The 238,101-nt window shown below is 43.9% G+C and overlaps 3 protein-coding genes and 2 pseudogenes across 31 annotated transcripts; 2 read left to right on the top strand and 3 right to left on the bottom strand.

The window, feature by feature from the left end:
* Positions 1-3,205: 3,205 nt before the first annotated feature.
* Positions 3,206-189,535, bottom strand: LOC101029820 (protocadherin gamma-C4). Of its 29 annotated transcripts, XM_074380837.1 has the most exons (5): positions 168,120-170,917; positions 165,747-167,102; positions 22,704-22,762; positions 10,269-10,357; positions 3,206-5,229 (listed from the first exon to the last, which is right to left on the bottom strand). In XM_074380837.1, exons 1-5 carry the CDS (start codon positions 168,159-168,161, stop codon positions 5,003-5,005), a joined length of 1,773 nt encoding a protein of 590 aa, XP_074236938.1. In that variant the 5' UTR covers positions 168,162-170,917; the 3' UTR covers positions 3,206-5,002. The 29 variants fall into 29 exon arrangements, with proteins under 29 accessions (XP_074236938.1, XP_010336467.3, XP_074236902.1 ...); XM_010338165.3 differs by lacking the exons at positions 165,747-167,102; positions 168,120-170,917 and adding an exon at positions 186,727-189,535; XM_074380801.1 differs by lacking the exons at positions 165,747-167,102; positions 168,120-170,917 and adding an exon at positions 176,633-180,292.
* LOC141580257 (kinetochore protein Spc25 pseudogene) lies at positions 48,388-63,478 on the bottom strand (annotated as a pseudogene).
* On the bottom strand, positions 158,683-158,942 carry LOC120365343 (small nuclear ribonucleoprotein G pseudogene; annotated as a pseudogene).
* A 9,925-nt stretch (positions 189,536-199,460) lies between the features above and the next one.
* Positions 199,461-201,827, top strand: TAF7 (TATA-box binding protein associated factor 7). The gene has a single exon (XM_010338127.3). It carries the CDS (start codon positions 200,266-200,268, stop codon positions 201,313-201,315), a length of 1,050 nt encoding a protein of 349 aa, XP_010336429.1. The 5' UTR covers positions 199,461-200,265; the 3' UTR covers positions 201,316-201,827.
* Positions 201,828-217,905: 16,078 nt separating this feature from the next.
* Positions 217,906-219,353, top strand: SLC25A2 (solute carrier family 25 member 2). Its single transcript, XM_003920533.4, has one exon. It carries the CDS (start codon positions 218,099-218,101, stop codon positions 219,002-219,004), a length of 906 nt encoding a protein of 301 aa, XP_003920582.2. The 5' UTR covers positions 217,906-218,098; the 3' UTR covers positions 219,005-219,353.
* Positions 219,354-238,101: the final 18,748 nt, after the last annotated feature.

Below are 238,101 nucleotides of genomic sequence, written 5' to 3'. Positions count from 1 at the left end.
GTGGGACCTGCCCCCAGTGTCTGCCACGCTTTATGCCCTTGCCTCTCTGGACCCTCTGCACCAACCCCAGGCTACTGAGCCACGCTCCCTCCTCGTGCCTCCCCTGGAGCTTTGGTGCATCTCATCTGGACTATGGGTTGTGTTGTGACCATCCCAACCCCTCACCCTCTGTCTGCAAGGAAATGGGAGGTGGAGCCTCCTGGCTGAGAAATTGTTTTGCAAATGGATCTATTTTTGTATGAAAAAAATTTTTTTAAAGAAAACTCTTCCTTCCCCCTTTCCCTTCCATAATGTAAGAAGCTTTGGTGGCAGGTTCCAGAGTTCCTCGGATTTCTCCTCAGAGGCCCAATCCTGAATGTGCCCCTGGACCTTCTGGACCCTTGAGGCCAAGGCAGATCCTCTCTCCCAGAGAATCTGGGGCAGAAGGAGCTTCTCCTTCTCTGGTTGAGCTGGATCAGGCCCAAGAGTAATGGGAGCTCAAAGACCAGAGTTTTTAATCAATGTATAAATGTATCAAGCCAAATGTGCAGATGCTAACTGAACATTCTGGGGAAGTGGGCACCAGGAGTGCCTTTATACACTGCACCCCAGCTCTCTTCTAAAACAGAAGTGGGTGGGCACACTGAGCTGTTTGGTGGCTCCAACCACAGGAAGCTCCAGTTCTCTGGCGTAGGGTAACAGTTTTGCCCTCCTTGTGCCCCTCTCAGCTTTCCATCCCCAGCTAGGAAGAAAGAATGGCACTCCTGGGCTTGGCCTAGAATTAGAGTTGTTAGAGCCAGAGGAAGCGTAGGAAACATGAGGGTAGCTACAGTGAGGCCTTACTGCCAGGAGCGCTTGTGTAGAAAGGGGCAGCGGCAGCTCCTTTGGGCTATTCCTGGGAAGACTCTGATGCGGGGCGTCTGTTGCTCCCCTAGGTCACCCCCTTCTCCCTGCTCGCTGACATCTGGGGCTTTGACCCTTTCTTTTTTAATCTACTTTTGCTAAGATGCATTTAATAAAAAACATAAAAAGTGAAAAAAAGAAGGGTGAGGGACAAAATGCAAATCTGTTTCCCTTGCCTCTTGGGGTTCTGGATGTCATCGCCTCCAGTTTGTTGGTTTTGTTTCCAACTGTTAATAAAGCATTGAAACAGTACTACCTTACAGCTTCCTGTGTGAGTTTCTGAGCTGTTTTCTCTTCTCTCTAGTCCAGGCTCCTCTAGTCTTTCCTGCCTCAAATCCCTGGTTGACTTGACGAATCACTATGCGAAAGCTAAAGGTGCCAGACACTGCATGTGCACAGGGCTATAGATGATGAATACATGGTGGCTTCTGCTCCACCAGAGCTCGCCTCAGGGCCGTTTGCCCACAGCAGAGGAGTAGGCACCTGGTTCAGCTCCCTGACTCTTCCACATTGCTGCTACTTGGCTTGGAGCCCTTTTTTGGAACTCAGTTGTAACCCTTCATGCCCCCAGATACCATACAAGGTTTCCTGGCAGTACCTGTGTCTCTTGCTAAGGGAAGCATCTGACTCCTATTTTCCTGTGCCCTCTGCTCTGTTGGTGGCCACAGACCACATTCCAGACTAGAGGGGCTAACCCTGGGGTGGAAACCTGAGTCTGTCCAGCAGAGGTTGGGAGCCCGAGGTCATGCTCCAGATGACTTGCCACTTGGAGCCATACTTGTCTGAGTGCCTTGTGACCTACACATAAAGCCTGACCAGCAATGAGCAGGCCCAGGATAGACAGGGAGGGGCCGGGAGAGGACCACAAACCCAAGTCGGGCAGGCTCTGGAACTGGAAATAAAAGCCTTTTAAATAGCCCTGTAGCCTGGGCAGCTGCTTCCCCAGTATGACCTGAGGTGTGGGGATGGGCTGCCTGCCGCCTCCCTCCTGTCCCCCTGAGGCCACGCGTTTCTGGTTCAGAGCTTTATAGGCACACATACCAATTAGGGGACCAACCACAGCTGCTCACGCGCTCTGCCAGTCTGCTGGCCGTGCCTGGAATAGAACCCAGGCGCCCAGCACCTCGCCCCTCCTCGGCCTGGCTTTGAGAAACAAAACCCTGCTTCCATCTCAGCAACCGTGCACACCCACCCTTCCTCCCACTCTAGAAAGTCGCCCCCAGATTCTTAAGTTGGAAGGTTTGGTTTCCATGACAACAGACTTGAGCTGGCAGAATGGGTGACCTGGCTCTGGGAGGCTCCGCGGCGCAGAGGAAGCCGCATACCCTCGCTGACCGGCCAGATAACCCCAGTGGCTCTGTCTTTGCTTTCTTGGGTCCTTCCGGGTAATCCTCCCCGTTTGAGTCCCCCCTCCACCCCCAGCAGCAGCAACCTCGGAATCCCACAGCGCTTCGAAGAGGCAGGCGGAGGGGGCGGGGAGATGGGAGGGCAGGCGAGTGAGTGGAAAAGCACTGAGGGAGGAGGGGCGCTGAGTCTGCCGGCGATCTCAGTCCTGCACATCCTTTCAGTCCCCTTGACCCCCGCAAGAAAAGGATGAGCCCTAAAATTTCTTAAGCTTCTCAGCGGAGAGGTCAGGGAGAAGGCGAAGTCCAGATGGGGAAACTGAGGCTCGAGTTTCAGACTTGGCTTTCGAAGAATCGCCTCCCGCATTCCCTCCCACTCCCGCAGCGTTCCCAAAACCCCTAGGCAGCGGGGGTGGAGGTGCGGGGGCAAAGGAGAGTCTACCCTCCTCCCGCGAAGCCCTTCGGGGCGTTTCGAGAAGGTAATTTTCATCGGGAAGGGGCTGGAACTAAGGAAACGTCCTTTGCCCCTCCCCCTCAACGCTGTTTGCCCTGCGCCAACCCGACCCCGCTCCCGCCCGCTCCGGGGTCTCCTCTTCTGCCTGGAGACAGCCGCAAGCGTAGACGGCACACTCAGTTGGACACTGACACGCCTCACTCAGATCCCCACCCCCACCGCGGACCCGAAAGCCGATCACACAACGGCACGCGGTTCACAGATCCACAAGCACACTTACAGTCAATCGCACACCGTCTCACAGGCACAAGGGCATTGCAAGCATACGCAGCCATATTGCAGTCATACACACACGCACACGGACACACACACACACACACACACACGCAATTCGGAAACAGATTTAGACGCGCAATGACACAAAGTCGCCTCCCGATTCCGCCCTTCTTCCAGCACCCACCTCTCAGCTCATCACTTCATGCACATATGCCAGGAGCTTCCATCGCTTACACAGAAACGTTCAGCCTTTCAGAAGAAACCTTTTTATTATTTTTTTGTCGAAGAAAAAAAGCCATATAAATATTAGAGTATAAAACTTGCGTGAGACACAGGAAGAGGGTGGGGTGGGAGCTACGTGGCTATGCGAAGAGAAGCGCTTATAGGAGGAGTGAGTATGGGGGAGGGGGTCGCCGCAGCGCGTGGACACAGCACAAAACACAACACGGGCCGCCGCGGGCAGATCAAGGACAGGCGGCTGCGCGGAGCCCGCCGCCCGCTACCCACCCGCCATCACGTAAAAGCACACCGCACTACACTACTGGCTATTCTACACCAGCCGAAAGAGGGAGAGGGGGCTCTACACTACTGTAAGGGCAGGTCTGGGGCTCTCTGGCAGCCCCGCTGGATGGCCGGGGCCCCGGGGGCAGAAGCGGGTGGGAGAGGAAGGTCTATGCACAAGGAGGCACTGGGGAACTTTAACCAGGCTACGGCCACTAGGGGGCGCACTGGGGGCCTGGGCAGTGGCCTTCTCGGAGAAGAAATGGCACCTGGTAAGGTGAAAGTCAGAGGCTTGAGGAGGGCAGGGGCCCTGGGGAGAAGCCCCATTCTGGACTGAGACTTTCTGTTCATTTGGTCCCTGCCTGCTAACCCAGGGACTAAGAATGGCCTGGCCGGCCTGCACCCTACCTGCTGGGGCTCCACTACCCTTCCACCAGTGGCACCTCTGGAGTACCCAGCACCCACAGAGGTCCCTCTGACCTCTCCAGGGGATCTGGTCCTAAACCTGCTTTGAGCTTTCTTAGACTGAAATGCCAGTTTAATCCATTGGTCCTGGTAGCTCAGCCCAAAGCTGGCTGCCTGGGCTGAGCCCTATATGTAGTGGGGATGGTCCAGCCTAGTTCTTGGTTTATGGCTGAAATTTGGAGGATCTTGTCAGTCCCCTGGGGACATACAGAGCCTCCCGCAAGGCCCTGCTGCTTTGATGTGTCAAGCTTTGTCCATGCCCCCACCATCCACATCCACATACTTCCCTACTTTATCTTACCATCCCATACCGTCTTAGAACATGCAGTAGAGTCTCTTGTTTGAGGAGGAGTGGGGGAAGTCACAGCATGCAGTGGGAATGTCAAACAATGAAAACCAAAACAAAACAGAAGACTGGTCCCCAGGGTGTCAGGAAGAGGCTTGGTAGCAAAATGCCCTCCCTAAATCCAGCAAGCATCAGTACCATGGGGATGGTGACCATGTCCTCCAAAATATGAGCATTGATCTCAGGCTCTGGAAGGAGGCGAGGGGGCTGGCACCAAACCATGCTTTGGGGGAAGACTGACAAAAGAGAGGCCAAGAGGTCATGATGCCTTTCCAAGTCTTCAGCACGAAGAGCCTTGTAGGTTACCTGGTACCTCAACACCCCAACCATCTTACTCAAGAGAGAGGAACTGTTGGAGTGGGGTAGGGTGGAGAGGAGAGAGGCAGGGGATGGATGGGCCTGATTGATTTGGAAGATGCAGGAGTTCAGCTGTAACCAAAGGGGGTGTGGCAAATGGTTCTTACTGTCTACCCTAACCTCACTACCCCCATGGGTACAGCAATTGATTGGATGGGGGTTCCCAGCAGAACTCCCTTTGCATATTCAACCCCCTGGGGGCAAAAGGGGGTGGGTGTTGACTGGGCACTTGTTTCTGTTTCCCAAGGGGAGCATGGCCTTGGCCTCTACCAGTATTCTGGGGGTGAGCCCTGAAACTCTGAGGCCTGGGTACAGGTAAGGAGAAGCTGGGCTGGTTGGGGGGGAGGCTGCCCTGTGGCTCTTGGCCTGGCCTCCACGTTACTTCTTCTCCTTCTTGCCCGACTTCTTCTTGTTGCCATTGCCACCTGCTGGGGCCTTGCCATCCCGCTTGCCAGCTGCGTTGGTCAGTGTGGCATTGCTGCCTGGGATGTAGACGTTCTGGCGGTAGTCGGGTACATGCTGCAGGGTGAACTGGGGTCCGTAGCGGGCGCTCAAGCCCATGGTGCCGGCACCCCCTCCCAGGGTGGAGCTCCCATCAGCAGCTTCTGCAGAGACAGAGGAAGATCAGGTGGGAGCTAAATCAGGGTTCTCAACAGTCACTCTCTTATACTCCCAGCAGTTAATGAATGCCTACACGGCACCCTGGGCCCTGACCATGCTGAGCACTGGGAATACAGGGGTCACCAAGGCAGACTCTCTCCACAAGAGCTGAGGGTAGCGGTAACAAGAGCGAAACTCTGTCTAAAAAAAAAAAAAAAAAAAAAAAAAAAAAAAAAAAAAAAAAAAAAAAGGCTAAATGAGAAAATGTATGTAAAGTACCTAGAATAGAGCTGGTGGATGAAAGTGCTCAAAACACATTCGCTAGTATTTCTCTCAGGGCTGTGACACGGGCTCTCAGTTCCTTGCCCTGGTCCTTCTCAAGGGAGGCTCTGATTTCCCACACTAGACCCCGGACTCCTGGAGGGCAGCAGCCATGGTTTGTATATGTCCCTAGCCTTTGCCAAGCAAGGCCTGGCATGGAGTAGAGATTCAGTAGTTCTGTTAATAATTGTGCAGGGTGGGGGTGAGGGGCATTCTTCCAAGCCTCCATTTCAAAACGGCATTTAAAAAAAAATTTTTTTTTTTTGATACAAGGAGTCCCGCTCTGTCCCCCAGGCTGGAGTGCAATGGCACAATCTCGGCTCACTGCAACCTCCACCTCCCGAGTTCGAGTGATTCTCCTGCCTCAGCCTCCTGAGTAGCTGGGATTACAAGCACGCGCCACAATGCCTGGCTAATTTTTGTATTTCAAAACAGCATTTGACCGCCTACCCTGTGCCAGGCACTCTGCCAGATGCTTCACATGCACGATCACTTTTAACCTCTGCACCACAGCCCAGCCAGGTATGTGCTATGACCCTCATTTTACCGATGAGGGAACCAAGGCTTAGAAGGACCAAGGCCATACCAGGCAGCACTTGGTAGAGGGGATTCGGGCCCAAGTGTACCTAAACGCATGCTGGAAGGGACGGTCAGTCACCACCACTAGGAGCAGCTTAGACCTTATCCCTGCTCTGAGTGAATAGGACGTAGTCAGAAGATGGAGAAGAGTCCTGTTGTATGAAGCTGAGGAGATGATGCTCTCGGGGACTAGACGTCTCAGGGACACTTTAGGCACAGGCTTAGAGTGTCACAGCTAGGTGACATCGGAGAGCACCTCTGACCCAACGTCCCAATGTATAGAAGAAGAAACTGGGGGCCAGAGAAGTCCACACTGTGGCCCTGGCTCGGCGTCACCCAGGAACTTGTTTAGAATGCAGCCTCTCGGAGTTGCCCGCTGATCTGTATGCACTGGAAAGGCTGAGACACACTTTACTACCTGATAGGGTTGCTGTGAGGACTAAATGAGATGTGCTTCGTCCTGTGCAATACACCATCATCATCCAGCATGTCATCACCTCTACCCTTCACCTGCCCTGACCGGGTCGGGGTGGGAGAGGAGGAAACAAGAGTTTGACTCCTTGGGGGTTGCTGCTGGAGGCCCTGAGATCCTCTGTGGCTGGGATATAGTTAAAACCTCAGGGATGCCCAGGCCAGCCCAGGCCTAGCTGAGAGAGCTTCCCTCCCCGCCTCCCTCTGCCCGCACCCTAGACCCTGGGAGTGGGTACAGAGAGTGACTAAAGCCGGAGAGGCTGAGTAATCCTGGGACATCAACCAGGGATTGAGAAATAGAGAGACAGGAAATATTTTCACGCCAGCATAAGAGGGGGAGGGCACATGGAGGGGAGAGCCTGGATGCGCCTCGGTTTTCCTCTTCCATGCGGGAGCGCTCGGATTTCTCCAGCCTCCATTTCGTGTCGCAAATCCCGGGAGCTGAGAGCCTTCTGGGGGCGGGGGAGAGGGGTTGGGTGGGAGGGAGCGGCTGCCCACTTCCTCCTCTCCTACCCCAGCTGGCCCCCCACCCCCAGCCCTTTCATTCCACTGACCTTTCTCTGTTTTCCCTAATTAACTCCGAAAGGGAGCCAGGTCCACCACCACCGCGCCCCCTCCCCTCCTGCCGGCCCTCAGCCTCTGCCAGCCTCTTCCGGCCCCTCCCAGCTGGGAATGGAAGGGGTAGGGGAGGGGTCCAGATCTGTCTTCAAAGAGCCAGGATTCCAGAGTGATTTAGGGGCTAGAGGGGAGACCTCAGAGGCGCCAGAGAAAGAGGGGTGGGGGTGGGGTAGTCTCCAAGCACACAGAAAAGAATGAGGAGGCACTCGGAGAAGCAGGGAGAAGGGAGGTAGAAACAGAATAACAGGAAGGACCTGACTTGAGTAGCTAGAAGCTGGGCCCACCCATGTCCTATGTGCACCCAAGATCTCTGAGAAGCACCCCCAGTGGGTGAAATGACAAAGCCATCCCCCACCCACCTCATGGTGGGTGCCCTGAAGTCAGGCTGGCCCAGGAGGGACAGAAGATATGGAAATCAAGAATGTAATAGAAAGAGAATATCTGCCCTGCTCTGCCACTAAGGACCTGTGTGACCTTGGTCAAGGCCCTGCGCGGCTCAAGCCTGTTTCCCCATTTATGAATCTGAGGGGAAGAAGTTGGATTGCTGTGGTCCAGTTCACAGTGCCCCTCCCACTACACCCCACTCCCTGAAAGGCCCACCCTGGTCAAGGGCTGGGATTTTCTCTTGGTCCAAGGAGAGGCAGACTTAGGAGAGTCTCAGGAAGCTGGATATCTTCTGGCCTGGACGAGCTGGGGGTGATGCCTCTTCTCCTGTGCCAGCCTCTGCTCAGGGAAACTCAGTTTCCAGCTCCCTGACCTCCCTGTGTCCTCTTAAGCCACCTCAGCCCAGGGCTGAGGAAGCAACTCCAGAGTAGCCCAGGGAGGCCTGATTAGCTGGAACACAGCTGGCTGAGCTGCAAACCGCAGCCTCCTTAGCAGCACCTCTCCCCCCAGATGTTTATTTTAAAAGCCTCCTCCCAAGTGTTGGTTCTTACTCTCACTCCTACTTAACCCCCCTCAGCAGCCCCACAGGCTTAGCTGGGTTGGACTTCAGGAAGCTCTCTGGTTTCAGGGCTAGGAAGCAGTGTGGAAGTGAGAGCAGGGCCTGACCCACCACCTCCACCTCCCCCAGGGACCGTTCCCCAGAGCCCAGGCTTAGACGAGGGTCAGGCCCTGTGTGGGCCAAAGGAGTGAGGCCTTGACAGGAGAATGAGCTGGATGACCCACTGGAAGGGTTTGGGGCCATAAATACTGATTTCACTTCTGTTTTTAACATCTGGATTTAGGCTAGAAAGCTGCTTCCTGGCCTCAGGGCGCAAGGCCACGACAGCTAAATATACCTGTTTATTTCCCTCAAGAGCCCAACTTGGCATCTTCTGAGACCCAGCTGCCTGCCATTTCATACTCAGTCTCTGGCCTCTCTGGAGCCGTAGCCCCACCAGACCTGGGACAGCTTTGCCTCGGAGGCTGGCAGTCCCTGCCACCTCTCTCCATCCCTCCATCAGCCACAGGCCTGGCCCGACTTAACCTCACAGACATCTGGGGTAGGGTTGCCAGATTTAGTAAACAAAAGTACAGGGCCCCCAGTTAAATTTGAATTTCAGGTAAACAATGAGCATTTTTTTTTAGAACATTATGTCTCATGCAACATTTGAGACTGACTTATGCTAAAACAGTACTTGCTGTTTATCTGAAATTCAAATTTAACTGGGCATCCTGTATTTTATCTGGCAACCCTGATCTGGAAGAATAAAGCAGAGCTTGAGGAAGAGATTAGCCTCTAGTCCTGCTCAGCTAATAGGAAAGCTCAGGCTGGATCTAAAGGCAGTCGTAGTCCCTATAGCAGAAAGGGCATAAACTTGGAAGTTGAGCCAGGTTAGAACCTCAGCTTTGCAACTCAGAACTGAGGCAAGTGCCTTCTCTGTTCTCTTATCTGTCAAATGTGAGAAGTCAGACCTGCCTTGAAGAGCTATTGAGAGGAGGCCCATGAAGTTTGTTTAGCGTGTGCCCAGTTGCGATGACGGTGCTTCTTGTGATTTCACCTGGTTCTCTACCCACCAGTCCTCTGGTCGTGCTGGAGGGCAGGGCTCTCAGTTCACGATATAGGGCAATGCCTTAATCCTCTGCCAGCCTCCCTATAAGCCCAGGATTTGCTGCTCCAGAAGCTAGTCTTTATTAATAGGCATTATTCTAATTCTGCTTTTTACCCAGTAAAAAATGGGCTTGGGTCAGCAAAGATAATAATATATTGTGCCCTTACTTTCTGCCAGTCCTGTGCTGAGGGCTTTGCATTTGGCCCTGGTAACAGCACAGTGAGATCTGTTAATACTGTGCCCATTAATAGTAAGTGAAACTGAGGGGTTTAATAACTTCCTAAGGACTCATTGCTAAGTGGTGGCGCCAGGATTTGAATCCAGATTGGCCTGCCTCTAAAGCCTGTGCTCTGAAGGAGGAATGATATTCTTCTTTTGCTGTGGGCCCTAGTGACTTTTCAGGGACAACCACCATTGGCTGAATCTCTGTTGCAAAGGAAACTCTTAGTCAACCTTATGGGAAAACCAGAATCCTACCCTGGAGTTAGGGGCAGCAAAAGAGGAGCCTCGCATAAAGAGGAGGTGTTCTCGCTGCTGGAGATTTCCACACCCACTTTCATTGCTTGAGGGTTTGTAAGCACCAGGCCCAGAACTCTATGGTATGGCCTTTGTGGTAACATCTCATTTAATCTCTACAACAACCCTTTGGGGGTCCCTGTCCGCATTTTCTAGGCTAAGGAAACTGAGGTTTAGAGAGATTGAGCAAATTGATCCAAGTCCCAAGGATAGCAGTAGGAAGAGGCAGAGCTAGGACCCATTCCAGAGCCAGACTCATAACCACTGTTCCTTCCATGAGTCTTCCTTGTTCGCTCCCTTCCAGGTATCCCAGGAGCCCCAGTCCCTCTGCTGTTCCTTAGCCACAATTCCAGGCTTTACGTTTGGAATCGTGGGTCCCCTCAGAGCTGCCAAAAGATCTGGAGAAACTACACAGGTTTGATGCCCAGTCTGCGGACATGGTGGCTGTGGGATGTACCCCAGGACCCCAGGTCTCCCACTCTCCCATGCACACTGGCACCACTTACCGCTGGCGGACGCCAGGATCATGGCTTGCAGCATCTCTGTGTCAAACTGGTTGTTGGGCCAGGTGCCGGTGTCATCGCCATTTTGGGAGCTGGGGAGAGAGTAGGATGGTGAGCACAGATTCCCAGGCTGGCACAGCTCATGCCCCGCCTGTCCTCTCCTAGGGCTCCCAAACCTAGTACCCTATCCCTACCCTGTGCTTCTCTCAGCAAGGTAGGAGGCACTTCTACAATCCTTCAGAAGCCAGAATCCCACAAGTCAGTTCCCCAAACCAGCTCTTTACCGTCTCTGATGGATTTTTTTCCTTGAGACAGGGTCTCGCTCTGTCATCCAAGCTAGAGTTCAGTGGCACAGTCTTGGCTCACGGCAACTTCTGCCTCCTGGGTTCAAGCGATTCTCATGCCTCAGCCTCCAGAGTAGCTGGGATGACAGGCATTTTCCACCATGCCCAGCTAATTTTTGTATTTTTAGTAGAGATGTCGTTTCACCGTGTTGGCCAGGCTGGTCCAATGCACTTAACATGGTGCATTTCCCCACCCACCATGAGACAGCCTGGCTTTCTGTCACAGGGAGATCAGACCCTCTCCAGAGGACTGTGAAGGTGGGAAATGGAAGAGAACGTTCCAGAGCTAGAGAAAAAGTAGGGACCTAGGAACTACCTAGGGGGAGATTTAGGAGGCCCCGGAGCAGGGAGAAAAAATGTCTTTTCTTTTTTTGAGACAGAGTCTCGCTCTTCTTGCCCAGGCTGGAGTGCAATGGTACGATCTTGGCTCACTGCAACCTCCGCCTCCCCAGGTTCAAGCGATTCTCCTGCCTCATCCTCCTGAGTAGCTGGGACTACAGACATGCACCACCACACCCAGCTAATTTTTGTGTTTTTAGTAGAGACGAGGTTTCACCATGTTGGCCAGGATGGTCTTGATCTCCTGACCTTGTGATCCACCCACCTCCGCCTCCCAAAATGCTGGGATTACAGGCATTAGCCACCATGCCTGGCAGGGAGAAGAAATTTCGAAAATTCAGTGATTTCCTAAACCCACGGAGTAAAATCCACAGGCCTATAAGAACCTGCTCCTCCTATTTTATAAGAACTTCCCAGCCCCACTCTCAAACACTCTATCAGCAAACCTTCTCCAAGGTGCACTTTCCTATCCCTCAAGTTCCCTCTTGCTGCAGATCCTGGGCAGATGGTGTTCCCTAAAATGCCAGTCCCCCAAACTTTGCCATGGTGACACAAATAAAATTTATCAGAGGGGATCTCTAAATCTACCCAGATTGGGCAGGTGCCTCCCCTGTCCTCCCACCCCAGTGGCTGCCCCACGTGGCACTAGTCACACTGCAACTGCTGTCTGCTCCTCCACCACACTGACCTCTGTGAGGCGGGGACTCCACCTGTTTCCTACCAAAGCACCTAGTACCAAGCCTAGTGCTTGGACCTAATTGAAACTTTTAGAAACTCTTTGAGTGTTGAAAAAACATGAAATGATTCATAATTTTTTTTTTTTTGAGACAGAGTCTCGCTTTGTCGCCCAAGCTGAAGTGTAATGGCATGATCTCGGCTCACTACAACCTCCACCTCCTGGGATCAAGTGATTCTTCTGCCTCAGTCTCCTGAGTAGTTGGGACTGCAGGTACACACCACCATGCCTGGCTAATTTTTGTATTTTTAGTAGAGACAGGGTTTTACCATATTAGCCAGGCTAGTTTCGATCTCCTGACCTCGTGATCCACCCGCCTTGGCCTCCCAAAGTGCTGGGATTACAGGCATGAGCCACCACGCCCGGCCTGACTCATAATTTAAAAAAATACTAAACTATAAGAAGAAACCTTTACTTCTCAGAAGGTTCAACTCTACTTGGGTATTTCCCATAGTGATAATTCCCATGGTTTTTGAATTTCCAAGGATTACATTGTTTCAATTTGCAGGGGAGTGTTGGTGGGAAACAGCCCTGGCACATACCCACAGTCTGCCCTTTAGGTAACTGTTTGGCACCATTTAGCTCAGAGAAGTTTTTCAATAAATATTTTTTGCTTGCATGAATGGGAAGAGGCTAGCAGAGACAGTTATGTGACTGTAAGGTAAGAAGAAGGGTTTGGCACCATGGGAAGGGCTGTAGGATGGGCCAAAGGCATGAAAATGTGTGTGTGTGTGTGTGTGTGTGTGTGTGTGCGTGTGCGTGTGTGTGTGTGCCTATTTTATCATGGCGACTGGGCACAACCAAGAACTGCTTTACAATTTTTCAAAGGTCTGTCCCTGCTTTTGGTTTTGCCCAGTCTGGGATTCCCCATCCCCAAGTAGGTGAATTCAGCCTAAGAACAGACACAAGGCTGTTGTGCGAGACCTCTATAACATCACAATGAACATAAAGCTAGGGCTGAAGGGGAAAGCAGGAATCTCAATTCTCCTTTCCCGAAGTGGGAAGAGTTGTAATTCTGTTTCCATTAATTCAACAATTATTTCTTGAGCAATTACTATGTACCAGACACAGAGCTAGGTGCTGGGGTAGTGGCTGTGAATATGGCAAAAATAGTCCATCTTTATGGTGCTCATGGTGGCACTGAGAGGCTGATATTAAATAATTACACAATACGGTAATTGCAATTGTGATACTTGCTATGGGCTGTGTCAGGGGCTACCAGAGGGTATAAAGAGAGGTAGGGGCTGGGCATGGTGGCTCACGCCTGTAATCCCAGCACTTTGGGAGGCTGAGGTGGCAGATCACCAAGTCAGGAGATTGAGACCATTCTGGCCAAGGTGGTCTCTACTAAAATAATAATTAAAAAAAATTGGCTGGGCATGGAGTCATGCACCTGTAGTCCCAGCTACTCGGGAGGCTGAGGCAGGGGAATCCCTTGAACCCAGGAGGTGGAGGTTGCAGTGAGCCAAGATCGCACCACTGCACTCCAGCCTGGCGGCAGAGTGAGACTCTGTCTCAAAAAGAGAGAGAGAGAGAGAGAGAGAGAGAGAGAGAGAGAGAGAGAGAGAGACAGGGTAAGCAGCTTGGCCAGTCTAGGCTTCCCTGAGGGAAAAGACAGTGCATTTAAATATGAAGAAATTATCCAGGTAGTTTTCAGAAGAATACCAGCAAATATATGTAGAAGAAATGATAGAAAATCACTGCTTTGTAATTGCTGTTGTAGAAACAGATACAGGCAGGGATCATCAGTGAATACTAAAATTTCATGAAGGGCTGCCGCCTAGCTCAAAATACCATCCACAGATTACTTCATCACAAATATTTTAAAATATCTTTATAAAAATACATTTTTATAATGGAGACATCTGGGACACTGTTTACCACGTGGACAAACTCAGCATCACTCGCAGTGTGACAGGCGACGTTAGATGAGTCCCAGTGTAATGCTGCGGGAAGAATTCCTACCAAGGTGTGTAATCTGAATCTAACCATCGGAAAATAGCCAGCACATCCAGATTAGGGGACATTTTAAAGGACAATTGGCCTGGACTCTTTAAAAATATCCATGTCATTAAAAAAATTATAAAGACTAAAAGTCTGCTCCAGATTAAAGAAGAGGAAAGAGACGTGACAACCAAATGTAATTTATGCTCCTTGAAGAAATCCTGTATTTAAAAAAAAAAAAAAAAAAAAAAAAAAAGCCAGGCACAGTGGCTCAGGCCTGTAATCCCAGCACTTTTGGAGGCCAAGGCCAAGTGGGCAGGTTACGAGGTCAGGAGTTCTAGCCCAACCTGACCAACATGGTGAAACCCCATCTCTACTAAAAATACAAAAAAATTAGCCGGGCGTGTTGGCATGTGCTTGTAATCCCAGTTACTTAGGAGGCTGAAGCAAGAGAATCGCTTGAACCTGGGAGGTGGAGGTTGCAGTGAGCCGAGATTACACCACTGCACTCCAAGCTGGGGGACAGAGCAAGACTCTGTTTCAAAAGAAACAAAAACAAAAACAAACAAAAAAATAAAACAGGATAAAAGAATACACTGAGCGTTTATGAAAATCTGCTGGTGGGTTTTATATTATCGTATTAATGTTAAATTCCTCAAATGTGATCATTCCTTTGTGATTATATAGGAGAATGTTGGCCAGGTGCTGTAGCTCATGCCTGTAATCCCAACACTTTGGGAGGCTAAGGTGGAATGATTGCTTGAATCCAGGAGTTCAAGACCAGCCTGGGCAAAATAGTGAGACCCTGTCTCCACAAAAAAAATAAAAAATTACCCAGGCGTGGTGTTGCATACCTGTAGTCCTAGCTACTCAGGAGACTGAGGTGAGAAGATTACTTAAGCCCAGGAGGTCAAGGCTGCAGTGGGCTGAGATCACACCACTGCACTCCAGCCTGGGTAACAGAGTGAGACCTCCTCATATATGTATATATATACACACATACACGTATGAGGGGAGAATGTTTTTGTTCGTAGGAAACATATATTAAAGTATTTCAGATGTTACAATGTTTGTAGCTCAAACTCTTAAATGGTTCAGGAAAAGGACTCTGTGTGTGTGTGTGTGTGTGTGCGTGTGTGTGTGTGTGCGCGCGCGCAGAGGGAGAGAAAGAGATAAAATGTGCGAAATATTAACAATTGATGAATCTAGATAAAATGAGTAAAGGATACATATTTGGATGTTTATCACTCTATTTTTCAACTTTTCGATGGGTTGGAAACATTTCAAAGTAAAAAGTTAAGGGATAAAATTAAGTTACCCAGGAGAAGAGCAGTGTTGTGGGAGAGGGCTTTCCGGGAAGGAGTAACAGTCCCGGGCCTCTGAGGCTGGAAGGAGCTTGGTGAGTTCACAGGACTAAGAGAAAGTCAGGTGGCTGCCACAAGGGGAGGTGGTGATTTCGGTGTCATCTCAAGAGCTCTGAGAAGCCACTGAGGTATTTGAAAAGGGGGTTATCATGACTGGATTTAAATATTTAAAAATCACTCATGCTTCTGTGAAAGGACGAAGGGTGGAAGTTTCTGTGGGAGAATGGCAGCCTCTGTCTCCATGAATATCCAGGGTCCTTACTTCCAGCCTGACTGAACTCTCTCTGGGCCTGGCTGAAGATGCAGGGCCAAGGCCAGGTGGTCCCAGCCCCAGGGGAAGAGGCCTAGTGGGAATAGTGTGGGGAGAGCAAGCAAGCAGGGAGGGGTTGCCGGGAGGAGAGTGCAGGTGTTGTCACGTGGACCATGGAACCAGATGCCATAGGTTAGGGGGATGCCCTGTCATGGTGGGCAGTGGTGTTGAGGGAATAAAGCTGCGTGGAAAGGTGGTCTTGGAACCATGACAGTCAGGACTGTAAGGAGGAGTCCTGAGAAATGGTTGAAGGTTGAGGGCCAAACGGGTGGGCTGCCAGCTGTGTGAAGTTGGGTGAGATGAGCAGAGGGGAGAGACAGAGACCTCTTTTTTAACCATTTACTGAGAGCTTCCTAGTCTAAGCTGACTGGGTGATATACTTGTCTTTTTTATCCTCAGAACCACTGTGAAGATAAGTTGATTATCTAGATTTTCCAACGGATGAAAATAGGGCTTAGAGAGGTTGTGAGACTATACCAGAGTCACACAGCTGGACCTAGCAGACTTGCAACCTGAAAACCAGCCTAATATGACTCCAGAGCCTATGATCTTTTTTTTTTTTTTTTTCTTTTTGAGCTTGAGTCTCACTCTGTTGCCCAGGCTGGAGTGCAATGGCACAATCTCGGCTCACTGCAACCTCCGCCTCCCAGGTTCAAGCAATTCTCCTGCCTCAGCCTCCCAAGTAGCTGGGATTACAGGTGCCCACCACCACACCCAGCTAATGTTTGTATTTTTAGTAGAGATGGGGTTTCACCATGTTGGCCAGGCTGGTCTCAAACTCCTGACCTCAAGTGATCCATCCACCTCGGCCTCCCAAAGTGCTGGGATTACAGGCATGAGCCACCGCTCTCCACTGCCTATTATCTGACACACAACAACGTACTGGGCTTCAGCAGAGAGGCCTTGGAGCCCCAGCAGCAGATATAAGGGACTCTTCCAGGATTTGGGGAATAGTGAAAAGTAAAAGTGGAAGAAATGGACTACATTTAGACAACCATTTTCCAAGCACCTACTATGTGCCAGTGCCTGTGACAGGTCCCAGGATTTAAAAGATGATAAATACGGTTCCTGCCTTACTGAGTTTAGGGTGTGTGTATGAGTGAGTATAAGGGAGTATCCCATAGGCTGGGCTGTAATGAAATACTCTCTACATCATGCTCAAAAAAATCTAGGAAGTCACGCTGACAACAGCCTGAATTTAATTGTGTTAAGATGTGAGTGAGGCCAGGTGTGGTGGCTCATGCCTGTAATCCCAGCACTTTGGGAGGCTGAGGCAGGCTGATCATGAGGCCAACAGATCGAGCCCATCCTGGGCAGCAGCATGAAAACCCATCTCTACTAAAAATTAGCTAGTCACGGCAGTATCCACCTGTAGTCCCAGCTACTCAGGAGACTGAGGCAGGAGAATCACTTGAACCCTGGAATTGACAGTTGCAGCGAGCCGAGATAACACCACTGCACTCCAGCCTGAAGACAGAGCGAGACTTCATCTCAAAAAAAAAAGTAAATTAATGTGTAGGTTTCTAATGTAGCAAATGCCTGTTAGCATTAGAAAAATGATATGTATATTCATATGAGGGATTCTGCAACAATCAAATGACTTTTGAAGAATTTCAAAAGATATGGGGGAAATTCTCAGGATATATTGCAAAGAAGAAAAAAGCTATAATTCTGGTGGACAGTATGGCCTCAATTCCTATTTGAAAAAAAAAAAAAAACTGGTAAGAAACGTACCACATGACTGGGAATAACAGTTCTCGACATGTAAATAAAGTGTCACATAAAAGTGTGACATGTTTGTGAACAATTTTTTTATGTGAATGAGATTTTTTAAAAATGAAGCTTGTGCATGTTCTTTGATTACACAAAGAAAAGAGTTTAGAAAGACATATATGAAAAAGTAATGATTCAGCAAATAAATTGCAAAAATGGAAGATGGAGGGGAAGTCTTTTACATTAAAATACCTAAGAGACACTCACCCAAATATAAAATGTGGACCTCATAAAAGAATCATCTGACTGGAAATGATAGCTCACGCCTGTAATCCCAGCATTTTGGGAGGCCAAGGAGGGTGGATCACTTGAGACCAGGAGTTCAAGACCAGCCTGGCCAACATGGCAAAACCTTGTCTCTACTGAAAATACAAAATATTAGCTGGACATGGTGGTGCACATCTGTAATAATCCTAGCTACTCGGGAGGCTGAGGCACGAGAATCGCTTGAACCTGGGAGGCGAGAGCTGCAGTGAGCCAAGATTGTACCACAGCCTCAGCAAGAGAGGGAGACACTGTCCCAAAATAGAACAAAAAAATCATCTGTTACAGATAGTGGAGACCCAGATGAAATTATATGATGTCTGAGATTTGCTTCAGAACAATCCAAGGGGAGCATAAGGGTAGGGATATAGGTGAAACAAGGTAAGGCATTAGTTGAAGCTGGATAGTGGTATCATACAGGTTCATGACATCATTCTCTCTACTTTTGTACATATTTGAAATGTTTCATATCAAATTAGTAGTTGGTTGTGGTTCTCCCTAGATTGTAGAATGATGGGTGGTTTTCCTTTTAATTTTTTTTTCTATTTCTCATATTTCTACAATAAGCAGGTACTATTTTATAAGCAGAAAAAAATTAAGTTGCTATTTGTTTGTTGAATGACTGCCCAAACTGAGCAAGAGCAGGGATATTGTCTCTCAGAGGAGGAGGGATGGTTTTGTGGAGCCACCAAAGAACAAGCTGGGGACCAGGGGAAGCCGAATGGTGACTTTTTGTGCAGAGGCCGGAGACAGCTGCAGGACGGGGCCTGGGTAACAGCCTGAGAAGGGGGAAATGGTTTTTTGGGCTCAGAGCTTGAGACAACAGCTACTGGGATCAGATGCCCAAAGGATGAACTGAGAAGGGATAGTGGTGGGGAGAAGAAGCATGTGGCAGGCAGGGACTTAAGAATATAAGTCATCATTTTTCCCCCCTTTCCATTTCTCTTTCTTTCTTTCTTTCTTTTTTTTTTTGGAGATGAAGTCTCGCTCCGTCACCCAGGCTGGAAGGCAGGGGTGCGATCTCAGCTCACTGCAACCTCTGCCTCCTGGGTTCAAGCAATTCTCCTGCCTCAACCTTCTGAGTAGCTGAGACTACAAGTGTGCACCACCACACCTGGCTAATTTTTGTATTTTTAGTAGAGATGGGGTTTCATCATGTTGGCCAGGCTGGTCTCAAACTCCTGACCTCAGGTGATCCGCCCACCTCAGTCTCCCAAAGGCCAGGTCTTCTTCCTTCTGTCTAGGTAGTGTGACCCAGTACTGACTTGAACTGGAACCGAGGTTACTGAAGAACTCGACACTAGCCCTGCTTTGAAGCTGCTGTGCCTGACCAGACCAGGCTGGAGGGCAATGGGCAAAGTGGTGGGGACGGAGTGAGTCAGGGCAGCAGCGAAAGGCTGGAACCAGGGTCAGGCTGAATCAAACAAACCTCTCCTCTTCATCCCCTCACTTCAATGGCAGCGAAGAGAAAATTCCCTGTCGTTCTCTTGATCCCAGGGGGCCTCACCACAGGGCTTTTGCATAGACTTCCCCCCCCCCCATCTGGAATGCTGTTCCTTCTGTGTAGGCAGTGTGACCCAGTGCTGGCTTGAACTTGAACCAACTTTACTGAAGAAGTCAACACTGGCCCTGCTTTGAAGCTGGTGTGCTTGACCATCTAGAACGCTCTTCCTTCTTGTCTTCAGCTGGTTAATTTATATTCATCTTTCAGATCTCAGTACAACTTCATTTCCTCCAGGATGTCCTCCTGCCCCCCAGGTCAAATCCCTATTATACGCTCTCACCACCAGGTACAATTCTTCCTCGTGCTTATGACAGCTTCAGTCTCACACTTATTTTTGTTATTATTTGGTCAATATTCGTCTCCTTCGTTGCACTATAAACTCCTTGAGGGCAGGGGGGCCTCCCACATGGAGAACACTGCCTGGCCAATAGAAAGTGCTCACTGACCGTTTGTTGAATGAAGGAAGGAGAGAAGCTGAAGTTACTGGACTAGATCCTAACACTTATTTCATCTTGGCCACTTTGGAGCCACTGAATCAAAAATGCTTGTTGCGGCCAGGTGCAGTAGCTCACGCCTGTAATCCTAGCACTTTGGGAGACTGAGGCGGGTGGATCACTTGAGGCAGGGAGTTTGAAACCAGCCTGGCCAACATGGTGAAACCCGTCTCCACTAAAAATACAAAAATGAACTGGGTGTGGTGGTGCATACCTGTAGTCCTAGTTACTCGGAGGCTGAGGCAGGAGAATTGCTTAAACCTGGCAGGCAGGGGTTGCAGTGAGCCAAGATTGTACCATTGCACTCCAGCTTGAGTGACAGAGCAAGACTCTATCTCAAAAAAAAAAAAATGTTTCTTGCATCCCCCACAAGTTAACTAAGGAAGCAGAGAGAGGAGGGAGAGAGAGAGAGAGAGAGAGAGAGAGAGAGAGAGAGAGTGAGACAGGTGCCGCACCTTCTCCTCCATATCTCCAAGAGCTCCCACATGTATTCCAGGCCACTAAGCCTCTCATTTGGTGAAAAGGGAGTTGAGACAGGGGTAAGGTGCTAACCCCAGAGGACACATGAGAGGCAGTTGGTGGGGTTTCCAGGTTCAACAGTGAATTCTGCTTCAAAGAGAGTGTATGGCCTGGGGTGCAGGTAGGTAGGGGGAACATAAATGGCCTAGAACTTCTCAGTGTCACCCCCTCCTGGACGACTTCCCTGATCTTCCTCCCCATTACACTTACATTGTTCTCTGCCTCTCAGAACTTACTATGATTTATAGTTAGATTCTTTTTTTTTTTTTTTTTCATGATCTCAGCTCACTGTGACCTCTGTCTCCCCAGTTCAAGCAGTTCTCTTGCCTCAGCCTCCTGAGTCGCTGGGATTACAGGTGCCTGCCACCACACCTGGCTAATTTTTAGTAGGGATGGCGTTCAACCATGTTGGCCACTAGGCTGGTCTTGAACCCCTAATCTCAAATGATCTGCCCACCTCAGCCTCCCAAAGTGCTGATATTATAGGTGTGATCCACAGCACCCAACATTTGTGTGTGTGTGTGTGTGTGTGTGTGTGTGTGTGTGTGTGTGTTACTTGTTGCAAATTTTCTGTCTCCTCTGCTGGCCTAGAAGCCTATGAGTTCTGGGATCACATCTACTTGCTCACTTTTGTTTTTTTGTTGTTGTTGTCGTTGTTGTTGCTGTTTTTGAGATGGAGTCTCACTCTGTTGCCCAGGCTAGAGTGCAGTGGCACAATCTTGGCTCACTGCAACCTCCGCCTCCCGGGTTCAAGTGATTCTCCTGCCTCAGTCTCCCCAGTAGCCAGGATTACAGGCAGACACCACCACGCCCAGCTAATTTTTGTATTTTAGTAGAAACAGGGTTTCACCATGTTGGCCAGGCTGGTCTTGAACTCCTAACCTTGTGATCCACCTGCCCTGGCCTCCCAAAGTGCTGGGATTACAGGCATGAACCACCATGTCTGGCCTACTTGTTCACTCTTATGGCCCAATGTTTAGCACAGGCCCCTGCTCATAGTAAATGCTTGATAAATATCTGTTGAATAAATTAATACATTAATGACTTAATGGATAACTTATGAGAAGGTTGGCAAGGCCAGCAGGGAGAAGGGCAACAGCTGGGGTCAAAGGAGGGGCAAGGGCAGCCCAAGCCTTTTGATCTGCTGCTTTTTAGGGGCCTTCTAGGAAGCACCTTGCATTCCTAAAACCAGTGACAGGACTGTGCATGCCCAGGAGCTGGAATCTCTGCCATACACCAAGGGCTCCTGGATCCTCATGGCAACAAGGCTTTGGTTGGTTGTGGGATGGGGAGAGAAGATTCTTGGAAACTCCACATCTATATAGCAACTTGGCAAATGTGGACAGCAGTACTGAACCATCGAGGAGGTAGGGTAAGGTAGCCTAAGCTCCTGCTTCTCTCCCTAGGCTCCAGGACTCCTCCAGGCTCCTGACTTCTAACTGGGAGGCCTGGCCCAGAGCCTATCCCACTCTGTTCAGACCAACTGAAGGTCTTTCTGCTGAAGTTTCCCTCCCCTTCAGCCCGCAGGGGGTTCCTGTCTCAGCAGGAATTCATACCAGATTGAAATGAGCAGCTGGGGCTGCCTGGATGGGAGGGTGTGTGGTAGAGAGCTGCGATCAAAGGCTCTGTGTGTGAGGGGCAAGGGAGGGTGAGAGTGTGGTGGGGGTGGGTGTGTGCTAGCTTGCCCATAAGTAAAAAAAAAAAAGAGAGACAGAGACAGAGGCTCAGAGAAAAAGACATGATAAAAGAGAGATAAAGAGTAACAGAGAAAGGGGCAGAAAAAGACAACAGGCACAGAGACAGAGACAAAGAAAGAGACGCGGCAAGGCTGAGAACAGAGAGGAAAGCAGAAATAGTGGGACGGAGAAACACAGAGGCTGGGGACAGAACACCAGGGCACTACTAGGAGATGGTGAAAGGAGAAACAGAAAAGAAGTCCAGGACAAGGACAGGGAGACAGAGATAGAGAAGGAGAAAGAGACTGAGTCTGAGTCTCGCGTAGCCACTCAGTCCACATGTATTGAGCACCTATGCCATGGTGGGCACAGTGGGCAGCACAGATCAATGCAAGTAGACAAATGACAGGGATGGAGGGCACAGCAATCAGGACGGAAGCTGAGACAGAGATAGAGAAGAGCGGGAGAGGCAGAGACTGCCAAGCGAGATAGAGACTGAAGGAAGAACCCAGAGGTAAGAGAAAGTGGCAAAGACAGAAACTCAAGAAAAAGGGGCAGAGACATGGAGACCTCGCAGAAAGACAGGACAGGACAAGTAGGGGCTGAGGACAGTGGGAGGAGGGCCGGATGAGGGAGGCCTGCTCTGAGCCCTGCCCAGTCCTTCCTCAGTCCCGTCTCCAGCTGTGCTGCCTCCACTCTATCCAGGCTCTGGTGGGCCTCGGCTCTGGAGGCTTGGGAGGAGGCACTGACTGCGGACTGCCTCCTTAGGTCAAATGTTTTTCTGCCTGAACCGGGGGTCAGAATAGAGCCCAGCTCAACTCAGAGGAGGGGGCTAGGCAGTATGTGGGTATAGAAAGCCTTGCTCTCACCCAGAGACCAGCTTAAGACCATCCTTTGGTTCCACAGAGCCCCCAGGGGATAGGAAAAGGTGCAGGTAGTGGGGAGGAGGGAAGGGGTGAGTGTGTGAGTTGAGCTCCAGGACAGTCAGGGCAGGTGCCTCTTCCTTCTGGGGTCCGCGTGTCAGCCCCCCACACACCAAGATCTCCCTGGGATCTCAAACTGATAGATAAGCCATTTGTGGCAAATGCTGAGCCCTCCCCCCATCTCCTCCCACGTCATCCCTGAGAAAATGCCGCAGAGAAGAGGGTGGGCTGGAGAATCAGTCACCTACCCGCTGGTGCCGGGTCTCTGGGCCTGAGAGAAACGCCAGTCCGTGTTGGGCGGGGCTTGCTGTGAAGAAAACAGAGGGAAAGGGGCTGAGTACCTGTGAGAAGTCAGAATGTCTCCAGAGCCCCCGGGGATGGGCCGGGAGAGAAGGAGGGGAGGGGGCACTGAGAAGAAAACAGGCTAAGAGAGGGCAGGGTGGACTCATCTCCAAAGACAAAATATATCTCAGGTCTCCGAGGTCTGAGGTACCAGAAACAAAGAGATAAATCACATTTCATCTGACTCCAGTGAGCAAGCTCAGACTCCTTTCTTACACGAATAGCTCCTTCTTCCCTGCCCCCAGAGTCAGAACTCCTGAGCCAAAATTCAAGGACTGAAGGCATCTTGTGTGGAACTGGGGGGAAAGCTGCAGAGAAAGCCCCCTAAAGTGGCAGAGGAGGCTTTTCAATGAGAATTCCACCAGCCCTAGAATGAATTTATTCAACTCCTCAGCTGGGAACAAAGCATCCTCTGCAGCAAGATGGCTGCTGCTCCGGGTAACCCTTTTGGTGCCAGGTTGTGCAGTGCCACATTCAAAGGGACACCTCCTTCAGCCCCTTGGCTCACAAGGATCTCTTCCCACAGCTAAATACATTATTAATTTAGGAGTCATGCCAGATTGGGCCTTTGCAGGGCATCCAAGTCCCGGGACACTTCTCACTCCTAGAACTCTGTGCCAGACAATGGTCTGCGACTAAGGAGAAGAGAACAAGGCTGCTCTGTCTGAGACAGAGAAAAATGGAAGGGATGCAGAGGGAAGGGATCGAGCTCCCACAGCCTCCAAGCAGGGCCAACAAAGTCTCCAGGGGTCCCAAGGGGCTGATCTGTAGCCACCTCCCACCTAGCTCAAGGTGCGGGGCTCTGGCCAGTCACTTTATTCCCAAGTCCCTCTGGTCTTTCCAGGGGATGTGTTATCCTACCACATTCTCATGGAGCCATCTCATAGCACTCCTAGAGCCATCTCCTCACTGTCTGCTGTGGGCTGGTAATTAATACTCACACTTGCTCCCAGAAGCAGAGAGTGTGAGTATCTCAGATTACTCCAGGGATAAGGAAGCTCCAGAACTGCCAGTGACTCACTCTAAGGCTCACAGGTGGCAGTGATGTGAGCAGAACCCAGAAACCTAGCATTCCAGGTGCATCAGGAGTCACCAGCACCATTCTGGGGCTGCCACAGAGAAAAGCACAGGGATGGTCAGCCCTCAGCCACTGTATTCTTAGACACAGCAGAATTTACGCTGAGATGCAGCGATTGTGACAGCAGGAAAGGGAGCTGGGAGAAACTCAACCTACATAAGGACAACTGGGCCAAGTTTGCGCTGCGAGGCTGCTCAGAAATCAGGAGCCACAGAAGACTTTCCCAACAAGTGATGTCCTAAAAGAGAAGGAACTCCACCCTTGCCACATCCCAGCAAAAGCAAAATCCCAGCAGAGGCAAACCCCCTCCTCTTCTGTCCTCGAGCTTTTAAAGTTCCAAGTGCCAAGAAATTCAAAGCACAAATTCTGGAGTTAGACAGGGGTCAGATTTAGATTCCTTCTTACTTGCTCTGTGAACTTGAGCAAGTCACTTGATCTCTGTGAAGCTGTTATAAGAGACAGATGTTAGTACCTAGCCAATAGCAATGCTAGGAAGAGCAAATGAGATGATGTTCTTAAAGGAGTTGTATAGTAAGTTTCTCTCAATCAGCTATCAAAATCACCTGGGGGTGTTTCAGAATACAATCCTGATTCTAGCAGAGTTAGGCATAGATATATTTTGAATAAAAGCTCCTGGAGTTGAGGAAACTTGTGATTTTTACTAATGCAGTTTTCTCACACATCAGGGCAACCTGGCATCAGGCAGATCCTGTAGCTTTCCATCTGTCAGAGGAGACAGGACTTGTTAGAGTCTCAGATACTCTGGTCCCCTCCAAATCTCTGACCCTAGATCGCTGGGCACATTGTGATCGCGACGGCGCCAAAAGCCTGTATCTCTGGCCTTAGAGAGCCAGGGCGCTCCAGGTTTCCCCTTCCTAGAGGAAGGGGCCGCTGGTGCCACTGGAGTCCCAGGCCTGCTGTCCTATAGAGACACACTCACTCGCCCAAGACCGAGCCCTGCCGCACCTCCGGCTACCGGGCAGCTCTGCCTGTCCGCCTGCTTGAAGCTTCTGGGTTGAGGGGTCGCCACCCTCGAGAGGAGCCCCGGGCCCATCTGGACCTTGGGCCCATCTGAGTCGCTCCAGCGGTCTCGGCGCCCCACCTCGCTCAGGCCGCCCCCAGGCGACCCAGCCCAGCCCAGGGCGCGAGTGGGAGAAGTGAGAGGCTCTGGAGTCCTCACTTGGACCTGGGCAGCCGCCGATCTGGGACCCTCACTAAGGCGGGCACAATCAGCTATGAGTACCCCAGAGCTCGGCGGAGAGAGCGGCGGAGGGGAGCTGCAAGTGGCCAGGGACAGGCCTGTGAACCGGGCCGCGAGCAGGTGGGAGTGAAAGCTGGTATTTGCGTAAGCCCAAGTGCGACGGGTGTGTGCGTGCGTCTGCGCACGTTTGGCGAGGCGTGGCGAGCCTGTGCACTGTGTGTGGGCCGTGGGAGTGGCCTGCAGGGAGGACCCTCAGGACACCCGCGCGCACACCCAAGTCCTGCAGACAGATGCGGTTGGGTGATGCAGAGGTAGGGAGGGTAACGGCGAAATCACAGATGCTGGGAGTTGGGGAGAAACCGAAGAGGAAACCTAAAGACCCTCAAGCAAGCCGGAGCCGGCGCCTAGGAGGCTGGCTGAAGGGGTGGATCTGTGACTGCCTCCTCCCGGGACCCCCGACACCCGCGGAAATCACCTGAAATTCATCGGAAGTTCGACGGGGGCCCCCACCTTTTCTGAGTGTGAGAGTGGGGGTCAGTCCCACCTCCCCTCACCCATAGTCGCCACCACTCCCCCGTGCTCGGAGCCCTATCCCTAATTCACCACTCCTCTGGTTCCGCGCAAACAGTCCAATGGTCCCGAGAATCGGGTGGAGCGCAGCCAGCGGTCGAGCGGGCCGGAGAGGAGTGGATGCAAGTTCAGTCCTTTAAGAGGACGAGCGGCTTCTCCAGTGCCGCCCCCAGGGGTCGCCCGGGGCGGCGCCGAGCCCCTCACCTGGCTCCGCTCCCGCAGCGTATTACAGCGGGACCGGATGGCGTCAGGCTCCAGGGCCAGAGCTGTGGGCTGCTGAACGCTGAGGGGTCTTAGAAAAGTGAAGTCACTGCCGTCCGAGGCCGGTGAAAAGCACGTCCTGTAGCAGTGGCTCTGTGAGTCTGTGGGCCGCAGCGTCACCTCCATGTACTTGAGCGTGCCGTCCGAGCTCACCTGCAGGTTGGGGCTGGACTGCTTATAGAAGTCCCTGGACGGTGAGTCCTGGCGCCTGCAGCACTGCCCTCCACCCCCGTCCTCGTCTGCGTGCCCCTGAAGGCACTTAGCTGACAGAAAGGTGAAGGTGACTAGGGATAAGAGACTGACGGTGGCTAGAGCCACAATGAGGTAAAGGGTAAGGTCTGAACGCTCAGGAGGGTGTATGAGGAAGTCACTGGATTTAGGCATTTCCTCAGGGTCCTCATCCTCCAGAACCAGCAGCACTGTGGCTGTGGAGGACAGTGAAGGATCACCATTGTCCCTCACCAGGACCACCACCTGCTGGGTGTCAGAATCATCCTCCAGTAAGGCCCGGGTTGTGCGCACCTCACCAGTGTGTGTAGACACAAGGAACAGTCCTGGGGCTGTGGACTGTGGCAACAGTGAGTAGGAGAGCCACGCATTGTGGCCTGCATCAGCATCCACAGCTGTCACCTTGGTGACCAAGGAGCCAGCAGGAGCAGAGCGAGGGAGACGCTGGGGGGCTGAGTGTTCCCAGCCTGGCCGTGGGTGCAGCACAGCTGGGGCATTATCATTCTGGTCCAGGACAAACACATGCAGAGATGTGTTGGCATGCAATGGTGGGGAGCCAGAGTCTCGAACCCCCACCACAATCTGCAGCATCTGCAGCAATTCATAGTCAAAGGTACGCTGGGCAAAGACCCGTCCATCCTCTGGGTTGACATACACAAAGGAGGAGGCTGGGGCTCCCTGAATCTGATTTCCTACAATGGAGTAGGTGAGCTTGGCATTATCCCCAGTGTCTGGATCTGAGGCAGCCACGGTGCAGAGAAGGGAGCCTGGAGGCCGGTTTTCTGGGATGTAAGCAGTGTAAAGCTGCTGGTTGAAGTGGGGTGCATTGTCATTAACATCTGAAATGTTGAGCCTAATGGTGAGATGTTTGTGCAGGGGAGGTGAGCCAGCATCGCTGGCCAGCAGCTCGATGATATAGTGGGATGTGACCTCCCGGTCCAAGGGCTGGCTGGTTAGCATCGAGTAGTGGTTCTCGGAAGGCTTAATCTGAAATGGCAGGTCCGGAGAGATATCGAGGCTCACTTCACCATTTCTACCTGAGTCTCGGTCTCGCACATTGAACAACCCCACTACTGTGCCCACTGGTGTGCTCTCTAGGACAGGGTTGGCCAAAGAGGTCAGTAGCACCTCTGGGGCATTGTCATTGACATCCCCCACATCCACCTGAATCACACAGTGGCCCTCCATGGCAGGCTGTCCCTGGTCACGGGCTCTTGCATGAATTTCATAGAAACTCGACTCTTCAAAATCTATGGGACCCAACACACGGATTGCCCCACTGCTGGGGTCTAGGCCAAAGAGGTTCCGCACTGCCTCAGATGTGTGGTCTCCAAAAGAATAGTGTAGTTGGCCGTTGGTGCCCTCGTCTGGATCAGTGGCATTGAGGCGGAGCAGCAGAGTACCAATGGGTGCATTCTCTGGGATTCCCACACGTAGAACTGAGGACTGGAAGACTGGAGCATTATCATTGATGTCCAGCACGATGACAGAGATAAGGGTGGTTCCTGAGCGAGCTGGGGTCCCCCCATCCACAGCAGTAAGCACCAGCTGATGTCTTGCCTGGGCTTCACGATCCAGCTGCTGCTCTAGCACCAGCTCTGGGAATGGCTTCCCATCTTTTAGGGTTTTCACATTCAGAGAGAAGTGGCTGTTGGGGCTCAGAGTGTAAAAGCTCACGGTATTGGTGCCCACATCCGGATCCTGGGCACTGTCCAGTGGAAATCGTGCCCCAGGTGCCGCTGATTCTGATATGCGCATCTCTCGCTCAGGGGTGGCAAAGCTAGGAGAGTTGTCATTGAGATCCAGGATCTCTACCTCTACACGGATTAGCTCCAGGGGGTGTTCAGTAACCACCTGTACTGGCAGCAGGCAGCTGGTGCTGGCTCCACATAGACTCTCTCGGTCAATCTTTTGATTCACTGCCAGGGCACCATTCATCAAGCTCAGGGAAAAATAGCGCCCATTCTCCTCAGAGCCCAACTGCAGCCGGCGGCTCAACAGATCTGTCATCTTTAAGCCCAGATCCTGAGCAACATTCCCCACCAGCGTCCCCGGCTCAGACTCCTCCACCACTGAGTAACGAAGCTGCCCAGACACCCAGCCCCAGCAGCACAAGGACAACATGCACAGCACTTGCCATTTCCCAGCGAGCTGTGGGGGTGTCTTGGGCCCCATGACCCAGAAGTCCCTTCCTGGAGAGTAAGTCTGTGCTGTCCTGTTTCCAAGGTAGACCCAGGGCTTGGAATGCAGCAGATGAAGTCTTATGTCTCCTTCTAGCCTCTTAAAAACTGCTCGGAGGTTTGCCTGCCTGCAGCAGTTCTTCTTAGTCACTGAGTGGCGGGGGTGGGCAGGGGGGAGGGAAACTGAATTTGAGTGGAGCTGGGGAGCTGGAGGAGGAGAGGCGGGCTGGAAGAGCAGATCTCCCACCTCGGCTCTGAGTCTGATTGGCCAAAAAGTCTGTTTGCGTTCAACCAATTATGAAGTCTCCTCAATCCTGGAAACCTTGGGAACACACGCTGCAAATCTGTGTCACAGAAGCTTCCTACCTCCCCACTCATTTCGTGCTGCAGGTTGATTCAGCCCCCTTGGCAGCAAAGTTTGACAGCTCAGATGGTGCTCAACAGGGAAGACAAAGTGATACAAAACTCCTCAGCGTTCTGTCCCAGCAACTTCCTGCATGACTTCAGAAGCTTCCACCACTTTGCTTGAACCAGCAAAATCTTGTCCTTCTGGGAGAAGCAAAGCCCATTTATTCCCCCTCCCTCCTCCATCCTTCTGAATGCTACTAAGATGAGAGAAAAGATTAGTAAGAACCTTCTAAAGCAGGCGTCCCCAAACTTTTTACACAGGGGGCCAGTTCACTGTCCCTCAGACCGTTGGAGGGCCGCCACAGTGCTCCTCTCACTGACCACCAATGAAAGAGGTGCCCCTTCCTGAAGTGCGGCAGGGGGCTGGACAAAAGGCCTCAGGGCCGGGGCCGTAGTTTGGGGACGCCTGTTCTAAAGTCTTGCCCTGACGCTCCGGCAATGCTTTGAGGAAATCTCAATGTGAGCTGACATAGACAGCTTTTCTGACACCCCAGACTCAGAATGTGGAATGAGTGTTACAGTTTTTGGGTAGGGGAACATTTCTGGAGCTGAATCAGGTCACCCAGGAGGGTGGTCATAGGCCAAGGATGGATGGCCTCTAGGTTTTATGGTTTCACCAAATTCAGGAGAACTCAACTTAAAGATGCACAGAGTGGTTGTTTCTATGAATTAGCCAACTGTAAACTCGTTTTCTGGCATTAGTGATTTCACTTACTGCTTTTTTCCAAAGGTAATGACCAATCCACCCCAGCCTTCTAATTTACATCTAGTTCAAATCCCCAGTAGGGACTTGAACTGAGTCCTAAAGACCCAGACCAAAAGATCTATGCTACCATTCTGATGTGTGCCTCTCTATTCCCTTAGTTCTCTTCTCTTTCTGCTCTCTGCTATGTTTCAAATAGAGACGTCCCTTCACAGTGTGCTAGATACTGTGAGACAAAGATTTTAGTCCCCTCCAATCCCTTGGGAATTGGTAACCTGGAGTTAAGGTATTTCAGACCTGATTCCCTCCTTCAGGGAGAGTAAAGAGAACAGACACCTTTGTCCAAGTGATTGCCTGGTGCACTGCACCCTGTGCACTGTAGCCTTCTGTGCTCCCACAGTCCATCAGCATGCTTCCACAACAGCCAGACTCTTGATCACCAAATTCATTTCTTACTCAGATATGGGCATGACCCACCCCCAATGCCAAATTGTGATAACTCTGGTTCATTCAGAAAACAGTTACAAAGCACAGCATCCACCACATAGTTACCTCTCACAAAAATGGTGACATCACTATGGGCTCTTATAGAGAGGCCAGTACTCTCTAGGAAACGGCCCAGCCGCATGCCTGGATCAGAACAACCCTCAAGCATTGGCTGAGCCTGCAAAGGTCTCACCTCTAGCCCATAGAGAAGATCAGAGGGTGGGCAGCTTGGGCGAACAGGCTCCCCTGCCATAGGTGCACTGGGTGACTTCACCATCATGAAGCTATCACTCCGAGTGGGTGCAGAAGCCAAGGGTGTACAGCCGTGAGAATGGCCTCCCACATCAACAAACTTGATAGGATCATCTGACCCTAGCTGGATTCGGAGGATCCCATTGGAAGGGGGAAGCCCCTCCCTCCTTCGAGATCTGGTGAGACAGGCACAGGTGCCAGCAGGAAAGCAGGTCACTCCACAGGCTGCCCCACGAAGACACTTAGAGAGTAGTGCCACGAATGAGCCAAAGGAGACGAAGCAAATTGCCACTAGGGACACAGCCAAGTAGAGGGTTAGACGAGATTCTCCTTCCCTTGGAGCTGAAGATTCTCGAAGATCTGGGACAACTGGATGAGTGTCTTCCTCTAAGGACACTAAGAGAGTAACAGAGGTAGAGAGTGGTGGGCTACCACTATCCTTTATCACAATGACCAGCTTCTGCGGCGGGAGGTCAGCTGGGATGGGAACAGCCGTCCGCACCTCCCCAGCATATCGAGAGACTGCAAACAGGCTGGGATCTGGGGCCTCCAGGAGCTGATAGGAAACCCATGCATTGTAACCTGAATCCAAGTCCACAGCAGTCACCTTTGTGATTAGGTGGCCAGCACCAACCGATGGAGGCAGTGCTTGGGGACATAAGGAACCAGGCCGGGCTCGAGGACGGAGCACAGCTGGGGCATTGTCATTGAGGTCCAGCACAAATAGACGAACTGTCACAGTGCTGCTAAGGGGTGGGTTGCCCCGATCCCGTGCCTGCACCTCAAACTGCAGTGTCTGGGTTTGCTCATAGTCAAAGGATCGAGTAGCATGAACAGCTCCTGTTTGGGGGTTCAGAGAGATGAAGGAGGAAGCTGACACATCTCGATTCCTGGGCTCTAGGAGTGAGTAGGAGATAAGCGCATTCAAGCCAGAGTCTGGGTCAGAGGCTGCAAGGGAGCAAAGCAGGTCCCCTGGGCGATTGTTCTCAGGAACAAACACCTCATGTGACCTCTGAAAGAAAGAGGGTGGATTATCATTCACATCTGAAATATTGAGGAAAATAGTTCTGTGGGTACTCAAAGGAGGGTTTCCAGCATCAGAAGCAGTGACCATGATGTCATAGCTAGATTTGGCCTCTCGATCCAAGGGTCCAGCAGTTACCAGGGAGAACTGGTTCCTGAAGGCAGACTTGAGGGCAAATGGCAAGTGGTCAGGAATGCGTAGGCTCACATCTCCATTTGACCCTGAGTCTGGATCCTGCACACTGATAAGTGCCACCACAGTGCCAGGTTCTGCACTCTCAGGGAGGGTTCCAAGCTCTGAGGTCACTGTGATGTAGGGGGCGTTGTCATTTACGTCCAGGAGATCCACTCGAAGGCTGCAATGTTGCTCCATGGCTGGAGAACCCCCATCTCGAGCCCGCACATCAAATTCATAGTAATTCTCACTCTCAAAGTCTAGGGGCCCCAAAAGAGTAAGCTTTCCCGTAGTGGGGTGCAGGCTAAAGAGGTTTCTCACACGATCAGGGGTATGACCACTGAAATAAAAGGTGACGTTACCACTGGGACCCAGGTCCGGGTCGGAGGCATTGAGCTGGATGAGCACCATGCCCGCTGGCGCGCTCTCCAACACACTAATCCTGTAGCTGGATTGCTGGAAGGCTGGGGCGTTGTCGTTTACGTCCAGCACGGATACCCGGAGCTCTGCGGTGCCAGATCTCGGCGGGTTCCCTCCATCCACAGCAGTCAGCACCAGGCGGTAGTCCGATTGCTTCTCCCGATCTAAAGGCTTCTCCAGGAGTAGCTCTGGGACCAGGCTGCCGTCGCTGCGCTTCTTCACATCCAGCGCAAAGTGTTCATTGGAGCTCAGCCTATAGCTGCTAATGGAATTGCTTCCCACATCAGCATCCTGAGCCTTTTCCAACGGGAAACGCTGTCCTGGAGGAGCTGCCTCCCCAATTTCCAAGTCCAGCTGCTGCCGTGGAAAACGGGGGGCGTGATCATTCACATCTACGATCTCTACCTCTGCTCGGTACATTTCCAAAGGACCTTCCGTGACAAACTCCAGGGGCACGATGCAGCTGGCACTGAGCCCACACAGTGCCTCTCGGTCGATTGGGTTCTTGATGAGCAGGGCTCCGCTGTCCAAATCCACACGGAAGTGTCTTTGGTTCACCTCTCCAGCGACCTGCAGCCTGCGAGCTGACAGACTGTCCGTATCCAGCAGGAAATCTTGGGCGACATTCCCTACAAAAGTCCCTTCCTGTGACTCCTCTGGGACCGGGTAGCGGATCTGCCCACAAACGTAACCCAGGTGGTAAAAGAGGAACAAAAGGGTAGCCCCCCGCCAGATTTCTGCCCAGCTTCTCACCTTGCGGAGCATTGCTGCCGCCGCTAATTCTCTACTTGCTCCTGAGACGCGGATGAAGCCGACCCGCCCCAAACAGCCACAGCAGCTGGAGACACCTATCTCCCTTTCCCCGCGCCAGCTCTGGCGCGGCTCGGCCGGCGCGGTAAGGGTTACGCGCCGTTTTTGCTGGTGGCGGGGTAGATTTGTCTGCCTTGCACCACCCGATTGGTAGACAGCGGCTCCCGGGCTCAGCCAATAGGCTGAGCAGAGAACGTCCCAACAGCAGCAGGGTTAATGCGTCGCAGCACTGTGGGGGAAAAAGCCCACCCTACCCTCCTCGCTCCCCCACCCCCCAAAAAACCCAACCTATCTTTTCGCCTTCCTCCCGCTCGACAGCATGTTTTTCTACGGATTGTTACCTCTGTGGAGAGGCAGACAACATAAATGGGTTTTTCTTTTTTTTTTTTTCCTAACACACCAACTGACCCCGCCCCTTTTCGGCGGGGAAAACAGCCACAGCCTGAGCCCTAGCAACCTGCGGCCCACTGAGAGAGAGAGAGAGTAGCCATTGGAGAGTGGTCACTTTGTACAAGCCAGTGCTGTCATCAACCAGTATTCTAAATGAGTAGCTTCCGTCTCAGTCCGATTGTATTGGAGCAACTGCTAATTAGAACCACTGCCATATATTCAAAACTCTGCCCTTCTGCAGATTATTCAAAAACGGATCCATCTCTTTGCAGAAAAGGCTTACACATTAATGTAGATAATTAAATTTATGCAGTACAGGTTTTCATTGTAACAGGAGACACAGCGGAAACCAAACCTCTCTTATTCAGACATTTGCTAGTGATACTCTAGATACACTAGATTACCATTCATTGATTTCAAGGACAGTATAGAAGCACGGTGGAGGAAGTCAAGAGAGGGAGATGTTTCAAAACAGTAAAGAATCAGTGTGTCTGGGAGGTGCTAAGGACCAGTTCTCATTATCTGGCAGAATGCTAATGTTCACAAATTTAACAGCTTCCTTGAATGATTGAGATCAGCTACCAACAGCATCGTGCCTACAAATTCCCTTAATTTGACACCAAGGTATTCTTGATATGTTGTTAATTACCAACAGAGACCATTTCAAAAGAGCAAGCTTTTCACTTGGCCCCAAGGGACCTCTTGGAGCTGGAGACTTTATCTCACCCCACCCCCATCCTCATCCAGACCTCCCAGCAGCCTAGCTACTCCCCTGCACAACAAGCACAGAAACAGCACACTTCACACTGTAGGTACGTGCAACCTGCAATCTGAGTGGCAAACACACCAGAGCACAGAGAGAGAGAAAAATCCAGCCTGATCTGGACATGAGATTTCTTAATTCAATCAAGTCCTTACCTAGGTTACACTGGCTGCCAAAAAAAAGCAGTAACCACTGAGTTCTTATCTTCCCCCAAATTTTTTTCAAGCCCTAGATCTTCAGGAATATCCTTTTGACTATGGTGGGAACCAACATTCTGATCTCAAAGAGAGGAATCTGGTTTTTTGTGTTCTTTTACACACACACACACACACACACACATACACACACACACACAAACACATCCCTAAACCTTCTCCCATGGGAGTAATGGAGATGTAAACCAGCCTGATCTATTAGGTGTTTATGCCAGAATTCACTGTCTCTGTGCATGGCACTGTCATCTACCCAGCTGCCTTACTCAGAATCTAGGGAGATCAACCTTGACTCATCCCTGCTCCTCACTTCCTATATCATGTCAATCAACAAGTCCTGATGATTTTATTGTAGTCATCTCCCTCCATCTGAACTGTCACTGTGCTGGTTCAAGCATTTATCAATCTTCTCTTCAAATATTGCAATAGCTTTCAAACTGATGTCTGCCTCCAGTCCCAATGTCCCCAGTCCATTTCACTTATGACTGACAGAAAAATCTTTCTAAAATAAACAAAAAACCCTGATGATATCATATATATGTCAGTTCAAAATTCTGCAATGACTAACATCTATATGGAATAAAATAAAAACTCCTTGGGATGGCCTAAAAGTAACTCAGGATCTGACTCTTGCCTACTTGCTTTACATCATGTCCTACAAAGACTGTCTGTTTTACACACACACCTTTTTTTTTTTTTTTTTTTTTTTTTTTTTTTTTTTTTAGATGAAGTCTCATTCTGTTACCCAGGCTGGAGTGTGGTGGCATGATACTGGCTCACTGCAACCTCCGCCTCCTGGGTCCAAGTGATTATCCTGCTTCAGCCTCCCAAGTAGCTGGGATTACAGGCAGCTGCCACCACACCTGGCTAACTTTCTGTATTTTTAGTAGAGACAGGGTTTCACCATGTTGGCCAGGCTGGTTTCAAACTCCTGACCTCAAGTGATCCACCCACCTTGGCCTCCCAAAGTGTTAAGAATTAAAGGTGTGTGCCTGGCCACACTTTAAGGCTCAGTGATACTGAAATATCATAATCCCTCTGCATGGAATTCCTTGCAATGACCCTTCCCTGCGCTGTCCTTTCCCCTTTATGATCTGACAAACTACTACACAACCTTTAGTTCATAGCTCAAGCATCACCACCTCTATCATTTCTTCCTGATTTCCCCAGGCTGACTTAGGTGTTTCTTTCCTTTTGGTCCCACTGCATATCTCCATTATCTTTTTTATTTTTATTTTTTGCATGTCTATCTCCTATGGTACTCTGGGTACCAGAATGATGTCTTTTAATTGTTTATAGTGTCTGGCACATAGGGAAGCTAATAAATAGTGAATATTGGTATTATTTTTAGTTCAACAAATAGTTGTTGAGAACTTGCTCTGTACAGGCACTTTATATGCATTACTTTTCACTCTCACAACACTTTTGCAAAGTCAATATTCTCTTTATTTTATAGGTGAGGAAACTGGAGTCTAAAGATATTAAGAGACTTATCTAAAGTTAAACAACTAATATGTGCAGTACTATACTTACATTAGCAAGTACACATCAAAACAAGTATCCAGTCTGTTTTACTAGAACTGGAGCATCATAAAGCCTTAATCCTACATATCTTTGACTTGACATTTTTATGCCAGCCATATGATTCTCCCCACTCTAGATTTTTAAAAAATTTTTATTTTATTTTACTTTATTATTATTATTATTTTTTGTTTGAGATGGAGTGAGTTTTGTTGTTGCCAAGGCTGGAATGCATGGCATGATCTTGGCTCATGGCAACCTCCACCTCCCAGGTTCAAGCGATTCTCCTGCCTCAGCCTCCCAAGTACCTGGAATTATAGGCACCCACCACCACACCTGGCTAACTTTTGTATTATTATTATTATTATTTTTAGACAGAGTTTCATTCTTATTGCCCAGACTGGAGTACAACAGTGTGATCTTGGCTCACCACAATCTCCAGCTCCCAGGTTCAAGTGATTCTCCTGCCTCAGCCTTCCATGTAGCTGGGATTACAGGCATGGGCCACCACACCCAGCTAATTTTTTATATTTTTAGTAGAGATGGGGTTTCTCCATGTTTGTCAGGCTGGTTTTGAACTCCTGACCTCAGGTGATCCACCCACCTCGGCCTCCCAAAGTGCTGGGATTACAGGCGTGAGCCACTGTGCCTGGCCAACTTTTGTATTTTTAGTAGAGATGGAGTTTTGCCATGCTGGCCAGGTGGATCTTGAACTCCTAACCTCAAATGATCCACCTGCCTTGGCCTCCCAAAGTGCTGGGATTACAGGCATAAGCGAGTTCGCCCAGCCCCATCTCTAGATTTTTACTGAGACAGAATTCACATACCATACAATTCACATATTTAAAGTGTACAATCCACTGGTTTTCAGTATATTTACATATACCAAACCGATGCAATCATCACCACAATCTAATTATACAACAATTTTGTCACATCCCTCCAAAAAGAACGAAATACCTATTGAATAGCTGTAGATGTTTAAAGAATAGTTGCCCAGGTGCTAGCAGTTTAGGAAGGTTTTTCTCTTTAGATGACTGAAATACCATTTTATGTTGTCCTACAGAGATCTTTTAGAACTATTCTATGTAATACTTTAAGGTTGGGAGATCTTACCATGTTTTTAAACAAATTGGGCCTGGTCCAATAAAGTTGGATCCTGGTTCTACGAATACCAGGATAACACTTTGCTTCACAAATGTGCTAAATGATGGATTGGCAGGTTCTAGAGTAGTTGTTTTCAAATTTGTCTGTACATTAGGACCAAGCGGGGGCCTTCAAAAAATTATGATGCCCATATCCCACCCCAAGAGATTGTGCTTTAATTGGTTGGGGGGTAATCTGGGTTTCAGAATTTTTAAGAGGTCACTAGGTGATTTTAATGTCAACCAAGTTTGAGAACATTGTTCTAGGAAAAAGGCCAGTTGTTGTCAAAGCTGACCAAAAGAGCAGCAGCTGTTTCTTGCTGGCTTTCATCCTTTTTTAGCCTTTTCATATGTGCTTCTATTTTGGCATTTTTGGTTGTTCCCATATGCTTATTTCCAAGGTGTGTTTAAGATTTTAGGTGGGTGAAGAACTAATAAAAATAATAATAGTAATAGCTAATAATTATTTTTTTTGACAGGCTCTCACTTTATTGCCATGGTTGAAGAGTAGTGGTACAATCACAGCTGACTGTAGCTTCAACCTCCCAGGCTCAAGCAATTTTCTCACTGCAGCCTCCCAAGTAGCTGGTACCACAGGTGCATGCCAACACGCCCAGCTAATGAAAAAAAAATTTTTTTTTGAGACAGAGTCTCTGTCACCCAGGCTGGAGTGCAGTGGTGCAATCTTGGCTTACTACAACCTCTGCCTCCTAGGTTCAAGTGATTCTCCTGCCTCAGCCTCCTGAGTAGATGGGATTACAGGCACATGCCACCATGCCTGGCTAATTTTTGTATTTTTAGTACAGACAGGGTTTCATCATGTTAGTTAGGCTCATCTCGAACTCCTGATCTTGTGATCCACCTGCTGCAGACTCCCAAAGTTCTGGGATTACAGGAATGAGCCACTGTGCCCAGCCCCCAATTTTTTTTTTTTTTGGTAGAGACAGGGTCTCACCATGTTGCCCAGGCTGGTCTTGAACTCCTGGCCTCAAGCAATCTTCCCACCTCAGCCTCCCAAAATGCTGGGAGCTGGCTAATAACTTTTTAACAGTTATGACATGCCAGGCATTGTGCTAAGCACTTTGCACACATTATACCATGCATGAATCTTATAAAACACTTATTATTCCCTTTTGCATTTTTGGAGGAGGCTTAGAAAGGAGATGAGTAACTTGGCCACAGATTCATAGTATAGTTGGTAAGTAGCAGAACTTCATTTATCTAACTGCTAAATCCAAGAGTTGATAGTAATGATGCACTGAGTAATAAAATAACAGTGGTTCTCCTACAGTTGAGAGTATGTATAGGGTTTTCTCCAGAGCAAAGGCCTTGCAGTCACCTTACGTGGATACTGTGCCTTGGACGGTATCCTTGCATACCACCCTAAATGAATGCTTTACCTTTCTAAGGATATGAATTTCTCTACCTTTCACATTGTACATACACTTAAGAAAAACAAGGCTGGAAGGACAGGGACTGACACTGGAGGCACCAAAAAGATTCTCCTTTTGTAGTTCCTGGTTTTTTTGTTGTTGTTGTTATTGTTAAAGAGACAGGGTTTCCTGATATTGCCTAGGCTGGAATGTAGTGGCTATTCACAGGTGTGATCCCACTACCGGATAGCACAGCAGTTTTGACCTTCTCCATTTCCAACCCAGGCCAGTTTATCCCCTCTTAAGCCACCTGATGGCCCTGCCTTCCCAAGAGGTCACTGTATTCATGCTGAACTTAGTGCAGACAACAGTGGATTGATCAATAGATCAGCATAGTGCACCACAGCCCAGAACTCCTGGGCTCAAGCAATCCTCCTGTCTCAGCCACTGAGTAGCTGGAACTACAGGTGTACACCACTGAGTCTGGCTACCTTGTGCTTTTTGTGTTTGTGTCATCTAGATTTATTTTCAAAATAAATTATTACTTTTATAATTGAAAGTGGTTATCTTTGGGTTTGGAGATTATAGTTTTAATTTTTAAAATACTTTTCTGTATTTTCCAGCAAACATGCATCACTGTTATAAGGTAATTTGTAAGTAGGGTGCACATTATTTCCAGTAGAGCACTTGAAATAAAATTTAAAGGATGCCCAGAATTTCATTCCGTTCATAGAAAATTACCTGAGAATGAGATACAGGATCTGTGTAAACAAAGGAAAATTATTTTAAAACTATTAGTTTTAATACAAACATCACAATCACTTGAAAGGTGGGGTAATGACGTAGTTTTTGTATTCCTAGAAGCTGCCACTGGTTAGAGGTATCCAGCAACTTATTCCTAATGTAAACTACACCAAGCCAAACTCTGATTGCTGAGATCTTGTGTTTTGTCTGAACCACCCCTTAGCAAGATTGGTCAGTTGTGATAGCAAATGAGTGCTGAGGATATAAATTGGGTCCACAGATGAGTCAAGTATCTCCCCCTGAAATGCAGGCCACCATTTCACAAAGGCACTAAATTTGATCTAGGAAAGGTCAGGTGAAAGTTTGAATGCATAATCAGGAAAACATCTTCATCACTAAAAAAGCAGCTCCATTCCTTCCTCAGTATGATGTAGAAATCAAAAAGCACTAACAGGGTCAAGCATGACTTGCTAATCCTTACCTGTCCGGGAGGGGCGCTCTCTGCACCCAACACCTGCCTATAGAACACGGGATCGCAGCTCCGCAGCGTGTTCTGGCGGCTGGCCAGTGGGCTGGCTGCACCAGGTTTCTTCAGCAGCGGGTCGCTGCGGCGAGAGTCCGTGGTGAGATACACCTGATGGTAAAGTTGCGGCGACATCAGGCCTCCCCTCACGGCGTCCGCGTGCAAGGAGGGCCCTGGTGTTCGGTACAGTGAGCTCACCGGGGCTCGGTATAGGTCTCTGGATTGCTTCCACTTGTAAACTTTGAATATGATTACTCCGAACGCTGTGACCACGAACCCCACAGAAACCAGGATTAGAGAAAGAAGTAGATAAAAGGTGAGATTTTTGTTCTGCTCCCGGGGGGCAGAGCCGGAGGGGAAATCGGCTCGGGCCTCAGGAGAGTCCTCGGTTACTGACACAGTGAGGGTAGCGGTGGTGGACAGCGAAGGCTCCCCATTGTCTTTGATCAAGACCGTGAGAGTCTGCCTGGGTGAATCTGTGTCCTGGACTGGACGGGCAGTGCTGATTTGACCAGTGTGGAGCCCTATGGCAAAAAGGCTCTGGTTAGAGGCTCCCAATAGACTGTAGGAGAGCCAGGCATTGTGCCCTGCATCTGCGTCCCAGCCTACCACCCGTGACACTAGGTGGCCTGCTGCGGTACCTCGAGGCAGCATCTCCACCGAGCTCCCACCTGGCCGAGGATATAGGACCTGGGGGGCATTGTCATTGCGATCAGTGACAAATATGTTCACGCTGATGTTGGTGGCCAGGACCGGGGTGCCCCCATCGCTGATATGAGCTGTTAATTCAAATTCCCGTCGATCCTCGTAGTCTAAGGGCACCAAGGATGATACTATGCCATTGTCACGATTTATTGTGAAATAGCGACCCACTAGCCCGGTTTCAGCTCCTTGCTCCAAGAGAAAGAAAGAAAGCCGAGCATTCTGCGGGGCGTCGGGGTCCCAGACACTAAGGTTTAGTATTGGAGCCCCTGGGAGGTTGTTTTCTTCAATGTAAACGTCGTAGGAAGATTGAGACGATTGTGGAGGGTTGTCATTGATGTCGGACACTTGAACACGCACTATTGTAAGGGCTGAGAGGGAAGGAGTTCCCGCATCTCGGGCGGTGATGCTGAGGTTGTATTCTGGCACAGTCTCCCGATCCAGGTCTGCACTGGTTTTCAAAGTGAAGTAATTCTTGAGGGAAGAAGTAAGGCTGAAAGGTAGACCTGGTGGAACTTCGCAGGTCACCAGCCCGTTCTCGCCAGCATCAAGGTCAGTCACACTGAGCAAAGCGATGACAGTTCCCAGAGGGGCATCCTCGGGTACTGGGCTATACACGGAGGTGACTGTGATCTCCGGGGCATTGTCATTCACATCCACAACTTCCACCAACACTTTGCAATGTGCTCCTTCGGGATTGGCGCCCTTGTCTTTGGCCTGGATGTAAATCTCGTGGAGTTTGGTGTCCTCGAAGTCCAGTCGACCCTTGATTGTCAGCACCCCGGTTACAAGGTCTAAGGCGAATAATTCCCGCACGCCGGCGCGGTTGTGGCTGCCGAAGGAGTAAATAATTTCACCGTTGGGGCCTTCATCCAGATCAGTTGCAAGGACTTGCACCACGCGCGTGCCGGGAGGTGCATCCTCCAGGACGCGCGCCCGGTACAAGGACTGGTTGAAGACAGGCGCATTGTCATTCGCGTCCAGTACCGTGATGTGGATAGGCAGGCTGGCGGAGAGAGCCGGGGTCCCTCCGTCCAACGCGGTCAGTACTAACTGGAGACTAGGCTCTCGTTCTCGGTCCAGGGCTCGCTCCAGCACCAGCTCCGCGTACTTGGTGCTGTCCTCCCGCGTCTGCACGCGAAGCGCAAAGTATTCATTTCGACTCAGCTCATAGGTTTGTAAAGAGTTGCTTCCCACATCGGGATCGTGCGCGCTCTCGAGCGGAAAGCGCGTCCCCGGCGCCATGGCCTCGCTAATCTCCAATTTCATTTCCCGGGTAGGGAAAGCAGGATTGTTGTCGTTGATGTCCTGGATCACCACTTCCACGCTGAACAGCTCCAGCGGGTTCTCCACTACCAACTCCAGAGTTACAGTGCAAGAGGGCAGTGTCCCACACAGCTCCTCTCGATCCAGACGGTCGTTCACGAACATCTCTCCAGTCTCCCGGTTCACCTCAAAGAATTTTCGGCTAGCTCCAGACACCACCCGGAGCCTCCGGGCTGACAGACTACCGAGATCCAAACCAAGATTCGCGACCACATTGCCCACAGCGAAACCCTTCTCTCTTTCCTCCAGGATCTCATAGTGAATGACGGTGGAAGCCTTGTTCAAGGCACTAAGCAGAAGCAAAACTCCCACTACCCTCCCGGTGCTTACCAGTCCTCTCCTCCAGGCCTCTGAGACCATCTCACTCAAAAGCAGTTCCTCTTAGCGGGGTCCAGATCGTCCCTGCGATGTCGCTGAGAAACTTTCAGCGGGTTAGCGCTCCGGCGCTGGGCGCCGAGTCCGACATGGCTTTCTGGATGCCGTTGATTTGCTCGCCGGCTGTTCAGTCTCTGCCTCATCCCGGGGCGCAGAAAGGGGACGGGCCGGGGCCCGATCTCCAGCGTCTTCATTGGCCGACAGCGGCACACAGAGTCCCAGCCAATAACTGCACGAAGAATGAGCTAGCGCCGGGCTCTCGGAGCAGGACACGCGCTAGCGCCAGGAACTTCACTTTCCTTTGGCTTCTTTCCAGAGTTTCCAGTCAAAGCGCCTTGCCAGTATCTGTGCACAGGAAACCTACCTTAGCGAAAGCCAGCCGCGGGGCAATGAGGCTAGCCGTTCTGCAAGTCTCCAGTCCAAATCAAGACACGTTAAACACTTGAATCGCTTTCTTTGATCACAGGAAGGGGGATCGAACCAAACCGAAAACGACGCAACGTTGTCTGGGAAAACATCAACAAATTTGGTTTGTTGGAAGACAGACAATTAGCCGGACTCTATTTGTAAGGAGGCATTTAGCATTTCCGTGGAGACATTAATAATTTCAGTTTTATCTCTTACCAAATGAAACTAGCATTCCCTGTCATTTCCTCACTTTCTGGAGCTACTATCAAATTAACAGGAGCTACTATCTGTCGGTTTAACTCTGTCTTATAAAATTTTAAAGTACAACTCAGATTTTATTTCTTTTAAAACTCGGTGTCATTGTTAGCTCTCATTTTTTAGGAACCACGGAGAAATTAAAAATTTCCCTACCCTGTCTTTCACAAGAAGCATGATCTCAATCGTAGAGCATAATCTGTTGTTTCCCTTTACTTGATCAATCCTTTTCCCAAGATCCTGGGTACTATAAGCCACAAGAAGTTGCACTGCTAATGAAGAAGAAGACAGAGAAGATTTTAAAAGGAAAAAAAGCCAGACCTATTTACCACCTAGTATTTTTATAAAATTATTGAAATAATGGCAGCAATGCTTCACAAATCTTTAGAGAAATACGAAGCCTTTAGCCACAGAATAAAGAGCCTTGAGTTTTCTGGATTTAGAACTGTAGTCACCAAACAAAATTGCAGTGATTAAGAGAGTGAATGAGAGTCCAGTGTGATATAAGCTAGAGTTGAGATGTATATCCTTGAACAAGAAACTAGCCTCTAAGGGTTCCTGTATTCCTATTCTATTAAATGAAGAAGTCAGGTAAAGAACTTGGCACAGAGTAAGCCTCAATTAATGATGCAAACCATCCCATTAGATGTAAAGTGTTAGAGCCTCATACTATCTCTGTATACTTGTTTTGGACATCACTTTGATTGCATAGAGTCCTTTTGAAGTATAACAGAAACTTGAAGTGGAGGTTATGTAGGTGGAGAGGTAGGCACATAGGTTAGGTAGATAGATAAGAAGTAAGGATATATAGGATATATCTCGAAGAGATGAAAAGCCATATATGACCTATATTTCCACGTCTTTAACACTTGAATTCATCTCTGAAAACTCCCAGGTTTAAATGCTCAAGTTTGATAATTAGCCAGACCACCAAGAGGGCTGATAGACATCAGAAGATTTGGAATTTAGAATATATAGTATAGCCCAGTCACTTGCTACTCAAAGTGTGAGGACCAGTGGTCTAGGCATCGGCTGGGGAACTTGTTAGAAATGCAGAAATGCTCTCCTTCAGACCTACTGAGCCATGATTTACATTTTAACAAAACACCAGGGTGATCTGAAAACACATTAAAGTTTGACAAGCACTGATCTAATGGGTTATTCAGAGATACACAGGTTTATCAATCTTTTTTTTTACTACATTCAGCATCACTTAATTCACAATCTGTTTTTTGAAAATCAGCTTTTAAAAGTGTAAGCAGCTTTCTCAATAATAAGGCCTGTCATTTTCTTGATAATAAGACCTGTAGTTTTCTGAGGCTTTTGTTGTTGCTCGTTTCTTGGTTTTTGTTTCTGACACAGGATTTCACTCTGTCACCCAGGCTAGAGTACAGTGGAACAATCATAGCTCACTGCAATCTCCAACTTCTCCGGCTCAAGGGATCCTCGTACCTCAGACTTCTGAGTAGCTAGGACTACAGGCGTAAGCCACTGCACTCAGATCATAGTTTTCTTAAGACCTCTTCATGAACCAACAGAACCCTTGTGTATCCATTCTCCACAATAACGATGTTGATCTTCCTAAAATTTTAATTGGCTCACACAATTCTCCAGCTACTCCTCAGTAGCATCGTACTGCTCTTGAATGAAAATACCAAATCCTTTGCATAGTGTCCGAGTTCTCCTGTCTTCTCTGTCTCTCTCACTATACTCCATTTCACTGCTTTGATTGTGGTCAGAACCCCAGCCCTTCCCTGCCTCAGGGCCTTCACACAGGCTGCTCTTTTGCCAGGAATGCTGCTTTCTCCTTCCTCCCTTTGCTTTGCTAATTTCTATGAATCTTTCCTGTCCATTGAATTTGGCACAACTTTAAATTTTATAATTATTTTTGCTTAAGCAAAATGTCTGCTTCTCCCACTGAAGAAAAAAAAAAAAAAGCTCCAGGAGGGCAGGGACCATGCTATTTTGGTGGCCACTTGTATCCCCACAGTCTAGCACAGGAGGCACTTAATGCTTATTAACATAGCAATCTTTATGCTAATGGCATAGTATAATAATCATAGCATACACTAAGGACTATATATGTATTCATTTGTGTGGACCCAATCTCCCTGGAAATAAGCATTTTTGGAAGATACATTTACTCCTTCAAGTTACCAGTGGGCCTAATGAAACTATTTCCTAGCCCTAATGATCTGAAGAGATAATATAGTTTGCCAAAGAGCTAAGTAAAGTGTGGTAATACAATTCACAGTGGATAATAAACAAAGATGCCATAACATGTTCTATCACTTATTTCTAGGGGAAGTGGAAGGACCAGTATACAGGAATTATATACTGATTCAACACAATTTCCCAGTCTTTATCTTTTTTCTTCTCTCTTTTATAATTTCAAGAGAGCTTCTGATCAATGGGATGCAGCATTTATAACATAATTTTAAAATAGAAAATGGATATATTATATGATCGAGGTAAGGTCTTAGTGTCAAAAAGATTCAAATTCCAATACTGGATATTATACCTAGTAGCTATGTAACCATGAAACTTTTATTTTTAGCTTTTCTTTTATTGTATTTATCTATAAAATGGAAATAATAATGGGACTCATTGATATAACCACAGACATGTCAATCATTTAAAAAATCTTTTAACAGTTTTCTACATACAATATAGTGCCCCTATACAATGCAGAGATTTTGAATGAATTTATACGGTAATGCAACCACCACAATCCAGTTTTAGAATATGCTCATGATCCCCAAAATTTCCCTCATGCCTGTCTGTAGTCAATCTTCCTACCTACAGCGTCAGGCAACCATCGTTTCGCTTTTTCCAGATATTTTATTAAAAAGGAATTATAAAATAGGTAATCTTTTATATGTCTTCTATATAACATAGCATAATGTCAAATTCAGCTTTTAACCACACCCTCAGATGTGTTAGGTCTCTAACCTTCCTCACCTGGTAAGTGGCACTTCTATTCCAGCCAGAATTTCAGAAGTAATTTTTAATATTTTTTTCTGCATCCCCACATCCAGTAAATTATGAATCCATAGCAATGCTTACTACTCCCAAAATATATTTTGAAACTATCAATTACTAACCCTATCTATTGCCACTCCTGAGTCTAAGTCACCTTAATGCTGTCATAGTTTCCTTGGTGTTATTCTTACTCCCACTTTTGCATTCCCTAAATTCCATTTCACATGCAGAGACCTGAGTAATCTTTTGAAAATGTACATGAGATTATACACCTTCCTTGCTAAAAACATAACTAGAACTAGCTACATAACTTTTAAAATGAGTGCAAAATAAAAGTAGGGGCCTTGGAGGCCGAGCGTGGTGGGTCACACCTGTAATCCCAGCACTTTAGGAGACCAAGATGGGCAGATTACTTAAGATCAGGAGTTTGAGAGCAGCCTGGACAACATGACAAAACCCTGTCTTTACTAAAAATCAAAAAATTAGCCAGGCGTGATGGTGGGCGCCTGTAATCCTAGCTACTATGGAGGTTGAGGCAGGAGAATCACTTGAATCCAGGAGGCAGAGGTTGCAGTGAGCCAAGATCACACCACTGTACTCCAGCCTGGACAACAGAGGGACACAGAAAGGGAAAAAGAAAGAAAGAAGGAAAGAAAGAAAGAAAGAAAGAAAGAAAGAAAGAAAGAAAGAAAGAAAGAAAGGAAGGAAGGAAGGAAGGAAGGAAGGAAGGAAGGAAGGAAGGAAGGAAAGAAAGAAAGAAAGAAAAAGAGTGAGTGAGGAAGGGAGGGAGGGAGGGAAGGAAGGAAGAAAGAAGGGGGCTTGGGTTTCTTATTAAAAATAATTGAGCAGGCATGATGGCTCATGCCTGTAGTCCCAGCACTTTGGGAAGCTGAGGCGGGAGAATCACTTGAGGCCAGGAATTTGAGAGCAATCTCAGCAACACAGTGAGAGCCCCATCTCTACAAAAACAAAAGCAAACAAACAAAAAACTTATCTGAGCATGATGGCGTGTGTTTGTTGTCCTAACTACTCAGAAGGCTGAAGTGGGAGGATCACTTGAACCCAGGAGTTCAAGGCTGTAGTGAGTCCACTGCACTCCAGCCTGGGTGACACAGCAAGACCCTGACTCAAAAAAAAAATTATTAAAAATTTCAAGATTGTAACAGCAGAGCCCTAACCAAAGGGTAATGAGGAAGCAAGGGGTCCCTTCTAAGCATGAAGCCCGTATCACAGGTCACATGCCCATGAAGCTGACCTTGCTTTGCATAAAGGAAACTCTCAATAAATATTACCTAATATATATTTTAATATTAGCTAACTGTTTAATTATCAAATATTATTCCCAGAGGGCTAGTAATATCAGAAAATCCTATTCAAGATGCTATTAAATTATTGCATATAAGGAAAAAATATATAAAATCCTAAAATCATCTAGCAGTCTTTTAATTCAATCTAATTTGTCTATTTGAACAGCATCCTAAGGTCAAATTATGGGATCATTTGAGGAAAAATGGAATAAAAACAGTTAACCAATAAATCAAACAAACATGTTTCAATTTAGTCAAGTGGGACATTCAAGGATTTGATGAAGAAGCTGAATGGTTTAGCCTTCATATTTATCTGAAGTTTACATGAATATTTTGCATACTTTGATTTGATAAGATGATCTGTGAATCTTTTTTTATTGTTTGCTTTTTGTTTGTTTGTTTGTTTGTTTTTGAGACAGTCTGTTGCCCAGGCTGGAGTGTAGTGGCGTGATCTCGCATCACTCCAGCCTCTGCCTCCACGGTTCAAGTAGTTCTTGTGCCTCAGCCTCCCAAGTAGCTGGGATTACAGGCATGCCACCACGTCCAGCTAATTTTTGTATTTTTGGTAGAGATGGGTTTTCACCATGCTGGCCGGGCTGGTCTCGAACTCCTGATCTCAGGTGATCAGCCTGCCTCAGCCTCCAAAGTGCTGGGATTACAGGCATGAGCCACCACACCCACTCTAAATCTTAAGAATAAGTTTTATATGACCTCTATTCTATCTACAGCATTTTTGCAATTACAAATAATACTGTAATAAATAACGTCGTATATATGTATTTTTGTAATTTTTGAGGTGTATATTTATGATAAATTCCTAATAATGTGATTGCTGGGTCATAGGACAAATGCATACATAGTTTTGTTAGAACAAGAAGAAATTATGTCATCAAAATATTTTGGAACTTATTTAGTTACTTCTTTCTTTCTTTTTTTTTTTTTTTTTGAGACGGAGTTTCGCTCTTGTTACCCAGGCTGGAGTGCAATGGCGCGATCTCGGCTCACCTCAACCTCCGCCTCCTGGGTTCAGGCAATTCTCCTGCCTCAGCCTCCGGAGTAGCTGGGATTACAGGCACGCACCACCATGCCCAGCTAATTTTTTGCACCTTTAGTAGAGACGGGGTTTCACCATGTTGACCAGGATGGTCTCGATCTCTTGACCTCGTGATCCACCCGCCTCGGCCTCCCAAAGTGCTGAGATTACAGGCTTGAGCCACCGCACCCGGCCAGTTACTTATTTATTTCTGAGATAGAGTTTCGCTCTTGTTGCCCAGGCTGGAGTGCAATGGTGTTATCTCGGCTCACCGCAACCTTTGCCTCCCAGGTTTAAGGGATTCTCCTGCCTCAGCCTCAGAGTAGCTGTGATTACAGGCATGGCCACCACACCCAGCTAATTTCGTATTTTTAGTAGAGACGGGGTTTCCCCATGTTGGTCAGGCTGGTCTTGAACACAGGACCTCTGGCAATCCACCGGCCTCAGCCTCCCAAAGTTCTGGGATTACAGGTGTGAGCCACTGCGCCCGGCTGTATTTTTTTACTTTTATTTTTATTTATGTATTTGTTTGGGGGGGCAGTCCTTTTAATTTTTTAATATTAAGAGTCCATATTAATATTAAGTGGTCTAAAAGCTTGGAGGCCACTGAGACACGGTGCCAACTGAACAAATTTCCATTCCCAGTACTAGCCATAAATTACCCATGCTTGACATTTAAAGAAAACTAGCAAATTAATTATCTTTCATTTTTAAAAGAACACATTTTACTTTATACTTTTCCCTAAGATTTTAATTAAAGTGCAGTAGTTCTCCCTTATCTGTGGGGGATGTTCCAAGACCATCAGTAGATGTCTGAAACCTCAGATAGTGTCAAATCCTATATAGACTGTTTTTTCCCCACATATAAATATCTATGATACAGCTTAATTTATGAATTAGGCACAGAAAGAGATTAACCACAATAACTAATAATAAAATAGAACAATTATAACAACATGCTGTAATAAAAGTTATATATATGAAATGTTTTTTCTCTCTCTCAAAATATCTCGTACTACACTCTACTCATTTAATATTTTTGGACCACAGTTGACTGGGGTAACTGAAACAATGAGTAACTGACAGTGTGGAAAACAAAACTGTAGATAAGGATGGACTACTGTGATTAAAAGGAGTAAACCACACAAAATGTTACAGAAGTACCAAAGAATTACAGGCAGACAACAGATAATGAGAATTCTTTTAAAAAGAGATACACAACAGAGAAGAAAAATAAACCGTTTTAATATACACTATTTGTACATTAATTATAAACCATGGCAGTAAAAGCTTTCCGAACATTGGCAAGAAAAGCTGAAAAATTGTTGGTCTTCCATATATTCTCTTGAAATTCTGCTAGGCACTTAAGACAAGGGGCACTATCTGACACTTCATAGTCCCTTGCTTCATTTAGATGCAGGGAAAACATAAATGGGATCTCAGGATTCTTAGGGTCAATATTAGTGAATATAAACCGCAATTTCTCACCATAAATTTTTCGAATTTCTAATCCAAGTCGATCTTTATACAAATCCGCAGATTTCTGCAGCCTTTTCAACCTCTCTGCATTCGCTTTCTTAGCAGTAGAAATAGTTTCCTTCTTCCCAGAATATTCTTCCTTAAGATCCTGGATATTTGCAGTCCATACTTCCAATTCTTGCTTTTTGTCTTTTACTTCAGCAATCAATTTTAACAAGTTATCCTTTTTTTCTTGAATGAGCTTATTTTGCCTGCGAATCTGATTTTGATGTTCCAGAAACACCTCAACCATTCTATCTTCTTCCTTTCATTTCACAGACAGCTTTTCTGCAAATGCTTTGAGGGAGTCCTTGTAGGTATCTATTAGTCCCGCCATTTGAAAGGAGGTGTCAGTACTTTTGAATTTATTCCAAAATTCATTTAGGTTTTTATCGAATAGTGCCAGTTCGTCCTCTACCATCATGTAAGACAATGCTTCGCAAGCAGGCCTGAGTCCCGTTGCCTTCCCCAACCAGATCGCCCCCACGGTAGCCAACAGCCGGGCTTCAGACTCAGCTCCTGCAGCCCCACCAACTTTCCGATTTCAAACCTAGTGCACTTCCTGCCACCCCTTTATTTATTTATTTTTGAGACGGATTCTCACCCTGTCGCCAGGCGGGAATGCAGTGGCGCCATCTTGGCTCACTGCAACCTCTGCCTCCTGGGTTCAAGCGATTCTCCTGCTTCAGCCTTCCTAGTGTTATTAAAGGTGGGTGCCACTATGCTCAGCTAATTTTTGTATTTTTAGTAGAGACGAGGTTTCACCATGTTGGCCAGGATGGTCTTGATCTCTTGACCTCATGATCCGCCTGCCTCAGCCTCCCAATGTGCTGGGATTACAGGCATGAGCCACTGTGCCTATTTTGTTTCATTTTTTGAGACAGGGTCTTTCTCTGTTGTCCAAGCTGGAGTGCAGTGGGGTGATCATGGCTCACTGAAGCCTCAACTTCAAAAGGCTCAAGCAATCCTCCTGCCTCAGCCTCCCGAGTAGCTAGGACTACAGACATGTGCCACCGTTTCTGGCTAATTTTTAAATTTTTGTAGAGAAAGGGTCTTGCTTTGTTGCCCAGAACTATCTCAAACTCTCAGGCTCAAGCAATCCTCCCACCTTGGCCTCCCAAAGTGCTGGGATTACAGGAGTGAGCCACTGCACCCAGCAAAAACAATAATTTTGGGAGGCCAAAAGCCTAAGGGAAAAAAAAAAGTTTACCCCATCTCCCATTTTAATGCCATTCTCTTCTAGTCTTAGATCACATTAGTACCTTCTTATTGTTTATCATATCACAAAGGTTAAACATGTCGGGAAACTACCTGTAAAAAATTTACTAAATTTGTCCACATGAAAATCTTCCATAAGACCTACATTCTCCTCAGAAAGAATGTGTTTCAATTTTGCCCCCATATTTTGCTATTACATTGCTATCTAACTTATTAGTTCTCACCAAATGGGTAGCCTTGTATGGCTATTTATTTATTTATGAGATGGAGTTTCCCTCTTCTTGCCCAGGCTGGAGTGCAATGGCATCATCTCGGCTTACCACAACCTTTGCCTCCCAGGTTTAAATAATCCTCCTGTCTCAGCCTTCCAAGTAGCTGGGATTATAGGCGCCTGCCACCACACCCAGCAATTTTTTTGTTTTTAGCAGTGACAGGGTTTCACCATGTTGGCCAGGCTGGTCTCAAACTTCTAACCTCAGGTGATCCATCCGCCTCAGCCTCCCAAAGTGCTAGGATTACAGGCATGAGCTACCATGCCTGGCCTATTTTTTTCTAAATGAAGTAATTCACTTCAACATATAACAGAGGAAGAAAGAATTGTGGCTTTCTGATTATTAAAATTTTCTGGCAGCCGGGTGTGGTGGCTCACAGATGCAATCCCAACACTTTGGGAGGCTGAGGTGGGCTGACTGCTTGAGCTCAGGAGTTTGAGACCAGCCTGGGCAACATGGTGAAACCTCATCTCTACAAAAAATATAAAAATCAGCCTGACATTGTGGCATGTGCCTATAGTTCTAGCTACTCGAGAGGCTAAGGTGGGGGGCCCTTGAGCCTGTGAGGTGGAGGTTGCAGTGAGCTGAGATTGTGCCACTCCAGCCTGGGCAACAAAGCCAGACCCTCTCTGAAAAAAAGTAAAAATCTTCTGGCACTATAGAAGTTTCGTACATGATAAAGATTCTATCTCAAATCACTGAGACAAAGATGAAGTTCTTAATAAATGGCATTGGGACAACTGGATAGCCATTTGGGAAAAAAGATACAATTAGATCTGTATCTCAGCACATACAAAAATAAACTCCAATTAGATCAGAGATCTAAATGTAGAAACCAAAGACCATACAAGTACTAGCACTGGAAGAAAACAGTGATGAATGTTTCTATAACCTAGGTGTGGGCAAAGGTTTCTAACTATTACTCAAAACCTAAATGCAATATAAGAAAACATTGATTCGGCCAGGTGCCGTGGCTCATGCCTGTAATCCCAGCACTTTGGGAGGCCAAGGTGGGTGGATCACTTGAGGTCAGGAGTTTGAGGCCAGCCTGGCCAACATGGTGAAACATTGTCTCTAATAAAATACAAAAATTAGCCAGGCATGGTGGCGTGCATCTGTAATCTCAGCTACTCAAGAAGCTGAGACAGGAGAATCACTTGAACTTGGGAAACAGAGGTTGCAGTGAGCTGAGATGGCGCCATTGTACTCCAGCCTGGGTGACAGAGTAAGACTCGGTCTCAAAAAAAAAAAAAAAAACCGATTTATTTCATTACACAAAAACAAAGGGGAAAAAATTGCATTGCAAAAAAAAAAAATATATATATATATATATATATATATATATACCAAAAGGCAAATGACAAGCTGTGAGAAAATATTTGCAGTCTATTTCTTGGATGAAGGGCTAATATCCCTAATACAAGGAGTTTTCAAAAAGTTCATAGAAAATGCATATTATGAAAAAAATGCATGGATTTCAAAATATGTCTTGCACTAAAATAAATCCATACTAACTTTTTATAACATGTCTGAATAGGATCTAGTTTGAGGCACTAAGAAGAATAAGATATCAGTTTGAAAAGAGTCCCTATAAGAGTAACATGAATTCTGCTAAAATGGAAACAAGAAGAGACATCACATTTATGATGAAGCTTGAGTGGAAGAATGGTGAAATCATTGGTGTTTTGTGAAAAGTTTATGGAGACAATGCCCCAGAGAAATCAGCAGCTTACAAATAACTAACTTGTTTTAAGAAGGGATGAGACAATGTTGAAGATGAAGCCCACAGCAAAAGACCATCTACATCAATTTAGGAGAGAAAAAAAAAAAAGAACTTATCTGTGCTCTAATGAAAGAAGACCTACAATTAACAGCAGAAACAATAGCCAACACTATGGATGTCTCAGTTGGTTCAGGTATACAGTTCTGAATGAAAAATTAAGGTTGAGGAAACTTTCCATTAGATGGATGCCAAAACCTTTACATCTAGATTAACTGCAAAAAATTAGCCAGGCATGGTGGCACATGCCTGTAGTCCCAGTTACTTGGTTGCCTGAGATGGGAAGATTGCTTGAGCCCACGAGGCCAAGGCCGCAGTGAGCCATGATGGTGCTCTGTTACTCCAGCCTGGTAACAGAGCAAGACTGGGTCTCAAAAAAATAAAAATAAAATAGATCAGCTGCAGTAAGACCAGAGCTTTCAACTGAAATTTTAAACAACTGTGATCAAGATCCTGAAGGGTTTCTTCAAAAGAACTGTAGCAGAAGATGAAACATGGCTTTACCAGTATGATCCTGAAGACAAGGCACAAGAGGCAGAAGTGGTTCAGTCAATGCAAAAGCAGACTGGTCAAGAGCAAATGTCACGGCAATGGTTTTTTGGGAAGCTCAAGGCTCTTGTTTGTTGACTTTCTGGAGGGCCAAAGAGTGATAAGATCTGTTTTTATGAGAGCGTTTTGAGAAAGTTACCAAAGTTTTAGCAGAAAAATGCCTGGGAAATCTTCCCCAGAGTCCTCCTTAACTATGACAATGCTCCTGCTCATTCTTCTCATCAAGCAAGGGCAATTTTGTGAGAGTTTTGTTGGGAAATCATTAGGCAACCAATGTATTCCTGATTTGGCTTTTTCTGACTTGTTTTTGTTTCCTAATCTTAAAAGTCTAAAGGGCACCTATTTTTTCTTCAGTAACCAATATAAAAAAGACTGCATTAACATGGTTAACTTCCCAGGACCCTCAATTGTTTAGGGATGAACTGAATGGCTGGTATCATTGCTTACAAAAGTGTCTTGAACTTGATGGCACTCATGTTGAAAATTAAAGTTTATATATTTATTTTTATCTCTTTTTTTTTTTTTTTTAAATTTTCTTTTTTTTTTTTTTTTTTTTTTTGAGAAGGAGTTTCGCTCTTGTTACCCAGGCTGGAGTGCAATGGCGCGATCTCGGCTCACCGCAACCTCCGTCTCCTGGGTTCAGGCAATTCTCCTGCCTCAGCCTCCCGAGTAGCTGGGATTGCAGGCATGCACCACCATGCCCAGCTAATTTTTTGTAATTTTAGTAGAGACGGGGTTTCATCATGTTGACCAGGATGGTCTCGATCTCTTGACCTTGTGATCCACCCGCCTCGGCCTCCCAAAGTGCTGGGATTACAGGCTTGAGCCACCGCGCCCGGCTATTTTTATCTCTTAATTCATTTTTTTATAAGCATTTAGAATCCCTTCAGAGACCCCCTAAGCTTTTTTACAAATTTAGGCTGAAACACTTAAAAAAAAAAACCTAATAGAAAAGTGAAAATAAGACATGAAGAGACAATACGAAAAAATATATAGGGTCATTTGTGGTGGTTCATGGCTATAATCCTAGCACTTTGGGAAGCTGAGATGGGAGGATCTCTTGAGGCCAGGAGTTCAAGACTAGCCTGGGGAACATAGTGAGACTCCCACATCTCTACAAAAAATAAAAAATTAGCTGGGCATGGTGGTGTCCATCTGTAGTCCTAGCTACTTGGGAGGCTAAGGTAGGAGGATTGCTTGAGCCCAGGAGTTTGAGGCTACAGTGAGCTATGACTGCACCACTGCAATTCGGCCTGGGCAACAGAGCAAGACTCTTGTCTCTAAAAAAACAACAAAAAAAAACATATAAACTGGCCCTTAAAAATACGAAAATCTATTTAATCTCATTCATAAGAGAAATTTTAATTAAAATTATTTGGAGGTATCTTTTTACCCATCAGATTGGCAACAATTAAAAAGCTTGACAGTATACTCTGCAGAGAAGACTGTAGTACAATGGACATTCTCATCTATTTGTAGGAATGCAAGATGGTACAACCTATACAAAGGGGAATATTTAACAATAGTTATATTTAACATTTATATTTAATAGTTATATCTAACAAAACTACACATGCCTTTACCCTATGATCCAGAAATCACAATATTAGGTATTTATTATGCATACACACCTCAAAAATTACAAATATATATATATATAGATATAGATATAGATATATATATATACAGGTTCTTCATTAGCATTTATTATAATTGCAAAAATATTGGAAACTACTTAAATGACATGTCAAAGATGGGTTAAACAGATTATAATATGTACACATAAAATGGAGTTGGGTTTTTTGTTTTGTTTTGTTTTGTTTTGTTTTTTGAGACAGAGTCTTACTCTGTTGCCCAGGCTGGAGTGCAGTAGTGCGATCTAGGCTCATTGCAATCTCCACCTCCTGGGTTCAAGCAATTCTCCTGCCTCACCTCCCAAGTAGCTGGGACTACAGGCATCTGCCACCACCCATGGCTAATTTTTGTATTTTTAGTAGAGACAGGGTTTCACCATGTTGGCCAGGCTGACCTTAAACTCCTGACCTCAGGTGATCTATCTGTCTCAGCCTCTCAAAGTGCTGGGATTATAGGCATGAACCACCACACCCAGCCTTACAATGAGTTTTATGAAGCTATTTAAAAAATGAAGATTTCTATAAATTTATATAGAACGATTTCCAGGATATATTATTAGTGCAAAAAGCAAAGTGAAAACTTTTCCTTTCAACCATGTGAAACCAGATATACTACTATAACAATTAGGAAATGGATCAAAACGTGTGAAAAAAGCTTTTAGACATTAGCTCAAAAGACAGTGCAGGATTCTAATCTGTGAGAGAAGAGAAGCAAATGAGGATATGAAAACTAGGATCTCCAGGTTTTTGCCTCGAGACAACTTTCAGACTGTGGGGCAGGAAAGGGGAAATTCAAGAATCACACCATGGTTTTGCTGATATTAGAGTTTGGGGAGATTGAGACAGCCAGAATTTATGGGACAGAGTACTGGAGAGAATGGAACTACACAAAGAGCTCCAGAAATACGAATATGGATCCCCAGGTTTTTGGCTAAATAATAATCTGAGCATGCACAGAGTGCACTGACACTCCTCTGCAGCTGGGCAAAGAACAACTGCCAGGGAGCTATTAGCTGACGAATTGTTGGTGGTCACATAGGCCTGGGAAATGTTTGAATTCCATTTAGCCATAATAAAGAGATGCTGCTGAACATTTAGATTAACCAAAAAAATCAGAATTAAGTGGTAGGTCTAAACTAGCCCAAGGCAAAAGTTACTATAGACCTGTCCTAACAAAGGTTAAAAAAGTAAAATAAATAAATTAAAAACAAAAACAAACAAACAAAAAAACAAGCCTTAAGGCCAGGTGTGGTGGCTCACGCTTGTATTCCAGCACTGCGGTAGGCCAAGGTAGGCAGATCACGAGGTCAGGGGTTCAAGACTAGCCTGGTCAACACTGTGAAACCCTGTTTCTACTAAAAATATAAAAATTAGCTGGGTGTGGTGGCTGGCTGTAATCCCAGTTACTTGGTAGGCTGAGGCAGAAGAATCGCTTGAACCCAGGAGGCAGAGATTGCAGTGAGCCGAGATCGCGCCACTGCACTCCAGCCTGGGCTAGACTCTGTCTCAAAAAAACAAAACAGCGGTGGCTCAAGCCTGTAATCCCAGCACTCTGGGAGGCCGAGGCGGGTGGATCACGAGGTCAAGAGAGCGAGACCATCCTGGTCAACATGGTGAAACCCCGTCTCTACTAAAAATACAAAAAATTAGCTGGGCATGGTGGCACGTGCCTGTAATCCCAGCTACTCAGGAGGCTGAGGCAGGAGAATTGCCCGAATCCAGGAGGCGGAGGTTGCGGTGAGCCGAGATCGCGCCATTGCACTCCAGCCTGGGCAACAAGAGTGAAACACTCCGTCTCAAAAAAACAAAACAAAACAAACAAACAAACAAAAAAACAAGCCTTGAAAAGATCAACCTGATCTGCAAAAAACATAATAGCTTTCCTAAACAAACTCGAATACTTCTTAAAGAAAGACAAAATCCAAACACTCAAAAGTATTACATTTACAATGTCTGCTGTCCAACAAAAACATTAATAGATATGCAAATAAGCAATAAACTGTGACCCCAAACCAGGAAGAAAATCATCACTAGAAATTACAGAGGTGACAAAATTAGCAGATAAGGACTTTGAAACCTCCATTACAAAAAAATTAAAGAAAAAAATCAAAAATTTAAAGAAAAAGATGAAGATACTGAGGAGAGAAATGAAAGAGTCAAATGAAACTTCTAGAAGTGAAAAATACAATATATGAAATGGAAACTTCACTGGATGGGATTAGCAATATAGTAAACACTGAAGAAGAAAAGATCACTGACCAACACTGTTACTAATTTGATCTAGTTCACAATTATAGGATACAACAACAACCACTAGTAGCAGAGTACAGTTTTCAGAGTTACACAGTTGTGTAAGCAGTACTCAGCAAGATAGATCATATCTGTGCCATAAAAGAAATGTTAATGGGCTGGGCACGGTGGCTCATGCCGGTAATCCCAGCACTTTGGGAGGTTGAGTTAAGTGGATCACCTGAGGCCAGGAGCTGGAGATCAGCCTGGTCCAACATGGTGAAACCCTGTCTCTACTAACAATACAAAAATTAGCCAGCTGTCGTGGCGTGTGCCTATAATCCCAGCTACTCTGGAGGCTGAGGCAGGAGAATCGCTTGAATCCAGGAGTTGGAGGTTGCAGTGAGCTGAGATTGCACCACTGTAATCCAGCCTGGGCAACAGAGCGAGACTCCATCTCAAAAAAAAAAAAAAGTAAAGAAAAGAAAACATATAATGTATATTTTTGGATCACAATACAATTAAATTAGAAATCAGTGACAAATATATCTTTGGGTAATATTTACAGATTTGGTGACTAAATAATACACTTCAGGCCAGGCACAGTGGCTCACACTTGTAATCCCTGACTTTTGGGAGACCGAGGCAGGTGGATCACCTGAGGTCAGGAGTTTGAGACCAGCCTGGCCAATGTGATGAAACCCTGCCTCTACTAAAAATAGAAAAAAGTTGGGCCCGGGTGCAGTGGCTCACGCCTGTAATCCCAGCACTTTGGGAGGCTGAGGCGGGCAGATCACCTGAGATTGGAAGACCAAGACCAGCCTGAACAACATGGAGAAACCTCATCTCTACTAAAATTAGATAATTAGGCGGGTGTGGTGACGCATGCCTGTAATCCCAGCTACTCGGGAAGCTGAGGCAGGAAAATTGCTTGAACCCTGGGAGGTAGAGGTTGCGGTGAGCCGAGATCATTCCATTGCACTCCAGCCTGGGCAACAAGAGCGAAACTCCATCTCCCCCCAAAATAAATAAATAAATAAAAATTAGCCCGGTATGGTGGCATTCACCTGTAATCCCAGCTACTCCAGAGGCTGAGGCAGGAGAATCACTTGAACCTGAGAGCCAGGATCATGTCACTGCACTCCAGCCTGGGCAACAAAAGTGAAACTCTGTCTCAAAAAAAAAAAAAAAAAAAGAAAGAAAGAAAGAAAAAAATGCATTTTAAGATAATCCATGCATCAAAGAAGAAATCACAAGGTGTATCAGAAAATACTTTGAATTAAATTATAATGGAAATATAACATTCAAAATATTATCATTGCAAACTACACATCTGACAAAGGACTGACATCCAGAATCTACAAGGAACTCAAACAAATCACCAAGAAAAACAAAACACAATCCCATTAAAAAGTGGGCAAAGGACATGAATAGACATTTCTCAAAAGCAGATATACAAATGGCCCACAACATATGAAAAAATGCTCAACATCACTAATCATCAGGGAAATGCAAATTAAAACCACAATAAGATACCACTTTGCTCCTGTAAAAATGGTTATTAAAAAGTCAAAAAATAAGAGATGTTGGCATGGATGTGGGGAAAAGAGAACACTTCTACACTGCCGGTGAGAATGTAAATTAGTACAACCTCTATGGAAAACAGTATAGAGATTCCTTAAAGAGCTAAAAGCAGATCTATCATTCAATCCAGCAAGGCCACTGCTGGGTATCTACCCAAAGGAAAAGAAGCAATTATATGAAAAAGACACTTGGACACATATGTTTATAGCAGCACAATTCACAATTGCAAAGATGTGAAACCAACCTAAGTGCCCATCGACTAATGAGTTGATAAAGAAAATGTGGGGGATATATATATGTATGTATACACTATGGAATACTACTCAGCCATGAAAAGGAATGAAATAGTGTCCTTTGCAGCAACTTGAATTAAACTGGAGCCATTACTTTAAGTGTGTGTATATATGTATACATACATACATATATTTCATGTGTATACACGTATACATACATATATACGTCATGTGTATATATGTATACATACATATACAATATGTATATGTACACACATATATATAATGTGTGTATATAAAGTTACAATAGTTTATTCATTCAACTGTTGGTGGATATACAGATATGTAACTGTGTTTACACATATGTAAACATATGTGTAACTATATATCTAACATCTAACACAGAGCCCAGAAGAAATCCACACATACATATGTACATGGCCAGATAACTTTTTATTAAGGTGCCAAGATTATTTAGTGGGGAAAGGATAGCCTTCTCAGCATAATTTTCCAAAGAGACAATTGGATATTCCTTCGGAAAAAATATGAATCTTCATTGTTACCTCACACCATACACCATATATAAACATCAATTCGAAAAGATTCATAGACCAAATTACAAACGGTAAAACTATAAAACTTCTAGAAGAAAATATAGAAGAAAATAATCATAAGTTTTTAGCAGGCAAAGAGTTTTTGAATAGGACGTAAGAAATACAAACTATAAAAGGAAAAAATAGATTGGGCCTTATCAAAATTACAGATTCTGCTCTTCAAAAGACACAACTAAGAAAGTGAAAAGACAAGTCACAGTCTGGGATAAAATATCCACAAAATATGTATGTGACAAAGAGCTTACATTAAGAATATATTTTAAAACTGCCATAGCTCAATTTTAAGAAGACATTCAACTCAGTTAAAAGATGAACAAAACATAGGAGCAAATACTTCAAGAAGATATACAAATAGACAATAAACACATGAAAAGATGCTCAGTATCTCTAGTCAACAGAGAAAAATAGTTGAAACCTCAATGAGATAGTATTACCCACTAGAATTGCTAAAATTTGAAAAATTGACATAGGAAGCACTGGTGAGAAAATGTAGCAAGTGGAACTCTTTATACATTGCTGATAAAAATGTAAAGTGATATTAGCACTTTGAAAAATAGTTTGGCAGCTCCTTATAAAGTTAAGCATATACTTCCCATTTCATATGACCCAAAGCAATTCTGTTTTTGGGTATTTATCCAAGAGAAATCTAAAAAATAATATGCCTACAAAAATACTTGCACATGGTTGTTCACATCACTTTGAATCAGAATAGCACCAAACTAGACACAACTCAAATGTCCACCAACAATTGACTAAATAAACAAATTGTGATATATCTGCACAATACAACACTGCTCAGTAATCAAATGGTACACACTGCTGATACACACAGCAGCATGAATGAATTTCAAGAACTTTTGAGCAAAAGAAGATGGAAACAAAAGAGTATATGTTATAGGATTCCATCCAGATGAAATTCTGGAAGAGGCAAAACTAATTTGTAGTGACAGGAAGCAGATCAGTTATTGCCTGGAGCTAGAGAACTAGTGAATTGATTGGAAAGGGGCATGAGGGAACTTTTGAAGGTTATAGAAATGTTCTACATTTTGATTGCATAGTGGTTACACAGATGTAAACATTTGTCAAAATTCATTGTACTGTATAATTTTAAAAAGTAAATTTTATGGTATGTAAATTATACTTCAATACAGCTGATAAGGCTGGATGTGGTGGCTCATGCTTGTAATCCCAGCCCTTTGGGAGGGTGAGGCAGAAGGACTACTTGAGGCCATGAGTTTGAGACCAACCTGAGCAACCTAGTGAGACCCCATCTCCACAAAAAAATAGAAAAAAATAGCTACCCATGGTGTACATGCCTGTAGTCCCAGCTGCTTGGAAGGCTGAGGTGGGAGGATCACTTAAGCCTAGGAGTTCAACGCTGCAGTGAGATCTGATCACACCACTGCACTCCAGCCTGAGTGACACAACAAGACCCTGTCTCAAAACCAAAACCAATAGCTGGGCATGGTGGTGCACACCTGTAATCTCAGGCTACTCGGGAGGCTGAGGCAAGAAAATTGCTCGGACCTGGGAGGTAGATGTTGCAGTAAGCCAGGTCACACCACTGTACTCCAGCCTGGGCGAGAGAGTGAGACTCTGTCTCCAAACAAACAAACAAAATAAAGCTGATAAGTTTTAAAAAGCAAAGTGTGAAGGAGTATGTATAAGCAGTCCTCACTTTGGACGGTTGTACAGACATTAAAAATTGCTAATGAAGAGCTGGGCGCGGTGGCTTACGCCTGTAATCCCAGCACTTTGGGAGGCCGAGGCAGGTGGATCACGAGGTCAAGAGATCGAGACCATCCTGGTCAACATGGTGAAACCCCGTCTCTACTAAAAATACAAAAAATTAGCTGGGCATGGTGGCGCGTGCCTGTAATCCCAGCTACTCAGGAGGCTGAGGCAGGAGAATTGCCTGAACCCAGGAGGCGGAGGTTGCGGTGAGCCGAGATCACGCCATTGTACTCCAGCCTGGGTAACAAGAGCAAAACTCTGTCTCAAAAAAAAAAAAAAAAAATTGCTGATGAAGGGGACCTCCTCTTTTGGCACTGGAGCCCCCCTCACGCTGTCTCTGTACCAGAGAGCTTCTTCTGTCTTCTCCCCTCCTTCTTGCTTATTAAACTCTCCACTCCTTAAAACCACTCCACGTGTGGCTCTGTCATTTTATCTAAATCAGCATGAAGACCAAGAACTTTGATGTTCCTCCACTCATTGGAGTAGTATCATTTTTGTGCATGGGCCAGGAAAGGAAATTCAATCAGACTCAGTCAAGGAAACTTATTTTAAACGGTTTTCGGCCTTTAATAATTAAGTAAGGTAGGCCATGCACTGTGGCTCATGCCTGTAATACCAGCATTTTGGGAGACCAAGCAGGTAGATCACCTGAAGTTAGGAGTTTGAGACCAGCCTAACATGGCGAAACCCTGTTTCTACTAAAAATACAAAAAATTAGCTGGGCGTGGTGGCATGTGCCAGTAATCTCAGTTACTCGGGAGGCTGAGACAGGAGAATCACTTGAACCCAGGAGGTGGAGGTTGCAATGAGCCGAGATGGTGCCACTGCACTCCAGCTTGGGCAGCAAACTCTATCTCAAAATAGTAATAATAATAATAACAATAATAATTAAGTAAGGTATACCACTGTGAACAAAATTTGGAGCCTGCTCATTTTTCTCTGCCTGGTTCCTGTAAAATTTGGAGACTATCTGTAAGTACTCTTAACTTACGGCAATGCAGTAGTTTGCCTCAGTACAGTAAGAAACCATTTTTCTTTGTCAACAGAACACAAGTGGCAAAACTGATTATTTTACCAAGGCTTTAACCGAAAGAGTATGTTTCCCTTTGAGGAATCAAGCTTGATATGCAGAGCCAATAAAAGCCCCTTGGAGAGAACTAGCCTCATACCTTGTCTACACAGTCCCTGCACAGTGTTCCTAACCTGTAGTCAGTAAAGAATGTTACTTTCTAACAGGTCTGGAAGCTTCGAGTTTATCTTGGGACCTCAAGAGGAGAGGATGACTCAACTTACAGGTATTAGAGGATACAAACCCATGGCTGGGCTTGGCTTTAAAAAAAAGTGGTATCTGAAATTCCTTGTGGAAGAGTTTCATCAAAGCCAATCCAAAAGGTCTATGTAGAAACAACCATTCTTGCTGCACTTCATGCAAGTAATCAGGCCAAGTATAAGACTAAAGTTCATTCATAATTAGTTTTTACCAAAAATGAGGACTGCAGAGAAAAATTTTGTTCCAAAGCTTATCATACATGTGTCATTAAATCCTAGTCTCATTAATTGTTTTTAAGCTTTTTACCTGCATTTTAGACTAACCCTGCTTATTCCTGTGAATTAAGTGGTGATCTTCTGCAGTTTGGAAAAAAAAAATAAAAAGGATGGGTAACATAAAAAGGTGAATCAATATGCTAGTTCTGGGCAATTATCTTGCAAATTCTGCCAGGTAATGAAAGTAAGTAAGGTGTTCATAATCCGGAGGTTTCTTTGTTTGGGAAAATAAAACCGAGGAACTTTATATACCCCCAAAGGGGAATTCTATATGTTGGCAAGTAAAATTTTAGGTGGAAATTACCTACCACACCACACTTGTGGAAACTGCTGTCCTCATTCTACTATTTGCGGTAGGGTTATACATGGTAGCACCTTCTAACTGAAATATTGGACCGAGTTTCCATTGCTGTGGTATTTTGCTTAAGTAGTATCCTTATAGCAGGGATAATAGTTACTGACAAAAAGGAAGCATTAAAGTTTTAATATCACTGAGTCAGCTAGGACTTTTTATTGGGTTTAGTAATGAAGTTTTATTTATTTATTTAATTTTATTTTGAGATGGAGTCTTGCTTTGTTGCCCAGGCTGGAGTGCAGTGGCACAATCTCAGTTCACCTCCCGGGTTCAAGAGATTCTCCTGCCTCAGCCTCCGTAGTAGCTGGCACTACAGGATACAGGCACATGCCACCAGGTCCAGCTAATGTTTTTTGTTGTTGTTTGTTTGTTTGTGCTGAGACAGAGTCTAGCTCTGTTGTCCAGGCTGGAGTGCAGTGGCACGATCTTGGCTCACTGCAACCTCCGCCTCTTGGGTTCAAGCAATTCTCTACTCAGGAGGCTGATGAGTAGCTGGGATTACAGGCTCCTGCCATCACCCCCAGCTAATTTCTGTATATATATATATATATATATATATATATATATATATATATATATATATATATAAAATTTTTTTTAGTAGAGACAGGGTTTCACTGTGTTGGCCATGCTGGTCTATAACTCCTGACCTCATGATCCGCCCACCTCAGCCTCCCAGAGTGCTGGGATTACAAATGTGAGCCACTGCGCACGTGGCCAGTTTTTTGTATTTTTAGTAGAGCCGGAGTTTCACCATGTTAGGCGGTATGGTTTTGATCTCCTGACCTCATGATTGCCCGCCTCGGCCTCCCAAAGTGCTGGGATTACAGGCGCGAGCCACCCACCACGCCTGGCTAGTTTCAGCTTTAATGGAAACATGCTGTTTTTGGATTAACATCTCTAGTAGAGTAAAATCTACAGGTACTTAAAAATCAAATTAAAATTATTGACAGGCTCAGGGAAAATGCCAGCTTCAGCCTTGAGTGGCTACAATTCTTTTTTTAATAAATTTCAGTCTTCTTTATGGAATTGGTTAACCCCTTTATTAAGCACTCTGTTACTTATATGTCTTGTATTGATATTTGGACCCTGTATACTCAATACTATAACCTGAATTGTTTATTCTCACCTAGAAGCAATCCAACTCCAAAAATGGTGCGGTAGCCTGAACCACACATGGACACCCATTTTTCTGAGGACGCTTAGATCGACCCCAGGAGGAGCTCTAGGTGCTGTTCCCCCATTTGCTGCCCCTTTTCAGCATGAAGTAGCCAGAAAAAGTCATTGCCCAAAACTCCCTAATAGTCATTAGTGTGATATTGCCAGAGGGAAGAATGTGGTAGAAGTTATTAAGAAATTATTTTAGGCAGATAGGAAATGGAGTCCTTGGGAAGTTTTCACTTTTAAAAACATCTCCGGAAAGGTTTCTTGTAAAGCCTCAGCTCTTAGAGCCAGGCAGACAACCTTTGATATGCAAATGCAGGCCATTAGAAACTGGATCCATTCAACATGGGGATTCCCCCAGCCTTCTTGCCCTTGCCCACATGTTCCTGGCAACATGGCCGCCCATATATCTCTGCATGTGTAGAACATCCTTGCGCCCTACATTTGCATATTAAAAGGCTAGTGTGGGAGGGCCAGCATTTTCTCAAGCTACGTGAATCACATCTGTTCAGACCGATCTCCTGAGCCCTATGCAAATAAGACATCACCTCCTCCAGCTGGTATCCAAGGTAGGTGGGGACCTCTTTGAGCTTTGGAGCCACGCTCCCTCGGTCTCTGTACTAGGGAGCTCCTTCCTTCTGTCTTCTCCCTTTCTTCTTGCCTATTAAACTCATCCCTCCTTAAAACTACACACACACACACACACACACACACACACACATACACACACACACACTGCTAATGTAAGATGAAACTATGTAAAGTGATCTTAATAATCAATGGGAAAAAATGATTGTTCTCTGACCTTCAAAATTTTTTGTCAAAACATAAAAACTCTCTTACTATTGATTGTAAATTTATAGGAAAATAAAAATATAATAAAACTAATATTTATTTATTTATTTTTGAGATGGAAGTGTCACTCTTGTTGCCCAGGCTGGAGTGCAAAGGTATGATCTCGGCTCACTGCAATCTCCGCCTCCAGGGTTCAAGTGATTCTCCTGCCTCAGCCTCCTGAGTAGCTGGGATTACAGGCATGCACCATCATACTCGGCTAATTTTGTATTTTTAGTAGAGATGAGGTTTCTCCATGTTGGTCAGGCTGGTCTGAAACTCCTGACCTCGGGTAATTCTCCTGCCTCAGCCTCCCAAAGTGCCGGGATTACAGGCATGAGACACCATGCCTGGCCTAAAACTACTATTTATTTACTACAGTGTAATTTAAAGCATTACAACCATGCAGAATTATTTCCTTGTAAAAAATATATCAAGATGCATTTGGCCTCTTTTCATCCTATAATTTATAACATGGAATAAGCACCTTTTCTTCATCTTGACAAACTGCCATATTCCTTTCTAAGTTTGGATCAACTTCCAACATTTTATTTATTCTTGGAGGTTTCAATGTTGTGAATTATCTGAGAGTTCATTTAAAGTGAGTTTTTGCTAGCATTACTTTCTTTGGGACATCTTCATCCTTTTCATCACATCTACTTTTCTCATTCATGTCAATAAGTTTACCTTCACTATGCGCCTCTGGCTGCCCATCTAGAGATTCCTGAAAGTAGCAGTGTAAACATTCCCATGGCCAGCCCTTTCTTCTATAACTCCATTTATGTTCAATTCAAATTTCACTGAAAACATTATCACTTTTGTTTCTTTGGTGCACTTTTATCTTTGTTGGCCGATTCTTGATACATTTTTGTAAAATGTTATGTGGGTTTATCACTGGGAGGCAACACAACTATATGCTTTGCTGTCTGTGCATGAACTAAATAATAGGCACACAGTGACTAATCACTGACATACTTTGAAAGAAGTCATGTGATTTTGCTCATTTGTTATATTCTTTTCCTTTTTTCTTTTTATTTTTTGAGACAGAGTTTTGCTCTTGTTGCCTCAGCTGGAGTGCAATGGCACAATCTCAGCTCACCACAGCCTCTGCCTCCCATGTTCAAGCAATTCTCCTGCCTCAGCCTCCCAAGTAGCTGGGATTATAGACATGCGCCACCATGCCCAGCCAATTTTGTATTTTTAGTAGAGAAGGGGTTTCTCCATGCTGCTCAGGCTGGTCTCAAACTCCTGACCTCAGGTGATCTGCCCACCTCAGTCTTCCAAAGTGCTGGGATTACAGGCATGAGCCACTGTGCCCAGCCTTATCTGTTATTTTCAAAGTGATCTGTGGACTGAAGGGCTAGCAACCAAGTTTGTCCTTTATGCAACTACTCAAAGTTAATATGCCGTGGTAACTAAAATTTGAATTATTTTTAGGAGACTCATGTTATTTAAGCTGTAGTAAGAAATATTTTTATATTTAAACTGTTTAAAGCCAGGACTATCTGCATAGTATGTTACCTTTTGTGTAAGAAAGAAGAGGACATAAGAATATATAAATACATGTAGGTTTTGTTTTTTTGTTTTGCAAAAAGAAACACAGGGAGAATAAACCACAAACGAATGAAATCGATTATCTACAGAGTGTGGTGTGAATGAGGCGGAAGGTGAAGAGGAAGAGTGACAGTTTTCTGAGTACACTATTTTTTTTAATAGTTTTGACTTTATGTTAATGCTTTACATATCCAAAAAAGAATACTAGACTAAGTGTGGTGGCTTATGCCTGTAATCCCAGCACTTCGGGAGGCTAAGGCAGGAGGATCACTTGAGCCCAGGAGTTCAGGACCAGCCTGGGGCAACACAGTGAGACCCCATCTCTAAAAAAAAAGAAAATTAGAAAATTAGGCCGGCATGGTGGTGTGCACTTGTAACCCCAGCTATTTAGGAAGCTGAGGTGGGAGGATCGCTTAAGTGCAGGAGGTTGAGGCTGCTGTGAGCTGTGACTGTAACACTGCACTCCAGCCTGGGTGACATAGCAAGACCCTGTCTCAAAAACAAAACAAAACAAAACAAATCAACAGAAAGTATACTAATCAATCGGAGTGTGGCAAAACTCTAAAACTGCACATAATAGAAACACACTTTAATGAATCACATAACTATACTACAACTAACTTTTCAAGACAGTACTTTGACAATATACCCTCAGTTTAAAGACAACCAATTGTAAGCAAATCTTGCCCTCTATTGGTTTGTTTTTCTCACTGATGTTGTTATTACAATTCTGAAACTACTTTCTGTGTATTTTAGGATGGAGCAAATGAGTAAATATATATAGCATTGGGAGCCAGGATTCTTACTGTTGGAAAATAAAAATACAAAGATGGACTCGCAGCGAGCACGGGCAGCAGCCGGGTGCAAAATTGAGAGCGGTCCCTAGTCTAAGCTTTTCCGTTGCCCTCCGGCACCACCAGTACCATGGACTTCACCCTGCTGCGGCCCCTCGGCGACATGGTGCAGCTGCCACTCGACTGGCTGGGTTCAGAGAACATTCCACATGTACTTTGAAAAATATGTATTCTGCTGTTGGGTGAACTCATCTGTGTATGTCTGATTCTCCAACCTTCCCGTGGAGCCACACCACCTACTGTCTTGGCACTTCATGAGTCCAGTGCTGTTTCCTGAGAGGATCTGGTTGGTAGACCATGACCTTGATTCCTGCCTCTAAGCCTAGCTTTATTCTCAGCAGTCACCAACTTTTTGGTACTAGAACAGTGCTTTTTCTAGGACACTCATAAGTGGATGCTGAAATCACAACCTGGCCATTTGGACATTCAACTAATGCTTTATGCCGCAGAATCCCTGGAACTCACCAACCGGTGCCGGAACTCACCAGAGCTCAGGAGAAGGCCATGTGAAGACACCACCCAGAAGGCCACCACGTGGGACAGAGGCAGAGACTGGTGCGATGCCACCATAGCCAAGCATTGCCGGCAGTGACCAGAAGCTAGAGGTGGTACGGAAGGATCTTCCTTAGGACTTTCAGAGGCAATGTGGCCCTGCTGACAACTTGATTTTGGACTTCTGGCCTCTAGAACTATGAGACCAAACATGTCTGTTGCATTAAAAAGAAAAATACAGAGATGGAAGGGGGAAGGCTAGGAAGAACCAGAACTGGAGGTATCAACATGAACTTATGATTATGAGGAAGTGTGTGTACAATAGAGATCTGGGTGTGTTTGTGTGTGTTTTTCCTAGGTCTGTCTGCTGACAAGGCCTAGAAACAGTGATAGCCCATCAGCAGTGAGCATACCTCACACCCAGATCTTAGTTTCTAAATACTATTCCCTACCAAAAAGAAGCAAGGCTTTTGGACAAATGGTTCATCTCAGAACCAGAGCAAGGAAAGTATGAGTCTCTAGTATCTTCTTTTATTAGAAAGTAAGAAAGGGTTCAAGAAAATGAGAGAGGTATGGCAGGAGGACACAAGAACCAGCTCGAAGAGGTTCTTTTTGGTAACATCTGCAACAACTTGAGGTCAAAATTAAAAATGGCAGTAATGGAATATAACTCATTGCAAAAAAACATATGAGCCATACATAAATAAATGAGAAAAGAAAGTTCTTTCTTACTGCAAAATGCCAACTACTAAAAGTAGAATAAATGATCACAAATGGAGTTAGAAAATCATCTCCCCTGAGTGTGGGCTAGACAAAGTGATTTTGCTTCTAACGAACAAACTACAGCAAAAATGATAGTATGTCACTTTCTTGGTCTTTCTCTCTTTTCCTCCCTCCCTCTGTCCCTCTGTCCCTCTCTCCTTCCCTTCCTCCCTTCCTTCCTTCCTCTCTCTCTTCCTCCCTCCCTTCTCCTTCCTTCCTTTCTTTCTTGACAGGTCTCCTTCTGTGGCCTAGGTTGGAGTGCAGTGGTGTGATCTTGGCTCACTGTAACCTCCACCTCCTGGGTTCAAGCAATTCTCTGGCCTCAGCCTCCTGAGTAGCTGGGCTACAGGCATGCACCACTACACCGCCTAATTTTTGTATTTCTAGTAGAAACAGGGTTTTTGTCATGTTGCCCAGGCTGGTCTTGAACTCCTGGGCTCAAGCAATCCATGTGCCCTGGCCTCCCAAAGTGCTGGGATTACAGGCGTGAGCCACTATGTCCAGCCTGGTATGTCACTTTCAAAATTCGTTTTATAAAAGATTGTGGCTTTCAGCACATTTGCCCTCTGGCACTCCCCTTTACTTGCTCTAACAGAAGCTGGTTGCTCTATGGAGTTCCACATGGCAAGGAACTGATGTAGACCTCCAGCCCACAACCAGCAAGAAATGGGAACCCTTATTCTAACAATCCACAAGAGACTTAATTTTGCCATTAACTATGTGAGCGAGATTAGAAGCTACTGTTTCTTTAGATAAGACAACAGCCCTAGGTGATACTTTAATTGATGCCTTGTAAGACTTTGAGGCAGAGGCACCCAGCAAAGCTACACCAGTCCTGATCCATAAAAATTTATGAGACGATAAACGCTTCTTTTAAGCCACTAAGTTTTGGGATAATTTGTTACACAGCAATGGCTAACTAATCGACTACCAAAAAATGTCTAGTTTAAATATAATCATGAGGGCCAGGCACAGTGGCTCCCACCTATAATCCCAGCACTTTGGGAGGCTGAGGCAGGCTGATCATCTGAGGTCAGGAGTTCAAGACCATGCTGGCCAATATGGCGAAAACACTGTCTCTACTAAAAGTACAAAAATTAGCTGGATGTGGTGGTGGGCATCTGTAATCCCAGCTACTCAGGAGGCTGAGGCAGGAGAATCGCTTGAACCCGGGAAGTGGAGGTTGCAGTGAGCCAAGATTGTGCCACTGCACTCCATCTTGGGTGACAAGAGATAGACTCCATCTCAAAAAAAAAAAATGTGTGTGTATATACCCACACCCACACCCACACACACATGCTTGTGTTATATATATATATATACACACATATATATATAATATATATATACACACATATATATATAATATATATATATACACACATATATATATAATATATATATATACACACACACACAATCATGAGGAAACATAAAACAAATATAAATTAAAGGCATTATACAAAGTAAATGGCTTCTAGTCTTTACAAATGACAGTTTCATATAAACAAAGCAAGGTTGAGGAACTGTTTCAGCTTAAAGTAGATTAAAGAAACATGGCAACTAGGCCAGGCATGGTGGCTTATACCTGTAATCCCAGTACTTAGCTGAGGTGGGCAGATTACTTGAGGTCAGGAGTTCAAGACCAGCCTGGCCAACATAGTGAAACGCTGTCTCTACTAAAAATACAAAAATTAGCTGGGTGTGGTGGGGGTGTGGTGGCAAATGCCTGTAGTCCCAGCTACTCGCTAAGGCAGGAGAATCATTTGAACCTGGGAGGCAGAGATTGCAGTGAGCCAAGATTGCACTGCTACACCCCAGCCTGGGAGACAGAGTGAGACCCTGTCTCAAAAAAAAAAAAAAAAAGACATGGCAACTAAATGCAATGTGTGATATTTTAGACTAAAAAAATTGCTATAAGGATATAGTAAAATATACTATAAGGTATGGTAATTAAATATAGATTATAGGCTAAATAATTACATTGTATCGATGTTAAATTTTCTGATTTTTATTATTGAAATTTAATTATATGAAAGAATGTCCTTGTTAGGAAATATACAATGAGGTATTTAGGAATAAAGAAACATAATTTCTACAACTTACTCTTAAATGGTTTATAAAAATAAAAATATGTGTGTGTACATACACACAAATATATATATGTATACACTTTGTTTGTATGCAAATATGTATATATAGATATATCTCTTTTAAAAATTTTAAAAATTAAAAAAAAATTTTTTTGAGAGTCTTGCTCCGTCACCCAGGCTGGAGTGCAGTGGCACGATCTCAGCTCACTGCAACCTCTGCCTCCCGGGTTCAAGTATTTCTCATGCCTCATCCTTAGGTGTGGCCCACCATGCCTGGCTAATTTTTGAATTTTTAGTAGAGATGGAGTTTTGTCATGTTGGCCAAGCTGGTCTTGAACTCCTGGCCTCAGGTAATTTACCCGCCTCAGTCTCTCAAAGTGCTGGGATTACAGGAGTGAACCATGCATCTGGCCTATAGATACATCTACATAATGCATACACACACACACACACACACACACAAAGTGATAAAGGAAATTCATCAAAATATAAAATGTTAACGATAGGTGCATCTGGGTAAAGAACATACAGTTCTTTGTACAATTCTTGCAACTCCTCTGAAGATTTGAAATCATTCAAATCAGAAAGTTAAAATAAAAATTCCTTTTAAAAATACCTATCAAAATTACACCTATCTACTCTTTGACACAGCAATTTCAATTTCATTTCTGGAAATTCATCCCAAAGATATACTGCATATGTAAAAACTGATCTAGGTACAGGGCTATTCAATAGAGTTCATTTATAAGAGACTAGTTAATAGTCCAATGGAATACTAAGCAGCTGTTAAAAAAAGCTTTCTATATATTAATATGGATTTTTTTTAAATTTTTTAATTTTTTATTGCCACCTTCTCCTCCACCCCCAATATGGAAATATTTTTAAAGGCTATAGTGTGAAGAAGGGAAAACATAGAGTGATGTATGATATTTTATCTTTTTGTAAAAAAAAGTGTGAAAATAAAAAGATATGTACATATTCACATAAAGAAACGCTGAAAGGGTACTTAATAAAGTTATAAAATGTTTACGTACAGAGACAGGAGGAAGCAAGGGTGGAATAGGAGTAGGACAAGGATGGGAGTAAGACTTCTCAATACATACATAGTATATTGTTCTGATTTTTAAACCATGTAAATATATTTCCTATTCAAAAACAAAATAAAGAAAACTACTAAGATGGAGGTAGATGGCAGATTTATAAAGATTCAAAGGAAGGATCACTTGAGATATTAAGTGGAAAGAGCAAGTTGCACAACAGTATATATACTGTCAAATAATCCCTGTTGTGCAAAGAAACCCCCACAAATACAATTGCATACACATAGAAAATGTTTGTAAATACATATAACCAGGTGTTAAGAGTAGTGATATTTCAGGGTTGAGTCTGAGTCATGGTGAGGGTGGGGGAGGCTAACTTTATTTCTTTTTTAAAAAACTATTATTATTATTCTGAGATGGGGTTTCATTCTTGTCACCTAGGCTGAAGAGCAATGGTGCAATCTCGGCTCACTGCAACCTCTGCCCCTGGGTTCAAGTGATTCTCCTACCTCAGCCTCCCGAGGAGCTGGGATTATAGGTGTCCACCACGATGCCCAGCTACATTTTGTATTTTTAGTGGAGACAGAGTTTTGCCATGTTGGCCAGGCTGATCTCAAACTCCTGACCTCAGATGATTCACCTGCCTCGGCTTTCCAAAGCCCTGGTATTACAGTCATGAGACACTGCACCAGCCCTATTTTATTTTCTTAAATTTATTTTCAATTAAAGTATAATTTATATACAGTCAACATGCAAAACTATTAAGTTCAATGGGTTTTGGAAAATGTGTACATCCTTATAACCCATCCCTCTATCAAGATATGGAACATTGCTAACTTCCTGGGGGAAAAGATTCTACCATCATTAATACTGTTGGTTTCAACATTAAAATGCTGAGGACTCTATAGGATGTTTAAGGTATGCGTGGACATAGAATCCTCCAAGTGTACTCATAACATTAAAACCCAACAATTTTGTTATGATTGTTTTGCAGCTTTTATCCTAAATATTTCTTCTATGAAGTTTTACAGATGGTGAAGAAAAACTGAGGTTAAAAATTTCCATGGAGCACATATAATCATATGAAAGTAAATTAAACAATAAAAATTAAAACAGCCTGAGAATTCCAGAATTCCAAAACTGAACACCTGGACTAGTCTGAAGAGTAGAGTATGAATTAGATAGCAAATTTTCCTGGGTGCTGGATATTTCTTACAGTGAAAAAAAGACCAGGAAGATAAATAAAACACAAAAATATCTCAGCCACGAACCCCAAAACATACCAGTGTGGAGCTAGCAAGAAGCTTATTATGCTCAGCCTTATAAGGATCTACCCACCTGACTAGATGATCACAATGGAAGAACTCAGAGTAAAAGAATGGTGACCACATGTCTAACCACACACTAAATATCTGCACTGTTTCTCAGATCCTTCAAATGAATATGCCTGCAACTCAACTCTTGATTTCTCTTAAATCCACCATTCTCTAGTCTTCCACTCTCACTAAATGGTAGCTTTGTTTATCCAGTTCCTTAATGTGGAAACTCAGGAATCACTTTTAATCCCTGCTCCCTATTTATGCATTGTATTTATTCAGTTAATAATATTTCACTGAAGATCTACCACTTGCCAGGCAAGACAACAATCTTTGCAGACACCCCCAGGAATATAATAATAAACAAAACAGCCCCTGCCCTCATGAAATTTATATTCCACCTATTCCATTATTGTCTTATTGAATCCCTTTCCTAAATATATCCATGATTCATCCATTTATTTCTACAATCACTGCCTTCCCTTTAATCCAAGCCAACTCTTCTTTCATTTCTTACCAGGAATATTGCCACAGCCTCCCATCTTGTCTTCCTATTTGTATTTATAGCCCTCATAAATCAATTCTCCATATAGCAGCCAGGGTAAGCTTAATAATTCAAATATCATGTTTTAATATTAAAATGTTTTAATAGCTCCTAAGTACAAGGATATTCAGAACAAAATCCAGAATTTTAAATGTGGTTTACAAGGCTCTCCCTGCCTTATTGAATAATTTATTTTCTGTTTCTAGCCTCCCTGGCTCTTTTCAATTGCTTGAGTCACACCTTTTATTTTATTATTTATTTATTTATTTATTTATTTATTTTTGAGAAGGAGTCTCACTCTGTTGCCCAGGCTGGAGTGCAGTGGTGCGATCTCAGCTCACTGCAACCTCTGCCTCCCAGGTTTAAGCAATTCTCCTGTCTCAGCCTCCTGAGTAGCTGGGACTACAAGTGTACACCACCATGACTGGCTATTTTTTTTTTTTCTATTTTTAGCAGAGATGGGGTTTTGCCATTGGTCAGACTGGTCTTGAACTCCTGAGCTCATGATCTGCCTGCCTTGGCCCCCCAAAGTGCTGGGATTACAGGCATGAGCCACTGCACCCAGCATTTTATTTCTTAAAAAGACCTTTACACATGCTATTTCCTCTGCCTGACAATTTCTTTTTTACTCTCCTTGTTACCTAGATAACTTCTACTCATCCTACAGATCTCTCTAAATATCACTTTCTGGGGAAAAAAAAAAAAAAAAAAAAAAAAAAAAAAAAAAAAAAAAGCCTTCCTTGACCTTTGGATTAGGCCAGGCTTTCTCTTAGTGCTTTTTTTTTTTTTTTTTTTTTTTTTAAATGAATCTCCCTCTGTCAGGCTGGGGTACAGTGGCAAGATCTCGGCTCACTGCAACCTCCGACTCCCTGATTCAAATGATTCTCCTGCCTCAGTCTCTGGGGTAGCTGGGATTATAGGCATGCACCACTATGCCCAGCTAATTTTTGTATTTTTAATAGAGATGGGTTTTCACGATGTTGGCCAGAATGATCTCGATCTCCTGACTTCATGATCCACCTGCCTTGGCCTCCTGAAGTGCTGGGATTACAGGCGTGAGCCACGGCACCCAGCCCCTCTTAGTGCTCTTCTATTTCTCCTTGTTGGCTTTTATCAGACCTGTAAAATACCATGTATTAGAATGACGTCCATTATCGCAGGAATTGTATCTGCCATGTTCAATTGTATATGGGCTCAAGTGAGCCACCCTCCTTGGCTTCCCAAAGTGCTGAGATTATAGGTGTGTCTGGCAAGACAAGCTCTTTGTACTATAGAGGATGATGCAATGGACATGGGTAGGGAAACGAAATGCGGTACAACTTATGGTATACTACATACTGCACATAATGGAAGCCTGAACTTATGAAGACTGGTTTCAACTTACATTCTTACAAAACATAGTGTAAGAATAGAGCACCCTGCATCTCTTATTTTTCAAAAAGCATATAAAATACACAAAACAATGGTTTTTCTCTAAACTAGAAATGAACAATTAGAAAATACCATTTAAAAAATACTATTTATAATAATATTCAAAAACATCACATATATAGAAACAATTTAATGAAAGCTATACATGACCTCTCTACACTGAAAACTATAAAACATAGCTGAGAGAAATTAAAGAAGTCCTAATTAAATGGAAATATATACCATGTTCATGGATAGGAAGTGTTAATATTGCTAAGATGATCCTTTTCCCTCCTTCTCTCTCTCCCAATAAAGCTATAGACTCAATGCCATCCTATTCAAAAATCCTTACAGGCTTTGTCCTGCTGAAAACTGACAAGATGATTTTCACTTATTTGGAAAGACAAAGGACCAAGAATAGTCAAAACAGTAGTGAAAAAGAAGGAAAAAATTGGAAGACTTACCTACCTGACTTCAAGACTTACTACCAAGCTACAATAATTAAGACAGTGTGCTATTAGCAAAAGAATAGAAAAATGAAACATGATCAAGAAATATAGAAATAGAACTACATATATCAGTGAAATGACTTTCAACAAAGTCACCAAGCCAATTCAACAGAAAGAGGAAAATCTTTTCAATAAATGGTATTGAAAAAATGGGAAATAAAAAACTTCAACCCTTACCTCAATTAATTGCTGCCTCATGCCAGATGCAAAGATCAGTTTTAAATAAGGTAAGTAGAAAGGAAGAGTCAAAAGTGTCAAATAAGTGACCTTTGCTCTCTAGACACAGTCACTGTCTCACCTACTATACTGCTAGAGCAAAGTATACACAATATAAATCTGGTACGTGCAAGTGACACATAGTTGTTGAGATGCTTGACTTTTCTTGGTTTCCAAGCCTTAGCAGGCTTTTCAGGTGGGCACGAGAATCTAGATTGATGATGCCAAATTATGTGATTTACTGAATCCCTTTTAGAGACCAATATCCAGCTAGCATTTAAAATAAAATTAATGTAGCTTAGATGGACCACAGAATCCATACCAATAAGGAAACCTACTGTGAATAATGAGACACATTTTTATACATTTTCCTACTGCTATTTCTTTTCTCTTAACTTACCAGTAATTATTTGACTGTTTTCAGACTTTTCATATTATCCATTTTACCTAATTATGTTTTCCAAAGGTAACTGGTTCCTTTTCATTTTTTGTCTTTTTGGTAGTATTTTATATTGTCAGCTTCCAATTCACTGATAGGGAAATATGTGAGGAATTTTATATGCAAATATTATTCTATAATTTTTGAAGCATTTGTAAACTACTAGTTCAGTGAAATGTTATGCTAACATTATCTGGATCAATCTGTACAATCACCTGATTATAAAACAGTCCATATACAACATTTTGTATTAGTTCAAATTCATTTAAAGCATTTGAATTTGGCATAATTTCCAAAGCTTTAAATAAGTCATAAGGAGGGAAGCTCTTTATTTGTTTGTTTGTTTTGGGACAAGGTCTAATTCTGTCACCCAGTCTGGAGTACAAAAGTGCAATCACAGCTCACTGCAGCCTCAACCTCCTCAGGCTCAGGTGATCCTCAAACCTCAGCCTCCCAAGTAGCTGCAACCACAGGCATGGGTCACTACAACTTGCTAATTTTGTATTTTTTATAGAGACAGGTTTTTGCCATGTTGCCCAGACTTGTCTCAAACTCCTGGGCTCAAGTGAGCCACCCTCCTTGGCCTCCCAAAGTGTTGAGATTATAATGTGTCTGGCAAGACAAGCTCTTTGTACTATAGAGAATGATGCAACAGACATGGATAGGGAAATGAAATGCAGAATAACTTATGGTATAGTTTGAAGAGCAAGGTTCAGCTTGAGAAGGAGACTAGAACACTCAGTCATAAGATCCTCTTCAGTTTAACAATAATTTTCAAAGTTTAGGTCTGGCAACTTTCATTAGTCATATTCTTAGATATATTGAAATCATAGGCTAACTTTGTCAGCCAGAATGTCTTTTTGCAGTGAGAGGAAGTTTCTTAAATAGAAAATGAAACAGTTGTGTGATAAAGAAGTGATAAGCAGGGATTCTGAGTTGTCAATTTACATATTTCATACTACAATGGCCAAGATTTGTCCCTCTCTTTTTTTTTTTGGATTAACACAATTTGAATATCAAAGTAAAATTATAAAATATACTCAAATACATATAAATATATATCAACACATTCCCTACTTACAAGGCCCCAAATGCTCTGGCATGTCTGATACTCTTGTCTGCCTGACTACTGTCCCTTAAGCTCACCATGCCAAATATTTCCCATCTTAGGCCTTTGGTCTTGCTGCTTTAAATACTATTTACTGAGACCTCTGAAAATATTTAACGCTAGAAGAAAACTTATTTGTGACTAAACTTAGTTTCATCAAGAATTTCTCACCCTGGAGAGTGGATTCTGCCCAAGCAATCAGAATCATCCAAGGGGCTTTGGCAGTGAAGCTGCTACTGAGTCCTGAGAGGTAGGGATTCAAAAAGGAAGTTCACTCTGCCCTGGATTCATAGGAGAAGCACACTCTTAGTAGGAATATGGCATCATAGAGCTACAGTTACCCAAAAACCTGGGGCTTAGCGTGGGATAGACATCCATGGGAAAGACTTGAAGGCAGAATCATTTTGGGGTCTATGGCACTTTGAAACCAACACAAATAATGCAATCAGGAAGAATAAAAGGAAATTAAAGCGAAGGCAATCACCAGATAGAAATTAATTTTAGATTCAGACTGTAACTTTGCAGAGTGATCGCTGCAGTCTAGCAGAACCTCCTGCAGGCTGTCGGTGAAGATCAGGGGCAGCGTGGCGCAGTGGTGAGAGGGGCGGCTGTCCACCGCAGTGCACTGTGACCAGTAGGCGGGGGCGAGTCGCTTTCCTGTTTCCCAGCGCACTAGCTGTCCGCACCTTGTGGGTGCACATTCCAGGCTGAAGAGCCCGGGCCTGCTGGCCTGTAGCATGCGGTAGGACAGCCAAGCATTGTGTCTCACGTCTGGATCTACCGCCACCACTTTCGTTACCAGGTAGCCAGGCTCCGCGGCGCGCAGCACCATATCCAAGAGTGCAGAGCCATCCGGCTCCAGAGCTGGAGTACAGCATCCGTGGACCTATGGTGCATTGTCATTGCAGTCGCCCACTAACACGCGCAGGATCATGTTGGCGCCGAGCGAGAGCTAGTCCTGGTTGCGGGTCTGCAGCGTGAGCTTGAAGGCGGCCAGCTGCTCTTGGTCGAAGGTGCGCTGTGCATTCATGGACACCTAGGACAACCACGCTTGCGGCTCCAGGTCACTGACCACATAGAATAGGGGACTTGGTTGTTGGGTTCCAAGTCCAGGTTGGAGGCGTCTACTTGCCTATGGAAGCTTTGGGAGGATTGTGCTTGGCTATGTGGATGACTGACGTAGGAGGCCTGGTAGAAAACCAGAGCATTTTCGTTGACATCACCAATGAGTAAAATGAGGCTTGTGCTGGAGAAGAGGGTTGGCTTGCCTCTGTCAGTGGCAGTGATGTTGATGTTATATCCTGGGTCTGTTCCTGGTCCACAGGCCTATCTGTTATAAGCATGTAGTTAATTATTGACGGAAGAGTCAATTCTCAAAGGTGCTTTTTCTTCTATCAGATATGTGACCTCCCAGATCTTGTGATTTAAAGATCTTGTGATTTAAATCTTGGACAGTAATTACTGTCCAAGGTGCAGAATCTTTAAGAATCATTGTGGAATTAGAAGGAAAAATTGCGACCGGGCGTGGTGGCTCAAGCCTGTAATCCCAGCACTTTGGGAGGCCGAGGCGGGTGGATCACGAGGTCAAGAGATGGAGACCATCCTGGTCAATATGGTGAAACCCCATCTCTACTAAAAATACAAAAAAATTAGCTGGGCATGGTGGCACATGCCTGTAATCCCAGCTACTCAGGAGGCTGAGGCAGGAGAATTGCCTGAACCCAGGAGGCGGAGGTTGCGGTGTGCCGAGATTGTGCCATGCACTCCAGCCTGGGTAACAAGAGCAAAACTCTGTCTCAAAAAAAATAAAAAAAAAAAGAAGGAAAAATTGCCTATAGGATATTGTCATTATCTTCTAGAATTTTAGTCTCAACTGTACACTTGGCAATGAGTCCTTCTCGATCACTTGCTACCAAAACCATGGAATATTTTAAAATATTTAAAAGTCCAATGTACTTATAGTTTTCATTTCTCTGCTATTTGTTCAAGGCCAAACTAGATAATGGGTACTCTGGGTTTCGAAGCCATATGTGGTCTCTGTCCGACACTCTAGTCCTGGTCTGTCGCCCTCATTCTCAGCATGGAAGTGTCTGGATACACATCGTCCTGAAGGCTGATGTTGTACACATCCTAACTGAACACAGAGTTGTCATTGGCTTCAACCAACAGGATCAGGAGCTGAGTGATGCTGCTTTGTTTGGGGGCCATGTACAGCTGCTAGCCCTGAGGGATGGGAGCTCTGCTTTTCCTGGTCTAGTGGCTTCTGTAACACAAGTTCAGCATATGCCTTTCCACTGTTGGTCTCTTACTTCAAAGGCAAATACAGAGTTGCTGCTAAGGTGACAATTTTGTAAGAAATTGCCCCCAACATCAGGATCTTCTGCAGGTTCTATTGCAAATCTTGTCCAAAGCTGGGTCAACGCAAAGATATTTAACTTAATAACATCCTTGCTGAACCATGGTGTATGATCCTTCACATCCTGAATCTATATTAATGTGAAAAAATTTAAAGAAATTTCAACTGTTTTTCTCTCTTCTTTTTTCTTTCTTTCTTTCTTTTTTTTTTTTTGAGACAGAGTCTCACCCTGTTGCCCAGGCTGGAGTGCAGTGGTGTAATCTCAGCTCACTGCAACCTCCACTTCCTGGGTTCAAGTGATTCTCCTTCCTCAGCCTCCCGAGTAGCTGGGATTACAGGTGTGCACCACCATGCCTGAGTAATTTTTGTATTTTTAGTAGAGATGGGATTTCATCACGTTGGTTAGGCTGGTCTCGAACTCCTGACCTTGTGATCCACCCACCTCAGCCTCCCAAAGTACTGGGATTACAGGCATGAGCCACCACACCTGGCCTTCAACTACTATTTCAAAGCATATGGTCCAGACTATAATTAGGGGCATATCTGTTCCTGATCCATTCAGTCACTCATAAGTAAGTCTCCACCTTCTCCACTTAGAATAAAGTATTCTTTCTCAGCATTAACCCAAAGCTTTCAAGAGGGCGTGTCCTGGATGCCGAGTCCCAAATCCTTGGCAAGGTTTCCCACCACCAAACTCTTGGTCAGCTCCTCTGGAACTGAATAATGGATCTGCATAGAGAATGCCCAGCAGGACAGAAATAGCAGGAAGGGAATCAGTAGTTGCCTTGGTTCCCCCCAGCCTGTCAGTCCAGCACCATTTCCCATCTCTTCCACAATTGGGGTTGCTTCTGCTCCAGCCTAGATAAGCCCCTTTCCAAACTATCCTTGGATTATAGTCTCCAGCCAAGAAGAAGTTGAACTCATTGCCTGTAAGTCTGTTCTGTTCCTGTTTATAATTTGTAGAACTAGGAGCCATAATAGGAATGTTGCGGGTTTGCTCTTGGATTTGCATTCCATGAAATTAGAAAAGCCACCAAGCAGGAATGTCTGGGGATCAGCTCATTTATCTTTGTTTCCACACTGGTCAACAGTGGCACTCTGAGTCCCTACTCTAGAACTGCAGCCTGAAGAAATGAGATCACACCGTTCTATAGAGTTAGTTGAGAGCAGAGAGAAAGATGTTTCTCACTGGAACTTGCAAGCTGAAAGGCGGTAGTACAGTCTTGCTCCTGCAATGAAATGTTCCTTGAAGTTTATAACCTCAGGGGTGTCAGCACATGAAGCCAAAGTGATGGCTTATTTTTATTTCTTCTTGATATTTGAGTATTTGTAGGCTAAGAATCTTTCTTTCTTATCTCCACCTCCATGCGCGGGCTTTAATTTTTACATGTAACACAGTCTCAGAATGAACTGTTGGCTGAATCTTCAGCTGAAATTATATAGGAAGCTTCTAAGAGGTTTCCCAATATGTAAATCTTATAAACTGAGGCAACTGTTTTCAAAATTTAACAAACAAACCAGAATCTTAGCCTTTTAAGACAAATCAAACAGTTGGCTCTTATTAGGGTTTTGAAATAGAGGAAAAGTCCATGTAAAACCATTCGTTTTGCACTACGATTCTTTTTTCTCCAAGAGACCACTTTCCACATTGAACTCAAGCATTGTATTGAGTACTTAGAAGGTGTACAAACTACTGTGTGAAATATTTCAGAGAGTTAATGATGAACTAAGAAATTATACCTGCCCTCAATGACAGTACCCAGAGTAGATACTTACATGACATATCTAAGAAAAAGTATGGTGGTACCAACTTCTTTTGCATACAGATTAAATTATTTGTTTTAATTCTAAGGTCTCTCCAATGGCAGTTTCAAAAAACAGTTTCCTGAACCAGAGCCCTTCCTATATGATACCCAGAAGTCTCAGCCTTTATAAAATATTTTTTTACAATTAGTTTTGCCATAGGCTGGCTATCTTTTGCCATCAGTATTTTAGGAATGCATCCTAAACAGCATGCCCTGTTGTTGGTAATTTTCCATTAAGAATGGTTTCTTAAAGGTGAAATCAAAGTGTAATATTAGAGAATAACTATGTCTCTTTCTTGAGATTTAGCTTCATCAGTTTGATCAACATTCCTTTGAAACTATGTGTTTGCTTTTTTGAATCTAACATCTTATATGAGGATAAAGCAGATTTTTCACCACAACTATTCAATTTATAATCATAGTTAAACTCTGTTACATGTCACAAAGAAAACTGACACAGTTTGCTCACTTGTCATTAGCCTTATAGTTCACTGAAAAGTGGTGTATGAGTTGTATGGTCTCCTCAACATTCCTAGGCTATTGCTGCTTCAAAAAGCATAATATTTCTGGATGAACGTAATAGAATAACGTCCCCTAACTAATTACATTCCAATTTTAGGTGCTATAAAACAATGACACTACAAGTTTTAAATTATAGCTGAACACTTTAACTTATTAGATAAAATGATGCATACTCACCTGTCATACACATAAGAAGCCAATGAAAGTTCTTAACATAATTTTATGACTGGAATCAGAAGAAATGTAAACACATCCAAACCCATCGCCCAGCTAGTCTCAGAAAACGATCAAGAAATATGTTAATTATCAATCCTAAATTATCAACAAGTATTCTAAAAATCATAAAGCTAAGCCATTAGCTTCAATTCTTACATGGCCCAAACCAAATAACAATCATCAGCCTTCAGGTTTCAGTGATCCATTTTCCAGTAAAATTATCTAAGATACCATTGAAGTAAACTGCTTCTTTAAAATAAGTTTTGGCTGGGTGTGGTGGCTCACGCCTGTAATTCCAGAACTTTGGGAGGCCAAGGTGGGTAGATCACGAGGTTAAAAGTTCAAGACCATCCTGGCCAACATGGTGAAACCCCATCTCTACTAAAAATACAAAAATTAGCCAGGCGTGGTCGTGCACGCCTGTAATCCAAGCTACTCAGGAGGCTGAGGCAGGAGGATCACTTGAACCTAGGAGGCAGAGGTTGCAGTGAGCCGAGATCACACCATTGCACTCCAGCCTGGATGACAGAGCGAGACTCAATGTCAAAAATAAATAAATAAATAAAGTTTCACAGAATCCTTGTTTAGATTACACTATGGTTCAGACAAAGAAAAAGTAACACTCACAAAATTGTCTCATACAAAAAATATGTCCTCCATCTTTTATGGCTTAAAACTATGGCTTCTTAATCAAGAATGTGCCTAGGCACTTAAGATTTTTAAACTAGCTTTCACAAAAATTTTAGAACAGTTTTATTTCCACCCACAAATTATTCCATTGTACCACCTGGGGAAGCACAAAAATCATTATTACTTTTCCCAACAGGATGTTGAGTGTGCTGGCATTGAAAATATAAATCCTTTTTTTGTCAAACACTAAAAATGGCTACTGTTAATTAATTATATGTTGTGAATCAGATTTTTTTTTTTAGCCCTAGTCATCACCACGACCTTTCAAATTAAATATGATTATTCCTACTTTGCTGAAGCTCAAAGAGATTCAATAACTTGCTAAAGGTGATACAGTTAAGAAGTTACAGAATTGCAAAGTTGCTGTCCTTCTATGATACATCCGAAAATTCAGAATGCTGGTATCAGGTAACCCACAAAATACATTATTTGTTTATTCATTCATTCAACAACTATGTAATAATACCTATTCAGCTCAAACTGGAAATAGAGTTGATTCAGATCACTTATATTTGAGATATGGTCTAAAGATCTTGACAATTCATGCTCTAACTCTCAATGATTTGTTCCTAAATCAAGTTAGGTGAACAGAGGTGAGAATAATTAGACCATGTTAGTTTAGCTTCCCAAATCATTTGTTTTTCTATTATGTCTTTCTTTCTATTTGACTACATATGAGAACTGGCCATGTGATAAACATTTACAAGACAATGGGGGAGAGAGGGTTAATTGCCCTCTATTTCTCTCAATATTACCTATAGAATACTGTACTTACTAAATTCTATTTGAAAACTAATGTAAATAGAAATTTAGTATTTTTAAATGAACTCAAATACTTTCTTTTAAAAACATCAGACAAACAGAGACACACACTTTGTATTCCCCACTCCCCACCACGCTTTTGGTCTCAGAAGCAACAACTGCCTCATTTTAGAGCCCTTGGATGTCTTTCATTCTCCAAGTCATTTCCATCCAATCTCTTTTCTAAGTCTGGGTTTTTAACTATTGTATCTTTCAAAGTAGATAAGAAGCAAACAAAGAAGAAAGGAAAAATAATTGGGATGTTATGGTTCCCTACACTGTTACAGAATTCACCACAAGAAATCAGGCAATGCTTTTTAAAGAGTATTTACACTTTAGCATTCAATAGCTGTAAACACTCTACAATAAGCATAAAGTTCTCAGAAAACTTTGTGTACGTTTCAGAAATTTTCCTATACTTGTAAAAGTTATGGGGAATTTAATGTAGAAATCAGAGGATATCACTGCAAATTTGTCAGTTACCAAAAAAGTATTCAAAACACATTTTGTTATTTTGAATATTATGCAAAGTCATCATTAATATCATGAGTGTAGGAAATGGGCAAAATAAATGTCTAACTTGGAAACACATACAGATATTATATTACTGAAATGCATAACAGAAGTGAAAAATAGTGTTTTGCTGTTTTTTCTCACAACAATACAGTATACTGTATATTTGAGTGATAAAATTTTAAATGCAGAAGAAATAAATTCATCATATTTGGAAGTTTATGAATGACTTAAAACCATGAAATGACTTGGGACACCGAGAAAGTATAAATGGGTAAATCCCTAATGGCAGAAAGAACTACTGCACTATGAAAGAAACTAAATTCAGTTCATGAATTTGCTAGCACTCTCAAGTGTAGTTAAAAGCCACTCTATTTATAAAAGTTTACTAATATTTTTATTTATATTTTCCATTGAATTAGATTGCTCCCCTCTAGTTAAACAGATCAGTTGATATCAGATGCTCTACACAAAACTGTTGCTTGGTCAATGGGCAAAAAATTAAAAGTGGGAAAAGAGCATTATCATTGATAAGTTAGAAAATGATATGGAGTATTAACAAAGTAATTTGCAAATCGTTAATAAATTGTATCTATTATATAAAATATATGTACATGATATATAAATCATTATAAATAAGGTATGAGGGAAAGTGACTGGATTGTTGTTGGTGTCCATCATATATATATATATAAATTTATTGATGTCAGCTTTATAAATTTCAAATGTACTAAGGAATATATTTCTCCAGGCTCAGAAAAGAATATTTGATAGAGCTGAGCACTGTCGTTCACACTTGTAATCCTAGCACTTTGGGAGGCTGAAGAAGGAGGCTAGCCTGAGCCCAAGTTCCAGATAAGCCTGGTCAACATGGTGAGACCTCTTTCTGTACAAGAAAGTAAAATAAAATAAAATAAAATAAAGGTCAAGTAAAAAGCAGGAAAGCGGCTTGCGCCTGTAGTCCCTGTTACACTGGAGGCGAAGGTGGGAGAATTGCTTGAGCCTAGGAGTTTGAGGCTGCAGTGAGCTATGATTGTCCCATCGCATTCCAGCTTGGGCGACAGAGCGATTAAAAAAAAGAAGAAGAAAGAATATTTGGTATAAATTTTGATATAAACTCACCTGAATTAATGCATGACTGTCTTTAGAAAATACCGAATCACCTGACAGCAAAAGGGGCTCGCTTTTCTCACAGCTCTCCTGGCTGATAAGCGTGTCCGCATAGTTGGGCTGGGGGAAGATCAGGTGACTCTTCCGCGAGTCCGCGGTGAGGCAGACCTCGTGGGAATAGGTCTGCAGGAAAGCCCGCGCCCCGTCCACGCCCACAAAGTGCGACGTCGACGCTCCTATCAAGCCGCCTCCCGAAGCCTGCAGCGGGCGTGACTTGTGCCAGCGCCGCAGCCTGAGCGTCAGCAACACGATGACGAAGGCCAGGAAGACGCAGGAGACCGCGGCCACCGCCACCACCAGGTACAGCGTGAGGTCTGAGGTTCCAGAATTAGCTGGAGACTCGAGGCTGCTGAGGTCCGCCAGGACTTCGGGGATGCTGTCGGCCACGGCCACGGTGAGCGTGACGGTGGCCGAGAGAGGGGGCTGGCCGTGGTCCTGGACGGCCACCACGAGGCTCTGCTTGAGAGCGTCTCTGTCTAGCAGGGCCCGCGCCGTGCGCACCTCGCCCGTGTGCAGCCCCACCGCGAAGAGTCCGGGCTCGCTGGCCTTGAGCAGGCGGTAGGACAGCCAGGCGTTCTGGCCCGAGTCTCTGTCCACCGCCACCACCTTGGTCACCAGGTAGCCGGGCTCTGCGGAGCGGGGCGCCAGCTCCACTCCGGTGGAACCATCTGTGGGGAAGACGGGGTACAGGATCTCGGGCGTATTGTCGTTCTGATCCAGCACGAACAGGCTCAGTGACACATTGCTGCTGAGGGGCGGGTCCCCGTTGTCCCGCGCCATCACTTTCACTTGCAAGTCCCGGAACTGCTCGTAGTCGAAGGAGTGCAGCGCATACAGTACCCCAGTGTCGGAGTTGATGGACACGTAGGACGATAGGGGCGCCCCTTGGATGGTGTCCTCAGCCAGGGAATAAGTGATCTGGGCGTTCTCCTCACAGTCGGGGTCGTGGGCGGTCATAGAGACGAGGGAAGCGCCTCTGGGATTGTTCTCTGGGATATAGGCGGAATAGGAAGCCCGAGGGAAGACCGGCGGGTTGTCGTTGGTGTCTGCCACGTTCAGCGAGATGTGAGTTTCCGTGGACAGGGGCGGGGTTCCCCGGTCAGTGGCGGTCACTGTGATGTTGTAGCTAGGAACCTGTTCCCTATCCAAGACTATGTCTGTGACTAAACTGTAGTAATTTCCGTAAGATTTTTCTAATTTAAAGGGCAGATTTCCTTGGATGAAACAGATCACCTGTCCGTTTTCCTCAGAATCTTGGTCATTTACATTTAAAAGGGCAATTAATGTCCCTCTGGGAGAGTTTTCAGGAACCGAGCTGGTGAGAGAGGTGAGGACCACTTCCGGGGCATTGTCGTTCACGTCCAGAACAGTGATCAGGACTTTGGCGCGTGCAGAATATCCTGCGTTATCCATTGCTTGCACTTCCATCTGGTAGAATCCTGACTCCTCGTGGTCCAACTCTGCTATTGTTGATATTATCCCTAAATTATAGTCTAGTTTGAAAATTTGGGCCGCCTTGTCGTCCACATACCGGAAGGAATACCTCACTTCCCCATTGACTCCTTCATCAGGGTCGGTGGCGTTGACTACCAGCAGCTGCGTGCCCAAGGCCACATTCTCCGGAACGCTCGCGCGGTACTCGGACTGAGCAAACGCTGGTGCGTTGTCGTTCACATCCATAACCATCACGCGGATGCGCGCGGTGCCTGTGCGCACCGGATCTCCCCCGTCGGAAGCCGTGAGGATCAGGTGGTGAGCGGCCTTTTCTTCGCGGTCCAGGGCGCGTTCCAGCACCAATTCCGGGTACTTATTGCTGTCGGCTCCATTTTGCACGACCAGGGAGAAGTGAGTATTCGGGCTGAGCTCGTAGCTCTGGAGAGAGTTCTTCCCGATATCCGGATCCCAGGCGTGGGGTAGAGGGAACAGCATCCCAGTGGCTGCGTTTTCACTCATTTTTATTTCTAATTCACTTTCACGAAAGTAAGGAGCATTGTCGTTAATGTCCCTTACTTCTATTTCCACTCCATATATTTTCACTTTATCCTCCATCAGAATGTCAAGATTTAATTGACACTTGACAGCCCCCATACAGAGCTCCTCCCGGTCTATCCTGCCCGCAGTGACCAAGCTGCCGCTGTGTGGGTTCAGGGCAAAAAGCTGCGTCCTACCTCTGGGGACGATGCGGACTCCGCGTTCCGCCAGCTGCTGGGGCTCCAGCCCCAGGTCCCTGGAGATGTCGCCCACCCTAGAGCCTTTCTCCAGCTCCTCCGGAACTGAATAGCGTATCTGGGTGCATCCAGTCTCCCACAGGGTCCCCAGGAGAACTCCCAGCAGGATCAGCCCTTTGCAGTCCCCGTGCAGTCGCGCAGGAATCATTGTCACCTTCCTTCAGAATTATTTTCAATTCTGCCTTTAACCACTGAAGTGAGGAGCAGTTCTTTCACCCCTAGAATGGGGCAGTTGGGGAGTCAGAGCTCCTCCGTTGTTTCCTCATAGTCCCAGAGATGGTTCATTCCTATCTGCTTTGTGCTTTGGGCGCGTGCAAGGCGAGCAGGATCTCCACTTTTCTCTCCCGGATTGGTGAACAGCGGCGCTCAGAGTCGTAACCAATTACTGCACAATCTTGAACTCCCAGAAAGGATATTTCGTTTTTATACTTTAAATAGCTCCACCTACTGTTCTTTAAAAAGGGATGGAAATCTACAGTATTCGCTTTAGTAGAAACTTTAGTGAGGTTTTTTTTTCTTCTTCCAATAAGCTTTTTTCCCCACTGAGCTTTTAAGTGAATTTGAAGTTTCTATAAACAATAATTTGTATTTTAGAATTTTAGTGCATCTGCTTTGAGATTATTGTTCCGTCAATACACCTATTATGGGGGGGATGTCTCCCTAGGAGTTCCTCATTTTGACAAATCATATAATATAGCAAACTTTCTAATTCAGCTATAATTTGGGCAAACATTTTTCAATAGATTCCTTGAATGATCCTGAATGGAAAAATTAGTTGACCAGGTTGTTGACATTTAATGTTTAAAAATCAAAATTCATGATAATATGAAAACCCAAAAATGAGATATGTGATTGTATACGTTGTCAGAATCACACTTAACAAGAACCCAAGTGAAAAAGAAACATTAATATTTTTTAGCATAAAGTAGAAGCATTCCAACTTGCATTACCTGGAAAGAATGGTAGTACTCCATGATTCTATTAATACATTATATTTCAAAAATATTTAGTGTGGAGGAAACCAGTAAAAGAAAATTGGTAGTCCAAAGAACATTAAAGACTTACCTTTTCCTGGGTAACTGACCTAATTGTAATTACTGAGAATGACTGGTAATACTTTTGGAAGCCCATTAAAATATAGGGAAAAAATTCTCCTTAAGATTAACAACTGGCTACTGTACTTTTATAACTGTAAATATTTATACTGTGAGGATAAGATGTTTGATAGGCATAAAACAAAATAATATATTTATTGGGAAGAAATATATAGGTAGCTGTGAGAAAAGATCTGACATAAAATTGCGTTTGCTCAGATTACAAGAATCACAAGTAAATGTACTTGAATATTATTATCAAATAATTACCATGTTCTTATTTTTTTAAAGCTTTTTTTTCTCTACCAGTGCCAGGCAACTGTAGCCTCAGCTACTCTGGAGACTGAGGTTGGAGGAACACGACAGCCCAGGAGTTTGAGTCCAGGCTGGGCAACACAATGAGATCTTCCTCTCATTTTTTATAAAGCATTTTCTCATGCATTTTCCTCAAAATTTATAGTTAATGGATGAAAGAAAAAGCCTTATATGCTCAAGATATTGATATCCCAAGAAACATCACAGAAAAAAATTTATTCTTCAATTAAAATATCTCAATGACAGCAGTATCATAGTACTCACTTCTCACACGTGTGTGTTTGTGTGTATAAAGAATGTCTCGAGTAAAAATGGTTAAAATGTTTCAAAAATACATTAAAGCTAATAATGAAGTTACTGGCCCACACTAAAAGGAACTGGAAATATTAAGAGTAGACAAACAAACCTGAGGCAATAGCAGATATAATATGTTTAAGATTTTCTTGCCAAAATATTGGTTTGAAAATTAAACCACACTCACTTCTAAATGAAAAACATTCATTGGAACTCACGTGAGTAGGAGCGACAGAGTTAGAGCTTATCTTGTTATTCTCTTCAGTGACATTTGCTACCAGAGAAGCTTCATTAGAAATATCTTGTGGGGGGATCATTTCTGGCGTCATGGTGAGAAAATTAAATCTTGTTTTTTGAGAATCCGAGGCAACATACAGATTGTAGGAATAAGGCAAAGTTCCCTCATTGTAGTTGAGAGAAACCCCTGGTCTAGTCTTAGAACAGAGATCAGGCTGAAAGCAACCACAGGCAGAGCGGCCGGAAGAGCGTCGCAGGCGCAGAGCGACCGCCAGAATCACTGCTAGGAAGAAGAGCACAGAAATCAAGGCCAAGGCCACCACCAAGTAAATCTGCAGCTCTGTCTGGGAATTAGAGGGCACAGGGCCGTCACTGAAGTCTGGCAGTGCCTCCTGCAGGCTGTCTGCAAAGACCAAATGAAGCGTAGCGGTGGCAGAGAGTGGCGGCTGTCCACCATCACGCACAGCAACCAGCAGGCGCTGTCGGGCGGAGTCCCTGTCTCCTAAGGCACGTGCGGTGCGCACCTCGCCCGTGCGCAGCCCCAGGCTGAAGAGCCCAGGCTCGCTGGCCTGCAGCACGTGGTAGGACAGCCAAGCGTTGTGTCCCGAATCTGCGTCCACCGCCACCACCTTGGTCACCAGGTAGCCGGACTCTGCGGCGCGCGGCACCATATCGAAGAGTGCGGAGCCATCGGGCGCCAGCGCGGGGTACAGCACCCGCGGCGCATTGTCATTCAGGTCGCCCACCAACACGTGCAGGCTCACGTTGGCGCTGAGCGAGGGCGAGCCTTGGTCGCGGGCCTGCAGCGTGAGTTCGAAGGCGCGCAGCTGCTCATGGTCGAAGGAGCGCTGCGCGAACACCACCCCGCTTTGTGCGCTCACGGACACGTAGGACAACAGTGTCCGTAGCCCCAAGTCACTGGCAACAATGGAGTAGGAGACTTGGCCATTCAGCCCTAGGTCCAGGTCAGAGGCGCTGACTTGTGCGATGGAGGCTCCGGGAGGGTTGTTTTCTGCCACGTGGACCATGTAGGAGGCCTGGTGGAAAACCGGAGCGTTGTCGTTGACATCACCAATGCGTAGGGTGACGCTTGTGCTGGATGAGAGCGGAGGCTTGCCCCTGTCGGTGGCAGTGATGGTGACATTGTACTCCGAGGTCCCCTCCCGATCCAGGGTCCCATCTGTTACAAGCTTATAGTAATTATTGGCGGAAGATTCGATTCTAAAAGGAACTCTTTGGTTTATGATGCATGTGACCTCCCCATTTTCCCCTGAATCTTTATCATGTGTTTTGAACAGAGCGATCACCGTCCCGGGCTCTGCATCTTCAGTTACAGAACTGGATACCGAAGTAAAAACCAGGTCTGGGGCATTGTCATTCTCATCTAGGATTTCTAGTATAATTTTACATTCGCTGGTCATGCCTCCACCGTCCTTAGCTTCTATGCTTATGGTATAACTGCTACGAATTTCAAAGTCTATAAAGTCTTTTGATGTAATTTCCCCATTTTGATTGTCTAGCACAAACGTGTTTCCAATATCATCTCGTAGGGATTTGAAAGAGTAAGTGATCTCTGCATTGATACCCTCATCCTGGTCAGAGGCTGTCACCTTTAGTACAGAGGTGCCTGGGGGCACATTCTCTCTCAGGCTGACTTTGTACACATCCTGGCTAAAAACTGGGGCATTATCGTTGGCATCAGTGACCTCAATTTGAATTGCAGCAGTGCCAGTTAGGACTGGGTCACCCCCATCCACTGCTGTCAGGACCAGGAGATGGAAGCTCTGTTGTTCCCGGTCCAGGGGCTTCTCCAACACTAATTCTGGAGCGTTCTTGCCTTCAGTCTTATCCATCAATAGAGAGAAATGCTCATTAGAGCTGAGTTGGTAACTCTGGAGAGAGTGATGCCCTACATCTGCATCTATAGCAGATTCCAGGCCAAACCGAGTGCCTGGAATTGCTAGTTCATTGATTTGTAAAACAATGCTATTTTGGGGAAAATGAGGTGGATTATCATTTATATCTTCTATCATCACATTTATGTGAAAAACGTTTAGAGGATTCTCTGCTACAATCTCTAAAGGTATGACACACAGAGGATTTTGAGGACAGAGTGACTCTCGATCTATTCTATCACTCACAAGTATGTTCCCATTCTCAGTGTTCATGGTAAAGTATTGTTTCTCTGCACTAACTCTAAGGTTTCGGGCCAATAAATCCTGAACATGCAGCCCCATGTCCTCAACAAGGTTCCCCACCACTGAGCCCCGGACCATTTCTTCTGGAATGGAGTAGCTCATCTGCTCCGAGAGCGCCCCGCAGAACAAAGGCAGCAGGAAAGGAAAGAGTACTTGCCGCTGCCGGGTCCTGGTTCTCTGCTTCACCCTGTTTCCCATCCTTCCCGTGCGTTGCTGCAGTCTCCGATGTTAAGAGAAAATGTTTCGCAAATTGCTTTTAAAATATTTAGTTCCACGAACAGAAAACTCAATGATCCCAGTTTGAGGGCATTCCAATCCGTATGGAATCAGATTTGCTGGAGCAGAAAGCCCAAGTCTGGGCCACTCGCCTTTCGACTTGCTTCTGCGACTAAACAGAATGTCGTCCTGGTAGATCCCAGGCTCCAGCTCTTGCAGCACATTGGCCAACAGCGGCGCTCTGAGTCTATTTAGAAAACTGCAGCCAGAAGCCTTTGCTAATTCAATAGGATTCAGAATTTAGACAGATGTGTTGGACTAATGCATAGGAAACTAGTCACTTTAGGAGTTTTGGATGTGACTGTTTTCCAGTGTTTACTACCAAAGAAGATTCCTTAGAGACAGGATCCTATACAACAGCCATTAACCCAGTAAAGAAAAGTTAAAAGTTTTTCTAAGGAGAAGCAATGCATATATTGGGAGAACTAGGCAAAGTCTTGTCTCCTGATGTAGAACCAAAACCATGTAGGAAAACATCCCCACCAAATGGCATGGGAAAATTTTGACCACTATGAAATGATATGCAGTATTTTTTTCAATCTGATGTGCAGATAATTTTCCTCCTATTTTATCAGAGAAAACTAGAGGAGCACTGAAAGCTATATAGGGCAGATTCAGAATAAAGATAGCCAAATCTTTCTTACTACTTATAAAAGAGGTTTCTTAAGAGAATTATTAAGTGTTTTACACTTTCATCATAAAGAGAATATAAAGGTATAGCCTAGTACATTGCCAAAGGAGTTTAATAACATGAAATGTGAGGGTATTTTGTTTTTATCCTCTATTTAATGGGACTGTATGTTATACCTTAACAGAACTTTATCACTACCTCCAAATCAAAATAACCTTAATATCACATTTCAAAGCCAACCCTTCCTTTTTGTTCTCCAAGATCTTGGGTGCAAGCTCCTAGTTAGTTTAGATTATTAGGTTTTAAAATATGGAACAATCTCCTTTTCCCAGCCAAATGCCTCGTATCGTTTTTATTTATCTAATTCCAGTCCAGGTATAATACCTTACATCATTTTTCTCAGTCTGGAATTCCACAAGTATAAATCCTATCCCCAGACACTCAAAATACCCTAACATTTTTCTGGACTTCAAGACAATTTAGGCATCTGTTGGATGACTTGCCTTTCCTACAATTGAAATCATTTTTGTCCAAGCACTAGTCGGTTTACAACTAATGACATAAGGTAAATTCCTAAATGAGAAAAATAAACTTGAAAGGGAACATTAAATATGAAAGTAATTTGGGACAAATATCTATAAGTGATGTGAGAATGTTGACTGAATTGATTATGGAAATGATTCCTGTGATCAAAAACCCTGGATAAGTCTCATTTCCTCATTTGGTTTTCCTAGACATTTCTTCAGATAACATGTACGTCAGGCAACTATCAAGCTTCAATAACAAGTTGGTCTTAATACAAGAACTGAATGTACTATTTGCCATAAGAATGATCTTATAAAAGAAAGAAAGAAGGAATCTATGACTCCCAGATATACTGAAAATGAGCAAAAAATAGCCAGAATGATACTAGCTAAATCAGTCTCATGAAGTCCAAATACCTACTTTCAATCTTATATATTCACAAACTACTCTATTTGGATAAATCTGTAGACATCTTAAGCACATTTGAAAACAACTTTTTGAGAAGCACTGAATCAAAATCAAGTTATTTCTATGTGTGACTTACTACATTAAAAAAACTTCCATACATACAAACACAGACACCAAAGTAAAAGAATAAAAGGAAAAGAAAATAAAAGAATACAATTTCAATATCAATTATTTTCTCAGAACAGTCACTGTAACTTCACTGCAGTAATGGAAAAGATATCTAGAACTTAAGAAAAAATGTGATATAAATTTTATCTCCCAAGGAAATCCAGTAGTTAAAAGCCAGTCAATAAGTCTGTTTTGATAGGATGAAGAAATGAGAAAAAGTTCAAATAGTCAACAGGATCTAAGCATATTACTAGCCACCAAGAATCAAAATAGAATTGCTCAAAGAAAAGCTTACATGTATAAGTGTGTGTGTGTGTGTGTGTGTGTGTGTGTGTGTGTGTAGATAGGTGAGAAAGAGAGCTAGAGGAAGCATGTTATTAAATCAACAGGATCAAAATGTGAACATTAGCGGTAATAACAAATAATGGTGGAATATAACTCTAAATCAGTGGAGGCACTGCAAAATTGAAATTGAAATAAAATGTTTGTAAATCAATTTGTATCAAAAATAATATATAATAAATTGATAGCCTCATAGACTGGTAATAGAAAAATAATACTAAAATTCAACTTACTCCAAACCAAACCAACATAGTTGAATTGCCCCTTTGAAATCACAAGAAAATATTCCAGGGCTGAAAAATGACTTTCACAAAAACGTTCTAACAGATGATGGTAATCTCATGAAAGGCAAATTACAACTCACATGTATTTCTCTAAATATATATGATGTAAATATATGCCCCCCCAAAAACCAGTTTCCATAACAAGCTCAAAAAACATCTCCTTAAAAGACTTGTGCAAAGATACCAACAATTAGGAGGCAGAGAAATAAATCTCACCTGATTACTTGTCGGGTCACATTTGCCTAAAACGATAGCTGAGTCTTCAGCTATTAAGAGTGGCTCGCTTTTCTCACAGCTCTCCTGGCTGATGAGCGTGTCCGCATAGTTGGGCTGGGGGAAGATCAGGTGACTCTTCCGCGAGTCCGCGGTGAGGCAGACCTCGTGGGAATAGGTCTGCAGGAAAGCCCGAACCCCGTCCACGCCCACAAAATGCGACGTCGACGCTCCTATCAAGCCGCCTCCCGAAGCCTGCAGCGGGCGTGACTTGTGCCAGCGCCGCAGCCTGAGCGCCAGCAACACGATGACGAAGGCCAGGAAGACGCAAGAGACCGCGGCCACCGCCACCACCAGGTACAGCGTGAGGTCTGAGGTTTCAGAATTAGCTGGAGACTCGAGGCTGCTGAGGTCCGCCAGGACTTCGGGGATGCTGTCGGCCACGGCCACGGTGAGCGTGACGGTGGCCGAGAGAGGGGGCTGGCCGTGGTCCTGGACGGCCACCACGAGGCTCTGCTTGAGAGCGTCTCTGTCTAGCAGGGCCCGCGCCGTGCGCACCTCGCCCGTGTGCAGCCCCACCGCGAAGAGTCCGGGCTCGCTGGCCTTGAGTAGGCGGTAGGACAGCCAGGCGTTCTGGCCCGAGTCTCTGTCCACCGCCACCACCTTGGTCACCAGGTAGCCGGGCTCTGCGGAGCGGGGCGCCAGCTCCACTCCTGTGGAACCATCTGTGGGGAGAGCGGGGTACAGGATCTCGGGCGTATTGTCGTTCTGATCCAGCACGAACAGGCTCAGTGACACGTTGCTGCTGAGGGGCGGGTCCCCGCTGTCATGCGCTATCACTCTCAGTTGTAAGTCTCGAAACTGCTCATAGTCGAAGGATTGTAGGGCATAGAGAACACCAGTGTTGGAGTTAATAGAGATATAGGAGGACAGAGGCACCCCCTGGACAGTGTCATTGATCAGAGAGTAAGTGACCAGGGCATTCTCTTTGCTATCCGGGTCCAGGGCCGTCACTGAGAAGATGGAGACACCTCTGGGATTGTTTTCGGGAATGTAGGCAGAGTAAGACGAGTGAGGAAAAACTGGAGGGTTATCGTTGTCATCTGCCACATTCAGCCACATGTGAGTTTGGGCAGACAAAGGCGGGCTTCCCTGGTCTGTGGCTGTCAATGTTATATTGTAGCTCTGGACCAACTCCCTGTCTAGCACTTTGCTTGTTATCAATTTGTAATAATTTCCATAAGTCTTTTCTAATTTAAAAGGCAGGTGGTTAGGAATAAAACAGGAGACCTGACCATTTTCTCCAGAATCTTGATCTTGCACATTTAGAAGAGCAATGACTGTACCTGGAGGAGAGTTTTCCATAACTGAATTGATAGAAGAGGTGATAGTTATTTCTGGAGCGTTATCATTCACATCCACAACAGTGATCAACATTGTAGCGGTGGTAAAGAGACCTCCACCATCTTGGCCTTGAATTTCCATCTCATAGAATCTATATTTTTCAAAATCCAGAGACCCCCGTATTAGAACTTCTCCAGTTTGTGAATCCAACTGGAATATTTCAGAAGCCTTGCTTTCCATGTTCCGAAATGAATACATTACTTCTCCGTTGATTCCCTCGTCTGGATCCGTTGCGTTTACCACCAGCACCCGAGTTCCGGAGCTGAGATTTTCTGGAACGCTCACGCGATATACGGACTGTGTAAACATTGGGGTGTGGTCATTCACGTCGAGGACCACCACACGAATGGGAATCGTGCCCTTCCGGATGGGATCACCTCCATCTAAAGCTGTGAGGAGGAGGAGGTGAGCAGCCTCTTTCTCTCGGTCCAGGCTTTCCTCCAGTACTAGTTCTGGATTTTTGGCCCCATCCATTCTGCCCCGCACTTGCAGAGAAAAGTAACTATTAGAGCTGAGCTGGTAGCTCTGGAGGGAGTTCACTCCCACATCTGGATCCCTAGCATTAGGAAGAGCAAATCGCGCCCCAGGAGTTGCATGCTCACTAACTTTTATCTCCACTTCCTCTTCTTGGAAGCTGGGGGCGTTATCATTAATATCCCTTATTTCCACCTCCACTCCGTAAATCTTCAAGGTGTCTTCCACGAGAATCTCCATATTTAAAAAACAGGAGGACACCGTCTCACAGAGTTCCTCCCGGTCTATCCTGCCTGCCGTGATCAAGCTGCCGCTTCGCGGATTCACAGCGAAAAGCTGTGTCTTCCCTCTGGAGACGATGCGGACTCCGCGCTGCGCCAGCTCCCGGGGCTCCAACCCCAGGTCCTTAGAGATGTTGCCCACAAAGGAGCCGTTTTCGGTCTCTTCGGACACCGAATATCGGATCTGCCTGGCCCGGATCCCCCGCAGCGCCCCCAGGAAAATGCACAGCAGCACCAGCCGACTGCGGTCCAGGCGCAGTAGCCAATTCGCCATGGCAGGCTCTAGCCGATATTCCGCGGTTTCTGGAACCAGTTTGTTGTGAATCGGCTGATGTATCTATGAAGTCCCAGGCCGACTGTATCCAAAATATATCAGAAAGCGAAGGAACGTACTTTTAAGTTTCCAGTGTCAGGATCTGCGAGTATCCATCTCATTCCGCTTTGTGTGGTAGAGGCGGAGGAGGGAGGGACTAGATAGCGCGCAGCTTCCCATTCCCTGATTGGTGAACAGCGGCGCCTAGAGCCCATTCTTATTATTGCAACGACTAAGAAATTTACTCACCTCGTCGTGAATCACACGCATTTGTAGAACTTAAAACGGTTATACACAAAAATTATAATGTGATGTTAACATTTTACCAAGAACACTCATGAAAGGAATATAATCACTCCTTTTAATAAAGGGCTTGCTTAATTTTTAAAACATTTTCAAAATATATTACTGGAATTGAAAACTTGCAGGTTATAGTTGGTTCCAACTGATTTTTAACGACTGAAAGGAGGGACATTTCTGGAAGTGGAATAACACGGTCCCGATAAAATCATCACGTAGGATGCCTAACCGTAATTCTTACAAGTGTTTCTTTATGGAGTAAATGAACATGAAACACTTAAGAAAAATTGAGTAGCCTCAGGATTTCAATTAAAATACCATGGCGTAAAAGTATACCTGTATTTTATATTTTTAACCAGAACGTATTTTATTTCATGAAAATTTCCTCTGAGATTACCCATGTAGTTTGCTTTAAAATGTCTTTGAATAGTAGGATGATAGAAGCATTTTATTTAAACTTTTAACAATGATAACCATAAATTTCACCTATATTTTGGGGGCCCTATGAAGACGTTATCTAGAATCTTAAAGTAATATCACTAAATTGAAATATATTGACATATTGTAATATAAAAAGGATTGAATACATTTTAAAATACTTACCTGTTTAAAAATCTTCTTATCTGTTTCAACACCAGTAGTTAAAATGCTAGCCAGTAGCACGGAAGAGCTATCTTTGTTAAGGTTATCTTGTGTGGCTGAACAAAGATCAACAGACGTGAGAAAATTAAATTCTGGATTCATTTGATCCCCAGGTACACTAAAATTATAGGCATAGGGCAACGTTCCCTCATTATAGTTGGGGGGAGCCACAGGTCCGGACTTGGAGCAGAGAACTGACTCAAAGCAGCCCCCTGCAATAGGGTTGAAAGACTGTCGTAGGCGTAGAGCAATCGCTAGAATCACCGCGAGGAGAAAGAGCGCAGAAATCAAGGCCAAGGCCACCACCAGGTAAAACTGCAGCTCAGCCTGGGAGTCAGAGGATGTGGGACGGTCGCTGAAGTCCGGTAGTACCTCTTGCAAGCTATCCGCGAACACCAGGTGCAGCGTGGCAGTGGCTGAAAGGGGTGGCTGTCCTCCATCTTTTACAGCGACCAGCAGGCGATGGCGGACCGAGTCCTTGTCACCCAAAGCACGCACCATGCGCACCTCGCCCGTTCGCAGACCCAGGCTGAAGAGCCCGGGCTCACTGACCTGCACCACGTGGTACGACAGCCAGGCATTGTGCCCCGAGTCGGCGTCCACGGCCACCACCTTGGTCACCAAGTAGCCTGGCTGCGCGGCCCTCGGCACTGTGTCGAAGACCGCGGAGCCGTCGGGACCCAGCGCAGGGTACAGCACCCGTGGTGCGTTGTCATTACGGTCGCCCACCAACACGCGCAGGCTCACATTGGTGCTGAGCGCGGGCGAGCCCTGGTCGCGAGCCTGCAGCGTGAGCTCGAAGGAGCGCAGCTGCTCGTGGTCGAAGGCGCGCTGCGCGAACACCACCCCACTCTGCGCGCTCACCGACACGTAGGACGACACTGTTCGTGACTCCAGGTCACTGGCAACGATAGAGTAGGAGACACGGCCATTGGGCCCAAAGTCCGGGTCAGAGGCACTGACTTGCGCTATAGAGGCACCCGGCTGGTTGTTTTCTGGCACGTGGACCAGGTAGGCGGACTGTCCGAAAACAGGCACGTTGTCATTGACGTCAGTGATGTGCAGGGTGATGGTTTTGCTGGAGGAGAGCGGAGGCTTGCCCCTGTCGGTAGCTGTGACGGTGACGTTGTACGCTGGGGTCTGCTCCCGATCCAGAGCCCCATCTGTTACTAGCTTGTAGTAATTATTAGAAGAAGAATGAATCTTAAATGGAACATCTCTACTTAAGCTGCATCTGACTTCCCCATTTTCCCCAGAGTCTCGGTCCCGTGTTTTGAAGAGGGCAACAACCACTCCTGGAGCGGAATCCTCCATAATCTGATCAGAGAGTGACGTGATGGTTATTTCTGGGCTGTTGTCGTTTTCATCTAGAACTTCTATAATTACTTTACACCGTGTTGAGAGAGATCCTCGGTCTTTTGCTTCTATGTTCATTGTGTATCTTTCCACTTCTTCGAAATCCAAAGGCTGCTGAGTTAGAATGTTTCCTGTAGTGTAATCCAGAGAGAATACGTGCTGAGCTTTGTCAGCCACACCAACGAAGGAATAAGTGATCTCCGAGTTGATGCCCTCGTCCTGGTCAGTGGCCTTCACTCTCAGGACGGAAGTGCCTGGAGGCACGTCTTCCAGAAGGCTGACCCTGTACACCTCCTGGCTGAACACTGGGGGGTTGTCATTGGCATCGATCACCAGGATTCTTATCTGAGCAGTACCGCTTCGGGGAGGGGTCCCACCATCTAAGGCGGTCAGTACTAAGAGGTGAGTGCTTTGCGTTTCTCGGTCCAGAGTCTTCTGCAGTACTAATTCTGGATATTTGCCACCATCAGGATTGTCTTTCTCCACCAAGGAGAAATACTCGTTAGGACTTAGTTGGTATTTGCTCAGCGAATTCATACTAATATCAGGATCTTCTGCAGACTCAAGAATTGTTCCCATCCCCGGGCTGACAGATTCACTGATTTCCAAGTTTATTTCATCTTTCTGGAATTGAGGGGCGTGGTCATTAACATCCTCAATCATTACAATGATATGAAAGATATTTAAAGGATTTTCCACCACAGCTTCTAATTGCAGCTCACATCTTCTTCTCTCTTTGCATAGCTGCTCGCGGTCTATTCGGTCCTTCACTAGCAAGTCCCCGCTCTCCGCGTCTACGCTGAAGTGCAGCTTCTCCGCGCTAACTCGCAGCTTGCGAGCCGACACATCCAGGACACTGAGCCCTAGGTCCTTAGCGAGGTTCCCCACCACCGAGCCCTTGGCCAGCTCCTCCGGAATCGAGTAGCGGATCGGCTCACACAGCGCGGGGTAGAACAAAGGCAGCAGCAAGGGAAATAATACCTGCCGCGGGCCGGCCGGGCGCCTCTGCGCGCAGCTCCCTCCCATCGTTCGCTCGGATTCTCGCTGGGTTCTCTCTTTTCCAGTTGGAGAAAGTGCACTCTACCGCGCTAGAAGGCCATTCGGCCCAGGACGGGAGGAGTCCCGGGTGTCGGGGCTGGGAATCCGGTGTGCTGGGCAGGGTCTGCGCAGCCGGGAGCCCGTGTGTGGGAGCTGGTTTTCTTCTCTCTGTTGGCTGCGCAGGGGATTCCAGGCTAGAGGCTGAAGGATCCCGGGCGTCAGCGCTTGCTCTGCACTGGCCGACAGCGGCGCCCAGAGGCTCCGTGTGGGACTGCAGCTTGGTTTTTCTCCATCTCTTTTCGATGATTTTTTTTTTTAAATACAAGTTGGCAGCCAAAATATTTGAATCTTCTTCCTCAGTGATTCCTTTTATATCACGAAATATATTTCCACTGGTCATACTACCATATCTTTTTATGTACTAAAATTTACATATCTCTTGAATAAATATTTTCTTCAAAATTTAAAAAGGCACAAAAGAATATAGCATGAAGGGTTATAGGTTTCCTATCCCATAGCCCATTGCTATCCAATTCCTCTATCCAGAGGCAATCATTCTTGCTCCCTTTAAGAGTAATTATCCATGAAGTTGGAAGTACTGAAGATAAGTCATAAACTTTTTTTTGCCTTCCATTCTAGCCTATAGTCAGCTAAAAAGTAATCATTCCTTCTTTCACATTTAAGTACTGGAATACAACCATTGCCATAGACATTACCATCATACAGAGTGTCCTGTATTGCTTTTAAATACTTATATTTTAAAATATTTTCTTACAATAGCTACAATGTCCAAAAAGTAGTTTAAAAAAAAACTCTGTATTTTTCAAAATTATAGAACTATTTGAGATGAATGTTCAATAATTTTGAATCTCATAAACAGAAATATAAGAGTTTCAATGGTTTAATAGTTAATAATTGTGACCCTAAAGAGTGTACTTTCCTTCCACAGACCTATCATTGAACAAATGTTGACTGGCATGAAAAAAAGTCGTGGTCTTATAAAGGTCTTGAGAAACTTTGAAATGATTTTTGACTTTACACACCGCATTTTGTAGAATATTAGTGATAAAATTAAGAGAGCAACCTAACACATCACTATCTTCATTGAACTAAATGGACTCATCAATACCTCTTCTGATCCTTTGTTTAGAATAATTTCCCCTACTTCTTTGCATATATTCTTTCCTTTTTTTACAGCTGTGGTTGTTGGTGCTTATATTCTGATCTGCAGAAATGGCATTTATTTCTTGGCTCTAAGTTCATTTTGCTTCTCAATTTCAGAGTTTTCAGAGTTTCAGGTATTTGCCTCCCTATACATTAAAGAGCCACTGAAACAGCTTTATCATGTATCTCTTGCTCCTGTTATTGGGAACATGTACAAATTTATCTATCTTCCCAATTTATATTTACTTTCAGCCTTAGTAATTAGAAAATTTAACAAAAAAGACAAAAGCAAAACCCCCAATATTCTTAATTTCACCCTCTATACCCTCTTTGGAATCCCTATTGAGCAACAAAAGTTAAATTAAAATGCTATATCTTTCACATAGTAGTGCAAAATTAGAGAGTTATATGCAAAAAGGATGCTTCAGTGTTATCAGATATAAACAGGACTGGAAAAATCTAAGCATATAGTATTATAAATTGTTAATATTTATAAAAAATTTAAGTATATTCAACTGCAACTATCACCACAAAGTATAGATTGAAAAATATATAAAATGAAGTTTGAAAAAGGACTATTGCTCTTCTCCTTGGGAAGAACTGCATTGAGTAATCTTGGATATGGGTTGTATTTCCAGAGACCATAATGCATTTCTTTCCGATACGTACCTATTCTTACCAGACCAGCCTTCAGAACAAGAGGGTTGCTTAAGGGGCTGGAGTTTCGGTATGTGACCACCCAGGAGGAAATATAAATTGACAGGTACTTCTGTATGGAAGTCTGTCTTAGGAATTGCCAATACGATATTTAACAACACAATAAACTATAAGGTTCTGCAGAGCTAATCATAACAAAGCCTTATGACAATAGGCCTTGATTGAGACTAGGTGAATTTTTCCAAAAGGTATTAAAAAAAAAAAAACAAAAAAACAAAAAACCTGAACAAACATCAGATTCTACTTATCAGTGTTTTAGCATTTACACTTTCCACCTTCATGCTGCAAACTTAAAAGTAAAACCAATCATAACTTTTTAAACAAGAGACAGGGAGGAAAAATAAAATAAAACTCACTGGAACCAAAGGGGTGTCCTCTATAGGAAACTTCGAATCATCTAATAAAGACAAAGGATCCTTTTTCTCGCAGCTCTCCTGGCTGATGAGCGTGTCCGCATAGTTGGGCTGGGGAAAGATCAGGTGACTCTTTCGCGAGTCCGCCGTGAGGGAGACCTCGTGGGAATAGGTCTGCAGGAAAGCCCGCACCCCGTCCACGCCCACAAAGTGCGAGCCAGGCATTGCTGTCAAGCCTCCTTCCGAAGCCTGCAGCGGGCGTGACCTGTGCCAGCGCCGCAGCCTGAGCGCCAGCAACACGATGACGAAGGCCAGGAAGACGCAGGAGACCGCGGCCACCGCCACCACCAGGTACAGCGTGAGGTCTGAGGTTTCAGAATTAGCTGGAGACTCGAGGCTGCCGAAGTCCGCCAGGACTTCGGGGATGCTGTCGGCCACGGCCACGGTGAGCGTGACGGTGGCCGAGAGAGGGGGCTGGCCGTGGTCCTGGACGGCCACCACGAGGCTCTGCTTGAGTGCGTCTCTGTCCAGCAGGGCCCGCGCCGTGCGCACCTCGCCCGTGTGCAGCCCCACCGCGAAGAGTCCGGGCTCGGGGGCCTTGAGTAGGCGGTAGGACAGCCAGGCGTTCTGGCCCGAGTCTCTGTCCACCGCCACCACCTTGGTCACCAGGTAGCCGGGCTCTGCGGAGCGGGGTGCCAGCTCCACGCCGGTGGAACCATCTGTGGGGAGGGCAGGGTACAGGATCTCGGGCGTATTGTCGTTCTGATCCAGCACGAACAGGCTGAAAGACACGTTGCTGCTGAGTGGAGGATCCCCACAATCGCTGGCTGTCACTTGCATCTGTAGCTCATGAAACTGCTCATAGTCAAAGGATCTGAGTGCATACAGGACCCCACTGTCTGAGTTGATGGATATGTATGAGGACAGAGGTGCTCCCTGGATGGTGTCTTCAGCCAGGGAGTAAATAATCCGGGCATTCTCTTTGCTGTCCGGGTCCAGTGCTGTCACTGAGAAAATGGAGGCACCTCTGGCGTTGTTCTCTGGGATATAGGTAAAGTAGGAGATACGTGAGAAGGTAGGTGGGTTGTCATTGATATCTGCCACTTGCAGTGTAAATTGAGTTTCCGTTGATAGAGGTGGACTTCCCCCATCTGTGGCTGTTACTGTGATATTGTAAGAGGGTACCTGTTCCCTGTCAAGGGCTCTGTGTGTCACCAATCTGTAATAACTATCAATGGACTTTTCTAATTTAAATGGTAGATATGCCAAAATGGAACAGGTTACCTGTCCATTCTGCCCAGAGTCTAAATCATGCACATTTAAAAGGGCTATGACTGTTCCCAGAGGTGAATCTTCAGTCACTGGACTAAATAGAGACGTGAGGGTCACCTCTGGACTGTTGTCATTTACATCTTCTACTGTAATCAACACTTTCGAAGTTGCAAGATACGCTCCTCCGTCTTCTGCTTGTATTTCTATTTCATAGAAACTTGTTTCTTCATAATCTAGATTTTCTGATATTTTTATTTCTCCAGTATATTTGTTTAGTTGGAACTTCAACAGTTGCATGTCAGGTAATTTTCGGAATGAATATGTCACTTCTCCATTGGCACCTTCGTCCCTGTCGGTGGCTGTGACTGTCAGCAGCTGAGTGCCCACAGGCAAATTCTCGGGAACACTCACTCGGTATTCTGGCAAGGTGAAGACCGGCGCGTTGTCATTTGCATCGAATACGGTCACACTGACGAGGACAGTGCCAGATCGGAGAGGGTCACCTCCGTCGGAGGCAGTGAGAACCAGGTGGTGAATGGCCTCTTCCTCGCGATCTAGGGCACGCTCCAGTACCAGCTCCGGGTACTTGACGCCACTGGCACGGCTCTGAACTCTTAGGGAGAAGTGCTTGTTGGGGCTGAGCTGGTAGCTCTGCAAAGAGTTCACACCCACATCCGGATCAGTAGCTTCCGGGAGAGGAAAACGCATTCCCGTAGCGGCATTTTCATTAATTTTTAAGTCTAGATTTTCCGCTTGGAATTTTGGGGCATTGTCATTGATATCAGTTACTTCTATTTCTATCCCAAAAAGTTTCACCCTATCTTCCACAAGGATGTTAAAACTCACCAGGCACCGCGCGCTCTGAGCGCAGAGCTCCTCCCGGTCTATCCTCCCCGCGGTGACCAAGCTACCGCCGCGCGGGTTCAGAGAGAAAAGCTGCGTCCTACCTCTGGAGACGATGCGGACTCCGCGCTCCGCCAGCTCCCGGGGCGCCATCCCCAAGTCCTTGGAGATGTTGCCCACAAAGGAGCCTTTCTCTAATTCCTCAGGAATTGAATAGGAGATCTGCCGGGCTCTAGCCTCCCATGGTATCCCGAGGAAAAGGCAGAACAGGACCAGCTCCCTGCAATTCGGGCGATTCCTTTGAGCGGCCATTGTAGTCTGGTTACAAAATTCTGCAAAGTCCTCACTGGACACGTTGAGTGTTTCGACCGGTTCCTTTTTCTCTCTGTGGCTGCAGGGTGTCTCTGTAGCCTGCGCACCTTAAATTCTGGAGTGAGCTTCCCTGCAGCCCAGCAGCGGGTTTGTGGGGCTTTGTGTAGTTAGAGCCCTGAGAATCCGGATTGAGCTCTGGCTGCATTTTCTCTCCTAGTAGGTGAACAGCGGCGCTCAGAGTCTTAAGAAGTTACTGCACCCAAGTGATACATGGAATGGAAAGTAAACTCCATTCTGTTGGATTATTTTATTTTACATAGATTCTTTTTTTTTTCCCACTCCTATCTTTAAATCATTTACTATATGTAGGTTTCTTACTGGAGGTGTGATAAAGTGGAATGAAAATACTGTAAATATCACACTACGATATTTGGTTAAATATATATTTGCAACATGTTTTCCCGACAGAAATGTACATACTTTAATAAAAGGTAAACAATGCTTATTTTAGGTCATATGAGTGTCTAGGTATATTCAGAAAAGTCTTACAATTTTATTTGAAATTCTGATTTAAATAGTCCTTATTTTATTTAGTATACATTCATACAAATACTATATTAAATAAACTCTGAATGAGGTAACTTACTCTGAAGCTTTATAACTTTAACTGCTTAATTCACTAAATTTATTTAGCTTAGGATTGTGTAAGAGGTTTTCAAAGTACTCTTCTAGAATAGGTTTACTGAACCTTAATGAACCTTTTTGTGAAAAACGTACTTTAATTTATAGGCATACAAGTTAAGTGGACCCATTTAAATGATTGGACAGGTAATCACAAACTAAAAAGAACATATACTACAGTTGCAAATTAAAATGTTTGCGTTGTAATGAGAAAAATATGTAGAATTTGAAGTACTAGATATTTAAAAAAATAAAACTAGATGTAGTGATACAGGTTTTTAACCCATAAGTGTCTATGTCAACCTGTTTTCATCAGAGCATTAATACTAACACAAATATTCTCTTCTTTTAGGCAGTTTGCATGAGAGACTGAAGTCAAGTAGTTCACATATCTTCAACTGTGTGTGCCCATCAACCCAACGGCAATCATTCCCTCAAATGTAAAGACTATAGAAGTTCACTTCTTTCACACAGAGAACAGGATGTTCAGAAGTGTTTATGTCACTATGCCTCCCAAGTATAGAACTCTTCAAAGATTTTACCTTTTTTCTTCAAAGATCTTCTATCAGAGAATCAGACAGAGACTGAGAGCAAAGGCAATAGCACTTCAGTTGATTTTTTGGAAATGTCTTTTTTTTTTTTTTTTTTTTTTGAGGCAGGGTCTTACTCTGTCACCCAGACTGGAGTGCAGTGGAACAATCACAGCTCACTGCAGCCTAGACCTCCTGGGCTCAAGCGATTCTCCCACCTCAGCCTACAGAGTAGCTAAGACCACATGCACATGCCAACACACTCTGCTAATTTTTAAATTTTCTGTAGAGATGGGGTCTCACTATGTTGCCCAGGCTGGTCTCAAATTCCTGGAGTCAAGAGATTCTCCACCTCCACCTCCCGAAGTTCTGGGATTACAACACACTTGGCCCTGCCTGCATATTTATTTATTTATTTTAGAGAGAGGGTCTTGCTCTGTCACCCAGGCTGGAGTGCAGTGGCAAGATTAGGGCTCACTGCAGCCTTGACTTCCCAGGATCAAACAGTCCTCCCAGCTCAGCCTCCCAAGTAGCTGGGACCACAGGGGAATGCCACCACATTCTGCTAATGGTTTTGTTTTTTGTTTTTGTTTTGGTAGAGATGGGGGTCTCCCTATATTGCCCAGGCTGGTCTCCAGCTCTTGGGCTCAAGTGATCTTTTCCGCTTCAGCCTCCCGGAGTGCTGTAATTATAGGTCTGAGCCACTGGGTCTGCCTTCTGAATAATTTTAGGCCTTAAAAACATATAAATAAGATACAGTGAATTCACTAAGTACATTTGAATAGGCAGGTTACTTGTTTATTTTCTTAGATGCCAAGACCACTGCTTCTGTTCACTAGCCAGAACTTTACAAAATATGGTGGCTCATACCTGTACTCCCAGCAGTTTGGGAGGCCAAGGCAGGTGAATCACAAGATCATGAGTTCGAGACCAGCCTGGCCAACATAGTGAAACCCTGTCTCTACTTAAAACAACAACAACAACAACAACAACAACAACAAAAATCAGCCAGGTGTGGTGGCAGGCACCTGTAATCCCAGCTACTTCAGAGGCTGAGGCAGGAGAATTGCTTGAATCCAGAAGGCGGAGGTTGCAGTGAGCTGAAATCGAGCCCCTGCACTCCAGCCTGGGCAACAGTTCAAGATTCCACCAAAAAAAAAAAAAAAAAAAAAGACAAACTAACTTCAATCTGGTGACATTCTTCATTCTTTTACAAAAAGATAGAGCAACTTATGAACCAAACACATAGTGGAAACTATAATTGACAAAACGTTGAGAAAAGATGATAAAAAGTTATGAATTTAAAAATATAATTGTAGATATGAAAATAAAGTAGTATGCCTAAAATATGAGAAACGAGTAGACTATTAGAGAAATCACACAGAAAAAAGAGAAACTCACCGAAGTTAGAGTCTCAGGATGTGAAGTCAAATCCTCCCCACCATGAGATGGAATTAAGGCTCCAGGAGAATCACTGCAAACCATGTCTTCATTGGTATGTAAGGGCGCACTACATTTTAGGAAATTAAATTCTTTTGTACCTGTATGCGCAATGCACAGATTATAAGAATAAGGCAAAGTCCCCTCACTGTAGTTGGGAGGAACTACAGGTCCAGACTTGACACAGAGACCAGGCTGGAAGCAGTCCCAAGTAGGGCTGAGAGAGCGTCGCAGGCGCAAGGCAATGGCCAGAATCACAGCAAGGAGGAAGAGCACTGAGATTAAGGCCAAGGCCACCACCAGATAAAACTGCAGTTCAGCCTGGGGGTCAGAGGTTACAGGATGGTCACTGAGGTCTGGCAGTATCTCTTGCAAGTTGTCTGCGAATACCAGATGCAGCGTGGCGGTGGCGGAGAGTGGCGGCTGTCCACCATCACGCACAGCGACCAGCAGGCGCTGGCGGGCTGTGTCTCTGTCGCCTAAGGCTCGAGCCGTGCGCACCTCGCCCGTGCGCAGCCCCAGGCTGAAGAGTCCGGGCTCGCTGGCTTGCAACACGTGGTAGGACAACCAAGCGTTGTGTCCTGAGTCGGCGTCCACCGCCACCACCTTAGTCACTAGATAGCCGGGCTCTGCGGCGCGCGGCACCATATCGAAGAACGCGGAGCCATCAGGACCTAGAGCTGGGTACAGCACCCGCGGTGCGTTGTCATTGCGGTCGTCCACTAACACGCGCAGGCTCACATTGGCGTTGAGCGATGGAGAGCCATGGTCACGAGCCTGCAGCGTGAGCTCGAAGGTGCGCAGCTGCTCGTGATCAAAGGCGCGCTGCGCGAACACCACACCGCTCTGCGCGCTCACGGACACGCAGGACGACAGCGCGGGGGGCTCTAGGTCACTCGCCACGATAGAGTAGGAGATGTGGCCATTGAGCCCCAAATCCGGGTCAGAGGCGCTCACTTGCGCGATGGAGACTCCTGGTGGATTGTTCTCAGCCATGTGAACCAGGTAGGACGCCTGGTCGAAAACTGGAGCGTTGTCGTTGACGTCAGTGACGTACAAAGTGATGGTTCTGCTGGAAGAAAGAGGTGGCTTGCCCCTGTCAGTGGCTACGATAGTGACATTGTATTCTGGTGTCTGCTCTCGGTCCAGCGTTCCATCTGTCACCAGCTTGTAGTAGTTACTGGAAGAAGAATAAATCTTGAATGGAATGTCTGTTTCTATATTACACCTGACTTCTCCATTTCCTCCGAAATCCAGGTCTCGTGTTTTGAAGAGGGCAACAACCATTCCTGGAGGGGAATTCTCCAAAATCTGATCAGAGAGAGAAGTGATGACTATTTCTGGGCTGTTGTCGTTTTCATCGAGGATTTCTATGATTACTTTACACTGGGTAGAGAGACCACCTCCATCCTTCGCTTCCACTTCCATGGTGTATTTTTCTACATCTTCAAAATCAAATGACTGATTATTCTTAATCATCCCTGTTTTCTCATCCAATGAGAACATATGTCTTGTGCTCTGGGCAGTGCTTCGGAAGTAGTAGTTTATCTCGGCATTGATCCCCTCATCCTGGTCAGTGGCTGTCACTTGCAACACCGGGGATCCAGGGGGCAGATTTTCACTAAGACTAATTCTATATTCATCTTTGCTGAACACCGGGGGATTATCATTGGCATCCTTGACAGAAATTTCTATGTGAGCAGTGGCACTTCTTGGCGGGTCCCCTCCATCCAAGGCAGTCAATATCAAGCTGTGAGATCTCTGTTCTTCCCGGTCTAGGGGTTTCTCCAGAGATAACTCTGGGTATTTGCCACCGTCGGAATTAACTCTAACCATTAATGAAAAATAAGGATTAGGGTTTATCTTATAATCTTTAATTGAGTTTATGTTTATATCGGGATCCGTGGCAGGGTCAAGCGATATTCGCGCACCAGCGGATGCAGATTCAAAAATTTCTAAATGTATTTCCTTTTTATCAAATTGAGGGGCGTGGTCATTAACATCCTCAATCATTACAATGATATGAAAGATATTTAAAGGATTTTCCACCACAGCTTCTAATTGCAGCTCACATCTTCTTCTCTCTTTGCATAGCTGCTCGCGGTCTATTCGGTCCTTCACTAGCAAGTCCCCGCTCTCCGCGTCTACGCTGAAGTGCAGCTTCTCCGCGCTAACTCGCAGCTTGCGAGCCGACACATCCAGGACACTGAGCCCTAGGTCCTTAGCGAGGTTCCCCACCACCGAGCCCTTGGCCAGCTCCTCCGGAATCGAGTAGCGGATCGGCTCACACAGCGCGGGGTAGAACAAAGGCAGCAGCAAGGGAAATAATACCTGCCGCGGGCCGGCCGGGCGCCTCTGCGCGCAGCTCCCTCCCATCGTTCGCTCGGATTCTCGCTGGGTTCTCTCTTTTCCAGTTGGAGAAAGTGCACTCTACCGCGCTAGAAGGCCATTCGGCCCAGGACGGGAGGAGTCCCGGGTGTCGGGGCTGGGAATCCGGTGTGCTGGGCAGGGTCTGCGCAGCCGGGAGCCCGTGTGTGGGAGCTGGTTTTCTTCTCTCTGTTGGCTGCGCAGGGGATTCCAGGCTAGAGGCTGAAGGATCCCGGGCGTCAGCGCTTGCTCTGCACTGGCCGACAGCGGCGCCCAGAGGCTCCGTGTGGGACTGCAGTCCAGTTTTTCATTTTGAATTGTCTCCAAAATGTATATATTCTTCGAAAATGCAGGTGTACATTCTTCCCAAATTTTGCTCTCACCATAATATTATAGGAGATATTTATATACTTTGTGTTTTAAATAAATTTATTATGCACAGTTTCAAAGTTATACGACAGTAGGGAGTACTATATAGTGAACCTTCGCATAGCCATCACTCACCTTCAACAGTGATCACCACAAAGCCATTCTTTGTTTAATATATGCTGTGCTCCCCCATTATTTTTAAGTAATACAAGATATAGAATGTCAATCAATGCTTCTTTTTAGGGTGAGACATCAAGGTCACGAATTTTATCTTTCAGCTTATGTTCTACAATCTGTTACCAATGTACAACAAGTTAGGTCCTACATAGTTTAAGAATAATAGAATTAAACATTTTCCATACTCTACTCAGTCATCTATCTGGTGAGCCTTGTGTTCTGGTTTTAAGGGCAAGAGACACTTTTGTGGTATCGAATAATTACCTACCATGACATACAAGCCTTCACTGATATCTGTTATGTCTTCCCCAGATTAACACACATTTAAATATTTATAAATACTAAGTATGAAGGGTATTCCTCAGAACAGAAACTGTAACAATTTTCTTGTGGCATGGTCAAAAATATGAGCCTGAAGGATGCTTTATTTATTTATTTTTTGCTACCAGCTTAAAGGAGAAAACGTGTTTGAAATAATTAGTATGTCTATATGTCACAATGGATTTCCAGGCATTTTAGCACTTATTTTCTTATAATAAAACAATGGAAATCCAAGTAGTTACAAACAAATAAAAAGTTCATTTCCACAGAAATGCCAGCAGTCATCAATGGATCTATGGATCACACGTTTAGCATAGAATTTTGAGTCAACCTCAAAGCTTATTTTCAAATGTCTCATGAAATGTTATTTACTACTTGAAACAACACTATGTTTAAAATTACATTAAATACTACATTATTTTCTTCCTTATAGCTAAAAACAGTAAGATATTTTTAGAATCTTCCCAGCAGTTCCTGAGAATATTTTCTTAAATTATATCTGAGATGAAAATTCATTTCTAGCCTCAAAAGTTAGAGAATTGAGCCAGAAATAATGTAGAAGTGAAAGAAATATTTTTAATTCCTTGTTTTGTCATTTCACAGTGACCAGTCTTAGAAACTTCTCTTGAGAAAGCATATACTATAGAAAAGAAGAATGTCGAACTATTCTCCATAATTTACATTACAACATTAGGAAATTAAGACCTTCGAAGATATGAAAATAGAGGATGTTACAACTTTCACCATTAAAGGGGAAAAATGCATTACTAGGGTTTGGAAGTGGATAACTGAAGTTTAATCTTCCTCAGAAAATATCTGTAAATGCAAACAGACTTTATACACTTGTGATCTGAAAAATATCACCTCAAAGGGGTGTTCCCCTATCACAAAAATGGAAGAGTAGAAGCAATAAATCTGGGCTTTCAGCTGTTTCTCTAAGAAGAATACACTTACCTCATCAATTTACCCTTAAATACATAGTATGACCTACAGAAATGACCTTAGGAGTAAGAATTTGCTGAGTGAGGTGGCTCACATCTCACCAGTGTCTCGGGAAGTCGAAGCAGGAAGATTGCTTGAGATTAGCCCTGGCAACATGGCTTGCTAGTCCTCCCACCTTAGTCCTAGCTACTCTGATAGCTAAGGTGGGAGGATTGCTTAAGCCTAGGAGGTTGAGGCTTGAGCCTCAAGGTGAGCTTTACTCACACCACTGCACTCCACCCTGGACAACAGAATGACACCCCCCATCTCTTAAAAAAAAGGAGTAAGAATTTTATGAGGTGAGTTCACTGTAACCCATCAAGCAACCTTACCCCAAAGCCCACATCAATGCAGCTGCCCCATGAAGAATGGTTTATATTGATGGTAGATTATTATGAGAACATGAAAGTTATTATCAGCAAATATAATTAATAAATGCCTCCTTTAGATGTCGAAGCAAAAATTAGGCCCAGTGAAAACTGACAAGACAAGAAATATCGACTTATACTACCTTTAGTACAAACAGTTAGAGAGAAGCCAACTTAATAGAAAGTAAAAGGCCAGGCTCGGTGGCTCATGCCTGTAATCCCAGCAGTTGGGAGTCTGAGGTGGGCAGATCACTTGAGGTTGGAAGTGGCCTGGCCAACATGAAACCCTGTCTCTACTAATAACAACAACAGCAAAAAACTAGCCAGGAATGGTGGCACGTGCCTGTATCCCAGGTACTTTACTCGGGAGGCCTGCAGTCCCAGCTTAGGAGGCTGAGGCAGAAGAATTGCTTGAACTTGGGAGGTGGAGGTTGCAGTGAGCTGAGATAGCACCACTGCACTACAGCCTGAGTAACAGAGTGAGACTGTGTCAGGAAAGAAAGAAAGAAAAAAAGAAAGAAAGAAAGAGAAAGAGAGAAAGAAAGAAAGAAACAAAACTCACCTGAACCAAAGGGGCGTCGTCTATAGGAAACTTGGAATCAACTGAAATGCACAAAGGCTCATTTTTCTCACAGCTCTCCTGGCTGATGAGCGTGTCTGCATAGTTGGGCTGGGGAAAGATCAGGTGACTCTTCCTTGAGTCAGTGGTGAGGGAGAACTCCTGAGAATAGGTCTGTAGGAAAGCTTGAACCCCATCTACACCCACAAAGTGTGATGTGGGCATACCAGCCAACCCATCACTTGTAGCCCGCAGCAGACGTGAGGAGTGCCAGCGCCGCAGCCTGAGGGCCAACAGCATGATAACAAAGGTGAGGAAGACACAGGAGACCACTGTGACAGCCACAACAAGGTAGAGAGTAAGGTCTGAGGCCTCCGGGTCTGCAGGGATCTGAAGACTGCCCAGGTCAGCCAGGATATCTGGGATAGTGTCGGCTACAGCTACTGTGAGTGTGACAGTGGCCGAGAGAGGGGGCTGGCCATGGTCCTGTACAGCCACCACAAGGGTCTGTTTGAGCGCGTCTCTATCTAGCAGGGCCCGAGCTGTCCGCACTTCTCCTGTGTGTAGCCCCACAGAGAAAAGCCCTGGCTCACTGGCCTTGACTAGGCGGTAGGACAGCCAAGCATTCTGGCCTGAGTCTCTGTCTACTGCCACCACCTTGGTCACCAGGTAGCCGGGCTCTGCAGAGCGGGGTGCCAGCTCCACACCCGTAGAACTGTCAGTGGGGAAGGCAGGATACAGGATTTCGGGGGCATTGTCATTCTGGTCCAAAACAAACAGTCTCAATGACACATTGCTGCTAAGTGGTGGGTTTCCATTGTCACTTGCCCTCACCTGCATTTGCAAATCTCTAAACTGCTCATAGTCAAAGGAGCCCAGTGCATACAGCACGCCAGTGTCCGAGTTAATAGAGACATAGGTGGAGAGAGGAGACCCTTGGATGGTATCCTCTACCAAGGAGTAAATAATTCTAGAATTCTCATTGCTATCAGGGTCATAGGCAATCACCGAGAAGATGGAAGTACCTCTGGCATTGTTTTCCGGGAGGTAGACTGAGTAGGAGGCTTGAGAGAAGGCAGGCGGATTATCATTGATGTCAGTCACTTGCAGGGTGATGTGAATTTCTGTGGACAGGGGTGGAGTTCCTCTGTCTGTTGCAGTCACCGTGATATTATATTCAGAGGCTTTTTCTCGGTCAAGAATTTGGGCCGTCAACAATCTATAATAATCTTCTTCTGAATTTTCTAATTTAAAAGCTAGATTCTCCTGGATAGAGCAGACAACTTGACCATTCTTCCCGGAGTCTCGGTCATGAGCATTGAAAAGAAGAATTACTGTTCCCTGAGGTGCATCTTCTCTCACTGGGCTAAACAGAGATGTAACGGTCACTTCAGGTCTATTGTCATTTACATCTTCTACCGAAATGAGCACTTTTGTCCGCCCTTTCAATCCTCCACCATCTTCAGCTTGTATTTCCATTTCATAAAACGAACATTCTTCATAATCCAGACTTTCTGCTATTGATATTTCCCCGGTATTTTCATTAAGCCGGAATAGCAAAGATTGCTTTTCATTAATTTTCCGGAATTTGTATGCCACTTTTCCGTTGGTTCCCTCATCCGGGTCGCTGGCTGTTACAGTAAGCAGCCGGGTCCCTGGGGGCACGTTCTCAAGCACTTTCACTCGGTAAATCGGTTGAGCAAAAACCGGGGCATTATCATTTGTATCCAACACTGTCACATGGATGCGCACTGTGCTGGAGCGACGAGGCTCGCCGCCATCCGAGGCCGTGAGGACCAGGTGGTGAGCAGCCTCTTCCTCCCTGTCCAGGGTGCGCTCCAGCACCAGCTCTGGGTTTATGGCTCCATCGTCTCCAGTCTGCACGTCCAGGGAGAAGTGGTGATTGGGGCTGAGCTGGTAGCTCTGGAGGGAGTTCACGCCCACATCTGGGTCAACAGCTTCTGGGAGTGGATAACGCGTCCCAGGAACCGCGATTTCATTAATTTTTACTTCCAGACTTTCGGCCTCGAATTTGGGGGCACTGTCGTTAATATCAGTTACTTCTATTTCTATTCCGTACAGTTTCACTCTGTCTTCAACCAGGACTTTAAAGTTAACCAGACACCGCGGGCTCTGAGCGCAAAGCTCCTCCCGGTCTATCCTCCCCGCGGTGACCAAGCTGCCGCTACGCGAGTTGAGAGAGAAAAGCTGCGTCCTACCTCTGGAGACGATGCGGACTCCGCGCTCCGCCAGCTCCCGGGGCTTCAGCCCCAGGTCCTTGGAGATGTTGCCCACAATATAGCCCTTTTCTGTCTCTTCAGGCACCGAGTAGCGAATCTGGCTCGCCCTGGCCTCCCATAGCGTCCCCAGGAGCGAGCATAGCAGGACTAATCTTCCGCGTAGCTGGCATCTGGTTGGAGCTGCCATTGCTGCCACGCTTTGGAGTTTTGTCAGAATGCTCTCTGTGCGCGCTGCCTCGCCAGGTTCTTTCTTCCCTCTTGCAAAGTATGGTGATCCTTTTCCTCAAGAGAAAGCCAGAATACCCTAAGTTAAGAGGCTGAGTTTCGCTGCAGCCTGGGAGCTGGTTTGTGGGGATCTGCCGGGTTTTGTGTAGTCGCAGGACTGGAAATCCGGTTGGAGTCCTGATTTTTGCTTAGAGTTGGTCAACAGCGGCGCTCAGAGTCCTAAGCCGTTACTACACCCACTGATATGTAACAGTATTGTATCAAATGGCTGATAAAGAAAACACTACTCTCTTCTAATTATGATTTTAGATTTCTCCAATTGTTTCCTGCATTTGTATTTCAAAAGCAACCTATTTTTAAATATCTGAGTTGTAAATAAAGTGGAATAAAATTTCTGTAAGTGTATTATTAAATCACAAGCCATCGCTTAACATTAATTTACTTTTCTTGCTGGAATTTTGCACTCTCTTTCTGATATGTAAACTATAATTTTCTTTTTATGATGCTTCAATTCTGTATAGCTTAACTATCAATTTTCTGAAGTAATATTTATGTGTAATCTTCTTTGGAAATATATCATTTTTAATTTTTATATCTATATTATATATTTGTAAATATAAAATATGTAATTGTATTGAATACATATATAAGGATAGATTATTCACTTTGAAATTATTTTATGGGGTTAATTTATTTTAAAGGTAAAATTCCTGGAGAAAGATTTCTTTCCAATTTTTGTGTTATAAAAGTAATGTTAATTCAGCAATAGTTACAGATATTCTCACCTAACATTGCCAAATATTAACGGGATTAAGGTTGGAAATTTTTACATTTTGTTATTGCTTAAATTTTTCTATTTCAAAAAATGTTTAGTTTTTTTATGTGAATACACAATGCAAGCACAGACTGTGTTTCAAAGATTCAAATGCATATAAACTGAAAAGCAAGTTTATATTTTAATCTTCTATCAATAAATTGTGCAACTTTAAAGTGATCTTGTTTGTTTGTTTGTTTCTGAGACTCTGTCGCCCAGCTGGAGTGCAGTGGCAGGATCTTGGCTCACTGTAACCTCCGCCTCCCAGGTTCAAGCGATCCACCTGCCTCAGCCTCCTGAGTATCTGGGATTACAGGTGCTCACCACCACGCCCGGCTATAAAGTGATCTTAAACTTATTATTCTATGGGTCACTTGAACTTATGTAATAAGTTGGGAAAAAAGAACACAAAATAAACAACAAAGATAACTATTGAAAGCTTAAAAGTAAATTGTATTATAAGAAATCTCAGCACTTTGTAAGGAACCTATTTACTGAATCACACACCAAGAGAAACCAAGCAAAGTACTTATACCATGTAATGGGAACTTTGTATGTATACAAGACTAGTAGTGTTAGCCTTAAAAATGGAATAATTCTGCATTTTCCTTCCCTCCTACAAGGATGTTGAAAAAACATCCAGTCATTTATGTTTAGAGCTCCAAACGGTAAGACAAATCCAGTGTCTTTCCCCTCTTTTTTCGAGACTATTTGTCAGGATTCCGAGCAAGAGAAATTGAGGCAATAGCATCTCTTTTTCTTAAGTTTCTTCTGGTAATTATATAGAGGTAGAGAAGGACTTTGCATCCAAGAAAACCTGGATAAACTTAGATAACGATTTGAATGATTTGGATCTTCTGAGTTCAGGGAGTCAGTCTCTTTCCCTCTCGTACACAAAACATATAGTATTTTTTATAAGATTTTAGGAGATTCTAAAAATCATATATCCATTAGGTAGGGATAAGAAAGTACATATGAAGAATTAGCATGATAAAGAGATGTAAAGGACCAGTGAAATCAGTGAAGAAAGACACCTAGAAAGATACCTACTAGCAGTTTCTTTGCTTTAAAAGGTGAATTAAATGAGTACATACTTTAAATTTAATGTTCACCTATGTAAAATATAAACCTGTTAAAGAATGGGACAACCAATGGGTAAATTTCATTAGCTTTGCAAAAGAGGACCAAAAAAGTACCAAATGTTTTTGCTAGGAAGCGAAGAGCAAACTCTCACCACTTTGTAAATCTATAAGGCTACTTCTTCGATGTGACATAACCACTCATAATTCACTGCTTCTCTTAAAGAATGATAGGACAGCTTTCTGAGCAGCTATAACTTCCCTAAGACAACTCATTAGGCCTGAAAAATGTACGGCAATTTCATGTAAATACAGAATATTGAGTGGATAATGAAAAAGAGTAGATATAAATGAAACTCACCAACTCAGGATGGGAAGTCGACTCACTGGAATTACAAAGTGGAAATAAGGCCCCAGATGTATCACCACAAAGTATGTCTTGTCCTGAACTCAACTGCTCGCTACATTTTAGGAAATTAAATTCCGTCTTTCCTGTATGTGCAACACATAGGTTGTAGGAATAAGGCAAAGTCCCCTCACTGTAGTTAGGGGGAACCACAGGTCCGGACTTGACACAGAGACCAGGTTGGAAGCAGCTCCAGGCGGCGGGGCTGAAGGAGCGTCGCAAGCGAAAGGCAATGGCCAGAATCACGGCCAGGAGGAAGAGCACTGAGATCAAGGCCAAGGCCACCACTAGGTAAAACTGCAGCTCCGACTGGGGATCAGAGGGCTCAGGGCGGTCAGTGATATCCGGAAGCACTTCCTGCAAGCTGTCGGCAAAGACCAGGTGCAGTGTGGCGGTGGCAGAGAGTGGCGGCTGTCCACCGTCACGCACAGCGACCAGCAGGCGCTGGCGGGCTGCGTCCCTGTCGCCCAAAGCGCGCGCCGTGCGTACCTCGCCAGTGCGCAGCCCCAGGCTGAAGAGCCCGGGCTCGCTGGCCTGCAGCACATGGTAGGACAGCCAGGCATTGTGTCCTGAGTCTGCGTCCACCGCCACCACCTTGGTCACCAGGTAGCCGGGCTCTGCAGCTCGCGGCACCATATCGAAGAGCGCAGAGCCGTCGGGCCCCAGCGCGGGGTACAGCACCCGCGGGGCGTTGTCGTTGCGGTCGCTCACCAACACGCGCAGGCTCACGTTAGCGCTGAGTGCAGGCGAGCCGTGGTCGCGGGCCTGCAGCGTGAGCTCGAAAGCGCGCAGCAGCTCGTAGTCAAAGGTACGTTGAGCGAACACCACCCCGCTCTGCGCGCTCACGGACACATAAGACGCCAGGGCCAGAGGCTCTAGGTCGCTGGCCACGATGGAGTAGAACACTTGGCCATTCAACCCCAAGTCCGGGTCAGAGGCACTGACTTGCGCGATGGAGACTCCAGGAGGATTGTTCTCCGCTACGCTGACCCAATAGGAAGCCTGGTGGAAAACCGGAGCGTTATCATTGACGTCGCTGATACGTAGGATGACACTTATGCTGGAGGAGAGGGGCGGTTTGCCCCTGTCAGTGGCTGTGATGGTGACATTGTACTCCGGGGTCTGCTCTCGGTCCAGGGTTCCATCTGTTACCAACTTATATGAATTTTTGGACGAAGAGATAATCTTAAAAGGGATTTCACCCTCTAATCGACAATTAACCTCCCCATTTTCCTCAGAATCTTGGTCATGTATTTTGATCAAAGCAATTAGTGTTCCGGGCACCGCATTTTCCAGAATCATTTCAAGTAGAGAATGGAATGTAACTTCTGGGCTATTGTCATTTTCATCTTGAATGTCAACTTCAACTGTACATTGTGCGACCAGTCCTCCACCATCTCTTGCTTCTACCACCATTGAATATTCCTTGATTTCTTCAAAATCCAGTTTCTTTTGAGTTGTAATTTCCCCGCTCTTTGAATTCAGACCAAATATTTGCCCGGTTCTGTAGAAGGAATAAGTAATTTCTGAGTTGACGCCCTCGTCTTGGTCGGTGGCTGACACTCGCAGCACAGTGGTGCCTAGTGGCACGTTTTCCGGAAGGCTGACTCTGTACACGTCCTGATTGAATACAGGGGGATTATCATTGGCGTCAGTTACCTGGATCCGGAGCTCAGTGGTGCCGCTTAGGGGTGGATCTCCACCGTCCAGGGCAGTCAGGACTAAACGATGGTAACTCTGTTGTTCCCGGTCTAAGGTTTTCTCCAATGCCAGTTCCGGATATTTACTACCATCTTGTTTCTGCTTAATTGTTAATGAGAAACTTGGGTTAAGAGAGAGTTTATACTTCTGTAGAGAGTTTAAGCCAATATCTGCATCTTCTGCTATTTCTAATATAAACCGTGTGCCAGGCTGTGCAGACTCGCTTATTTGCAGCTCAAAGGAATTTTGCGTGAATTTTGGTGTGTGGTCATTAATGTCCTCGATCTCCACATTCACGTGATAAAAGTTCAGTGGATTTTCAGCAACAGCCTCAAATTCCAGAGCACAAGTTGGATTCTTCCCGCAGATCTCCTCCCTGTCTAGCCTGCTGCTCACAAGCAAGTCCCCGCTCTCTGCGCTCACCGTGAAGTAAGGCTTCTCCGAACTGACGCGCAGTTTTCGAGTCGGTAACTCCTGGACGCTGAACCCCAGGTCCTTGGCCAGGTTCCCCACTACCGAGCCCTTGGGCATTTCCTCAGGAATCCTGTAGCGAATCTGCTCACCGAGCGCCGGGCAGAACAAAGGCAGCAGGAAGAGAAAGAGCCCAGGTCGCCTCTCAGCCCGGCCCCGCTCCCCGGCGCAGCTCCCCATCCCTCTTACTCTCCTCAGCTTGCTCACCAGCCTGGAGTCGCCGGGTTACAAATAACCTCTGTATTGCAGATTTTCGGATGTCCGAAAGGCCTTTCTTTAGTTCCAGTTCCAGTTCCAGTTCAGGAAGAGATTCTTCTTTTTCCGAGGAGGAAGCGGTGTAAAGGCTGGTGCTGGTGAGTCTGAGCTGGGGCTGCCCTGGAAAGTGCGCTGCGGCTGCGCGAGGAGATCTGGCGCGCCAGGCTCTCCACTTTGGCCAACAGCGGCGCCCAGAGTCAGCACTAGGAAACTACAGCCTCTGCTGCTTCAGTTTAACCAGTGCAGTAATTGTATTGCGTGCGTAACTTAACAAGCAAAGCTTTTACCTTCATGTATTTAATAACAAATTATAACCCCCTCTTTAATGTAGCTTTCTACTGTTTCCAAATTGATAGAATTATCGCATAGAGTTTTTACACAAACCTGCATACAGTCTTTCACCATTCTGCAAACATACCTTGAACTAGCTAGAGCTAAGTATTGCCCTTGTCACTGGCAATAAAATAATGAATAAGATACATGTCTTGCACTCAGAGAGTTTATACTATGCTGATTTCAAAAAATCATTTTTCTTTATTAGCTATGATATGTGGAAACAATTTTATCATTCTTCTGTTCATTTCTATAATTTCCACCACTCAATATTTCTACTATTTTACATTACACGTATTAGGGAAATCTATACTATTTAAAATTATTTTGTAAAGTCGTGGCAAATTTGTACTAATCTCCAAACACCTCCTCTTCCTGACAATATTAATATCTTTTTAAAAATAATGTATCTTTACTCTTCTTCAGAAAATATTCCTTCAAGTATATTGCCCATATGATGTAGCCAAGAAATGATATACACTGCTATGTTGCCCTTCTTCATATCCCAAAATACTTGTCTTATGTCATATCTTTTATAGTACATAAATTCATTCATTCTTCTTCTTCTTCTTTTTTTTTTTTAAAGACGGGGTTTCACCTTGTTGGTCAGGCTGGTCTTGAACTCCTGACCTTAGGTGATCTTCCCCCCTTGGCCTCCAAAATGCTTGGATTACAGGTGTGAGCCACCATGCCCGGTCCATGAATTCATTCTTAAGAGTTATTGGGGAAATGCTTATCTATTCTGCAATACAAGGTACAAAGGGATATTCTAGTGGACTGCATTATTACCCTATCTATATACCGTCATTTTACTGAAGAAATAACTTTGGAATTGAATAAATTAAGTTCATAAGTTTATTTACATAAATTTGTAGAATATGGTGACATTGGTCAACCTTATTTAGTCCATTTGTCAGATGAATAAAAACAACTAGCCAACGTTTTTAGGGAGAGTAAAAATTTTCTTTCCTACCAGGGCAACTTTCATCACAGTTTTTAAAATTGCATAGTGCCAATGATATATTGTCCTCTCAAATGTGTATCCAAATGGTACACAAACTATGAGGTTAACTCCCATTCCACTGAATATATACCAAACAGTAGAACACTACACAATACTTAGGAAATATCCATTTCATTAATAACAAAAATATATTGGGTCATCTTCTACCTTATAATAATTCAGGGATTAGCTTTATTCAAATGCTACAAGAAGGAATGCAGGAATACAGGAATGAGCAGCATAGACCAAGTTATTCCCTCCCCCCCTCCTTTTTTTTTTTTTTTTTTTTTTTGAGACAGAGTCTCACTCTGTCACCAGGCTGGAATGCAGTGGTGTGTTCTTGGCTCACTGCAACCTCCAACTCCCTGGTTCAAGTGATTCTCCTGCCTCAGCCTCCCAAGTAGCTGGGATTACAGGCATGTGCCACCAGGTACAGCTAAGTTTTGTATTTTTAGTAGAGACGGGGTTTCACCATGTTGGCTAGGATGGTCTGGATCTCCTGACCGCGTGATCCACCTGCCTCGGCCTCCCAAAGTGATGGGATTACAGGTGTGAGACACTGCATCTGGCTCTGAGTTATTACTATTAATGTTAGTTTTTTAAGGGCAGGGTCTGGTTTTGTCACCTAGGCTGGAGTGTAGTGACATGATCATAGCTCACTGCAGTTTCAAACTCCTGGGCTCAAGCGGGCCTCCTGCCTCAGCCTTCCAAAGTGCTGGAATTTCAGACATAAGCCCCGATGTCCAGTCAAGACTGAATAACTTTAATGAAATCGATCAGCTTATTTAGAATGTGTGTACCTGAAACGTTGGTTCTTAAAATCAACATTCTCACCATTTTACATCGATGCACAACCAAACCAGCTCATTGGAATTCTATTGAAATATATTCTTGCGTCTTTTATGAAAGTCACTTTCAACAGTTGAAAACCACATTTTAATTCAGATCTAATGTTTTGCTTTTCTTTTGTGTTTGGTGGAACAATGGACATTCTACGCTTTTAGATGTCATGTCTCCATGGGCATGGAGCCGACTCTCCATGGGCATGGCTACTAAATGTTAAGTATGCGTGACATACTTATCTCCCATCAAGATCCATCTTTAAAGTTTGTTCATGTTTTGAAAGATGGTAAGAAGAAAAGTTTTGAAGGGCACTCTTACAGAAACAGGGCTCAGAAAAGAGGTTAAAAATGGAGAAATCTACAAGAGCATGGTTACAGGTTCAAATGCTAAACATAACTAAAAATTCTGAGATACATTTTACTTTTACTAAGCTAATAAAAGGCTTTAGATTTCTTGATAATTTTTTGAAGTTCTAATTTAAGATACATACACGCACACACACATGCGCACACGAACAATAGCAAAATTACCAGTATGGATGGGTAGGTACTTCTTAAGTGAATGAGTGGTCATAGAAATAAAATACTGGAAGCCTTAAAATTGTTGAACAATCTTTTCCAAGCTGTTCAAAAGCAAATGAAACAACAACCTATGACTATTAGAGTTCAGTGTTATAGTAACCCCACCAAAATACCAAAACTCTGTGATACGTCTTAAAAATTATATCTTTACAATGTTTTTCAAAACACATAATTTATGCCAAATAAAATTCATCTGGAAATTAAAAGCAAGCAAAAAAACTAAACTCACCTGACCATGATCAGCTTCATTCTTACATTCATGAAAATCTATGGATGTTAATAAAGAATCATTTTTCTCACAGCTCTCCTGACTGATGAGAGTGTCTGCATAGTTGGGCTGGGGAAAGATCAGGTGACTCTTCCGCGAGTCTGTGGTGAGGGAGACTTCGTGGGAATAGGTCTGCAGAAAAGCCTGTACCTCCTCAACACCCACTAAATGTGAGGCAGGCACACCCGCCAATCTGCCACCGGAATCCTGGAGCAGGCGTGACTTGTGCCAGCGCCTCAGCCTGAGCCCCAGAAGCACAACAACAAAGGCGAGGAAGACACAGGAGACTGCAGCCACCGCCACCACGAGATAGAGTGTGAGGCCCGAATCGTCCGGGTCCACCGATGGCTTCAGATTGCCCAGCTCGGCCAGGACTTCGGGGATGCTGTCGGCCACAGCCACGGTGAGCGTGACAGTGGCCGAGAGAGGGGGCTGGCCATGGTCCTGGACGGCCACCACGAGGCTCTGTTTGAGCGCGTCTCTGTCCAGTAGGGCCCGCGCCGTGCGCACCTCGCCCGTGTGCAGCCCCACCGTGAAGAGTCCAGGCTCGCTGGCCTTGAGCAGGCGGTAGGACAGCCAGGCGTTCTGGCCCGAGTCTCTATCCACCGCCACCACCTTGGTCACCAGGTAGCCGGGCTCTGCGGAGCGGGGCGCCAGCTCCACCCCGGTGGAATCGTCTGTGGGGAGGGCGGGGTACAGGATCTCGGGCGTATTGTCGTTCTGGTCCAGCACGAACAGGCTCAGTGACACGTTGCTGCTGAGGGGCGGGTCCCCGCTGTCGCTGGCTGTCACCAGTAGCTGAAGGTCTCTGATCTGCTCATAGTCGAAAGATTGCAGTGCATACAGGACACCGGTGTCAGAGTTGATGGAGATGTAGGAGGACAGAGGTGCCCCCTGCAGCGTGTTCTCCATTACAGAGTAAGTGACTTGGGCATTCTCCTGGCTGTCGGGATCGTGTGCAGTCAAGGAGAAGATGGAGGCTCCTCTCAGGTTGTTCTCTAGGATATAGGCTGAGTAGGAGGCATGAGGGAAAGTAGGAGGGTTGTCGTTAATGTCTGCCACGTGCAGGGTGATGTGAGTTTCAGTGGACAGAGGCGGTGTTCCTAGATCTGAAGCCATCACTGTGATATTGTAGATAGAGACATTTTCTCTGTCCAAATATTTCCATGTTACTAACCTATAATAATTATCTATTGACTTTTCTAATTTAAAAGGTAAATTATCACGTGTGTAACAGACAATGTGACCATTCTTTCCAGAGTCTCGATCATGCACACTCAAGAAGGCAACTACTGTCCCAGGAAGAGAATTTTCTAACACTGGGCTAAACAAAGACGTAATGATCACTTCTGGTCTATTGTCATTTACATCTTCCACAGAAATGAGCAATTTGGTCCTCCCAAGAAGTGCCCCCACATCTTCGGCTTGTATTTCCATTTCATAAAACGAACATTCTTCATAATCTAGGCTTTTTGCTATTGATATTTCCCCAGTATTTTCATTAAGCTGGAATAGCAGAGATTGCTTTTCATTAATTTTCCGGAATTTGTATGCCACTTTTCCGTTGGTTCCCTCATCTGGGTCGCTGGCTGTTACAGTAAGCAGCCGGGTCCCTGGGGGCACGTTCTCAAGCACTTTCACTCGGTAAATCGGTTGAGCAAAAACCGGGGCATTATCATTTGTATCCAACACTGTCATATGGATGCGTACTGTGCTGGAGCGACGAGGCTCGCCGCCATCCGAGGCCGTGAGGACCAGGTGGTGAGCAGCCTCTTCCTCCCTGTCCAGGGTGCGCTCCAGCACCAGCTCTGGGTTTATGGCTCCATCATCTCCAGTCTGCACGTCCAGGGAGAAGTGGTGATTGGGGCTGAGCTGGTAGCTCTGGAGGGAGTTCACGCCCACATCTGGGTCAACAGCTTCTGGGAGTGGATAACGTGTCCCAGGAACCGCGATTTCATTAATTTTTACTTCCAGATCTTCGACCTGGAATTTTGGGTTATTATCGTTAATATCAATTATTTCTACTTCTATCCCAAATAGTTTTCCTTTATCCTCGACCAGGATGTTAATATTTATCAGACACCGCGGGCTCTGAGCGCAGAGCTCCTCCCGGTCTATCCTACCCGAAGTGACCAAGCTGCCGCTGCGGGGGTTCAGAGCAAAGAGCTGCGTCCTACCTCTGGAGACGATGCGGACTCCGTGCTTCGCCAGCTCCCGGGGCTCCAGCCGCAGGTCCTTGGAGATATTACCCACGAAAGAGCCTTTGTCTGTCTCTTCTGGCACCGAGTAGCGAATCTGTCCCCTCCCGACCTCCCACAGTGTACCCAGCAGCGCGCACAGCAGGATTAGCTCGCCGCGTCTGGGGCGATTCCGTGAAGTGGCCATTGTTTTGCAGCAGAATCCTCTCAGAATCTTCACTGTGCATACGTGTATCTTATTTAGTTTCTTGCCGCAGCTATGGAGATGATAATCCTCCGGAAACCTGGAGTTCCTCCAAACAGAGGTGGGGTTTCGCCGCAGTCCAGCAGTTAGTTTGTGGGATCTGCGGGTCTTTGTGAGGTGTGAGATCTGAGTGTTTTCGGTTGCATTTCTCTCCCAGTAGGTGAACAGCGGCGCTTAGAGTCCTAAGTAGTTACTGCACTGAGATACAGATTACTTCTCAATGCAATACTCTGCTAGATTACTGAGAAAAAATATACCATTTGCTTATTTATTTGATTTATCCCTAAACACATATTTTAAAAGAAACAGCCAAAGAATGAGATGAATGTTTTATTTGGTGTTATTAAATGATCACATTAGATCAGAATGATCAGATTGTAGCATCGGATTACTCACATTTCTGCAATACATTTGGTCTTCAAAAAACTAACATGATACTTTCATTTCCCATTGTGCTCTAAGCTTTACTGTAAATGTCTCCAATATACACTAACAAATAATTAAGAACTTCAGTTGTCAAAAGAAATTAATTTATCTTAAGACTAAAATAGACCTACTGGAGATGACTGACTCAGAAATTGTTTTTTTTTTTTTTTTTGTTTAAACTACTTAATCATATAGAAGCTTTCTATAGTAGTTTACTTAAGTTGTTACTGTTAAATTATCCTTCTAAATGCCACTTGAACTACACATTGATAATGTTTTCATATAAAAACTGAAATTTCAATAGGATAAATGCTTTAACCATTGCAGTTTTATGAGATATTATATTGTTTTACTATTTTATTTACATTGTTTATATTTTTCTATTTGAATACTTGAAAGGTACAGACGAATATACAATAAAAGCAAAGCACCATCTCATCCCTTCTACCAAAGAGATGATTACATTTTAAAGCAGACTTCACTTTTTAAGGTAGACATATATTCTGAAGTCAACTTTACCTACTTTAATCTAAAGAACTGCAAAAAGTAATGACTACATAATGCTTCCTAAGAAGTCAAACAATAAATGTGAATACAAAAAAGTCTCTTTCCCTTCAAGACGAGCCTAAGCAACACAGATCAGCCTACTTCACCCTTCCTTTGAAGAATGGTATAACAGTTTTTTAACTGACTAAAACTTTCCTAAAACAATTCATTAGATCTGAAAACTTTATATTTTTCTGTGAATATATTTTCTTATGCATATGGAAAACTGAGTAGACAATGGAAACTATACCAGTTAAATTTGTGAAGGAAAATATTGTTTCTATTAAAAATAGAAAAATTAGCCAGGTCTGGTGGCATAAGCCTGAGTTCCAGCTAGTCAGGAGGGTGATGCAGAAGGATTGCTTGAGCCCAGGAGTTTGAGGCTGCAGTGAGCTATCACTGTGCCGCTGCACTACAGCATGAGTGATAGAGACTTTGTTTCAAAAAAAAAAAAAAAAAAAAAGGAAAAAGAAAAAAGAGAAAAAGAATCGAAAGAGGTCTCTTTCCTTCAGCAATTTGTTTGTTTGCTTGTTTGTTTGTTTTGAGATGGAGTTTCGCTCTTGTTACCCAGGCTGGAGTGCAATGGCGTGAGCTCAGCTCACCGCAACCTCCGCCTCCTGAGTTCAGGCAATTCTCCTGCCTCAGCCTCCTGAGTAGCTGGGACTACAGGCATGTGCCACCATGCCCAGCTAATTTTTTGTATTTTTAGTAGAGACGGGGTTTCACCATGTTGACCAGGATGGTCTCGATCTCTTGACCTCGTGATCCACCCTCCTCGGCCTCCCAAAGTGATGGGATTACAGGCGTGAGCCACTGCACCCGGCCCTCCTTCAGCAATTTGTAAAGTGACCATTAATTGAAGCAGTTGCTTAGAGATACCTAGCAAAAGACTCATATAATGTTCCTTGGTATTTTGTATGCACACCAGATTGACAGTTTCATCTAAAAATTTGAAAAACTCAAGACTATATTTATCTCCTAGAGATAGCAAAATGATTAGAAGACCTCCAGCTATATTAGTTTAGGGCTACAGAAAAGGCAGTTATACATCATATATTAGGGTTGTGTGTGAGAGGAACAACAGACACAAAACATTGTCTTTTCTTTACTGGAGGACACAGAATGAGCTTGACAACAGTCTAATCCTGAAACTCTATATTGTAAGTAAGGAGAATCTGCTTTTGATCTTCTAATGAGCATGGAAGACCTTTTTCTAAGTAAAAGGATCACATACACACACACACACACACACACACACACACACACACACACAGCATACACCGCGTACAAGGGGTCCATGGACATAAAAATCCAGCTGAAGACTCCTTATTGTAGGAATATTTGAAATAAAAGGGAAGTTAACACAAGAAATAAAATGGTAGACGAGTATGGAGATCATACCAGCTAAATTAGTGAAGAAAAATATTGAAGTTTAGCTTAATTTCCTTGCTTAATATTTTTATATTTATGGTATGTCCAAGCTGAAGGAAGTAGTCATCGTATATTAGGCAACAAGAAGGAAAATGTATGGGAAAATCTCATTCACTTTTTAGGAGAGTCAACACTGTCTAACATTTTCACTTTGTGGTTAAAACCACATCCTCATTGCTTTGTAAATCTAAGCTCCGTTAAAAAACAAGCAAACAAATGTTGGGCCACACAATTGCTCTTACTTCACTCCTCCTTTGAAGAATGGTATGATAGCTTTTTAACTGACTAGGACATTCCCAAAATGATTCATGAGATCTAAAAATTACATATTTTCCTGTGAATATATATATTTTCCTATGAATATAGAGAAATGGATTGGCAATGTGAAGAAAGTTATATTTAAAGGAAACTCACCCGATGGGAAGTCGATTCGCTGGAATTACAAAGTGGAAATAAGGCCCCAGATGTATCACCACAAAGTATGTCTTGTCCTGAACTCAACTGCTCACTACATTTGAGGAAATTAAATTCCGTCTTTCCTGTATGTGCAACACATAGATTGTAGGAATAAGGCAAAGTCCCCTGGCTGTAGTTGGGGGGAACCACAGGTCCAGACTTGACACAGAGACCAGGTTGGAAGCAGCTCCAGGCGGTGGGGCTGAAGGAGCGTCGCAAGCGAAAGGCAATGGCCAGAATCACGGCCAGGAGGAAGAGCACTGAGATCAAGGCCAAGGCCACCACTAGATAAAACTGCAGCTCCGACTGGGGGTCAGAGGGCTCAGGGCGGTCAGTGATATCCGGCAGCACTTCCTGCAAGCTGTCGGCAAAGACCAGGTGCAGTGTGGCGGTGGCAGAGAGTGGCGGCTGTCCACCGTCACGCACAGCGACCAGCAGGCGCTGGCGGGCTGAGTCCCTGTCGCCCAAGGCACGCGCTGTGCGCACTTCGCCCGTGCGCAGCCCCAGGCTGAAGAGCCCGGGCTCGCTGGCCTGCAGCACATGGTAGGACAGCCAGGCATTGTGTCCTGAGTCTGCGTCCACCGCCACCACCTTGGTCACCAGGTAGCCGGGCTCTGCAGCGCGCGGCACCATATCGAAAAGTGCAGAGCCGTCAGGCCCCAGCGCGGGGTACAGCACCCGCGGGGCGTTGTCATTATGGTCATTCACCAACACGCGCAGGCTCACGTTGGCGCTGAGTGTAGGCGAGCCGTGGTCGCGGGCCTGCAGCGTGAGCTCGAAGGAGCGCAGCTGCTCGTAGTCGAAAGCACGCTGCGCGAACACCACCCCGCTCTGTGCGCTCACGGACACGTAGGACGACAGCTCCCGAGGCTCCAGGTCACTGGCCACGATGGAGTAGGAGACTTGGCCATTAGGTCCCAAGTCGGGATCGGAAGCGCTGACTTGTGAAATAGAGGCTCCAGGAGGGTTGTTCTCTGACACATAGACTATGTAGGCAGGCTGTGAGAAAACCGGAGCGTTGTCATTTACATCGCCAATATGCAGGGTGATGCTGGAACTGGAGGAGAGGGGAGGCTTGCCCCGGTCTGTGGCCGTAATAGTGATATTGTACTCTGGATTCTGCTCGCGGTCTAGAAGAGCATCTGTCACTAATTTATACGTGTTTCTTGAAGAAGTTAGTATTTTAAACGGAACATCACCTTCCAATTTACAAGTAACTTCTCCATTGTGTTTGGAATCCTTGTCACGCACTTTGAGCAAAGCAATATGTGTTCCCAGCTCGGCGTCCTCCATAATCAGGTTGGGTAGAGATTGGAATATCACTTCTGGGACGTTGTCGTTTTCATCTATGACTTCTACCTCCACTGTGCATTGCGCAATCATTCCTCCACCGTCCCTTGCTTCTAAAACTATGGAATATTCTTTGACTTCTTCAAAATCTAATGTATTTAAAACAGTTATTTCCCCGGTGTTGGAGTTCAGGTCAAACTGGGTGATCTGACCAGCTTCACTGAAAGAGAAAGTGATCTCAGCATTGACACCCTCATCCTGGTCCGTGGCAGTCACCTGTAGCACCGTGGTCCCCGGGTACACATTTTCCGAAAGTCTCACCCTGTATACGTCTTGACTGAAAACTGGAGCATTATCATTGGCATCAGTCACTAGAACCCGTATTTGTGCAGTGCTGCTTAGGGGTGGAGCCCCAAAGTCCAAGGCAGTCAAAGTCAAGTGGTAGGATTTCTGCTTTTCTCGGTCCAAAGGTGTCTTCAATACCAGCTCAGGGTACTTACTGCCATCTGATTTCTCTTTATTTGTCAGTGAGAAATGATCACTGAGACTGAGTTGGTAACTCTGCAATGTGTTGCTACCAATATCTGCATCATGGGCAGATCCTAATATAAATCGTGTGCCAGGCTGTGCAGACTCGCTTATTTGCAGCTCAAAGGAATTTTGCGTGAATTTTGGTGTGTGGTCATTAATGTCCTCGATCTCCACATTCACGTGATAAAAGTTCAGTGGATTTTCAGCAACAGCCTCAAATTCCAGAGCACAAGTTGGATTCTTCCCGCAGATCTCCTCCCTGTCTAGCCTGATGCTCACAAGCAAGTCCCCGCTCTCTGCGCTCACCGTGAAGTAAGGCTTCTCCGAACTGACGCGCAGTTTTCGAGTCGGTAACTCCTGGACGCTGAACCCCAGGTCCTTGGCCAGGTTCCCCACTACCGAGCCCTTGGGCATTTCCTCAGGAATCCTGTAGCGAATCTGCTCACCGAGCGCCGGGCAGAACAAAGGCAGCAGGAAGAGAAAGAGCCCAGGTCGCCTCTCAGCCCGGCCCCGCTCCCCGGCGCAGCTCCCCATCCCTCTTACTCTCCTCAGCTTGCTCACCAGCCTGGAGTCGCCGGGTTACAAATAACCTCTGTATTGCAGATTTTCGGATGTCCGAAAGGCCTTTCTTTAGTTCCAGTTCCAGTTCCAGTTCAGGAAGAGATTCTTCTTTTTCCGAGGAGGAAGCGGTGTAAAGGCTGGTGCTGGTGAGTCTGAGCTGGGGCTGCCCTGGAAAGTGCGCTGCGGCTGCGCGAGGAGATCTGGCGCGCCAGGCTCTCCACTTTGGCCAACAGCGGCGCCCAGAGTCAGCACTAGGAAACTACAGCCTCTGCTGCTTCAGTTTAACCAGTGCAGTAACTGTATCTGTGTGCCTAACTGAAAGAACAAAAACTACGTGGATATGTCTACATATTTAATGATGTCTAAAGATGTACTCTTAGAAATGAATTCATCCTAATTTTGAAGATTTTTAGGCAAATCATGTGGATTCAATAAACATCTGTTTATTGACATAAGCTTTCCCCAGTCTTCAAACATGCACTGTCTATACAAAGCTAGCCATAACACAGACTTGGCCTAAACCACCTTAGAGCAGAGTAATTTTGCATACTTACTTATTAGCAATATACTGGATATATTTTATCTTTCTTTCATTGTTCCTAACATTTTCTCGCTTTTCTAAGTATCTCCAAATTTATTTCAACTTTTTTTTTTCTGGAGAGTATCATTAATGCCAAAATTGCCTTTTAGAAGGTGCAATTTATACTTATTTTCAAATACATCTCCTTTCCCAATAGTTTCAGTGATTTCATTACAGGAATATTATGTGATTCTCATTTCAATGATCACAGGCAATACCTATTCCTCTCCTACTCATTACACAATTATTTTCCTGGTTACAAAATACAACATTCATCTTCAAAGTTATCAAGGGGATAATATGCAGCATCAAAACACAAAGTCATTGAGGTCTGCTGCACTGAAGCACTGCTTCCTACCTCTGCACCTACATTCTTTGACGACCTCAGAATTGAAGGAAACAATCCCTGGAAAGTTTGATTACAATAGCTTACTGAGTTTAGGGATTATGTCTCTCCATTGCCTAAAAATAATTGTATGCATCTAATAAATTTTGGTCTGGAGATTTTCCTTTTTTCTTTTTGAGGCAGAGTCTTGCTCTGATACCAGGCTGGAGTGCAGTGGCACAATCTCAGCTCACTGCAACTTCCACCTCCCTGTTCAAGTGATTCCTCCACTTCAGCCTCCCCAGTAGCTGGGATTACAAGCACACCACCATGCCTGGCTAATTTTGTATTTTTTAGTACAAATGGGGCTTCACCATGTTGGTCAGGTTTGTCTTGATCTCTTGACTTCGTGATCCACCCGCCTCAGCCTCCCAAAGTGTTGGGATTACAGGCGTGAGCCACCGCACCCTGCCCAGGAGATTTTCTTTTACAAAATAGCTTATAACCATATTTCTGCCACAGGACCTTCCCTCGGTAACATTGTTAGTGTCAGCAACATTGTCTTCTACCCCAAGTGATTTAACAACTAAAATATAGACACAGCAGAACTTGTAAAATGTATCTCCCACCACCATTGTACAGTCGATCATGTGCAAAGTACCACCAAATACAACACTAGTCTAAAAAGAAGTCTTTTTTCTTTTAAGAGACAGAGTCTTGCATATTATCTAGGAGGGCCTCCAATTCCTGGGTTCAAGCTGTCCTCTTGCCTCAGCCTCCCATTCAGGTGGACTACAGCTTGTAACACCATATCTGGCTAAAAGTGTCATTTTAATTAATACTCAAAGGTCTCTGGAATCAAGATTACCTTGTCATCCACCCCTTCTCACTGACAATCACTTGATATAGAAAAGAACACGGAAGTAGTTAATGTTATACAAAAGAACATGGAAGTAGTTAATCCCAGATTGGGTTACTTCCAATTGAATTTTTCAATATACTTAATGAATAAAACCAACTACTGGTCTAGGATCTGTGTACATAAGATGGCCTAGGGTTTGAGTATATGAGACAGTTGAAACAAAGCCAGCATCCCCAGTCTCCCACTTTGATAGCCCACAGACACATTTCACCTAGCTATTCCACTAAAACAGCAAATTGGAATTCTATGTTAAAACATGTAACTGCCTATGTCACAAATGCCAATGACAACACTTGAAATGACATTTGACATAGTATATTGGTTTTGTCTGGTGGCCTTTAGTGTGGCATTAGACTTGATATCTCTCTTTGATATAGATCTTAGTGAACTGTGCTACACACACATTTCATTCTTTAGGCATAAATCTAACCTTCCACTACCACCCCATTAATAGATGATTATTCTTTAAATAGATCAAGAAGCAATTAAGATTTTTTAGGACCACCAAGCTGAGGTACATGAAGGCAGAATCAGACACAGAAAAGTCTTCACATGGAAGACATATTTCAGAACCTGTTATATATTTGAATGCTAAAGAGAATCCTAGGAAGGCAGCTGAGGTCTGTTTTATTCCTGCTAACCTCGTGCAATATGAAAGACTCGATTCATTCTCATTTAAGAAAGTAGGTTGGAAAACAGATTGGAAAGTAGGTAGAAATTATAAAATGCAATAGTCCACTTATTCATAATCTTGTCCATAGGCTTTCACTAAAGAAACGATACTATCTCCTATGCGTTCTACATTAAAGTATCACCACTGAAGGAAACATTTTTACCTCTATAAAACTTTTTAAATCCCTATTTTCAAAACACTGGTTTTGCAAAATAATAGAGAAACATCATGCAAACAAATTCTTCACGGAAATAAAGGAAGGGCTGGGCTCACCTGAATACTTGGCACTTCATCTTTGCATTCATTTAAATCTAAGGATGTTAGCAAATCGTTTTTCCCACAGCTCTCCTGGCTGATGAGTGTGTCCGCATAGTTGGGCTGGGGGAAGATCAGGTGACTCTTCCGCGAGTCAGCAGTGAAGGAGACCTCGTGGGAATAGGTCTGCAGGAAAGCCCGCACCCCGTCCACGCCCACAAAGTGCGAACCCGGCACGCTTGCCAAGCCACCTTCGGAAGCCTGCAGCAGCCTTGACTTGTGCCAGCGCCGTAGCCTGAGCGCCAGCAGCACGATCACGAAGGCCAAGAAGACGCAGGAAACCGCGGCCACCGCCACCACCAGGTACAGCGTGAGGTCTGAGTTGTAAGGACCGTCGGAGGGCTCAAGGCTGCCCAGATCGGCCAAGACTTCGGGGATGCTGTCGGCCACGGCCACGGTGAGCGTGACAGTGGCCGAGAGAGGGGGCTGGCCGTGGTCCTGGACGGCCACCACGAGGCTCTGCTTGAGCGCGTCTCTGTCCAGCAGGGCCCGCGCCGTGCGCACCTCGCCCGTGTGCAGCCCCACTGTGAAGAGTCCAGGCTCGCTGGCCTTGAGCAGGCGATAGGACAGCCAGGCGTTCTGGCCCGAGTCTCTGTCCACCGCCACCACCTTGGTCACCAGGTAGCCGGGCTCTGCGGAGCGGGGCGCCAGCTCCACTCCGGTGGAACCATCTGTGGGGAGAGCGGGGTACAGGATCTCGGGCGTATTGTCGTTCTGGTCCAGCACGAATAGGCTCAGTGACGTGTTGCTGCAGAGAGGTGGGTCCCCGCTGTCACGTGCTGTCACTCTCAGTTGTAGTTCTCTCAACTGCTCATAGTCAAAGGATTGCAGTGCATACAGGACTCCAGTGTCAGAGTTTATGGAGACATATGAGGACACTGGTGCCCCCTGGATCGTGTCTTCAGCCAAGGAATAAGTGACCTGGGCATTCTCCTCGCTGTCGTGGTCCTGTGCAGTCACCAAGAAAATGGAGGCCCCTCTGGGGTTGTTCTCAGGAATGTAGACTGAGTAGGAGGAGTGGGGGAAGGTGGGTGGGTTGTCATTGGTGTCTGTCACCTGCACGGAGATGTGAGTTTCCCTTGACAGGGGAGGAGTTCCACCATCTGTGGCCTTGAGTGTGACATTATACATAGAAAGTGTTTCCCGGTCCAAATTTTTGGTTGTGACCAATCTATAATAATTATCTATTGAATTTTCTAATTTAAAAGGTAGATTTTCTGGAATGGTGCAGGTCACCTCACCATTCTTTCCAGAATCTCTGTCTTGCAGGTAGAAAAGAGCAATTACTGTCCCAAGAGGTGTGTCTTCAGGGATTGAGCTACTTAAAGACGTCACAGTCACTTCTGGAGCATTATCATTCATGTCTAAAACTGTGATCAGTACTTTCGCCTTTGTCAGACTACCAGGACCATCTTGAGCCTGAACTTCCATTTCATAGAAGGCAGTTTCTTCATAATCTAATCCTTCTAAAGTTGATAATTCTCCAGTAAGTGAGTTTAGATGGAACATCTTTTGAAGTTTAGGTGTTATTTTCCGAAAGGAATATGTCACTTCCCCATTGACTCCCTCGTCCAGGTCGATAGCATGTATTGTGAGCAGTCTTGTGCCCACTGGCACATTCTCGGGGACAGTTACTTGGTACTGAGGCAGAGAGAAGACAGGTGCGTGGTCATTCACATCCACCACTGTTACCTGGATGCGGGCGGTGCTGGATAGGGGCGGGTCGCCGCCGTCAGAGGCTGTGAGGACCAGGTGGTGAACCCTCTCTTCCTCCCGGTCCAGCACCCGCTCCAGTACCAGTTCTGGGTACTTAGTTCCGTCGTCTCCACTTTGCACAGCCAGGGAGAAGTGGCGATTGGGGCTGAGCTGGTAGCTCTGGAGGGAGTTCGTGCCCACATCTGGATCCCCAGCCTCACTTAACGGAAATCGAACCCCAGGAGCTGCAGTCTCCATTATTTTTACATTTATTTCTTCCGTCAAGAATCTTGGAACGTTGTCGTTAATATCTATTATTTCCACATCTATAGGGTAAAGATTCATTTTATCTTCCATCAGGATGTTAAAGTTCACCAGACATCGCGGGCTCTGAGCGCAGAGCTCCTCCCGGTCTATCCTGCCCGCAGTGACCAAGCTACCGCTGCGCGGGTTCAGGGCGAAAAGCTGCGTCTTACCTCTGGAGACGATGCGGACTCCGCGCTCCGCAAGCTCCCGGGGCTCCAGCCCCAGGTCCTTGGCGATGTCACCCACAAAGGACCCTTTGTCCGTCTCCTCGGACACTGAGTAGAGAATACCTCCTGCCCAGGCTTCCCACAGGGTCCCCAGGAGGATGGAGAGCAGAACGAATCCTCTGCAGTCTCCGCCCCACGGCTGAGCCGCCATAGTCGTCCTGCTCCTTTTGCTTAGACGCCCGTCTCGGGAAGTGCTTCTGAATGCGTGCCGGTGTGTCTTGCTGGACCCCTCTGTCTTCGGAAAGGGAGCGCAGAATCCGCAGGATAGAGTTGAGTTTAGTGCAGCCTGGGAGAGGGCCTTCCGCAATCTGTCGTTTCTCTGTCCTGTAAAACTCGGTGGTTTCTGTGCGAGCTCTCGCACCATTTTTTCCTGGTTGGTGAACAGCGGCGCTCTGAGTCCTTACTAAGTTACTGCACCAGATTGATGCACAATACACTGATTTCATAGAAAACTGTTTCATCTTTCATAATTTCCCTGTTGAATTTCTTCACTCTAGATATTCCTGATAATTTAAAAATCCATTTTAAGACACTGAATTAATGTAACAGTGTTTGTGGACAGGTGTTTGATAATCTTAGATAATTTTGTTAAAACTCTGCTTTGCCTTGAGACTTTCAAGTGACTCTTTTGGGCGCTGACTTACACGTTATCGCACATAGGAAAATCAGCCATTGAAGACAAAAAGGTAAACTTTGTTTAAATTTGTATGAAAGATTTTATGTAGAAAATATTTACATCAGTGTATATAAATTTTAATTAATTCAATATTAATTGAACATATATATCCTAGACACCACCATGCAAGATTCAGAAAGTCAAAATCATTGTAAGATATAGACATATTTTAATAAATTTTTTATTGTATAGAACCTTAGAAATGGTATAACACCTTTATTTTGACCATTCAAAAAAATGAGAGAGAATTGCGTTCTTCCTGATTATATAGTAGCAGAACATTGTAGAAATCCAAACATTCTCACTCCCAGTCTTATGAGAAAAGAAAGAAATCATTGTTGGTCTTGACTATAACAATCAGCTATAGAAGCAAGCCATTTTCTACAGAGGGCAGAAATCTGCAGAGATCCTACTGGGCTGTGAATTCATAAGAAAATGGATAATGGATTGGCTGATTCTTTTCATTATGCAATTGAAATCTTCATCCTATCCTATTCTCGTATAATTGAGAAAAAAAGGATCTCTAGACAGTATTTGAGCAAAATACATGACTGTCTTGAGAGGATCCTTAGAGGTACTCATTTCTCCATTGATGTTGATAGAGTAAAACTAAATTATTGACAGTTCAGAGGCTACCCTTTGCTAGCAGAAATAAAAGAAAGTTCCTTTCACACATTTGCAGAATAAAAGAAAATGACATACCCTGGAATAAAGACCTAGCAAGAAACAGTCTTGCTTTGTAAATTATTTCAGGTCCTGGAGAGTGGCTGGTGGAACCAGGTGGAAAATCCAGAACTAATACTAAGAAAGCTTAACAGTTTTGTGGGAGGCTCCTAAGTAACCTATTTATGCTTTCTGGTGGCATTGCTCCAGAATACAGGAAATACTTTGAAGGAAATTCTGCTTTGATCTACCAAAATAATCCATAGTTATGTTTGCATTCACAAAGTAGATAGTTTTTTTTTTCAAAATCTTAAAATTTATTTTAATGTATTTTGGTGGTAAAATCTGACTAACTTGAACTTAATTAAGCATTGAAATATCACTTTAACTAATATAAAGATATGCATATTCTTTATTTACCTGCTTAGCATTAATATTTATACTTTGTATTCCAGTATACAATTATAGGGCACTATCCTAGGCGTAGAAGGGGTATTATGTAATATACACTACATGCCCTGTATTGATTTTGTCAAATTGGAAGACTATTGAATGAAAGTAGATAAGCTTAAAGGAACTAACAGAGGTATTAGAGATGAATTCTGTAAACTGGTGTTAAATTCTATTTGTTTAGTGGTACTTTTTAACTTCTTGTTGAAGCAAGCAAAGTATAAGGTCATTAAATAACACAAATACTTGCAGACATTTTCAAACAGACTTTCATGTTTGGAGGTTACAGCTCTCAATGTCTTGATCCATTTCTACCTGATGCCTCAAAATTCATAGTTTCATCTCACATTTGCTTCTTAGTCTATTGTTTTTAAAAAGTCTTAACTTACTGTGTCTTTGTACCTTCTTTGGAGAGAAAGAAATAACATCTAGTTAAATTGTACACTACTCTGAATACAAAGGATACACACCTTAGCGAGTAACTGTCTTCATTCTCTCTAGCGTTCACATTTTCTGAGTTATCGAACATCATAAAATTAAATATTAAAGATCTTTACTAAACTACCAAGATATGTTTAATAAAATCTAACATAAGCTCATCATAACAAATTGAAATCATTTCATAATTTAAAGAGGGCATATTATTATTGACTAAAATATTGGGAAGAATTCTGATCATTTGTTTGGTTGCATTAAAAAAAAACAACAACAACTCTGATTCTGAAAGACCAGCTTCCCCCGGTAAAAAAAAAAAAAAAAAAAAAAAAAAAAAGGAAAAAAAAAAAATTCTATGTAAAGTCTGCTAGCTTCCCAGGTATCAAATTGATTATCTTCTCTCTTTTCTTTTTGGGGCATTTTTTATAACTAAAAACAAACAAAAAAGTTCTTTGAAGTTCCATTTAGATTTTCATTCTCAAGCAAAGATATAGGTATTTTCCAATGATTCTCCTCTGAAATTTTACTCCGTCCTCTTTGACAATTGCCACCTCAACAGAAGTTTGATCAGAAATGAATGGCTTTTAGGCCAGGCTCGGTGGCTCATACCTGTAATCCCAATACTTTGGGAGGCAGAGGTAGATGGATCACTTCATGTCAGGAGTTCGAAACTAGACTGGACATCATGGTGAAAGTCCATCTCTATTAAAATACGAAAATTAGCTGGGCATGGTGGCACATGCCTGTAATCCCAGCTACTCGGGAGGCTGAGGCAGGAGAACTGCTTAAACCCAGGAGGAGGTTGCAGTGAGCAGAGACTGCGCCACTGCACTCCAGCCTGGGAGACAGAGCAAGACTGTCAAAAAAAAAAAAAAAAAAAAAAAAAAAAAAAAAAAAAAAAAAAAAAAAGGCTTTTGCAGACAATAAAATAATCCAATAATTTGGTAGATTTTTTTCCCTGATGCTTCAAAATTCTATACTGAACTCTCAAATCTCAGACAACCTATCTTATTCTTAATGATCTGTATTGCAGTTGGATCAAAGAAACTCACTTAGTCAGAACTTAGCCAATTCCATGGTTACCAGGATGTTTAATAGTTAGTCAGTCCACATGAATGAATGAGTTTTATGAAAGTAGAAGTTGGTAGTTTTTCCATAGATGAAATGTTTTATTTGTTTAAATGAAATGGTCACAGGTAATAAGAGAATAAAGTAAAACAGGCCGAGATCCACAGAAAGTAGTTAGTGAGCTTTGCCTATAACAACAAATGTTTAAGATGTATTTTACCGTCCTCAATTGGTGATATAGTAAAATAACATTCATACGCTCAGAGTTTATGAAATAAATCCTCACATGTATAACAGGCCGCCTAACTCATGAGACTAATATCCAAGATTCAAGTTGTTTAAAATTGTTACTTTATCAAATTATATAACAAATGTACAAGCAAATTAGATTGGAAAATGTGGATGATTTGATTTCTTGGTTAGGTATATACATTTGGAAACTTGAAATAAATAATTCTATAATGATTCCTTAAATGTAAATGCCACAATATTTGTTTAGAAAAACATGTATTATTCTTAGCACCTTATTTAAAGAAACATCAACTCAATGTTATCATTATGAAGACTGACAAAGTCAGGTTACACAGGAGGTTCTCATTTATTTTCAATATATTTTCTCAATTACTTTTTTCTTTCACATGCATAATAAATTTGGATGCACAAGTGGCCAATCCATTCTATAATAACACCAGATTGGAGAATCTTCCAACTCGACTGGAAAAAAATCTTGACTACAGTATATTGTAGTTCAACAACTCATCAAATTATAGAAGCCCCTGTGCTCCATGAATTCCAGGGCCACCAACATAACTTCTGAAGACTGCTGATAACAGAAATCGCCTACCTCCTTAGTGATCCATTTTCTTTTTGAACATCGTTGATAGTAAAAAACTTTGCTGTTTTCTGTTCATGAAACAATGATTTTGTTTGCATGTTTCAGTCATAATAAATAAGACTAATCATTCTTCTAAATGATAGTACCCTTTCTCTTGAAATATTTCAACAGAGTTTCTATATGATGGAAGCCTTATTGTCTGGGTTAAAATGCTGAAATATTTAAGTTTTTATTTGAACCCCATTAAATTTGTTCTCCCATTTGCCATTCAGTCATCTATTTTTGGAGATATTCCCTGTAAGCATACACTACCGAGCATGATTTAAAATTAATTTTTACTCTTAAATACTATCAGGCACACAGTATGCAAAAGACATTATAGTGGGCACACAGCATCAGGTACTTACAGTTATTTGTTAACAACCCAATAGTTATAATAATGGTGATGTCAACAAATACTTGTTCACTATACTGCTTTATAGTTTGAAAGAAGTCTTATAAAATTATTTTCTTAGAATCTGAGTTAGATAGATAAAGTCTTGTCTTAAAAGATAATATAAGCAGAGTTTATTTGGGCCAAACTTGAGGATTGCAACCTAGGAACATAGATCCAAGTTGCCCTGGATACACAGTTACAAGTGGATTTCACTCCAGCCTGGGCAACAGAGGGAGATCCAATCTCTGGTAAGTCTTTTTAATCTTAATTTTAATTGGAAGATAATAGTGACTGTAACTGGCCCAAGTAAATGACAGATAGTTCTAACACCAAAAATCAGGTGTTCCCTGCTGCAGTTTTCAATGATTCCTATCTTTTTAAAAATAATTTTGATTTCCAGGTAATAAAGGTAAAACATCTGCCATATGAACCTCTGTCATTTATAATTTTTTTTTTTTTTTTTTGAGATGGAGTTTCGCTCTTGTTACCCAGACTGGAGTGCAATGACGCGATCTCGGCTCACCGCAACCTCCGCCTCCTGGGTTCAGGCAATTCTCCTGCCTCAGCCTCCTGAGTAGCTGGGATTACAGGCATGAGCCACCATGCCCAGCTAATGTTTTGTATTTTTAGTAGAGACGGGGTTTCACCATGTTGACCAGGATGGTCTCGATCTCTTGACCTCGTGATCCACCCGCCTCGGCCTCCCAAAGTGCTGGGATTACAGGCTTGAGCCACCGCGCCCGGCCCATTTATGATTATTAAATAACACTGAGAAAAAACAATTTTTTTTTTTTCTTGAGAGAGAGTCTCATTCTGTCTCCCAGGCTAGAGTGCAGTGGCACAATTATAGCTCACAGCAGACTCAGAACCCTGTACAAGGACCCCTAAACAAGCCTCCTATCAGAGATTCCCCAGTAGCTGGTACTACAGGCACATGCCACAACATCTGGCTAATTTCTTTTTTTTTGATAGAGACAGAGTCCTGCTATGTCGCTAAAGGTGGTCTCAGACTCCTATCCTCAAGGGGTCCTCCCATTTCAGCCTCCTGAAGAGGTGGAATTACAGGTGTGAGCCACCACTCTACCTAAAACCAAGATCTTGATCTTCTTTAATACAGATCTAAATTAAGGTTATTTTCCCACATCAGAAAAAGAAAGAACCTTACAAATGTCACATAGTAGGAAAAACCTAAGAAACGAGATGTACTTGATCCCTGACACAGTTTGCCAAGAAGAGAAAGATAAAGAAAAACTAGGACATGCATTATTTTCCCCCACAAAATTAAGACTTAAAAATAATCTTTTCTTATGAAAGAAAAACATTAAAATTATATGATTTCCTGCAAAGGACTAAGAAAACTAAGCACTAATCAAAGATAATTTTTAATCCTCGTCAACCAATAAAAACAATACCCTCACCTGAACGACGGAATCTTCCGCTTTACAAAATCACGAATCTTCCTACCAAAAGAGGTTCACTTCTCTCCCAGCCGTTCTGGCTGATGAGCGTGTCTGCACAGTTGGGTTGCAGGAAGATCAGATGACTCTTCCGCTTTTGCGGAAATAAACTCACCTGAAGTTGCTTGGGGTCTCCTTTCGTTTCAAGTAAATCCTGAGTTACCAGAAGAGGCTCGTTTTTCTCACAGCTCTCCTGGCTGATAAGCGTGTCCGCATAGTTGGGCTGGGGGAAGATCAGGTGACTCTTCCGAGAGTCCGCGGTGAGGCAGACCTCGTGGGAATAGGTCTGCAGGAAAGCCCGAACTCCGTCCACGCCCACAAAGTGGGAACCCGGCACGCTCGCCAAGCCACCTTCCGAAGCCTGCAGCGGGCGTGACTTGTGCCAGCGCCGCAGCCTGAGCGCCAGCAACACGATCACGAAGGCCAGGAAGACGCAGGAGACCGCGGCCACCGCAACCACCAGGTACAGCGTGAGGTCTGAGTTGTGAGAACCCTCTGAGGGCTCGAGGTTGCCCAGGTCGGCCAGGATTTCGGGGATGCTGTCGGCCACAGCCACGGTGAGCGTGACGGTGGCCGAGAGAGGGGGCTGGCCGTGGTCCTGGACGGCCACCACGAGGCTCTGCTTGAGCGCGTCTCTGTCCAGCAGGGCCCGCGCCGTGCGCACCTCGCCCGTGTGCAGCCCCACTGTGAAGAGTCCAGGCTCGCTGGCCTTGAGCAGGCGGTAGGACAGCCAGGCGTTCTGGCCCGAGTCTCTGTCCACCGCCACCACCTTGGTCACCAGGTAGCCGGGCTCTGCGGAGCGGGGCGCCAGCTCCACTCCGGTGGAACCATCTGTGGGGAGGGCGGGGTATAGGATCTCGGGTGCGTTGTCGTTCTGGTCCAGCACAAACAGGCTCAGTGACACGTTGCTACTGAGAGGCGGGTCCCCGCTGTCGCTGGCTGTTACCCATAGCTGTAGGTCTCTCAACTGCTCGTAATCGAAGGAGCGCAGGGCGTACAGAATGCCACTGTCAGAGTTGATGGACACGTAGGAGGACAGAGGCGCCCCCTGGAGGGTGTCTTCTGCCAGTGAGTAGGTGACTCGGGCGTTCTGGTCCACGTCAGGGTCCAGGGCATTCACAGAGAAGATGGAGGCGCCCCTGGGGTTGTTTTCAAGGACATAGACTGAGTAGGATGAGTGGGGGAAGGTGGGTGGGTTGTCGTTGGTGTCTGCCACATTTAGGGAGATGATTGTTTCTGTAGACAGAGATGGTGTTCCTTTGTCTGTGGCTGTCACAGTGACGTTGTACAAGGGCACCTCTTCCCGGTCTAGAGCTGCATTTGTCACTAATCGATAATAATTGTCAACTGATTTTTCCAATTCAAATGGGAGACTTCTCGGGATGGAACAGGTTACCAGACCATTCAGTCCAGAGTCTCGATCGTACACTTGAAAAAGAGCGATTATTGTTCCTGGAGGCGCACTTTCAGCAACTGTTCTGCTTCCAGATGTAACAACCACTTCTGGTACATTATCATTGACATCCAAGATAGTTATTAAGACTTTCGCTCTGTCTCGAAGACCTGGCCGATCTCGGGCTTCAACACCCAGCTCATAAAAGCTCGAGTCCTCATAGTCGAGATTTGCAGAAGTTGAAATCTCTCCAGTCAAAGCATTCAAACTGAAAATTTGTGAGATCTTTTCTGTAATCTTCACAAAGGAATAAGTTACTTCCCCGTGGACTCCTTCATCCAGGTCGGTGGCATTTACTGCTAACACTGGTGTGCCTACTGGCAGGTTTTCAGGAACACTTACGCGGTAGACAGGCTGAGTAAACACTGGAGCGTTGTCATTTGCATCTAGAACTGTTACCAGAATTCGGGCGACGCTTGAGCGGACAGGGTCACCGCCATCCATGGCAGTAAGGACCAGGTGGTAAACGGCTTCTCCTTCCCGGTCCAGGGTGCCCTCGAGCACCAGCTCCGGGTACTTGGGCCCATGGGCTTCGCTTTGTATGTCCACTGAGAAGTGACTATTGCTGCTGAGCTTAAAGCCCTGAAGGGAGTTCTTTCCCACATCGGGGTCATAGACCTCTGTTAGTGGAAAACGAGAGGATGGCGCTGCGTTTTCGACAATTTTCACTTCCAATTCTTCCTTTAAGAATCGGGGTGTATTGTCATTAATATCCACTATTTCCACTTCCACGGGATAAAGATTCAGTTTATCCTCGACAAGAATGTTAAAACTCACCAGACACCGCGGGTTCTGAGCGCAGAGCTCCTCCCGGTCTATCCTGCCGGCGGTGACCAAGCTGCCGCTGCGCTGGTTCAGAGAGAAAAGCTGCGTCCTACCTCTGGAGATGATGCGAACTCCGCGCTCCGCCAGCTCCCGGGGCTCCAGCCCCAGGTCCTTGGCAATATCGCCCACGAAGGAACCTTTCTCCAGCTCCTCAGGAATAGAGTATTGGATCTGCGCTGCCGCAGCCCCCCACAGAGTCCCCAGGAGCGTGAGGAGCGAGAGCTGCTCGCTGCGCCGCGGGCGCCTCTGCAGAGCCGCCATTGCTGGCTTGTTAGAGACTTCCTTGGGATTAAGGGGAAGAACAGGTCCGCATCACTTTTGCGCTTCTGAGAAATAGAGGTGAAGGTCCTTCAACAAGCAGAGATCAGATGCGAAGCGTTTCAGGTCAGAGTTTGTGCACAGCTTTCCTGCTTTCCTGTCTGATTTGCTCTGTGGCTGGAGAATATAACTCGGGTTTCGTCGATTTTTCTTGCCCGGGTTAGTGAACAGCGACGCTTAGAGTCCTAAATTAATACTGCATCGTTTTGTGAAACTACCATATAGAGAATTTTATTTCTGCTAAATCTGCAAAGGTGACACTCCTAATATTTCCTTCCCCAAGATGATGAAGCATTTAAAAGAATGACAGAGATCATTTCAAATAATTTTTAACGTTCTCTGAAGTTTACCATTCATTTTTGTGAAAATATCTTTTAGGACCTCAGGGAACAGAAATAATATTATAATCTTCTGCAAATCTTGAATGATCACAGTCCACCATCATTTACATTAGTCCCATTTTCAACAAAGGTACTAACAACCACAAATACATGTTTTAGAGACAAAGTCTCCCTCTGTCTCCCAGGCTAGAGTGCAGGGGCACAATTATACCTCATCGCAGCCACAACCTCCTGGGCTCAAGGGATCCTCCCACCTCAGCCTCCGAAATAGCTGGGACTACAGGCATAAGCTACACAAACACGTTTTGAATCAATTCACTACAGTGCCCATGACAAGAGTTGCCATTTTAGATGCCATTATTTCTTTTGATTACCGTAGAAATTAAGAACTACCCTGACATAGGCAACATCCATGTATACATTTAAAAACGTGCAAAGGGAAGTAAAAATATTAAATACAAGTTACATAAAAATGTCTTAAGATATATATTATGTTTTATATATTTTAGGATTGGCTGCATCAAAACTAAGCAAATTGCTTAATTGTGCATATTTGTGTCTAATTCTGGATAGAATGTCTGAAAATGACAGCGTGAGACAATACTGTGTTAAGAATGTTTCTGGGCCGGGTGCAGTGGCTCACGCCTGTAATTCTAACACTTTGGGAGGCCCAGGTGGGTGAATCACCTGAGGTCAGGAGTTCAAGACCAGCCTGGCCATCATGGTGAAAACCCATTAAAAAGAAGAAGAAGAAGAAGAAGAATGTTTCTGATTATAGCATATTAGGATTAACAAAAGTTTCAAGACTATCAAAAGGAGGGTATCTATGAAAGAACAACTGCAACACAGATAAACCCAGAAAGAAATTCTGACACCCTACTCTATATCCAGAAAATCAATAAAATAATGGAATCAGAAAATATTTACTCTGTATACTTTTCATCTCTAAATCCATAAATTGAAACCCACTTATATTTATAGATGGAAAGGTTTGAAGAAACTCACCTGTTGCAAATTGCCTGAACTAGAAGGCATTTTTGGATTGTCATTACTAGCACTTTCAAACCAAGATGCTTCATCGCATAGAAGATCTTGTGGGGCAGCATCTTCAGCCTTTATATTGAGAAATTTAAACTCGGTGTTTGAGGAATGTGAGGCAGCACACAGATTATAGGAATGAGGCAAAGTCCTTTCACTGTAGTTTGGGAGAACTCCAGGTACAGTCTTGGAGCAGAGACCAGGCTGAAAGTAGCCCTCAGTGGCGGGTCTGGAGGAGCGTCGCAGGCGCAAGGCAATTGCCAGAATCACTGCGAGGAGGAAGAGCACAGAGATCAAGGCCAACGCCACTACTAGATAAAACTGTAGCTCCGCCTGAGGGTCGGAGGGCGTGGGGCGGTCGCTAAGGTCAGGTTGTATCTCTTGCAAGCTATCCGCAATGATTAGGTGCAGCATGACGGTGGCTGAAAGAGATGGCTGTCCTCCATCACGCACAGCGACCAGCAGGCGCTGGCGGGCCGCCTCCCTGTCACCCAAGGCACGCGCTGTGTGCACCTCACCCGTGTGCAGCCCCAGGCTGAAAAGCCCAGGCTCGCTGGCCTGCAGCACGTGGTAGGACAGCCAGGCGTTGTGTCCTGAGTCTGCGTCCACCGCCACTACCTTGGTCACCAGGTAGCCAGGCTCTGCGGTGCGTGGCACCATATCGAAGAGGGCAGAGCCCTCGGACCCCAGAGCTGGGTACAGCACGCGCGGCGTATTGTCATTGAGGTCGACCACCAACACGCGCAGGCTCACATTGGCGCTGAGAGCCGGTGAGCCCTGGTCGCAGGCCTGCAGCGTGAGCTTGAAGGCGCTCAGCTGCTCGTGGTCGAAGGCGCGCTGCGCGAACACCACCCCACTCTGCGCGTTTACGGACACGTAGGACGACAGCTCATGCGGCTCCAGATCACTGGCCACTATCGAGTAGGAGACATGGCCATTAGGTCCCAAGTCGGGATCCGAGGCGCTGACTTGCGCAATGGAGGCTCCTGGCAGGTTGTTCTCAGCTACACGCACCATGTAGGAGGCCTGGTGGAAAACTGGAACGTTGTCGTTGACGTCAAGTATGTACAGAGTGATGGTCTTGCTGGAGGAAAGTGGTGGATTGCCTTTGTCAGTAGCTGTGATGGTCACATTGTATTCTGGGATCTGCTCCCGGTCCAGGGCTCCATCTGTCACCAACCTGTATGTGTTTTTGGTATCTTGAACGATTTTAAAGGGGAACTTTCCTTTCAGTTGGCATAGGATTTCTCCATTAAATCCAGAATCTAGATCATGTGTTTTGATCAGGGCAAAAGCAGTCCCCAGCTCAGCATCTTCTGGTATATGTTGGGATTCAGAAGCCACGGTTATCTCTGGGGCATTATCATTTTCGTCCAAAATATCGATTTGTATTTTACAATGTGCAGTGTGATGTCCACCATCCTTTGCTTCCACCCCAATTGTGAAGCGCTCTCTCTCTTCAAAGTCCAGTTCTCCAATAGTGGTGAGTTCCCCCGTTTTACTATCCAACTTGAACAGTTGTCTCACTGCCTTACCAGTATTGATGAAGGCATAGGTGATCGCGGCATTGAAGCCCTCATCCAGGTCAGTGGCCAGCACTCTTAATACCGAGGAGCCAGCAGGCAGGTTCTCTGCAACACTGACCCTGTACATGTCCTGAGTAAATACTGGGGGGTTGTCGTTTGCATCTGCGACAATTACCCTGATCTGGGTGGTACAGCTTCTAGAGGGCTCGCCCCCATCCACAGCTGTGAGGACCAGGTGGTGATGTGGCTGCTTTTCCCTGTCCAGGGGTGCTTTCAGTACCAGCTCTGGGTACCTACTGCCATCCAGGTTCTCCTTCTGAGTCAAAGAGAAGTGCGGATTAGGGCTGAGGTAGTACTGCTGCAGCGAATTGACACCTACATCAGGATCTTGCGCAGATTCCAGGGCAAAGGTGGCTCCAGTGAGCGCCAGTTCGCTGATTTCCAGCTCAGTGGTATTTTGGCTAAAGGTCGGTGGGTTGTCGTTAATATCCTGGATCAGCACAGTTACATGAAAAAAGTTGAAAGGCTTTTCAGCAACCATTTCGAATTCCAGAACGCACGCCGACTTCTTGCCACAAATCTGCTCTCGGTCTATACGGTCGCTCACAAGTAAGTCCCCGTTTTCGCTATTCACGGTAAAGAATTTCTTCTCTGCACTAACCCGCAGGTTCCGAGTAGGCAAATCCCCCACGCCAAGCCCCAGGTCCTTGGCGAGGTTCCCTACCAGCGAGCCCCTGTCCAGCTCCTCCGGAATAGCGTAGCGGATCGGTTCGGACGGCGCTTGGCCTAACAAAGACAGCAGGAAGAGAAACAGCATTCGCCTCCGCCCTGCTGGGCCCCTCCATCCGGAGCTGTTTCCCATCTCACTCTCTGCGCCTGTGCCTTTCTAAATCCGAGGAGAGGAGATCTTTAAATAATCCCAAGAGTTGTCTGGGCAGGACCAACTGCTTGCTTTGTCTCGTTGCGTGGGTTCTCTAATGATGTCTCCGCTTCAGGAAGCCGGCTAAAGAGTGCACTTTTCTTCCGAGTCGGCTGCGGCGGGAGGAGCCAATGCTTTGCACAGCACTAACCGGCAGCGGCACCCTGCGCCTCCGCTGCAGAACTGCAGTAGTGGTGACTAAATGAGCTTCAAATGGGCCAGTTAGGAAAAATATCTGCAGCGTACTGATAGTGACACTCAGTGACACTCATCCTTCCCATTTTAAAAGGACTTTTGAAAAACATTAAAATATTTACTACATCTTTAGTCTGTTTCTTTTAATTTGCGCTTTATCCATCCAAATCAAGTGCCTTTTACTTGTCAAAGGGCAAAGACAATCTTGCTCAACCTCGTCATGCTTTTAGTTTACATTTTCATGAAATGGTCATAATAACATCTTCTCTGCTTACTTTAGTAGAAATGAGGACCAAATAATACATAGAAAATCATATAAATGAAAGCTATTTTTGGTAATGGTGTAGTATAAAAATGCTTGAAATATCAACTTCATGTGTACTGTTACTGCATTCCATTTCCTTTTCTTCTAACTTTTAAAAGTTATAATCTCATAGCTTTTAGTTTTATTCTATCTTTTACTTTCTTTTCTTTTATCTTTATCATATTCCCTCAAAAGAAGTTCTACGTAATAAGGAAATGATTGCCCTTATAAAATAAAAGTATAGTAAGAAGCAAGAGGGTGTCTTTTCCTTTGTTTCCAAGTGTCTACTTTTAATTAAATAAGTATGATTGAAAACATTTTTTCTATAGAGGTGGGATCTCACTATGTTGTCCAGGCTGGTCTAGAACACCTGGTCTTAAGCAATCCTCCTACTTCAGCCTCCGAAAGTGCTGGGGTTACAGGCACGAGCCACCCTGGCCCAGATAAAAAACTTTTACAAAGGATGTTTTTACATACTACATCACAATGGTCCTGAATTATACTATTTCTTTTCAAGTAGCCTAACGATGATGAGTTATTAAGATTGGGGCATGAATTGTGAGTCTTTATAATTACATTATTTGATTATGTAAGTAATCCTTCTGTCCACTTTTCCTTGGTTTTCAGGTTATCATCTGATCATCCCACCCTTTTGTTACTTACACTTTTCCCTGGTCAATAACATGCCATTTTCCATATTTCTGACAGGTGTCAGGCAATTTCAATTCCACTTCCAAACTAGAAAATCTTCCTAAATAATGTTAACCTTACATAATGTATTGTTATTCTAAAACTAGGCAGGTGTGCAGCAATAAGCAAAGAGTTCCACATTGAACTCCCTTATAGTGGAAAAGCATTATAGCATCTTAAACTACTCATGGCATCCAGAATTCTAGACAGCCACTCACTGGCACCTTTATACAAACATTAAAAACATAACTGACTCAAGAATTTGCTCCAAAACATGCCAAGACTAGTTTCTTCCAACATACTGCCAAGTGTTTATTGTATGAACACTTGAATTAGTATGGAAAATTATCCTTCAGAGCACATATCAAACTAAAGATTCAGATACTTAAAACTATATAGTATATATAGTGCATACATTCAGAATGTACGGATCAAGTATTTTATAAAGTCTATTAGTAGTTTATAGAGAGTTTAAAGATATTTTTCCATTGCATACAAAAAAGTTAACTCAGAGGAAACGTACCCAAATCTATAACCTTTACTTTTTCCCAAATACCCTACTCTGAGAAGCATATAACATTTTCTTAAAAAAAGAAAAATGGAAAAGCAAATTTTCACATAGGAGTGAATGATGTCAGCACCTATTATATAGATTCTCTTGTTACTCTTTGGATGCATTCACTATTCAGTGAGTCTGTACATTTTACATTTTGGTCAGAATGTCCATGTGTGTATGTGTCTATATAGGTGTATATATATATATGGACATTCTGACCAAATAAAAATAAATAAAAATCAAGTGGTCTTAAGTTCTTTAACGTGTCAATTAACCTTTCATGTGGTAACTTACTATCCCATTTGTAATATTTTATTACATTTTCCCCTTATTTAGTCATTATTTGAAGCTGATGTTCAAGGCATTAAAAGTACAAAATTTGAAAGATTAAGAATATTTTAATAAGAAGCATCTGAAAATCATCTTCAAATCGGATGCAGAAGGGAAATCTAGTAGTTCTTTCATTACACAAGACATCCTCCTGGAATTTGAGGCACATAGACTAGTATTTCATTAAGGCAAATGTATTAATTTAAGATGAGCACATTACTTAGAAATAAAATTTAAAAATTTGAACCATCCTTAAGTTGAATCGTTGTTTTCAAATACAACCTTAGACTCAAGTAATAAAGGATAATTGCACCTACACTTAAAGAAACACTAATATATTCAGTAGGTATCGATTCTAATAAGTGAACAGATTATCTATACTAGAAGAGCCACGTGTGTAACATATTTATATTTGTTGAATGCAGCAGTATGCATCTCTTTGGAGACTTTACATTACAGAATGAAGCCTAATTTTAAGGTTCCTTTACACTGACTTCTCCTCTCAACAAGCCCACATATCCAATAATTACATGGCTTAACACAAACTCTCCAGATTTTAGAATGCTACATGTTATCATCACTATAAATTCAATCTACTTTTCTGATATGTATGATGCAGAAATTCTCTGTACCTTTCCACTGGTTTATGTAAATACTGTAAATTGGTTCCTTAAACAAATTTCAGGTAGCCTAAAATGTCAGTCCTACACATTATCCTTTCAAAACACTTTCACTAATGGTGTCTAGGCAGATATTCAAAAGAGAACAAATACATCTAACAATCTGAGTTAATGAAACTTCTCTTCTATTAATAGAACTGCAGTTCCAATATAACAAAATCTTTGGGTAAAATGATTATATTTTATCACTTTCTTTGAAGGCATTTGTTTCACTTAAGTCTGCAGATATCAACTAGATTTCCCAAAACAGAATTTAAAAACAAATGGAGAAAGCATAAATTATCAAATCAAATCAAATAATCTCCAATACAGCAAATAATGTTTCACTATTTATGTAGCTAGCTGATTTTGAATACGACAGAAAAATGAAAGAGGAAGCAAATGAAAATGTTCCAGTCATGCTCATTGAAAGAGAAAACTAACCTGAACTCGTCGTTCTTCTTTGTTTGCATCTACCTTATCCGATATCAGAAGAGGCTCGCTTTTCCCACAACTCTCTTCACTAAGGAGTGTGTCTGCATAGTTGGGTTGGGGGAAGATCAGGTGACTCTTCCTCGAGTCTGCGGTGAGGGAGACCTCATGGGAATAGGTCTGCAGGAAAGCCTGAACCCCGTCCATGCCCACAAAGTGTGAGGCGGGCACACCTGCCAACGTGCTGCCTTCAGCCTGAAGCAGGCGTGAATTGTGCCAGTGTCTCAGCCTGAGCACCAGCAGCACGATGACAAAGGCTAGGAAGACACAGGAGACTGCAGCCACTGCCACCACAAGATAGAATGTGAGGTCCAAATCCTCAGGATCAGTGGGGGTCTTAATGCTGCCTAAGTCACCCAGGATGTCAGGGATCCTGTCGGCCACAGCCATGGTGAGCGTGACAGTGGCGGAAAGAGGGGGCTGGCCATGGTCTTCGACGGCCATCACGAGGCTCTGCTTGAGCGAGTCTCTATCCAGCAGGGCCCGTGCTGTGCGCACCTCACCTGTGTGCAGCCCGACCGTGAAGAGTCCAGGCTCACTGGCCTTAAGTAGGCGGTAGGACAGCCAGGCGTTCTGGCCTGAATCTTTGTCCACCGCCACCACCTTGGTTACCAGGTAGCCAGGTTCTGCAGAGCGGGGTGCCAGCTCCACGCCGGTGGAACCGTCTGTGGGGAGGGTGGGGTACAGGATCTCGGGCGTGTTGTCGTTCTGGTCCAGCACGAACAGGTTCAGCGACACGTTGCTGCTAAGTGGAGGGTTCCCGTTGTCTCTGGCTGTCACCCACAGCTGTAGCTCTCTCAACTGCTCATAGTCAAAGGATCTCAGTGCATAGAGGACACCGGTGTCAGAGTTTATGGAGACATAGGAGGACAAGGGTACCCCCTGAAATGTATCTTCCGCCAGGGAGTAGGTGATTCGAGCGTTGTCACCACTGTCGGGGTCATGAGCCATCACAGAGAAGATAGAGACACCTCTGGGGTTGTTTTCTGGGAGGGAGGTGGAGTAGGAGGCTTGAAGGAAGTTGGGTGGATTGTCATTGACATCTGCCACTTTCAAGAGGATGTGGTTTACTGTAGAGAGGGGTGGGGTTCCATGGTCAATGACAGTTAAAGTGATATTATAATCTGAAGTCTCTTCTCTGTCCAGGTGTCTAGTTGTTAATAGGTGATAATAATTGTCAACTGACTTTTCCAATTTAAAAGGCAGGTTCCTAGGAATAGAACATGCAATCTCACCATTTTCTCCAGAATCATCATCATGTACGCTAAACAGCGCGATTACAGTTCCGGGAAGACAGTCTTCAGAGAGGGAACCGGTGAGAGAGGTGAGGATTACTTCGGGGGCATTGTCATTCACATCCTGTACTGTGACCAGCACCTTAGCGCTGGCAAGAAGAGCGCCTCCATCCTGAGCTACCACTTCCATGAAGTAGAATCTGGATTCTTCATAGTCCAGTGATTGTATAGTTGAGATTTCCCCAAGGTTGGAATCAAGTTGGAATGTCTCTGAGATTTTGTCTTCTTCATTGCGAAAAGAGTAGGTCAGTTTCCCGTTTATTCCCTCATCTGGATCCGTGGCGGTTAGCGTGAGCAGCCGAGTGCCCACAGGTATGTTCTCTGGAACAGTCACGCTGTACTCGGATCGAGTGAACAGGGGAGCATTGTCGTTTGCGTCGAGGACCATAACACGGATGTGCACGGTGCCGGAGAGTACCGGGTCTCCGCCATCTAAAGCTGTGAGTAAGAGGTCGTGAACACTCTCTTTCTCGCGGTCTAAGGGCTGTTCCAACACCAGCTCCGGATACTTTTGCCCATCAGTTCCGCTTACCACATCCAGAGAGAAGTGCAGATTGGAGTTGAGCTGGTAACTCCGGAGGGAGTTCACACCCACATCCGCATCGCGCGCGAAGGGAAGCACTAAACTGGTTCCTGCAGCCGCATTTTCATTAACTTTTACTTGTAACTCTTCATCCCGGAAACGGGGAAAGTTATCATTAATATCGATTATTTCGACTTCTACTCCATAAATTTTCATTTTGTTCTCAACCAAGATGTTAAAGTTCACCACACACAGCGGGCTCTGAGCGCAGAGCTCCTCCCGGTCTATCCTGCTCGCGGTGACCAAGCTGCCACTGCGCGGGTTCAGGGCGAAAAGCTGCGTCCTACCTCTGGAGACGATGCGGACTCCGCGGTCTTCCAGCTCCCAGGGCTCCAGCCCAAGGTCCTTGGCGATGTTGCCGACGAAGGAGCCTTTGTCCAGCTCCTCTAGCACTGAGTAGCGGATCTGCCCGGATCCTGGCTCACATAGCGTCCCCAGGAGCGTGAAAAGCAGCCCCAGCTCTCCGCAGCCCCAGCACCTCGGTGGACTCCTCATTGTCTTCTCTCGGCCCAATTTTCTCCTAGTCCTGTTTCAGCCCGCTCCTTCCTTATTTATCTAAAGCTGATGGGTACATATTCCCTGACGAAAATTGGAGTGGAGGGTTGGCTTTTCGTAGGAGATTGTCTGGTCTGTGCGTGTTTAGTATGGAGGGAGCAGAGTCGGGTCACCGCTGCAGCTTCTTTCCCACTTTGGTCAACAGCGACGCTCAGAGTCCTAACAAGTTACTACACCAAATTCCTTTTTTATTTCTCCTTAGCTATATTTTTATTTCTAACAATGTTGCTGTATCCTTCATGATTAACTGTGTAGCATTGTTTATGACAGTTATGCTTTAATTCTGAAACAGCAACAATTCCACAATCCCTGAGATCAATATGATTATTAGATTCCAATACCTTACAAAAGTTTTATTTAATTCACCGTTGAGCCTATGTCCTTTATTTACCTCTTACCTATATTTAGTCCATTAAATTAGGATGTTCAAATTCTTACCTTTGTAGGATTCAAGATTTCATCTTTTTATTAGGATACATTTATAAAAACATGCTTAAGACTGCCAAGGAAACAAATCCAGTTCTTAATGCACCTTTCCAAAAAGGCCTACTGATTTATGTAAGTTATATTAGCTGTCATATGCAGAAAAAAAAAGATCTTTGTTACTTGTGAGGACCTCAGAAAGTTTCTGCACCATCTCAGACAGCGTTTGAGTTGGGTTAACTATGCATTTTTATGTTTTTCTTTTACCACGTTCAAATATTTGTAGTTTCAGTGACAATCAGTATAGCAACTGTGGAGAATGGGGCTTTATTTCAACATCCATGCAGGAAAGCATGACCAGATACTTATCATCGAGCAGCACTGAGTGGCCTTTCTATGTTGAGACAGATATTTAATACTATAATCTTTATACAGCAACAGAAATAGAAAAACCTCATGATTGAAAAAAAATGAACATTTCAGAAAGTCATTTAATTTAATGACACTTGTATAGAAAACTAAGAAAATAAAAAATTCTATATAATTAGGAAATTCAAAAGCAAAGTTTTAAGTTATATTTGGTAGAAAATGATGTGAGCATAGGTTGTAAGATTTTTCTCAATGTGCAATTTTTCTCCAGAGCAATTTGTTAATATCCATGTTAGAGAATGAGTTCTCACATTTGTTAAATGCACTCTTTGTAACAGACACCTCAGACCTCAAACATTGCCTATCCTTTAAAAATAGATTTGTGATTCCAAGACATTTAGCTTATCGAATCTTGGTCTTCAAGTCAATCGGACAATGTCCTACCCATGCCCTGTGTTTAACAAGCCATGCCATCATATAAAAGTCTTTCCTCTTTGGTTCCCAATTTCCAAGAACTAGTAAAATGAGGACTCTCTTGACTCTGAAGTACTATGGTTCTAAGAGGAAGTAAAACTAAAATTTGAATAACAAACAGCCTGAAAGTGAAAGAAATTGCTTAAAATCCCAATAGTAACAAACTTTCAGAGAGAAGTAGTGTAAAGATGAGGAAAAAAATGAAGTACAGTGCAGAATCTCATGCAGTAAAGGTTTGCAATTATGGGTAAATAAATCTCACACTTCAGACAGAAAATCCTTAAAGTTCAGTTAGATAAGATTAAGATAATTAAGGCGCAACATTGACCAAATCCGACTCACAAATACGCAATAGAACTTCCTACCCAAGTTAGGTGATTTGCTAAGAAGCAATAAAGCCAGAAGTGAAAATAAATGAATTAGAGCTCACCTTTAAACTAGTATCTGAGGGAAAGGGGACCCCAGCGTCTCCAGGATTTGCTTTTGGTTCCCAAGAGGGATTGTCACAGAGGAGATCTTGTGCGGAAGCCACTTCTGGGGTCACGTTGAGAAAATTAAACTCTGTCTTGGCTGTTTGTGAAGCAACACACAGATTGTAGGAATAGGGCAATGTTCCCTCATTGTAATTGGGGAGAACCCCAGGTCCAGGCTTGGAGCTGAGACCAGGCTGAAAGCAGCCCCAATCCTCTGCCCTGGAAGAGCGTCGCAGGCGCAGGGCGACAGCCAGAATCACCGCGAGGAGAAAGAGCACTGAGATCAAGGCCAAGGCCACCACCAGGTAAAACTGCAGTTCCGCCTGAGGGTCAGAGGGCTCCGGGCGGTCCCTGAGGTCTGGCAATACCTCCTGCAGGCTATCCGCGAAGATTAGGTGCAGCGTGGCGGTGGCGGAGAGTGGCGGCTGTCCTCCATCACGCACGGCGACCAGCAGGCGCTGGCGGGCCGCGTCCCTGTCGCCCAAGGCACGCGCTGTGCGCACCTCACCGGTGCGCAGCCCCAGGCTGAAGAGCCCGGGCTCGCTGGCCTGCAGCACGTGGTAGGACAGCCAAGCGTTGTGTCCTGAGTCTGCGTCCACCGCCACTACCTTGGTCACTAGGTAGCCGGGCTCTGCGGCGCGCGGCACCATATCGAAGAGTGCGGAGCCATCAGGTCCTAGCGCGGGGTACAGCACCCGCGGCGCATTGTCGTTGAGGTCGCCCACTAACACGCGCAGGCTCACGTTGGCGCTGAGCGCAGGCGAGCCGTGGTCGCGGGCCTGCAGCGTGAGCTCGAAGGCGCGCAGCTGCTCGTGGTCGAAGGCACGCTGGGCGAACACCACCCCGCTCTGCGCGCTCACTGACACGTAGGATAAAAGCTCCTGTGGCTCCAGGTCGCTCGCTACAATAGAGTAGGAAACTTGGCCATTGGGGCCCAAGTCAGGGTCAGAGGCACTGATCTGAGCGACGGAGGCGCCAGGAGGATTGTTCTCTGCCACGTGAACCATGTAGGAATTCTGCTGGAAAACAGGTGCATTATCGTTGATGTCGGAGATGTGCAGGATGACAATTATGCTGGAGGAGAGGGGCGGCTTGCCGCCGTCGGTAGCTGTGATGGTGAGATTGTATTCCGGGGTCTCCTCCCGGTCCAGGGCGCCATCTGTCACTAGTTTGTAGTAGTTCTTTGAGGAAGATTTCAAAATAAACTTGGCATTTCCCAACACCTGGCAGTAAACTTCTGCATTTTCTCCAGAGTCTCTGTCTCTCGTTTTTATCAAGGCGATGATTGTTCCTGGTGGCGAATCTTCTGGTAGGGGAGTAAATACTGAAGTCACAATAACTTCAGGTGCACAATCGTTCTCATCAAGAATCTCAACTTGGATAATGCAGTGGGCTGCTAGATCTCCAGGATCTTTTGCTTCGATACTCAGAGTGTAACTATTTGCAATCTCAAAATCCAAATCATCCTTTGTCTTGATTTCTCCTGTTTTTTCATTTAAGTTAAAAAAGTGTTTCACTTGTTCGTCCACATTATGAAAGGAGTAGGTGATCTCCGCATTTATGCCTTCATCCTTGTCAGTGGCAGTCACTTGAAGCACAAAGAAACCTGGGGGCACGTCCTCCCTCAGGGTGACCCTGTAAACATCCTGGCTGAACACCGGAGGGTTATCGTTGGCATCTGTGACTTGGATTAAGATTTGGGTCCTGCCACTTTGAGGTGGGTCTCCACCATCCAAAGCTGTGAGGACCAGTTGATGGAAAATGTGCTCTTCTCTGTCCAGAGAATGTTTTAGAATTAACTCAGGATATTTACGTCCATCTGGAGTCTGTTTCTCAGCGAGATCAAAGTATTCGTTGTCATTAAGGTGGTATCTTTGTAGTGAATTAGGACCAACATCTGAATCCAGGGCTGGGTCAAGTGGAAATGTTGTACCTGGCTTAGTGGATTCGACAATTTTTAAATCAATCTTACTCTGTTTGAATAGTGGGGTATTATCATTTATATCCTGCACAATTACTGCTATGTGGAAAATATTTAGTGGGTTTTCAGCTACAGTGTCGAAATCCAGAATGCACAGAGACTTCTTCCCACATATCTGCTCTCGGTCTATTCTGTCACCCACAAGTAAGTCCCCGCTGTCTGGGTTTACTGTGAAATATTCTTTCTCTGCGCTAATCCGCAGCTTTCGGGCCGGCAAGTCCCGGACGCTGAGCCCCAGATCCTTGGCGACATTTCCTATGACCGAGTTTTTGGCCAGCTCCTCTGGAATTGAATAGCGGATCTGGTCTGGGAGAGCTCCGGGAAACAAAGACAACAGGAAGGGTAACAGTACCTGCAGCCACTGCACCAGCCTGCGCCTCCCTGCACTCGCCTTCATCCTCTGTCTCCCTCCGGCTCCCTTTGCTCCTTTGCCCGTAGGAGAAATAAGCCTTACGTGGATAGCAGAATTCCGGCTAAGCCTTCCGTAGATGGCAGAATCCGGGCTAAGGTTACTTTTCCTGCTTCTGTTTTCTGTTTCCAAATCTATATTGGCCTCCTCTGTGTGGTTGGTTTGTGCAGGAAGTTCCCCTCTAAGAGACTCCCAAGCGCTTCTGTGCTATCTGCTCTTCGTTCTTTTGACCGACAGCGACGCTCAAAGGTTTCCTCAGGAAACTGCACCAACGACTTGTAAATGTTTGCTACGAACTTTTTTTCTTTTCTTTTCTTTTTTTTTAATTTATAAAGTCTTTATTTGTTTTTAAATAGGTGAAAAATTCATATAGTTCCAAATTCAAAAGGTGCATTCAGCCTAGGTTTTTCACTGCTTTTATCCCGGCTTTTGATAAGAAGAAATGCTTTCACAGGGAAAGGAGTGTTAATGTTTCTTGGGTATCCTTCCAGAGACATGTTTTGTATAGTGCAATAGATTTTTATAAATGTTCTGTCTCCCTTTTTTTTGACTATTACAAAAGTTTATTTAACAGAAAGTCTAATATGAAAATGTACATGACTTAATTTTTACATCATAGTAAAACAGGCTCTATGGAGAGAGGACATGGGTTTCTCCGCTGAACAGCCATTATTTATACTCGTTCCAAGGCTTCTAACATGATGATACAAATTATTCATATTATCACCGTTCCAGTATTGTTCTGTTGTCCACTAGTCACCATCTCCACACATTCATCTATCACAAGATTCATAAAGGGATCAAATCCCTGCAATATTCCTTGGACATGTCTGCTACCATTTAATTTCAATGATAACTTCTTGTCCATAAATTTTTTCAACTCGGGAGGGCGAGCTTTGCTCATGATGGCTACTCTGCGGTCACACAGAGCTCTGTCTCCCTTTTTTACACTAATGTAAGCATACAACATACCATGTTCTGCACATTGCCTCTTTATTTGTTATATCTTAAAGATTATATCAGTACACAGAGAGCTTTTCCTAGGCTACTAGATAACTATATCATGAACTCCATAATATGAATATACAACAATTCATTTACTCAAAATTGTTATTTGCTAAAGGAAACCCACTGCCCATTCTAACACATTTTAAAAAATTTAATTTTAGGTTATACATTATCTGCTACTTTCCTAGACCTTTAAAACATGGGCCACTCTCATTCTGGAATATATTCCTAATGCCACGTGAATATGCTTAACACAGTTTCAGGCCAATTGAGCATTTCCAAATTACATCTTATGGCTTAATTACTTCAAACAATCTCTCCTCAGATGTGAGTTGTCTCTCAACATTCACTTGTTATTTCCACTTCCTGCTCCCCAAGCCAGGTAACTACATCATATCATATTCCAGTTTACTCTATGTATTGCACCAGAACTTTCTATGAATACAAAACCATGTAGAAACTAAAACTCTCCTTTGTAAGTCAAACTGAGGCATATTCCACAGTCTATCGCTACAACTTTCAGTTAACAAATTACACTAATTTGTATAAGCATATGCATTCATGAACTTTGAATTAACTCACAGAACTAAATGAAAGCACAAAGAACAAAGGAGTTGCATATCCCCTAAACACAAAATATTTCCCCCCATATAAAATAATCCCAGAGCCACACAGTAAAATATCTGAAAGCAATTTGTAGGAATAGGGATGAGGCCAACTTACTAAGCAGTACAAATCATATCAGTCCAGAACCCAAGTTACTCAACTTTTGCCAGAGGTTCACATGATGAAAAGTCTCCAGAAACTTACATTTTCTTTCAAAATCAAGACAGTCTCAGTAGTGACATCATGACAGACAATTTAAAAATTATTAAAGTTACTCCTACAATTTACTTAAATATGAGTGAAATTAACTGGGAAAAATTTCTGATAATCACAGGAGTGCACCAAAGGAATCATCCATAGTCACTGCTAGTGCATCTCAAAATAGCAACAACAAAATGTTTGAAGTATACCAGTCTGTTAAAGTTATATCTAAAAGTTAAACTCATAAATTGCCAGTATTTTTAAATGGACATTTCCTAATTATAATGCAAAATACCCTTTCAAGGAAGGAAAAGTAAACTTCAAGCAAAGCATGTACAGTGTAAAAACAGAAAATTTAAAAACCCTCAGTCCAGAGCCAGCAATAGCTTCATGAGAAGGAATAATGTAAATGTGAATTTACATAATCGCCTTCTATTTCACGGGTCTCTTGTATCTTTTCAGTAACACCTAAGGGAAAGAATATTTATTTATTTATTTATTTTATTTTACTTTTTTAGAGACAGAGGCTTGTTCTGTTGCCCAGGCTGGAGTACAGTGGTGTCATCTCAGCTCATTGCAACCTCCGCCTCCGAGGTTCAAACAATTCTTATGCCTCAGCCTCTCGGGTAGCTGGGACTACAGGCACGCACTGCCATGCCTCGCCAATTTTTTGTATTTGAGTAGAGACTGGGTTTCACCATGTTGCCCAGACTGGTCTCGAACTCCTGTGCTCAGGCAATCCACCCTCCTCAGACTCCCAAAGTGCTAGGATTACAGGTGTGAGCTACCACGCCCAGCTGGGAAAAGGAAATTTAAGGAAATGAGGTGGCTTAGAGTTGTAAAATTGGAAAATTCTTGTTGTAACTACAACTGAATGAAGACCAAAAAGGATAGCTAATAAACATTTTTTGTGTAGTAAATACTATTGGTTATTATTGAAAGGTCATCCACCGCTCCTCTTTAAATAAAAGAGGTGCCTTTATTTGATATATTACATACATAATTGCAGACATTTACACAACTCTGTGTCTATATTTCAGCATGGTATGATCTATTATAAGATTGACTCACCTGAAGATTAGGGTCTCCTTTTGTTTCAAGTAAATCCTGAGTTATAAGAAGAGGCTCACTTTTCTCACAGCTCTCCTGGCTGATGAGCGTGTCTGCATAGTTGGGCTGGGGGAAGATCAGGTGACTTTTCCTCGAGTCCGCGGTGAGGGAGACCTCGTGGGAATAGGTTTGCAGGAAAGCCCGAACCCCGTCCATGCCTACAAAGTGGGAGGCAGGCACACCCGCCAACCTGCTCCCTTCAGACCGAAGCAGGCGTGACTTGTGCCAGCGTCTCAGCTTGAGTGCTAGAAGCACCATGACAAAAGCCAAGAAGATGCAGGAGACAGCGGCTACTGCCACCACGAGATAGAGTGTGAGGCCCGAGTCATCTGGCTCTGCTGAAGGCTTGAGGCTGCCCAAGTCAGCCAGGACATCTGGGATGCTGTCGGCCACAGCCACAGTGACTGTGACAGTGGCTGATAGAGGGGGCTGGCCATGGTCCTGGACGACCACTACCAGAATCTGCTTAAGCGCGTCTCTGTCCAGGAGGGCCCGTGCCGTGCGCACCTCGCCTGTGTGCAGCCCCACTGCAAACAGTCCCGGCTCGCTGGCCTTGAGCAGGTGGTAGGACAGCCAGGCATTCTGGCCTGAGTCTCTGTCCACTGCCACCACTTTGGTCACCAGGTAGCCAGATTCTGCGGAGCGGGGTGCCAGCTCTACTCCAGTGGAGCCATCTGTGGGGAAGGTGGGGTACAGGATCTCAGGGACGTTGTCATTCTGGTCTAGCACAAAGAGGCTCAGTGACACGTTGCTGCTGAGTGGAGGGTCTCCACTGTCACTGGCTGTCACCAGTAGCTGCAGGTCTCTAAACTGCTCATAATCGAAGGAGCGAAGTGCATACAGGATCCCAGTGTTGGAGTTGATGGAGACATAGGAGGACAGGGGTGCACCCTGGAAAGTGTCTTCGGCCAGGGAGTAAGCGATTCGGGCATTGTCACCACTGTCGGGGTCTTGAGCAGTCATAGATAAGATGGAGGCTCCTCTGGGGTTGTTTTCAGAAATGTAGGCAGAATAGGAAGCATGAGGGAAAGTAGGTGGGTTGTCATTGATGTCCATCACCTGCAGTGAAATATGAGTTTCTGTAGACAGTGGAGGAGTTCCCTGGTCAGTGGCAGTTAGAGTGATGTTATATTCTGAGACTTCTTCCCTGTCCAGTGTTGTGTGTGTCAACAACCGATAATAATTTCCATAGGTCTTTTCAAGTGTGAATGGTAGATTATCTGGAATAGAACATGTGACGAGGCCATTCCCTCCTGAGTCACTGTCATGCACATTGAAAAGTGCAATTACTGTACCCGGGGAAGAAGTTTCCTGGACTGAGCTGGTGAGAGATGTAACTGTGACTTCTGGAGCATTGTCATTTACATCCAGAACGGTCACGAGTACCTTGCTTCTGGCTCGAAGACCAGGCCCATCATGGGCTTCCACATCTATGTCATAGAATCCAGAGTCTTCATAATCTAGATCCCCCAATATTGTTATATCACCACTCAGAGAATTCAACTGGAATAGCTGGGATATTTTGTCTCTTACTTTCCGGAAAGAATATGTCACGTCTCCATTGGCTCCTTCATCTGGATCAGTGGCTTTTACAGTAAGTAGCCGGGTGCCTACAGGAACATTCTCACGAACGCTTACGTGGTACTCGGGCTGAGTGAACGCGGGAGCATTATCGTTGATATCCACAACTATTATGAGAATCCTGGTAGTACCAGAGCGAACCGGGTCACCTCCGTCGAAGGCGGTGAGAACCAGGTGATGAACCGCCTCTTCCTCGCGATCTAGAGCGCGTTCCAGCACCAGCTCTGGGTACTTAATCCCATCGGCCCCGCTTTGCACATCCAGGGAAAAGTGACCGTTTGCGTCGAGCTGGTAACCCTGCAGGGAGTTTACCCCTACATCTGGATCAAAAGCTTCAGGAAGAGGAAATCTTGCCCCAGGATTTTCATTTTCAGCAACTTTTATTTCCCTCTGTTCCGTCCCAAAACCGGGCGGGTTATCATTAATATCGATTATTTCCACCTCTACCCGCAAAATCTTCACTGTATCTTCTAGGAGAATCTCCAGGTTTGTCACACAGTTTGGAGATCTGTCGCAGAGCTCCTCCCGGTCTATCCTGCCCGCGGTGACCAAGCTGCCACTGCGCGGGTTCAGGGCGAAAAGCTGCGTCCTACCTCTGGAGACGATGCGGACTCCGCGCTCCGCCAGCTCCCGGGGCGCCAGCCCCAGGTCCTTGGCGACGTTGCCCACCGCTGAGCCTTCTTCCTGCTCCTCAAACACCGAGTAGCGGATCTGTTCGGCCCTGATTTCCCCCACAACCCCTATTAGAAGGCAGATCTGGAGCAGCCGGGTGGCGTCTGGACGAGTAGGAGGCGCCGCCATTACAACCCAGCTGCGGAGTCGCCTGTGCTTCGGTTTTCCTTCTGTGGAGGCCTGAGGAGCCCCAGGAGCTTCTAGGTCCAAAATAAAGTGTATTCACAGCCGGAGATCCCAGAGCTTCAGCTTGAAGCTTTCATAAAGCTCCAGAGCCAGTGCTTTGTGCTGCAGAAATCTTGTGATTCTGATTCAATTTCTGGTTTGTCTTTTCCCCCTGGTTGGTGAACAGCGACACCCAGAGTCTTAACCTGTTCTGCAATTTATTCTTGGCAAATAAAGTATATATTTTATACTTTTCTATTCCTATTTCTCCCAAGATAATAAAAGTCAAATTCCTGTTTTTGATTTGCAATGAAAATTCAAGGATAATCCAAATTTTCCTGTACAACAAACTTTATGAAGTTCTTTATTTTCTTAGAGAAAATATGACTTTTTGTGGCTAAGAATGTGCTCTCCCTCTTTTCAGTTTTCACAATATTCATCCCCACAGCACATTCTCAGTACAGAACATTGTGTGAGGGACATATTTATCCCTCCTAAAGACAAAGGTGGACTTGAAAAATGGAGGAGGGAGATAAGTGAAAAGACAGTGGGACAGGCGCTTGGAGGTCCAGCTTTAGTCCCAATTTATGCAGTAACAAGTTTCCTCTCACGAGCTGACCCTCTAGAACCTGGGACAATGCTTCAATACCCTTGCAATAAACCCACCTACTGTTCAAGAGTTAGCCTTACCCCTGTACAAATGAGATTGGCAAATATAATAATAGGTTTGGGAAGAGAATTTGCTCATTAATTTTGCATATAGTAGATTTTTAGTTACAAGCTATGCATATGACTATCTTGTTCACAATGTTTCCTCAATCTTTAGAACTATACTTCTCATAGAGTAGTACATTCCATGAAACCTTTCATTCCATGAAAGTTTTCAGTGTTTTAGGAATGACCAGTTCAAATGCAAAGCCTTAAACAATGGGTAAATAAATCTGCTCTTAAAAATACAAAAGAAATAAAAAGAAAAGTTAGACTGAAGAGCTATAAAGTGCAGATAATAGTTCAGTAATTTTTTCACATTTCACATTCAGTATTACTTCACTGTAATTCCTAACTTTAGCTGTCATCTTAGAAATAACCAGTAAAAGGAAATGTTTAGGTAGCTTAACATGGATTTTTATTACATGCACCATCACTTTCTTGCTTATGAATATTTAGAGTAATTTACTAATCTGAGAAAATTTGAGATAAAGCAGTACACCAGTTCTTAAGCTTATTCCTCACTTAATAGCAGTAGAAATGACTCATGCAAATGTGCATCAGCTATATAGAATTTAAAAACTCTCAGACTTCGAGTAGATTAAAGGCGTTTTTCACAATCTTAAAGACCTCATAAACTGCAGATGACTAAGAGGTGAAATAAGATGTTTGGAAATAAATTTGACAGTATGCATTCAAAACTCTCAAAATGTTTACAGATTTAATTCCTCAAAAATCTATACTAAAGAAACAAGAAGTATGGAAAATGCTTTATAAACCCAAATGTTCATTACATTCCTTGTTTCAATAGAGACAAAATAGAAAGAGCATAAAAATAAATAATTAAGGAATGGTTAAGAAAATTACAAAATATCATTGGCTGAAATTATAGAGTGGGAATAATACTGACCCAAAGTTAGTGATACAAATGTAAAATTGGACAATATCTGCTACTTGAGATGAGACAATCATTAACAGTCTTAATGATTGGAAGGCTGTGTTAAATACACATGTTTCTGCAAAAAGATACATTAGAATGTAATTGATGAAGATGAACATAAATTTTAACTTGGGAGGGAAGAACTATAAATACATTTATAAAGAGCTAAGAATAAGATGACTTGAAAATATAGTATCACATATGAACTAAGAAAAGGCACTGCTATTACTAAAGGTGTTAACATCTACGAAATAGGTCCATTTAGCAATATTTGCCAAACATACAGAAATGTCAACAGTAAAGGCTGAAAATCAAATTGCCAAGAATACTGAACAATCAAGAAAGCAACCTCCACCTATGTAATACACCCCTCTCCCACTAGATACCATCACTAGAACAATGAAAGACAACCAAAATTACCTATGCACCAGTGAGAAGAAAATGCAATATGTGATTTTTTTTGAGACAGGGTTTCACTCCCATTGCCCAGACTGGAGTGCAGTGGCATGCTCTTATCTCACTACAACCTCTGCCTCCCAGGCTCAAGCGATCCTCCTGTCTCAGCCTCTTGAGTAACTGGGACTACAGGCGCGTGCCACCACACCCAGCTAATTTTTGTTTTTATAGTAGAGACGGGGTTTCACCATGTTGGCTCTGCTGGTCTCAAACTCCCTACTTCAAGTAATCCACCTGCCTTAGCCTGGTTAAGTACTGTGATTAAAGGCTTGACTCATTACTCCCGACTGCAATAAATAAAATTTAAATAGATATGCAGAAACTTACGTGAGAAGAAAAAGAAGGGTCACAAGTGATTTTGTGATCTTCATTGCTGGCACATACAACCATAGAAGGATCATCACACAGCAGATCCTGAGGGGGAGCCATTTCCGGTGTCAGGTTGAGAAAATTAAACTCTGTCTTTGCAGAATGAGAGGCAACACACAGATTGTAGGAATAGGGCAAAGTTCCCTCGCTGTGGTTGGGAGGAACCCGGCGCCCAGACTTGGAGCACAGACCCGTTTGAAACCAGCCCTCAGTGTCCAGGCTGGAGGAACGTCTCAGGCGCAGGGCGACAGCCAGAATCACCGCGAGGAGAAAGAGCACTGAGATCAAGGCCAAGGCCACCACCAGGTAAAACTGCAGTTCCGCCTGAGGGTCAGAGGGCTCCGGGCGGTCGCTGAGGTCTGGCAATACCTCCTGCAGGCTATCCGCGAAGATTAGGTGCAGCGTGGCGGTGGCGGAGAGTGGCGGCTGTCCTCCATCACGCACGGCGACCAGCAGGCGCTGGCGGGCCGCGTCCCTGTCGCCCAAGGCACGCGCTGTGCGCACCTCACCGGTGCGCAGCCCCAGACTGAAGAGCCCGGGCTCGCTGGCCTGCAGCACGTGGTAGGACAGCCAAGCGTTGTGTCCCGAGTCTGCGTCCACCGCCACTACCTTGGTCACTAGGTAGCCGGGCTCTGCGGCGCGCGGCACCATATCGAAGAGTGCGGAGCCATCCGGTCCTAGCGCGGGGTACAGCACCCGCGGCGCATTGTCATTGAGGTCGCCCACTAACACGCGCAGGGTCACGTTGGCGCTGAGCGCAGGCGAGCCGTGGTCGCGGGCCTGCAGCGTGAGCTCGAAGGCGCGCAGCTGCTCGTGGTCGAAGGCGCGCTGCGCGAACACCACCCCGCTCTGCGCGCTCACGGACACGTAGGACAACAGCTCCCGCGGCTCTAGGTCACTGGCCAGAATAGAGTAGGAGACACTGCCGTTGGGTCCCAAATCCGGGTCGGAGGCGCTCACTTGTGCAATAGAGGCGCCAGGTGGGTTGTTCTCAGCCACATGAACCACGTAGGAGGCCCGATGGAAAACAGGTGCATTGTCGTTGATGTCGGAGATGTGCAGGGTTATGCTTGTCCTGGAGGAAAGGGATGGCTTGCCCTTGTCGGTGGCTATGATTGTGACGTTGTAGTCTGCTGTCTGCTCCCGGTTTAGGGCCCCACAAATCACCAGCTTGTAATAATTCTTTGAGGTGGATTCTAAATTGAAGGGAACTTCTTCCTGAATATAGCATGTCACCATACCATTTTGCCCAGAATCCTTGTCTCGCACTTTTATGAGGGCTATTACAGTTCCAAGGTTTGAATCCTCTGGAATCTGGTTAGAGAAGGACATCAAAGTCACCTCTGGGGCATTATCATTCTCATCAACAATTTCAATTTGAACATTGCAGTGAGCTGTGTGTACTCCTCCATCCTTGGCTTCTACACCCAACACATATCTATTTGTCTCTTCAAAGTCCAATGTGCCATTGGTTGTAATGTCGCCGGTATTTGGATTAAGATTGAAGAAGAGGCTGGTACTTATTGGGGAATTGAGGAAGGCATAGGTGATCTCTGCGTTAATGCCCTCATCCTGGTCTGTGGCCAACACTCGCAGCACAGAAGTTCCCCAGGGTACGTTTTCTTGGAGGCTAACCCTGTATACATCCTGGCTAAACACAGGAGCATTATCATTGGCATCAGTGACTTGGATATTGATCTGGGTGGTGCCGCTTAGAGGCGGGTCCCCGCCGTCCATGGCAGTCAGGATTAAGCGATGGGAGCTCTGATGTTCCCTGTCTAGAGGTTTTTCCAGCAGTAATTCTGGATATTTACTTCCATCAGGACTTTCCTTCGTTGACAGAGAGAAGTGTTGATTGGGGTTGATGGTGTATATCTTTAGTGAATTACCTTCCACATCTGCATCTTGCGCAGAATCCAGAGGGAATTTTACCCCGGGTAAGGCTGACTCACAAATTTCTAAGTCAATGCCTTTTGTAACGAAACGTGGTGCATTATCATTAATATCTTGGATTATAACAACCACGTGGAAAACATTCATTGGGTTTTCAGCAACCGTTTCGAATTCTAGTGCACACTCAAGTTTCCTTCCGCAAATCCTCTCTCGATCTATCCTACCATTCACTAACAAATCCCCGCTCTCCAAACTAACGTTGAAATAATCCTCCGCACTAACCCGCAGTTTTCGAGCTGGCAACTCCCGGATACTGAGCCCCAGATCCTTGGCAAGGTTCCCCACCCGTGAGCCCTTGGCTAGCTCCTCTGGAATCGTGTATCGGATCTGCTGGGAGATGGCCCCGCAGAACAAAGACAGCAGGAAGGGAAACAGTACCTGACTTCTCATCCTTTTGGCTTCTCTGGCTCTCCTCTGCATTTCAGGAACTCTCCACGGAGGTTCTTTTCTCTGGGATTGTTTTCAAAAGCAATGGCAGCACCCTGGACTTTGGTGATTTGAGTGTAGGACTTATTTGTTAGGCGGTTGAGGGTACACAGGAGCAGCGTCTGTGCTCTGAGGTGCACCGGACAAAGCAGGAAGGCACCCTGCCTGACGCTCAGGCAGAATTGAGAAGCCTTCACTTCCTTTTGGTCGACAGCGGCGCCCAGAGGTTGTCTTGGAAAACTGCACAGTGCCCAGCTATTTATCCTCAAAGCGCAACCTCTTGAATCTATGTACCCTGTCTTTAACTTGCTGGAAGAAAGCAAATACATTTTCCCCTTTAAATTTCACATTTTCTAGTTTGCCATCATCTCATCAGGGTCTTCATCATTTTGTATTCTTTTTTCATTTAAAAAATTCACAAGATACACAGTCATTTTTTTAAGTTTTGGGGGCAAAAAAATCTTCAGTGATGTCACTGTATTTATAAACGCTGGCATGACTGGGGTATCCAAATAAGTGAATGAATAATTTTTATTCATTTTTTTAGTGAACTAAAATACTTACCTTTCTTAAATTCATCAGAATAAGTTCCCTTTTCTAGTATTTTAAATCTCTTCACATATACGTTAACAATTCAGTAATTCTTTTCAAAGATAGTTTTTGCAAAAAATAATCACAGCCTTACGATTATGTTAATATATTTCTCTTCTTTTTAAAATACAGATAACCTTTCCAGTTAAGTAGAGCAAAGTCTGATATTTTGTTAAAAGGGCCAATTTAGTATTAGGGTACACATACATGCTTTTATAATGTGGACTCTCATATAAGGTATATTTATTTTTTATGAAAATAGTGCTTCTTTTTATATGAATGTATATGAAATACTCTAGGCTGGGTGCAGTGGTCTGTAATCCCAGCACTTTGGGAGGCCAAGGCAGGCAGAACACAAGAGGTCGGGAATTTGAGACCAGCCTGGCCAACATGGTGCAACCCCATCTCTACTAAAAATACAAAAATTAGCTTGGTGTGGTGGCAGGTGCCTGTAACCCCAGCTACTCGGGAGGTTGAGGCAGGAGAACTGCTTGAACTCAGGAGGCAGAGGTTGCTGTGAGCTGAGATCATCCCACTGAACTCACACTCGGTGACAGAGCAAGACTCTGTCTCAGAACCATTCTCTATAATGCCAGTTCTCAGCTCCAGCTGACTTATACCATTAATGAGTACAATGAGTTTGACTTGACCACTGGTAAATATTGGAGAGGTATTTAGAGTTCTTAGACACCCAAATTTGGAACTTATTCTGTAGTTCCAGGCTTAGAACCAGTCTTGGTTCAAAGCAAATCCCTTTATTTCAAATGCACTACAAAATGAGATCCAACTCAACAATTTACTATTTTGCAGTGCTCACCCATACTCATACTCCAGTCAAAACAGCCTATTATCTGTTTTCTTAAGATACTTTTTCTCTTGTTTCCCATGTATCATGCCTTTATACTTTGTTTCTTTTATTATGAACTTCTCCTTTCAGTTGTAATCAATTCTTGCTCATTGTTAAAAAAAAAAAATCCTTCTTAGTGAAAATGGGATGTCTTAGACCTTTCATTACCTGTACCAGTAGGTGGAATTGTATTGGTTCTGTATTCTCAGTGTATTTTCATGACACATATATGGCTATGTTTCATATAGAATTCTTAGAAAATTCTCTTTGAGCATCCATAGTTCCTCTGGCACTAGCCAATTAATTTTTTTCTCCTTATAGGGGAAGTGATACTGATAGCATAAACTTTTTTTTTCCTAAAAATGATATGTCAAAAGTTATGAGCCTTTTTCATTTGAGACAGGGTCTTACTATGTTGCGCAAGTAGGTCTCAAGTCCTGGGTTCAGAAGTCCTCCCCTGGCTATGGTCTTTTAAATTCTGTGATGTATTTGCATGTTTGAATGAGAATACACTTCACTCTGCTTAAAGCTTTTGTGTTCTGGCCCTGTCGTCTCATGCATTTAACTGTGCCAATTCCTAATACATTGAGGGAGGAATCTATTCTTTTTTTTTTTCTTGAGTTCTAATAAAATATACTCTGGTCTAATTTTGGATGATTCTCTTATGTGACTTCGTGAATGAAAATAATTTCATAAATTGCAGAATAAGCCAACAATTTCTGTCTCAAGAAAGTTGTAGAACATGACAAAAGAAGGGACTTCTATCCCATTGTTGGAAGAGATGGTCTGGAAATCTGCAGAGGCTAAGATACATTCCCCTACATTCTTTTAATATCCTTCTCAAGGGCAAGAAATACCACTTCAAGGCTCATGATAGTTTAGGTAGGTGAACTTTCCACCCTCAGGCAAAATGTTGAAATCAATATGAACACACACATAAACATATACTTTAGGCACACATAACAGGCACTATCGGTAAAACCATTTGACCAGCCTCTACATTTTTATTCTACAATTTTTATGCTATTGAGATGAAAAGAATGACAGGCTAGACATGGTGGCTAATGGCTGTAACCTCAGTACTTTGGGAGGCTGATGTGGGCAGATCACTTGAGCTCAGGAATTTCAGACCAGTCTGGGAAACACAGCAAAACTCCATAAAACAACAACAGCAACAACAACAACAACAACAACAACAACGACAAAAGAGAAAAAAAAATCAGAAACAAAAGAATTAGATGGGTGGATGGCTCGTGCCTGCAGTCCCAGCTACTCAGGAGGCTGAGGTGGGAGAATCACTTGAGTCTAGGAGGTTAAGGCTGCAGTGAGCTGTGATCATGGCACTGCCCTCCAGACAGTAAGATCTCATCAGGAGAAGGAAGGAAGGAAGGAAGGAAGGAAGGAAGGAAGGAAGGAAGGAAGGAAAAAAGGAAGGAAGGAAAGAGGAGAGTGCTGCCTTGGAAGGAGTCAAACAATTTAATTTCATGGGTGCATAAAATTTCTTTTATTCATATGTATTTTTGCTTGTATGTATCAGGATAGGCTCTATAGTCTGGAATGACAAACTCCAAAGCACAGGGATTTAAAATGAAAGAGTCCTATTTATCACAGGTATACAGACCAGTGTTGTGGTTCTCCCATCATAGTTACTCAAGGACCCAGGTAGAAGGAGCAGTTACAACTTCAAATAGTAACTCAGAGATCTGAAAATTCTCACAAAGGCAGATTCCTCTAGGAAGTGACACACCTTACTTCCACTCACAATGTATTATTGGTTCCCTAAGCCCACTCAACCATAACCAGACCAGGGAGTGCAGTCCTACTACAGGCCCGGAAAGAAAGGGGGACAAATATTTAGTCAACAGAACTAATGGCAACCTCATGGCTTTATTTTTCACATACATATGTGTTAAAAGCTTTATAATAACAAAAATTTGCATAATTGTTCTTCATAATATTCAAAGAAATAAACTCACCTGAAGTTGCTTGGAGTCTCCTTTGGTTTCAGGTAAATCCTGAGTTATCAGAAGAGGCTCGCTTTTCTCACAGCTCTCCTGGCTGATGAGCGTGTCCGCATAGTTGGGCTGGGGGAAGATCAGGTGACTCTTCCGCGAATCCGCGGTGAGGGAGACCTCGTGGGAATAGGTCTGCAGGAATGCTCGCACCCCGTCCACGCCCACAAAGTGCGAACCGGGCACGCTCCCCAAGCCACCTTCCGAAGCCTGCAGCAGCCTTGACTTGTGCCAGCGCCGCAGCCTGAGTGCCAGCAGCACGATGACAAAGGCCAGGAAGACACAGGAGACCGCGGCCACCGCCACCACCAGGTACAGCGTGAGGTCCGAGTCGTCGGTTTGGGCAGAGGGCTCGAGGTTGCCCAGGTCGGCTAGGATGTCGGGGATCCTGTCGGCCACGGCCACAGTGAGTGTAACAGTGGCCGAGAGAGGGGGCTGACCGTGGTCCTGGACGGCCACCACGAGGCTCTGCTTGAGCGCGTCTCTGTCCAGCAGGGCCCGCGCCGTGCGCACCTCGCCCGTGTGCAGCCCCACCGTGAAGAGTCCGGGCTCGCTGGCCTTGAGCAGGCGGTAGGACAGCCAGGCGTTCTGGCCTGAGTCTCTGTCCACCGCCACCACTTTGGTCACCAGGTAGCCGGGCTCTGCCGAGCGGGGCGCCAGCTCCACGCCAGTGGAACCATCTGTGGGGAGAGCGGGGTACAGGATCTCAGGCGCATTGTCGTTCTGATCCAGCACGAACAGGCTCAGCGACACGTTGCTGCTGAGTGGAGGGTTCCCGCCGTCGCTGGCTGTCACCAGTAGCTTTAGGTCTCTAAATTGCTCGTAGTCGAAGGAGCGCAGCGCGTACAGGACGCCAGTGTTGGAGTTGATGGAGACGTAGGAGGACAGGTGCGCACCCTGGATGGTGTCCTCGATCAATGCATAAGTGATGCGGGCGTTATTGTTGCTATCTGGGTCCTGGGCTGTCACTGAGAAGATGGAGGCTCCTCTGGGGTTGTTTTCTGGAATGTAGGCGGAGTAGGAGAACTGAGGGAAGGTGGGTGGATTGTCATTGATGTCAATCACATGCAGGGTGAAGTGAGTTTCCGTGGACAGTGGCGGACTTCCCCCATCTGTGGCTCTCAGACTGATATTATATTCTGACATTTGTTCACGGTCCAGGGATGTGGCTGTCACTAAGCGGTAATATTGGTCTATTGATTTTTCTAACTTAAATGGCAGATTTCCCAGGACAGAAATTGCAACCTGCCCATTCTGCCCAGCATCTCGGTCATGCACATTGATAAGTGCAATTTCTCTTCCAGCGGTGCCCTCTTCTAGGACCGAGCTTGTTAGAGAAGTGATTGTAATTTCTGGAGCATTGTCATTCACATCCAGAACCGTGACTAGAATCTTGGCTCTTGAAAGAAGACCTGGTCCATCCTGTGCTTCAATTTTAATTTCATAGAACGTGACATCCTCATAATCTAGACTTTTTAATATTGATAATTCTCCAGTCACTGAGTTGAGATGGAAAATCTCAGCGATTTTCCCAGGCATTTTATCTAGAATATAAGACACTTGAGCGTTGAATCCCTCATCAGGGTCAGTGGCATTCACCGTGAGCAGCCAGGTACCCACTGACGCGTTCTCCCAAACACTTACACGGTACTCAGGCTGAGTAAACATTGGTGGGTTGTCATTTGCATCCAGGACTATCACTTGGATGTGCAAGTTGCCAGAGTGGACAGGGTCACCACCATCAGAGGCAACCAGGACAAGCTGGTGAATTTCTTTTTTCTCACGGTCCAAGGCCCTCTCCAGCACCAGTTCCGGATACTTGGCCTCCTCAGAGACGCTATTCACAGCCAGGGAGAAGTAGTCGTTGGGGGTAAGCTTGTAGTTCTGCAGGGAGTTTATGCCCACATCTGGGTCAAAAGCAGTTTTAAGTGGAAATCGGGTTCCAGGAATGGTTAGTTCACCAATTTTTATTTCCAATTCCTCTGTTAGAAAATTAGGAGCATTGTCATTAATATCTTTAATTTCTATTTCTACTTCAAAAATTTTCAATTTGTCCTCAACTAGGATGTTAAATTTTACCAGACACCGCGGGATCTGAGCACAGAGCTCCTCCCGGTCTATCCTCTCTGCGGTGACCAAGCTGCCGCTTCTCAGATTCAGAGAGAAAAGCTGCGTCCTACCTCTGGAGACGATGCGGACTCCGCGCTCCGCCAGCTCTCGGGGCTCCAGCCCCAGGTCCTTAGCGATGTTGCCCACGAAGGAACCTTTATCTAGCTCCTCAGACACCGAGTAGCGAATCCGCCCGGATGCTGTTTTGCACAGCGTCCCCAGGAGCGCGCACAGCAGGGCCAGTCCTCTGCCATTTCGGAAACTCAGGCAATTGGTCATTTCCTTTTCGGTGAATTGCTTTCTCTGAATTCGGTTCCAGTTTCCCACGATGGACTCCAATCTTATTTTCTCAAGAAACGAAGTCTTTCGTGGGTCTAATTCACAGGTCAAACAGACGGTTGGCTAAGGGGTGAGGTTGGCAGCCGCCCCGGATCTTCTGAGTGTGGTTTGCTGGTTCTTTGCATTTTAGGAGCAAGGAAATGGTGAACTCGTACTCCAGCTGCATTCTCCTTCTTGAGTGGTCAACAGCGACACTAAGAGGCCTAACCGTTTACTGCATCCTCTCAGACAAACACGAATTATTTTTGACTTATCTAACACCTGAAATCCTTCTAGTCAAAGGTTAGGGGACTAGTGTTGATTCAACATAATTGAATGGATGTACAGTGTGACTTCAAGTTATCTTTCTTGGGACTCCATGCACTAATCTCACTGCAACCAATATTGCTTCAAACATAGTGGAGTTACTGTTTTGAAATGTTCAGTTTAAGAAACACACAGTAACAAAGAACTGGCCTTAACGACCAACACAACTATTAAAAGACATGACCACCACTTTTTCTTCCACCACTGAACCTTGAACCTGTATTTATTGTTATACTTACTACATTTATCAGAGTTATTTGATAAGATAGCCACCTCCTCTTTCACCTTTCCCTCTCTATACTCTTAACTCTACAAGAGCTGAGACAAGGAAAAAAAAAGAGAAAAGACACAGAAATATTAGCCATATTTATACATTATATTTCATTAAGTTTGTTCTTGGCAGCCAGATAACTTAATCTCAATATTTGTTGTTATTTAGTATTCATTAAGCAAACACACAATTAGGTGTCAGACAATATGTTAGTCTGGGGATTAAGATGAGCAATGTAGACACAGTCACTTCCTTCACAGAGATTATAAGGATATAAAAGCAAACATGGAATTGCAGCATACTGAGATAATTGTCATAATGGGAGAGGTCAAGGGGGTTAGGGGGGCCTTCAATTGGGCCTTTGAGGTTAGCAAAGACTTTCCCAGGAAACATGAGGGAGTGGATCAGTGAAAAGGCCTGGATATGAGAGAAAACAGCATGACAATGCCTAGATGTGAGAGAGAAATCACAGACCCTCAGGGTACTGAAAGTTCTCTTTGTTTAAATCGAGACAGTAAGGATGTTTTTTCAAAACCCACAACTGAAACTAGTAGAAATAAGCTTTCGTGTTCCAGAATCTCTTTCCCTGTAAGTTTCCAATTACAGAAATATAAATATATTTCTCATTTTAATCATGATGCATTACATATCTATGCATAAGGCATTTATTCTTGTGGAGTTACTACACACAGTATAAATAACTTTGATTTTCCTGTTTATACTTTATTATTCACTTACAAGTAAAGATATGACATATTATTGCACAGTGAGTTCCAATTTTACTAATAGATAATTACGTAATAGTAGTAACCAACACAACATGTTGTCTCAGAAAATTTTTCCTCAATCAGATGTGACATAAAGAATCATAGCACTTTGAGAGATATGGTATCATTAAATAAAAACCTCAATTAGTGTATGATAATTCCCAAATAAAAATTTTAAATGATACCAGTTACATAGAATATTAATGGGTTTATTATTTTCTGTTATGCAATACTAGCCAACATACTAAAAGCCAATGTAAGACGAGGAATGGAAAAAGAAAATTGATCAGAGGGGCACTGGGATTGGGTGAGGGATTGGGAACATTTCTAGCAGCTACTGTGAGTAGGAAACCTTCAGAAGAACAAAGATCTTTATGGGCAATTGTATGATACAAATTTTTGTATTTGTATCTTTTCTTTAAACAAAACTGTATTGAGGACATATATTATTTTAAAGATTAAAAGGCAATATGGTTCCCACATATGAGAAAGATAAAAAAAAAACAAAGAAGAGAAATCTGTTTACTATTACTCTACAAATTTATTATAGAGCAAATGATAAATCGGTTGCTTCTTCAAGGAACGGATAGCTTAGAGGCTAATGCGATTTTTAAAACTAAGCCAAGATAACATGACACACCTTCCTGAAACACTGTGAAGAATGTATATTTCTACATTTCCATCTTTTTTGATAGGGAAGGACATGCAGCTTAAGGAAAACAACTTCACTGCCAAACTGAAAGAAATACATTAAGAGTGAGAAAGAACTAACCAACGAAGGTGTTTCACTGTTCATACACAAATTCAAATACAAAATAAAAGTCATATTTTAAAAGAAGGGACCTGAGTAAGCATTAATTCCAAACTTTATATTTTTAACACAGAAAAAATTGTTGATCTGGTGGATGAGATGATTTGCCCAGGGGTGGAGAAGAAAGTATGAGAAACCAGACACCCAAGTCACTAATGCAGTGCCCTTTCGATAATCATCTCTTAACTCCTGGTTTACATTCATGGCACAGCGATTCTAACCTTTTCTTCCTCTTACAGCCTGTGAACATAAAGACCTACCAAGAAGTAATTCACCAAGACTCGCTTCCTAAAACTTGACTATACCCTCAAGAAAATTTGGGGAACAAAATAGATATAGCAAACAGTGGAGGCAGGTAAGTGAATTATTTCAGCAAACTAGCTAGTATGTACATTGTGAAAAGATAGATTACCTGAGGAAACGTTTCTTCTCTTTCATCTTCGAGTAGAGATTGAGGTGCTGTTAAAAAATCCTTTTTCTCACAGCTCTCCTGGCTGATGAGCGTGTCTGCATAGTTGGGCTGGGGGAAGATCAGTTGACTCTTCCGCGAGTCCGCGGTGAGGGAGACCTCGTGGGAATAGGTCTGCAGGAATGCCCGCACCCCATCCACGCCCACAAAGTGCGAACTGGGCACCAAGCTGCCTCCTGAAGTCTGCAGCTGGCGTGACTTGTGCCAGCGCCGCAGCCTGAGTGCCAGCAGCACGATGACGAAGGCCAGGAAGACACAGGAGACCGCGGCCACCGCCACCACCAGGTACAGCGTGAGGTCCGAGTCGTCGGTTTGGGCAGAGGGCTCGAGGTTGCCCAGGTCAGCCAGGATGTCGGGGATCCTGTCGGCCACGGCCACAGTGAGCGTGACAGTGGCCGAGAGAGGGGGCTGACCGTGGTCCTGGACGGCCACCACGAGGCTCTGCTTGAGCGCGTCTCTGTCCAGCAGGGCCCGCGCCGTGCGCACCTCGCCCGTGTGCAGCCCCACCGTGAAGAGTCCAGGCTCGCTGGCCTTGAGCAGGCGGTAGGACAGCCAGGCGTTCTGGCCCGAGTCTCTGTCCACCGCCACCACCTTGGTCACCAGGTAGCCAGGCTCTGCCGAGCGGGGCGCCAGCTCCACGCCTGTAGAACCGTCTGTGGGGAGGGCGGGGTACAGGATCTCAGGCGCATTGTCGTTCTGGTCCAGCACGAACAGGCTTAAGGATACATTGCTACTGAGTGGAGGGTTCCCGCTGTCCCGCGCTATCACCCACAGTTGCAAGTCTCGGAAATGCTCATAATCAAAGGAGCGCAGTGCATAGAGGACCCCAGTGTCAGAGTTCATAGAGATGTAAGAGGATAAGGGTGCCCCCTGAATGGTGTCCTCCATGAAAGAGTAAGTTACGTGAGCATTGTTGTTGCTGTCGGGGTCATGGGCGGTCACTGAGAAGATGGAGGCTCCTCTGGGGTTGTTTTCGGGAATGTAGGCGGAGTAGGATGTGCGGGAGAAGGCGGGCGCATTGTCGTTGATGTCTGCCACCTGTAGCAAAATGTGAGCATCCGTGGACAGGGAGGGGTTCCCTTCATCTTTAGCGGTTAGAGTGATGTTGTAAAAGGAAAACTGTTCCCTGTCAAGGGCTTTGGTTGTAACCAATCGGTAGTAATTGTCCACTGACTTTTCTAACTTAAAAGGAAGATTATCGGGGAGTGAACAGGTGATGAATGCATTCTGTCCAGAGTCTCTATCATATACATTAAAAAGCCCAATTATGGTTCCTGGAGGAGAGTCTTCAGAAACTGAGCTACTAGCAGATGTTATGTAAAATTCTGGAGCATTGTCATTCACGTCCAGAACTGTGACGATAACCTTCGTTCTGGTCAGAAGGCCCGGACCATCCTGCGCTTCAATATCAATTTCATGGGATGTAGCCTCCTCATAATCTAGAACTTTTATGATTCTCAGATCTCCAGATGTTGACTTAAGCTCAAATACCTCTGAGGTTCCTCCAAGACTTTTCTCTAGAAAATATGCCACTTGAGCGTTGTAGCCCTCATCTGCGTCAGTGGCAGTCACTGTGAGTATCAGAGTGTCCACGGGCGTATTCTCCGGGACGCTTACGCGGTACTCGGGCTGTGTAAAAACAGGAGCGTTGTCATTCACATCCAGGACCTTCACGCAGATGCGGGAGGTGCCAGATAGCACTGGATCACCCCCATCGGAAGCTACGAGAACGAGGTGGTGAACAGCCTCTTCCTCGCGGTCCAAAGCGCGCTCCAGCACCAGTTCTGGGTACTTGTTCCCATCAACTCCACTTCGCACGTCCAGGGAGAAGTGGTCATTTGGGTGGAGTGCGTACTTCCGAAGGGCGTTCTCACCTACGTCCGCATCATGCGCACTCTTAAGAGGAATCCTGAATCCTGGCGTAGTGGTTTCACTGATTTTTAGCTCCAGTTCCTCTACTCCAAAGCGAGGGGCATTATCGTTAATATCTGTTATTTCCACCTCTACTGAATAAATCGTCAATTTATCTTCCAGCAGGATGTTAAAATTCAACAGGCACTGCGCACTCTGACCGCAGAGCTCCTCCCGGTCTATCCTGTTCGCAGTGACCAAGCTGCCACTTCGCGGGTTCAGAGCAAAGAGCTGGGTCCTACCTCTGGAGACGATGCGGACTCCCCGCTCTGCCAGTGCCAGGGGCTCCAAACTCAGGTCCTTGGCGATGTTGCCTACGAAGGAGCCTCTGTCGATCTCTTCCCGCACAGAATAGCGAATCTGCCCGGCCCTGGCCTCCCACAGGGTCGCCAAAAGGAAGCACAGCAGGACCACCGTTCTGCAGTGTGGCAACTTTTGCAGAGCCGCCATTTCCTTCCTGTCGCAGTTTTCTCCGAGTCAACTTCCAGCATCCAGAGCGGATTCCAATCTTTATTCCTCAGGGTGTGTGATGACTAGCATTCACGGGACCCAGGTCCCTATGGAGAGAACTGGTGGGCTGTTAGACTGAATTTCTTTGGTACCCTGAAGCTTTAGGGCCAAATCTCCAGCCTCTTGTGCCGTGGGAGCCGTATTGCTGGATTGGATGTCTCGCTGCTTTTTACTCCTTAGGTGGTCAACAGCGACGCTCAGAGGCCTAAATAATTTCTGCACTTGTTCAGGAAAACCTAAGTTACTTCTTGTTTGTTTGCCTTTGTTGACTTTGAAGTTGCTTTAAAGAATTTTACAGCTCGAAGATACCCTAGAAGTAGATCTTTCGAAGCAGGAATCTTTTTATCAGGATTAATAAGAATAGTATAAATGAACAAGACCTTGCTAATAGTTGCTAGGAAAGTATTATTGACTGCTCAAGACATCAATCAATGCCACCACTGCCCTTGCTCCAAACATCTTTCATCTCTTGTTGTGTAGTCAGAAGCAGTAAGATCAATTAAGAAACTTTAGCTGCATTTTCTTCTAAGGTTATATATCTTGAACTTTTGTGCTCGATGGCTTCAAAATCTGCCTTTAAATTATTGAATCATCAGACACTTAATTGGGTACATGTGCCTCACACTTTGCATGATTGGTACTGGAGATAGAAATGGTGAATGTGATAAACACTGGCTCTGCTGTCAAGCATGAAGGATGGAGGAGAACATAAGAAAGTAAAGAGAGTGTAATAGAGTATGGCAACTGCTGTGATATGAGGTGGGAAATACTGGGTGATGAAGGAATACCTAGAAAGGGTATCCAGTTTAGATTTGGGATCAGAAAAGTCTTTTTGAGGGTGTAATTGAAGCTGAATCCTGAAAAGTAGAATTGAATCAAGAAAAAGGCTGGAGAAGTGTTCTAGAACCTCAGAACAAATGCTTGAAGGTGAGAGACAGCATGGAACATTACAGAAACAGAAAGCAGGTCTACACAATAAAGCTAGAGCCAGAAGGGGTTTTTTCACCACATTAGGAATCAGTCCTCAAAATTATTTGAGGTTGCCAAGTTCTTTTGCTGATACTAATTTTCCAAGGGTGTAAAATACAATGCAGTGGATGTCGTACTCCTGATTCATCTTTACCATTTTAACCAGTGTCAAGCATACAATTCTGTGACATTAAAAACATTCAAATTAATTATAATATAATTATATCATAATTAAATTCAATTATATTCTAGTGTGACCATTACCACCATCCATCTTCAGAACTTTTTCATCCTCCCCAGCTGAAATTCTGTGCTTATTAAATAGTAACTCCCCATTACCGTTCACCCAGTGCTTGGCACCTGCCATTCTACCTTTTGTGTTTATGAATCTGACTACTCTAGGAACTTCATACATGAGGAATCATACAGTAAATGTCCTTTTGTGACAGGATTATTTCACTTGACATAATGTTTTTGAAGTTCCTCCATATTGTAGCACGTAACAGAATTTCCTTCCTTTTTAAGGCTAACAGCCCATTTTATGTGTGAACCACTTTTTGTTTACCCATTGATCTGTCAATGGACACTTGGGTTACCTCCACCTTTCAACTATTGTGAATAATGTTGCCATAAACAAGGGTGTACAAATATCTGTTGAAGTCCCTACTTTCACTTCTTTTGGATAACAACCAGAGCAGAATTGCTAGATCACATGGTAATCTTATGTTTAAATTTTTGAGAACTCACCATGTCATTTTCCACAGCAGATGTATCATTTTATGTTCACCAGCAATGCATACGAATTCCAATTTCTCCATATTGTTGTTAACAGTTCTTTTCTTTCATGACAGCAATCCTAATGAATGTGAAGGAGTATCTCATTATAATTTGAATTTCCCTAATGACTAGTGATGTTGAGTATCTTTTCATACACTTCTATCCATTTGTATATCATCTTTGGAGAAATGTCTATTCAAGTCCTTTGCTCATTTCAACATCAGATTGCTTGAGATTTTTTTGTTGTTGAGTTGCGGGAGTTCTTTATTCTGGATATCCATTCTTAGATACATTATTTGGAAGAATTGTCTCTCACTATGTGGGCTTCGTTTTCACTCTATTGATGCTGTTCTTTGCTGCACAATAGTTTTTAATTGTGATAAAGTCCAATATACTAATTTTTTCTTTTGTTGTTTGTGCTTTTGGTGTCATATCCAAGAAATTATTGCCAAAATGGATGTTATGAAGGTTTCCTCCTGTTTTCTTCTAAGAGATGTATAGTTTTAGTTCTTAAACATAACAGGTAAAAGGATTTTGTGGCTTCTGAATTTTGCTTCTTTGATCCATTTGCATTAATTTTTGTATGTGGTATAAGTGGAATTGCCCATTTCTGGTGACACTTTAGTCTGTTTGCCTTTTGGCTCCTTCCTGGTTGAAATTTTTTCATTTTTACTTTCATCCATTCCTCTGAGAACACTGAAGAAAAATGTGGCCGGGCGCGGTGGCTCAAGCCTGTAATCCCAGCACTTTGGGAGGCCGAGGCAGGTGGATCACGAGGTCAAGAGATCGAGACCCTCCTGGTCAACATGGTGAAACCCCGTCTCTACTAAAAATACAAAAAATTATCTGGGCATGGTGGCACGTGCCTGTAATCCCAGCTACTCAGGAGGCTGAGGCAGGAGAATTGCCTGAACCCAGGAGGTGGAGAGGTGGAGGTTGCGGTGAGCCGAGATCACGCCATTGCACTCCAGCCTGGGTAACAAGAGGAAAACTCCTTCTCAAAAAAAAAAAAAGAAAAAAAAAAAAAGAAAAATGTATTGTAAAGAACTGTTATCAACTCACCATGCTTTCTTGAAGAACTATTATGGTATATTTTGCTTCTGTTTTTCATTTTTATGTTTTTGTTTTTTTGTTTCACCGAGAATGGGTCTTGTTATACTGGTCAGGCTGTATTCAAACTCCCGGATTCAAGCAATCCTACTGCCTCAGCCTACTCAGCAGCTGGGATTATAGGCACCCCACTATGCCCAACTCTCTTACATGAGTCCTAATATTAGACTTGACAGAATTTTCATTTTCTCCCCACTGGTTTTATTATAACATTTATTGTCTGCTTCCATTACTTAATCCTCAGAATTCTTCCTTGGCTGCATTTCAAAATGTATCTCTTTGTTATTTTTTCTTTCATTTTATTTTAGTTTATACTCCTTATATGTTTTTTATCTTCTTGAATGGCAAGCTAAATGTATTTTAAGTAATTTTGTTTACTTTTTAAAAATTATTGCATTTGTCTATGAATTTACTCCTAGTTTTAGCTGCATCTCACAATTTTAAATAAACAATATTTAAGTCCTTCTTTTCTGAGTAGTTTTCACTGTCATTGTGATTTTTGAAATCCAAGAGTTATTTAAGGGTGTAGAGGTAAATATCCAAACATTTCCCCCCTTTTCTATTTATAAATGTTTGCTTTGTGATTTAAATACGTGTTATAAAGCATGTGTATTATTGGTACTTTAGGATTTTCTGAGCCCTTTTTTATGATAACTAGGTAATAAACTGTTGCAGATTTTCTATCTGTTCAAGGATGGCTATTCCGTATTTGTTGTGTGTAGAACAGATCTATTAGAATCCTAATAGATCAAGCTTATAGATTGTGTTGTTCAAATCTTCTTTATGTTGACTAATTTTCTGCCTCTGGGGTCTATTATTTCTTATGGAATTATGTTAAAATCCTCTGGTATTTTCTAAGCTATATTTTTGGTAATAGAAGCTCATGTTTTTATATCCTTTTGATCATCTGTTCTTTTTACCATGATAATCAGTTCATTTTTTAAAATCATGATTTGTGTTTGTTGCCTTAAATGCTACTTTGTTCAAGCTGGGCATGGTGGCACGTGCCTGTAGTCCCAGCTACTCGGGAGGCTGAGGTAGGATGATCGTTTGAGCCCAGGAGTTCTGGGCTGCACTGCGCTATGCCGACGGGGTGTCTGCACTAAGTTCGGCATCAGTATGGTGACCTCCAGGGAGTGGGGGACCACCAGGTTGCCTAAGGAGGAGTGAACCTACCCAGGGAGAAAACAGAGCAGGTCAAAACTCCCGTGCTGATCAGTAGTGGAATCGTGCCTGTGAATAGTCACTACACTCCAGCCTGGCCAACATAGCGAGACCCCATTAAAAATATATAATTAAACAAAAATAAGAAAGGGCAAGCAATAATTTCGTCACATCTCCAAATTTTAGGTAATTCTTTTTGTATTTATTGCTGTTTGTTTATAGTCTTTTTTTGTATTCTTTTTTTTTTTTTTTTTTTTTTTTTTTTAGACAGGGTTTTTCTCTTGTTGCCCAGGCTGGAGTGCAATGGTGCAATCTTGGCTTACTGCAACCTCTGCCTCCTGGGTTCAAGAGATTCTCCTGTCTCATCCTCCCAAGAAGCTGGAATTACAGGCGTCCACTTCCATGCCTGGCTAATTTTTTTTTTTTTTTTTCGAGACGGAGTCTCACTCTGTCATCAGGCTGGAGCTGGAGTGCAGTGGCATGATCTCAGCTCACTGCCACCTCCATCTCCTGAGTTCAAGCGGTTCTCCTGTCTCAGCCTCATGAGTAGCTAGGACTACAGGCGATTGCCACCACACCCAGCTAATTTTTGTATTTTTAGTAGAGAAGCGCTTTCACCATGTTGGCTATTATGGGCTTGATCTCCTGACTTCAAGTAATCCACCCACCTCGCCTCAGCCTCCCAGAGGGCTGGGATTACAGGCGTGAGCCACCATGCCTGGTCTTGTATTAATTTTTTCTATTTTTTCTTTAATTGTTTTTGTCTAGTGGTGTTATGCTTACCAAATCACTGTATGTGTGTGCTTATGTAAATATATACACATATGTATATATATTCACCTTTTTTGTATTATATGGTTTTATTTTTGAAATTTAATTTGTAAACCATTAAATGTTTTATTTATCAGAAAAAAATACTACTTTTTTGTTATATTACTATTAACATGACTCCTTTTTGTGTGTGTGTGCGTGTGTACATACACATTTAGTTTCACTGTTTCCTTGTATTTTTATTTTAAGCATGTGTTTTCTTAGAATACAGATTTTAAAAATCAACCAATTTTGTAATCTTTGTCCTTTAATGGGTAAATGTAGCTAATTTGTATATAAACAGAAAAAAATTAAAATTACAAGAGCTGAGAAAGTCCAGAACTGAGAAAACTTAGTTACCAATTTAGAGTATACTCTTGGTTCCAAGCAAAAAGTAAAAATAAAAATGCAACAGACATACAGCAATAATGAGAGAAAGTCTTCAAAAGTTATCAGAGAGAAAACAGAGATTACCTTAAAAAATAACAATGGGTTGAAAGAAAGCTTCTTGCTGGCAACAATAAATTCTACAAGACAAAGGTGTTTTGAAATTTTGGTTTGTACAGTTATTTTTAGTGGAAGAGCTTTTGTTTGTTTTGGTTTTCGTTGTTTTTGTTTGTTTGTTTGTTTGTTTTTCCTGTTCTACACTATCTCCTTCTCTCCTTCTCTCCTTCCCTCCTGGGTTCAGTGCTCATTTCTCATGGTTTTGAAATAGTTTCTATCTGACCCCAGGTCCCAGGCCATAATCTTAATGACCCTTTAATGATGCCCAGCGGCAATATTCTGGATACGACAGCTCACATCTGAGAGACTTGGTGTTCGCTGTCTCTAGCCAGCATCCATGCCTATCTCTCTTACTTGGTCTACAAAAACACAAAAAAGTTATAACCACAGGAATTGGTAGGCAGCTTTTATTATTATTATTTTATTTTTATGTATGTATGTATGTATGTATTTAACATGGTGTCGCCCTGTCACCCAGGCTAGAGTGCAGTGGCACAATCACTGTTTACTGAAGCCTTGACTTCCTGGGCGTAAGTGATCCTCCCAAGTCAGTGCCCGCCCTGCCCCGCCCCGCCCTGAGTAGTTAAGACTAGCAAATTCCAAAGTACCTGTCTGACTGGTCTCGTACTCCAGGGCTCAAAGGATCCTTCAGCCTCAGCCTTTCAAATTGCGTTATTAGAGACGTAAGCCACTGCCCACAGCTAGACAGCATGTTAATACATTTTTCTATCCCTTTTTAACCAGCAGAAGACCCTCATGACTTATTTTGAATTCAGGTGGGAAGCGTGGTCCAGGTCATTTATCTAGTCTGAAGCACTTGTACCTAGTACATTGCTGGAGTCAGTTCCTAACCTTCAATTTCTGCTTTTAAGTCCAAGACTATAATTCACATGGCTTTAGACCAGCTCACCACTCTGCTTTTGCTTTCTTCTTCTTACATTTTATGTATCTTTGTATTTTATTGAAGCAGAGTAAATATATCAAAGCATGGATTTATTCCCCTACCATATACTTTTTTTCCTTCTGAAGAGATAACACATAATAAAATAGGATATATACTTGATTTTTGTTAGTCAGTTTCATTACAGGTATAGTATGTAAGTCAGGAAGCTTCAAAATTATTTCTCAGGTTGCATGATAGATTTTCTGTTGATCGTTTTGTTACTCCATAAATTACTTAAATATATGTATCCTTCAGTACAGGCACCACAGCTCACGCCTGTAATATCAGCACTTTGGGAGGCTGAGGTGGGAGGATTACTTGAACCCAGCGGGTAGAGGCTGCAGTTAGCCATGATCACACCACTGCACTCCAGCAAGACCCCATCTCAAAACCAAAAATATGTGATAATAAAGATAGAACAAAGGGCTAAGATATTCAACAATAATTTAAAATTACAGCTTATATAGATTTCTACAATTTTTTTTTTTTTTTTTTTTTTGAGACAGGGTCTCACTCTGTCATCCAGGCTGGAGTGCAGTGGCACAATCTCAGCTCACTGCAATCTCTGCCTCCCAGGTTCCAGAGATTCTTCTGCCTCAGCCTCCCAAGTAGCTGGGACTACAGGAGTGTGCCACCACACCCAGCTAATTTTTGTATTTGTAGTAGAGATGGAGTTTCACCACATTGGCCAGGCTGGTGTCGAACTCCTGACCTCATGATCCACCTGCCTCAGCAGGTGGGATTACAGGCATGAGCCACCACCCCCTGGCAGAAATTTCTATAATCATATATGAACACAACTAAAACCACTACTTTAGACAATCTTCACCTCTTCAAATGTCCCCAAATAAAATATCACAGTGTCCTGATAGATGACATCTACATTAAATTCAGGGGTGAATTAGCAGATATTTATAACAAGAAAAATTGAAAATAGTATTAGTCATTTAAATATTGGTGAGCCTTTTCTAATCAAACCCTTCCAGATAAGATGATGGCAAACCCATCATCTTATGGGTTTAGCCCAGAGGCAAGTAAGAGAACGCTAGAAGCTAGATCTCCCTGTTTCTAATGCAGTGCTCTTTCCAAGCAGAGATGGCATCTCACGCATACCTTCAACCAAACCACTTACATTATCATCACAGTCTCCTTTTGAATGCAAGAACAATCACAAATATCCCTGCATATCAACGTGTAGACTCATTTAATCGTGATTTTCCAGGACTTGTAACAAAAAGCTACAAAGACACATGGGTTGGAAGAACTACCTGTAGTCAAGAGTGAATGCAAGTAAGTAAAATCAAGAATTATTATCTAGATAGCTTACACAAAAGTTTACCTGAGAAAGTGGTTCCTTTTTGTCTTCCTGTAAGGACTGGGGTGCTGATAGAAACTCTTTTTTCTCACAGCTCTCCTGGCTGATAAGCGTGTCCGCATAGTTGGGCTGGGGGAAGATCAGGCGGCTCTTCCGCGAGTCCGCGGTGAGGGAGACCTCGTGGGAATAGGTCTGCAGGAAAGCCCGCGCCCCGTCCACGCCCACAAAGTGCGAGCTGGGCGCGCCTGCCATCCCGCCTTCCGAAGCCTGCAGCGGGCGTGACTTGTGCCAGCGCCGCAGCCTGAGCGTCAGCAACACGATGACGAAGGCCAGGAAGACGCAGGAGACCGCGGCCACCGCCACCACCAGGTACAGCATGAGGTCCGAATCGTTGGGTTTGGCGGAAGGCTCGAGGCTGCCCAGGTCGGCTAGGATGTCGGGGATCCTGTCGGCCACGGCCACAGTGAGCGTGACAGTGGCCGAGAGAGGGGGCTGACCGTGGTCCTGGACGGCCACCACGAGGCTCTGCTTGAGCGCGTCTCTGTCCAGCAGGGCCCGCGCCGTGCGCACCTCGCCCGTGTGCAGCCCCACCGCAAAGAGTCCAGGCTCGCTGGCCTTGAGCAGGCGGTAGGACAGCCAGGCGTTCTGGCCCGAGTCTCTATCCACCGCCACCACCTTGGTCACCAGGTAGCCGGGCTCTGCGGAGCGGGGCGCCAGCTCCACCCCGGTGGAACCATCTGTGGGGAAGACGGGGTACAAGATCTCGGGTGCATTGTCGTTCTGATCCAGCACGAACAGGCTCAGTGACACACTGCTGCTGAGGGGCGGGTCCCCGTTGTCCCGCGCCATCACTTTCACTTGCAAGTCCCGGAACTGCTCGTAGTCGAAGGAGTGCAGCGCATACAGTACCCCAGTGTCGGAGTTGATGGACACGTAGGACGATAGGGGCGCCCCTTGGATGGTGTCCTCTATTAGGGAGTAAGTGATTTGCGCATTCTCATTGCTGTCTGAGTCGTGGGCCCTCACAGAGAAGATGGAGGCGCCTCTGGGGTTGTTTTCGGGAATGTAGGCAGAGTAGGAGTCTTGATGGAAGACTGGAGAGTTGTCATTGATATCTGTCACTAGCAGTGAAATGTGAGTTTCAGTAGATAGAGCTGGAGTTCCCTGGTCTGTTGCTGTTACTGTGATGTTGTACCCAGAGATAAGTTCTCTGTCCAGTGTTCTTTCAGTCACTAAACGGTAGTAATTATCAACTAACTTTTCCAATTTAAAGGGTAGATTTTCAGGAATGAAACATGTGGTGTAACCATTGTCTCCTGAGTCCTGGTCAAGCACACTTATAAGAGCAATTATGGTCCCAGGAGGAAAGTTTTCTGGAACTGCAGTGGTGACAGAGGTGATGGTCACTTCTGGGGCATTATCATTTACATCCAAAACTTTGATCAGTACCTTAGCCCTAGCCATGAGCCCCGCACCATCCTGGGCTTGAACTTCCATTGAATAAATTTTGTATTCTTCAAAATCCAGCGGTTCTTTATTTGATATTTCTCCTGCATAAGAATCTAAATGAAATATTTGAGCCACTCGGTGATCTACATTATGAAAGGAGTATGTTACTTCTCCATTGGCTCCCTCATCAGGGTCAGTGGCATTTACCATGAGTAGCTGAGTGCCCACTGGCACGTTTTCAGGGACATTCATATGGTATTCCGCCTGAGTAAATGCTGGAGGATTGTCATTTGCATCTACCACCTGAATGCAAATTTGGAGGGTCCCTGAACGGACTGGATCACCCCCATCAGAAGCTGTGAGGATGAGGTGGTGGACAGCTTCTTCTTCTCTGTCTAGGGGACTCTGCAGCACCATCTCTGGATGTTGGGTCCCATCGGTCCCCTGTGACACATCCAGGGAGAAATGAGGGTTAGAGCTGAGTTGGTAGCTCTGGAGTGAGTTCATACCCACATCAAGGTCTTGCCCAAAAGGCAATGGGATCCTTGTACCTGGAGCAGTTATTTCATTCATTTTAAACTCCAGTTCCTCTAATTGGAATTGGGGAGTGTTGTCATTAATATCAATTATTTCCACTTCAACAGGGAAAAGCTTCATTTTATCCTCAACAAGGATGTTAAAACTCACAAGACACGGCACACTTTGAGCGCAGAGCTCCTCCCGGTCTATCCTGCCCGCGGTGATCAAGCTGCCACTTCTCGGATTCAGAGCGAAAAGCGGCATCCTACCTCTGTAGACAATGCGGACTCCGCGATCTGCCAGCTCCTGGGGTTGTAGCCCTAGGTCCTTGGCGATATTACCCACGACAGAACCTTTGTCTGCCTCTTCTGGCACTGAGTAGTGAATATTCCCAGCCCCAGCTTCCAACAGTAACTCCAGAGAAAGATATAGAAGCATCAGCCGGCTGCAGCTGGTCAGCTTTTTCTGAATCTTCATTGCTCTCTAACTTTGTAGTTTTCATCCAGTCCAGTACCAAGCGTTTTGTTTCTGCGTTTCTGAGCTGAAATTAACCCAATTTTCAGGAGAATTCTGAGTGGAGAGTCATCCAGAAGTAGGATTTAGACAGTCTTGGACAGTCTGTTTTCAATCTGACGGTGATGGAGGTCCTAAGAGTGCTTTTTTGTTTCCTCCTCCTGACGTGTGTGTCCTGCCTGTATCTTCCAGATTGGTGAACAGCGGCGCCCAGAGTCCTAACCAGTTACTGCATTCTTAGAAAATACTTCGAACTTTTTCATTAACCTGGTATTTTCTTAAGTTTTAATCTATTGTCAAGGAAATAATTCTACAATATATGTATGAAAAGGAGAAACTATATGTTCACTTCCTTAAATGTGCCTAAATGTCACAAAATTACAATATACAGGAGAATTTCAGTATTCCCAAACTATCTGCTTTCCTTGTTTCCTATTCAGGAAATGATAATGAAAACCTAACATCACAATGAGGACAAAATCACCTCTCCACTTTTTCTGTAGTAAAGCTGGACCACTTGATAACTTCCCAGGCCACATAGGGCAGCTCTTCGTTGACTGGAGGAGGAAAAGTATTGGAGGAAAAAATAATCTTTTGGACTATAAGCTAGACTTTAAAAAATGGTACCATCCATTTCGTTCCAATTATGATTTGAATATTTATCAGAAACCTTGGGATTTTGAAGGGCATGGTTTAACCCTATCCTTATTTTTCCTCTTTTTCTTTTGAAGTGTCTTGGTATTATGTAGGTTTTTAAAATTCTTAAGATTCACCCAAAGGTAATATATTTTGAAAAAGCAAAACAAAACACTGAGCTCTTGGAATTTCATTGAAAAGTCACATGAATATGTAATTTAAATTTCAAATTTCAGAGACAAAGTCTATGATATTATTCCTCACAACTGAAAAGAAAAATGGTCTCTTCTTTATTTTTAGACAGGCTCTTATAATATGTATTCTCCTACAACCACGCTTAATATTTTCTCCAAGAGAAGTTGGTCTTCTTAAATCACAGTATTTTTTAACCAGTAACATGAGAATGTGGCCTTCCTTTTTTTTTTTTTTTTGAGATGGAGTCTTGCTCTGTTTCCCAAACTGTAGCGCAGCGGCATGATCTTGGCTCACTGCAACCTCCACTGCAACCAATCCCTGGTTCAAGTGATTCTCCTGCCTCAGCCTCCTGAGTAGCTGGGACTATAGGCATGTGCCACCATGCCCAGCTAATTTTTGTATTTTTAGTAGAGACAGGGTTTCACCATGTTGGTCAGGATGGTCTCGATCTCTTGACCTCAAAATCCACCCGCCTCGGCCTCCCAAAGTGTGAGCCACCACGCCTGGTAGTGGCCTTCCTTTTTTTACTCACTGCAATATTAGCAAAGATTTACTAATTAATATGTCTCAGGCTTAGAGTGACTTACTTATCTTTACCCCAAAATTAGAGAAGCATGCCCTCTGCACTCCAGGATCTGATACTTTCAGGAACAAATTGAGTCAGCCAACCCATGGACACCATGACTGAGAAAAGTTAAAAATGAGGAAAGAAAAAAACAACAAAAGGCCTCAAGAATAGTTTTTGGAAAGAGAATTTTAGTTCTTATATAAACAAATCTACAGTTTATCAGCTTCTCAAAGACAAGTATATGGAGCCAAAGAGTAGAAATTTAAAGATGCAATAAATCACCTTCAATATTGCAAGGAAAAAATTCTTTAACAGAAAACATAACTTTTCAGAACACACATTAATAGGCACAAACTTTTCCCCAAAGAAATTGTGAGCTAATGAGGCAAATTAAAGTATACATAAAAACTAGCAAGTAAGCCTGTAGAGCTCCCCACTCTCAACAACCAAAAGCATGCAGGAGTGATTTATAAAAGTATGATAAGTATAAAATAAAAATGTTAAAATACCACACATTTGAATCAAAGGTAACATTTAAAGCTTCATTGCTGGCCAGGCATGGTGGCTCATGCCTGCAATCTCAGCACTTTGGGAGGCCGAGGTGGGCAGATCACTTGAGGCCAGGAGTTCGAGACCAGCTTGGTCAACATAGCGAAATCCTGTTTCTGCAAAAACAAAAACAAAATAAAACAAAGTTTCATTGCTGGCACTGCAAAGAATATCTGGTTGAAAGTTGTTTCTTGAGTTTAAAGAAATCAAGATTTAAAAAATATCTAAAGCCATATATACATTGAAGGAACAGGGCAAATCTCCTTCCGTTAAGTTGGAGACAGCTCCATATCCAGGCTTGGATCAGAGAGCAGGCTGAATGCAGCCCCAGGCAATGGGGCTAGAGGAGGCATTGCAGGTTCCGAGAGATGACCAGAGTCACACTGAGGAGAAACAGCATGGAGATAAGGCAAAGGCCACCACTAGGTTAAACTACAGCTGTTGGGTGCTGTCTGCTGCCTGCTGTTGGGTGCTTGGCGATTGCTGAGTTCTGGCAGCAATTCCTGCAAACTGTGAGCAGCAACCAGGTGCAGCGTGATGATTCATCATTGACCATGGTAACCAACAAACCTTGGCAGGTTGCATTTCTGTCAACTACAGTGAAACAGCACACATCTAGCTCATGCACGTCCGTAGTTTGAAGAGCCATGTTAGCTGGCCTTTGTGCCCCAGCTGGTGTCCACTTTGGTGACAGGATAGCTGGGTTGCATTGTGAATGGTGCCACATCAAAGAGGGCCCTACTTGGCTGTAGTTCCCGGCATAGTGTCCTTGCATTTTCTCAATGGTCATCCACTATCACATGCAGGTTCAGAATGACACTGAGCCAGTTGAAGCCTGATCACTGCCTGCAGAGTCAGCTCAGAGTCTGCATGAACATCATAGCATTCTGCACTCACTGACATGTAGAATGACAGTGCCCACAGTGCCAGGTCACTGGTCAAGAAGAAACAGGAGGCACGTGGGACCCTAAGTCAGGGTGGGAAGTGCTAAAGTATGTTACGGAGGTGCTGGGCAGTGTGCCCAGTCACCCACAAGAAATAGGAGGCTTGTTGAAAAACGAACATTTTTGTGGATGCAGATGGTGTGCAGGGTGATACAGGAGAGGGGCAGTTTGTCCTTGTTGGTGGTTTTGATGGTGGCATTGTCCTTCAGGGTCTGCTACCAGTTTAGAATTCCATCTGTGAGCAGCTGACAAAGAATTACATCATAATTCTTGGAGGTGAATTGTTTGCCAGTATGATCATTTCTCTTATAATAATTTTCATCTTTCATTTAAGGTCTTTTAATCCTATTGTTTTGGTTAGGGCAACCACAGTTCTTACCTCTGATGGGACTAGATACCCAGCTGAAAGTCACCTGCACTGACTGCATTATACTTCTCAACCTCCATTTCAACCAGGACTCTGAAGTGGGCCCTCAAACTTCGTTAGTCTTCTATTCCATACTGTAACTGATCCTCTTCAAAATCAAGTATTTCTGTCATTATTGGACAGGAAATATATTCTGCATACCCTGTAAAGTTGTGTAGATTGTGCAGCAGAACTCTATCTTAAAGGTATGGTCTTGGTCAATGGGGATCACCTGAAGAATGAAGAGGAGGAGGTGGAGGGCAGGTTCTCCTGCAGCCTAATTCTACTTACAACATTGCTCAATATCTGATGACTGGCATTGGCATCCAAGGTCTGTGTCTTGCCCTGAGCTGTTCTGCCACCGACCCACCACTAAGTGATGGCAGCTCTGCTCCTCTGGTTGAGGCTTTCTTTCTTTCTTCCCCTCCCCCTCCCCTTCCCCCTCCCCCTTCTTCCCCTTTTCCCCTTTTCCCCCTTTTCCTTCCCCTTCCTTCTTTCCCTCCTTCCCTTCCTCCCTCCCTTCCTTCCTTCGTTTTTAGAGTTGGGGTCTGGCCATGTGACTCAGGCTGGAATGCAGTGGCTATTCACAGGTGTGCTCATAGCTCGCTGCAGCCTGGAACTGGCCTCAAGCAATCCTCCCGCTTCAGCCTCCTGAGTAACGAGACCACAGGAGCCCACCACTGCACAGGCTTAGGGGTTCTTCAATAGTAGCAATTCAGGGTACTTACTGCCCTAGTACTCTCCTTTACTTCTGGGGAAAGGGAAGATAGCTATTAAAACTAATATGATCTATTTGTACAGAGTTACTGCTGGTGTTCAAAACCTACTGCAGACTTAAGAGTAAACATTCCTATTAAGATGTTTTCCAGAATTGCCAAAACAAAATGTGTGCGAAAAGCCACTGTTATTTATATTCAAGATGAATACATTTATATGAAAAACATTTATACGATTTTCACTGCCTTCAAATTCAAAGGGCCGAGTGTCTTCCTTGGGCATAACTGCTAGATCTATCCTATCATTCTCAAGCTCGTCTCTGGCCATTCTCTGGCTGTAAAGACAGGCTTCTCAGCACTTACCTGTTTTTCCCGTCACCGAGACCCAGCTCTTCCGAGAGATTCCCAACCTTTAAACCCCTAGCCTTCTCTTCCAGAATCTTAAAGCGTATCTGCTACGTAGAATAAAAACTGGGTAGAATAAAGACCTCAGGCAGGGAAACAGCGCTTCCTGCGCTCCTCATGCCTTCCTTATGGGGGATTTCTTCCTCTATTTCTTCTTCCTGCTGTACTCAGATCCAAATACCTCTCGCTACCGTTGCTCCCTGCTTCCTGCTTCCAAAGGTGCTCAGGAATAAAAGGCAGCGCCTCACTCGTGGTCACTAGACATTTTGACATTCCTGACCAAGATATTTGGAGCAGATTGCGAGAGAGACAGCGGGCAGAGTCCTCTACTGATGTGTTTCGCAGAAGCCTGCGGGGACCGCTGCGTCAGTGGATTTGCTTTGTTTCACTCCAGCCACGGACTGGCGGACAGCGGCACCCAGAGGCTCAGTATGATATCCACCGCAGGTTAGTTTTCAAAGTCCTCACAAGAGACTATATTGGCTTTTCTCCGGATACTTATTTTAACGAATTTTAATGAATTTTAGGTTGGGTGCGGTGGTTCACGCCTGTAAATCCTAGCACTTTGAGAGGCCAAGGCGGATGGATCACCTGAGGTCAGGAGTTCCAGACCAGCCTGGCCACCATGGCAAAACTCCATCTCTACTAAAAATACAAAAATTAGCCGGGCATCGTAGTGAGTACCTGTAATCTCAGCTACTAAATCTCATTTAGTAATCTCTTACTAGATAATAGTAAGAAGAGTGCAAATCATTATTTTTGATAAAATATTAACAAAATGCTCATTTCATAAAATTTAATTCAAACATTTTATTAAAATTCTTATTTATTTATTTATTTTTGAGACAGAGTCTCGCCCCGTCACCCAGGCTGAAGTGCAGTGGTGCGATCATGGCTCACTGCTCACTGCAACCTCCCCCTCCAGGGTTCAAACAATTCTCCTGCCTCAGTCTCCCAAGTAGCTGAGATTACAGGTACTCACTACGATGCCCGGCTAATTTTTGTATTTTTAATAGAGATGGGGTTTTGCCATGGTGGCCAGGCTGGTCTGGAACTCCTGACCTCAGGTGATCCATCCGCCTTGGCCTCTTGAAGTGCTAGGATTACAGGCGTGAACCACCGCACCCAACCTAAAATTTATTAAAATTCGACTTAAGAATCCTTACACCTTTTTTTCTCTTGACATTTCCTTTTCAACACGACAGACTATTGAAACTTATTTTCCATAAAAATGGCTACTCAAGAAATTATCCACCGTAAAAAAATTATAAAAAATTCTCACTGTAAATTCAATATATTTAGGGGAAATTTTTCACTGTAAAAGGTAGAAAACGCTGATAAAAATGTAAAATTATTAGTAACTGCATTATATAATTACTGATATAAAGAATTTATATTTGATGCCTAACTATACTTTAAAGATAGATACATACTTTTACAATTCCAAAAGTAATCATCTCTTTTATGGATATTTTGGTTGCTCATGCCATTTTTCCTCTTCTAACAGTTCCTTTTAGTTTAGGTGTTCACCCTTCATTTACCTAGGGAAGTAGAACCTATTCAGAGCTATAGTAGGTTCTGATAAATTTAATCTAATAATGGTAATCTCATCCTCTTGACCGTGCTTAGTTAGTAATATAGACTTAAAATAATAACTTAAAGCAGGGCTTCTCAATCTTGGTACTATTTTGAGCCATATAAGTCTTTGTGGTGGGGAGCTGTTTTGTGCGTTGTAGAATGTTTAGCAATATCCCTGGCCCCGGCCTCTGTACTAGATACCAGTAGGCCCCACCCCCACAGTTGTGATAAACATAAATGTCTCCAGACTTTACCAAATGTCACTTCACCTTCCCCTAACCATTTTCAGAAACATAGGCTTAGAGTATTTCCCAAAACATAGGCTTAGAGTATTTCCCTAGTGAGTATTACTGAGCCAGGAACAGGAACATGGCCAAAGTTAGTCCAATTGGATTGAAAGATAGACTGCTTGAGGATAGTCACTCTCTTAACTTGTCATGGACAAGGAAGAAAGTTCTCGAGTTACTGCTGCTGGTTGGTATCTTGTGAATGCAGCCTTTGGAATTGTACAAAGAGGAAAGCAGAGCTGAAAGCATAATAGAGAAAGCATAAATAACGACTCATTCTTCAAAATTAGGAAGAAAAAAAACAATTTGTGCTATACCATTATTGTATCAAGCCTAGAGGCAGTTAAACTTCTAGACCTGCACTGTCCACTAGAGTAACCACCAGCACGTGTGGCCACTGAGCACTTGAAATGCAGTTAATCCAAACTCAGATGTGCTAAGTCTAAAACACACATTAAGTGTTGAAGCTTTAGTACAAAAACAAGAATGTAAAGTGTATTATTAATATCTTTATTGTAAAGATATGTTGCAATTATATCTTGGATATACTGGATTAAAGTTATTGAAATTTCACTTGTTTCTTTTTGCCATTTTAATGTGGCTACTAGATAACCTAAAATCACATTTGTGGCTTACCGTCTGTGGTCCACGGTATATTTCTATCAGACAAAGCTGCTCTAGACTACCTGTTTTTTGCGATAATAGATTTTCTTACTGTTTAAACCAGTGTAAATTAGATTTTAATGTTTTTTCTATAAAAAAATCTTACTTTATAGAGGAACTGCTAAATATTTTTAATTAACCTTTCTACCTTAAAATATATGGTGATACAGCAACATATACACTGTCTTTCCTGTGGTGTTTGCTATTTCCTCACTCCTATAATTTTCTGCCTCCTAAATATAAGCAGGATTTCTCCCATCACCCATAAGCAGCCCTTTAAGTAACTAGAAAGTGTATTAAAGGGAATTTTCAAACATACAGAATTATTAGTAACCCGATTGTCACACTCCTTAATCACAGGTAGGAAACCTTTGGAGGACTTGTTCCCACATCAGGGAGTTTATTGCTCTCCCCAAATCTTTTGTTCACTAGTATCACAGATAGTCCATGGAAAAACCACAGGAGTGTAATTCATCAATTCAGAGTTTTTCTACATGTCTAACGAATTTTTTTTTAAACTGGATTTATCTGTAGACATCCTTTTTTTTTTTTTTTTTGAGACAGAGTCTTGCTGTGTCACCCAGGCTGGAGTGCAATGGTACAGTCTCGGCTCACTGCACCAGGTTAAAGCAATTCTCCGGCCTCAGCCTCCCACGTAGCTAGGATTACAACTGATTTTTGTATTTTTAGTAGAGATGGAGTTTCACCATGTTCGCCAGGTTGGTCTTGAACTCCTGACCTCATGATCTGCCCATCTTGGCCTCCCAGAGTTGGAGTACAATGGTGCAATCTTGGCTCACTGCAACCTCCGCCTCCCAGTTTCAGGCAATTCTCCTGCCTCAGTCTCCGGAGTAGCTGGGATTACAGACACATACCACCGAGCCCAGCTAATTTTTATTTTTATTTATTTATTTTTTGGTATTGTTTAGTAGAAATGGGTTTCACCACGTTGGCCAGGCTGGTCTTGAACTCCTGACCTCAGGTGATCCATCCACCTTGGACTCCCAAAGTGCTGGGATTACAGGACGAAACCACTGCACCCAGCAGATTATCTTAATATCTACTGATAAATCCAATTTTTAAAAATATGTAGGGTCAATATAATTTCCTCCCCTAAAAAATAGCATTTAGAAAATGTGTTAAACTCAGAAGCAGAAAATATATTTCAGGACTGAAGGAGCTAGATAACATTAAAAAACCTTAGTTAATCTTCTTAACTATGCCTAGCAATCTTCCACGTAAAGAAAGGTTTAGAAACTAAAATACATTATAATTTTGGAAAACCAAAATTGCATGCAATTTATCTCATTACCTTCTATGATAAGAATATTTGAGCATCACAAAACTCAGAGGAGATGTTGAGTAATATTTGGATTATCTTCATGTATAATCATGACCTCACATTTTATATGGTTAAATAAAACATGGCCAAGTATGATGGCTCACACCGGTAGTAGAAAAAGCTTCATCTTTGAAAAAGAGAAAATAGATCATTCTGAAAATTATACATAAGTCAGCTAACATTCTTCAGCACATTATAAGCAAAGATAAATAATGTACAGTTATCTGGAAGGGCATACTTTCTCTTTTAAAATTAAGATTAAAAACCAAACTAACATCAGATCATTTTAATTTCCTCCAGAACAGTATCTCAGTCTAGCTAAACCACATTTACACACGCTGTTAGTAAACCTCCCCACCTCATAACAATTAGAATTGTCCTGGATTAGAGAGGAAATGTATGTAAAGTGGTAATATATCATTTTAAGGTGTCAAAGAATATATTTTCTCTCACAAATTATTATAGGATTTAACACTATGATCTTTCTAGATGGATCAATTTTTTCATTCAGTTAGCAAATATGTTTTGTGTATCTCCCATGTTCTGGTACCATGAACTGGGACACAACGACCAAGGTAGAAAAAGATCACTATCATGGAGCTTTGGATCATAAGGGAATAAAGTGAATTCTGGAAATGTTAATTACATCTTGAGAGAATACTCTTAAATTTAGGGGCAATTAATATTTTAGAGGATATAAATTAAATATTAATGGCCTTGATGCTCTACCAAACAGATCTTATTTTAAAAATAAATAGAAGTAAGTACCGTTATCCAGTTATGCCAAAATACTAGAAGTATGCGTCGAAGAATACCTGACTATTCATAGAAAAGACAAGCAGAAAACAGCAAAACAGAGACAGAGAAAAAAAAATTCCAAAGTAATTTAAAATTAGGTACATGAGAGGCAGGAAATAATACTTCCATTACAACTACTTTATAAGATGCTCAGCTATCAGACAATTCTGTCCAAAATGAACCTGTGCTTCCAGAAGAACACTTCCTTCACTGTTTACATTTACATCTAAATCAAGCACATAAAAAGGAATCATCCTTGTTTCCCCAGGAGTATTCCAGAACAGAAGTAAATCTAGAGGTACGATTCCCCTACAAGCATTCTCACAATTAAAAAAAATGTAGACTGTGGGCTGTGCGCGGTGGCTCACACCTAAAATCTCAGAACTTTGGGAGGCCAAGACAGGCGGATCACCTCAGGTCAGGAGTTGGGAGACCAACATGGCCAACATGGTGAAACCCCTTCTCTACTAAAAACACAAAACTTAGCCGGACGTAGTGGCACGTGCTTGTAATCCCAGCTACTCTAGAGGCTGAGGCAGGAGAACAGCTTGAACTCCCGAGGTGGAGGTTGACTGAGCCAATATCGCGCGCCACTGCACTCTAGCCTGGGTGACAGGGTGAGACTCTAGTGTCTAAAACAAACAAACAAACAAAATAGAGAGAGAGAGAGAGAGAGGAAGGGAGGGGGAGGGAGGGAGGGAGAGGGAGGGGGGGGAGAGAGAGAGAGAGAGAGAGAGAGACGTAGAATTATATAGCGAGCTGCATGTCCTCACTCCACTGATTCGGGTACTTTAAAATCCATTGCATAGCAGCTACACATTCTTGTATAGGCACCAGATTGGTTAGACCCTGGGGAGCATCCGAGATGTTTCCAGAAGCAAGGACTCCCCCATCTCCGGGGATCGCTCGGAAGTCTAAAAGCCATCGGGCCCCAAAGCGATCCCGTAAAAGTGCTGCCTTAGCGAAGCACGAATCTGTATCTTTCTTGGAACTTCTAACCTCTAAATATTTTGAAACCAACAGCCCTTACGAAACCCTGCCATTTTCATCCCGGAAAAGCAGTTCTCGCGAAAAGACGAACTTCACGCTGGGCAGCGTAATTACACTATTGCGCCTGCGCACGCCGGGCTCCGATACTTCCGCCCGGGCGGGCTGTCACTCACAGCCGCCTCCCGCCCCGCGCCGTGACGTAGTGCTTTCTTTTTCGCTGGGTTGGGCCACTCAGTCGCAGGGTCCGCGAGCTGACGGGTGTTGTGCTGCGGGCTGCGGCTCTCGTCAGGATTTCGCGCTGCCCCTCCTGGTCCCTTTTATCAGTAATCGGTAGTGGATTACTCTGCCAACCAGCAGGAAGAACAAAGGAAACGAGAAGGAGACGCTGGGCTCCCTCCCGCTTTGCTCCGTTCGGCTCCCTCCCGCTTTGCTCCGTTCGGCTCCCTCCCGCTTTGCTCCGTTCGGCCTCCTCCGGCTTTGCTCTGCTAGGCCTTCTGTTCGCTCCGGCCGGTGAAACTGAACTTATAATCGTCACTGGATTGTAAGTACCCGAGGCGAAGAGACCTTACTGCGCCCCGATTTTTTTGAATGTCTTTGTTCCGGGAGAGTCTGTGACTTGGGAGTGTCTCTGCTGGGCTTTCTGGGCCGAAAACCGTTCCGCGGGAGCCGCCATTTGCTTTCCTGCTCTGTAGCTAGCTAACTCTATCCGCGTTGTCCGGCAGCGGCACCTAGAGGTTGGGACTTGGCATTGCATCTGATTTAATGAAAAATCTGTGAATAAGCCATAGTGTCAGTAACGACTGGTATTAAGTCACAGCATATTTAGAGAAAAGACTTGGACTTAAAACTAAGGCAAAATAGACGCTTAGCTGCTGATCTGCAGAGAACTTTTTGTAATTAAACGATTTCAATTCATAGCAAACTGGTGTTTTAAACTGTTGCAGTAGCTGGAACTTTTCAGTGTAACCAGCATTTATTGGAGAAGTGAGTCACAAAGAAATAAAGATGAGTAAAAGCAAAGATGATGCTCCTCACGAACTGGAGAGCCAGTTTATCTTACGTCTGCCTCCAGAATATGCCTCTACTGTCAGAAGGGCAGTACAGTCTGGTCATGTCAACCTCAAGGACAGACTGTCAATTGAGTTACACCCTGATGGGCGTCATGGAATTGTCAGAGTGGACCGTGTTCCATTGGCCTCAAAATTGGTTGACCTACCCTGTGTTATGGAAAGCTTGAAAACCATTGATAAGAAAACCTTTTACAAGACAGCTGATATCTCTCAGATGCTTGTAGCCACAGTTGATGGTGATCTCTATCCTCCAGTGGAGGAGCCAGTTGCTAGCACTGATCCTAAAGCAAGCAAGAAAAAAGATAAGGACAAAGAGAAAAAGTTCATCTGGAACCACGGAATTACTTTGCCCCTAAAGAATGTCAGGAAGAGAAGGTTCCGAAAGACAGCAAAGAAGAAGTATATTGAATCTCCAGATGTGGAGAAAGAGGTGAAACGATTGCTGAGTACAGATGCTGAAGCTGTTAGTACTCGGTGGGAAATAATTGCTGAAGATGAAACAAAGGAGACAGAAAATCAAGGCCTGGATATCTCTTCTCCAGGAATGTCTGGTCACAGGCAGGGCCATGACTCCTTAGAGCATGATGAGCTTCGAGAGATATTCAATGACCTCAGCAGCAGCAGTGAGGATGAAGATGAGACGCAGCATCAAGATGAAGAAGATATAAACATCATTGACACTGAGGAAGATCTGGAGAGACAGCTACAGGACAAGCTCAATGAATCAGATGAACAGCACCAGAAGAATGAAGGAACCAATCAGCTGGTTATGGGAATTCAGAAGCAGATTGACAACATGAAAGGCAAGCTCCAAGAGACCCAGGACAGGGCAAAACGACAAGAGGATCTCATCATGAAAGTGGAAAATCTGGCTCTCAAGAACAGATTTCAGGCTGTACTGGATGAGCTCAAGCAAAAGGAAGATCGAGAAAAGGAGCAACTCAGCTCTTTGCAAGAGGAGCTAGAATCACTCCTAGAGAAGTAAAAAGAACTCTTTTACTGAATTTCAGTCTTCAGACTGGTCAGCAGTAGAAGATTCTTGGCTTTATTATTTGTACTGCATATTAAGACCTTGCCCTTCCTAGTGCCTCAAATGCTGGGTGTTTTGTTGAATTCTTTTATTTGTCTTTAATTTTGTTTTTCAGCAAACTTGCCTTGTTTTGCTAGTTGTTGATCCCATAAGAAGAATTATATAGGTAGGAAAATGATTGTAGGAAAGTTGCAGTATTAGTGTAATGTATGGTTCAACCTTAATTATTAGTTTCATTGCAGGACTTTGCTGTTTATCCATTTTTCTAGAAGCTGGTGTTGCTGCTTTGTGATGACATGAGATCAATAAGAAGAACCTAGTCTAGAGACAGTGAAGCTGGTTTTCATATGTTTTCCCATGCAATAGCTGTTTTCCCAGTTATTCAAAGCAGTTTCCCAAATGTAGAACTGCAAATTATTTTATAAAGTTTTCAATACAATAAATAAAAGCATCTGTTTTTCACCTTATAGTGTATCTTGTTCTTTCATGGTTGGTGGGAGTCAGATTCTCTTGGGAGGTGTTTTTGTGGTGGAGTTTAGTGACTGAACAATTTGATCCTGTTCTGCAGGTAGAGGCAGTTGGGTTTTATGAAAAAAAAGGAACATAGCAGGGATAAAGAAATTGGGAGTTGTCAAGTTTGCATCATATTAAGGTTCCAATTCTGCCTGATCTACTTGAAAGCTGGGAAACATTAGATACAGAGCTTTCTTAAACTACCGTAATTTCTGTAGATGAAGGCCTTTGTGCCTTTTTTTTTTTTTAAGCACTAAATCTACCTGCTTAAAATGTTGGAAACAAAGCAGTGGTTATCAGGTGCAGTCCAATGAACCATTCCATTGGTTTGGATTAAGATTTTATTTCTAATTTTCTTCAGTTAAGTTCCTATACTTATTTAATATTCTGAGAGCTGAGGTTATTTATCAATGTCATTTCATCAAAAATGCTGATAAAGGAAGTGGGTACCAAACTTTTCATGCTCTGAAGATAATCTAATCCTTACAACATGAGCTATTTTTGAAAAAACGGTTACTGGTAAAACTTAAAAGATGCAGAGTTGTATGCAATTCATTTTTGCCAAGTTGGTTTATGAGAAGCTTTGGTTTGAAAATATTTAAAGTCCATTTTACTTTTTTCTTTCTTCCTTTGCTTTCCCTTCCTTTCTTTTCCCCTCCCTTCCTTCCCTCCCTCCCTTCTTCCCACCTTCCTCCACCTCATTTCCCTTTCTGTTCATGTTGCCCAGGCTGGAGTGCAATGATGCGATCTTGGCTTGCTGCAGCCTCTGCCTCCCAGGTTAAAGCAGTTCTCCTGCCTCAGCCTCCCGAGTAGCCACCAAGCCCAGATAATTTTGTATGTTTAGTAGAGACAGGGTTTTACCATGTTGGGCAAGATGGTCTTGGACTCCTGACTTCAGGTGATCAGTCCACCTTGGCCTTCCAAAGTGGTGGGGTTACAGGCATGAGCCACGGCACCCAGCCTAAAGTCCATTTTACTTCTGTCTGATAGGACACAGTATTGAAATGTTATTTTAAAAAAAAAATCAGTTATCTAGTCCTCAGGTCTACAATTATATATGCTGACATTTTTGCAGACTTGAGAAGGCTAATTTGTCTTTTTAACCAAAACATCTTTATGACAGATTTTCACACAGAATATGGAAACTTAAGCAAGGTTTTCCTCAATATCTAGGTTTTGGATTATTTCTTGAGGTTTGCAAAAAATATATATTTCTAAAAAAACAGTTTAGGATGCTAGGTGATGAAATTTCCTGTTTTGGTAATCTAGGTATATTGCTACACTTAGAAGATTGACACCTGAAAAGCTCCCACAATATCTGATTTTACAGTGGATCATTTATCAAGTACTTTATTCTTATCAACATCTCAACACCAATGGTGGCAGTTCCATCAATAACAGAAAGGAAAATTGCTGGATACAATAACAAAGTAGTATATTGATCTTAGTATTCCTGTTTCAGTTACGAGTTCTACATGGACTCTAAAATCTACAATTCCTATCTTCATACTTCTGCGCTTCAGGTTTAGTTTAGCCAGGTGTTGTACTAGAAACATACTTGCAAATCTCTTGGGCAACTCAAGTCTAACTATTTGAAATGGCTGGGTGTGGTGGCTCATGCCTTATAATCTCAACACCTTGGGAGGCTGAGGCAGTTGGGTCACCTGAGGTCAGGAGTTTGAGACAAGCCTGTGCAACATGGTGAAACCTGTCTCTATCAAAAATATTTTAAAAATTAGCTGGGCATGGTGGTGGCCATCTGTAACTCCAGCTACTCGGGAGGCTGAGGCAGGAGAATAGCTTGAACCTGAGAGGTGGAGTTGCAGTGAGCCAAGATCATACCACTGTACTCCAGCCTGGGTGACAGCCAGATTCTGTCTCAAAGAAAAAAAAAAAAAGTTAAAAATGTAACTCTTCTTCCTTGAAAATTTGCTTTTCCCCTGGTTTCAGGGAAAATAAATGGCACCACTATACATCCCAACTGTGGAAGCTGGACACTAGAGCTATAACTTTGCATTTCTCTCTTTCCCTCATTACTTCTGATTTTACTTAAGAAGCTCTTTACTCACTCCATCCCTACAGCCACTTTTCTAATTCAAGCCATTATTATTATCTAGCAAATGGCAGTAGCTTCTTTACTATCCAATTTAGTTTTGGCTGCTACTGATGTAATTTTTCTGAGGCATATTTGTTTGTGTTACTACCATGCTTTAAACCTTTCAGTGGCATCTCATCACTCTCAGGTCTAGGCTTATATTTCTTAAAAAGATGCACAAGATTACCAGTGCTCCATTTACCTTTTCAGCCTCAGCTCACCACATTCATTCAGTATATGGTCAGTCCACTCTGAACTTACATTTTTTTCAAGGAATTTACTGTTTTTCACTAGTGGGTCATAGATCCTTTTAACAAGCTGTTCACTCCACCTAGATGACTTTATCCTTTGTTTGAGTTCTACTTAACGCTCAGGTCTCAACCTAAGTGTCACTTCAAGAAGGCTTTCCCGACCTTTTTCTCCATCTAGGTTAAGCAGCCTTATTATGGCTTTGGACTTTGTGCTTTCCTTCCTCATTTATTCAACAAATAGTTTTTTGTGCCAGACTACTAGCTACTGGATATGAAGTGATGAGCTAAGCATTTAGTGTCCATAAACTCATGCACTCCATGGTCTACTGGGATGAGTATCTGTTACAACTAAAGTGTAAATTATTTGTTGTTAATATCTCCTGCTTGGCTTTAAATTCACTAAGATACTTTGCTTCATTGGTGATAGTAAACTTACTAAAGAACAGTAGAAAGATCAAAATCTTAACGTCAAGATATGTCATGCATGGTTTGTATCCTCCTAGCTACCTATTAGTTGTATGACCTTGCACAGTTAACAATCTGTTTACCTCAATTTTCTCATCTCCAAAGTGGAGGCAATAGTACTACCTATCTCATAGGGTTATTGGGCTGTTGGCTGCTGGTTGCTGAATCATATAAAATACTTAGAGCAATGCCTGGAACATAGTAAACAGCAGAAGTAAATTTACCATCATTACAACCTATTAGGGTATGGACCATAACAGATACTAAATAATTAAAGAGTGACTGAAATGGTAGAAAAAGTGTTTATAGGGAAACAGCTATTCTAAATGTAATTGATTAAGAAATTTTAGAGATAATTTTCAACCAAATTCAGATGGGAAAAAAATTTCTAAATCAAATCTTATAAATTAGGTTACAGCAGAAACAAAATTTACTTCAAATTTGTCTGCAGCATAAACGAATTGACTCAGGTTACTACTGTAGTGGTATTTATTGAATTTATGGCTAGCTTTACATTAATATGAAAAAGATTCTGTAATGGATAGTAATTATCTGATACATAAGCTTCAAAAGAGAAAGATTTAAGATTGGGATGATCCATTTCCCTTCAAGTAAATCCCAAGTTAACATAAAAGACACTTTTCTCACAGCTCCCTTGGCTTATGAGTGTGGTCTGTAGTTGGACTACAGTTTTCAGTATTCTGGTTTTATGAACAAGTTTGTAAGAACTTTTTAAAAAATTCATATTTTAAAATATAAAAATAAGACTCCTTGAAAAACTTAAAGTTGCCAAAGTTACTAAAAAAGTAAAGTCGTCACTCTCACATCAGTAGGGCAAACTACTCATCATTTTCATATGTATTTCAGGTATTATTTGGTGTACAATCAACTACATATGTGTGTTTTGTAAAGCAAAAAAGTATGATTTTGTTATAAACACTATACTGCCACTTCATTTAAAAAGTTGTATATCTTTATCAACATTTCTAAATCTACTTTTTTTCCTGATACCAATTTTTTCTTAATTTTAACCATGCCCCTATTGATGGTTACTTAGGTTGTTTCATTTTTAATTTGCTATTACCCAGTATTCTGTAATAAACATTCACACATATATGGCCTTTGTTAAGAATTCTAAGTGAAAACATAAACTAGGAAGCCCGTTTACTACATAGCAACCACACTGACCTTTTTAAATATACTTTGAATGCTAAGGCAACTGTTAAATGCTAAACTTTGAAGGAAACTGTAAGTGCCAAACTCTTTCCTACTGCAGTTTAGCACTTACAGTTTCCTTTTCTTGGAACAGTCACCAGATATTCTCAAGGATAGCTTTTTGTCACTGAAGGCCCAGCTCAACCCTTATTTTCCTGGTAACCCTATCTGGCCATTCAGTCTATTCCTAAGGAGCCTGTGATTTAGATGTTTCATCACGTCAAGTGCCATGTCATGTGCAGTGGGCTTGATTAAAAAGTTGGAAGGTTCTTTGCCCCTATTTTCTCATACATGTTTTCTGGATGATATGTGCTTAAAAGCAAAAGCAGCATCATTTTGGTTAGTTGTAATCAGGGAAAATGGTTTTAATTGCTTAAGGTTGCCTATTAGGCAGTGTTACAGTATATGCTTGGCCCTGTTTTCTCCAAGTCCAACTGTATAGTCAAAGATATTTCATAGAACTTGACCTCATGGAATCTGCCTCTATTATTTGTGTTACTATGCCTGACAATTCATTGAAGGTATAGTTCTTGTACTGATCCCTGGCTTTGGTGTTATGGAGTATGGGACACTCCAGCAGCTATAACAGAAGTCCAAGTAGTGACAAACTGAGGCCTTCTTGTGCACAACCAGCAGAACTTGCCAGTCATGTGAGTGATCCATCTTGGAATCAGATTTTCCAGCCCCTGGTTAAGCCTTCAGATGACTGAAACTGTAACTGACCTCTTGACTGAAACCTTATGAGAGACTCCTAAGTGAGAAATACCCAGCTAAGCTGCTCCTAAATTCCTGATCCACAGAAATTATATGACATATAAATGTTTGTAGTCTTTTATTTCACTTCATTTTGGAGTAATTTCTGATGCAGCAGCACATACCAATACAAGTTTTTGCTACCTACCTAGGAGTGAGATGCTGTCATACAAATCTGAACTGTGAGAGTGGTTTTGAAATCAGGTCTGCACATGGAGAGAACCTGCTCTGAAATTTTGGATACACAGAACCTATGTGATATAACAAATGTTTATTGTTTTTTAATGCCACTAAGTTTTGAGAGTGATTTATTATGACTTAGTATGTAAGTTATGCCTGTACATAAATGTCATTTGAAACCATAAGCAGGGTTTCTTAGAAGAGTAGATGAAGTTAATAGATGGAGTGCCTTCTACTCTTAAATTCAAGATCTAATATTGGTCCCTGATAGAAGTGTCTAGAAAAGAAAATATAATATTGGGTGTTGGTATCAATTGGGAGCAATTATTTCTGTGTGTTCTTGGTCAGAGAGACAAAGTGAGGAAAAGTGTGATATGGTGAAATATGTATTTGGTCTTTGACTCTGGTATACAACTGCTAAAATCCTTAGAAACTCCGAAGTGATGTCCTTTTGTATGCAAATGATTGACTTGGTGGCTTGCAGCCCCTAGGCAGCTTTAGGATGGGGGCTGGTTTCCAGAAAGACCAAGGCAGGATTTGGATCAACCTCTAGGGAAGGGGAGAGAGGCTGAAGGTTAAGCTGATCATCAGTGGCCAGTGATTTAATCAATCACTCCTGTGTAATGAAGCCTCCATAAAAATCCTGGGTTCAGAGAGCTATCTGATGGCTGAACACATGGAGGTTTTTGGAGGATGGAGCCCTGGGGAAGGCATGGAAGCTCTGTGCCTTGTTCCCTATGTTTAAGCTTACACATTGTTTCATCTGTATCCTTTTGTGATATAGTTTATAGTAAACCAGTAAACGTTTTTCCCTCAGTCCTGTGAACAGCTCTAGCAAATTAATCAGACCCAAAGAGGGGCAACCTCAACATGAAGCTGGTCTGACAGAAGTTCTGGAGCTCCCGACTTGTGACTGGTGTTTGAGGTGGGAGTGGGGTACAGTCTTGGGTACTGAGTACATAGCTTGGGGGATCTGATGCTTTCTCCAGGTAGATAGTGTTGGAAAATACCCAGCTGGTGTCTGTTGTAGTACTGATTCCTTGCTTGGTGTTTGGGGAGAAACCCCCACGCATTTGGTCACAAAACTCTGCAGTGTTGATTGTTGTCTTGTGAGCAGAAGCAAAACATCTTCAGTGCATTTTTCCACTCAGAAATGGTGCTTAAAGACTGGCAGTGTGTCTGCATCATGAACTGTCACCCAATGGGATCCATAAGTTTTGATTTCACTTTCAGGAAAGGGAAGGGGGGAAAAAAGATTTTGTTGTCTTGCTCTGTCACCCAGGCTGGAATGCAGTGAAATGCTTTTTATAGAGGCAAAGATAACCTAGCATGGCTGTTTATACAGCTAAAGAAGATAAAACAGCAATGTAGAACTTAATCTGCTTATTTGCAATAAAAAAGATGTAATACCTATTATATATATATATACTTTTTTTTTTTTTTTTTTGAGATGGAGTCTCACTCTGTCACCAGGCTGGAATGCAGTGGCGTGATCTTGGCTCACTGCAACCTCCACCTCCCGGGTTCAGGGATTCCCCTGCCTCAGCCTACCGACTAGCTGGGACTACAGGTACACGCCACCATGCCCACCTAAGTTTTTGTATTTAGTAGAGACAGGGTTTCACCATGTTAGCCAGGATGGTCTCAGTCTCCTGACCTCATGATCGACCCACCGCAGCCTCCCAAACTGCTAGGATTACAGGCGTGAGCCACCACGCCCGGCAAGATGTAAAATATTTTTAAAATGTTACTTAGATAACACCTTTACAGTAAGTAACCTTAATTATATATTTTAGGCTTGTTAAAAAATGCACACCTTGACTGAAGAGACTCCCCGAACAGGCTTTGTGTGAGTAACATGGCTGTTTATTTACCTGGATGCAGGTGGGCTAAGACCGAAAAGGGCGTTAGCCAGAGGTCTATGCAGGTTTTTATTTCTATGTCAGGTCTTGTCCCCTTATCTGAGTGGTCTATAGGTCAATGTAAGTTTTTATTTCTATGTCAGGCCTTGTTCCCTTATCTAAGTGGTCTGGAGGTCTATACAAGTTTTTATTTCTATGTCAGGCCTTGTTCCCTTATCTGAGTGGTCCCGAGGTCTCTGCAAGTTTTTGTTTCTATGTCAGGCCTTTGTTCCCTTATCTGAGTGGTCCAGAGGTCTCTGCAAGTTTTTGTTTCTATGTCAGGCCTTGTTGCCTTATCTGAATGGTCCAGAGGTCTCTGCAAGTTTTTGTTTTCTGTGTCAGGCCTTGTTCCCTTATCTGAGTGAGCCTGAGGTCTGTGCAAGTTTTTATCCAAATGGGTCAAGGTTTTTCTATCTGTGCAGCCCTGGGCATGTCTCTGGGCACAACACCCTGTGCTAGTTCCTTATCAGTGCCTGCAGCTTGAATTTTTTCCCAGGCTGCTTTTTATGTTATGTGGGGACCAGACAGTGACCTATGGGCCAGGGGCTATCCAGGGACCATTCCCTTGCTATCTACCTAAGGCAGGCTAACAACTCCTTTCAGTTTCAACAGTGAAATAATTTTGCTTTCTAAAATGAATCTCAGGGAAGACTTTTGGCCTATTTTACATGAATCTAGAGAGATCAGAGAGAGCAGAGAATTAATAGACTTTGAAAACAGAAATTTCAAAGTTGAGGAGATGCTCAAGCTGGAAATGCAGGCCCTAACAGAGGGATACTTTCTGTTCTTGAGCAAAAATCTCCAGTAGTTTTATGCACACAACAACTTCCTGGAAATGATTATCACCCCTCCTTAGAGGACTGGGCCAGAAGAAAGAGAACCTACATTTCTTCTATGTTCAGCAAGAAGATCACAAAGAAAATCTGCAGGTTTGATACTCCATTGCCAGATACGACCCTTCTGAGGTATCACATATACCTAATTACTACTGCTTAGCCTCCCATGATTGCTAGGGCAAAGAATGAATTTCTAACTATAATAGCATTCGGCAATGCAGGATACAGACCATTTGGCCTTGACAGTAACCAAAGGGCGTAATAAATTACAGAAAAGATTTTTCAAAGTGAAGGGACAAAGCATGCTATGTGGAAGTGAAGAAAAATTTAAAATAAGGCTAGGCATCAGAAAAATGATTTGATCAATTTAAACCTTGGAAAAAAATACCATGGCACTAACTTAAAGAATATAAAAAGCCACAATACAAAAACACAGCTAAGGGGACAGTTCCTTAAATTCAGAGATTTCATCACTGATTACACACACACAGTATAAAACTTGGATTCCACATTTTCCTTCTAAATTTTATTTGGGAATATCACTCTTCTAACTATAGAACAAACATCTAGACTGTCAGACCCCTGAAGAGAGAAGCCAGACACCATTAGTGTCTGAACAGTCAGAGCTCAATACATCATAAATGGTGTGAGTTAAAGACATATTATATAGATAATTTAGTGATAGAACCCTCAAATTTCTTTAAACATAGTATTTCAAATTACTATACTTTGTTTGGAGATTTGAAATGAGACAAATTGTACCCAAATATTGAACCATAAATTAAACGAATAGGACAGGAAAAAAATTCTCCTGACTTAGATTTTGATTCCTCACTCCCACCCCTCTTACTTGCCTCATACTATTTTTGTTGAAGGTATTGAGTTAAATCTTTAATGGATGACATGTAAGAAGTTATGCTAACTTAGACTAGCTCACGGGTGCCAGGCAGGGGTCTGTGGATTCTGAAATGATCCACTTAACTGTTAAACGCCAGTCCCATTTTCTATTCAGTATAGGCCTGCTCTGATGAAGCACCACTCCATAGCTACTCTCCATTTAAGTGTGGAATATATTACTTAAATTTTTAAATAACTTTAAAGTATAAACATGATTTTCTTTTAAAGTAAAAGTAAATAAATGGAAGACCAACCACAGCTCTGGGGCACACCAGGCCTTACACTGAGCCTCCCCTCCCCTAAACGTCCACAGCAGCCTTTATTGGTCAGTATCTCATTTCCCTGACCCTCTTGCGTCTGGCACTAAGGCTAGAGTTAACACAGAGGCTTAAAGATAGCAAAAAGCTTGAGTAAACAGTTTCTCAGAGGAAGAAACTTTGCAATGTTTTTTACATTCTGTCAAGTGAGAAACCCGCACGGTACAGACTATTATTGAGACTATTATTAAGCCTACTTCTGTTCAGCTTTAGAGACTGCTTAAGAAAACTTGTTACTGAAACAGACTCTGCTGGTGGTCTTGGAGCAGCACAGAATGTTGGGGCTTACTTTACTGGTGATGAGAATGACATTGCCACAGAACAGTTGCTTATCTCCAAGTCTGTGGGGATCAGATAGGTGAACTACGTTTTGAGGTGAGGAGTTGTTCTTTGTTTTGGAGGGGTTTTGTAAGTGTACGTATACATATATATGGTAAATAGTTTAATAAAATTACTTTTCTTATGTTTCATTGCTTAGTCACATCCCATACACAGTTATCATTAAAATCTACTGTTGGCCAGTACCACATTTAGAAGACTCTAGCACTGTAAAAGCATGGGAAGGTATTATGGACCTCAAGGTAAATTTCAAAAAGAGCTTGTCTCTAACATGACTCACTGTGGAGTGAAAGCACTAAGTTCTGTTTAGTTCTACCTGAGAGTAGATGACTTTTACTCACAAGTGTTCGTTAGCAAACAGGGAACAAAAGCTTCTCTTAGCTTTGGCATTCCCTGTTCCCCAGGAGGGTTTCTGGCTGATGGAGGCAGTGAGTCGCCCAAAATGCATCGACAACCCCAAAATGGGCCAATAGAACATCCTAGAATCCTACCCAGGCCAGGACCCAGAGACTGGAAGCTAAGAACTGTTATCAGCCAATTGGGTCTTCATCAAAGCATAGCTGTACAGCTCCAGCTCCTTTGAGGGGGAGAAAGGAAGCTGGTGCAGGAAGGCTGTGCTGATTCCCCAAGGTCTGATGATACTCTAGACCACCCCTAACCATATAGGCAGGATCCAGAATAGAATCTCACTTTGAAAATGGATAGCACTATTTTAAGGGTATTGCTTCTTGGGAAAGTACACAATGCTTACTCTGAAACTTTAACTCAAAAATGTCAAAGCCACACCTGTATGCAGGCACCTTCTCCTCTTAAAAATACAGAGTATTTTGGTTTTCAACTACCACATGAAGACTTTTCAAAACTTTAACCGTCTAATGTAGTGCACATGTTCAGCAGACTTTACAAGAGATCCTGGCCAGGCATGGGGGCTCATGCCTGTAATTCCAGCACTTTGGGAGGCCAAGACAGGCAGATCACTTGAAGTCAGGAGTTCAAGACCAGCCTGGCCAACATGGTGAAACCTCATCTCTACTAAAAATACAAAAATCGGCCAGGCATGGTTGTGGGTGCCTGTAGTCCCAGCTATTCAGGAGGCTAAGGTGGGAGAATTGCTTGAACCGGGGAGGCAGAGATTGCAGTGAGCTAAGATGTGGCTCCCCACAACACACCAGCCTGGGTGACAGAGTGAGACTCTGTCTCCAAAAAAAACAAAGAGATCCTGCGCAATCCTTCATACCTATTTCACAAAATATGGTCAATTCTGGGTTTCTGGGGGTGATATTTAAGATTATACATAGAACCAAATTGTTTTACTCACAACATATTACCATCCAAACTGCATGGACACACAAACCGGTTTATGCAAAGGCCCCGACAGAATGATACTTAGTTTTCCAGATTGGGTACATAGGGCCAACCAGTCCACCCTGTACATCCCAGCAAAGACAAGAGCAGCAACTTTTCTATTTCAATACAATTATGGGCAGAAATTATATGATGTAAAATAGAGGCCCTTCCATAAAGTTAAGGTTTAGGGTAGAAGAAGGAAAGATAAAACCAAAATTCCCATGAAGTCAGAATTCACCTTGGTCTTGTATTCTGTTGAACCCTGTGATGAACTGTAGACCTCAGACTCATGGACTCGGGTCCGGGTTCACCAAGACACTTCAGTCTGCTTCCAACTGGCTCATCATCATCTTCCTGCTGTATTCATAGACCACAAACAGCGCCCCATTTGCAGGGACTGCTCCAAGCATAGTAACTTTTTTTTTTTTAAATGGAGTTTTGCTCGTTTCCCAGGGTGGAGTGCTATGGCACGATCTCGGCTCACTGCAACTTCCACCTCCCGTGTTCAAGTGATTCTTCTGCCTCAGCCTTACAAATAGCTGGGATTATAGGCATTCACCACTATGTCTGGCTGATTATGTATTTTTAGTAGAGATGGGGTCTCCTGTATGTTGGTCAGGCTTGCCTTGAACTCCTGACCTCAGGTGATCTGCCTGCTTTAGCCTCCCAAAGTGCTGGGATTAAAGGTGTGAGCCACCACACCGGGCCAGGAGATTTCTAATTTATATTAGGTTACTGTGGCAAAATCTACTTAATATGTTATTTAAATAATTTCTGGGCTGAGTTCGGTGGCTCACTCCTGTAATCCCAGCACTTTGGGAAGCTGAGGTGGGAGTACCACTTGAGCCCAGGAATTTCAGACCAGCCTGGGCGACATAGTGAGACTCTGTCTCTACAAAAAATAGTAAAAATTAGCTGGGTGTCATGGCGCATACCTCTGGCCCAGCTACTTGGGAGGCTAAAGTGGGAGGATTACTTCTTCCTGAAAGGCTGAGGCTACAGTGACCCATGATTGTGCCACTGCATTCCGGCCTGGATGACACAGCAAGACAAACAAAACAAAACCCTTTTGCCCCCCTTCCCTTTCCTGAGAATGAAATCAAAACATGGAAAAAAATTCCTCAAATATGACATCAAGGATTTAAAAATCCTAATGAAGTTTTCTATTTTCAAATTGCAGGTTGTTCTCATCCTCTCTGCTTTACCTAAGAGGCTGCCAAATAAAATAACAGAAAGGATTTTTAAAAGATGTAAACCTCTAAGGACAAAGAGAATAGGAGGTGAGACAATGGGTGAGAGATGTCAACCCATTACTGGGACACCAAAACAGAGAAATGACAAATGAATTCATAGATTAGAAAAAGTTACATGCTGAATGTCTGCAAGGGGTTATACCAAAGAGAGACAAACCCACTTGATATACAGCCTGTAAGAGGCAAAATTTTTGTAAACAGAAGATCCCCAGGGAAGGTAGGAAGGTAATAGGATTAGAGATGTGAGATTCATTAAAGTCTGTGTTCAGAGTTGTTGGGTGTCCAGGATCTCTCTCCCACTCTATGAAGCCAGTTAACTCCATCTCACAGAAGATGGAAATTTTGTTTTCTGGATAAATTGAACCAATGAAGGCCCAAACTCAGAGAAAGTAGGCACAGCATCAAATAAAGAAAAAATTATGTGAAAGTCTATGTTTACTGCAGGAATGTTGTTCTTCTTCCCCTGTCATGTTCTCTTTAAATCAGCATCTATGTTTATAACCTACCTCTCCCCCACTGCACCCTACACACACAGTCAAGGTTTGAAGAGTATTCTCTGAAGAAACTATATGATCCCAGAGAAAAGAACTTCAAGTGCTGACATTTGGGCATTTCCCAAAGAAAAGCCCAGGGTACTATTTACTATAATGAAGACTACCTATTGACAAATTATCCATGCACAATTTGCTTTTCCTCATTAAAAAAAAATTTTTTTTTTTAATTTTCTAAGAGATGTTTGTTCTGAAGTACCTCACTTTTAATTGACAGCCAAGGATAATTAGGAAAGTTTTCTAAATGAAAGAGAGAATGCTTTCAGCATACTTTCTTATCCCCAGAATTCGTTTTTACTACTCATGGCCGACTATAGCTTGGAATGTAAGACTGGAGAGAATTCATTCCAATGCTGGGATTATGAGCATCTGGGAGGAAAAAGTGTGTCCTGACAGTGGTGTCCTCACTAATGTCCAAAAAACATCTTGCCTTGAAAGCTAGGCATGTTGTCATTTATATCCCGAACTTCTACTTCTTTTTAAATTTAATTTCATATTAGATTCAAGGGGTACATGTGCAGGTTTGTTTCATGGATATATTGTGTAATACTGAGGTTTAGGCTTCTAATGAACCCATCGCCCAGATAGTGAATGTAATACCCAACAGGTAGGTTTTCAACCCTCAGTTTCTCCCACCCTCCCCACTGTTGGAGTCTCCAGAGTCTGTTATTCCCATCTTTATGTTCATGTGTACCCATTGTTTAGCTCCCACCTACAAGTGAGAACATAGAGTATTTGATTTTCTGTTTCTAAGATATTTCACTTAGAATAAAGGCCTTCCGCTCCATCCATGTTGTGAAGGACATGATTTCATTTTTTTTTTTTTGGCTACATGGTATTCCATGGTATACATATACCACATTTTCTTTATCCATTCAACTGTCGATGAACACTTAGGTTGATTCTGTGACTTTCCTATTGTGAATAGTGCTGCCGTAAACATATAAGTGCAGGGGTCTTGTTTTGCCACCCAGGCTGGATCACAGCTCACTGCAGTCTCCACCTCCTCAGATCAGTCAGTCCTCCCATCTCAGCCTCCTGTGTAGCTGCTACTACAGGTGCATGCCACCACGCATGGCTACCTTTTGTGTTTTTTTGTAGAGATGGCATTTTGCCATGTTGTCCAGGCTGGTCTGGAACTTCTGGGTTCAAACAATCCACTTAGCTCTGGCTCCCAAAGTTCTGGGATTACAGGTGTGAGCCACTGTCCCTGGCACAGGTGTCTTTGATAAAATGATTTATTTTCCTTTGGATAGATACCCAATAGTGGGATTGCTGGGTTGAATGGGTATACTATTTTTAGTTTTTGAGAAATCTCCATACTGCTTTCCATAGGGGTTGAACTATTTTACATTCCCACCAACAGTGTATAAGTGACAAATTTCTACTTCTACTACATGAGGCTGTGTGGGTCCTCAAAGTAAACCTCAAAACTTAGAAAGCATGGTGCTGAGCCACCCAGCTCTTTTCTATCAAGTTTCTTAGCAATGCAGTATATACATACTATCCATTTTCCAAGTGATTTTGTAGTGCTATGTCCTATCTCCAGAAATGTAAGGACTGGTGTTCCACCAGTTCCCAGGGTTGCAGCCCCAGGTCCTTGGGGATGTTGCCATGTGATAGCATTTCTCCAGCTCTGCAGGCAAGCAGTATCACATCTACCAAGCTAAGGACTCCCACAGTGCCCTGACCTCCTCCCTGTCCCCCAGGAAAGTGAGAAGCATGGGCAGGTCGCTGAAGGTTTTCTGATCAAAAGCAGTCATTGTCTCTCATGTAACAACCCTTAGATCGTTTGGTTCCCGGAAAGGGGTCCCAATCCAGACTCAAGAGATAGTTCTTGGAGCTCACGCAAGAAATAATTTGGGGCAAATCCATAAAGTGAAAGCATGTTTATTAGAGAAGTAAAGAAACAAAAGAATGCCTACTTCATAGGCACAGCAGTGGCATGGGTGGCTTGACTAAGGATACTTACAGTTACTTATTGAATATATGCTAAACAAGGGGTAGATTATTCATCAGGTTTCCGAGAAAGGGGTCCAGTTACCAGAACTGAGGATTCCTCCCCCTTTTTAGACCATATAGGGTCACTTCCTGATGTTGCCATGGTACCTGTAAGTAGTCATGGCACTGGTGGGCATGTCTTTTAGCATGTTAATGTATTATAATTGGCGTATAATGAGCAGTAAACACGACCATAGGTCACTTATGATGCCATCCTGATCCTGGTGGGATTTGGCTGTCTTCTTTACTGAAACCTGTTTTATCAGCAAGGTCTTTGTGACCTGTATCTTGTTGCAGGCCTCCTATCTCATCCTGTGACTTAGAATGCCTGTCTTCCTGGGAATGCAGTCCAGTAGGTCTCAGCCTTACTTTACCCAGTCCCTTGACACAGTCCCTATTCAAGATGGAGTTGCTCTGGTTCTAGCACCTCTGACAGTTTATTATTATTATTACTATTATTATTTTTGGTGAGGAGGTCTCATTTTGCTGCCCAAGCTAGTCTTGAACTCCTAGTCTCAAATGATCCTCCTGCCTCAGCCTCTCCAAGTGTTGAGATTTCAGGCATGAGCAACCCCACCTGGGCTATCTTACCTACTTTAAAGCAGTGTTTCTGTAGATTTACCCTCTGAATTCAGGCTCCATTCAAGTGAGGGCATCTTCTTTTTTGTTTGTTTTTGTTTTTTTGCATGATAAGAAGTGTGGGACAGGCCAGGCGCGGTGGTTTACCCTTGTAATCCCCAGTACTTTGGGAGGCCAAGGTGGGTGGATTGCTTGAGCTCAGGAGTTCGAAAACAGCCTGAGCAACATGGTGAAACCCTGTCTCTGCAATACAAAAAAGCCGTATGTGGTGGCTTGCGCCTGTAGTCCCTCTAGTCTCAGCTACTCAGCAGGCTGAGGTGGGAGGATTGAACCCGGGAGACTAGGGCTACAGTGAGCTGGGATTGCGCCACTAAACTCCAGCTTAGGCAACAGACTGAGACCCTGACAAAAAAAAAAAAAAAAAGAAAGAAAGAAAAGAAAAAAAAAGAAAGAAAAGGAAAGGAAAGAAACAAGGCTGGCTGATTAGGACAGCATTTATTTTACCCCCAGTTGAATAGAAGCGCCTAGAGTTTCCGGCCATAATTGCAAGAATTTATCAAAAAGCTTTAAACGTTTTCCTGGTTTTGGTTTTGTTTTGAGACAGGGTCTCACTCTGTCGCCCACCCTGGAATGCAGTGGTGCCATCATAGTTCACTGCAGCCTCGACCTCCCAGGTTCAAGCGATCCTCACCTCAGCCTCCTGAATAGCTGGGACCACAGGAAAGCACCATCAGGCCCGGCAGTTTTTGTGTTTTTGTAGAACTGGAGTCTTGTCATGTTGCCCAGGCTGGTCTCCAACTCCTGGGCTCAAGCAATCCTCCCGCCTCAGCCTCCCAAAGTGCTGGGATACAGAAATTGAGCCACCCTGCCCGGTCGCAGTTTACTAGAAGTATTTATTAGGTCCACATCACTCGCCTGCGGGTGCGGGGATAGGGGGTGCGGTCCAGGCTGGAGGGGCTGGGGCCTGGCCAGTGCGTCATGGGCCGCCGGGACTCAGTGAGCCACGTGCGGAGCCGGCGGCTGGGGGTTATTTCAGTGCGCGGGGAGGGGGAGGCCCGCGGCAGAGCGTGGGGTTAAGCGGCCTCCGCCATACTGGGGTGAGAGCCTAGAACAGGAGGCAGGGCTCCCCCACCCCCAAACCCCAAACCCAATCCCCACACTCGCTGCAGTGGGACGTGAAAAGCCCGTCCCATGCTCTGGGGAGTTAGTCGCCTTCCACTGGGACCCTCAGACGAGTGAGCGAACATGAAGTCCAGTCCTGGCATCCAAGCCGCCATCGACCTCACAGCGGGGGCCGCCGGCGGGACAGCGTGTGTGCTGACCGGGCAGCCCTTCGACACAATAAAAGTGAAGATGCAGACGTTTCCCGACATGTACAAGGGCTTCACCGACTGCTTCCTGAAGACGTACACCCAAGTAGGTCTCCGGGGCTTCTACAGGGGCACTGGCCCGGCGCTGATGGCCTACGTCGCCGAAAACTCGGTCCTCTTCATGTGCTACGGGTTCTGCCAGCAGTTTGTTAGGAAAATGGCTGGACTGGACAAGCAGGCAAAGCTGAGTGATCTACAGACTGCGACCGCGGGGTCCTTTGCCTCTGCATTTGCCGCATTGGCTCTCTGCCCCACTGAGCTTGTGAAGTGCCGGCTACAGACCATGCATGAAATGGAGATGTCAGGGAAGATAGCAAAAAGCCATAATACAATTTGGTCTGTCGTGAAGAGCATCCTTAAAAAGGATGGCCCCTGGGGCTTCTACCACGGACTCTCCAGTACTCTACTTCAAGAAGTACCGGGTTACTTCTTCTTCTTTGGTGGCTATGAACTGAGCCGATCCTTTTTTGCATCAGGGAGATCAAAAGATGAACTAGGCCCTGTCCATTTGATGTTAAGTGGTGGAGTTGCTGGAATTTCTCTCTGGCTTGTCGTGTTCCCAGTGGATTGTATTAAATCCAGAATTCAAGTTCTTTCTATGTATGGAAAACAGGCAGGATTTATTGGTACCCTCTTAAGTATTGTGACAAATGAAGGAATAGCAGCCTTATATTCTGGACTGAAAGCAACTATGCTTCGAGCAGTCCCTGCAAATGGGGCGCTGTTTGTGGTCTATGAATACAGCAGGAAGATGATGATGAACCAGTTGGAAGCAGACTGAAGTGTCTTGGTGAACCCGGACCCGAGTCCATGAGTCTGAGGTCTACAGTTCATCACAGGGTTCAACAGAGTAAAAGACCAAGGCGAATTCTGACTTCATGGGAATTTTGGTTTTATCTTTCCTTCTTCTACCCTAAACCTTAACTTTATGGAAGGGCCTCTATTTTACATCATATAATTTCTGCCCATAATTGTATTGAAATAGAAAAGTTGCTGCTCTTGTCTTTGCTGGGATGTACAGGGTGGACTGGTTGGCCCTATGTACCTAATCTGGAAAACTAAGTATCATTCTGTCGGGGCCTTTGCATAAATCGGTTTGTGTGTCCATGCAGTTTGGATGGTAATATGTTGTGAGTAAAACAATTTGGTTCTATGTATAATCTTAAATATCACCCCCAGAAACCCAGAATTGACCATATTTTGTGAAATAGGTATGAAGGATTGCGTAGGATCTCTTTGTTTTTTTGGAGACAGAGTCTCACTCTGTCACCCAGGCTGGTGTGCTGTGGGGAGCCACATCTTAGCTCACTGCAATCTCTGCCTCCCCGGTTCAAGCAATTCTCCCACCTTAGCCTCCTGAGTAGCTGGGACTACAGGTACCCACCACCATGCCTGGCCGATTTTTGTATTTTTAGTAGAGATGAGGTTTCACCATGTTGGCCAGGCTGGTCTTGAACTCCTGACTTCAAGTGATCTGCCTGTCTTGGCCTCCCAAAGTGCTGGAATTACAGGCATGAGCCCCCATGCCTGGCCAGGATCTCTTGTAAAGTCTGCTGAACATGTGCACTACATTAGACGGTTAAAGTTTTGAAAAGTCTTCATGTGGTAGTTGAAAACCAAAATACTCTGTATTTTTAAGAGGAGAAGGTGCCTGCATACAGGTGTGGCTTTGACATTTTTGAGTTAAAGTTTCAGAGTAAGCATTGTGTACTTTCCCAAGAAGCAATACCCTTATAATAGTGCTATCCATTTTCAAAGTGAAATTCTATTCTGGATCCTGCCTATATGGTTAGGGGTGGTCTAGAGTATCATCAGACCTTGGGGAATCAGCACACCCTTCCTGCACCAGCTTCCTTTCTCCCCCTCAAAGGAGCTGGAGCTGTACAGCTATGCTTTGATGAAGACCCAATTGGCTGATAACAGTTCTTAGCTTCCAGTCTCTGGGTCCTGGCCTGGGTAGGATTCTAGGATGTTCTATTGGCCCATTTTGGGGTTGTCGATGCATTTTGGGCGACTCACTGCCTCCATCAGCCAGAAACCTTCCTGGGGAACAGAGAGTGCCAAAGCTAAGAGAAGCTTTTGTTCCCTGTTTGCTAACGAACACTTGTGAGTAAAAGTCATCTACTCTCAGGTAGAACTAAACAGAACTTAGTGCTTTCACTCCACAGTGAGTCATGTTAGAGACAAGCTCTTTTTGAAATTTACCTTGAGGTCCATAATACCTTCCCATGCTTTTACAGTGCTAGAGTCTTCTAAATGTGGTACTGGCCAACAGTAGATTTTAATGATAACTGTGTATGGGATGTGACTAAGCAATGAAACATAAGAAAAGTAATTTTATTAAACTGTTTACCATATATATGTATACGTACACTTACAAAACCCCTCCAAAACAAAGAACAACTCCTCACCTCAAAACGTAGTTCACCTATCTGATCCCCACAGACTTGGAGATAAGCAACTGTTCTGTGGCAATGTCATTCTCATCACCAGTAAAGTAAGCCCCAACATTCTGTGCTGCTCCAAGACCACCAGCAGAGTCTGTTTCAGTAACAAGTTTTCTTAAGCAGTCTCTAAAGCTGAACAGAAGTAGGCTTAATAATAGTCTCAATAATAGTCTGTACCGTGCGGGTTTCTCACTTGACAGAATGTAAAAAACATTGCAAAGTTTCTTCCTCTGAGAAACTGTTTACTCAAGCTTTTTGCTATCTTTAAGCCTCTGTGTTAACTCTAGCCTTAGTGCCAGACGCAAGAGGGTCAGGGAAATGAGATACTGACCAATAAAGGCTGCTGTGGACGTTTAGGGGAGGGGAGGCTCAGTGTAAGGCCTGGTGTGCCCCAGAGCTGTGGTTGGTCTTCCATTTATTTACTTTTACTTTAAAAGAAAATCATGTTTATACTTTAAAGTTATTTAAAAATTTAAGTAATATATTCCACACTTAAATGGAGAGTAGCTATGGAGTGGTGCTTCATCAGAGCAGGCCTATACTGAATAGAAAATGGGACTGGCGTTTAACAGTTAAGTGGATCATTTCAGAATCCACAGACCCCTGCCTGGCACCCGTGAGCTAGTCTAAGTTAGCATAACTTCTTACATGTCATCCATTAAAGATTTAACTCAATACCTTCAACAAAAATAGTATGAGGCAAGTAAGAGGGGTGGGAGTGAGGAATCAAAATCTAAGTCAGGAGAATTTTTTTCCTGTCCTATTCGTTTAATTTATGGTTCAATATTTGGGTACAATTTGTCTCATTTCAAATCTCCAAACAAAGTATAGTAATTTGAAATACTATGTTTAAAGAAATTTGAGGGTTCTATCACTAAATTATCTATATAATATGTCTTTAACTCACACCATTTATGATGTATTGAGCTCTGACTGTTCAGACACTAATGGTGTCTGGCTTCTCTCTTCAGGGGTCTGACAGTCTAGATGTTTGTTCTATAGTTAGAAGAGTGATATTCCCAAATAAAATTTAGAAGGAAAATGTGGAATCCAAATTTTATACTGTGTGTGTGTAATCAGTGATGAAATCTCTGAATTTAAGGAACTGTCCCCTTAGCTGTGTTTTTGTATTGTGGCTTTTTATATTCTTTAAGTTAGTGCCATGGTATTTTTTTCCAAGGTTTAAATTGATCAAATCATTTTTCTGATGCCTAGCCTTATTTTAAATTTTTCTTCACTTCCACATAGCATGCTTTGTCCCTTCACTTTGAAAAATCTTTTCTGTAATTTATTACGCCCTTTGGTTACTGTCAAGGCCAAATGGTCTGTATCCTGCATTGCCGAATGCTATTATAGTTAGAAATTCATTCTTTGTCCTAGCAATCATGGGATGCTAAGCAGTAGTAATTAGGTATATGTGATATCTCTAAGGGTCGTATCTGGCAATGGAGTATCAAACCTGCAGATTTTCTTTGTGATCTTCTTGCTGAACATAGAAGAAATGTAGGTTCTCTTTCTTCTGGCCCAGTCCTCTAAGGAGGGGTGATAATTATTTCCAGGAAGTTGTTGTGTGCATAAAACTGCAGTTGTTGGGTGCATAAAACTGCTGGAGATTTTTGCTCAAGAACAGAAAGTATCCCTCTGTTAGGGCCTGCATTTCCAGCTTGAGCAACTCCTCAACTTTGAAATTTCTGTTTTCAAAGTCTATTAATTCTCTGCTCTCTCTGATCTCTCTAGATTCATGTAAAATAGTCCAAAAGTCCTCCCTGAGATTCATTTATTCATGTGAAATAGGCCAGAAGTCTTCCCTGAGATTCGTTTTAGAAAGCAAATTATTTCACTGTTGAAACTGAAAGGAGTTGTTAGCCTGCCTTAGGTAGATAGCAAGGGAATGGTCCCTGGAGAGCTCCCGGCCCATGGGTCACTGTCTGGTCCCCACATAACATAAAAAGCAGCCTGGGAAAAAATTCAAGCTGCAGGCACTGATAAGGAACTGGCACAGGGTGTTGTGCCCAGAGACATGCCCAGGGCTGCACAGATAGAAAAACCTTGACCCATTTGGATAAAAACTTGCACAGACCTCCGGTTCACTCAGATAAGGGAACAAGGCCTGACACAGAAAACAAAAACTTGCAGAGACCTCCGGACCACTCAGATAAGGGAACAAAGGCCTGACATAGAAACAAAAACTTGCAGAGACCTCCGGACCACTGAGATAAGGGAAGAAAGGCCTGACATAGAAATAAAAACTCGCATAGACCTCGGGCTCACTCAGATAAGGAGACAAGGCCTGGCATAGAAATGCCTTTGTCCTTTGTATGGTCAGCAGGCTTCCAGGAAGAAGTTTCTTCTCCCTTTGTGGGCAAGAGCACAGTGGGCTCCAGTGGGTTCCGATGGGTACTTTCCTTTCTTTTCTGGAATGTAAGCCTGGGCTCTATGAATCATCACTTAAGCCCCTGATTGTTCCTTGCCCAAGGTCCCCGGCCAAGCTTCCTGGTTGGTCCCGGGTCAAGCGGAATCACATGTTCTCCAAGGCAGCCCTGGGACTAGGCACATTCCTTTCCCTTCCCAGCCCCTAAAAACCCTGGAACCCAGCCTCATATGGGACACCCTGTTCAGGTCCCCCTCTCTGCTGACAGAGAGCTTTCTTCTTTTGCTTATTAAACTTTCTCTCCAAACTCACCTTTGTGTCTTCTTGGAGGTAAGACAAATAACTCTGGGTGTTATCTCAGACAACTGGAGACTGTTACATCTTGGTGCATTGCTGAGACTACAACAAAACTATAATCAGGGTCTGTGGCCTGCCTCCTGAGCTCCACCGTCCACACTGTTCTTGACTTCCTCCTAATGCCAGTACGTAAATACAGCTTCTTGTGAATGATGTTTAAAAGGTAGACTGCTATCTTCCTGTTTCACAGACCTCGTCAAGGTTGGTGACATCGCCAGTACTGATGCTTTATTCCCTGCATGAGGCTTAGTAGATTTTTCAAAATCAGTTCAGGCTGGCTTTAGTCTGCATGTTGAGAAGAAAAAATATCACAGATGGATAAGTAGTTTTGTAGACAATTGATGTCTAAATAATCATGCATATTCTGCCTGTGAAAATAATGTCCCCAGAAAGGGCATTTTTATGTCTTGCACGGGGAAGTCAGATAATGATGTATATAGCTAGTATTTCTACTGCAGCCTGAGGAAGTTTCACTGGGGCCTCCTCAACAACCTGATCTCTCAGCAGACATGAACTAGGGCATCTCTCCACAGATCTTTAATCATTGATTTACAAACAGATCTTTTGTGCATTTGGAAGAAGTATGCTTTTCTGACTTTGGAGAAATGGTGGACTCACTTCTAGCCAGCGCTCAGGGCTCCTCGTCTAGGTTCCCCATGATGGCATAAAAAAGCCTTCTCCAAGTTTTTGGTACTGTACTCAGGCGCTCATTTAGACAGACAGAGGCAGCTCAGGAAGGCTAGTTAGTCCTCTGTTCTGTCTGCAGCCTGCTGCGGCTCTGGTGAATGCATTATGGGATTTATATTTCTACTCTCTGCTTCTGTTTCTTTGTTTGGCTCCCCTCTTCTCTTTGCCATCTGGAGTCAAAGCTGATCCACGTTGATAAGACCCTTGCTCTATGTCCAAGTGTTGGTGATTCTCCAGGCTGATTCTGTTCTGTGCCTGCATCAGAGCTGGGCAGGAAGGCTGCTAGGTTCTGTTTTCTGTCCTGGAGAAAAGATCTAAAGGCCTGGTAGAAGTGAAACATGTTTGGCAAGAATATGTCATCGGTGATTTTCTGTGCTTTATATTCTGTCACATATAGAATTTTCTAAAAATAAGTCCTGTTGGACCTCAGATTCACAGAATTGGATTATGACAGATTCTCATCATTAGTCTATACATGGCCTGCTTTATTTCTTTACTTAACTATCCAGTGTTAAGTAAAATCCTCAATGTTGGTTACATATCTCTAGGTTAATTTAAAACCCTCAATACTTGGTTGCATATCCCTAGGCTCTGTACGAGGTGTGTGACCTTAGTCAAGTTTTCTAACTCTGTATATTGTTTTCTTCAACAGTAAAATGAGGATCATTACTTCATAGAACCTTGTGAGAATTAAATGTGTTAATGTATGTGCAGTAGTTAATGTGGTACCTGGTATCTGGTAAACTGTGTATGTGTTGGCTGTTATATTATCTCCGGTTTCCATCTATGATCCTTTGCCTTATACCTAAAATAACTCTTTTAGAATTTCCTTTAATATGGGTCTGCTAGTGAAAAAATTCTTCATTTTTGTCTTAAATTGTCTTTCACTTTCATTCTTTTAAATTAATTTTTTTCTAGTTTTGCATTTTTAAATTACTACTGAGGATGAATTTTTTCAGGGCGTTGCTTAGCTGTCTATTGTTCTTTTTAAAAAATGAGTTCACCCAGCCTGGGCAACATAGGGAGACTTCATTTCTAAAAAAATAAAAAATATTAATTAGTGTGATGGTGTGTGCCTGTGGTTCCAGCTACTTGGGAGGCCGAGGTGGGAAAATTGTTTGGGCCCAGGAGGTCAAGGCTGTGGTGAGCCAATGTCATACCATTGCACTCCAAGCTGGGTGACAGAGTGAGACTCTGTCTCAAAAAAAAAAAAATAGAAAAAGAAAAAAGTTCATTTTTCCCTAATTTCTTTTGTTTTTGTGGTAAAATATATATATAACATAAAATTTGCCATTTTAGTCACTTTCAGTGTACAATTGAGTGGCATTAATTACATTTGCAGTGTTGTGCAACCATCACCCCTACCTATTCCCAAAATTTTCATCACCCCAACAGAAATTTGGTACTCATTAAAGCAATAATTCCCTACTCTTCCCATCCCTGGTAATCTCTAATCTGCTTTCTGTCCCTTTGAATTTGCCTCTTTTAGACATTTCACATAAATAGAATCATACAATATCTTTTTGTGTTTGTCTTATTTCACTTGGCATAATGTTTTCATTTTGATTAGATAATAAGTTACACGATTCAAACAACTATATAAAACTTACTCTGAGAAGTCTTACTCCCACCCTACCCCACATTACTTCTTTGTACTTCATTTCCTATAGATAGATAATTTTTTAGTTTTTATCGTGATAGTGTTTTTCTTTTGTTGTCGCTATTTGTTTTTGAGACCGTCTTGCTCTGTCACCCACTCTGGGACACACTGGCATGATCTTGGCTCACTGCAACCTCTGCCCCCTGGGTTCAAGTGATTCTCCTGCCTCAGCCTCCTAAGTAGCTGGGATTACAGGCCCATACCACCACCCTCAGATACTTTTTTGTATTTTTAGTAGAGATGGGGGACTCGCTATGTTGGCTAGGCTGGTCTCAAACTCCTGGACTCAAGAGACTCACCCGCCTCGGTCCAAAGTGCTGGGATTGCAGGTGTAAGTCACTGTATCCAGCTATCATGACAGTATTTTTATGCACAAGTATGAATATATGTTCTATGTCTCCTTTTATAACAAAAAATGTAGCTAATTTAGCCTGAGTCTTCCCAAAAGCAGAGTATAAGACAAGGGGCTAGGCCAGGTGCAGTGGCTCCCACCTATAATCCCAGCACTTTGGGAGGCTGAGGCGGATGGATTGCTTGAGCCCGGGAGTTCAAGATCAGCCTGTGCAACATGGCAAATTCCTGTCTCTACAAAACAGAAAAACAACCAGCTTATAGTCCTAGCTACTTGGGAGGCTGAGATAGGAGGATTGCTTGAGTCTGGGGAGGTTGAGGCTGCAGTGGGTCATGACTGTGCTACTGCACACCAGCCTTGGTGATGGAGTGAGACACTGTCTCAAAAAAGACTAAATATGACAAAGGGCTTTTATACCACTAACATTTAGGAAGTACAATCCCAGGTAACAAATTAGGGGCCAGGAGAGTGCAGCCAGAAAGGAGGAAGAGCCAATTTGAGGGTGCACTATTGAATTGGTTATTAATTGCAACTGATTTCTTAAATCCAGTTCTCCAAGAAGTCATATATATTGTGTCTGAGGGGAGCTAGTTGGAGAAGTGGTGAGAGGGAAATTTTATTTTTTATCCTCATCTTCCTCTGGTCCAAGTTTCAGCACACAGACATTAACTACCCCATACTTCTGAATTGTGTATATGTGGGTGCTGAGCAAGGTTCATGGCATCCTGTAAAATTGGTTTCAACAGGAAAACCCATCTGGCTTTGGGTGACAGCCAGATGACCTGTGACATAGTTATGAGGGGGAAAGTACTGTTAAGGTTGTACCTATGTGAAGTCTGTGCCCACATGGAGCTGGCTTCCAGTATTCATGTCTGGAACACAAGATAGGCAAGCTGAGAACATCTGAAATGGAGCGTAAGAGGTATCTGATATAGTTCTTCCACTGCACCACTATGGGCCTGCTCATATGCTCCATTATATCCAGCTTCCATGCTATTATTCAATATGAGGCCTCCATTTTGTGTGTGTGTGTGTGTGTGTGTGTGTGCGTGTGCGCGCATGCGTGCGTGTGCATATGTGTGTATGTGTGTGTGTGTGTGAGAGAGAGACAGAGAGAGAGAGAGAGAGTAGAGAGTATGCCCTCACTTCTTATCTGACAGCAGAGGAGTGAGTCCAATCCACAAAGATTTTCCTTTAAAGTAGAACCAAGCACAATTTCTAAAGAGACTTAAGAGTTAGTGAAACAAGCTACAGTTCCTTCTGGACCTGCTTGGAGATAAGACATTTACCTCTGAGGAGTTTAAGATCTTAATGCCGTGTCTTTGTCACGGTTGCTTCAGTTGCTCATTTACCATTGACACTGGCAATGGAAACACCAAGAGATACCCTAATGAATCTCCTGAATTCCAGACATATCCTTTATGGAACGAATTGTGTTGGAGCAACACAAGCTTCTCATGATAACCAGAGACACCACCATAATCACATTAGCTCTTTTTTTGCTTGTCAACTGGTATGAACAGCTCAACATGATCAGGTGGTAACCAGGTTCAGATTCAACTGAAATGCATCACTGCTCGGCCTTTTGGCTAAGGTCAAGTGCAGATTCAACTGAAATGCAGCAGAGCCTAGAGATTTCATGGATGGGAAGCAAAAATGCAATCAGATCACTGGAAGCATTGGTGGGAGGAGTTAATCCTATTCCACCACTTAGTTCATGGACTCATGTATTCTAACTACTTGGGATGGAATTGTTGGTTCAGCTCCTATTCTGCATTTTAGAAGACAGCATTCCCAATCTTTTAGAGTGATATCCAAAGCTAGTGCCTTAGCAAAGCTTTTTAATAGACCCTGCCATGATTTATTGGCTCATTGTTTGATGGTGGTGGGAGCTAAACGCATACATTGTAAAATTCGTGAATCTCTTGTCATATATTCAATATCCTTTATCTACCTATTTAATTTGCCACAAATGGATCCTTCAGTCTAAGGCAGTGTTTTATAGGATACCTTGTTGATGCATCATTCTGTAAGCCTTTGAATAATATCACTGTCAGAAGAATTGTGTAGAGAGGAGGAAAAATCCACTTTCTAGAGTAGGTTCAATACCAGTAAGAATGAATTACTGCCCTATCCAGAGTGAGGAGAGTCTGATAAAATCAACTTGCCATTAAGTGGCAGACTGGTTTCCTCAAGGAATGATACTGAGGACTCAGCATTCTGCTGGCATTCAGAAGGGGTAATATTCTACAAAGGAAAAACTCAAATAATTAAGATGAAAAGAAAGAAAGAAACAAAAACCCGGAATGGGTAATAGGTCAGCCATAGTGAGAGGGAGCCCCTGCTGCTATCCCCATGCAAAATCTCCATCTACCCCCATGGCCTCCCTGCTTACCAACTCATTGCCCCAGTAGTGGGATGTCTGAGGAAGGAGGCTGACTGATAGCTACAGAAGTCATCCAATTCCCCTGGTTGTTGCAGACCTCTCCTATGGTAGAATTATCTTGTGAGCATTAATGTGAGATGCAAAGATGTTTTTATGCTGTTTTTTTTTGCCCACTTTTAGTCCTTCCATATACATTTCCCCCAGTTTTCTTGTCTCTAATGTAATAATTGTGTTTCCTCTAGATGCTAGCCCAACCAGCCAATCCCTTTGCCACTGCTACTGTCTACATATGGCCTTACCTCAGACCACTTCTCTTTCCATTAAGAGTGCATGGCCAAGTGTACTTCTTACAGCTCTGCTTACATAGAGGGCTTTCCTTTGCCACTGTCCTTTAGAGTCCCCCTTGCATAACTTAGCAGTTAAGCATTTTTGACTTGCACCAACATATGTACCAACCACTTATAAAAGATCTTGGGATGCAGATCTTTTCTCCTCTGTCGGTTGATCATAGGGAATTTTCCAGTGAAAATATAGGTGTGAATTGTGAATTGCTTTGGTACAGTAGAGGTTGGTGAAAGGAGATTCTAGATCATGTGTTTATGAAATTTGTTCTGGACCTGCTTGGAGCCAATCCTGAATTTACTATTTCTCTTATACAAAGGGTTTCTCTTATACCTATCTAACCTTATGATCTAGTTAATCTGATGATACCAAGTTCTTGTTGTCAGCTCTGATGACATAATTATTTGGTGTCTCATATAGTTTGGATACTTGTCCCCACCAAAATCGCTTGTTGAATTGTGATTTCCAGTGTTGGAGATGGGGCCTGGTGGGAGGTGTTTGGATTGTGAGGGTGGACCCCTCATGGCTTGGTGCTGTCCTCACAGTAGTGAGTCCTTGTGAGATCTGCTTGTTTAAAGTGTGTGGCACCTCCTTTATGCTCTCTCTTTCTCCTGCTCTTGCTATGTGATATGCAAGCTCCCTCTTCACCTTCTGCCATGAGTAAAAGCTCCCTGAGGCCTCCCCAGAAAACAGGCAGATGCTGGCACCATGCTTGTACAGCCTGTAGAATTATGAGCCATTTAAACCTTTTTTTCTTTATAAATTGCCCAATCACAGGTATTTCTTTTATTTCTATTTCTAGCAATACAAGAAACAACCTAACACAGTGTCCCATTGTCATCTATTCAGTCTCTACTAGGGTTCAGGAGCATGATAGTATCTATCTATAAGCACTGAGAAATTACCTACTGTAGAAGGCATGGGTCTATACCATTTAGATTTATCATTTATATCATTAAAAGATCTGCACTTTAGCTTTCCTATTGTGCCAATCACAAACTCCACACAGCATTGTTATCCATCATGGGCATTACTAGCAACACCAGAGTGGCTGGATTGTGTCAGATGGCTGGTATCATAGCCTGGACCTCTTACTCCAGAACCTTCTCAAACCTGATAGCATTTTGAGTTCCAGATGTGGTATATGTTATCTCTAAAATCCGAAGAAACTGTGCCTCTTTCTTAATTGTAAAAAATACAAGTGATAATGACTTATATTTTATCTCAGAGGGTATTTCTTTGCATGCCCAATACCCCTAGAATCATCACTGATATCACAGTCATTTGAGTATTCATAGGGTTAGTCTTTTACTCTTTGACATGCTAGGCCATCTAGGGTCCTTGCTGCTTGCTACTCACTAGATCCCATTAGAATGATGTCATCTATGCAGTTACCTAGGATTATGTTCTATAGAATGCTCAATGTTGAAATCTTTGTGAAGTACATTATGAAAGAAAACAAGAGAGTTAACATAGCTTTGGAACAAGGTAGTTGAATGTGTTCTTTTTTCTTGGTATGAGAAGATGACGAACTGCTTTTGATTTTATTCCCTGGTGTAGTTTAAGACAAGTGTATTCACCAGAAAAGCAGCCACCTACAAAGGTGCCAAAGTTATATTGATCTGGCATGACAGCTGCAATTGGAGTTACCACTTGGTTAAGTAAGTATATTGTCATTCATTGTCATCACTCCAATCTGTCTAGTTTTTTTGCAGAGAGTGAACAAATGAATTAAATGGGAATTTGATGGGGACTATCACCTCTGCACACTTTAAACCTCAGGAGGTAGTGTTAATCTCTGAAAATCCTCCTGGGATGCAGCATTACTTAAGATTTACTATCTTGGCTAGGGAAAGGGAAATTTCAGGGTTTCCACTATAATTTCTCTTACTCTCTTATTTGTCAGGGAATAAATAAAAAGTTTTGACATCAGAGATTCCTGAGACCCCAGGTTTGGTAATTTGCTAAGACTCACAAAACTCAGCATGTAGTCATACTCATGGCTATGATATATTACAGCAAAGGGATACAAGGCAAACACTGAGCAAGGGAAAAAAGCATATCAGGTATAGTTTGGAGGAAACTAGGTATAAACTTCCAAGAATCCTCTCCCATTAGATTCACACAGGTTATGATTAAATCTTCCTGCATCAAATTGCAACAAAAAGTGTAAAGTGTTATCTACCAGGGAAGCTTGCCTAAACCTAGGAATTCAGGGTTTTTACTGGGGACTGGTTATGTGGGTATCTTCTGCCTACATAGTAGGTAGCAAAATCCCAGACTCCCAGAAGAAAAGCAGGTGTTCAGAATAAGCCACATTGTTTGTTTATACAGTTTAGGCACAGAAGACCACCTTTATCGGTTATGAAATTATGTAGACACTCTCAAAATCCAAGTCTTAAATGCAAGCCAAGGGCCTACCTTGTAAGCAGGCCTTTCGAAGGCTACTAGTCTCAGGTCTGTTATGTTAACTCTTTTCTTTCACCTACTTGGTCATTGTCCAAGGTATCTTTACAAAAATTATTATCAGTAGGACCCCACATCCCAGGGTGAGATCGGCCTACAGTATTGGCCTCAGTTATGTCCTTCATGGCTTCTAGATCTGGCCAATTAAAACAAATCCCGGGGCTGGGTGCAGTGGCTCATGCCTATAATTCCAGCACTTTGGGAGGCCAAGGTGAGTGGATCACCTGAGGTCAAAAGTTTGAGACTAGCCTGATCTACATGATGAAACCCCATCTCTATTTACAAAAAATTAGCCGGGCGTGGTGGCTAATTTCAATCCCAGCTACTCAGGAGGCTGAGGCAGGAGAATCACTTGAACCTAGGAGGCAGAGGTTGTAGTGAGCCCAGATTGTGCCATTGCACTCCAGCCTCGGCAGCAAGAGTGAAACTCCGTGTCAAAAAAACAAAACAAAAAAATCTCATTAACCATAAAGGTCTATCTTAGAAAGCCAGGTCTGTTTTTCTGCTTCAGTTTTTGCATTAACCTTTTTTGTTCTTTTAACCTGGCCCAAGACATCTACTCAGGCACAGCACAACTCTGACAATAAATTAAAGTTAACTCAAATGCCTTGTAGGGTTGAGACAGTGTCATGAGAGTCAGGGTACCTACGAAAGAAATGTAAGCCCAGAAGGTATACACAGTACCCCTGGAAACAAAGAGTTTGTAGTTGTTAGGACACCCCAAGCAGGACATACATTAGTCAGGCAATAAGGTTAAGAAAACCTCTAAAGTAACCTTCCACTGTGGGCCCTCCTGCTCCACGATTCTCAGTGCAATCCAAATAATGCAGGTTAGTCCTTAGATTCTTAGGGACTGCCTGAGGCAGTCAGTTCCAAACAGATTTGTTCATGCATAATATCAGTTCATCCATCTCATAAGTGTGGGCGACATCTGGAAGTGTTCCTCTGATGTCTCATAGTCACCTGTGACCAAAGGCTCAGCAGTCCGTTTGAATTCCGAGTGCTCACAGCAGCTTGGAAAGCCAGCATGGGTAGTTCTCCTTCAAGAAGGGTGAAAAGCATCCAGGAACAATTCTGAAAAAAAAATTATTAACACCCTGCCCTCTCCCTGCACCTCCCCAGGTGCTGGGTATGTTTTCTCCATTGCTACAAAATCAGTGTGTCCTATTCACAATTATAACTTTTTATTTTCAATCATCTCCTACTCTCAATAGGGCCTTTCATCCAGAAGGGTTATTATATGCAAGAGGGAAAAAAGCATTTATACAGGAAAACATTTTTACACAACTTAAGTAGAAAAACACATCATGGTAAGGAATTTGTCACAATGACCCTGAATTTTCAAAGATTTTTTTCAAATTGCGTTAATAGCCTCTTATCACTTTAGTCACAGTCACTTATCCAGTGGCCAGCCTAGCATCCCAGAGAAGAGCAATTTCTTTCTGGGGACAGCTGCATTTAACAATCAAATTGTCTTAATATTACAGGAAAAACGGTGGGGGAAGTAGATTCAGGCCATAAGTCAATTGTTGCAAATTGCAACCAATCCAGAAATCTAAACACAAATCTACAGCAGTGGGACTTTCTCCAAAGGAGGTCCAGAGTCTGATCTGTCAGGAATGAGGAGAAGGGTCACAGTCACTGTAATGTGCCCAGGCCCAAACTGCAGTTAGGAACGCAACCAGTCTCTGTATATCTCTCTATATTAGAAATACAGAGCCAATCAGCACCTCAATTTTAGATGGCTCCATCAGAATGGTCCAGCCAGTATTTATGACATTTTCATTGTTTGAGGCCCCGCAAAGAGGTATCTTAAATTTGCAACAGTTGCAGAATTTGTGTTCTGTTTATTGAGCCTATGCCTGCTTTCAGTTTAGCACAGCTCCTTCTGAGACTGAAATGGTCCATTAGAAGATAGTCAGATTTTATCTTAGCATCAGGTTCAGACAATTAAGATCTGTGAATTCAAGATTCCAAAAAGTCAGTGGGAAGGGATGGTGAGAACACTCTCAAAATCCAAGTTGCTAGATGCTAGCCAACAGCCAACCTTGCAAGCAGAACTAAGGATCGCAGTATTAGCCTACTGTGTTGACTCTTTTTTGCACTAGTTTTTTCTAGCTAATATCTGCTCCAATTATATACTTCCAGGCCCGAGAAATAACCACTTGGTAGGTCTGTTGACCCTTTGGACCCACTATGAAATGAATTTGGGCCCAGACTCCATGCATCTCTTGATCTCTGTAAGCCTCCACTGTCACTGGAGGACCATGATGGTGTTTTAGGATACCCTGGATTAGAGGCAGCTCAAGAACTATATGTAGCCTTCATTGAGAAGTCTGAATAATCCACTTTCCCAAGTGCAGTTACCCAGGAAAATGGCTGCAGATCTCTGATAGAAAGGCTAGAAGGGAGCATCAAAAGTCTATGGTTGCAGTTTCATTTTCTTCCTCAAAGGGAGTCAGCTTCCCCTTCAAACAGTGGGCTCTGATGTGGCGATCTGACTTAGATCTAAATACGGTGTGAGGAACTGTGGTATATTTGGATGTTTGTCCTCCCCAAATCTCATATTGAAACTTGATCCCCAGTGTTGGAGGTGGGACCTACTGGGAAGTGTTTGGAGCATGGGGTGGATCTCATAAATGGATTAGTGCCCTCCCTTGAGGAAGAGAGTGAATTCTTACTCTATCAATTTCAGAGCGATCTGGTTGTTAAAAGAAGTCCCCTGCCCTCCTGCCTCCTCTCTCACCATGTGATCTCTGCCACAGTTGTTCCTCTTCACTTTTTGCCATGAGTGGAAGAAGCCTGAGGCCCTCACCAAAAGCAGGACTCAATGTATAAGGCTATAATTTCTCTCCAAATTGATTTTTATATATCTCAGTTGCATATATGTAAATTTGATGTATATATTATTTAGCATAATATGTAATATATATTTGAAGAGAATTCATACCTATATTCACATATAGACAATATATAGCATTCATATATATATATTCGCTCACAAAGTCCTGATTTCTTTTTTAGAACTTGACAAGATGATTCTAAAATTAATATGGAAATGTAAAAATGCAGGAATAGCAAAGACTCATGACAGCATTATTCATAACAGCTAAAAACTGGAAACAATCCTCATATCCTTTAATTTTAGAATAGAAATTTAAATATAAATTCAAATTCAATTTAAAGTAATTTATGTTATTTTTATGCAGCAGGGAAAGAGAACAAAGTTGAGTTACACACAACATTGTGGATAAGTTTCACAAATACAATGTTTAGTGAAAGAAACCAGGCACAAAAGAATACATAATTATTATTCCACTTATATAAAGTTTTAAAAATATGTAAAACTAAGACTTAGGTAATAAAGTTAATAAAGACAATGAAGGGATTATTATAAAAGGTGATTATCTGAGCAGGAGAGAGGAAGTAACAACTCAGATGAGCCATGAGAGTGACTTCTGAGACATTGGCAATGTTTTGTTTTTTATTCTTTTGAGGTGGAGTCTCACTCTGTCACCCAGGCTGGAGTGCAGTGGCATGATCTTGGCTCACTGCAACCTCTGCCTCCAGGGTTCAAGCAATTCTCCTGCCTCAGCCTCCTGAGTAGCTGGGATTACAGGCATCCACCACCACTCCCTAGAAGATGAAAGAGCAGGGACTTCTTCGGAATATTTAACCACATGCTTAATATGCTTATATCAGATTACCATAAGTTTTGAACACTCACACAAATTATCACAGTTATATCTTCGTTTGAACTTCTGGGCTCAAGTGATTATCCTTCTTCAGCCTCCAGAGTAGCTGAGACTACAGGTATGTGCCACCACACTCAGCTAATTTTTAAATTTTTTGTAGAGATGAGGTCTCACTATGTTGCCTAGGTTGGTCTCTAACTCCAGGCCTCAAGGGATCCTTCCACCTCAGTCTTCCAAAGTGTGGGGTTACAAGTGTGAGCTATGACACCTGACCCCACAGTTCTACTTTTAATCTGACCTGTTTCTTTATTAAAAATCTGTCTCTCTTGTTTTGAGGTTGCGAAACGTTTTTTTTTCACAGACTTGTCCCAAGAATTATTAGAGTATTGTCCAATAGACGTTCTCTACCATAGCTAAATGAAGAGATAACTTAAGGACTGGTTCTTTTGTCAGTTATTATTTCCAGTGACTTAAGATTGATTCTACTCCAGGAATTATAAGACAGATTTCTCACATTAATTCTCTTGAAATCAAACCCAGAGGCAAGGGGCTTTTTGAAATCTCTCTTGGAGACTTCCACTGAGGAACTGCCTATCTGTTTTTCCATTTCTGGGTTAGAATTATGCCACTCAGCCTTTTGCTAAGGGATAAAATAAACTCACTCTTAGGAAAGGTAAGGAAGGGGTGAATAGAATGTCTGGACTTAAAAATAAATATTCTATCTACTTGTTTGTAGTGAAGTCTAGATAATTGCTGTGTACAGTATTTGAGGAAACAGGCTCAGATATGTGTATCAGTTTAGGCAGAAATTCTGAATTTCTGTTCAAGGAGACGCCTGCAAGCCAGCAAGAGCACCTAGTTATTTTATTTTATTTTATTTTATTTTATTTTATTTATTTATTTTTTAGATGGAGTCTCACTCTGTTGCCCAGGCTGGAGTGCAGTGGTCTGGTTTCTGCTTACCGCAAGCTCTACCTTCTGGGTTCAAGAGATACTCCTGCCTCAGCCTCCCAAGTAGCTGGGACTACAGGTGTGCACTATTATGCCTGGCTAATTTTTGTATTCTTAGTAGAGACAGGGTTTCACTATGTTGGCCAGGCTGGTCTCGAACTCCTGACCTCATGATCTGCCTGCCTTGGCCTCTCCAAGTGGTGGAATTACAGGCGTGAGCCACTGCATCTGGCCAAGCACCTAGTTCTTAAGCATAAAGACCCAGTAAAGGGAAAGCACCAGCCAAGTGAGCCCAAATTCACGCAAGGTGAACCTAGGCCAGTAAATATGAATAATTCTTGTTTGAATTAAAGTATGGAAGCTAGGCAATGCCTTGAATATTAGGGTATTTAATGTGCATATAAAGACTATAGATTCTTAATAAAAATGAATTCATCACCCATAATTTATATCTCCAATGTATATCCTTGAGGCAGCAGATTCTCCAATTCCAGTGAAATTCTTAATTTTAATCAGTCTGAAGAAATAACAACATGCTTGCAGAAATGTTGATTGATGAGTCTTAGGGACTTGTCAGGTAATCTAAGATATTACAGTCAAGATTCTTAAAGGAAAAAAAGTGGCCAAATCTGTCTCTAAAGAACTTTTTTAATGTAATCATACTCCTCTGGAAACAAATTAGGAGTCTGATCAATAGGCAGAAGAAATAGAAATGAAAATTCAGATAATTTTTAAAAATTTGTTTATTATTTATGTTGGGCCTTTGTTTGCCATTTTAAACTATAACATATTATAATATGTATAAATTTGTATTTAAAGGCAAGGATTTCAGGGAATAACAGATGCTGGCAAGGATGTGGAGAAAGGGGAAAACTCATACATTATTGGTTAGAATATAAATGAGGACAGACACTCTGGAAAACAGTATGGAAGTTCCTCAAAAAACTAAAAATGGAACCACCATATTATCCAGCATTTCCACTACTGGGTATATATCCAAAAGAAAGAAAATCAATATATAGAAGAGATATCTGCACTCCCATGTTTATTGCAGCACTATTCACAAGAGCCGAAATACAGAATCAACCTAAGTAACCATCAATGGATAAATGCATAAGGAAAATGTGGTATATATACATAATAGAATACTATTCAGCCACAAAAAAGAACAAAATTTTATCATGCAGCAACATGGATGGAACTGGAGGTCATTTTATTAAGTGAAATAAGTCAAGCACAGAAAGATAAACATTTCACGTTCTTACTTATATGTGGAAGTTAAAAAAATGGATATTATGAAGATTGAGAGTTGATCGGTGATTACCAGATGCTGAAAAGGGGAGAGGGGAAGAAGATGAAGAGAAATTCATTAAAGGGTACAAATATATACTTAGACAAAGTAAGACGTGTTGTTCAATAGATCAGTAGGGTAACTGTAGTTAACATTAATTGACTGTACATTTCAAAATAGCTGGAAGAGAATAATTTGAATGTTCCTAGTGTAAAGAAAAGGTAAATATGTAAGATGATGGATATCCCAATTACCCTGATTTGAGCATGTAAGTGTATTAAATTATCATATGTGTACCCCTAGAATATGTACATCTAATATATACAATATGTATCAATTTTAAAAAGTAAAAAAAAAAATGAAGACAAGGATTTGAGTCTAAAAGATATAATGTATGGGTTCTATAATTCATGTAGTTTGATTACCAATTAAAGGAAGTTTAAAATGCAGGCTTAATTAAAGCTTCAAACAATGTATGTTTGGAAAAGATACACTCCAGGTAGCCAATTAAATGCTTAATTTTTAAAGAAACTTTTGTGCTGATAAAACATATAAGTCACTTTTAAAAATATATATATATTTGGAAGAATGACTACCTATGGGTGTTTTTGCCTGATAAGCTAAATATATTCATGTAAAGACAAATCTCTATGCAGTAAAGCTAAGATTCGATTACGAGTTAAACTGTGTTTTAAACACATTTGTTTTGCAGTAATTCCATGGAAGTGGTGCTGGCAGAAGCACTGAGGGCAGGAAGGTAAATCCATAACTAGAAAAAAATGTCTAGACCAGTAAGGTCAAATCCCTGTCTTGTCCATAAGTTCAGTGGCTGGCTCTCTCATGAGAGTGTAGACTTTGGCATTTTTTTTTGAT

This window comes from Saimiri boliviensis, chromosome 1 (assembly GCF_048565385.1).
Source record: "Saimiri boliviensis isolate mSaiBol1 chromosome 1, mSaiBol1.pri, whole genome shotgun sequence".
NCBI classification, from domain to species: Eukaryota; Metazoa; Chordata; class Mammalia; order Primates; family Cebidae; genus Saimiri; species Saimiri boliviensis.
Note: the sequence above shows the minus strand (reverse complement) of the source record. Positions and strands in the feature narration are given on the sequence as shown.

Coding starts and splice junctions, on each gene's coding strand:
- SLC25A2 (XM_003920533.4), top strand. CDS start 218,099: ATGAAGTCCAGTCCTGGCATCCAAGCCGCCATCGACCTCACAGCGGGG.
- TAF7 (XM_010338127.3), top strand. CDS start 200,266: ATGAGTAAAAGCAAAGATGATGCTCCTCACGAACTGGAGAGCCAGTTT.
- LOC101029820 (XM_074380731.1), bottom strand. CDS start 136,108: ATGGTGCGAGAGCTCGCACAGAAACCACCGAGTTTTACAGGACAGAGA. Junction 22,763..133,474: donor ATGAAGTGCCAAGTATTCAG/GTGAGCCCAGCC, acceptor TTTTCTTCACAG/CAAGCCCCGCCCAACACGGA. Junction 10,358..22,703: donor CAGAGACCCGGCACCAGCGG/GTAGGTGACTGA, acceptor CTCTCTCCCCAG/CTCCCAAAATGGCGATGACA.